Here is a 249,032-nt window from a genome sequence, read left to right on the forward strand (position 1 = left end):
TCTTAGATGTGGTGCCTATACGAGCTGGCTCTAGTTATTGCCACTGCAGTAAAAGCAGTCTTCAGGAAGGCAACGGAAATTTGCCAGCAAGGATGCTTTGAGCTGTGGGGAGTACGCCACCCAACCCAAGATGGCTTCAACAATAAGGAATTTATGATCTCGCTTAACAAGACGTCTGGAGGGAGGGCGGCCCCAGAGCTGGTTCATTCTTGGTTTGCTTCGGGGAGAACCAGATCATACCTTCCTGTGTGCACCAGACCATGGCTGGGCCCCTCGCGATCACCAGATGGCGGCTGGGTCACACAACGTGATGTTCTCCATAGGTTAAAGGCTAAAGAATGAAGATGTCTCTCCATGTGTGGCCTTTGTTACTCAGGATAAAACTTTCTCAGATTCTTCTCTAGGACCCTCCTTCCTACCCAATCACCACGCTGTTTCCATCACATCCATGGACTATGAATGCATCAAACCCTCTTCCTAGACCATACATGCCCAGATTAATGGCTTCACTTTGATTCATTGGTCCAATCAAGCACTACACCTTCCTGGGGCTTCAGAGACAACTTCCACAGCATAGCACATGGCCACAAGGAAAGCTGACTAACATCGGGGTTCTTTTTCGCAAGGCAGAAGAGAAACAGAGAATGGCTGTTGGAAGCAACCCACAGAGTCGGCCAGAACACTGTGGACAGAGGAGTCTACTATGAGTACATGGAAAAAAACAAATGAGGAACTTTATAGAACTTCAGAAGAGGAGATTTTGTGTGGAAAGTCTATTTTGACTATGCCCTAAACATGCCTGAACTTTCTTGTCCAAAGTGGATTTCACAAAAGGTTTCCTCTGACTGTAACCAGAGAATTGGGAGTCATTTGACTTTACCTCCCGTTCCATTGTCTCCTCTGCCTCCAAACCTGCCCTATCTAATTGTCCATCCCTATGCCAGTTTCTCAACAGCAACATTACCATACTTTCAGACTCAATAAAAACTTAGAAGAAAGGGGGGTGGGGTTAGGTAGTGTTTCCTACGCGTTAAAAGATGTTTAGCAACTCCTGAATGCCAGTAGCACCTTCACTCCACCCCAACCATGATAATCAAAAAACTCTCATTAGACATTACTAAATGTACCCTGGAAGACATAATTGCCCATGGTAGAGAACCATTATTCTTGCAAATAGAACTTTGATCCAGTTTCTGATTATGGCTTATTCATGTACTTATCTTCCCACTACCCATGTCTAACCCCTGCCCTTGACCCTAATCAGGGTACTATAATTGTGCTGTGACTCTCTCCATCATGAGTCCTGGAAAAGTTACAGCTCTGTTTATCTCAGACATTGTTTCTAGAACCTACCACCAAGTCTGGTAACAGGTGTCCCTCTCTATATTCACTGATGCATTTTTTTTAATGAGTGAAAAGCAAGAATGAGCAAATGCTTCACCCCTGCCCTAATTTTTAGTTCATCCTCAGTTGACTGAGAAACCAGCCTTCTAGAATGGTCACTGGTCAAACATACACCATCTTGAACCAATGTTCTTCACCATTTATGATGACAGATCTTGTGGTCACTAGACACTCACCTCCTCAAGGATTTATACCCTCAGAAGCCCTCTTATGTGCCCACAGAGAACTCCTGTATCCCAAGGGAAGAATTTGGCTAGAATGACTTTCTGAAACCCACAGCTATGACTAAGGCCAGTCCAGCATCCTGTCCTTTTGCATTTCCTCCTGCCTCTAATACAAGGCTCTAACTCCTCAGCTGCCACACAAGGTCTTCAACAGGTCTCTATCCTTGCCCTTTCTGCCCCCACTTGCTTCCCTGCAAGCCCTAGGGTTCTCTGACAACTTGTGGGCACTCTTTCTCTGCTTCGCCTGTAAGGATACAAATAACAGTTTGCCATACTCTGGGATCTACTGGAGGCCAATGTCACCTGTAAGTCCCAGTTGTGGCCTCCAACATGTTCCACAGCTGCCATCTGGGGCGACCCAATGAACATTTGCTGCCGTGGCCCCCCTTGGCCAGTCCCTATTCCCGAGTATCACCTGTTGGCCTCTGTGGCTCCAGAAAGACAATTCAACCCAACTGGTGGTAGAGCCAGCTCCCAACTAAAGACAGCCAGAAGAGGACAGTGCAGAGAGGGACACGAGCTCTCAGTGACAGAGCAGAGACGATGGATCAGCCCCTGCCTGACGCTAATTCTCCAAATGTTTCATTTCTGCAAAGCTGCTAAGTTCCTTTCACTGCACTGGGGTTTTCTATCACCTGTGACTCAAATGTGACTCCAAAAAATTCCCAAACGAACGAAAGAAAAGGGAAAAAAATTTTAGCCACAGTGTTTCCAAAATGTGTGGGGTCCAGCTATTCTGTACTGACTTCCTCCAGTCAGACTGTACCTGAAAGGAAAGGAGCGAACACCTCCCCTCTGTCACCAGAGAGAGATGTGCTATTCAAGATCTTATGTTCTCTCTTATGCCTCTGAACTTTGCTTCCTCCATGACTTTATCCTCTTTTCCTTCCAATTCTCTGTCTCCCCTATTCCTAGTGCGCTGGGCACCTCACAGTGGCCGCCCCACCCCTTCCTATCTTTCGGGTTGTTGGCTGTTCTCTGTGGGACAAATGCCTCACGCAGGCGCACAGCGGCCGCTGGCAGGGGGATCACTCCAGACTGGCTTTCCCAGAAGAGTTTTGCGTCTCATCCTAGGTAGAGTCTCAGAATGGACCACCAAATTCTCAGGTCCCTGGACCTTTCCCTCATGCACAGCTGGACCCTGAGGGTCACCCCCAGCCTGAAACCTCCCCCAAGAGACAATCACTCAGAACAATCACCTCCAGTCCTGGCCAACCAGGTGGGCAGGAGGGAGGCCTCAGGCCAGTTCTAAAGTGCAGCGAAGAGCCAGGGCCCTGGGATCCTGGCCCAGCACAGCTGACTCAGGGGAAAGGAGCAGCTTTCCTGAGGAGTAGCAGAGAGCCAGGCCCAGAGGGCCAGACCCAGTGGGTCTTATTTGAAAACACCATGTCACCATGTTCTGAGCTTTCTCTGAGTATGCGCCTGCAGCAACCCTGCCAACTTCCTGTGGCCCTAGATGGCTTCAGACACCAAGAATCAGAGGTGTTGTTCGAGATCAGACCTCCAAAGCAAGCCAGGAAGCAGAGGGAGGGAATCCCAAGAAACCCCGTAAGTGGGAAACAAGAACACCCCAGGGATCACAGAGGCAGCCCTGCCCCCAAGCCACCCTCCCTCTTCCCACTCCTCAGCCCTGCCCAGGCTTTTCCTGGAGGTGTCCCTATGCATCAAGAGGAAGCTCATCCCGGACAGGACAGAGCCCACCTGACACAGGCAGCCCACAGAGGCCACAGCCATGCTCTGATGAGGGGCGTGAGGCAGGCTGAGAGTGCTGGGATGTCAGTCTCCCTCAAAGCCCATCGCACCTTCTTCAGTCCTGCCTGGGAACTGTTCTCTGGAAGCAGCCCACCGCCCTCCCTGCAACACGCCACTCAGGTAGTACACACACAACCACTCCACTCTGCAGTTCCAGCTCTTTTATACGGAAATACATATGGGTGACCTCAAAAGGGTCGGGGCTGGGGAAGAGAGAAATGGTGAAGTGGGGTAGGGTAGGGGGATCCCCGGCTTTGTGTGGTGACTTTTGGAGCACCTCCATTCCTCTGGCAGGACACTCGGGTCTGGAGATCTGGAGAAGCTCAGGCAGAAGAGGCAGCTGGTCCGGAGCGGCAAAGCCTCAGCTGAAGGGTTTCACCAGCTTCATGGCTGCATAGTTCTGAAGACAGAGGATGCAGGTGTTGGGGACACTGTCCTACACTCCCACCCCCACCCCTTCTGCCAACTGTCCACAGTCTGTGCTCCTGCCCTCAGGTAAGCAGACCCCCACTGGAGCTACAGCTGCCTAACTTCCTGAACCTTTCCCCCACCAACCCAGTATCCACTCCACCCTCCACCCTGCTGCCAGGACTCTGCCCACCCAGGCTCTGTGACCTCCTCCATCAGACAGGCAGCCTCTTCCATCAGACAGGTGGTCAAAAATCAAGGCCATGACACTCCTGACCCTCTCCCCCATACACATGCACACCCCACCACAGGGGCCCCAAGCTCCTGTACAGAGGGAGAATGGGGTAAAATAGACGAGGAGGACCCTGACAGAGGCCAACATTAGAGATGGGTCACCCCTGATTAAGCGTTGGCTGCTGCAGGACCGGCAGGAATCTTTCCGCCCCTCTCCTCCCCCCCTCAAAAGAAACCATGAAAACACATACAACACAACACAGGACTCCTAATTGGGACAGTATGTTCCCCAGCGCCGTCTGGAAACAAAGCGGCCGCTCCTTCCCCGCCAGATCGCCTCCTGCCTCCCCACGCTGGCCCTGCTCCCGGCTGCCTCTGAGGGGAACCCGGAGGACTCAGAGAGGCGCCCTCTGCCCCCTCCCAGGCGAATTCCCCGGGGAGGTGAGAGATTCTGCCCGCTGGAGGGGAACAGCTGGGCTGTGACCCTGTGCCCCAGGTCCTCTGCCCTCAGGACTCTGTCACTGTCACTGTCACTCCCATTGTTCATTGATTTGCTCTAGCGGGCCCAGTAACATTGTGAGACTTATTGTTACTGTGTTTGGCATATCGAATACATCACAGGGAGCTTGCCAGGCTTTGCCATGTGGGCGGGATACTCTCAGCAGCTTGTCGGGCAGAGGAATCAAACTCAGGTCGGCCAGGTCAGCCGCGTGCAAGGCAAGCGCCCTACCCACTGTGCTATCGCTCCAGCCCATCAGGACCCTACACGGGGTAAAATGGCCATCAGGTCTGGGAACACCCCTACCCACCAGGTAGCCAGGCTGTTTGGCTGGAGGGAGGCAGGGTTTGCCCAGGAGTAGCCCATGCCTGCAAGTAAAAGCAGCCCACAGCTCAGCCAGGTGGTGCCTTCTTTCTCCCTCACCCTTCTCTGAGGCGCACACCCCGCACACTGATACCAGGAGAGTGAAGGCAGGAGTGGTGTCATCAAAGGACCATAAGTCAGCCAATGCCACTGTTGGCGGTCCAAGGGACAGTGGTGGAGCTCTAACTAGAGCCCCAGGTCAAAAGTGTCCACTGCCCCAGGGAAATAAGAGAGCACAGGCGAGAGGTGATAGGAAATCTTCCCCTCCCCTCCCAGCAGACATGGGGTCATTCTCCCCTTGCCTCCCACCAGCTCCTGAAGGTCTTGTCCTCGGCACAAGGAAGATGCACTTCAGAGCTGGCCTTGCCCCACCCCAGCCTGAGGGTAGCAGGTGAGTGTGGGCTCAGACAGGCCTCTGCAGACAGGGGCTGGCCCTGCTTACAAAAGAGCCCCAGGACACAGGCCCCTGGCACGGTCTCCAGCTTCAACACTGTGTCCCGGCTGGCTGTCAGTGGCTTGTGGACTCAAAGATACCCCAGATTCACACAGCAGCCCCACTCCGAATCAGGCCTCTGCATTGCATGCCCTGATCGGAGTTCTGCCTGCCCTACTGGGACCCCAGGCCCTGGCTTCAGCGTGCACCCCGTGTATGACTTCCCAGTCTCATCTTCTCCCCTTCCTTCAGCCCCAGGACACACCCTCCCTTGCCTCCCAGACATGTACGCATCCTGAGAGTCTTCTCCAGAGCAGACTTGTACTAGATGATACTCAAGGGTAGGCCCAATAAGGGAATCGTGCCTTCCTCTGCTTCACCCCTGGGCCGGCCTGCTTGGGCCAACTGAGAGATGAAGTCTGGAGCCTGGTCCCTCCATAGAGCAGCATCACCCCCACTGCTCTACCATGACCTCAGCTCTAATCCTGCATTTTCCTCTTGCTGCGCTTCCTGAAGGCCTCACAAACTGAGCAAGCTGCAGGTTACTGCACCCCTGGCCCCCAAAGACGTTTCCCCATTGGCCATGTGACTTTTCCTGCAGAGCCACAGAATATGGTTCAGAGTGGAGCCTGGGCAGCCCCATCCCACTCCAGGGACCTGTCTCCCCACGCCACCCTCCACCCCACCCCCACTCATGTACAGTCCACAAGGACTGAAGGGGGTACACTTTGTGACTTTAACTGGCTTCCTCAGAGGAGGTACATTCTATGGGACAGACCTTGGCAGTCCTGTGAGAGAAGTTCCCCATCCTGTCTTTCTCTTCTTCTTTTTCCTCCTCCTCCTCCTCCTCCTCCTCCTCCTCCTCCTCCTCCTCCTCCTCTCCCTTCTCTTCTTCCTCCTTCTCTACCCCTCTTCTTCCTTCTTCTCTTCCTCATCTTCCTTCTCCTTCTCTGGGACTCACCAGGCAGAGACCACTGGCCATTGTTACCAGGCTATAGGGACGGAGCCCCTGGCTAGCAACCTGGTACAAACAGGACTGAGGCCCATAGAGGTTGGAACCCCAGGACAAGGCATCTGTTTCTTTGTCATTAAAATCAGAGTGATCCGCTGTGATGGGTGGACATGGAAAATCACATTATACCCCCAAGACAGACATCTTTTGCACTCTTGTAAACCAATGTTAAACTAAAAAAAAAAAAAAAATCAGGGTGATTGGAAACTGCTTAGACCATTTTTGACTTTTCTATCAGTTTGAAATTTTCATATTAAAAAAGTTTTTTAAATGGTAAAGGACATTCAAGATGAGGATTTTGCCTGGGTTTGAAGTTGCAGAGGTATTAGCCTGGAGCCTCTTCGGGGTTCCCCTGAGGACACAGACAGGAAACTGAGGGATACGCATGGAGCAGGGGAGGAGCAAATTTCACTAGTATGGCCCCTGCAGCTCTTTGTTAGGTAGGTCAAAGGAACCCCAAGGTGCACAGTGCTGAGTGAGAGGCTTGCCTGCACCTGCTCCCCACTGCCAGAGGCAGGACCTATTTCCTGTACTCTGACAGTGTCTCATGGGCACCATCCTCCCTCCCTCTCAGCCTTGGATGGTTCCATTCTCCCAAACAGAGGGCCTTCTCCACTTTGCCACTCACATCCTCCCTTCTCTTCCATACCATGTTCCACACCCCTTCTAGAAGTTTCCCCTTTACGTAACCCTGGCCCACATCCATATACACCTTCTAGAAGGTTCTTCTAGAGCCTGTGTCCACACAGCCCTTCTAGAAGGTTCTCCCACCACCCTAGATCATGTCCATATATGCTTTCACAAAGATTCCCCTGCAACCCGGGTCAAGGGGCCTTATCTTCTGCCAGCTCTTAGATAGTCCCGAGGCTGACTGAGGACAGCTGTCCTTCTCTCTCACTTTCCATCCCTGGACTAAGTCCTCCCTAACAAGGAAGCCTGTGTTCCTAGCAGATTGAGGACCCCCCCCAGAGCAAGGTTACTCTCTCCCCCTCATCAGACCTGTGACTCCAGCACTACATCTGTGCCTGCCTCCACCCTCCCTCAGGCTTGCTCACCGGGAAGGCATAGACGAAGATGCACAAGAACAGCAACAGGATGAAGAGGATGATGAAGAGGATGATGGCACACCGGAAGCGCCGCCATAGGATAAACTTCATGGTCTTATACGGTGATGTGAACCAGAGGAAGGAGGTGTCAGGGCGCCTGGAATGAGATACCGGAGATCAGCAAGACCCCTCCTTTGACCCTGGTTGCTTTCTCCAAGCCTGGCCTTCAAATTGCAATGACCCTCCAATGAGCCCCCAGGACCAGCCCTATCTTTAGCTGCCACCCCAGGCCCAATCCGAAACCAGATTCTGTACCCACAACCCCCTCTCCTCCTGTCCTATGCTTCAGTGTTAGCCATTCCCTTCGCCCCCCCCCCCCCCCCCACCGCCATAAGTCTCTCCACAACCAACTCAGCTCTCAGCCTCTTGGCCAGACCATCATCCCTGAGCCCTCCTGGACTTCCCCAATGGCCTGGGGTAGGCTTGCTTATCACCCCCTGTTCCAATCCTGTGAGACAGGCTCTTGGGACTAAATGGAATTTGAGCTGGAAGCCTGGTGGGCAGGGGTGTGGAGAGAGTGTGAACCCTACAAAAGTAACCACCTTCAGTACCCAGGAACCACCTTCTAGATCACTGCTTTTCTATGCATCTCTCAGGGACCTATGTGATAAGGGTGTCAGGGAGAGGCCCCTTCCCTCACAGAACAAGAAAATCAAAGGCTAAGAGGTGGTTTAATACAACTGATGGGGTGCAGCCACTCCCCAACATGGCATGGCCCCCTGGGCCTCCCGAGTGTGGCCTGGGTGGGATCTAAGCAGCACCATGTCACTGGACCCTGCACTAAACTCCCCTGAGTTGGTCAAGTATGGCTAAGAGCAGCCCCCAGACTCACTGAACATGGCTTGGTAGAAGGGTCCCAAAATAAAAATGAAAATGAAGACAGGAGGATAAAATAGAACTGACAGCACAGGCGAGCCAGGGAAAGCAGCTTGGTCAAGGACAGACCCTGGCAGGACACCAGAGCCAGGCAGACCATGCTGTGAGACTTGCAGCATCTTCTATGAAACCAACTCATTTCACCTCCAAGGCTGTCTTGTCTATGAGGCTGGAAGGTTCCTGTAAACCCACATGCCACAGGACAGCATGCCTAGAACACAGTGCCCAGCTCCCTGACCGCGCCTGCTTCTGAAATTGCCCAAGGAGTCACAGCACAGGAACAGGTCTGTCGCCTGCCTCACTTGCCTCATGGCTTTGGAGCCAAGTGAATCTTACGTGGCAAGGCAGTGGGGTGTTCCCGGACTATGGCTAGAAACACTCCCCTCCCCCGACCTTCTGGCTCAGCAGTCAGAAGTAGCACTGACCTGGGGTCTTCAAGTTTGGGGTTCATGTTGGGTTCATCCCGGCCCTGGCCGGCGGGCCGCTCTTCATGCTCACCCTCAGCAACTATCTCCAAGGTCATCTCCAGCTTGCCCTGTGAGGACAGAGAAAGGCTCATTCCTGTGACTGAGAGAGGGGCCAGGCCAGGCCAGGCCAGTCACCGATGATCCTGCCGAAAAAGACACAGGGTTGATCCAAGCCTAAAACAGTACTTGCTCCCTGCAGAATCCTTAGCAGTGTCGGAAATGCATAAAGGAACGAGGCTGGCAGCTGTGCCCACACTGTGGACACAAGTGCTGTGGGTCTGTTTGTGCCTTGGGTTCTCTGCAGGTATGTGGGCCACCACATGGTCCACATGGTGCAGACAGTGTGGTAGCTTGCTGCTTCCACTTTGGAAGATACTTTCTTCTGCTATATAATTACGGATTGTCCAGAGTTTGCTTTTAATAGCTATAGAACATTCGGTGGGGTGGTTGACCATAATGATTTTAGTTAACTGCTTGTTTGGGTTCATTAAGATGGTTTCCAACTCTTTGATATTATAAATAATGCCGTAACCAATAAACACCCAGAGCCAAACATTTTGATTTTGGTTTGTCTTTGGAAGAGAGTTGAGAAGCAGACTGACAGGGTCCATGGATACATATATCTTTACATTTCTTGCTACACCATCCAAAATAGTTTTCTCAACCCCTTTCAGTTCTCCCCACAGAAATAAATAAGGGGGCTGTCTCTCTCTGCTCTCCGCAGCAGCGAACATTTTCATTAGTTTATTTGTTTTGGGTTGGAGGCCACACCCCTGCTGTGCTTAGGAATTACTCCTGGCTCTGTGCTCAAGGATCACTCCTGGTGGGGTTCAGGAGACCATATAGGATTCTGGGTATGCAGGTATGCATGCAGATCAGCTGCGTGTGAGGCAAGAACTTTACCCACTATAATACCCCTCTGACCCCCTTAATTTTTGTTCTAAATCAATAGACTAAGTTATTTTCTCAGTATGTAGCGTGTCATTATCTAATTACTAGGATGAAGAGACCTTATTTCATGTTTATTGGCAATTTTGACTTGATTGGTGTATTACCTATACATGCCTTCTGCTCCTTTTTCTTTTGAGGTATTGCAGTTTCGTATGAATTGTTGCCATTCTTAGACAACGACGGCATTTTATTCCAAGGGCCACTTACAGGGTTGGCTAGCTGCCTACAGTTCCTAAGTAAACTGTCAAGGATTCATCCACTTCCTCCATCAGAAGAGTTCTTTCCAGGTTCAGGCATAGTCCCTGTCCCAGCTAGTCACAACTGTCCCTTGACATGTTTGTTCAGATGGAGGAGGCATGATCCAGGGCCCCATAGAAAACCCACAGAAAATCCAGGAAGAAGGGGAATCCAGGACACAAGTCTCTGCAATGCCAGGGTGTAGAGTACAAATGGGCCCCAGAGATGAGATAAGGCATCTTCCCACTTAATATGCAGATGCCAGTCTCACACTTGGATAAACGATAAACACCAACTGAGGCAGTGGCTGCATCAACATGCTCAATAGGTGTTTCCGGGATCCATGCCCCAGAGAGAGGAAGGCCGGGCAGAAGGGTACTGGAAGGGAAGCAGGAGGTTGGAAAGCAGGGGAAATGTGTGTGCCCCAGGATGTTTAGGAAATGCCGCTAGGCTAGAGCGAGCAGACTCACCGCCAGGATCTTCTTCTCACCCTCCTCGGCCACACAGGGCCACCAGCCCTTCACAGTTTTCTGCTCAAAAAGGGACACAAACCACTCAGGGTGGAAAATGTCATCCAGCTGGTCCAAGGAGCACTTTTCGGCTGTCTTGGCTGGCTTGGGCATGCGGTTGAGATCCAGCTGCAAGGAGCCTGTGGCAGAGAAGGCTTCTTGGTGGAGAGTCTTTCCACTACAGGCAACCGAGGGCTACCCAGGGACAGAGCATGTTCAATAACTGTCACCTCAACTTCTACCCCAAAACTAAGTCATGGGACATACCTGCACACCTCCTCACCCCACCCACTGCCTCCTATTTCATCCACAGAGTGTCCCACACACCTCATGCCTCCCACAGGCCCAGAATCCACCACACCCCTCAGAACAGCTTTCCACTTGCTCACCTATTCCTCTTTCTATGTACAAACCCAACCATTCACCCATTGTCTTCATTCCTCTATGTAAGGTAAAGGTAAAGGCCCTCCCGTTGATCGTCGATTTGCTCGAGCGGGCCCAGTAACGTCTCCATTGGAGACTTTGTTGTTACTGTGTCTGGCATATCGAATACTCTCGGTAGCTTGCCGGGCTCTCCGAGAGGGGCGGAGGAATCGAACTCGGGTCGGCCATGTTGGCCGCATGTAAGGCGAACGCCCTACCCGCTGTGCTATCGCTCCAGCCCATTCCTCTATGTAAGTATATATATATATATGTATTTCTATATATACATATATAGATATATGTGTTATATACATATATATACACATATGTGTATATATATAATGTGGCAAAATATTTAAAACATACATATTCTCTGAATCACTTTCAAGTGTAACTCAGCGATATTCAGTGCATTTACATGATAGTAGACCATCACCAGGACTTACTCCCAAAGTCTTTTCGGGGAGTCCCAAACAGAATTTGCATTCCTCTAGGCAGTAACTCCATCTTCCTCCTCCTCCTCCTCCTCCTCCGCCTCCTCCTCCTCCTCCTCCTCCTTTCTCTCCATGAACCTCTAATTTACTTTTTGCATCTACAGATTTACCTATTCTAGGACTTCATAGAAGCAGAAACAAACAGTATTTGTACTTTTGTATCTGGCTTATATCACTTAGCAAAATGTTCTCAAGGCTTATTTCTATCCTAGTGAAAATCAGTACTTCGTTTATTTCTCAGGCTGAATTATTCTCCGTGGTATGTAAAGCCCACATTTTGTTTATTCATTGATCTGCTGATGAACATGGTTTTTTCACCTTCTGAGTGTTGTGGATAATGCTGCAATGAACACTGTCATGCAATTTCAAGTTTTCAGTCCTTTTGTCTATAGACCAAAGGGGAGAACTGTAAGTCAGAGGGTGATTCTATGTTTAGTTTTCTGAGGAAAAGCCAAACTGCTTCCCACAGTTGCTGCACCATTTCACATTCACCCCAGTAATGCATGAGAGGTTCCAATTTCTCCACATCCTCTCCAAGACTGGTAATGCTCTAATGCCAAGGCTGTTCTTTTTTGTTGTTGGTTGATTGGTTGTTTAATGGTCATCCTAGGAGATGTAAAGTAGTCTCTTCTTATGGCTCATCCCCCCATTTTCTCATTTGCCCAATTAGTTATCCAAAGAGCCATCTTTCAGTACCGTTTCATCTACTCTCATTGTATCCATTACTATTCAGCATAATTCTAACCATTAGGACGAACCATATAAAAATCCTGATAGTCAATGATCTTTGACCTATTAAAACAGCATTTTCATGTGGTTTTACTTAATCCAATCACAACAACACAAGGAGTTGGCTTGAAGCATTAAGGAAAAGGGATTAAGGGAGAGATACGAATCTAAAAGATTTTTTTCTGCCACCAAATTAAAGAAGTTGTTAAATACCATGCAAAGGAGACTGGATTTATTGTTTTCTGTTTAGTGTAGATGACTCCTTTACAAATGTCTACTGATTGGATCTACTTTTCTAGCTTCCTTTCCATTCATCCACTTAGCCTTCCCTCTGCTTTGAGTGAACTATCTATATTCCTCCATAGTACCATTTGCTGAGTGATTAATCAGGTTATAATTTCATCTACATTTGTCCAACATCCTATGTCAGCAATTCATCTTTCTCTGCCCACAAGTCTTTCCATCCTTCAAGTGTAAACTGTTTCTTATTTTAACTATGGTGTCCCAACACAATATCAAGAAAATTGGAGGTGCACACACATACACACACACACTCACACACACACACACACTTGTTTCAACATGATTGATCTGTATTTAAAAAACTATAAGAAAACGGGATTATCTGAATTATAAGATTTTAAATCTTAATTATTATTTGTAAACAAAAGTAGTACATAATAAAAAGAAATAAAACATGTCTTTAAAAAATACACTATGAAGGAGAAAAATTTCATGGAACTAAAAAATAGTATTTTCAGTAATTTATTTTCTTATTGAAAGATATGTCTATTTACTTTTAATAGGTTTTCTAATTTGGTAAAAATATAGTAAAATTTCCTTTGCTTTAAAAAAAATAATTTTATAAATCCTTGCCCCTAGAGAAAATATTTATAGATTGATGAAAAAAATTTTAATTGGTAAGCAAAAAAGAATTCATAAAAATTTAAAAAGCAGCTGAAATAAATGGAAGATATTATTTGAAATGTATCTTTACTACATAAAAGCTCTGAAGATCAATAATGAAAGGTGAATTTTCTGAAAGGATTTAAAAATTCCAATTGCAACTAGGACAAAATGATATTTTCAAGAAGAAGTGCAAATAAAAATAAAGGGAGGCATCATGCAATATTTTTAAAAAGGTAACACAAGTAACAAAAGTAGGAAAATGGTCCTATAAAAAGGCACAGGTGGGAATATAGAAATGTAAGACCTTTCTAGAGAGGAATTGAACAAAATGCTTCTAAAACCACTAAAACATATAAAGGGCCTAAACATCTGCTTCTCAGACTTCAGGAAAGTTACACAAAAGGCTCCCAGGACCTGTCCTGGCTGCCCCTTCCACAGAGCAGAAAGGAACCTACAACTACACTCCTCACTCCCTGGAGCAACCTTCCTGGAAAGATCACTTTCTCAGTGGGATAAAAATCCATGTGAACATAAATCCCCCAAGCACACAAGTCAGTGACTTTTAGTCCATTCACACAGCCGAGAGAGCAGTCCCACCCTCTGATCCCTAAAGAAAACCCATCAGTGCTGCTACTGCTGCTGCTGCTAATGACAGGGTACATTTCTCTGTATGACGGTACGTGACAATGCACAATGATACAGACTATGCTAACGATACACGATGACAAGTGATAAAACATGATGGCACATGATGATGTATGATGATACACAATGGTGCAATATGGTGTGTGGTGCGTGATATGTGATGGTGCATGATGTGTGATGATACCCGATGACACAAGATGGTATATGATAATGCATGATGATACATGATGTGTGATATACACGATGAAGGATGATGGTATATGATAATGCATGGAGATATGTGATGGTGCATGATGTGTGATGATACATGATGAAACAGGATGGTATATGATAATGCATGGTGATACATGATGGTGCATGATGTGTATTGATACATGATGGCACATGATGAAACAAGGTGGTACATGAAGATGCATGATGATAAAGGATGGTACATGATACGATGGCCAATTTTCCTAGTCAGGAGTTCGTGGCCTTCCCTGAGACGTGCCTTCTCAGAGCATCTCATACACATGGAACCATAGGACCCATGTCCTCTTGTATCTGGCTTCTTTGCCTCAGCACCCTCCATGCATCGCAGGTAACAGTGCTTTGCTTTTCCTATGTTTCCCCCCCTCTTTCACAGACTGTGAACCCGTCCTTCAGCTCATCCCTCACCCTGCTTTCTGCCCCAAGAAAGCCTTTCCCCACCCAGTCCTGGACTGCAGCCCTCCCAGCCCCAGCTTCCAACACTCCTCCCGACCCAGAAACTCTTCTGGCTGTTGGGGGTGCAGGCTTGTTTATTCTTCACAGGAGTCACTCAGACACGAAGACAAAGAGTGACTTGGGTCCCTCACTGGCTGGCCTCAATCATATTCTAAGGGGACAGCAGGCATCCTATCTGGAGTGAAGCATATAGCCAGAACCACCAGTGCCACACCCATGCTTGGCTCTACCCAGCTGAGACTCCGCATTCACACAACCATCACTGATAAACGCTCCCCGCAACCACTACGGTGTCTCTATTGCTGGGGTCCCCTTTCTGTTGCCCTGAGGGTGGGAAGGAAGCACACAGTGGGGGTCTTGGGGCCATCTTTCCACCAAGTGCAAAAGCAAAGATCAGAAGAGGGGCTCACCCAGAAAGTCGTCAAAGGAGAACTTGTCGTTGTCCCAGATCTGGAACACCACACGCGCTGGGATTTTGCTCTCTGTTTTGTCCAGCCTCCAGAAAGCATCCTGGCCCCCGGGGAAGAAGCAGGAAAGTGAAATCAGAGAGAGGCAATGTCCCTGACAGGTGGAAGAGGCAGTAGGGTGGTACACCCCTGAGGGCTTTGCCACTCCTCCTGTGTGGGAAGATACTAAGACCCCAGAGGGCAGTGATCAAGGGCCCAGGAGGGGCAGCGGATAGCTGGCTTCACTGAAGATGGCCCCTGTGATGTTCCCAATTCTGGGACCAGGGGGTCTTATTCCCTCTCTACAGATGGCAAAAAGAGACTTGGCAAAATTGAAAATGTTCCTCGGGGCCAGAGATAGAACAGTGGGTAGGGACCATGCCTTGCATGCAGCCAACTTGGGTTCATCCTGTCACTCAGTAAGGCCCTCTGAGCTCCACTAAGAATGATTTCTAAGAAGAGAGGTGGGAGTAAGCTTAGAGCACCTCTGGGTGTGGCCCTAACCCCCTTCCCCACAATATGTTCCTAAGATCTGACAGCGATTAATAATATAGATGCTCAAAAAGAGAGAGAGAACAAAAGGGAATGCCCTGCCACAGAGGCAGGGTGGGACAGGGCGGGATAGGGGGTGGGAGGGATACTGGGATCCGTGGTGGTGGAAAATGGGCACTGGTGGACGGATGGGTACTTGATCATTGTATAATTGAAACCTAAGCACAAAAATTTGTAAGTCTACAACTGTACTTCATGGTGTTTCACTAATAATAATAATAATAATAATAATATGGATGCTGTACTTTTATACCACTATCAAAGTATCCTATACCACTCTGAGCCATACATCCTCCAGATGCAGGCCTAAGGGAGTCTCTTTCTATGCAGAGGAGGAAACCAGAGACAGGACTGTGGGTAGATCACAGAACCCTGGAGGCAGGCTCAGAACCCGGCTCTCTCCTCTAGACCCCTGAACCCTGCACATGGGGAGGCTCGTGGGGATCCTGGGGTCCCTGCCCACCCTGAAGCATCTCACCAGATGGGACAGGCAGCATCGGCTCTAAGCCCCATACACTCTCCCTGCCTCTGAGAGGCTGCCCAGTGCACATCAGGAGCCGCAGGCCCAGGGATGGGCAGCCGGACCTGCTCCCTGGATGTGCCACGCAGGCTCCCAGAGGGATGGTGTAGGGGCAGCCCCAATAACCAAGGGACAGCCACCCGCTTTCCACTCCTGCCTAGTTTCTGTCCTCTCTTGGTGGCCTCTCTTGCATGGGGACTAGAGGGGTGAGGGGGGGAAAGGGCAGGAGAAGGAAACTCCTGTCCTGTCATTGTGTGGGATACCAATGGTGGGGTCAGGCCCATGGGGGAGTCCTGCTTGGTGTGTGCACACGTCTATGTACCAGGGCCACCCCAGGTCACAAAGATGCCGCCTCCCTCACCCCAGCCCGAGTTCCCGAACCAAAGGCCAGAGTGGTCAGTGTCCCATGAGGCATAGTCCACCCGCGACACACCAGCCCAGCCTCCAAGGGGTGGCTGAAGGGGCTGGAGGCCCCGCCCCGTCTGCCACCCCCCTCCAGGCCCCAGCTCTCCTGCAGGTGCCTCCTCGTTGTCGTCGTCGGTGGGGCTTTTATGGCCGGTTCCCCCTGGCCGCCAGGCTGCCAGCCTCCACTGCTCTACCGGCCGCTGGGTTTATGGGCTCAGTAATGAGCCAGAGGTTCAAACGGCCCCTGGTGGGAGCAGCTGGGCCGGGGCTGCAGCCTGGGGAATGGCCCCCCAGGTCCCAGGCCCTCATTACGCTCCTGGTCTGGGCCCTTTTACTAGCTGTTTATTTGCAGGGTGGGTGCCCGACGCGCACGCAGGCCCCGTGGGTGTGCTGGGCTCCAGGTGGGGAGCCGGCCGGCAACCCGCGGTGGTTCAAAGCGGTGGGATGAAAGGAGACCTTGTGCTTTATGACAGTCTCGTCTGGTTAATGGGGTCCCGGTGGGCCCGCCTGCCCGCCTGCCAGAGGCCCTGAGACTCTTGGCTGGGGGCTGGCTCTGTTGAGGCCCAGAGAAGCCCAAAGGCTATGGGGATGCCTCCCCTCCCCCAACCCCCCACTCGGTCCTTTAGCCCAGATAGCACCCTAACCCTGGGCAACACTCCACCTTCTGTACCTTCTCTCAGAGAGCACCCCCTATCCAGCCTGGGTCAGGCCAGTCCCCTCCTCCCCCCAACCCCCGACGCTTAACTGCAGCCCAGTTCGCCTGTGTCCTCACCTCCCCTGCTGAAGCATGTCGGTGCTCTTCCCTTCTGCCCTCTGTCCCAGCAGGTTCACCCACAGTCTCCTTGTTCTGAGATCTATTTCTCCCCACGGTCAATTCAAGTCTCTCCTTGGAGCCACCCTTCAAATTGACCTCAATTTCTCAGCCCGCAACCCCAGCTAGGGCACTCAGCATCTACTGTATTTTAACTCACTTCCTACTTGCAGCCTTTTTCAACTGTTTCTCATCACCTGCTACAGGGCCAGGAAATTCACTCCTCCGACATGGTAGAAAATTCTAGAAACTTTAGCTCCCTACTATTCTTTTCCCTTGTCTCCACCTGTTGCAATGCTGGGGTGCCCTGCCTCCTGTTTGAAGAGGTCAATCCCCACCTCTAACCCTTGTTTTTCCCATTCAGACCTTCTCCTAGTGGGGGAATGGGGCATTGAGTAAACCCCCAAGATGGAATTAGGTTTCTCTGACCCTCACTTCCCCTCCTCGGGCCCACACCCTCCCGGGGCCCACAGCAGAGAGGCAGCATCTATCTGATTTGGAGCGCTTCCCAACAAATGCAGTGTCTCCTTTGCTCTGGAAACATCTTGCAGTGCACAAACCTGCTGAGCAAAAGCCAACAAGATAAGCACCCACAGCGCAGGCTCTCCCTGACTGCTCAGGACTGGGGGCTGCTGCTAAACCCTGTCTCTGGCAGGATCCAGGCTGCATTCCTGGGTGAAGAGATGCACTTCGTCTAGTTTAAGCCATATTTGCCTTTGTCTGATGTTTTCAGGGTGTTCTATGGAACTTTCTGATTTCTCTAAAGGTTAGCCAATCCTAAAGGGACTGGGGAAAGGGTCCTGTAGAAATGCCATGAAGAGAATAAGAAGACTAGGAGATAAAAGACAATGCCCATGTAGGAAAGATGGGGGAATTCTATAAGTTTTACGGTGAACTCCCTAAAAGCGGAACTTAGACCAACACCTCACAATGAAAACTCGTTCTAGGTGGAATGCAGGTCACCAAAAACTCCAAAGAGGTTCCCTCACATCCTATGGGCTACATCACCTTCTCTCTTTATGTTCTGGGGCGGGTTCCTAAGGACAGGGTGGAACCATCATGGAGGAAGATTTGGCTCTGGGTTCTGCCCATCTCAGGAATCAGGAGTTTAGGACCCAGATGAGAACAAAGCCAGCAAGTAGTGAGGTACAGAGGGCCCTCATGTCCCTGACCCATGAATGATGCACCAGGTTCCCAGGGCCTGCAACCCATAGAATGAGGAGCGCTGGAGAGAGAAGAGCCCACTCGCACTCCCAGGCTGAGAAGCACTGAACACAGTGTGAGAAACAGGGTGAGGGGAGAACTGGGGTCAGCAGCACCAACCCACAAAGCCCAAACCGAAGCTCTCCCGATGGGGACCACCCTCCATCCCTCCGATGGTCAGACTGGGTTTCCCTCCCAGTCTCCTCTGGGATGCAGGGGCACAGGGAGTTGGTGAGAGCCACAAGTGGCTTCTGTGTAGCACTGTGAGACTGAGAGATGCTGGTAGGCTGGTGGCGAGGCTGGTAAGGATGGAGTGGAAGGAGCAGCAGAGTAGTGGTACTTGATAGTGGTACTGCCAAGATGGGGCAATGGTGACAGGAGCTCTGACAGAGGTGGGTGTCAATGTGGTGATACTGGCAGTGATGGAGACAATGATGGTGGCAGTACCAAGAGTGACGCTGACAAGGATGGGGACATTGGCATGGTGATGGGGACAACAGAGATAGCCATGGACAGTCGTGGCAGTCATCGTTCTAACAGTGAGAGGGCAGCATGTTAGAATGCTCTGGGGACAGGGAGGGCACTCACCTTCTTGGAGACAGTACACACTTGCTCAGCTGGCAGGTAGTCGAAGGGGAAAATGAACCTCCAGTTAAAGTTGCCTTCCCCGCCCAGAGACCGGTAATGCACATCCGTCTTTTGCTTGTGCTCTTCAAATCCAACCATCCAACTAGGCACACACAGTTTAGAGAACATTTCGAATTATGGTTTCCACCACAATGTGCACCCTCCAGCTAATCAAGTGAGCAATTAAGAAGATATATTAATTTGGTAAATGATACAGCAAAGAGACACCCTCCCCCCCCCAAACTCAGCATGATGTACCAAATGTGCCCTGAACTTGGGACTTACTGACTTTTCTCGAGGGCCCCCTTAGCCTTGTAAGAGCAACGGGAAAATGTGCAGAAGAAACCCGGGGGGGGGGGGGGCGGGGGAACAAACCACCTCTCTACCTCTCTGCAGCAGAGACGGTGTTGCTCACACCGCCCTTCCTTCCCTGTTCCCCACTTCTCTCCCCAGAGGGGCAGGCGGGAGGGCGGGGCCTACCCCTTAACATAGATGTCACTCATCTTCTCCCCCGTGATGCTCAGGTCGTCCAGGATCACGTCCTTGGTGTTCCAGATTATACAGCGCAGGAAAAACCTGTGCAAGAGACAACTTCCTTACCGGAGAAGCCAACTCTCGTCCAAGGAGACTTGGATGCCAGCCTGGCCAACCCACACAGGAGCAAATGCCCTGAGCTCCACCAGATCCAAAACCTGACCCGATGGGAACTTTTGGCCCCACCGCCCGCCCTCACCCCCCACCCCACATGCACTGAGCTTGCAGCTGGGCTAAGTCACCTTTTGGCTCTCCTTGGGGTGATGTTGAAGGGAGGTCCAGGCCGTCCTAGGGCCTTTGGAAACAGGTCAATCCACATTTGCAGCTTCCCCTGGGGAGACAGGACCCCGAGCTCTCAGCAACCGTTCCGAGCAACCCCCAGTGAGCATTTGCTCTGGGCCAGACACTGGGCACGAGGAGCAGCTCTACACAGGGTGCCCGCTGGCCCACAGGACCTGGAGCCCTGCCTGGGAATCAGGGATGCCAGCGGTGATCAGAGCTGAGTCTGGATGAACCAGATGCCAAAGGAGAGAATGGCACAGAGGCCAAGAGAATGGCACAGTCAAGATGGGACGATTAGAGAGCACATGTCCAAAGGGGAACTCTGAGGATTGCCCGCTCCTCGCCACCTCTCAGCTGCCACACTCTGGCCGGCTGGGAGGGATCTGGGTTTCCAGAAGGAACAGGGTTAAATCATCTCTGCAGGGCCTCTGAACTCAGGGTGATGTTCGTCACCTGCTGTGCCTCCTGGGGTCCTGGGAGCCATACCCAGAGGGGAAAGCAGCAGTGTCCTCTGCACATCCACCAAAGCAGCGCCTAACACTCTCCTCCTCCCCCTTCTCCAAACCCAGGACTTTAAGTCTTAAAAATCCCACACACTAACTGGGAATACCATTAGGTATTTCCAGGGGAAAAGAAAAAGCAAAGGAGCCAGACTGCACAGGCCCCTCTGTAGGATGCTGCCCTGTGCTCTGCCGCTCCTGGATTCTCCCTCCTGCCACAGGTGCCCTGGGCCCTGAGGGCCACTCTCTGGGGCTGCTCTGTCCTCCTGTCAGTGGGTGCTGGCCGCCCTCTGCAGCCCAACACAGACAGGCCATCTGGGATGTCACTGACCAGGAAAGGCATCTGGTGGCAAAGCAGAAAAGTGAGGATTCAGGATTCCTTCAGGCACTATCCACCAGGACCAGGGGAAACTGAGGCTCGCTTCCCAGGCTCCAGGGGGTGAGGGCGCAGGGAGCCAGGATGGGGTCAGGCCTGAGAAGCTCCCCATAAGGCATCAGTAGGAGCCACCGTGAAGAAAAGATCAGCCAATGTGCATGCCTCTGGAATGTCTGTGCCGTCCTCGTAGGAGGGGAATCATGGGGTCCTCGCTGGGGCTCGGGGCCTGAGGAAGCTGGGGGTCATGGCCTACCTGTTCGATGTCCGGCTGCAGGGGGCTGTAGAGGGGCCGCGACTCTACGTGCTCAGGAACCAGCCCCTGCTGTTGCAGCACGTGCAGGGCGAGGCGCTCCTCCACGGGGCCCAGGTGGGGGTTGGGGGCCCTGCCAGCCTCTGCCCAGGAACGACAAAACAGTCAGGGCTGAGTGCACAAAACAGCCAAACACTGTCAGGGGCCCCAGAAGACCCCACACCTCAGCCTCAGCTGCATCCCAAACCACGAATAGGGACAGCTTCCTTGTGCCGGGACACTAGGCTTCGAATCCAAGTCCTCCTTGCATCATTTTGACCAAATCTCTTCTGGGAAGCTCTTCCTCTTTCCCACGCATGCTCCCTGCCTGCCCACCTCCTCCAGGAAGTCTTATGTGACCTGCTGCCAGCCCTTGCATCTGTTTACCTCGGACCCATATGAGCTGTCCTAGTAGTGGCCGAAAGAGCAGCAATGACAACTAAGAGTAGGCAGAAATCGTCCCAGGTGTGGCTTTTCAGAGATGTGAGTAGGTTTTGTTTCCACAACCATAAGACCATTTTTCACAGGACACAAGCAGGTTCCAGAGCAGTTATGGACCTTGTGGGACAGCTAAGGTCACATCCCCCTCAGGAAAGACATGTGTCCCTTCCCACCTTGTCCTTCCTAGGTTCAGCTCATTTCCCCCAAAGTGGGTGCAGAGAAGGACTAGAGCTGTGGATAGTGTGAGGCCAAGGACACGGTTCTGTCATGGCACTACAGAAACTGAGCAGGAGACTCCCATGGCAGAGCTCAGTGGGAGGGCCCACATGTGTCTACACATATGGACAAACACAGGGACACACACCAGTGTGGGCCCACATTCACCGACAGATTCTTACACACACACACACACACACACACACACACACACACACACACAGTGCCAGCTTCAACAGGAGGCACAAAGGAGGCAGCCTGACACTACAGAATGCCAGGCTGCTTCAGACAAGCAGGGTAACACCAGGCAGGTCAACCACACTGGCCTCAACAACCCCCAAATAGATAGATGTGGGACTCTCCACCTCTCCTCTTCTATGACCATGAGCTCAAGCCTGTCTTAAAGAAGCTCACGGATGAGCAGAGGGATGAGGGCATCTGGAACAGGGGCTGGAGCATGGAAGGCCCAGAAGAGTGGGGCCAGCTGGCCATGTCGGACTCAGCCGTGGGCTAAAGGAAGGGCAACAGGATTGGGGGTGGTGGGTCAGAGTCATCTTCTCCTCTTCCCATCCCAAAAGCTCAGCACCCACTGACGCCCACAGCTCTGAGATTGCAGGAGGCTGGAGCCATTGGCTGGCCAAGCCCTTCCAGGGGTCTGAGTGGCTCCTGGAGGCCGGGGGAGTGGAGCAGGTTCATGGCATCACACACATGGTTGCAGACACAGGGTAGATGCACAGGCATGAGCAGCAGATGACACGGTTTTCCTGGTGCCCTTTCCATGATTTGGGGGCAGAGCTGGGCCAGGAAGTTGGGGTGGGAGGCACAGGGTTCCAAGTGACCATCACGGTCAAGCTGTATGCTAGTGTAACTTGAGCAGAAAGTTCTTTCTCGGGGCTGGACTGCACCCCAAACTCCAACCATAGTCTAAGAGCCCATGCAGAGGCACACGGACCCCAGCCATGACCGGTCCTGCCTCACACTCAGCATCCTGGTGTCCTCCCCACTCTGGCTGAGTCCCCACCTGCCAGGTCCTCAGACCCGGACCCTGCCCCACTTTGACTTCTACTGTCATAACATCATCACAGGTAAGATCACAGGTCCTCAAAGTGCCGAGCACAAGTCTTACCCCTCCCTGCCACTGCCCTAGGGAGATGCCCCCCCCAGGCCCCTCCCAGGCCCCTCCCCATGCAGGGTCTGTCCAGCCCAGCATGAGAATCTGGTGGAGGAGGTAAGGCCTCAGGCTGCTCACCAATGTCCCCAATCGTGTACTCTTTATCCTGAAACACCACGCAGTCAGGCTTGTACAGGGGGGCCTTGAGGCGCCGCTGTTGGCACAGGAGATGCAGGAGCTGTGATGGCCGCAGCTGGTCTCGCCACTGGTTGGGTCCAGAGCTGAGGCCCAAACATAAGAGCAAGATGGACTTCCTCAGAGCACAGCCAAGGGCAGGGGCACGTGGTACCCTGCAGATTACCCGCACCCCACCCCACCCCCCTACCACCACCACTTTCACCAGGCACATGATCACACATCAGGATAGAGATCACCATATTACAGGAGGACAAGCTGAGGCTGGGGACAACAAGGTGTGGTTAAACAGACACTGAAATGAAACCCAGAAGCTCCCAAATTCCAGAGACAGACTTGGGGCCAAGATATAGACCAGTGGCTGGCATGCACCCTAACAACTGTGATGAGAGAGAGAGAGAGAGAGAGAGAGAGAGGAAAACTGCCTGCCATAGAGGCAGACTGGGGAGGGGGAGGGGAATGGGAGGGAACCTGGGGACATAAACAGCTTTGTCAGGGTTATCTCACAATGATTCAATTTTTTAAAATAAAATAATAATAATAATAATAATAACTAACTGAAATTCAATTCTCAACACCACCTGGTCCCCTGAGCATTCCCGGTTGTAGCCCTGGAGATCGCCCTATAATGCTGGGATTACTCCGTAATCCCTGGCAGCATTGCATTCTCAGACCTCATGCTGAAGCGCTGGCTTCTTGGCTCAGACACCAGTGGAGCCCCCGGGGGCTTTCGGAGCCCCACATGGGAAGCCACTCCCCACCCCCAACCCCAAAAGTCAGACTCCAGCCAGACTGAAAGCTGTCAGGAAAGGGGATGGGAAGGGCCTTCTTCAGGTGAGTTCTGCTGACACAGAATCATGTGAGTCCCCAAGGGTCCAGTTGGTCAAGGGTCCCCCCACACGGTCTCCCAGCTTCACCCCACCTTCCTTCACCTTCCCTCTCAGGCTCTTGGTAAAACCCTAAAGTAAACTAGATAAAAAGAGCCTCAGAACTGCCATTTCGATCCCACCCCTTGCCAGCCATCACCTCTCTGGGTCTCACTTTCCCGATCTGTTGAGTAGGGACAAGCCCTCACACAGGCTGAGAGAACAGCTATGAAGTAAGGCCAGACCAACCCCATGAAGCAAGGGGGGATGGTGAGAGAAGCAGCCGTCCTGTGCACCTACACACAGTAGGTCTGCGGGAGTCCACAGCGAGCCCCAAACTTGGACAGCAGCCTGTTCTCTAGGTCAATGAGCGTCTCCCCAATCTTCTCATCCTTGGAGAGGAGGTCATAGTCGTAGAGGGCGATCTTCAGGTCCTTCTCCAGAGGCAGCGTGCAGGTAAGCTCGAACATCCTGCGGGGCAAGGGGCACCCCTGGTATCAGCACTGCCCACATGGGTCGGGAGCATGCAGGGGCTGGAGGGCTGGAGGGCAGGAGCAGAGGCTTGAAGGACATCTGTCTCCCTGCAAGCCTGCTGTCCACCCTGCTGTGTCTCCTGTAGCACTGAGAGCTGTTCTGTGACCTCTGTGTGTGTGTGTGCGTGCTCAAACATGTGTGTGCATGTGTTCATGTAAGCATGTGTGTCTGTGTGTCTGTGTATATGTGAGAGACAAAGAGACAAAGAAGTTTCCCCAAATCTCTGCTAAGCAGCCACCTGACTTATGGAAACTGAAAACTGCACTTTCCACCAGAACACCGGGGGAAAAGCCACGTCAAACTCCAGAACCAGCGTGTGGCCTGGCACCCGCTTTGGGGATTCCTAGGACATGACACCTACTTCTGAGTGTGATGGGAAGATCTTTGAGCGATTCCTTAGGGACCACTCTGTTCATGCTCTGAGCCCCAACACAGACCCCGCATAAGGTCCTACGTGCAGGTGTTGCCTGTCTCCCTGAAACGATGTCCTGCAGCGGGGTGCCACAAGCCTGGCCCCCAGCTCCTGTTCCTGCACAGGGGGCTCTGACCCTCGTTTTCCTGGTGCTGCAATTTCAGGAAGTAGTTTCCTAGCCCGGGTCCGTGACCTTTTATCCAGCCACACTGCACAAGTGTAGTCCAATGAAAGGGAATGACGCCAATATAATGGGAGGTTCTGAACCAGTAAAAGAACATGACTGGGGAAAATCACCGAACCCTAATAAATGCTCAAGTTTCCTTTAAAAGCAATGCAGCAGTGTCTCTTTCTTTGTTCTGACAAATGTACCATAAGCACACCATGGTGGGGCAACTGAGTAAAGTGATATGAACAGCAAGTCCTCAAATAACGCAACTTTCTTCAAAGGCATTTGTTCTACTGTTTTTTTGTTCAAGTTTTTTTGTTCAAGTGTTCCAAAGTAAGATAAAAGAGAAATGAGCAAATTTCGTTCTGGGTTTCCATTTAAATTTCTGATCTTAAAGACCACTAAGGTGTCAGGACTCAAACTTTTGGTGCATGAGGAGGAGAAAGTTGAAATGACATCTACATAGAAAGCTAAAATTTAGTGTCCCCTCCCCCCGCCCCTCACCCCAATCCCTGTTCCCAGAACTGGAAGCACATCACCCCCACAGGGTTGAGGGTTATCCACACTGGCACCTCAAACTCACCCTATGTGGCCCCCAACTTACTTCCCAAATTCAGGCTCCAGCGTACAGGGGATGTAGTTGTCCTGGTCACTCACTGTCTTCTTCCCAATGGAGATCTTGATGTAAGGGTCACACTGCAGCAGAGGAAAAGAGCACGAAGTGAAATGCTTTCCCGACATACCTGGGCCTCTGCCCCAGTGGCCATCTGGGAGATTCTGTCCTGTGTCCTGCCCAGCATACCACCCTTGGACCTCCCAGCTGGAGAGAAGGGCATCCAGAGCCCTCCAGAACCCTGATTCACTGCCCCCCACCCATCCCCGGGAGAAGGCAGGAGGAAGCCAGACTCATGGCCTCAGAAACTCAAGCTTGCCTCATACATGTGAGGAAGCCACACTGAGCTTCCCTCTGGACCCTCAAATCTAACCAGCAGGGAGAAAGGCAAGGAAACGCAGACTTCACCAGCCCAAGTCAGCCCAGTGGGTCTTTCCAGTGAGGAAAGGGCCAGTGAGGACTGAAACTGACTGTGGGTCACTGCTGAGTCTTAGAGGCCATAGTGGGGTACCTGGGCAGGGCCTGCTCCCTCTGTCCTGTGGCCTCACAGCAGTGGGGGGGGTGGGACAGGCCAGCCATATGCTTCTCACCTGGTATGGGGGCAGATGTAGGGCTCTCCCCATGTCCGGAATCGGCTAAGGCTGCACCCATGCAAGGGGGCTCAAGAGGAGCCAGCTTCAAATCTCTGTGCTCCCAAGGTTCCCCCCCCCCCGCCCATGCCTTTCCTCTCTTCTCCTTCTCCCCCGCCACATACTTCACTCTGCCCCTCCCCCATAACTCCACACCCCTTTTTCCTCCAATACTCATAGCGAGAACTAAAACAAAGGGATGAGTATTTGGAGTCAAACACTTTATTTAAGTGTGTCCCCAAACTCAGGAATCAAGATAATAGATTAATGAGTATTTTTTAAATGAAAGTTAATGTGGACAGTCTACCACGAGGAAAGTACCCAGTGTGACACAAACAAGATATTAATCATGATCTCTCCCTTCAGCTTACTGAGCCTGCTGAACCCCTCTCCTGACCTCCTCCTCATCACCGCAAGCCCCGCAAGTCCAGCGTCCTCACCCTCCTCCCCACTTCTCCTTAGTCTTTCTCCTCTTGTTCCAAATTCTCGAGACTTTGACCCTGCCAGCTCAGCAACACTCCCCACTATCTGTTCACATCCTGTTCCTTCCAAACAAAGTTCCCCATAAGCCAAAGACTTGGTCTGACTTTGACCTTTCTGACCTCCTAGCAGAGGTTTCTGGATAAATTTGGTTACCATCCACCTTTTCTGAGAAACATCTATCACTCATTGCCTGCCCACCCCAGAAATCTAACTTCTTTACTTGAACAGAAAGTTCCCCGACTGCACCTGAGGCTTCTGCTGCCCCACCCCCCCGGATCATCCTAGTGCCCCCTCCTAGGGGACAATATCACTCATTGGGGGGAAGAGCCATAAGCAACAGTTCCTTAGCCTTTTTCTGACCAGTGCCTCTTTCCAGCCTTGCTTCCTCCCGGGTACCCTCTTGTCTGCCAGCTGGCACCTTAGTCTCATGCCATGGCCCCTGCTTGAGACATACTATAGCTCAGAGCCCTGGCTGGAACTCTGTCCAGTCCCATCTCAGTCTGGTTCATAGGTTTTTCCCAGTTCCCTGCATGGGAAGAGCTTGGGTCCTGTCCCTGCAACCTGATTGGATCCCAGTCTGCTCTTCTGGGGGCATTGAGGGCTCTTGGAATGGTACCTTCCCATTGGGGTCCTTGGGCTGCAGGCCAAATGCTCGGATGATGTAGATGCGGACCAGGCACTCCTGGGGCCCCTGGGCGGCCAGCTGGTGGAACTGTCTGGGGGGCATGGGGATGGACGGATCTTCTGGGAGGGGATAAATTTTGAAGTGACCCTGAAAGGAATTAAGGTCAACATTCATAATCATTATCATTACCACCAACACACTATAATTAAAGTTACTCACCTTGGCCCACCACTGTGATGACCAAGCCCAGTCCCATCTCATATCCAGTGTCAGATTGCATCTCAATGTCAACAGTCACCATGTCCATCACCCTCTTGGTCACCAACCCAGGACCATGAGTGCAATGACCACAGCAGCCCTGCCTTTGCCTCCTTCACTTATTGCTGCACCCCAAGTCTAACTTCCCCCATTCTGCCACACATCAAGTCATCTACTAAAGAATGTACCTTAAATTCCCCAATGACAGATGGGTCCTCTGTCTCCTCCTGAGTCTTGCCTCGGTAGAGCTTGAAGGTGTTGCAAAAGTCCGACAAACCCTCAAAGGCCTCCACATTCTCCAGTTGAGTGTCATAGACCTGCCAGATACAGGGATGAGCAAAGGAGACAGGAAAGAAAAAGAACAAGATGGCAACAAAAGAACCACCAAGAAGCAAGAGAAAGAGGGCGCGGTTAGAATGAAAGGAGGAAGAAAAGGATAGAAGAGGGAATGAGACAAAAGGGAATCAGAAGAACAAAGGCAATGAGAAAGTAGGGAAGAGAGGAGGAGCAAAGAGAGGGGCCAGAAGGAAGAGAGATGGAGGTGGCAAGAACAGAGGCAGAGATGGAAAGGATGCACGGTGGGAGTTAAGGGGTCAATGGGAAGACACTGGTCATTAGGAAATAGAGTTTTCTATTAAGCCAAATATTCTAAGCACCAGAGAGTCATCATCTCATGTGATTTTTGTGCATTTTTAAGAGAATAAGATCATGTTCAAATGTCAAATAAATGATAATTGACCCTCAGATCAAGTACAATGTAATATCAACTGCCAAGTTAAGGAGTTCTATTGAACATCATTATAATAAGTGAACTTTAATTTTTCTCTTTTCAAACACTCAATGACTTTTATTTATTATAAAAAGTGGTTGAGTTGCTTAATTCAGTTTAAATGAAGCAGTGGTTTCCTACTATTAATGACTAAATGTATCCAATAAACAGTATTATTAAATTATGCAATGCCATGCTAAATTCTACCTTAGATTGACAGATAAGATACTTCAGGTGGGTCCCTTTGTCATCTTAAGAAATATTATTTTGGGGCTGAAGCAATAGCACAGCAGGTACGACGTTTTCCTTGAACACAGCCAACCTGGGTTTGATTCCTAGCATCCCTTATGGTCCCCTGAGCATCAACAGGAGTAATTCATGAGTGCAGAGCCAGGAATAACCCCTGTACATTGCTGGGTGTGACCCAAAAAAAGCCATATATATATGTATATATATATAATATTTCTCATGTAGATCTAGCTCAACTGTTCTCTCTTCCATGGAACCCAAGTTCTTTCTCTTCCAAGACATATTTATGTAAACGATAGAGATTTTTTATCAAAAAAATAGAAAATATAGTAGCACTGCACTGTAGCACTGTCTTCCCGTTGTTCATCAATTTGCTCGAACAGGCCCAGTAACGTTTCCATTGTGAGACTTGTTGTTACTGTGTTTGGCATATCGAATATGTCATGGGTAGCTTGCCAGGCTTTGCCGTGCGGGCGAGATACTCTCGGTAGCTTGCCAGACTCTCTGAGAGGGACAGCAGAGTCAAACCTGGCTCAGCCAGGCCGGCGGCTTGCAAGGCAAATGCCCTACTACTGTGCTATCGCTCCAGCCCAGAAAATACAGTATATGTAAATAAATTTTTGTTATTGCCTTAAGTTCTGATTCCCCCCAAATTATTACTTGGTTAACACTTGGTATACATCATTTTGAATACATGTATTTGAATATACACTTTCCCTTGTATAAATATGTGTATTTATACAAATGTTGTTCTTTACTCCATTTTATTATTCTATAGGGTAAAACTTTAACTTATTTTTTACCAAAATAGTTAACCAACTACCTACATGTTATATTCGTTTAAACTATTTCTCCCTTTCCCCTTCACATGTATCACGTACTAAATGTTTGCAATCCTTGCATTTCTACGTAATCTATTCTGTTCTTTTTGATTTGTTCTTCTTTTCTTTTTTGGTGGGGGTAGGGGAACATACCCAGTGGCTGCTCAAGGACTGCTCTGGGCTCCGTACTCAGGGATTTCTTGGTTGTGGTTATGGGACTGTGTGGCACCAAGGATCAAACCCAAGCTCCTACATACACAGCATATGCTCCAGTGCATTGAACACCAGTGTTTGTGTTTGTTTTTTTTTTTTCCACGAACTTCAGGTTTCATTTCTCCTGCTTGATAACATGTTTTGTTACCTGGTAGTGAAAATTTCCCTTTTCGAGCACATGGCTCAGTCCCAGTTTTCAAATGAAATCTTGAAACATTCAGTACAACTTTAGACAAATGTGTCTTTGGAATTTTCGTTAGATCCACATTCAACTATAATTTTGGAGAGGGAATTGATATCTTCATAATATTCACTTTTTATCAAAGTATATAATCTAATTATCAACTCATTCAAGTTTCTTTTATTATGAGTTATAGTTATCTTTATTTAGAAGTTGCATCTTGATTGTTGAGTTTATTCCTAGATTGTTCCTAGTTGAATATATTTTGTTAGTCCTAAAAGTATGATTTTTCTGTTTGGGATTCTCTGAATCATAACAGATACAGAGAATCTGTACTAGAGCCTTTGATGATTCTATATTTTTTTTTCACTTAGTTCTCTTGTCCTTCAGAAGGACAAGCAAATCATCTGCACAGTTACATTATTTTTTCTCCTTCAAAAATGAATGATATATTCCTCTGTTGGTCACAAGACAACATGAGATACAATGGCCAAGGGGACTATGGTAAGCTGTTTCCTGTCTTTGGACAGAATTGGCCCCATGTTTCACTCAGCAGTTTAGCACATATTGAGTCACAGAGTACTTCAATAATTTATAATCAATAAATTAAGACTCTTCCCAAACAAGTGCCCTTATGAGATTTTTTTGAGAACTACAATATTCAATTTCAGGGGGTCACGAAGTCCAACACTGACTAGTGAATTTAAGAGATATTCTTTAAGAACATTAAGGAAATTCCTTTCTATTTCCAATATATTACTTGCCTTTAATCAGTTACTGATAATGAATTTTATGAGAATTTTTTTCAGTATCTACTGAAAAATATTTTGCTAATTTTACCTGTAGATATGATAAACATTACTAATAATTTCCTAATGTTAAATTATTTGCATTGCTGGATTAAAGTCAATTTGGCTATTCTGACTTACTATTTTAATATGTGGTTAGATTCCATTTGCTATTATTTATTTAAAATTTAGTACTTATGTATATGTTCCATGAGTAAGGTTGCTATGTATGGGTGGTCTTTATCAGATTTTGGTGGTAAAATAATTCTAGTTCTATAAAAACCAAGGCTTTCTACCTTTTCATTTCTTTCCTCTACCCTGGAATGGATCATAGGAATTAATCATTCTATGAAATTTTAGGAAAATTCCTTTCATAATCCACTGGCTCCAGCTTTCTCTTTGGAGGTATTCTTTGATAATTTCCTTGTTTCTCCCATAGTTGGTTGCTTTTTGAAACAGTCTTGCTATTTTTCTTTTCCCTCAAATGAGTTCAAAAAGATTTTCAAATCTATTAGCATGGAAACATACTCAGAATTATTCCTTAAAAATCTTAACTCTCCATTACTGCATCTCTTGTGTTTTCATAAAAGATTTTGGCTTTATTTTAGTCATCTTTAACTAAAGATTAATCTGTTTAGTTGGTCCGTTTCTATACAGGGAGCAGATCTTTGATGTATCAGTCCTGTTTTTTTCTCTTTTCTATATTTTATTTTCAAGGTTTTCTTTTAAATTCTAACTTTTTCACTTGAAGTTTTATGTACTTTGCAAACTAGTTTTCTCAAGAGGAAAATATTTCTTTCTATGAAATTGCTTTGACTTCCACAATTATTTTCATTGTATAATGCGTTTGTTTTTATTTCCTGGGCAATCCCTAATTACAGTTATATTTTTACTATTTGATCAGAGTCACATGCACAATTTTCTTTCATTATTTTAATTAGTATTAAGTGTTAGTATGCAATAGCACAGCCGGTGGGGTGTTTGCCTTGCATGCAGCCAATATGGCCGACCTGAGTTCTATTCCTCCACCCCTGTCGGAGAGCCTGGCAAGCTACCGAGAGTATCTCACCAGCATGGCAAAGCCTGGCAAGCCACCCATGATATATTCAATATGCCAAACACAGTAACAGTCTCACAATGTTACTGGGCCCGCTCGAGCAAACTGATGAACAACGGGAAGACAGTGACAGTGACAGTGTTTATAGCTATGAATTCTTCTGGATGCTGCTTTAGCATAGCCAGTAAATTCTGGTATGTCGTGTTTTGTCATTGTTTCAGATGCTCTGAAACTTCAGTTTGTTTGTTCTCCTTTTCCAAGAATTGTTCAAAGAAAAGGAACTTTTTTCTGGACATAAGAGGCATTGGGGTGTCTTGATCTTGTTAGTTTCTAAATTTATGACATTATAATCAGAAAAAAATAATAGTACTGTCATATTTTAGAATTTATTGTGCTTTTCTTCATACTTGTTTCAACATTAACTTCTATAACTGAGTCATAGGTAGAGTCTATGTTTGGATGCTATAAGGTTTAGCCTGGCTAATTATACTGCGCCTCTTCTACATTCATTCGTTCATTTTTCTTGACTTGATATGAACTGAGAGACATGAATTAAAATGTCTTACAACATAGCAGTATGCTCCAATTTCTTCTAATATCTCCTGCAACTTCTATTTTGCTACTATTGATATTGCACTATTTAGCCCAGGTTTTTTCAAACACAATCTCTTTTAATTAAACCCGTTAGCTTTATAAAGTGTCATTCTTTTTCTTATTTAATGTGGGAGAACTAAATAGCATCTAATATTAAGGTTGTAGCTTCTGCTTTCTTTCATTTGCTTTTGCTTAGCACACATTTCCCAGTATCTTATGTTCAACCCTTGTGAATATTTTAATATGGAGTTATATTTTGCTTTGCTCAGGATCTGATTTACAGTGTATCATGAGTAAGTTATTTATGTGACTAATATTAATATGACAGATAATTTGGTCTGGTTTTTATTCTTTTTATAGTCAGAATATGTTTATATTATATTTTCTATTCCATAGGTTTACTTCACAGTTAGTTTTCTGTGTGTGGATGCATGTTTGTGTGTGTGTGTTTATGCATGTTTGTAAAGTTCTCCTGAGAGCTAGGATAGCCTGAGTTTATGCTGTAAATATTATCGTAAGTTGATATACACTAATATTATGTTTTTATGATAATATTTGTCCTTAGAATATATGAAACAGAATTCATGAATTCCCTACTATAGCAATTATAAAACAAATTTTACCTCTCTTCCTCTCCATTATCAGCTTTATTTTATATTTTCCTTTTTCACTGTTTAAATTATTTATTTACATACATATTATTTTATTTACCAATTTTAAATAGTATATCATTTTATAGGGTGAGAAATACTGTGGTGACAATCAGTATCCTTGCTCTGTAGCTCCTCTCATTCCTTTTCACCTAATTTTATGTTTTGTCATTTCTACATATTTTTTTTAGTATGTTATGATATTTACATTCCATCCTGCTACCCTATCCTCGTCATTTGTTTTCATTTTAGGTCGAAGGTCCTTTATGGTTTTCCTGGTTATGCAGTTGAGATAGCTTCCAGATGAGCTCATCCCTGAGTTGCCCTCAAACTGGGTAATGGTAGGTTATTACCTACTCGGAGGTAGTTCAGAAACACGCAGACTTGAGTGTCTGTATACTTAGTTCTGGAGTGGCACTCGGCCTCACTCGCTGCCCTTTCATTCCTTGATGATCTTTCACACGGCTCTATCTTTGGATATGAAGGGAAGTTGTGGAAAAATTGAAAGTACCTTGATTTATTTACCATTTTTAATGAGGCTGAACTTTTTGTAGGGGAAAGTGCAACTCCTCACCCCCCAAAAATTCTTGCTTCATCTCTCAAGTCCAATAACATACACTTGGAGATGACTCAGGGCTGACCAATCTGACTCTATTTTTCCTGATGCACAGTGGACTTTGTAATAATAACACAATATCTTTCCTTTTACAGAAAAAAATACTAATCTCACAACTCTTTCTTATACCTTTACAATTCTCTTCCCTACTCCTTCTTCCCTACCTTCTTTTCTTCACACGATCTTAATTACATAGTCAGTATTTACCAGTTTATTCTTATTTTTTTATTTGCTCATAAATTTTACAATCTCATGTTTATTTTAGGAAAGCTTTAATAAGCTATTATATTTTATTTATTTCTATTTCGTTGTCTTGATCTGCTTGCTCAGAAACTCCAATTATGCAAATGTTGTATCTGATATTTTCTCTTAATTCTTTTACAACTCTTTGTTTCCATTTTATTTTACTTGCTTTGATCATTTCTGTCCTTACTATTTCCCAGTGTAGTCATTCTGCCCTGTGCTTCTTCAAGCTTCCCATTTCTTCCTTTTTTTTTTAACCTTTCCTGAAACCTACCAGTTCTTGATAAGTATCTTCTCATCTCACTATCCCTTGAGTTATGCCATTTCTGGCTTACATTCTGACTGTCCCATTTCTAATTATTCACATCAAAATATCTCATCTCATCTGCTCCTCATCAAAATATTTCTGGGGGGAAGAGAGACTCTTGATAAGATTTGAATTGTAGTTTTCCTTCTATTTTTTCATATAGTTTTGAATGAATGCTGAATTATTTTTCTTTATTGCCTCTAAATGTTTTGGTTTTTCCCAAACTGGTTATTTCCCTTGTGGCCACCTGCACTACTTCCTGAAAATACCACTCTAGAGTGATTTTTTTGTTTATGTGTAGCTCCATCTTCTCTTTTTTTGAACCAGGCCTAAGGAGCTTTTGTCACCAGCCTAAATCTATCTCCAAAGTTCTTGAATCCATGATTGTAGTGATTTTTTTTTTACTGGCTTTACTGGCTAATGGCGAACTTTAATTTTAGGAACTATACTTTTAATTTTGTATAATGAAAATGTCAAGCTTATACACATATGAAAGAAGAGAAAACGAATCTCTATGTATATAAAGCCTGCCTTCAATAATTAACAGCATTCTTTCATTAGGGATTATGAGGTTTTCAGAGATCTGCTACCACTAGGACCTTTCATCATTTTCATGCATCTTCTCTTCATTTGCTGTCAAGTGGGATCCCACCCAATCTCGGTTGCCTTTGGACAGCACTTGCATGTATTTTGGAGTCTGCGGGTTTTATTTGTTTCCAACTTTTACTGAAAATGGAGTTTGTGGGTTTGAATGATTTCCAGGCGAAAAGGGGGAAAATGCTGACTTATGTAGCCATGTTCATACTGGAAGTCCCAATAAAATACTTTTTAAATTTTCCAAGTGGTTGGACTTTTTTGTTTAAACGTTTGTTATTAATTTCTCATTTTATTACATTTTAATCTAGCTTGTATGATTTCTGCATTTGGTAACATATTACTAAACTAATACGCAATCAAATTTTGTATTTTCTGAGCATTAGGAAAATATATCCTTTAGGGGTTTTTTTACCTATTTTTAATCTCTGCTTATAAGTTATAGGTTTTCACAGCACTCAAAATGAGAAAGATAACAAAAGGGAATGCCCTGCCACAGAGGCAGGGTGGGATGGGGGGATGGGGGTGGGAGGGATACTGGGACTGGTGGTGGTGGAGAATGGGCACTGGTGGAGGGATGGGTATTCGATCATTGTATAACTGAAACCCAAGCACAAAAATTTGTAAGTCTACAACTGTACCTCATGATGTTTCACTAATAAAAATTAAAATCCCCACTGCAACTTTAATTTTTATCACGTAATTGTCTTATTGTATGTGGTATTAATTTTTATTTTCCTACCCAATTTATATTTAAACATATAAGGTTTACTGTTCTATGTATAAGGGTTCAACAGTTTTTAATTGAAACATATCTTTTATTTATATAAAATATTATTTTTCCTTAAACTCTATGCTTTTCTTCTATTTGCATTTACCATATTTTGTTTGTCAAAATATTAATGTAGCTATTCTAAGTCGCAATAATTTTGGAAATATTTTTCAAAGAAGGTATAGAGAATCTGAACTTATGATACAGTCTAAGAGACCTTGGAATGTGAAAGAGAAATTTAATTTATTTTTATGTGTTAGGAAAACAATTCTTTTTTTATTCTTTTCCCTTCATGTTTTCCTACAATTTTTAAAATTCTTTCTTGTTGTATTTCAGTTTTCTACCTTTTGCCCTATGAGTTGTTTTTCCCTCTAAGCTAGTGATTTCCAAAACCTCTCTCTCTCTTTCTCTCTCTCTCCCCTCCCCTTCCTCTCTCTTTCCTTCTTCCTCTCCCTCTCCCTCTCTCTCTCTCCCTCTCCTCATTTTGCACTCCATAACGCTACAGGATATTTTTTCAAAAACTCTTGGTGGTGGTGGTTGTTTTCTTTAATTTACTTGTCCCTAAAGGACCAGCGTTCCTTCCCGTCTGGTTTCAACCCCCCAGAAACAGGTTGAATGCAATTTTTTTTTGGACAGCCCATTTTCCCTTGGATACTCTGAGAGCTCCTTGGAGAGGTCAAGCTGAAGGAAGGGCTGGGTGCCAGTTCAGCATCCGGTATCTGAGAGAGCGGCAAAAGGGCCAGGGCCATGGGCCACCCTGGCAGTCCTTCTCGTTCATACTTGATTTTTCTCATTTTTGGGTCAAGGCCACAGTACCACTTGCCAGACTTAATGTGTCGGACCTTCTTCATGGTACACAAATAATCCTGTTCCTCTGCCCACACTCACACACCCTGCTATCCAGTCAATAGAGCACTTGCTGCCTGAGGTCACCTCTGCCCGAGGCAACACTGCTGCTTCCAGTGGCCTTAAACCTGCACCTTCAGGTCTCTGGGCATAGCTCATCTGGAAGCTTCCAGTGTCTGAGACTCTGGTCTCACTGCTTGTGAAATCCTCTCAGAGTGTCCATCTTAGGCTTCAGCTAGTGAAATCACTTGGACATCCAGATCACCCACTACTTTACCTGCCACATGCAAGGCAAGCATCTTAACCCCCGTACTATAAGGACATACATACTTTTATATTTCCTATATAATTTTTTTCTAGTTATAGGAGAGGGGACATCAGAGATACACTCTAAAACTAACTTTCATTTTTCATACAAACTTTAATGGAGAGCTCAATCACTTTAAAAGAGACAGGACAGGATAACAAATCCCTCCATATAAGCCATCTCGAAGATTTATGAATTTTCAATATTTTACAATTTCAAGAAATTGAACTATTTTGAAAATCTACCAGAGGACCCTTATCCCTTTGTCCTTTTTCTTTTAAAAAAAATTATAGCATTTAAAAACAAATCTCAGGCATCATTTTTACTTATACTTATTTTAGTATTTTTTAGCATTCTTCAAAAAAAACGATTTTCTGCCCTGCCCACCAGAGCAATTGACTTCTTGCTTTAAACTATGCATAATATTACTCATCTCAATTAGTTCATAACAACATATGGCTCTAAGGCAACAAGAGAGAGATTCTCTATTGTCACCCTCATGTAGTCACCCGTCTCAGGTACTCAGGGACAGTCAGACTGAAGAAAGCACAAGAGGCCTCACCTTTAGAGTGTCATAGTCTTTCTCCAAGTAAGAGCCACACTTTTCCCTCTCGCCTATGGAGGCATAAAATTTACTCCACCAGTCAATGAACTCCTCCTCCTGAATGGGTAAGAAGAATGTTACACTTAAATAATCATGGTACACAAATAATCTTGTATAAATAATAATACTTAAAAACACAACACTTGGCAACAAAGCCCTCCTGCAACAGACACCAAACAAAATCTGGCCTGCCTGGACTTCAAGCTGTTCTGTTGGGTGAGTTCACGGGAGCAGAGAGCCGGGACTTCCTCCTTTGCAGAGGCAAAAATGGCACAGACAGAAAGAAAAACGTGACATCCTCTTGGGATCGAGAAGCAGTGTTCTAACCCTGGCCCCACCCTGATCCTGTGATCCTGTGAAGCAATCTGGGCCTCCCTCTTCCTTTCTTGTGAAGTGGCTGTAATCACCCTCTGCATTCCAAGGACGAGCAGAAGCTAAAATCAGAAGATGTATAGGGTAACTTGGCGGGTAGAGAGGGGGAAATGGGACACCAAGAATGTGTTATTTATGAAGAACATGCAGGAAAATGCAACCCCCAGAGAGCTATCCTAGATCTCCTTTTACAAACTCAGCAATAAATAAGTAAATAAAATTAATAATAATAATGATAAGCTTCAGAATCAGAATTTAGCTTCCTCCAAGACCAATCAAGGCAGGATCACTAAACCTCAGATACTCTGAATATCCATTACTCAAAAAAACTGTACTCAATGGAGGAAATGTATTGTCAGGAGAAAGAAGCCAATGAAAACCCTCTCGAAACCCTTTCCTTTTTTCACTGGCTCACAGTTGTCAAGAAGGTGGACATGGGGCTGGAGCGATAGCACAGCGGGTAGGGTGTTTGCCTTACAGGCGGCCGACCAGGGTTCGATTCCCAGCATCCCATATAGTCCCCCGAGCAATGCCAGGAGTAATTCCTGAGTGCAGAGCCAGGAGTAACCCCTGAGCATCATCGGGTGTGACCAAAAAGAAGCAAAAAAAAAAAAGGTGGACAGCAACACACTGGTCTCCCTAACATTCACTCCCCCTGTACCTTATGTCTACAGAACCCACTGGTTCTAGAACGCTCCTCATCTGGGACATGCCAGCAGAGAGTCAGCAAGTTTACTGCGGGTGGGATGCTTACTCTACCCCGAACCTTTTCAAAACCCTGTGCAGGGCTGGGCACGGTCTGTGCCTGTGGTAGCATTAAGGCTGGCCCAGTTCAGAGGGAAGAGCCAGGGCATGGAGCCAGGAAAGTCCACACGGGATTCACTTTTCCTCCTCTATACAAGGCAGTGAGCCACAGCTCCCAGGCGCCTATTCAAAACCTATGAAATGAACTGAACGTCTATCACGGAGAGTCTGAAAATGCAAGTGGCTCTCTTAGGACCTAAGCCCAGTCTTTGGAGCTCTGGCTTATGAAACTGAGCACAAGCACAACCTCGTCGGATAGTTCTGGATGGGAGATGTGTGCGGAAAGTAGATAAAGGACCAAACATGATAGTCTCTCAGTATCTGTATTGCAAACCATAATGCCCCAAAGTAGAGAGTATGGGGGAAATTGTCTACCACAGAGGCAGGGGGAGGGGTGGTATGCGGGGGGGATACTGGGGATATTGGTGGTGGGAAATGTACACTGGTGGAGGGATGAGTGGTCGATCATCATATGACTGAAACGCAAACATGAAAACTTTGTAACTGTAGTTCATGGTGATTCAATTTAAAAAAAAAAGTACACGAACAGCTGAATGGGAGAACAGAGGGAAGATTCTCAGTCTGCACCACCCTGGAAGTGATGTCAAAACACTTTGGCTGTGGCAAAATGTGTCCTCAATCACTCAGCATGGACATCAGGTGCTGGAAGCAGGCTGAGCCTTGAGAGTCCTCATGTTGACCAACTTACCAGGAGGATCCTCTGGAGCCAGGAGAGAGGAAAAGAGGTTCAGTGGGTTAAGATACTAAGAAGCAGACTTTTCTGTCTTATAACCAGTCTTTGAAAATAAAACAAAATAAAATAAAGCTAGCATAGGACAAGGCAGATTCCAGTCCTGATGCTTTAAGTTCAACTGAAGAATGGTATGGATGAATAGACATACACAGACATACATGTCAGACTCACATGGTCATCAGCCCTTACAGATTCAGTTTAAAGAGACTGTATAGAGAGACAGTCTTCAGAGACTCATCTCCCCCTCACCACACACATACAAACATACGTACAGGGAATATTACTATCAGTCCAGACAGAATAGAATTCAAGATAGCTATTTGAGTTCTCCTAAATTTTGTTTTTTCTTTCCCAGCCCAGATCATTTTAAAATCTGAGTTTATGACTCAGACTCCAGGTACAAACTAGTGTGTTTGTACAATGAAATGACTAAAATGTACCAGCTAAAGTAAGATTGTTACAATTCCTTCCATCTGGGAAAAAAATGTAAAAAAACAAATTCAACATATGGGATAAAGAATCTAGGTCCTGAGAGACAGTTCAGTGGTTTGGGTTGTGTGCTTTACATGAGGAGATCCAGGTTCAATTCCTAGCACAGAGCAGATTATGGATTTTAAAAAGTGGGTGGGATCTAAATTAAACCATTTAACAGTGCCAGTTTAAATAGATAAACATTATGCAATCTAAAAACAGAAACTAATCCCTTCTGTTCCAGTACCAGAGAAAAAATTATAAGCCACAAAGCAAATCTCAATAATGTCCAAGAAATAAAATCTGTATCAGTCACATTCTTCTACCATACTTCAATAAACCTAGAAACTAATGAGAAATCTTAAAATTTAAATTTCCAACACTTTAAAAACCTAAAGGCACACTTAAAAGCCTTCAGGATGGTTTTTAGACCACAGCTAAATCTAAGCTAAAATCTCAGATACTTAAAAAATGCAGACATTGAGAGGGACCATAATCCCAAATTTGTGAATTGTAGCTAAGATTGAATTCAAAGGAGAATTTACTCTTCATGATTTTTGTTTAAGAAAAATTAAAATAAATAAAATGATAGCTGAAGAAAACATCAACAGATCGAGAAAAAAAGGAAGTACAAAATTGTGAAATAATAAGAAGAAATTAAATTCAGAAGAAAGAGAATATTATAATTGATAATTTAACCCTGAAGGCGTTTCAAAAGGCCCATGAAATGAACAGTTATCAAATGTGAATATACCATTAGAGAGAAGGCAGAGCATATAAAAGGCTATTATAGCAAGAAAAAATTAAGATTTACTATGTCCAAATGATTACCAAAGCCTTAAAAAATCTGTATAAGCTAAAATTTTCTTGAAAAATATTAGCTGCCAAAATTTCATCAAAAGTAATAGAAAATATGGAGAGACAAGTAGCTCAGAAAGTGGTATCAATCTCAAAGAAAGACCTCCAGAAAAATACTGGACCAAGAAGTTTTCTTTGGAGAATAGTTCCACCAATCTTTCAATGAGTAAATCATTCTTTGTTTCATAGCATAGCCGAAAGTTTCCCCCTTCTTCTAATAAAGTCTAGCAGAAACACAGATTAATCTCCATACCAATACTATGGAAAGAAAACTCAAATGATCATCTATAACAGAAATCTGAAAACTCTGGACTGCTGGCTAGCTCCCTAATTTTGTGACTTGACTATTGTCTGTGGCTGTTTTATAAAAGAATTGAGTAGTTGCTACAGAGACCTTCCTCACATCCCCCAAACTTAAAATATCACCATGTAATTCTGAAGGGAAAAGTTTGCCAAGCAATATGTAGCATGCATAAAAGGAGAAAGGGGTGATTTAAATTTTCATTCTTTCTAAATCAAACTCTCAATGAATTCAGAACAAAAGGAAGCTTTCCTAAATATTCTTAAAGGATATGTTCAAGCACTAGCTAGCATTGTGTTTAATAATACCAGACTTTCTCCCTTCTGAATTTTTGGAGATATGGTTGTCTCCGCCAATATGTTTTATGTGATATGGTTATAAAGAAGCAGTAAATCAGAGCATTTGAGAGCCAGGACTTGGAAGCCTAACGAGCAGGGTTAAAATCCTACCATTCTAGCGTTACAACCTTGAACAACTACTTTACTTCTTTGAGCCTCAATTATCTTATCTGTAAAATGGAAAAAATAGTAACGCTAATTTAATAAGGTTGTTGTGAGTGGTAAGTCAGTCATCGTATCTAAAGTACTTCAAACAATGCCTAAGACACAAACACATGGAAGTGTTTCCTGCTTTCACTCGTCTCGGTGCTGTTTCTTTTGTGTGGATCAGTTAGCTTCTTGGCCCAAAGGCTGGCTCTCTCACAAGCTGCCAGCAGGAGTGTAGCTGGCTATAATCTTTCCAAAAGGCAATTTGGCTTCCACAGCCTTAAAAATGTCCCATCAATCCTGTTCTAGAAATTTGTCCAAAGAAAGTAATCATAGATATGCATAAAGACTTAACTTCATTTATTATAGTGAAAACTGGAAGCAATTCAAGTTACCCTACAATAAGAAGTTATTTGGGTAAATTATATAGCCATATGATTACAAGTTCTACAACCAAAAAAAAAATAATGATGCCATATATTTTGATGAGACGATGAAATACATTTGTTAACATAGAAAGCTATTTACAACTGATGAAATTTATAAGAGGTTATAAATTTATAAAATATTTATAAAATGGACAAAGTTTAAAACAAATTATAAAGGCCAAAGGGCTGATAAATATTTAAGTGCTGTGATTTCATTTTAATAAAAGCCTTAAACAATGTTTTATTAAACATCAAATGTTCACAGAAATTATATCTGAATGATAAGACTGTAAATGTTTTGTTCATTTATTTTTCTGTTGTGTGTCACTCAAGATATTCTAGTTTTCCCTTGCATGCACATATTCCTTACAGAATTGTTTAAATAGATGAATTTAAAATAAACAAAAAATCAGGATGCTTCATAAAGACATCACCAAGAAAGTAAAAAGATAATTCACAAAGAGGAGAAAATATTTGTAAATGATATATCTGGTAAGGGGTTTGTAATCAAAATATGCATAGAACTTACATAGTTCAATGACAGAAACTCCTAACTGCAGTAATTAAAGAAGAAAAAAATCAAAGATACTCAAATTGAAAAAGTAGAAGTTAAACTCTCACTATTTGCAGATGTCATGATAATATACATAAAATACCCGAAACATACCACTGAAACTAACCCTTAGAGAGGAAGAGAGAAGAAACGTGTTTGCCATAGAGACAGGCTTTGGAGGTGGGGTCAGAAAACTAGGGACACAGACAGCAGGAAAATGTCCACTGGTGAAGAGATGGGTGTTGGAACGTTGTATAACTAGAATTCAATCCAGAAACAACTTTGAAACTGTATATCTCTGTAGCATTGTGGCACTGTCCTCCCGTTGTTCATCAGTTCGCTTGAGCAGGCCCAGTAATATCTCCATTGTGAGACTTGTTCTCATGGTTATTTAATAATAAAAAATTTCAACAATAAAATAAAAACTGAGGCACAATAAGTCAATATATAAAGCATAAAATCAACATACAAAAATTGGCCATGTGTCTATATCTGAACAATAAACTAGAAGAGAAATAATTTTATAAAATTTTTCAAATATTTTCAAGATTTCCCAAAATAGTGCCCAACTCAGCAAAAGCTATGAAAAACATATACAACAAAAACTGTAAGTCACTATTAAAATAAATAGAGAAGGACACAAAGAAATAGAAAAATATTCCGTGTTCATGGATTGGAAAAAATAACATTGTCAAAATAACCATAATACAACAATGCAATTCCTATAAAAATTCTAAAGGCATTTTTCAAAGACTTAGAAAAAATTTTGCTCAAATCTGTATGGAATCATAAAACTCAAATAGCCAAAACGCAATTCTGAGGAAAAAGAGAATGGGAGCCTTGACATACCCTGACTTTTAACCTATACTATAAAACTATAATAGTCAAAATAGTGTGGTACTGTACTAAAATCAAATGTTCAGACCCATTGAAGAGAATTGAGAACATGGAGCAAAACTCTCAGGCATATAAACAATATGAAGATCCTTTAAGAAATTTAAACCCAAACTCCCACATCACTCAGCAGTTCTATTCCTTGGCATTTATTCCAAGAACATGAAAACATTAACTTTAGAAGATGTATGTACACCTATGTTTATTGCAGTATAAAATACAGTCCAAGACCTGGAAATAAATGTCAACTATGAGAAGCTGCAAAGTCACATGAAAAGATGCTGAACATCGTTAGTCATCAAAAAATGCATATCAAGACCACAATGAGTGAGCTCTTCACACCCACCAAGACGCCTATAATCAAAAAGGTCGATAATCACAAGTGCTGGTAAAGATGTTGAGAAATTGGAAACCTGGTACAAAGCTCATAGGAATGTAAAATGATGCAGTCACTTTGGAAAACAGTGTTGCAATTCCTCAAAAGGCTAAACAGAGAATTAGTTATGCGCCAGCAATTCCACTCCTCGTTCTATACCCAAGAGAAATGAAAACAAGTTCACATAAAAAACTTGTAATGACTGTTCATAGCAGCACCATTCATCATAGGAAAGAAGGAGAAACAACCCAAATGTCCCTCAACTGATAATGGGAAAAGAAAATGTGATAGATTCATCCAGTGGCATATTTCTTGAGAATAAAAAGCAAGGAGGTATTGATGCATGCTAACAATAAATGAACCTTGAAAACATTATACAAAGTTAAAGAAGTTAATCACAAAAGACCACATCGTGTATGATTCCATTTATATAAAATGTACAGAATAGGCAAAGTTATTGAGACAAAAAGTGGATTAGTGGTTGCCTTGGGCTGGGAGTGGTGGGAAGGAAGTAGGAGATGACTGTTCTTTGGTTACAGGGCTTGGGTTTGGAGAGATGAAAATATTCTAAAATTGATTATGGTGATGGTTGCACAATTTAATAAAGCAAAAAACTGACTTGTATACTTAAAATAGGAACTTCTACTTATGTAGATGTATCTTTTTATTTTGATTTGGGGGGCCCAACCAGTGGTGCTCAGGAGCTATTCCCACCCAGCTTTGTGTTCAAATGTCACTCCCAGAAAAGCTCAGGAGACCATGTAGGGCTGAGGATGGAACCCAGGCTTCTGGCATGAAAGCACGGACTCAGCCCCTTGAGTTATCTCCCAACTCTTAGATTATCTTAATAAAGTTGCTAAAATAAAAAAATGAAGAAATGTCAATATATAAGCCCTAACAAAGGAACAAAAGTGGCAATCACAAGTATTTAATTTTAAGAAATAAGTCAAGGGGACAGGGAGACAGCTCAGAGGTCTGGAGCACACGGTTTGTATGCAGAAGGCCAGGGTTCAATTTCTGGTTGAACACACACACACACACACACACACACACACACACTATTAACCCCTTGCTCCATTGTTTTCTGACCAAACCAACCCCATTTCTATCAGCTACTTCTCCCCTGATACCAAATCCTGGGACCAGTTCCCACCATTCTACACCTGATTATTGAACTAAGTGTCAATTGTCCTCCTGCATTATCCTTGTCTCAAATTTATTCAAAACACAAGAGCCACATACAACAGAACATGTCACCCCATGGTGCAAAACCCTCAAATGATTCACTCAGAATGAAGCTGAATCCCTAACAACAAAAAGAAGCTGAAGCCTGTCATGGTGTCTCGCCTTTCTGCTTTGCTGCACTGCCACTCTCTTCCTCGCTCATTCTGCTCCAGGCACATGGTTCCCAGGTCCTTGAACTGGTCCTGCTTCCTCATGCTCTTCTCATAGCCAAATCCTAATCCACTAATAGATCCCTGAGCCATTTCATCTCCTGAAAATCTTGATCCAAATGCAATCGGTTGTATCCACATTCTTCACCACACTTGAAATCAAGATACCTGCTTCCAACAATTTGTAGTCCCCTTTCCTTGCTTTTTTTTTTTTTTTGGCTTTTTGGGTCACACCCAGTGACACACAGGGATTACTCCTGGCTCTGCACTCCTGCCAGTGCTCAGCAAACCATATGGGATACTGGGGATCGAACCTGGGTCGACCATGTGCAAGGCAAACACCCTACCTGCTGTGCTATCACTCAGCTCCTTTCCTTGTTTTTTCCTTCTTAGCACTTATCGCCTCTAAATAGTCCATACAAATTATCTAGGAACTTGTTTATTGGGACTTCTACCCCATGAAGGCCAAGATCTATATTCTTCTAACACCATATCTCAGAAATTAAAGCTTGGCTTGGCACACATTGGTACTCCTTAGTAGCTATATGAACACCTAAACAGCCAAGCAGGGGGAAATCTTTGCTTTGACATTTCCAAAAGGAGATAAAGAACCATTGAAACTATCAGCTTGAGAGGAAGTTTTGTCCAGTCAGTTTTCCCACCTATCAGAGGAAACACAAATGGAGAAGAAGGAGAGGAAGCCACAAGTATAGATATGCAATGGTTTTTAAGAAGGTTCTCCCAAAACATTAGCGTCAAAGATTCCCCTCCATGACTGGGATTTAAGGAAGCTGCAGTCACTAAAGAAATTGCCAGAACTACAGCATGGGACTCTGGACAGAGGTGGCTGCATGGTGGCATGGGAGAGAGCAGGAGGGGAGTGCTACAGGATTTCCTGCAGACTACAGAGTGTCCTGGGAGAGCAGCCAGCTTGTACCTGACCCTCGGAAAGGCTAGCTCATCAGCTAAGGGAGACCTCTGAGTAAGAAAGAGAGTTGTTGATGTGTGCCCAGACATTGGACGACCTGAAAATCCTAGACAGACACAGAACCAATGAACAGAGGAGCCTCTTTCTGAAGCTTCTAAGTGTCTCTGAACATTCTAGAAGCCCAATGCATAATTTTATTGCCTCCCATGGGGTAGAAGATGAGGGGGGTGACCCTCAAATTGACCAAGCCTTAAACTAAATTGCTGAAGAATCCCAAAGTTTTCTGCTATCAAGAAAAATTAAATGCTCAAAAGAAAAATTAAGTTGGATTTCAGAAAAAAATTAAGGTATATTTTCCATATACTCACAGATGTGCTCTAAAAATATAATTTCTGCTGTTTTGCTAATCTGACTTTTGAGGGAGTTCTTTTAAGCTCACTTGTTCCTGCTTCCCCCTGGGAAGTCCAAGAATAAATTAGCACAAGCCCCCCACAAATAGGCCAACTACTCCATGTCTTAACAAAGATGTATCAAAGACACCCTCCCCCACCCCACCACCCCATGTTAGTAATATTCCATCTTCCAGAGGTCTAAAGGAACTGGACCTCTGTGTGTTCACTCTGGCTGGGTTCTTGACCTCATTTTGCCAGAGCTAATTATCCAGCTTTGGGCTGAGGCAAGGAGAAGAAACAAATGCAAAAGGCATGATTGTTGAGAAGTGTCATCTTAGGCTTTAGAAAGAGGTCTGGCCACGAAAACTTTATTTCCCAAGGCCCAGAGTTCAAGGCCTTCATTGTCCAGCCAGTCAAGCAAGTAAGTCTGATCAAGGCACGAACTGGCGGCCTCTCCAATTTCAGCTAATAGCCAACATTCAATCCCTGAGCAACCAAAGGCACGGAACAAAGGCATGCTTCTCTAGGCTTGATCCAGTCTAATGGCACCCTAATCCCTCCGAAGACCCAAATCAGCACGGCACATTCCGAACATTTAATCTCCTATTTTCATTCAGTGGGCAAACTGACATCACTAATTTGGAGGCTGCCTTCTGTGGCGTGAGGCAGGAGTAGAGGGTGGGGCAGGACAGCCCTGTGCTATCTTCCCAGCAGGACCACTTCCACTGAAGTCACTTACCATAAAGGCTATCACCTTAAACCATGGGTCACTCATACATCCACTTCTGAAAAATCAAGCTCATTGCTTTTAAATCATTTTAAACATGGTCTGTGTTAGCTCAGAGGTAGCCTTCCTACACTGTGTTATAGATCATTTCTCTCAGTGTATTTATCATTATCACCCAAGATAGTAATAACCTAACAACCCAATCCTGGCCTATTATGAGACTCTGAGTTGACATCTTGGAGGATACTTTGTGACAGATCACATTTGCCAGGATAAATATCCTTATTGATGTTATCAACACCATCAGTTAGATCCCCAATATGGCTGCCCCCTAGCTAGCTCAACATCTACATAAGAATAATAAAAATTCCCCTAATGCTTTACTTAATGTCTTGAGTTTTAAAAGCTGAGACATTTGCTCATACACAGACTAATTAAATACTGGTATTTGGGCTGGAGCGATAGCACAGCGGGTAGGGCGTCTGCCTTGCACGTGGCTGACCCAGGTTCGATTCCTTCTAGGAGAGCCTGGCAAGCTATGTCCTTCTAGGAGAGCCTGGCAAGCTACTGAGAGTATCCCACCTGCATGGCAGAGCCTGGCAAGTTCCCCGTGGCATATTCAACATGCCAAAAACAGTAACAACAGGTCTCACAACGGAGACATTACTGGTGCCCACTCGAGCAAATCGATGAACAACGGGAGGACAGTGCTATTTAATATACAAGCGTTCACTCAGACTAATCAAACCCCCAAATGCAAATACCTTTGCCTGAAATCCATCCAGCCTCATGCATATTAAACCTCTCACACCTTCCCCCAAACCACACAAGCATAAGCTCATACCAGGTAAACTCAGCAAAACTCTACAAACTCATAACAAAAATTGCTTTATTCCTTCCACTGGGGAACACAGGACTTTCCACCCCCTGTGGACCCACCCTATAGTGCTGCATCTGCCACTCTGCTTACACTGTCCTCCAGCAAGATCAGTAAGGTGGGAGGGGAGGAAGACCTTAACTAAATTGCTGAATTGCTTCCCAAAGGCCCAGTATGGAAATGCACCTGAGATCTACCAAAGTCAAGCAGCTGATGAGTAGAGAAGGATATGATCCTTTGACTATGGTTTGTCCCAGATGGGCACTATGGGAACCTTAGGTCACTGGACCATCCCGACTTCGAAACCTAACTTAGATGCATGAGACCTTGACTTGGCCCTCCACGATCTTTCATTTTTTGAATGAAAGAAGAACCCGCAGAGGCTCTGAAGAAAGGACCGAGAATCACTAATTCAATATCTAGGAAAAATCCAACAAGCCTGGTCTTCCCTTCATTCATCTCCAATAAACATTTTGCTTAATCAAAGGTCTGACAATCTACTCAAGAGAAAAATCTATCTTTGAAGGTCTTCTGGGGGTGCAGAAGCATTTATCAAGATATAGACCCTCGAAAGTAGACTATGGACTGAACATGTTTGCCACTCAATGCCTCTTTTGCAGACCACAACACCCAAAAGGAGAGAGAGAACACAGGGGATTGCCCTGCCACAGAGACAGGGGGTTGGGGGGATGGGGGTGGGAGGGATATTATCCATGGTGGTGGAAAATGGGCACTGGTGGAGGGATGGGTATCTGATCATTGTATAATTGAAACCAAAGCACAAAAAATTGTAAATCTACAACTTTAAAAAAAAATAAAATAAAATAAAGGGAAAAAAAAGATATAGACCCTAAACTTAGATAAATTAAGTTCGAAACTTTAAATTCAGTTTGAAAGTAATTGGGGAGTGATGGAGGGGGATGATTCTGATGTGTTAAAGTCCACCTAGCATTCTAGTGCCTGTGAACATTTGCATACACAAAATATCATTACCTTTCAAAGAGTTTGTATTTTGTTTTTTCGTTTTGTTAGGGAGCCACATCCAACTGTGCTCAGGACTCTTCTCCTGGCTCTGCACTCGACCCAACAGTACGACTCACTGCTAACTTAGTCCCAGGTCCCCGGTACATGTAAGGGATTTATTAAGAACATCGGGTTCACGGAGTTCCTGGAGCCTCCTGGAGGAGAGGGCAACTGGGACATGCAACAAGCACCGCACCAAGGTCCCTGCACTGCTCTGATCCAGGCAAGGGCACTGCTCTGATCCAGGAGTTGCCAGGACAGTGGCCAGACACATGGGGATTAAACCAGCCCTTGGAGAGCACTTCCTGTCCTAGGAATTTTCAAAGAGGGCTAAACCCGTCCCTCTGGAACGGACACACCTTTTTCTCTGGAGAGAAAAACAGGTTCCTCATGGACCAGGGAGAGACCTCTTGGGAAGAAGGGGGGGTCGGTGGGCAGAGGGGTGTGGGGGGGGGACGGGGCTGGGGCCTCCTACTCCCTTATGAGGCCCTGGAGTTTGCCAGACAAGTTTCACCCCGGGCTGTCCCCCCTGCAGTGTGCATTGAGGGAGGAGGGGTGCACCCCCCAGGAGACCACAGGAATGCCAAGCAGGGGAAAGGCGCCCGGAGCCAAGGGCTCCGGCAACAAGGATCCAATATCGGCGGGTGACTCCAGCCCCCGTAACAGGAGAGACCGTAAAGTATGTGCTCTGCTTCCCAACCAGCAAACACAGCAAATAACCAATTACTCCAAATAGCTAACAGATTTCGGCTCTGATTTCCCTCCCCTCGCCTCCCCTGTGCCTTCACTTGTCATTTGATGGGCGATTTGTATTTGCTCTGAGAAAATGAGAAAAGGAATGACTCACAAAGGCAGGTCCAGATTACACGCAGTGACAGGCATCAAACCTCCCTAATCAGAACTAATGGGAGTGGGGGGAGGCCAGACTGCCCTGGCAACACATCTGAACCCGAGAGAGTCTTAAAGAAGTACAGTTCCATTACTCTCAAGCACATACAGTAATTCCTGCTAAGTCAGGATCGCTTGTCCTTAGGAAACCCACCGAAGAAGACAAGCGCCCTCCTGATGAGCCTGCTTCCTCCAGACAAATGGCCAGGTGAAAGCATTCGTGTTGTTTCCACGAAGACTCCCTCTCGAACTCTTAAGCTCAGAGGTGCGGCCGTGAAGTTCTGAGGCAGACTGCCTCGAATGCCTTCTGGAAATGCTTCCTCACTGGGTTGCCACACCCTGTAATTGATTCCTTTGCTCAGAAAACCTTTGCTTCAAAGTCTTCGGATAAATTGTTGTCAGTCCTCAGGAGCTACAGAAAGGCCTTCTCTCCTCAAAGCTTGGATTAAAAATGAGATAAAATAAAATAGGACTGTCCCCCTGAGAATCAGACCATGAAATTAATAAATGATTCAGAGCCTGAGAGAAGAATAGTAGCACCTATACTATTTTAAGCTAAGTGGGTGCAGTAGATTATTATAGAGAGAGAAATGAAAGGTCCAAAAAAATTAAAAAAGGGATATGGCCAGTCCTGAAAACTCAAGATTAGAGGATCCAAGGTTGAGGGTAGACAGTTGTCCCTTCAACACTATCAGAGGAGAGGTGCTGTCACTCTATCCCTACCATTTTGTTTGGGGGCCACATCCAACGATACTAAGGGTTTACTCCTGACTCAGTGCTCAGGGGACCCTATGTGGTACCAGGGATCAGACCAGGGTCAGTCTCATGCAAGGCAAGTGCCTATCCTCTATACTAGCCCTCCAGCCATCATCATTTGAAAATAAACACATCCATCCATCCTGGGCAGCTGCCACTACTCATCCCAGAATTCTCCTCATTCTGATTTCTCACTCAGCTCTAGTCACAATGTGGACTCTGGATTGCTGAGCCACAGAGAGACCATGGCTAGAAGACAATCCAAGAGCATATCCTCTACAGAAGTACTTTCTACTATAATTTCGTAAATGGGAACCCTGGTTTAGAGATTTCCCGGGTCTTTGGGGTTTGTTTTGTTTTGTTTTGTTTGGGGGTCACACCCAGTGGTGCTTAGGGCTCTGCACTCAGGAATCACTCTCAGCAGGCTCTGAGGGACCATATGGGAGGTCAAGGATCGAACCCTGTCAGCTATGTGCAAGGTAATCGCACTGGTCACTGAATATCTCCCTGGCCCCTGATTTAGAGATTTAAACAATGTGAATAGGTCCTAAGAAATATGACCTATGGAGTCTGAACACACAGGGTTTACTATCTACCTGGTCAGGATATAGAAACTTCCCTAAGTAACACCCCCACTAGGGAGCCTCTTGGGAGAGAGTTGCCTCTTCTTCAAGTAAGAAATGCCTACCTGGAAGCCTGTATGCTGCAGTCCTGACCTCCCTACCCAGCCTACCTGCCACACACCACACAAAACAAACAGCAGCGCAACAGAAACATCCATCAGCTTCTTTCTTCCCTTCTACTCCTGTCATGCCAGATCCTTAATGGAGATGATGAAATTACAGCAACTTTTTATGGCCCCTCTGCCTTTCACTTGAGTTTGAAATTAAAGGAGTTTGAAATTACAATTAAATCTGCACCAATGCAACATTTCTCTACCAGAGCCATATGGCCCTCATGGCTCCCAGGATATTCCAGAAGAACACAGATGAAAATTCCTTAATATGGGTGCACTAGCACAAGACAAGGGGGCCAAACAGTACCAACAGGGGTGGGGGTTAGGGGTAAAGAGGAGTGGCACAGGGGAAAAAATGATGGGAAAGTTTGGAAATTGTACCAATGGACAGAGCCAGCTGAGCCCCCAATGTTTGACAAGCAAGGACTTTATAAGGACCAATAAAAGGAAGTGATTATAAGGGTCAAAAGAAATTGTGCGAAATAAAAATTATGACAAGAGGCTCCCTATGCTCAAAAGGTGAATAAACTAATTTGTGCTCATAGGAAGTCCATGAGAACACCAACCACGGGAAGTTAGAACAGTCTACAGGAAGTCTACAGAGCATGATGACAACCCTGATAGTCTGATTTACCTGTTACAGTAGTACTGTAATAAAGATGCTGGCTCTTAGCAAAATGACAAACTAGAGAACCAGAGAAGCCCTCCAAGTAAGAACACCTAAATGAATAGATATCTTCAAAATCCATTTTAATGTATGATTGAGCTGATAGGAATGTTAAGAAAATCCTCGGGGGCAAATGAGAAAGCAAAAATCTAGAGAAATAAGAAGCCAAAATGCAAACTAACTGTGGAGCCCAAAAACCCAAGCCAAACATTTAGTTTTAGTGAATCTGGGTTTGTAGTGTCTCCAGGCATCTGGTAAAAGTAAACACATATCCTCTCTGGAAGAATGGGACTTTCATCCAGGCCTCAACAAATTCTCAGATAAAGTTCCAAGGAACATGAGTTCACAATCAAAAATAGCTAAACACATAAGGAACAAGACACCATGAGCAAGAGTCAGCTAGAAGCACCAACTGCAGATCAGACCTGCTAGGATAACAGAAAGCAGAATTGTCAGAAATAGAACTGTCAGGGGGGGGAATGCTGCTCAAGAAAAAAAGAAAGGCATTGAAAATTTAGCAAAGGAACAAGAGACTTTCAAAAATAAGCAAGCAGATTGGGGTAGGGGGAGAAGGGGAAGAACTTGTAGCAAGTAAAAAAAAATGAAAGCAAACGTTGACTAAAAATTTAATAGATGGGACAAGATTTAGTGAAATCTTCAGAAATGAGGATTTAACAAAAAGAAACAAAAATATAAAAGGAAGTTTAGGTTTTCTCCTCAAGTCTATATTCTCCCTTGAATACATATATCCCTTGCTTTTTTCTATGTTTCTTTGCTTGCCTATTTCCACTCTAGAGAAGCCCATACTCTTTCCTTAACATACACTTCTCACTTTCTCTCCTATCACATATTTCTGAATAAGTTTCAATAAAAACTATCCTGTTTCACAAAAAAAAAAAAATTAACTGATGTAGAGAATAGAGACATCTCACCAGAAGTCCAGAGGAACTGATAGAAAAAGAAATTGGTAATATTTGAAGATATAAAGGTTGAGACATACAGAACTAACTAAAAGAAAAAAAAAATCTATCCAGGGGTATGGTGCCGCCACCAGGTCAATCTGTACCTGTGAGGCGAATGCATCAGCAGCCTGATGGCACTGTCAGGCTTTCAGATACGCCAAAATTGCTGCTGTGCCTTTGGCCAGACCCAAAATACTTGGGGCAAAGTTTACCAAGAAAGTAAACGGCCACAAGTTAGGTATGTGAGAGACACACCCACAAACCACCTCCGGCTCAGCTATATAATTGGAGGCATGGCCACTCTGGTTCCTGATCGAACTGCTTAACGGCCATGATCCCAGAGACTCAGAAACAAATCTCAGAACCCAAAGGCTTTTGGTAGAAATGTGTCCTGTTCCTGCAGTGGGTTACTGGCGCTGGGCCACTCCAGCTGGGAATAGGTTCCATGCCTTGGCCTGTTCCCCTTGATGGCCAGGTGATCGCCATCCTCCAGAGGCCACTGGACAGTCAGGTTTGGGACTGGAGTGACGAAACACATGAGGCCTCACCAGATGGGGGTGGAACCGGCCCTTTCCTCCTCATCCCAGCGAGACCCCAAGTCGCTCCCTACAGGCGGCCTCTCTGGTTCCTGATCAAGCTGATTAATGGCCATGAACTCAGAGACTCAGAAACAAACCTCGAAACCCAGTGGCTTTTGGTAGAAATGCATCTGGACCGCATACAAGGTGGCCAACGCCTCAGAGCTTATTGGAAAGCCAGATATGAGCCGGTGGTGATGGGGCAGCTGCAGTGTCATGGGAAGTGGGGTGATACCAGCTCATCCTCATGCCCTACCGAGGTCAAGAGTTGCCCCCCACAAGTGGCTCTCCAGCACGGCCATGGCTCCAGAGGCTAAAGGACTTAATCCAGAGCCCAGCAGCTTGCGGCAGAAGTGAATGGACCATGCATTAAACTACAGCGCCATGCCTCCCCAAGAGGGAAAGGGTGTTGCTCCCTTCCACCTTTTTGCCCCGGCAGCAAGGTGGCCGCTGCCTCAGAGCTTATTGGAAAGCCAGTTAGGAGTCAGCGGTGACGGGGCAACTGCAGTCTCATGGGAAGGGGGGTGGTACCGGCTCGTCCTTCATGTCCTACCGAGGTCACAAGTTGCCCCCCACTAGCGGCTCTCTAGCACAACCATAACACTAGACGCACAGAAACCAATCTCGTAATTATCTGGCTCTTTGCAGAAATTCAAAATTCGCGAGGCCGCAATAGCGGCCATGGACATTATATGATTCTCATAACCAGCTATGGAAGACAAAGTATTTCACAATGCCTTTCCAGCAATTCTGATTGTTGGGGGGGAAATTCTAAACAATAATGGTGCATCTTTTGTAGAAATAATGAATGTAATCAATGTAGAGAAGAGTTAAGTAGAAATCATCTGCCTCACAGGCATTGGGAGAGGCGGGAGGGGGGTATATTGGGGTTCTCGGTGGTGAAAAATGAGTACTGGTGAAGGGAAAGGTGTTTGATCATTGTATGACCGAGACTTAAACCTGAAAGCTTTGTAACTTTTCCCACAGTAATTCAATAAATAAATATAAGAAGAAAAATAAATAAATAAAACTATGAAAAAAAAAGTAAGGTGGAGTTCATGCCCAATTCAATCAGCTAATCAGTGGCTGAATAAATAGCAGTTCTCCTACGTAAAAAAAAAATCTATCCTCCAATTCAGAAATCAACCACATATGGATGCCCCAGGTATAATATACTGACAGAAAATAAGTGCCCATGAAATCAGTATTTTCAAAACAAGTATAAAACTAAAATATTTTCAAATAATAATTTCGAAGTATTATTACAAATAAATGATCCTAAATATAGGAATTTCTATAAGCTTGAGGAAGACAATCCCAATAGGAAGAAAACTGATATACAAGGGGGGAAATCAGTAAAATTGGATGCAGATTTTTAAAAATAATTTTAAAATAATACTGTTTTTAAGTTTAGTTTTGTGTTTTGATTTGTTTACGGGGGCACACCTGGCTATGTTCAGGGATTACTCCTGGCTCTGTGCTCAAAGATCAACCCTCAAGGCCCTCCGGGAACCACATGTGGTGTTGCAGATCATCTGGGTTAACCACATGCAAGGCAACTGTCCTAACTCCTGCACTATCTCTCTGGCCCCAATATGTATTTAAAATATAGTTTTTATTACAGTAGAACTAAAACACTGATTTGGCCATTTTTTTTAATTGGTAGGTTGTTGCAATTAACCTAAATCCCTTGCAATTTTCTAGAGATGGCCATAAATACCGGCTAAGTTTAGGTTTCAATAGTAAAAAATGTGCATTCACATTCCTAAAGTGTCACAATATGTAGTTTTGAAAGTAAAAAGTAAATAATAAAGGTATGAGGTGGGGGTGAAACCTTTCAATACAAAAAAAAAAACGTTAAAGAAAAGACTGGGACTAATAGAGAAACAAAACAGAATAGAAGAAATGAACCCACTTATATAAACAGACACAATTAATATAGTAGACTGCCCATTTCTCTAGTTAAGAGAAAAATGTTGTCAGAACACATTTTTAAAAGAGAGAGAGATTCCATGTTAGTTATTGTCCACCAGAGACTCAACTAAAACATGAAGGCTCAAAAAACTTGAAAATGAAAACACAGAAAGTAATAAAGTAAAAAAATAATTCCTGAGATTGATCCACAGCACTGCAAATGCACTAGGACATTCAAAAGGCAAGAGTGAAGGTTTAGGGCCAGAATGATAATACAGCAGGTAAGGCATTTGCCTTGCACATGGAGAATCCAGGTTCAATCCCTGGCACCCCTTATGGTCCTCCGACTACCACCGGGAGTGATCTCTGAGCTTAGATCGAGGAGTGAGCCCTGAGCACAGCTGGATGGGGACGAAACCACCACAACCCCAAAAGAGTGAAGGTTCACTACAATTTAACTCTCTAAGGAGACATAACAACTGTAAACTTACCTGTGCCAATAACATATAAAGAAAAAGTAGGCAGTCATATAAGGAGAAAAAAATGCCAAAGCTATTACTTTAATATACCTCTCTCAATATAAAAATCAGAAGAAAAAATGAATTTGGAGAATATACAAAACACATTTGGAGAATTCACCTCTTTTCAAGCACTCAAGGGACGGCGAAAATTATTGACCTTGTACTAGGCCATAAAGTAAATGTCAAGAAACCATAATCACAGACCACAGGCTCTTGAATCATTGCACACCTAAACTCAAAAAATAAATAAATAAGAATAAATTAAAATATGTTAGGAACTTCTAAAACATACTTTCAAATAGCTCAGATGTCATGAAGAAATATAAAAGAAAATATTCAGAATTGGAAAAAAAATGAAAGTATCACTTATCAAACTCTGTGGGGTACATGAGGCAGGATGTAAGAGAGAATTTTACAGCCTTATATGTTTACATTAGTAAAAAGGTAAGTTTGAAAATTGGTAAGTTGGGCATATCACTTAAAAGAGTAAGAACATAATAAACCTTTAAAATTCAGGAAAGAAAATAATAATGAAAATAAATTAATAAGCTAGAAAACGAAAAGAGAATAGAAGATCTAGAGAACTAAAACATTGTTCTTTGAAGAGACTAAAAATACACCACCAGGGATAATAAACATAACCTTAGGAATAAAAGATGACTCAAATAGATGGAGAATAAATTTTTAAAAGTATGAGGTTGTTATGAAAAATGTTAGGTCAATCATTTTTAGGAAGAAGTGGATAAATTCCTATAAAATATAAATCACCAAAAGTGACTCCCATAGAAAAAGAAACTCTCGAAGGTCCTATAAACATTTTTATAAATTACATCTGCAGTTTAAAATATCCCCAAGAAGAATACAACGTCTAGACAGTTTTATAAATGAATCTACCAAACACTCAGGGAAGAGATGTCAATCGCCTATCATTCATTCAGAGACTAGAAAAATGTTCCAATTCAATGTTTCAAGTCAATATATAAGGTTAGCTGCACCTAGAAATCAAAACCTGAAGAGCATTCAAAATAGATGCTTCAGGCTACAGATATTCATAAAACCTGAGGTGAAAATTTCCTAAACCAAATAATTTGCAAATTTACTTCAGAAATTCAGGGGAGGATATCACTTAGCATACATACAGGAGAGTTTGTTTCAGAAATGCAACTTGTTTGAACATTTAAAGTACTCCCACACAGGGCCAGAATGATAGGCTAATGAGTAAGGCATTTACCTTGCATGTGGCCAACACAGGTTCAATTCTTGGATGGAACAGAGCCAGGAGTAAGCCCTAAGCACTGCCAGGTATAGTCCAAAACCCCAAAATTAAATAAAATTAAGTACTTCACATTTAACAAGTTAAAGGAGTAGAATTGTATAATTACCTCAACAAATACATAAAGAACATTCAATAAAATTTAGCATAATTTATACTAAGAATTCTTGGTTAACTAGAAATTGCACCTGATCATTTCTATACTCAGCAATGAAACAAACAAAAAAATCACCTTTAAACTAAGAACAGAAGAATCCTATCTTAGAAACCCTTCCTACAATCCTGTAGTTTCCCTGCCTTTTTCTCTCTTTCCCTTCTCTTACATAAAATTTTTTTTTAATTTGGCCAAAACAGATAAAATAAGTTCAAAACAGGTAAAATATATTGTTACATGAAGTATTGAAAGTGCATGTAATAGGAAAATGAAATAATAATGATGAAAAATAAAAGTAAATGGAAGAAGTGAAATTGTCATTAATTACAAATTGTATGGCTGACCACATAGAAAGCTCACAAGAGTTCTCAAATCAGTAAAATTAATGACTTTGCAAAGTTTCTGGACATCTGACCGGTAAATAAAGTTTAATTTCATTTATATGAGCAAAATTCATTAGTGGATATACCTTTTAAAAATGAAGGGATGGAAAGAGAGAGAGAGAGAGAGAGAGAGAGAGAGAGAGAGAGTTCAGCAGATAAGGTGTTTGCCTTGCATGTAGTCAGCCTGGGTTCTCTTCCAGGTCCCATTTATGGTCCCTGAGCTCCACCAGATCTCTGAACATAGAGCCAGGATTAAGCCCTGAGCACTGCCACAAATGGCCCCTAAACCAAAATGAATTAATTTATAATAATAATACAAATATAAGCAAAATCACAATAAAACATAAAATATGATTAAATCTAATAATGAGTCTATTTTAGAGAAAATGTTAATAACTTATTGAAAGATATTAAGAACTAAATAAATAGACATGTATGTTCAGACAACATTATAAAAATGTCTGTTTTCCCAATATTGACCCAGAAATTCACTAGCACTCAATTGCAAGAAGTGGACAATAGGATTCTAAAACAACTGAAAAAAACAAAGGACAAGAATAGCTCCTCCTCCTGAGCAGGAAAGGGTGACATCTTTTCTTTACTAATAAACAAGACAGTGGAGTTATAGTTAGCAAAAGACAAAGACTAAGGGAACAGAAGAGGAGCCACAGATACACACTGAGATGGAAATCAGACACATGCAAAGCTGTCAGATCCACATTTAGAAATCAAAGACATGACAGAGCTGTCATTCTATATCACTGAGAAAGGAGACTCAGCCTATGATTATATACATTTGTTGGTTACCTATATGAGGGGGAGGGGGGAAATCTCCTATCTTCCTCACATCACACACACACAACACACATACACACACACACACACACACACACACACACATATCCCTCTCCATTCTAGAGGGAAGATGGGTTTACATATCAAGAGCAAAACTTAAGATAGTAGAAAACACAAGCAAATATTTCCTTTAAAACTTTTTCTACCAGAGATCAAGTGATAGCCCCTCAATACATACATATATATATACACATGAATTTCAAAAGAAAAGAGCTTAAAAACCTAGAACTAAAAAGTAAAGAAACCTGAAGGAATTTTTAAGGATCTAATTTCTTGAAATGAAAACAACCGTAAAATATATAAATGTTATTAAGCCTAATAAGAAGTGGAAATAATATAATTCTCCAAACTTTGGAATGAAATAAGCAATAATTGCTTATTTTTCTTGTAACATTCAACAGGAAATGCCTCAGCAATCAAAGTCACTGAAGAAGTGAAAGTGATCAAAATATCCCATTCAAAAAATGGTTCTAGGCCTGGTTCTACAAAAGAGGCCAGAGTAGATGCATCCAATAAAATTAATTATACAAGATGCATTCCTAAAAATGCTTTCTCATGCAAAACTCTCACAAAGAATATTATCTTCAAATAAAAAATACTGGTCCCAATTTACCAGTTAAGCCATAAATAGAATTTACTTGGCTATCACCTTTTTAATTATAGGACTGTTAGTCTTATTTTCAATTTATAATGATTCATACTATCACACATTTTGTACATAAATCAAAACTATTAAAATGTTTATCTCATGTCTTTCCAAAGTTGCCTAATTCAAATTCATAGACTGGCTCCAGGGTAGTGACCAATAATGTTAGTTCTTTAAATAATGTTAGTTCTCACACCAAAGAGACTATTAAAGAATTCAGACATTGAGGGGCTGGAGAGATAGCACAGTGGGTAGGACACTTGCCTTGCACCTAAACCTTGAGCACTGCTGAGTGTGATCCAAAAACAAATTTAAGGAAAAGAAAAGAAACCTGTTTATGCTGGAGATACCTGATGTTGTAATTAGACAAAAAGCATTATCTTCTGAAGATCTATAAATTTTGAATTTTAAAAGAAAGCATTTTATCTATGAAAATGGACTTAATGGTGCTGGTACTTTTAAAGATGGGAATTAGTATAAGTGACATAAGGAAGAGGCAGAAGCAAGGGGCATGGATTTAAACTTTAAAAGAACTCCATTCTGGGAGACTAACACCCAAGAATAGTAGAGGTAAGTACCAGGAGTATTACTCCACAGCTTAGAAGCTAGCCTCACATGCTGGGGGGAAAGGCAGTTCAGACAGACAAGGGATCACCAAGTAAAGGGTGCTAGGAGGATCCACTCGGGATGGGAGACACACGCTGAAAGCAAACTATAGACCGAACATGATGGCCACTAAATATCTCTATTGCAAACCACAACACCCAAAAGGAGAGAGAGAGAACGAAAGGGAATGCCCTGCCACAGAGGCGGGGTGCAGTGGGGGGGGATGAGGTAGGGGTGGTGGGAGGGATGCTGGGATCATTGGTAGAAAATAGGCACTGATGGAGGAATAGATACTAGATCATTATATGACTGAAATGCAAGCATGTAAGTTTGTAAGTCTATAACTGTACCTCATGGTGATTCACTAATAAAAAAAAAAAAGAACTCCATTCTGATTTTTCTGTAGTGTCATCTCATCAAACTTTAATGTACCTAAAGCAATAGCTAATTTATTTAGGGTATAGTTTGTATATCGTATCTCAATTCAAAAGAGTCCATAGCACATGTCAAACAATGACCAATGAAGAAAAAGTAATCTGGTTAAAAATAAAATCTTTATGTACATCTGTATGACTTTTAGTGAATCTGTTCAATCAAGTTTTTAATTAGCCAGTCAACTACCTAACCTGATCGCATTAGACAAGTAAATTTTAATTGTAGTAAATTATCATGCCGTGACCAATTCATGAATTTTCTAGGAATGCAGAACAATTATATCTTAACAGGACAATGGGAAACAAGATGATTGCCTTGATAAATGCCAAAAGTCACTGAATAAAATTAAACTTCCAAGCCTGACTTTTTAAGCTAAAATAAACCAATTATAAAAGACAAGAACTTGGTAAAATCAAGAATATCTATCTGAAGCTACCAATCATTATAATAATTTACGAAAAAATTGTAGAGGCATTTTTATACTCAATGACAAAACAAGTTTGCTCACTAGCATCTCAATTATCAAAAAGGAAGTAATAAGAGTTCATCCGCCGGTATTCAAACCCGGGACTTGGCTTTCTCCTTGCAAGCGCTCCAGGCGTCCTCTCGGAGCCTGGGACAAAAGCAGCCCTGAGCCTCTGCCTCTTTCTCTTCGTCCCCAAAGCTGTGCTGGTATTCTTCCCCACCCAGGTCAGTTCGTCCACTGGTATTGGAAACCAGGACTTGGCTTTCTCCTTGCAAGCACCTCAGGCGTCCTCTCGGACCCTGGGACAAAAGCAGCCCTGAGCCTCTGCCTCTTTCTCTTCGTCTCCAAAGCTATGCTTGTCTTCTTCCCCACCCAGCCTTTACCTCCCCCCCACCCCCACACACACCAGCTTTCCCGTGGGGGCGTGGCCGCTTCAGAAGTGGGCGTGGCTTTGTTAGAAGTGGGCGTGGCCTGATTTTAGGCGGGCCGATGCTCACGCGGCCACAGGTACTTTAGTCATACCAAGAAATCTAGTTCCCATACTTACACACAACATGAAGAAACAATGCAAATCCCCACAATGTGGGGAGGACGATGAAAAGAGTCCAGAATCCTCTGTAGGTGCTACTCACCTAAGGGACCTCTCTGACAAAGAATTCAGATATTAAGTCATGAAGATGTTCAATGAGCTCAATGAAACAGTTAGACTGATATCCAGTAAACTGAAGGAAATGAAAGAAACAATGGATCGCACAATCGAGAAAATACAGGAAGAAATGAGAGCAGAAATTGAAAAGCTACACACAGAAATGTCACAAATTAAAGATTCTGTAGATGAAATAAAAAACTCAGGCTGTGCCCTCAACAGTAGAATGACCACAGCTGAAGACAGAATCAGTGAGCTGGAAGATCAGCTGCACCAAGCCAACAGGCAACAACAAACAAGGGACCTCAAAATAGCTCTAGAGCAAATCAGAGTCCTAGGAGATGATTCCAAGAGGAACAACAGTAGAATCATTGGAGTACCTGAAGCTCAGGAAAGCAATCCCAATGAAAAAGCCATGGTTAAACAAATCATTGCGGAAAAATTCCCAAAGCTCGACAATGCAGCCATTCAGGTTCAAGGAACCCGAAGGGTGCCAGCTAAAAGAGACCCTAACAAAAACACCGCAAGACATATCATAGTTAGAATGATCGATGCTGCTGATAGAGACACAATACTGCAAGCAGCAAGGTCAAAGAAGGAAATCACATACAAAGGAGCACCCCTTAGATTCAAAGCAGACCTATCAGAGGAAACCCTCCAAGCATGAAGGCAATGGCAGGATATAGTGAAAAAACTCACTGAAATGAATGCTTCACCAAGAATATCCAGCTAGACTCTCACTCAAAATCGAAGGAACAGTACACTATTTTCTAGATAAACAGCAGCTCAGGAACTTCATAGACTCAAAACAAAACCTAAAAGAAGGGCTAAAGGGGCTACTATAAGACAAGACAAACCCTACAAGCACAACAGACACAACAGACCCTTACAGAAAGATGACACAAAAACCCCATAACAATAATCTCTCTCAACATCAACTGCCTAAATTTACCAAGTAAGAGACACGGAGTGGCAAAATGGATTCAGAGACAGAACCCAATATTCTGCTGCCTACAAGAAACTCATCTCAACAGTCAGAGCAAACACAGACCCAAAGTTAAAGGATGGAAAACAATCCTACAAGTAAACAGCTCCCTCAAAACAGCTGGGGTGGCCATACTAGTATCTGACAACATTAATTTCAGGTTGAAAAAGATTAGAAAGGACAGCAGAGGCTATTTTGTCTTCATCAAGGGATACGTACAACAGGAAGAAATCACACTCTTAAATGTGTACGCACCTAATGAGGGAACAACTAAATATTTAAAACAACTGCTAACAGATTTTAAGGAGGACATTGCTAGCAAAACAATAATAGCTGAAGACTTCAACATCGCCTTATCACCTCTGGATAGATCAACAAGAACAAAACTCAGCAAGGAAACATTGGCTTTAAAAGAAGAAAAAGAAGAGAAAGGGATTATAGACCTATACAGAGCTTTACACCCAAAAAGAAAGAATACACATTCTTCTCTAGTGCGCATGGAACATTTTCCAAAATAGACCATGTGCTAGGCCACAAAACATACCTCAATAGAATCAGGAAGATAAAAATAGTATCAACAATCTTTTCAAACCACGATGCACTGAGAATAAAAGTGAATCACACACAGACACGGAGAACCAAATCAAACTCCTGGAAATTAAACAACTCAATGCTGAACAATGAGTGGGTCAGGAAGGAAGTTAAGGACGAAATCAAAAGATACCTGGAAACAAATGAGAATGAAGACACGAGCTACCAGAACTTATGGGATGCAGCTAAAGCTGTATTAAGGGGAAGATTTATAGTTCTGCAAGCATTTCTCAGGACGGAAAAAAGGATCCACATAAACAACTTGACCTCACAGCTCAAGATCTTAGAAAAGGATCAACAGAAAAAGCCCAAATCAGGCAGAGGGAAAGAGATCATAAACCTTAGCGCAGAAATCAACGAAATGGAAACCAAAGAAACAATTCGAAAGATCAATGAAACCAAGAGCTGGTTCTTCGAAAAAATAAATAAGATAGATAAACCACTAGCAACACTCACAAAGAAACAGAGAGAGAGAACCCTAATAAACCGAATCAGAAATAAAAATGGCGATATCTCAACAGAAACCAAAGATTCAAAAGATCATCAGAGACTACTTTGAAAGTCTGTATGCCATGAGACCAGAGAACCTAGAAGAAATGGATAAATTCCTGGATTCCTATAATCTCCCAAAGCTGAATCAAGAAGATCTAGAGTACCTGGATAGACCTATTAACATAAAGGAAATTGAAACTGTAATCAAAAGTCTTCCCCAAAACAAAAGCCCAGGTCCAGATGGATTCACTAGGGAATTTTTCCAAACATTTAAAGAGGACCTATTGCCAGTTATTCTCAAACTTTTCCAGGAAATTGAAAAAACAAAAACTCTCCCAAACAGTTTCTATGAAGCCTATATCTCTCTAACACCAAAAGGAAATAAAGATACAACAAGAAAAGAAAACTACAGGCCGATATCCCTGATGAACACAGATGCGAAGATAGGGGCTGGAGCAATAGCACAGCGGTAGGGCATTAGCCTTGCATGCAGCCAACATGGCCGCCCGAGTTCGATTCCTCTGCCCCTCTCAAAAAGCCTGGCTAGCTACCAAGAGTATCTCGCCCGTACAACAGAGCCTGGCAAGCTACCTGTGATGTATTCAATATGCCAAACACAGTAACAACAAAAGTCTCTAATGGAGACGTTACTGGGCCCACTCGAGCTCAAGATTCCTTGGATACTACTCACCAACAAAATACTAGCAAATGGAATTCAACAACTCATCAAAAAGATCATACATCATGACCAAGTGGGATGCATCCCAGATGAATGATAGCAAGGATGGTTTAACATTTGGAAATCAATCAACATAATCCATCATATCAACAAAAGAAAAGATAAAAATCATATGATAATATCAATAGATGCAGAGAAACCATTTTACAAGATCCAGCACCCGTTTATGATGAAAACCCTCACGAAAATAGGGATAGAGGGGACTTTCCTAAATATAGTTAAAGCCATCTACCACAAGCCTACAGCAAGCATCATCCTCAATGGGGAAAAACTGAGGATGAGATCAGGGACAAGACAAGGATGCCAACTCTCTCCACTACTGTTCAATATAGTACTGGAAGTACTTGCAGTAGCTATTAGGCAAGAAAAAAGATATTAAGGGCATCCAGGTAGAAAAGGAAGAAATCAAGCTCTCACTATTTGCAGATGATATGATTCTATACTTAGAGAACCCTAAAACCCTTACCAAGAAACTCCTAGAAACAATAGACTTGTAAAGTAAGGTTGCAGGCTATAAAATCAAGACCCAAAAGTCCATAGCTTTCCTATACGTAAATAGTGAGAGAGAAGAAAGTAACATTAAAAAAAAACAATCCAGTTCACAATTGTGCCCCAGAAAATCAACTACCTAGGAATTAGCTTAACTAAGAAAGTAAAGGATCTGTACAAAGAAAACTAGAAAACACTACTTCAGGAAATAAAAGAGGACACGAGGAAATGGAAAAATATCCCCTGTTCATGGATCGGGAAAATTAACATTGTCAAAATGGCAATACTTCCCAAAGCACTGTACAAATTCAATACTATCCCTATTACAATACTCATGACAATCTTCAAATAAATGGAGCAAACACTCCTGAAATTTATATGGAACAATAAGCCCCCAGGAATAGGTAAAGCAATTCTTGGGAAAAAGAAAATGGGAGGAATCAACCTCCCTAACTTCAAACTGTACTACAAGGCAGTAATAATTAAAACAGCATGGTACTGGAACAAAGACAAGAGCTGCAGACCAATGAAACAGGACTGAATATACTGACATCTCCCCCCAGCATATGATCATCTAATCTTTGATAAGAAGGCAAGAAAAGTGAAGTGGAGCAAAGAAAGCCTCTTTAACAAATTGTGCTGGCAAAACTGGATGGCTACATACAAAATAGTGGGCTCAGATCTCTGCCTAACAACACATACAAAAGTAAGATCAAAATGGATTAAAGACCTCAAAATTGGACCAGAATCCATAAGGTACATTGAAGACAAATTTGGCAAAACCCTCCATGACATTGAAGCTAATGGTATCTTCAAAGATGTCATGCCACTGGCCAAGCAAGTGAAAACAGAGATAGACAAATGGGACTATCTTAAACTAAGAAGCTTCTGCACCTCAAAAGAAACAGTGACCAAAATACAAAGACAGTCTACAGAATGGGAAAGGATATTCACTGAATACACATCTGACAAGGGGTTGATATCAAGGATATACAAAATACTGGTTGAACTCTACAAGAAGAAAACAACCAACCCCATCAAAAAGTGGGGAGACAAAATGAACAGAAACTTTCTCAAAGAAGAAATCCAAATGGCTAAAAGGCACATGAGAAAATGCTCTACATCATTAATCATCAGGGAGATGCAGATCAAAACAACAATGAGATATCATTTCACACCACAGAGACTGGTCCATGTCCACAAGAACAAAAGCAACCAGTGTTGGCGTGGATGTGGCGAGAAAGGGACCCTCCTTCACTGCTGGTGGGAATGCCGACTAGTTCAGCCCTTTTGGAAAACAGTATGGCCGATTCTCAAAAAATTAGAAATTGAGCTCCCATTTGACCCAGCAATACCACTCCTGGGAATATATCCCAGAGAGGCAAAAATGTATAGTCGAAGTGATATCTGCACTTGTTTGTTCATTGCAGCACTCTTTACAATAGCCAGAATCTGGAAAAAACCTGAGTGCCCGTGAACAGATGACTGGTTAAAGAAACTTCGGTACATTTACACAATGGAGTACTATGTAGCTGTTAGAAAGGATGAAGTCATGAAATTTACATACAAATGGTAGTACATGGAAAGTATCATGCTAAGCTATGTGAAATGAGTCAGAAAGAAAGGAACAGACACAGAAAGATTGCATTCATCTGGGGAACATAAAGCAACAAAATAGGATACTAATACCCAAGAATAGCCGAGATAAATACCAGGAGGTTTACTCCATGACTCGGAGGCCAACCACACACTCTAGGGGGAAAAGGCAGCTCAGATAGAGAAGGGAGCACCAAATAAAGGGTGTTGGGAAGATCTGCCCAGGATGGGAGATGCATGCTGAAAGTAGACTATAGACCGAACATGATTGCCATTCAATTTCTCTTTTGCAAACCACAGCACCCAAAAGGAGATATAAAACAAAAGGGAATTCCCTGCCACAAAGGCAGGGTGGGATGGGGGGTTGGGGGGTGGGAGGAATACTGTGATTAGTGGTGGTGGAGAATGGGCACTGGTGGAGGGATGGGTACTCGATCATTGTATAACTGAAACCCAAGCACAAAAATTTGTAAGTCTACAACTGTACCTCATGGTGTTTCACTAATAAAATTTTTTTAAAAATTTGATAAAAAAGGAACTAATAAAAAGACATATGTTTATTATTATTTCAAGAAAATAATCTTACCTACCTGGAAAACCCAACAGTACTGATTGACAACTGTGATAACAGTGTTAATAATTGTGTAATAAAGAAATTTAATGAAGAGTTGTATCAAGGTAAAAAATAGACAAAATCGTATTTTCCAATACTCTAACAACAAGCAGTTAGACATATAATTTTTAAAATCCCATTTCCATGGCCAGGGAAAACTGGGGCTAGGAGGACTGGTCAATGGTTGGAACTAACCACAGGTGTGTGGGGGGCTGAGGTTAGGTAAGATATAGAAGAGACCAGTATGACAATAATAGCTGGAAATTATCATATTCGAAAAGATCTGAGGGTTAAAAGTAGGTAAGGGATATTCTTGATAACCTTTCAGTATCAATATTGCAAACCATAATGCCCAAAAGGAGAGAGAGAGAGAGAGAAAGAGAGAGAGAGAGAGAGAGAGAGAAGTGCCTGCCACAGAGGCAGGCAGGGGGTGGGGGTGGGGGTGGTGGGAGGGAATCTGGGGACACTAGGAAATGTACACTGGTTGAGGGATGGGTGTTGGAATACTGCACGACTGAAATCCAATCATGAACAGCTTTGCAATGGTCTATCTTACAATGTTTCAATAAAAAAACTTTTTAAAATACTATCTTAATAGAAAAGAAGGCTACAAAATATTGAGGAACAAGTATAGTAAGAATAGAACAACATAAAGCTAAAACAACCAAAATAACTCCTTTGAGTGACATAAAAGAATACAACAGTGGAAATTCAGAAAATAAGTATCCAGTGCTACTTAAAACTTCATAGATGTCCATTTAATGGAATGACATCTAACCATATTTTTAGAGAATGCAAAACTGTGGGGAAATATTCACAGAAGACTTAGGTGAAAGGGAAGTTTATTTTAGAACACAATATGATTCCAACATTGTAAAATAGAAATATCTGCCCATGTGCACAAGAGAGCTAAAAACCAAGGCATGACAAAATTTTTATTATTTTTTGTTGATTTTTTGTTTTGTTTTATTTTGGGGACCACATCCAGTGGTGCTCAGGACTTACTTCTGGCTCTGTGCTCAGGAATCACTCCTGGAAGGCTTGAGGACCATATGGGATGCCAGGAAGCTAACCTAGGTTGGTCACATATAAGGCAAATACTCTACCCACATTAATATATTTAAAGAGCTTATCACAAGCTAATAAGAAAGCAGGGGCTTTTAACTTTGTGCCTGAATTTTCTGTTCTTTTAATTTTCTCTATTTTTCAATAATGGCTAAATGACAAAATTAAGAATCTGTATTGTCTCCCTTAGAAACCCATAGTGAAATTTTTTCAGGTAAGCAATGAACGGCAATGAAGCAGTACCTCTCCTAGGCCCATGAACAGGTTCCACTTCAGGCAGAATCTCTCTCTCTGGGAAGGAAACGTGCCCCTCCCCCAAGCAAGTCAGAGGCCCCTCTTGGACCCTCAGCATGGGAATTTCTGCAAGATGTAAGACACTAAATACCAAAGTCATCTACACTGTCCTTCACCATCTAAAATGGCATCCAGAGAATCAGCCTGGACAGACAGAAAGGAACACTGTGGAGGATGGTACACACCTCAGAACCCTGGGGGGTCCTCAGGCATAACCCCTCCATGTCTCTGGAAGGGGCAGAGGAAGTCCACCTGCCACTGGACATTCAAGCTTCTTGGGTCCCATGTCCCACAAGCGACTCCCACTGACGGATGCAACCCCAGCTCTACAGTTTTGCCTTTTCTCCCGACCCCCACCACACGCAGGTAACGGGGATTAAAGCAAACAGTAGCATGCACAGAGGTGAAACCTTGATGATTATTTCCCAGACTCCCCCCACTTCTCCATCACTGCATGGTGAGGTTTTCTGCTGGAAAGATTTTTCATCTCCCACATCCTCCCCTTCCTAATGTCCCACACCATAACCCCCAAGGGACCAAGGAACCCACAAATAGGTGAGCAATACATACATGAGGACTGGATGGAGGAGATGCCGTGTTAGTGGGGACTGAGCCCGACAGACCATCTGCAAGCTACAAATTAAACATTCTCGTTAGCAACAAGCACAACTAGTAGCAACTCCACCCTTTAGGGAAAACCAGGCAGACGGACGCAAGGAAGCAGAGACCACCACCACACGCCTTCAGCTCTCTCCCCAGGGAAGCTGCAAGGGGAGATAAGTACTTGGAGTTGAACAAGACCGGTTCCCATTCCTGGCCCCAAGGCCTGAAAGGTGGCCAGCCACTGAGCAGTCTGCATCACCATCCCTGACCAGGTAAAGGGCACAAGTAGGATGAGATGAAAACCCAGAACCCTACAAGTAAGGGCTCAGCCACACTCATCTCACTGTCCTTGGCAGGAAGATGAGCTCTTGCATGTTGTCCTTGCCCTTACACCTGCCCATAGGGGACATCCTCTGTGTTCATCTCCTAACATCTCAGCCAGCCCCACCCTGCTGGCTGCCTGAGCTCCTCGGGTCTGAATTCTCCCTCCGCAGGCGGTCCCTGGCTTTCGCCAACCCCTGGAGAAGAGCGGCCTGAAGAGCCTTCCGATTCAACATCCAGAAAGCTTGCTGCACCCTTCTCTGTTCTCAGATCCATGCCAACAAATCTTCCAGGGCCATGAAGCTGGTGCTTCCCAGAAGCCAGCAAATCCCTGGGCTGCAAGGCAGACAGGGGCACGAGCCAGAGAGCATGACTGTCTAGCAGGGTGGAAGGCCAGAAGCAGGTTCCAGGCACAGGAGCAAGCCAGGTCTAGGCAGAGGATGAGCAGAAAGAGAGAGACCAAGAGCACTGTACCTTCGAGGAAGGACATGGCTCAGGAAAGGATGCTGGGACTGGGAAATAGGGCTGGAGAGTTGAGGCTCTAGGTCTAGAGGGGTCTCGCTACTTCACTGGGGGCCATGTCCCAGGAAATCTCCACCCTTGACAGGAAGACCTGGGGACATACTCCAGGGAGGATACACCACAGAAGGGGGCCCTGAGTCTCCCCAACTTGTCCAAGTCTCAGAGCAGAGACATGGGAAGGAGGACAAGGTGCAATGCTGATGGGTACCCAGCCAGAACACCGCATGGTTGTGGGGGGGGCTACTCACGTGTCCGGCAAAGTGGTGGTCCCTGGAACAGACCTGATGCATACCCTGTGGAACCCCAGGTGTCCCTGAGACCCCCCACCGCTGAGAGTAACTGTTTCCCCTTCCATTCTCAACCTGAGCCTCACAGAAACCTTACTGCTATTTTAAATCCAGACCATTTTTAGAAAGGTGAGAGGGAAACCGGCAGTTCACCAGAGCAAAAAAATAGAGAAAATAAAGTTAAACACAGTGTGCCGGTGCTCTGGGCCAGCTCCCAAAATTACACGTTCCCCTTTGGGATTCAGCATGATTTGCCCCTCCGCTCTTGGAGTACATGCCCACCTTCAGCACATTCCAGAGACTCTCCGAGAAGAGGACTCAGAATTAGCTCTAGAGGAGCAGCCCACTCCAGTAACCACCCAGCCCCCAGAGTACGAACCCAGGTCTGTCTCCTTGCCAGTCACCTGCTTTCCTCCATAACCCCCACCACACACACAATGCCAACACATGCAATCAGTACATCAGCACCATATACATATGACCCATACACACCAGTGTCTATTTTCAACACACACACACACACACACACACGTACCACTCACACACATACACTACCAACACACAATCAATGCATTTTATCAACACACACATCAACATCACACATTCATACTACTGACACACACAATGCACATTTCAACACACATGTCAGTGATGACTCCCCTGCACATATAAATTCTGTCCAGAGTTTCAGAGTAGAAACTTTTCAAATCTTGGTCTGCTCTCTCTCTCTCTCTGTCTCTCTCTCTGTCTCTCTCTCTGTCTCTCTCTCTCTGTGTTGCTCTCTCTCTCCCTCTCTCTCCCTCTCTCTCCCTCTCCCTCTCTCTCCCTCTCCCTCTCTCTCCCTCTCCCTCTTTCTGTCTCTCTCTCTCTGTCTCTGTCTTTATGTCTCTCTCTCTACCTTTCTCTCTCTATTTGATTTTGGACTCACACCTAGAAGTGCTCAGGGCTTACTCCTGGCTCTGCACTCACGGATCACTCTTGTTGGTGCCTGAGGTACCAAATTGGGTGCTAAGAATCAATCCAAGCTGGCCATGTGCAAGACAAGTGCCCTACAGGCTGTACTATCACTCAGGCCCCATGTTCAGCTTCTCTTTACCTCACCTCAATGCACACATATTTCCCACCCTTAGATTCTCTTTCTCTAGAGAAGACCCCTGGTCAGGTGACATCTTAGGATGACAAGCAAGTGTCAGCTTGGTGACTCTAAGTGAATCTCAATGCTTGAAGTGTGGGACACGTGTGGGATGGCAAGGGATGCCACTTCTACTTTAACCTTCAAAAAAACTCTCTGTAGGAGATGGGGATAGCACGCTCCATGTGTTTCTACACACAATCCTCTTCCCATCTTCCCAACCAGAACACCAAGAACTAGCTTAACAAAAATGCTTCCTAATAAACAAAGACTTCAATTTTGTTAAAGTGGATTAGAGATAGAAACATAGGGTGGGTGGAGGAAAGCACAGAGAGGGCTACAATTGGTCAGTTCACACAGACTGTGTTCTTAGAGGCAAGCACCCTTTGTTAATTATTTTCCTACATTTTCCAAACTTTATATCGTGAACATGTACATGTAATCAAAGAAAAATGAACATTAACCTTTTTTTAAAGCAGAGCACGAGAGGTAATAAAACTTCTGTGCCCATTATCTGAGTTCATGCCCAGAATTACTCTCATAAAAAAAGTCAAGGCGAGGAAGGACTCTTGAACATGGGGCAAGTCCAAAAAGGACTGATCACCATCAAGGGCATCACCATCATTACCTTTGCCACCACTGCCTCAACCACTATCTCCAACATCGCTACCATATTCCCACCACCATCCTCACCATCATTTCCCTACCACCACCATTACTACAACCACACCACCATCTCATTACGACCATCACAACTACTGCCACCATCACCCTCACCATCACCCACCTCACCACTATCACCAGCAGCCCCATCACTACCATATCATTACCAGCACCATCATTACCACCATCACTACCACCACTGTCACCAGCATCAACAGAATCAACCCCAGATATTCCCTCAGGAGCACTAACATACCTCTTTCCCAGCCTCTACTACTTTTACACACTCACTTTCACACTACACACACACACACACACACACACACACCCTCACCATCCCATACCTAGGCAATCACTCCAAATCTACAATAAGGACATACTAAGAGTAAACAGTGGCATTACTCTGTGAGAGCCTCTCTTACTGCAACCCTTGTCACCACGGAGAAGAGTTTGAGACCAGTTACTCTCTTCACCCACTGGGGTGCTAAGTTATGTGTCTGAAGCCCAGCGGGCAGATGTCCCTTTTGTATACACTGAAGATCATCTCCAGAACTGGTCACTATTTAAAAAAAACTGAAACATTTCTAGACACCTGGGAAATGCTCTTCCATGAGTATTAATCCAACAACTCAAACCTCAGGAGCATCAAGGTTGGGTTTTTTGGGGGGTTATTTTTGAGTGGTTGTCCTTCATCTAGTGTTCTGCCAATCCTATTTAGGATGACTTGAGTGAATAGCTTGTAGATGACAGACAACAGGCAGATTGGGTGATAGTTGCCAAGGTTGTGGATGTCTCCCTTCTTGTACAGTAGTACAGTCCTGCTGGTTTTCCACTGGGACGGAACCTTGCATTCAGACAGGTAGCGTGTGAAGAGCTGAGCCAGTGTATTGATGAGTACTGACAGCAGATTCTTCGGGTGTTCGGGTCTGACCTTGTCTGGGCCAGGTGCTGTTCATTTCTTTTTCTTTTATTTGTCTTTTTTTTTTTAGATTTTTATTAGTGAAGCACCATAAGGTACAGTTTTAGATTTACAAATTTTTGTGCTTGGATTTCAGTTATACAATGATCGTTTCTTTACCAACAAAATGGCGTGTAGGATTTCAGAAGAGAGAACGTTGAGAATGACATATCCATCCTGCAGAATTTGGTATGTGGGCAGGTGGACGTGGCTATCGGAGAGATCCGAGCAGAAGTCATGGATAATCTTCTCCATTGCTCTTCTGGAGGATGTGATAGATCCATCAGGACGTCGGAGGGCAGTCATCTTGACCTTGTAGTTGGCAAAGGACAGGCAGGCATTGCAAATGATTTCCACAGCTTCTGTCACACCTACCAGCACTGCCGCTCTTCTCTTTGAGGTCTTCCTTTAACGCTTCTCTGCACTGCTTTGTGAGCTTGGACATTCACTTGCGGTTGCCTGAGGCTTGCGCCAAGCCACGTTGGTGAATAAGCTCAAGAGTTTTGAATACAGGTGTTTTTTTTGTGGCTATATCTCTCTTGGCTGGAGCGATAGCACAGCGGTAGGGCGTTCGCCTTACAAGCAACCAACATGGCCGACCCGAGTTCGATTCCTCCGCCCCTCTCGGAGAGCCCGGCAAGCTACCGAGAATATTCCATATGCCAGACACAGTAACAACAAAGTCTCCAATGGAGACGTTACTGGGCCCGCTCGAGCAAATCGACGATCAATGGGAGGGCCTTTACCTTTTATATCTCTCTTGGAGTTCCTTGCACAATGATGGAGGTGCTGAACCAGTTGATCATATTCCTTGTCAATGTTGTCAATGACAGCATCTTTCCATGTTGCTGCAATAGTGCCAAAGAGCTCCCAGTTGGTGGTCATTCTGGGAGTTCTCTTCTTAAACTTTGCAGCCCTTTCTCTCCGCTCTGTGAAGTAGAATTTTGCACGAAGGAGACGGTGGTCCAATCCCATTTGGAATTTTGGGACAACAGCGACATCAGTCAGGCAAAAACCCAGTGAGCAAGCTGGGTTCTGCAAAAGATTCAGCATGATCGACCATATCCACACAATAACCAAGCTCATTGAGGATTCTCGGGAGTTCAAGATGCTGCTCTGTCTAATGTTCATTGATTTAAAGAAGGCCTTTGATTCTGTTGGAGATGAAAGCAGTCATCAAAGCCCTAGCCAATCAGGGCATTCAAACTCAATGCATCAGGATCCTCCATGAGCTGTATTACGGATTCACTACCAGGATCTCACCATTCTACAAAAAAGTGATCATCCATGTCAAGAGACGGGTTTGGCAGGGTAATATCATTTCACCGAAACTCTTCAGTGCCACCCTCGAAAACGTCATGCAACAACTGGAATGGGAAGGAATGGGAGTGAAGATAGACATTCGGCAACACCACCTCCACTTTGCTGATGACACAGTTCTAATAACACCAAACATTAACCAAGTGGCACAAATCCTGGCCGACTTTGACCTTGAGTGTGGAAAGATCAGACTACAGCTGAATTTCACGAAGACAATGTTTGTGAGAAACAGTCTTGTTTCTGACGTTCCATTTGCTCTCAATGGGACGAACATCTCCGAATGCAACAGTTATGTGTACCTAGGTCTAAAAGTCAACATGACGAATGACCTGGCACCTGAGTTGCGCAGGAGGAAGAGAGTGGCTTAGAACGCCTTCAAGAGAGTCGAAGAAATAGCTAAGAGGACAAAGAACCTCCAGCTCTGGGCACATCTCTTTGATTCCACTGTTCTTCCTGCATTAACATATGCCTCAGAGACCTGGGCCCTACGAAAACAGGATGAGAACGCTATTCGGGTCTCCCAAAGAGGAATCGAAAGAGCTATACTTGGAGTATCATGCTTCACCCAAATGAGTGAAAGAATCTGGAGTTCCGACCTCCGTTGATGGTCAAGAATCAGGAATGCTGTCTCATTTGCCAAGGCCTCAAAAGTCAGATGGTCTGGACACATAATGTGATGTGGAGACGACCGCTGGACTACAGCCATTACTGACTGGATTCCACGGGACTTCAAAAGACCGTGTGGCCGCCCACCTACAAGATGGTCAGACTTCTTTATCAAGACCCTGAATGATTGGTTTGAGGCTGTTTGTGTTCCTTGAATGAGCAGACGCCATTGGGCTACACTAGCATGCAACAGGGATGAATGGAGACGTTACTGGCACCCGCTCGAGCAAACTGATGAGTAACAGGATGTCAAGTGATCAAGTTATTTTTGAGTGCAGTAGGTTCATCCCAGGAACTAGGCAGGTATGGTGAATAGGATTATCAGTAGGCAGAAGGTGCAATAGAGGAAGAAAATGGGAAGGTCCAGACAGAAACCAGATCCAACAGGATGAATATGAAGCCAGGTAGTACTCTCCATATCATCCACGGCATGACCAGGTGGATGTAATAGGCTGCCAAGGAATACAGGTTGTTCCAGGAAAACATGAGGCAGTGACCATCCAAATTCTGCCAGACTTCTTTTCCTCAAATCCTAGTGACCCAGGCCCTTTGTTCTGTTTTCACAGGGGAAGAGGGCAGGACAAGGCCCAGAACATCTGAAAAGTCTCTTGAAAGTAGAATCCACTCCATCCTGGAGCAGCCTTGGAGTGTCTTATCCTACCAAGTGGCAAGGATGTGCACGGGCGACAAGGGAATGAATAAGAGGCATTCTGAGCCAGTCACATCAGAAGTCAGAATGTCAGAAGAAAAACAGGATACAGAATCAATGTTTTACCAAACCTCATCCAGCAAGAGGCCAGAGCTCCCTGAAGACCAGGACTCCCAAACACTGTGGTTCCTCCAGATCAGGGCTGTGTCTCTCCGTCAGACAGAGGCCTGGATGAGGGCAGGGCCCAAGTCTCTTCAATCAGAGCAAACTCCTCACTACTTCCATTTCCCTGCCCAACATGGGCCTTCCCCTCCCTCCATGGTCACTTTCAGGAGCCCAGACACCAGCTCCCCACCCTTCACCTGGCCAGCAACTCCAATCAGAGTGGCACTGTGACTCCACAGAGAGCCTCAGGGTGTGGATAAGACCCTGCCCTTCACTGCAAGTCTCAGACAAGCCCACTGAAGGGCAAGAAATGGGGCCAGCACTGGATACCTGCACTGAGGGCTAACCATCTGCAAACACCCACCTATGCCACAATGCACCAACACTGAGTGTAGCTGGATCCTCTGTAGAAGCACCTGAATTGACAGTTGGGTTTTCCCAAGAAAATCAACCACCACTCAGAGAGTGAGTAGGGAATTCTTGAATTCATCCTCACATCCAACCAACCACCCAGCCACCCATCTGCCTATCCATTCATCTACCCACATAGTCATCCGCCAACCAGCCCCACATCCACTTACCCATTAATCCATTTATCTATTTATTCACCCACTCACCTATCACGCCATCTACCTTCCCATTCATCACCCATCCACTTATCCACCCACACATCCACACTTCTACCTACGCATTCATCCACACATCTACTTACTCACCGGCCACCCAACCACCCTACAACTCACCAATCCATGTACCTACCAGTCACCTACCAATCCTTCTACCCATCTACCCCCTCATCATCATCCCAGCATATATCCACCCTCTCATCCAATCACCCATCCATCCAGGCAGACTTTACTGCACCACCTCCTCTAGGCAGGCTCTGCACTGGACATTGGGGACACAAAGAGAATGTGTCCCAGTCACTGGCCTGGACCTTGTGTCAGGAAGATGTTGCCATTTAGAGACCAGCAGGGGTAAGGGCAATGACCAAGCCACAGAGACAATTGGCAGGAGAAAGGAAAGTGCAAAGGAGGAATCCTGAAAGGAGGTAAGCATGCCTCAGCTGAGTGCAACGAATGAAGAGGAGGTATCCCCAAGCAGAAAGAGAGGGGAGCCCTGGAGAGATATAAGAGAGGGAGAAATGAGCACCTGAGACTTCAGAGAACTCTAAGCATCAGTGAGGCATTCGAGCAAGACCTCCTGTCCTGGCAGCATGGAGCAGAAGTGGCAGAAAAGAATGAATGAGAGGAGAGCAGGAGAAAGCAGACCTCCTTCCGATAACTTTGTGTATCCAGAATATAAGCCAGCACCTGTGTTTGTCCTCGCTTCTCAAGGCTAATTTTTGACCAGTGATTTAAAGAACATACAACCCTTTCTGAGAATCACCCCATCCCTGGGGATGCAGATGCGTAGCCCAAGGACACACAATAGTCTTCCGGGCCACCTGGATACTCTAAGGAATCGTAGACGATGGGCAGGGAGTTGGTGGTGGCATGACCAGCTTCATGCACAGCTAAGGAGAGGGTGATAATCTCAAGCAGAGGACAGCAAGGACAGACAGCAGGTCACAACTGCTATCACAAGGGAACTCTTCTCCAGAATTATAGGGGATCGCACGCAGACCTGCAGGACCCAAAGCCCACCCTAGTGCCCCTGGGTGGACAGACTTCTCTCCCACAACCCTAAGAGACGTCTCTTATGGACCTTAATAATAGGTTTCTCTTGCTCCTGTCCCTTCCTTTTCCTGGAGATTGAGGGAATGAGTTAAGAGGCTGTAACAGATGGGGGTTGGGATAGGGATGGGGGATGGGAGTGTGAGGTCCCAGACCTCTCCTTCTAGCTCTAAGAAGTTACAAAGCATAAGCCCAGAGAGGATTCTGCCCCCTGGGAGAGTCCTGATGGTTAGAGTGTCAGCGGGTGGGGTACCCCAAGACTTCCCAGACACTCCCTTCCCCATTTTTCTTTTCTCTCATTTGTCCCCACCCTCAGCACAGTCCTCAGGGTAGAGAGGCATGTTCTCAGGCACTTTGGGGAGAATAATCAGGTCTGATGCAAAAACCTCAGTGAAGGCTCTGGCCCATATTCCTGTCCCCACACAGCATCCAGGCTCCAGGGACAGAGTGCAGTGGCTGAGGCGTGGGGGAGGTGAGGAAGGAAGGGGTGTCAAGGGGGTCTCCCGGGGCCACCCAGGGCCCAGTCTACCTGCAGGGGGATGAGGGGCTCCTTGTCATCAATGTCGATGAGCACATCTTCCCCGGGACTGAGCAAGCTCACATCATCTGTGGGTGACAGCAAGGATGCCGGGCTAAGGGGTGGGGACCCTCCAGGGACCAAAAACTCAGAGAAGGAGACAACCAACCACCCCTGCTACCGTGTGCTGACACTCCTCCACCTGCATCTCTGCCTGTGAGCCCATGTTCTCTCCCATCTTCCTACCAGCCCCTCACTCCCCACCATCCTCTCCTCCCTCACCATCCCTTTGAACCCCTGCATCTCTCTCCCCCACCCTGCCTCCAGCCCCCTCAGCCCTCACCTCTCAATGAGGTGAGCTCAGCCTGAGGTGGAGGGTGAGAGTCCCGGCCCCCCAGATCCAGCTGAGCAGAAACCACTCAGGGTGTTCCTCGATGGGCAAGTCCTACCTGGGCCGCCCTGCGGGGAGGGGCTCTGCTCTGAGTGGGGGTCACACAGGAAACTCTCCAGGCAGCGGATGGTGCACTGGCCCACTACAGGCCGGCGGCCAAACTGGCGGTTGTCAATGACCTTGACCACGATGGGGGGGCAGTACAGCTCCTCCCGGGGCAGCATCTAAGTGGTAGAGGGGGTGCAGGGTGAGGGAAGAGGCCTTAACCCGGCTCTGGGAGGGTCCGCACTCAAGGACAAGCCCCCAGGAGCAGAGAACGACTCTAACCCCCCCTCCAGAACCCCCAACAGCCATCAGTGCCAAACGGCGGTTGGCTGAGACCAGGGAGCAGAAGCCATACAAGTCTTCTGTTTGCTTCTAGAATGTTGAACACCACATTAGCTCCCCAACCCAGGCAGCTCCGTGCAGAGTGAAAGCGCGTCTGCGTTCCCTGAACCCTGGCTGGCTGCAGTGGGGCGCGGGGAGGACTTGGCCCCGGCCCTAACATTTCTTGCAGACAGTCCCCCCCAAGTGGATACTCAAGAGTTGGCTTACAAACCCAGATTCTTCTCCTCCCCGCCCCCCACCCACCCCAAAAGCACTTTGAACACAACTTGAAATAATTTATAAGCTCTCTGTCGGTGGCGGCCGCGCCTCAGCCAAGAGGAGGCCTCTGCTGACAGCCACCGGGCCAGGAATTCCTATAGTGCTTTCATCTCGCAAACCCTTTTCCTCTCCTCACACCGTCCTTCCTCCGGCCACTGGGCCACTGGGTCCTGGCAGCCCACCCAGCGGCAGAGGACCAGGCGCTGGAGGCTTTGCGGGGATCCCAGCTGTCTGCGCCCAGCTGGGGAGGAAGCAGATGAGGGAAGGTTTGGAGGAAGAATGGAAAGGCAGAGCCCAGCTGGACACTGAGGGGAGCTCCCTGAGGGGAGAAATTCGCACCCCGGGACATAGGAACGGGACCGCAGGCAGGTCCACTCACCACTTCCATGAAGAGGGTGCAGATGTCAAAGTTGGGGTTCTTCCGGAGGTTCTTGATGACACAGGACTGTACCGTCTGACCCCCACACTCCACCACGAGGCTTGGGGAGGAGACGCTGGCCAGCTGGTAGCTCTTCATGTTCCGAAGGCCCCATGCCAGGATCTAGGAGTGCAGAGTAAAAAGTGGAAAGGCTCCAGGGAGAATCTGGGATGGGCAGGAGAAGCCTCCCCCGATGCCCCACCCCAAAGCCAGGCTCACCTCAATGGCCATCCGCTGGAGAGCCGGCTTGATGTTCTGGGGTACCATGTAGACGTTGGTGTCCCTCTGGGGTGGTGGGTAGGGCAGGTCTGTGTCCTCCGACTGTTGGGGCGAATAGGCAGAAGAGGCAAAGGTGGGAGCAAGACCGAGGCAGAGAGACAGGAGGACCGAGGGACAGAAAGGACAAGTACGAAGAGACAGAAGCAGAAACTGAGTCAGCATCATCTTCCCCAAGAATCCACACAAACACCTACACGCCAAGCCCAGGTGCCTCAGTCCCTCTCCTCCTCTAATGTAGGATAACATGTCCATGAGCTGCTCGGGTTTCCCCATCTTCCCCCAACACACACACATACTCACACACAACAATTACACACAACTCCCATGCACACACACACACACATCCACACCCACAGACAGAGGCACACACTCATAAACACACAACACATACCATCACACACACCTGTCTATGCACACACCCATAGAGGAACACACTCATAAACACACAACACATAACATCACAGACACCTGCTCAGGCGCGCGTGCGTGTACACACACACACACACACACACACACACACACACACCTATTGACAGGGGCACATACTCATAAACACACACAGCCATGCACCCAGTCACACATTCATGCATACATGCACACACATGCATATGTGCAACACATGCAGTCATACACCAGGCACACCTGCATGCACACACACATACACACACACACACACACACACTGTCCACTCCTTCTGCATCCATGTCAGCCCCTTTCATTAGTCCAGTTCTCCTGGCTCAGACCCTCCAGGGTTTCATCCCCACCGTCCACAATCACACCCAGTCACCCTCTGGCCCCACCTTTCACTCCTGTCCACTTGGAAGACGGATGGCTCCCCGAGGGTGGGGGGCAGAAAGGGTATGGGAGGATAGTGGACAAATGCTCTCATTCACAGGGACCAGGGACGCTGGGAGGGGGCGTGGGGTGTGTTTCTTCACCCCTAAAGACCCAAGATGAGAGGGATTGAAGGAGCTCTGGTCTGCCAAGGGTTTGCCAAAGACAAGGGCAAGAGTTCCCATGGTGGGTGATCACCCTCCCAAAGTGGGTGACAATGTCTTCCAGAGGTGCTGGGATGTTTCCGGGGAGCAATATGAGCCTCCGGTGAATTGCAGGATTCTACTATTTGCTCATTTAAAGAAGGTAGATTTGAGGGGGGCAGGGCTGTCATTCTTTTTTTTTTTTCCTGAAAGGGAAAGTAGGTCAAATAAGTTTCTCCAGATCACGAAGAGCTGCAATGAGAAGGAGGTGTGGAAGGGACACAGGCAGTGCCGTAAATCGGGTGAGACCCCAAAACAAATCCACAAAAGAATGGCGTGTCCGTTCATAGGTGCTGGCACGGACGGGAAGAGCAGCCAGAGCCAAGACCACACCAGGACCCACACTGGCTCATCCACACTGGTCTGGGACCCTCCCACTAAGCTCAGCTGTCACTGGTCGCATGCCTGTGATGCCGCACATCCCAGAAGCTCGTTTCTGGAACGCCAACCCTGGGTCCTCATCCCCACCTGCCTTCTCACTAGGTGAACTTGGGCAAATGACTCGACCCCTGAGAGTCGGTACCCCAGGAAGCTCTGGGATCACAACCCCTCAGAAGCTGAGGAGACCATGACAACAAAGAGTGTCCAGGAGATGTAGAGCACACAGATGTAGAGCAGAGGCCCATGAATGGGGCAGGCTCTCATGCCTTTGCTCTATACCCTGCTGTGTGCAGTCTCCAATCAGGGAACCTCTCAGAGACACTCAGACTTCACAGCCACCCTCTGCCTGTCGCTGGGGCACAATGCAGATGACATGGCATAGCAACTGCCCCATCTTTAGATTTACCCAGAGACAGATGCCATCAGAAGAGCCACAGGAAGAGGGCCCCGGGCATTTCCAGGAAGTATTGTTCCTCATCACTCTCGAGAATGGGGCCTAAGGGTCGAAGCTGGCACCTGCTGTGGGAACCCGGGCATGGTGCCGCCCTTGACACACTCAGGGCACCACCACAATGGCCATGAATCAGACCATCCTCTTTAGAGCAGGGGATGTAGCCCCAGGCCTGGAGGTGTAAGCCCAGGGTCGAAAGCCAAAGGCAGCCAAGAAGAAAATAGATGCAGAGAGGAGACAGGGGAAGGAATGGCCTTGGACTCCTGCGAGAGCTGCAGAAGAGCAAGCCTGCCGACAAGGTTGCCACATTCTCTTGAAGTCACCTAGAGAAAATTCACCAATCTCTTTCCTTCTAGAACATTCTGTAGATGGCCCTTCAACCTGCCTGTTCACTGCCCCCCCTCCCCAACTCAAGGCACTGTTCCTTTGATTCCAGTTCATCCCTGAATTCCTTGTTCCCTCTTTGCTCCCAGGCTCCCCTGAGCACTGCGGGACTGGTGGTGTTCCCCTGAAGAGGACGAGGTTGGGGGGGGGGGGGCAGTACCGTTGGGAGGAGGCCCCGGAGGAAGAAGGCAGGTGCGCACAGCTGCGTAGGCGTGAGGGAAAGAGAAGCAGAAACAGTGGTTAGAGGCTCCATCCACCCCGCTCTGGTCCCCGGGGGTCCGAGCAGTCCTGCTCCCTGCTCCTGCTGCCATCTCCAGAAAGTTGCCCCTACCTGTGCCCCTGATCTGATCTTCTGTACTGTCTTGGGGTTCTGTTCCTCCTCTCTTTATTATTTGTTTTGGTTTGGGGGTCACACCTGGTGGTGCCCAGAGGTTTCTCCGAGCTCTGCGCTCAGGGATCACTCCTGGCAGGTTCAGGGAGATTGTATGAGATGCGGGGGATCGAACCCCAAGTTAGCCATGGGCAAGGCCACGCCCTACCGTGGTACTATCACTCCGGTCCTGAGTTCCTTCCCTCTATAAATTCAGCTTCCCCTCCCGTCCCCTGGAGGGCCCAACAGCCTTCCCCCACCTTCCCAGGCCCCTCTGCTGCTGCCCCGTTCCCTCCTGCCAGAAGCTTCTCTCCAAAGTCAACAAAGACCCGCTGTGGCTCCTCCCTGGGGCCACCCAAAGGGGCGACTCTTTTCCACCCTCTACCCTTCACCTCCTCCCCAAACCATCACCCTTCACTGCCTACCCCTACCCCAGCTCTGCTGGCCGATGTGCCTGGCCCCAGCCGCACTCAACTCTGCACAGCCCCTGTCAGACTCTCTGCACCCAAAACATCTCTTGGAATCCCCAGCCCCTGGGGACTCCCTCCTCCATACACACTCCACCTCTCATACAGGAGATTCTCTCAGGGCTCCTCCTAGCCGGCTCTCTCCCTTCACAGGTCTCACCGCCCTGCACTGCCATACCCCCAAGGACCCCATGACACGGCCCCTTCATCACCATGTCTGAGGGGTCCCCAAGCCCTGATGAGCACGTGCACACTCTTCCCTGTCCACCCCTGGATGGGCAGATGAAGACGCAACGCTTAATGGAGCTGACACCCCGCCCAGCCTTCGGACCATCACCCACACTGCCACGCCTGCACCAGGCAACCTTCGAAGAATGCCATCCTCTGCTTAAGAACCTTCCACATTTCTGACCCACTCGCCATTAAGTTCAAACTCCTTGGCACGGTCTCCCAAGATCCACCCCACCTCCATCCTGAAGAGGTCTCCAGCCTGAACTCCTTCCCTCCAGGCCCCCACACCCGAGGCGTCCCTGTCCCAAACACACCCCTCACTGACCCCCTACAGGCCCCCAGAGGCACCAGGCTCTCCCCTGGTTTTCCTGTGTGACGTGCTCTTCCTCCCACGGCATTGAGCTGCCTCCTCTTTGGCTTCCAGACTCTTTAAGTCCCACAATTGCCCTGAGCCTAACTTAAGAAGCCCCTGCCCCTGCCCCCAGGTGCGCTCAGCAGCTGGACTCACTCTTCTGGCCAACCCTTACCAGTCACTCTGCTCTGGGCTGCATACTGCACACCCACACACAGTGAAGCAGTGGTGTAAAGGGGGGAGGGCTGCAGGGCAGGGAGGAAATGGGGATGGCAGAGGGATGAATGGACGGGTGAACGGGTGGATGAAGAAACCACTCTAGTGGGGCTGATGGGGCCATAGTACAGCAGCTAGGGCACTTGCCAATCTGGGTTCAATGTCTGACACCAGACACAATCCCTCAAGCCACCAAGAGTAATGATGCCGGGGCTGGAGCAATAGTACAGCAGGTAGGGCGTTTGCCTTGCACACATCCAACTGGGTTTGATCCCTGGCATCCCATATGGTCCCCCAAGCACTGCCAGGAGTAATTCCTGAGTGCAGAGCCAGGAGTAACCCCTTTACATCGCTGGGTGTAACCCAAAAAGAAGAAAAAAAAAAGTAATGATGCCTGAGTGTAGAGCCAGGAGTCAGCCCTGGGCACTGCTGAGTGTGGCCCCAAAATCCAAATAACAACAACAACAACAACAACACTAGCATGTTTCGCTCCCTGTTCCCAATGCTCTCACCCACTCGGGCCAGACCTCCGAGTCCTCACCCACCTCTCCCATGTGTGTTTCCTTCACTGTCCCCTGCACCCATCCTTCAGGGACTCATCACGCACAGCATCCTCCAGAAAGCTCTCCAACCTCTCTGGAAACTCCCCGTCACCCCGCTCTCTGGCGCCTTGTTGCTCTAGGTGTCCAGATGGCCCGGTGCCCGGTCCACCAGGTCCCAGCCAGACTCTGACAGCTGGCGCGGGAGAATCCTTCGGCCCTGCCTGGTGTCTGCTGCTCTGCCCAAGTCCCCACATGCCCCTCCAGGACAGCACCTGTCCATGGGCGTGGCAAACACACAATGCCACCATCCTCCAGAGGAGTCACGTGCTACGAGCGAGTCAGACACAGCAGTGTTTGACCGCTGCCTCCTGCCCTGGCCTCCCTGAAAAGTCTAAGTCTGGGGTTCCCAGGTGTGCAGGGGGTGTCCCAAGGCAGCTGAGACCAAGAGGGCCTGGCCCACTGGAGAAGTGGGGCCTGCAACAGCCACCAGGGATTTTCTTTTCCATCCAAAGGGTCCTCGCCCTGACCATGGTTCAAACCAGCATACCAGGTGAGTAAAGGCCTCGTGCCTGTCCCCAGTGACCCACAGGGTAGTCAGGGACCCTCAGGACAGTGCAAGGCCATCTGGGGTAGGTGAGGGGAGCCGCGGGCGGGGCAGTGGCAGGCTGGGAGGGCCCCATCGTCTGCCTGCCCCACCCAGCTTGTTAGGAACCACATGTTGCTCTAATTACACTTCCCAGGAAAAATAGTGTTTTAAATTAAAGCCTTGGGGGAGGGCGAGGGGGATGGGGACCACTGGCTTTATTTGCCTGATTGCAAAACACCAAATTTTTCCTTCGAATGAATTGGGGGGTGCAGAAGAGCCCCCCCCCCCCGCCATGTTCATCTTGGAATAAAAAAAAAGCCTTCTGCCTGGACTTGGAGGGGCAGGTGGACTGGTGCCTGATTGAGCCCCTGTGCCTACTGGGAACGCTGACCAGGGCAGAGAGGAGCACAGCAGAGCCCAGCATCCCAGCCGAGCCCCCCTCCCTCCCTCCTAGAGGGTCCCAGGCGGCTGGGGGAGGGGGAGATGGAGGAAGCCGCCACCCGCTCTCCTGCGCGGTAGGAGCAGTGCGCGTGTGGACGTGGGTGGGGGCTGTTCTCACAGGGTCCACACTCACTCGAGCACGTGCACACTCTCCCGTTCTCAGGAAATCTAAAATTGCTGTTTCTTTGAACTCCTTCCCCTTGGCAACAGGGAGTGCCTTTGTTCTCCAGACAAAAAAGGAAAAGAAACGAGACAGAGGGCTCAGAAGAGGCGGGAGAAGGAGGGAGAGAGCCAGCCGGGGGCCAAGGAGCCAGCAGAGGAAACAGGAAGGGTGCAGGGAGAGCTGGGAAGGCCAGCCAGGCCAGGGGTGCTGCAGGCCATACCCACAGGCAGTGGCTGGGGAGAGACCCCCCCTTCCCCTGCCAACACACACTCACTCTGCTAAAGGCCAGGTCACCAAACTCCAAAAGGCACAACAACATCACAGTCCCCCATCCCCACCCAAGTCTGAGACAGGGTCTCCAAACGGCCTCAAGCCAGAGGGAAAAGTCTTCTTGTGGCCCTCCAAACTGGGCCCTGGAAACCTTCCTCTAGCCCACGACAGTCCCAGCTGGAGCCGTCACCCTTTCTGCCGTCCCAGCTTAGAACACGAGCGTGGTGACCCCTCTCCAGCAAGTCGGGCCTGCCGCAGTCACTCAGCTTGAGCGACAGCTTCTCAGCTATTCGGGGCACTGTCTCCTGCTGGCCAGGACTGGGCTGTCCAGAAGACACTACCCGGAGCAGAGGCCACCCCAAAACCATCATCCAGAGTCACAAAAGCCTCCTTCCTGGTGGCTGTCCCCAGTATCCCCCACAGCCCCACTCCCTGGGACACCGGCACGCCCTCCTGCAGAGTTCTTCACGGGGATCAGACGGGGACCCTTGGAGGGGCTCACTGGAGGACAGCAGGCAATAGCTTGGCCGCGTAGAGACAAGGGAAAGATCCAATCAAGGTGCGCCTCCTTGCAGACCCCTTGCCAGCAGCAGGACTGGCCTTTCTCCCCCAGGGCCCTGGGGATCCCGGAACCAGAGAGACCCAGGCATGAGGGTTTGTTTGCCTTCAAGTGCAGGGAAGAAGCGGCTGAGCTATGAGCCCCAGGGGACAGGGTCCCAAAGCCACCCCCAACTGGCTGACACTCTCCCCTGTCATCACAGAGCTTGAGACCCTATAACTGGGCCCAGTGGCCCCCACAGCCCCAGTCCCAGACTGGCTCTCCTCCCACTGCTGACCCACGCCCTGGGTCCTTGGCCAGCCTGCAGCAGGACACTCAGCCCTCCCGGGGGCCGACCCCAAAGCCACAGCTTTTGATTTGCTTTCTGACAAGGAGACCACAGCCAGTTCCCTGCACTGGCAATCTGAGCCCACACGGTTCTAGACTGCAAATCCGGTGATGAAGGACTTTAACTTTTTTTTTTTTTTTAATAACTCATCCCAGGCTGGGTCTTCTTCAGAGCCGGCTGTGGGTTTTGGCCCCAGTGCGCTCTCAATCAAGACCCAGGGCTCCGTGCTGCTCGCCTGGACGCGGCTCGGCATCCCCTTCCAGATCGGCAGTCTGGAGGCCGCTGCCAGGAGCGGGAGGCTGCCTGTCAGGCGCAATTACAGCCAGCTCATCGGGGCCCCGCCTCGGCCTGCGCTCGGGAGGAAGTGAGGTAAAGGGCACGGGGTCTGCAGGGCCCACCTCCTGGCCCTGCACCTCCCAGGGTGACACAAGAAGGGCTGGAGCGATAGCACAGCGGGTAGGACATTAGTCTTGCACGCAGCTGACTTGGGTTCAATTTCCAGCATCCCATATGGTCCCCCTGAGCACTGCCAGGAGTAATTCCTGAGTGCAGAGCCAGGAGTAACCCCTGTGCATCACCAGGTGTGACCCAAAAAGAAAAAACTAAAAACCCAAATGACACAGAGAATGTCAAACGGGGTCTGCTCCCAGCTGGGGATTTCCTGACCCCCAGAGCAGCTGCCCTCCCACAAACCCCACCTGGCTGGGCTCTTTTGCATCTCCCCACCCAGGTAACCTTACAGTCAGGCGGACCCTCGCCCAAACACACAGAAGGCTGCAATGGGGGCTTGATTCTCTTCCTTTTAGGCCAAGGACAGGGCCTGGCCCTGTCTGGATGCAAACCCCAAACTTCTTCCAGAACCTAGGAATCCTCAACCCAGTTCCTAAATGGTCTTTGAATGGTCCTTGGTCCAAAGGCACAGTTTCCATCTTTTTTTCTGCAACAATGCATGGCTGAGGCTGCCTCCATCCAAAAGTCTCCCTGGACTACTCTGGGCCACGACCTCTGGCTCTTGATCACATGCTACACTGACAATTTGGCCAGTGAGACTCCAGGTCGCTGAGCATGAGGTCTGGGTGCCTCCAGTTCCCAGCAAGCAGCCAAGACAACCAGACAGCTCTGGGGCCACGCAAGGTGGGGAGAGAAGTCACAGTGTGGCATGTGCCCCGGGGGCACCAAACCCAGGTGGCACTGGGGACTTACCCAAAGGCTGGCCTTGGCCATGCTCTCTCTCCACCCACCCACCCCCACTGTGGACCACAATCCTGCAGGTCCCGCTCACCTCTTCCAGGATCCCTGATGCATCCTGCACCTGAGCCATGCCGCGGACATTCCACACGCAGGAGACGGTAGCAGGAGGAGAGAGTGCCAGGAGAGTCGCCGTGAGTGACAGGGAGTACTAGGCTGGGACCCAGCAGAGCCCAGCAGAGTGACCCACATGGTCACTCCCCACCCCCATCCCCAAGCAGGGACAAGCCCCATGGGCACAACACACAGTGCCTGTGAGGGAAGATTCCTGCAGGTTGAGGCCCAGGACCTGCCGGAAAGGCCCAAGCCCAAGTCTAGAGTCCAGATACCTCATAGGTGACTGGAGACAGGAGGGTGGAGGCAGGGACCAGCTCTAGGGTGCATGAGCTGATGAACTCAGGAGACGATAGGAAACCACCTGCATCCCTGGGAAACCACCTGCATCCCCAGGGATGAGGGGTGTAGACCCTCTGGGGTCTCCTGCCTGGGGACTGATGTCCAAACCCAGTGCAGAGGCCACGTCTCAAAGCCACAGCTGACTCTGGCAGAGGGGGTTTCCCAATTCTTTAGAGTTGGGGTGCCAGCAAGAGAGCCACATGTGAGAACTACTTGTTTCACAGTGACTGCCGGAGAAGGCAGGAGGCAGGCAGAAGGTCAGGGAGCCCCCGGATCTAGTAAAGAAACTGGGCAAGAGAGGAGTCAGGGCTGGGGGAATAATGGTGCATACCTGAGCTCTGGGAGCTGCAGCAGGCCTGGGGGGCTCTGGAGGGCTTGCCAGCACCCTGACACTGTGCTACCCTCAGAGTCAGAGGGACCCTGAGCATCAGCATGTCTGGCACCAGCTGGTGATTCTGACACTGCTGGGGGGACTACACAGTGTCTGGGCCGTGTCCACTACCTGCACCCTGGCTGCACCTCACAAGCCCAGGACCACTCCTGAGGCAGATGAGAGGCCTTAGAGCCACATGAGTGATGGACAGAAGCCCACCAGGGTGGGCTCACCCTGACAAGCACTTCACTAGAGTCTACGACTCTCAGATGCCTCAGCTGGGCAGGGACTGGGCCCCTCAAGCACCCACCTGGACCCTCCTCTACATGGAGGGAGGCAGGAGGAGGTAGCGGGTAATGTCTGTTGGTCACAGGTAGGGGGCAATGAGTTTGAAGGGAAAAAAAAGATAAAAGCAAGACATACCTCAAAACCAGGAATATGGTGGATGGCCGGCTAGAGAGAGAAAAAGAAAGCATTGTCAGTACTTGTCATCCAAAGCCCCCAACACCCTCCTTTCTGCCCTGGCCGGGCAAACAGCTTCCACAGTACGTGGAATATGGCAGAGACCAATCCGTGCAGGACGGCCCAACCCTCTTCCTCTTCTAGGGGGTGTCTGGGAGTGCCAGGGGGAAGCCAGGGGAGGGCAGCAGCTGTGGGTCCCTCCTCACATGACACACATGTCCCGCCTCTATCCGGCTTACATACAGGGTTTATGTAACACAATGAGCAGATTTGAAGTTAAACTTGCACTGAGTCCCTTTTTTTCTTTTTTTTGGAGGGGGGGTCACACCTGGCGATGCTCAGGGCTTTACTCCTGGCTCATGCACGCAGGAATTACTCCTGGCGGTGCTCAAGGGATTATATGAGATTCTGGGAATCGAACCCGGGTCGGCCACATGTAAGGCAAATGCCCTACCTGCTGTGCTATTGCTCCAGCCCCAGCCCCGAGCCCCCCTTTTTTTTAACAATGGGGCGTCCCTGGCTCAGAGTCACGTGGAACACTAGATTCAAAATGTGCCACCCTACCATAGCCTCCACAGACACCCCCAAACCCAATACAATCACCCCCCAACCCTGTCTTGACCACAGAGGGCCTCCTGCCAGAAACCACATCCAGGAGGACCCCAGAAAAACACAGCCAGTGGCTGGCCAGAGGTTCCAAAATGGCCAGTGCAGTCAGATTCCAACAACCAGGAACATCCCAGCCAGGAGGGCTCAGCAGAGACAGTGTGGGCAGAAGTGGCCCCTCCATGTCCCCTGCTGACAGTGGCCCCTGGTGGGAGGGAGCATGTTCCGGAAACCTCTCCTCTTCCTGGGGCAGCCTCTGCCCACCACATGTACCCATCCTGTGCGGCCAAGCCTGCCCTCCTGGATCAATAGCCACAGGAGCCAGCCTCACCTTCTTCCTCTGGATGAGCTCAAAGGAGGCCAGCAGCTCCCCAGCAGGCTGGCCACCCCTGGTGAGGGGGAACCAGGCCAGCCGGGGCATCCGATCGAGGCTTGGCTGACAGATGCAGCGTCCCAGAAACTCATCCGCACCCTACAGCGGGAGAAAGAAGGGTGAGCATCCCACACAGGGCTCAGCATGACCCAGAGCCATTTCCGGGTGGACAGTGAAGGTCTGGGTTTCAGGACAGGCCCTTTGGGCAGTGAGGAGCATGGCCCCATGGCAGGATGTGACGATGGGGTCAGGGCTGCGTCCCCAAGTGCAGACAAGCCACTTCATATCCCCCACAGGCAGTCACAGCTCTAACCTGGGGTGGTCATCCTCCTCATGCCCTCAGTTTTCCAGGGGGTGGACATGCCCCACAAGACCTTTGTATCACCTCTTCCTGTCACCTTCAAGTTCCTGCTTTCTTGTGTGTGTGGGCGGGGGGGGGGGGGGGGGAATGAGATCCTGTTCATCGAAGTAAACATGAAGGGGGTGTTTCCCTCTGCTTATTCCTGAGCTCCCCCTGCCTAAACAAAGTCCAAACTCTGTTCCAGGCACTGAAGACCTCCCTACATATCCCCTGCTCCATCCTGTTGGCTTCTGTCCACTGCACCTCACCACAGGGCTCTTTCCAGGGGCCGCTGCCTCTGGATCCTCAGATGTCTCTTAGGTCTGGGTTCCACTGCCGGGGGGAGGGGGACATGGGACAGGACCAGGCAGGATCCCAAGAGGACTCATGGCCCTGCTAGGGTCATTCTGAGGGACCTTCAGCTCCTGCATGGATTTCCACACTATCAAGTGACCATTAGCTTCTTCTACTCAGCCTAGACCCCAGCTCCAGCACAGGGAGGGGTCCAGAGACTCTTCCAGACCATTGTCCTATAGTTGCATCCTCAAGAGGCCATGGGGAGGATGTCCATGGAGACTCTGGGCAGAGCTGAGAGCCCTGGCAATTGGGCAGTGGGTGTGTGCCCACCAGAAGGGAAATCACTGGGCTTTACTCTCGGTGAGCAGTGGCCTCTGTGTGCCCCTGGATCCTGCAGCCTGCCCACTGGGCTTTCTCCTTCGGGGTCCTCCTGGGCCTCAGGTCCCAGAGAAGACACCAAGTCGGAACCATGCCGAGGAGACACTAGGGAGACAGAACTGGGCTTGCACCTGCCCCATCTAAACTTCCTGGCCCTCCTGCCCCAAAGTGCAGGTCCCATGCCTGGCCCTGAGCTGCCTGCTCACTGCTGAGCAGCTTTCCTTCAGGGAACACTCCACAGAGCCACACCGTCCATCACCAGGTACAGCCCAGCAACTGGAGGGCCACCCTAAATCCTGCTCCCTTTCTCTGGCCCCTGGCCACCACACGTCACACAGTGCCTGGCACCCAGTCATGGCAGTTGTCTGGAAACATCGCCAAACAACTGCCCACCCAGTTCATCACCCCACCCCCGCCCACAGGTCAGACCCACTGACACAGACCCTCCTCCAGGAGCACCCCCTCACTCCCCTCTTCCAGCAGCCTCATCCGCCTTTCTCCTTCACCCCATCTGTCTTCCTCACGCCTTGCCTCTGCTACCCTCAATCTCCCCCCGCCTTGTACCCTCCGCTGCTTGTCTCCTTCAAACACCCCAATCCCCCCTTCCCTCCATTATCTGGGTTTTCCCTACCTCCAGCTACACTCACAGTTCAGCCCAAGATCTCTCATCGCCCCCACCCACCCCTGCCCGTAGAACCTTCTAGAACTGCATTATGCAATATCAGAGGCCACTCGCTTCCTGTGCTGCTTAACACGTTGATGCTAGCACATACCACCTGTGCTCACACTTGACTGTGGTTTAACACAAACTGTGACACTGGCATCAACGTACTAAATGTGGGACATGGGTTAAAAGTGAACAACACGCAAAATTCTCCTCTCTGTTGCCTGGGTCACGTGTCAACTGCTCAGGATTCACAGCCAGGAAACGGGTCACACGTTGACAGCACTGAAGAGCGGTCCGTCACGGCAGGAAGCCCAGTCAGAGAGGACCTCCAAGCCACCGGGGTAACAACGGGCTACCTCCCCAGAGTCGCCATGGGTGATGTTCAGCCCCTCACCCTAGGGCAGAGCTTACTAGAAAGGAGCACGTAACAAATGTCTGTGGAGTCCCCCAGCTCACGATGCACCTGGGAACTTTTCTTTTTGTTTCAATTAAAATATTGTTGATTTGCTTTGGGTTTGCCCTGTGAAATGAAGTCCAACTTCCTAACTACATGTGTGAGCCTGACAAACCCACCCCCAGGTTCCAGCGCTGTTCCCAGGATTGGATTGGCCCCGTCTGCCCTGTCTATGGTCTGGGACCCCATATGCAAGGCAGAGGCCGAGAAAACCCAGGCTCCGGATCCACTGCCACATGCCTTTCCCTGGACTGTCCTCTCTCCCTGCCACAGCACTGCATGCTGGGTAACAATCCACATGGGATTACTCTAAAGTCGTTTAAACTGCTCCAGAGCTAACGTGGCCAGAGGACACCCGACACTGTCACAGGAGCGGGACCCACCCCCCAACGCAGGGGACAGGTGGGGAGGGATGAGGCACACAGACTCACATAGGTGTCGTGGTCATACAGCTCTACCACAATATTGGGCGGCTGCTCTGCCACACTGGCGGGCTCCCCAAAGATCTCAATCTCATAGAAGATGAGGGTCTGGTCCCAGGTGGGGTTCAGCGTGTTCTTCACCACTACTGTCTTCTGACTCTGGTGCAGGAAGGAGACGATGGCGTAGGGGTCTGCACAGGGGACAAGCAGCAGGGAAGAAGACAGGACACAGCAGCACGTGAGTCACTGAGTCAGGAGCCACCAGGCCCCAGAGCCACATCAGGGGTGAAGCTGCTGAGGAGACCTTCAGGGAGAAGCCCTGCACCCCAAGGCTCGCCCCCACCTTCCAGGAGGCCAGCTGGCCTGCAACCACAGCAACACGGAGCTGGGGTCCCCGTGATGGTCAGGAAGATCCAGATAGCAACTGTGTGTATATGTGTGGGTGGAGGAGGGTGTTCCTTCTTGGGATGGATACCAGAGGCCAAGTCCAGCTGGATGGATCATTTATTCCTTCATACCTTCATCCAGAAAGCACTTACTGAGTGCTTACCGCATGCCAGCCCAGGGGAAAGGAGCTGAGAATATCTTTGACACAAGACTCCATGCATGTAAGTGTAAAATCACCACTGAAGGCTAGATAGAAGGCACCAGGGAGTTTGTGAGGGCAAGAGAACACAGCACAGACATGAGGCATCAGACAGGTCCATCTGGGTCTGCGAACTCACACTGGCTGCAAAACACACTGGGGCAGGGTGGTACAGTGGTTAGGGCACATGGTAGGTAGGTGTCCGGTCCTGATTGGATCCCCTGCACCACATGGTCTGACAAGCATCACAGGGCATGATGCTGGAGGTCCCCTGAGCAACACAGGACCCAAGTAATGCCATATCTTCAGGCCCAGGCATTGAATTTCAGCCATATTGACCACAAATCACCAGGAGTAGATCCCAAGGCTCCTGAGCACTGCTTGAGTTTCCCCACCTCCCACCCCCCCAAAAAAAAAGGTGGCTGGAGTGGGCAGAAGTCAATACATGGAATCCAACTGTGAGGTTACTCAACAATCCAGGCCAAGATGCTGGTGGCCTACATGGACACAGAGCACCAGAGAGAAGCACATGGACTCGAGCTGAGGGGCAGTGGGTGGTGTGGGAGGAACCCTCTCTGCTGAGGCCCCCCTAACCCTCTCTGCTTCCCCCAAACCACTCTCCAGCCTGCCAGCTCTGCCCCCAGCATCCACAAGTCATTCCATGTACTTCACCTCCAAGGGACACTGGAGTCACTGGAGAAGGTTCTAGAGTAGATTCTCATGTGGAAGCATGCAGGAGTCACCTGGAACACTTACACAGACTCCAGTCCCTCCTCTTCCCCCTTCCCCCACCCCTGCAAAGTGAGATTCAGCAGGTCAGAACTGGCCTGAATGCCTGCATCTCTAGCTAGTTTCCAGGTAACACGGAGACTGCCTCCTGGAGCCAGACTCTGGAAAGTGGCGTGGGAGGAACTGCTCTGAGACTGGGTACTGACACCAGGAGAGAGACAAAGCCGTCTGCTCCCACAGGGAAGCTGCCTGGGGACAGGCTCTGGCTCGCTGCCCTTTCCTAAGCTCCCAAGAAGCCAAGGGCCCTGGGCCGGGAAGCTCTGCTCCATGCTAATGGTTCTAGGAGGGCTGACCCCTTGGTTGTCGGCCACTATGGTGCCTTTACTTCCTCTGCATCTCCCAGGTGTAGCCCTGTGGCTGCCCTCACCTTATCACCTTGAGGAAGCCTTGGCACAAGCAGGCAGGTCCACCTCAACATGGGGCTGGGGGTGGGGGAAGAAACCCCCCCCAAGAGGAAAAAGGAGTCGGACAGCTCCCTGCCTGCTAGGAAAGCCAAGGGGGCCCACCGGCCCCCTGTGCAGGAGGAGGACAAGTTAAGAGGTGTGAGGGGAGCAGTGAACAGAGGGAAGGTCACTCTTGAAGGATGGGGGCCCGAGATTCCAAGTTTTGGGGTGAGGGGATCTATGGGAGGTGGGAGAAGCGTGGGCAACGTTGAGCTTAGCTAACACCCCCCCACCACCACCACCACCCCAGCCCTGTGCATCAGCCTCCCAGTACAAAAGCACATGGGCTGGGTGGACCCTGGATGGCTCCTTCCTGGAAACTGGGCTCAATGCTGATTCTTCGGAGTCAACAGGGGCACTGCGGGACCTTTGTTCAAAGAAGGGGCTGGGGCGATGTGCTCAGCATGTCTGCCCCGCTCTGTGCCTGTTGGAAGCATCCCTGGCATGGGGCTCCCCTTCCATGCACCCGCCCAGGCAGGGCTGGCCCCGATCCCTTCCCCTCCTGCCCCTGGCAGGGCCCAGCGGCGTCTGTGCGTTTAATGAAACCGTCTGGCTGTGATACCATCAGCTCCAAGCGCGGCCGAGAACCTCTTGCTGGTTCCAGTAAGGAAGAGAGGGCGCGTTCCGATAAATAAAACCATATTAGAGAGCCCGCGAAAAAGCCCCTTTTGTTCCCGCCCCCCGTGCTTCCCAAACGCTTTATTTTTATAAGCGCTCGGGCCCCAGGCCGACCGCGTTTACACAAAGATCACAATTGCACATTGTAGCGGCCTTGCACGCCGTATTGGTGTTGGCAGCACCCCCCACACTGGCCCCCCGAGCCGGCTGACTCCTTCCAGCAACCCCATCAGCTCAGGCAATGAGCTCAGCGCTGGGGACAGAGAGGGGGGTGGCGTTCAAACAAAACTCACCCAGACCGCCCCCCCACAACACACACACACACACACACACACACACACACACACACACACACACACGCCCCGCCCGCCCAGGAGAGGAAAACACACAACAAAGGCATTGTAAAGAGCAGGTCTGGACGCCCCGGGCTGCAGACACTGGGCTACTGTGTGCTGGGGCCTGGCCTCTCCCCGCTGAGCCCCTCAAAAAAAAAAAAGAAAAGAAAAGGAAAGGGGGAAGGGTTGGGGTGCTGCAGCAAGGTGGTCGGAAGGAAGAAAGCCAGACACACAGACACACTGACACACCCCTCATCAGGAAAGAGCCAGGGGCAGAGGATTTCCAAGGAGAGGAGGAGGTGAAAAGGCTCACTCTAGCCTGTCCCTGCCCACCTGGGGCTCTCTCAGGATCCCCCCCACAGAGGGGTAGCATCAGCCCCCCCCCAGGTCTCCCCTTCCACACCCTCTGGAACCCCTGAGGCAGACGGGGGCTCGACTGGTACCCCCATTAAGAGCACCAGCTGTGCTTGGTGGGGGAGTGGGGGATTGCACGCAGCTGGGAACACACACACTGTCTGCCACCCCTTCCCCGTCACCCCTCCGCAGCCCCAAGCAGTCGAGTCTTTAGCTGGACCTGGAGATTGCACATGGGCTGTCCAGCTTGAGCTCTGCTGCTCAGGTCCTTCTAGAACTCCAGGGAGGAGTTCTTGGCTTCTTCATTTGTCGTCTCTGAGCCTTCTCCCCTGCCGGTTCAGATAACCAGTGAGGAACATCATCACCAACCCTTTCCTGGCCCTAAGAGTGAAGTCACCGGCCCACACTAACACAAAGCTGGGAAGGCCACCTTCAGACTCCCAGCTCAGTGCTCCCTCTCCCTGCTGTGGCTGGGGAAAGGACCCTGGATGGGAGGCAGGCAAGAGCAAGTCAGCAAAACAAGGCAAATGAAAAGTTTAATGCAGCAATATTTTTCCTATAAAATTAAAAAAAAAATGTTTCGAAGTATAAAACCCAGTGTTGGCAAATATTTGATGAAAGAAGTACTCTCCTTTATTGCTGGAAGCAATTCAGCAAGCTTTCAGGAAAGCAATTGGGCAGGATGCCCCGAAAAACACAGAACTGTTTAAACCCCGTTTCCCATATTGTTGGGCATCGGCCAAATGGACCACAAAGCTTTAGGTGCGCCGATGCTCGTGGCAGCCTCTGTGAGGCATCTTCATTCCATCACAGTGACTGGCGGGCATGGGGGCAGATGAGCACAGGGCCGGGGAGACCAAGTATTTGCATTCTTTGATTCTAGGGATGGAACTGCTGTGCCGCGGAGCCACGTGCAGGAAGATGAATGAGGCACACTCTGCGTTCCGAAGATCACGAGCATGGGTGGTAAGGGAACACAACCAGCTCTAAGCAACGTGGCTCGTGCAACTTAATAAAGGGGTGGGCAAGGCACCAGGGGGGTGGGGGGAGCTCAAATCCAATGAGTGTCTAGGATGAGGCAGGAACCAGGCAGGAAAGGACTTAAGGCACTGTGCAGGGCGCCTTAAAAACCACCAAGAAATCTGGGTCCATGAGGTACAGTCCGTGGTTGGAGGCTGCTTGGGAGAGGACAGGGCCATCGGGGGGAAGGAGGGGTGTGGAGGGAAGACCCCAAAGTTCCCAGATTCTGTGGAGCTATCTCCACTGCAGCTTGTACACCAGCTTCCTCCCATTCTCCCAGGAGCTAACATGGGGGGTCCTTGCCCCAGACCCCCTCCAGGCACTGGAGCCCATGGTGGCTGGATTCCGGCGTTCCCGTCTCTGCCTCAGGAACCCTCTTTAAGTGGAGCGTTTCACAAGCCTCCAGAGCACTTTGGAAAACAGCTCCTTAAGCTCCTGGGGAGAAGTCCCCACCCCCACCCCTGCCCTAAGCCAAGTGAACACAAAGCTGGGCTTCAATCGCGGGGGTGGGGCAGGACCCGAGTCCAGACAGAGGAAGCCCTAACGCAAGAGTTCCCAAACTCCTCCCAGGACCCAGTCTGGATCTGGGGAAACCAAATCACCACACCGCAGCGTGACCTCAGCCAGGGAGGCAGCCAGGGGGCATCAAGCCTCAGCCCTGGCCTCCCAGGAGCCAGGAGGCCAGCAGAAAGGGCAGAGGGCCTGCTTTCTGGACAAACCAGCTCGTCGCCGTAAAGGAATCCGCTTCTTGCTGGCCTCCAAACCATCTCTCTTTGGCTTGGTTAGCCAAAGCAACAGGGAGTTTCCGGAGGCGGGGGGGGGGGGGGGGGGGGGGGGGGGGCTAGAGAACAACCTTGGGTGCAATGGTGGTGGCCCTGGAAGCAGAGCTGTGCCCCCCGTCCCAGCACTGTTGCGGTGGTTCTGGGGTGAAGGGCAAGTTCCCCAGGAGCAGTGAGAGAGAGCCGGTGATGGCGGCCCTGCAGACTGCTCCACCCCGACTGACGCCCTCGGAGAACTCAGACTGCACTCCGCTCAGACCAGCGTTGTTTGGGGCCCCGGGACACCCACGCCCTCTCTCATCTCACCTTTCCATTCAGAGCAAACGCAGGGCATGTTCCTGACCTGACGCCTCCGGGCAGGGACAAACAACCCCACCCACATGAAAGAGAGTCGTTTGAGGGAAGTCCCACTGCACGGTCCTTATGCCAGATCACACGCCCTTCCTGGGGTCCCAAGAATAGACCTAGGTGGTGATATCCCCAACCCTCCCCTTCCCGACCAAGTCTGGTACTATTCAGCGAGTCCCGCGCAATTCCTGAGCATCCCTCCAAATCCTCATCCGTGGAGAATGAAGACACCTGAGAGGAACAGTCCACCTCATGGGCCAGGGCTGGGCGCCTGTCCCAGGCCCACCCACTCCCCTGAGTTGCTTCGCGAGGGGAGCCCTTGAGGTCACAGCCAGGGGCAGGCGGGCCGGGAGCGGATGGAGTCTCTGTTGTGGGCCTGCCCTGGTCCCAGACGGTCCGGATTCACACAGGAGTTTCCTCCCAGAAATGTCTGCCGGTGGTGGCCAGGCACAGCCTCCGGCCGCCAGCCACCCCGAGGTCAGTTCCAGGGGAGAAACTGCTTTGGTTTAGGGTTTGGGAGTGAAAATAAACACTCTGGGTTTGATAGGTTCACCCGTGTTGGCGGCTGTTTTCCTTTCCAGCAGCTGCTCAATCAGCCCTTTCATTCAGAAGCCCGCGGTCTCAGAGGAAGCCCTGGGCAGTGCCCTCAAAGCTCCAGGGATGTTTATTTGGAGGAGGGGGTGGGGCCAGCATGGAAAGTGTGACTCTCCACAGGTCAGACCAGCCCGACCTGCTGCAGTCCCCGAGAGGCAGCGGCCCCGGGTGGGCGTCCTCTGCTGGCAGGGTCCCCGGCTAGCCTTGCCCACAGAAGGCGCAGGTCTTGCACCTGGCCTGCTCCTTACCACCCACCTCACAGAGCTGCCACCTGCACGCTCACCTCTCCACCCTCCCTGCAGGCGGTTCTGGCTGCACTGACTTCTTTTTCCCTCCGGACGCATTCCCATTATCAGAAAACATCCTGGAAACTGCCCAGAAAGCTGTGGCCCCAGTCGAATAATCCCTGTGTACTAGGGTCTGCAGGGATTGGCAGAGGACGCACTCGGGGCCAGGGGCCCCAAGCACAGGAGTGAAACTGCCCCCTTGGGGAGGACTAGGAGGCAAGGAACTCAGGGACAAGAGCCAAGGGGGTCGGAGAGAGATAATGAAAGGAAGGTGCTTGCCTTGCACGCAGCAGAGCCTGGTTCAATCCCCAGCACCCCATAATGGGGTCTCCTGAGCACCACCAGGAGTGATCCCTGAGCACAGAGCCAGGAGTCAGCTCTGAGTATCTCCGGGTGTGGCCCAACCCCTCAAAAATGCCCTCAAAGAGAGAGAGAGAGAGAGAAGAGAGAGAGAGAGAGAGAGAGAGAGAGAGAGAGAGCTGTTGGGGAGGAAGAACAGGGGGCTCCTCCCTCAGGGCGGCACCTGGGAAGAAGCCCCAGGTGCAGTGTTGTCAGCTGCAGTGCATTTAGGGACCAGCAGGTCACAGGTCCCAAAATGACTCAAGTAAAAGGGCCAGGGTTTAGAGCAAGTGTGCCACTTCTCGACTATGGCAACTATGCAAGCAACCTGGCTAACCGGAGTCCCAGTTTTTCCGTATCAGTGAAAGGGGGAGAAAGCTAAATCCCTACTTCATAGGGGGTGGAATAAAAGGGGGCAGGAAATGATGTCGGTTACGTTCCTAGATGCAGAGCGAGCCCCTGATTTTAGCTCTTTCCGGTTGGGTATTCCGGGTACACAGGAAGACAAAGCCTCTTCCCGAAGGAACTCGGTGGGATGGTGGACAGAGGTGGCAGAGGCAGGAGCTGAGTGGTTTGGGACACAGGGGTTCTGACCCAGGAGGGTGGCCACAGGCTGGGACCAAGCAGCTCAGATCCAGCAGTCAGAGGGCGTCTGAGCTGCATTTCCAAGGACAGGTGGGAACTCACTAGGTCAAACATAAGGATGGAAGGACAGGGAAATAGCGCAGCAATTAGAGTTTTGTTTGTGGCTGACTCAGGTTCGAGTCCCGGCACCACTTGAACAGGCACAGCCCTGGAGGCTCCCGGCAGTGAAGGATCCTCAGTGGCCCAGGTATCCCCAGTGTAGCTGAGCCTGAGCAAAGCACATCTTCAAGCCTTGCGCTAAACTGTCGGACTGAAGCGGCCGAGAATCTCACTGATGGGGTCCCTAGACCACCTGAGTACTGCCTAGGAACCCCTAACAAAAAGGAAAAAAGAAAGAGGGAAGTAACATATGTGAGAACCCTGGTGCAAAGACAAGGACCGTAGAAGGGCCCGGAAATGGGGTCATCTAAGTCGGTAGGACCAGAGGGAACAGATTGAAAGGCGTTTGGAGGGAATGAAACCAGGAGGGTCCCCTGGACTGAGCACCAAGCAGCTCCTGCCAGGCTGAGGAAGTGGAATCTGTCAGGGTCCACACCTGAAACTGGGGCTGATGTCACCGGCTCTGTGGGGGTGGAGGGGGGGGAAGAGTGGAAGGCAGTAGGGAGGGCAGGAGAAGAGAGACAAGGCCAGGGTTGGCCCCATGAGCTGAAGAGGAGGAGGAGGGAATGACTCTGAGAGATTCATCAGATTCGGGCAGCCCCCGCCACGGTGAGGTGGGAGATGGGGAGGAGCCCTGAAGTGGGGTCTGGGGATTGGGGCGCAGACACGAGCAATTTGGTCATAGATAATGGACCAAAGAGCCCCTGAGGCATCCAAAGGAAACACCAAATATGTGACTGGACATGAGGGACCCCTAATGAGTTAGCTCTAACTAACTAATCATGACTGTGCATCCTCACTGAAGGTGGGGGTGGGGACCCCAGGGTCCAGAGAGTAATAAGCAGTCAGTCCCAGAGAGAGGAAACCAAGGCCAGAGGGGTCAAGCCAAGGGGGCTTTTAGGAGTGGGGGCATAGTCAAGTCAACTAGGCAGAGAGGTCTAGAAAGACCCCTTGACAACCAGAGACCCCAGAAGCCCATATGTACCTCAAGAGGACCCAGCCCACACAGGCCCCAGGAGCCCATACACAGCCGCACCCCTACAGGACCCAGCAAAAACAGGCCCTGGGAGCCCATACATAGCCGCACCCCTACAGGACCCAGCACAGACAGCCCCTACCCCACCCCTGTCACAGAAGCCCCACCCAGGCCACCTTCCAAGCTCTCCATGCATGTCCCCCACGTCACACAGACACCCATTCCACCTACCAGAGAAAGAGTCCTTGTCCATGGCAGGCAGGTCTCGGGCCTGGTACATGTAGCAGCGGAGATGGTAGCGGTTCCCATCTGTGTGAGGGAGCGAAAGAGCGCGCAGATGAGGTGAGAGAGGAGGGCGGGGCCACCCACAGGATAGCAGAAAGGACACACACCTCGCGGTGCGGGACAGCTGCCATTGGAAGAGGGCAGACCCAGTGCTACGTCCCAGGGTCAGGAAGAGCAAAGAAGGCGAGGATGGTAGGGACAGTTAGAGTGTGCCCAGCCTGAAACTACCCATCACAAGCTTAATCAGATGCACAGACCACACAGAAATGGGCACACAGACATAAATACACATGCGTACACATAAGATGCTTATACATACACACATGGATAGGGTACATTACACACATATGTGAACGTACATACATGGAAGCACATATGTGTATGGTACATGCATACATACAAGACACATGCATTTGAATTTTCATGCACATTAATGCATAAAGACATTTTCATGCAAGACATATGTATGTGCATATGCATGTGTAGACGCACATCCACACATAAACATATATGTGGATGAGACATATGCATTGTGCATATATATCTCCAGGTGGCAAACATAAACACATATGTGTAAGACAGTGTACATACATGCACCTATACATCCGCATTAATACAAGTCTATAAGGCACATACATGTGTGTATACATATGCATTTACACTTTAAAAACACATGTACAAGACACATATCCATTTACACACATGCATGCACTTATACACATACCCACATTCACACCACTGGCTGAGCTCTCCTCTGTCATCCCGCACACACCTGACCATACACCCCACACAGACGTGTCAGGTTCACATGGGCTCACCCAGCCCTCCCAGCCTCACTCACAGTCAAAGATGCAGGAAATCGTAGGTCTATTCACACCGAAGCTCAGGGTGGAGACAGACATGGAATCTTCACTCCTGTCATCCACCATGCCCCCCTGCAGATAAAAAAGCTTGTCAAATCCTGTTCTCAGAGCCTGGGAGGGCAAGGAGAAGGCCCCAAAGCTCAGGCACCCCCCCGACCCCCAGCAGGAGCCCTTTAGACAGTGGTCCTCAGCTGCTGATCTCTGGGCCATCTGCCTTGTGTCTCAGTCAAAGGTGCGCTTCCGCTGGAGAGGTAATACAGTGGGGAGGGCGCTGACCTTGCATGAAACTGATTTGGTTCGATCTCTGACCCCACCTATAGTCCCCCGAGCCCTGACAGAAGTGATGCTTAAGCACAAAGCCAGGCATAAGACCTGTGGCCCCAAAACCAAACCCAAAAGAAAGGATCCCTTTCTCTCCTCCAGCACCCCAGGCCCTAACTACAGTTGAGCCAGAGAAAATCTCCTGTTGAGGGAGACCAGTGTCGCCAGAATGGTAGCTGGAGTGACCCCATCCCTGGGAGGCTGGAGTGTGATAGCAGGAAGGACTCTCCAGGGCTCTCTGGGGGACAGTTCCGTGTGTCAGCCCACCACAGCTGCTGAGGGGGATCCAAAGCCCCAAAGAGCCTGTTGAGCATTTCGGTCAGCCCATGCAAATCCGGAAATGGGGCTGGTGCCAAGGGCACACAGAGCCGGTCATGGGGCCCAGCTCCGGCAGAGACTGCCATGCCCCGGCTCCCACACTCATCCTAGTGACAAGACGAGGGCCCAGCTGTAGCCAGGGGCAACTGCCTCACTGTAGTGGACTTTGGTAGGGGGAGCCAACACACGGCCTACACTCATGAGACCCCACACCCATGAGACCCCACACTCAGTAGGGGTACTTCTCGACCTCTGACCCCTCTTCACCAGGGAGATCAGCAACCCCCCATCCCAACCTGACATCTCCATAGCGCTAGGCCCAGACTGACCCTAGAATGATAGGAAGAGTAAGAGGAGGTGTGGGTTGACTGATGGTAGGGCTTTGGCGGAGTGGAGCAGAATGGAGGAGGGTCCCAGAAGAGCCTCTTAAAAGAGGCTTCCAGGGCTGGAGCAACAGCACAGCAGGTAGGGCTTTTGCCTTACACCAGCCAACCCAGGTTGGATTCCCAGCATCCCATATGGTCCCCTGAGCACCACCAGGGGTAATTCCTGAGTGCAAAGCCAGGAGTAACACCTGTGCATCGCCGGGTGTGACCCAAAAAGAAAAAAAAAGGCTCCCAGGAGGTCTTCCTGGAAGAGAGGGACTAAGACAGCACACTCATGCTCACCCCGGTAGTGGGGGAGGATCATCTTAGCAGGTGTGGGGGGGAAGGGATTGAGGGGGATAGGCTTCCCTCAGAGTCCTGGGCAGAGTCAGGCTGCAGGAAACTGATGCCCCTGTGCTCAGCCACCCACTTTTCACCCTCCCCTCCCCCCACTTCGCCCGCACACTCTGCCCCAGCCCCAGGGCCAGGCCCGGGGCATTGAGTTTCCCACAGACACATTCCTGCCTCCCTAGCTCATGCCAATGCATTCGCCCGGGCCAGGGCTGGCAGGCGCAGTCTACAGCCACGCACTCGTTTGGGGACCAGCCTGTAAGGGATCCCGCTGCTCACCCAGGGACTGGGCCTTCTCCAACCCACGGCTGCCCGGCGGCCAGCCACAGAGGCTTCCCAGAGGGGCCTTGAGCCTGGGACTCAAAGGAACCTTCCTTCTCTGGAAGGAACCTTCTCCTTCCTCCCCTGGGGCTCCCCTGCCCTCCGGAGTTTGGTAGAAGGTTCTGGGAGAACCAGCAGCTGGGAGGAACACTCCTCAATCCATCTCAATTGGACCCAGAAACAGGAGCCAATTTGGGGTTCTTCTGTTCCACCGTTTGCAGAACACACACACACACACACACACACACACACACACACACACACACACACACACCCCTTGAGCCAGGGTCTGGTTCGGGATCTGTGAAACTGAGACAGGACAGAGGCAGCAGGAGAGCAGCGAGCAGAGCCAGGCTGACAGTGGGGGCCAGGGAGAGCACAACAGAGACCCCCAAGGCCTCTCAGGGGTCAGCAGGGTCCCACTTTCTGGGCCAACAAGCAGCCTGGCCAACAAGCAGCAGTGGGGCTCAGCTCCTTCCTCGAGTTACAGGGAGCATGCCAGCCTGTGTATGATGACCCAGGATCCCCCCTCCCCCATCTCTGACATATCAGTCACAGAATCAGGGGAACTCTAGGACCTGCCTGGGTTGCACTGACGTGGCCCCAAGAGCAGGTCATGAAATTCTTTGGTCTTTGTGCAAGCTGGTTGTGAAACAGCCATTTGCAGAAATAAAAATGTCATCAATTCTTTTTTCCTTTTGGGGGCGACCACACTTGGTGATGTTCAGGGGTTCCTCCTAGCTCTGCACTCAGGAATTACTCCTGGCGGTGCTCAGGGGACCAATGAGATGCCGGGGATCGAATCCAGGTCGTCCACATGAGAGGCAAGTGCCCTCCCCACTGTTACTATGGCTCCAGTCCACTGTTATCAATTCTTAACAACAAATTCTGTCAAGAAACCAGGACAATGTGCACTCATGTTCCTAGGGTCCTGGTCACATTGCTGCCTTTGTCCTTCTGGCCCTGTATCCCATATCTCAATGCCACAACGTAGACAGTGCCCACTTCCTGTTTCTTCCCATTCAGGGACGCCAGCGTGAAACTGGCCATGAGGGCAGAATGAGTGCCAGGAAATCAGCAAACACAAACTGTCCTCCGATTGTTCATCCATTTGCTCTAGCGGGCCCAGTAACGTCTCTATTTTGAGACTTGTTGCTACTGTGTTTGGCATATTGAATACGTCACGGGTGAGATACTCTCAAGCTTGCCAGGCTCTCAGAGAGGGGTGGAAGAATCGAACCTGGCTCGGCCGGGCTGGCTGCACGCAAGGCAAACACCCTACCACTGTGCTATCTCTCCAGCCCCATCAGCAGAGGCCACAAAGTAGGCTCTGCAGAGTGGGAGTTCTTCCTGAGCGGGCCAAGTTGAATATCCACCAGCACAGGACCGCTCCCCTGGCCTCGGAGCCTGACTCCCTTCTCTTCTTACTCGGCTTTGCGAGGACATCCAGATAGCACGCGCAGGGCTGAAGGTTGCGGACTCTACGCAGCCCCACTTTTATGCTGCTTTGGGGGTTTCATGGGCTCTCTGTTGCTTTTTTGTTTGTTTGTTTTGATTGTCAGGGATTAAACCCAAGGCTTCACCTAGGCAAGGCAAATGCTTTGATACACTTGATACACACTCTTCCTAGATGCTCATACGAGGAAACTCACAGTCACAGTCACGGTCCTCCCATTGTTCATCAATTTGCTCGAGTGGGCCCAGTAACGTCTCCTTCGTGAGACTTGTTACTGTGTTTGGCATATTGAATACGTCACGGGTAGCTTGCCAGGCTCTGCCGTGCGGGCAAGATACTCTCGGTAGCTTGCCGGGCCCTTCGAGAGGGGCGGAGGAATCGAACTCGGGTCGGCCATGTTGGCTGCGTGCAAGGCAAACGCCCTACTGCTGTGCTATCGCTCCAGCCCACGAGGAAACTTAGCCAGAAGAATATTTACTTTTCTTCTTGGTGCCTCCGTTTACTTATCTACAAAATAGAGAAACTCACAGACCTGGGCGGGTTAAGTGAGAGCTTGTACAGACAGAGAAGACTGCCCGACCGAGTCAAGTGCTCTAAGTTAGACCTGAGGTTGGCAGGCTTGGTCCACACAAGCCGGATGGGATGCATCTGCCTTTACTGGTCCGATCGTCTGTGTGGTGACTACTCAGCTGCCATCCGTTATGGCAAGACAATGAGAGAGGAGCAGGACAGTGACCCCACCACGCCTCCAGCAATGAGCCTGGCTCCTGGCCAGCACAGCCTGAGTCACATAAACAAGCTGTGAGCTGGCCTTGGCCTGGACAGCAGTGATTTACCCTACGGAGGTGGGGTTATTATTTCTGCTGTGCTGTTATCACCCACCTCTGATAAGTGAAAACACAGGGGCCCAGAGAGGTTAATATCTTCCCAGGGGTGGCACAACTAGCTGGCAGAGCCACGGGTCCCTCAGCCTCAACCCAGCCTCCTCTTTCCCATCAGAACTCAAGATTCGAGCAGGGCCCTGGGGCGGGCACAGTCCGGCCTGCCAAGACTCGAGGACCGAGGGGCCTGGAGAGCCCGGGCCGGTGTCTTCCCCGGCCTCAGAAAGCCCACACAAGGCTCTGCTGTGTCTTTTTGGCGCAGCCAACGGAGGAGAGCCCTTGAAACGCGGCAGCTTTGGAGCGCACAGCCCTGCTTGCTAATCAGGGCTGATTGCAGCCTTGAGTGGAATAGCAGGCGCGGGCAGCCTCACTTCATTAGCGCCGGAGCCAGGGCTTGGAAGCAGCTGCTAGACTCCTTGCAAAACGCCTGACGGGCCTGGGGAGCGAAGCAGGCACTCAGGAAACCTGGAGACTCCTCATGCCACAAGGGGGCTGGCGCAGCTGTGTGTGCGTGCATGTGTGTGCGTGCATGCATGTGTGTGCATATGTGTGTGTGTGTGTGTGTGTTGCTGTAGTTCCTATGTGGAGGAGGCAGGGAGGCTGGGGCAACCTTTACCCCAGGCCTGAGTGCCTCTAGAAGGAGGGTAAGTGTGTCCTGGGTTGCACACCTTGGCCCCCTAAGGCGGCATTCAAGTTCGCCCTATAAAGATGAAGGCAGACCCTCTACATGCACAGAGACACACGCATTTCTCAGCGTTCCTGCAGCTATGTGCCAACCCTCCGTCTCAGGTACCCCCATCAACCTCCACACCTTGGTCACCACCACCAGAGCAGTATAGTCTTAGGGTCCACACCTTCAGAGGACCCACCTCAGCAATCTTCCCATGGAGGGTACAGGAGGCAGGGAAGACAGCCCAGAGAGAGGTGTTACAGAACAGGTCAGAACAGGTGTCAGTGGAGAACAGGTGTTCAACCCGTATATTCAAGAAACAGAGTCTAGGGCACAGAGAGCCGCCTCCCAGTGGACGCCATTCAGGGCCAGTGGGGCTGGGTCAGCAAAACAGTCAGGGTCCATCCTGTGCACCCCATGTGCCTCTGTGCCTGCCCTCCTCACACTCCCTCCCAAGCCAGGTCCCACTTCTGACCTCCATGTCAGCCATTCTAAGAGACTCTTCTCTGGCACCAAGTGTTCACAAACCTGGCTCCCAGCTGCCCATCCTTCTCCCATTCCCACACTGGGAATGCCTGTCTCTGCTGGTTCTCTCGCTCTCAGCTCAGGACTCAGCTCTGTCACCCATGGGGGGCTTGCCAGGGGCAGTGCCCTGGGGACAGCAACTCATTAACTGCCCAGCTGCTCCAGAGTGGTCACTGCATGGCTACAAGGCAAGGAGGGTTAAGCCCCTCCAGGGCACCAGCCAACTGCCCAGGACCCTCTCTGGAGGACGTAATGCTCAGATGGGAGAGGGAAAGACACCCTGCTGCACTGGCTTGATCCTGCCACCGACTTGTGCCACGAGCTGGGCAAACCCCTTCTCTGGTCACAGCTTCTCCTGGGGTAACGCTGGGGGCTCCCGCAAGGAGGTGTCACAGCACTGTCCCCAACTGCAGCCACTAGCAGGGAGCACTACACTTAAAACTGGGATGGAACAGCATTTTCTTTTTCCGTTTATTTTCGTGTGTGTGTGTGTGCGCACGCGCGTGTGTACATGCGCGGTGTTTGGGCCTCACACCTCAGGGCTTACTCCAGATGGGGCTCAATGGACCATATAGGGATTGAACCTGGATCAGCCTGTGGAAGGAAAGTGCCCTACCAATTGTACTATCTCTCCAGCCCTGTAACAGAATTGTCTCATTTTGATGACTATAACGGTAAACCTAAATAGTCACCTGGGGCTGGCAGTCCCTGCAGTTGTGAGGCTTCAGACTCCTTATCTGTGAAATAGAAATGATTGTGGAGTCTGTCTCCGGAGTTGCAGTAAAGATAGTATGTAAGGGGCTGGAGAAATAGCACAGCGGGTAGGGCATTGGCCTTGCACACGGCTGACCCAGGTTCAATCTCCAGCATCCCATATGGTCCCCCAAGCACCACCAGGGGTGATTCCTGACTGCAGAGCCAGGAGTAACCCCTGAGCATCGGCTGGGTGTGACCCCCCAAAAAAAAGATAGTATGGAAGGTATAAAGTACAAAATACATATATAAAGTAGGTAGGCTAAGTACATAAAGTGCTCATGGTTTAGACAAATGAAAAGATTCATTTTAGCCATCTGTCTTCTCTGGGGCACCTGGACCCCTGAAGAACTAAAGGAAACCATGGGCTCCATGCCAAGATTTACCTGTCCCAAATCCTCAGGCACAGAACACAGCTTTCACAATACACACACATACACACGTACACGCCACATACACACACATGTACATGCCACACATGCATATACACTCACGTGCACACTCATCCACATGTATACACACGCGCACACATACCACACACGTGCACGCACCCACACATGCATACATGCGTACACCACACACATGCACACACATGCATACGCACATGCATACACATGCACACACAACACACATGCACAATGCATACACATATGCTCACATGTATGCACACAACATACACTCACACATATGTGTGCACACATGTATATGTGTGCACACGTGTACATGCATGCACACTCATGCACACACGTGTACCCACACACATACACACACACACACATGCACACACACACACCACAAACTTTGTCTCCAGCTGTAAGAGGTGCCACAGCCTTGAAGCCAGGTGGAAGGCGCCTCTCAAACACGAACGGTTCAAACTTCCAGCTCTGAAAGTCTGCAAAGCTGCGCGTTCTTCATCTCCTCCTCTCCCCACCAGCTCAGACCTCACGGAACACCCTCCCGACACTGACACTCGGGCCCGGGCACAGAGACAAGGTCCTGGACGTTCTCTCGAGCACGGAGGGCAGACCCAGGGCACGGGCGACAGGGCGGATTCTGTGAGCTCATCCCGGCTGAGCTCTCTGAGGCCGGCGTCGGGAGGGGTGGCGGGTGGGGGCCGCGCGGTGGCGGCAGCGGTGAGGGCTGTGGGGCGCGAGAGGGAGGCTGGATGGAACGCGCTATAATAGCAGCTTTGTCCTCCGCTTCCCAGCTCCCTGGGAACGCCAGGAAGATTATGAAACCCGGTGTCTTTGGGAATGCCAGGATATTAGCTGGAAAAAGAATAATACCAAAATAAAATAATGCTCGGGATGGAGACAGCAGACGATTAGCAGACGGAGCCAGGGCCTCCCGCTCGGCGCAGGGAGCCAGGCCTGGCCCCCGCAGGTTTCAGGGAACGGCTGCGTGCTGATGAGCAGACAGGCTCTGCCTTCCAGGGAGGAGAGCTGGCAAGACAGGCTCGACCTGCCGCGGGCCGCCCGGGCAGCAGAAGGGATGCTGGGAGCCAAGGGAGAGAGGAGGGGTGCTGCAGGCCTGGTGCTGGGGCCCAGACAGCCACAAAGGTCAGCAGTGCAGGAAGGATGCCCGCCCCCACCCACCATGCTGCTGGCCTCCTTCCTTAGACTCTGCCCCCCCACCGCTCCCAGCACGCGGGGTTCTCTGCAACGGGACTCTGCATCAGGTTCACCATCTGCTGCTCAGGCCGAGCTCCTCCATCAGACTCCGGGACCCTTAGGTGTAAGGTCGTAAGACCCCTCTCCCACCCCAGAACTAGGAAAATGTCTCACCTTTCCCTGCTTCCCTCTCCAGGACCCTGACCAGTCCCCTGTCTCCTCAGAAAGGTATTCGAACTGGGGGGCTGGGGGGAGCAGAGAACACATGGGAACCCTTCATGATGCACTTCAGTCCACACCCTCACACTTCAGAGATGCTCTCGGGGCTCATGCTGTCACCCTCACCAGGTACTGGGCAGAAACGGAGTGTCTGGGGCTAGCGCGGATGAGCAGTTGGAGATAAGTACGGAGGTTAGGGCACAAGCCTAGCAAGCACCTGAACGGGGCTCCATTCCCAGCACCAGCTCCGGGGTGGTCCTGGGGACCCCAGCACCACACAGCCCAGTAGTATTGCATCCTCAGGCCCCAGCACTGAACCGCAGACCAATGGGCCAAGAACTGCCAGAGGGCCTCAAGGCCTCCCAAGTACCACTTGGGAGACACCCCAAGAAGTGTGCGTTTTAACGGGCATCCCCGACGAGGCCGAGAGGTACTTCCTGTCATGTGTCAGGTCCTCCATCCTTATAGACCCCAAGAGGTTCCCATGGGGGAGGCCAAAGGAGGAGGCAGCCAGTCTGGTGTTCAGCCCGGCCGGCACCACCCAGAAGCTTCACAGCCTGTCACCCTCACACAGAATGAGTCAGCGAGCAACAGTGACCAGCAGGCAAAGGCCAGCCCCGTGGCAGGGTCAAGGCACGCCCCCCCCCAAAAAAAAGAAGCCCCCAAATGCCTGCCTTGCTGGGGCATAAGCACATCCAGCATCCAGATCAAAGGCGGCTAGGCTTGAGGGCAGAATAAAAGCTGCAGTTGACCCCAGTTTTGGGGTTTTTTTATTGTTTTTGTTTTTTGGTTATTTTTTATTATTTATTTATTTATTTATTTATTTTGCTTTTTGGGTCATACCTGGCGATGCTCAGGGGTTACTCCTGGCTCATGCACTCAGAAATTACTCCTGGCAGTGCTCAGGGGACCAGATGGGATGCTGGGAATCGAACCCGGGTTGGCCGCGTGCAAGGCAAACACCCTCCCCGCTGTGCTATCACTCCAGTCCCAGGCCCCAGCTTTAAAGATGGCCTTGGAAGGAGGCAGAGAGGGAGCGAGTGGGGCCAGTGCTGACTGGACTTCTCTTCATTCAGGTACTGAGTGGTCCACGCAGTTGTGTCAAATGGGCCCGCAGCCCTGTCCAAATGCTGGCCACACAGACAGACTTTCCGCAGCGGTGCAATCTCCAGCCCAGGGCCGTGGGCTCCAGCCACTCCCACCGCTGTCTGCTCTATGTCGGCAAAACCCCCAGGGCCTCCCCTGTGGGTTTCTCCCACAGACCCCAGACACATCCACGTGGCCATCAATCACCTTCCCAGGCCTACCCACCCCACAGGACTCCCAGGGCCCCTCCCTGAAAGAACAAACCGAGAGTTGGTTTCTCTGTTTCTGGGAAATGCCCCCCTTCCGTTCTCCCAGTCACCGAGCCATGAAAGCTTGGCAGTGGGTCCTCCAGCCTTGCTGGTCTTCTTCCCCCAGATCCCGGCCAGCCCCGGAGCCTGTCCACGCTTTCAGCCACGTGTCTCCGGGCACCTCTGGCCGGGTGCCCTCGCTCCTCCCAGCCCCTCACCTCACGGCTGACGTGTGGTCGGCCCGGAGTCTTCCCAGCTCCCTGCCCCGGGCCGCCTGGAAGGCAGCCCGCTGTGTGTGTGTGTGTGTGTGTGTGTGTGTGTGTGTGTGTGTGTGTGAATGTGATTTGCTGGGGCCAACTGTGAACTCATCACAGCCCCAGGCCCACCCCACCCTGTGGCCAGCCCAGGGGAGTGACTCCACCTCTACCCCCCACAGAGCCTCGGAGGTCCCCTGACACCAGCCCCCTCCTCACACTCTGCCACGCTTGCCTCCCCCTGTTCCCCGACTCCCACCCCAGTGGAACCTGGTCCTCTAACCCCAGGTCCCCCCAGGAGCACAGCCTCTGTGGTCAGCCAGGACCAGCACACGCCCCCGCCCACAGCACGCCCTGGCCCCTCCAACTCCCATCTGCCTGGACAGAGACCACGGACGGCATCTGTGGCTTTTCTCCCTGTCCTGTTTGGGTGTTGGATTCTCTCTCTCTCTCTCTCTCTCTCTCTCTCTCTCTCTCTCTCTCTCTCTCTCTCTCTCTCTCTCTTTCTCTCTCCACGTGATTCTGTCATAATCCGGCAATACTACCAACCACAGGAAGGAGGCCTGGCCCAGGGTAGCCAACCGGAACTTTCTCTTCCTCAGTCTCAGCTCGGGGACTGATGTGGGGCTGGACGGGTCAGACAGATCCGAGCCCAGTGCCCGGCTCTGTGAGAGAGCAGCACTCTCTCCTCTGGGGGCTCAGGGTTTCCAGGCAGAGGGCAGAGGATGACGGCGGGCGGGGCCGGCTGTGCTGTTTCCCCAGTGGGATGGAATTGGCCTTCTGTTTCGGCACCGTCTTTGCTCCCAGGCAGTGTGAGAAAGTGGCCCACATGGAGAATCAGGTGGCCTCGGAGGCCTGGGCACTGGGGACCCCGACTCAGTGCCACATCCGGCCTTGCCTCCGGGGCTTCTCAGCCCGCAGCCCTTCAGGCCCTTTCCTGTCTTGAGCCCACTGGAGGTGAGTTCCCATTTGATGAACATAGGTCCTAGCTCTGGGGCCGTCTGCCTGCCCTGCTCAGACCCCCATTCTGCCTCTGGGGCCGGCCCAGGGCTCTACCCCCCACCCCGCAGCAGCAGAGTCGTGAGGAAGACAGTGACTCTGGTCACAGGAGAGCCCTGCCACACATACACACATAATATCTCTCTCTCCTTTTCCCTCTCTCGCTCGCTCTCTCTCTGTGTCTCTGTGTCTCTGTGTGTCTCTCTCTCGCCCTATCTCCCTCCCTCTCCTTCTGTCTATGTCTCTCTGTCTGTCTCTCTGTGTCTCTGTCTCTCCCTTTCTCCCCCTCCCTCCCTCTCCTTCTCTCTTTCTATCTCTCTCTGTCTCTGTCTCTCTGTCTCTGTCTCTGTCTCTCCCTTTCTCCCCCTCCCTCCCTCTCCTTCTCTCTCTCTATCTCTCTCTGTCTCTGTCTCTCTGTCTCTGTCTCTGTTTCTCTCTCTCTCTGTCTCTGTCTCTGTCTCTCTCTCTCTCTGTCTCTCTCTCTCTCTCACACACACACACACACACACACACACACACACACACAGAAGCCACCCGGGCACTAGTCCCCTTCCATCCTGCTCATGCCCAGTTGAGCGCCTGCTCAGAACCCATAAAGCCAAGGCATGGCCATCTCCTCAGCCTCCCCCAAGGACGTGACTGGGGTGGGGCTCCTTCCAGGCCCTGTGAAAAGGCATCTCTGATGGCATCTGGCCCCAGACCGTTTCCTCTCCTCTGGCCCGCCATCCTGACTGAGAGTGACAGAGCCATCCTGCCACTGTCCAGCAGCCCCATCCGTCTCCGTTCCCCTCCCAGCAGAACCCGGAGCTGCGGAGAGCCCTGCAGATGTGTGTCCCACCCCAGCCCAGCACTAAGACCCACTGCTCCTCAAGCTGCCCAGACCCACATGCACACACACAGCTGCCACACAGTCACCAAATCCGATCTGCCAGCCACCAGAACTGGGGGCTTGTGCCCCAATGCCAGCACCAAATCCCCCATGGAGCTGCAGCCTTGGCTGGATTTCTTCTCTTTGGTTTCTGGGTCACAGCTAGCAACACTCAGGGCTTACTCCTGGCTCTGCACTCAGAGATCACTCCTGCTGGTCTTCAGGGGACCACATGGGGTGCCAAGAACTGACTCCAGGTTGGTCACATGCAAGGCAAATGCCCTACCCACTGTCCTATTGCTACACCCCACCTCCCACCCCCAGCTGGATTTCTGAAGGTTGATTTCCTCGTGGGCTAGAGTGACAGCACTGCAGTAGGGCATTTGCCTTGCGCACGGCCAGCCTGGTCAAGCCAGGTTCGATTCCTCCGCCCCTCTCGGAGAGCCTAGCAAGCTACTGAGAGTATCTCGCCCGCACTGTAAAGCCTGGCAAGCTACCCATGACATATTCAATATGCCAAGCACAGTAACAACAAGTCTCAAAATGGAGACATTACTGGGCCCGCTCAAGCAAATCAATGAACAACAGGAAGACAATGACAGTGACAATGACTTCCTCCTGGAAATCTCACCCTCTGTGCCATGGGTCCCCTGATCCACAGCGGCACACAAGCTACATCCTGGCGCTCACTCACTGCTCCCTCTCAGACAGCTTCGTGGGGACACCTACCTCATCTCGTCGGGGGGGTGGGGCATGTCCTCAGAGAGTTGGCTAACTCAGAGATAGGCTGACTACTCAGGGGCCTCTAGGCCCTTCTAGTTACAACCATGGACTAGAGCAGACGTCCTGCCAGACCAGGCCAGCTAGCTCACCAGGTCCCCGTGCCGGGTCGGGGCATCAGGAGGCCCATTCCATCCCCCATCCCCATCTGACCACTTGAAAAAGCAGGGGAACCAAGAAAGGAGCTGCTTCCTATGAGGGGACACCGTGGTGCATCCACTTTCCCCGCAGGAACCCGGAACTGCAACCACAGAGGGAGCTCGGTCCAAAGGGCAGAACTGCACCTCGTCTCTGAACAGCCTCGGAATCAAGTTTGCCCCCCCCCCACCCACCATCCCAAGACGTACCAGCGCCCCCTCAAGCGCAAACACGGCTGCCGGTCCCGTCTTCTCCAGTGGCTCCATGCGGCGGCGCCAGCGGCGGCGGCGGAACGCATCCGTCTTGCGGTACTCCAGGTGGAACTTCCAGCCAAAGAGGGAGGCATACTCCCAGCCCTCGCCTTCTGCTTCTGCCTGCCTGTGCTGCATGTGGACCACAGGGCACATCAGAGGCTGGCGGCCGAATCTGCAGGAAGTTGTGGGCTGCTGTGCCCTTCCTGCCCTCTGCCATTCCCCACCCACATCCTCACCCGAATCCTCCGGCTGGGAAAACCCAGGAGGACTTCTTGGAGGAGGGAGGCTCTGAGCCACTTTAGCAGTGGGTCAGAAAGTCAGGGGTAGAGAAGGGAGCACCAAATAAAGGGTGTTGGGAGGACCATCCCAGGATGGGAGATGCATGCTGAAAGTAGACCATAGACCGAACATGATTGCCACTCAATGCCTCTTTTGCAAACCACAGCTCCCAAGAGGAGAGAGAGGACAAAAGGGAATGCCCTGCCATAGAGGCAGGGGGGGATGGGGGGAGGAGGGGGGGAGAGATACTGGGATTAGTGGTGGTGGAGAATGGGCACTGGTGGAGGGATGGGTACTCGAACACTGTATGACTGAAACCCAAGCACAAAAATTTGTAAGTCTACAACTGTACCTCATGGTGTTTCACTAATAAAAATTTTTTTAAAAAGTCGGGGAAAGAGGCCTTCTGGGGTGTGGGCAAAAGCAAAGAATCAGAAAGAAAAGGTGCAGTAAACTGCTGAGAACACTGGGAGATGGGTGCTTAGTTAGTTTGTTGGATGACATGGCGGTTACTTGAATCCAAGATTTTCTTCTCCACCATCCCAGCTCACAAATAAATGGAAGTGTCTGCCCCTCAGAGGCAAAGCGGAGATCTGAAATGAAGTTTCCCAGCCTATTTCTCCCAGAGACTAGGCCTGGGACTGGGTTGCGGAGGGTTATCATGGCCTGGGCCACGAGCCCAGGGACAGGTCTCAAGGGCCAAGTTCATGTCCCTGAGGAGGGAAGTTGCTGAGGAAGGTGCCTGGCTTCACCTCCCTGCCCTGAGCCAGGAGCCAGGAGCGGGTCCAGCCGGTTCATAGCACCGGGAGAACAGTGGGCCAAGCACCTGTCCTCTCCTGGACCCAGGGACATGTGGCTCTAGACGCCCATGAGACAGGACGACCGGGTGGGGAAGCCTGGTTCTGGGTCCCCCGCTAACACCTGCTGAGAAGGGGAAGACTCGGCTCAGAATTGGCAGGTTCCAGGGCTGTGCCGGACACCGGCAGCTGTGAGGCTACAGGAGCAGCGGGCGGGCAGGGGTGCAACGTGGCAGCTGGGTCTTGCCGCTGGGCAGTGCTGGGGGGCTTCGGGGATCCATGTGAGTTCTGGCATCCGCAGCCCCTCCTTAGGGAACTGCTCAGACGGGGCAGAGCAGGCTCCCGGGAGACTGTGTACCCCAGACCACCACCCTTGTTTCCCCATGGAGAGCTGGAGCACAAACCCCACCATGTACCCACCCATGAGGATGGGTGTGTGGCTCTGCAGAGGGCCTGGGGGCGTGAGGGGTGCATTTCAGCAAGCCCTAGGGCAGGCCCATGCCACGTCGCCCAAGACTGTGTCCCAATGTGTGCAGAAAGTAGATAAAGGACCAAACATGATAACCTCTCAGGGTCTGTATTGCAAACCACAATGCCCAAAAGTAGAGAGAGATTGTGGGGAATCATGTCTGCCATGGAGGCAGGGGGAGGGTGGGAAAGGGGGGTTATACCGGGGATATTGGTGGTGGGGAATGTGCACTGGTGGAGGGATGGGTCTTTGATCATTGTGTGATTGTAACCCAAATGCGAAAGCTAGTAACCGTCTCACAGTGATTCAATTAAAAAATAAAAATAAATAAAAATAAAAGACTGTTACCCAGCCCCTGGCACCCCTGAAAACACTGCATCATTTAACTGGAGGCAGGAAAGTCCCCACCTCAGGCCCTGCCACATGGACACAGCCTGACTGTGTCTTTGTGCCTGGCCACGGGCGAGAAACTGAGTGTGTGGCCTTCCATAGCTGTGGCCGTCTCTGAGGCCTGGGTGTGATCATATATGTGCTGGGTGTGAGGTAGGCGTCGGTGTGTGCTGGGTATCATCTAGGGGTACCTGTGTGTGCCGGGTATAGTCTGTGGGCATCTGTGTACAGGTGTGATCTGTGGGTGTGTGCCATGCTGGTGTGATCTGGGCCTTGTGAGTGTGATCTGTGCGTGCCTGTTGTGATCTGTGAGTGCCTCTGAGAAGTCTGTGGGTAACTGTGTCATTTTTGGGTATATAGTTGAGTGCTGAGGTGACCGTGACATGGTGCATGTGCTATCATCCATGTGTATCTCCACTGAGTCATTCTACCCGGTCATGCCCCAAGCACCCCTGCCTGGCCCTGCACCCCCAGCAGAGCAGCTGTGTCCCAACCCCAACCCCCTGCCACCCCCACCTCTGACTCACCTTCTTGAGCGCCTCCATCTGGCTGAGGTCCCTCCTGCGCAGACGAACCCAGCGCCGACGCCGGTGTGTGTAGTACATCTTCTCAGCAGGGACCCAGTGCCGGGGCTTCCGGTCAGGGGGAACAGCGATGCTGTACTCCCAGCCTGGGCGGGGCATACACACCCTCAACTCTCTCCTGAGCCACCCCAGCACTCCCAGATGCATGAAACTACAGCTCAGGGTGAAGTAACCCCAGGATCCCCACCACCACCACCACCTAAAGTCTCCAGTGAAGGGCCATGCACCCCCCCAAACCCCACCAGGATGCCCAGGATGGGGTCCCCAGCCGGCCCCGCACGCTGCCCACCATGCTCATCGACGGCCCGATTGAGGTCTGTGGACCATTCTTCATCTTCCCACTTCCAGCCCAGGGGACACTCGATGTCGTCCTTGGGGAGCACCTTCTCCCCGTTCTGGGGTCACAGGGAGAGTAGGGAGGATGAGAAGACACGGACATTGCCATGGAGGCTGAGGGGCTATCCCAGCCTGTGTACACCACAGCGACCGCCCCCCTCCCAGCCCATGACCCAGAGGCCAACTGGCTGGCTCAGGACCTGGGGGTGGGGGTGGGGGCGGTGAGGGGGAGGAGCATGGCTCAGGCCCAGCCCAGCCCCCTGCCCAGGCTCTCCACCTACCACGTCTGTGTAGTTATCACTCATGTAGATCCACTGGCCACCCGGGAGCCGGGTCTGGTTCTCAAACACCTCCTCCACGAAGCTCAGGTGGCCGGCGTCTGGGTCATGCAGCAGGCTGTGGGGCGGGAGGTCCAGAGCCTCCGCTGAAGGGACCCTCAACTGCAACCCCCTCCAGCACAGCACTCACCCTGTGCCCAACAGTAATGAGAGGAGGAGGGGAGCGGCCGACAAGAGGGCCAGAGACCCAAGGAGGCAGGAGGGAGGTGTGAAGTTCGTTGGAATCGTGTGCATGAGTTCCCATTACTAATAGTACCACGGAATCTCAATCCTTTTTTTTTTTTTAATTAAGTAAAAAGAAGATATGGCCAGGGTGGAGAGAGACACCCATTGCCTGGAGGTGGCGTGGGGAGGTGAGGTGAGCGCAGGGTCAGGGGACAAAGGTCGTGTGCACTAACAGGCACCCCACCTTCCTATTGGGCTCTGGTCTGTGTTACACTCTGATGTTTTCTGCTTGTCTTGTTTTGGGGAGCTCAGAAGCTCTGCACTCAGGAGTGACCCCTGGCAGTGGTCAGGGGCCCATATGTGGCCCTGGGGAATCCGCACAGGGTTGGCTGCATGCAAGGCAAGTACCCAAGCCCTGAACCGTCTGGGCTTCTAATTCAAGTATATTCAAGGGGAGTGGGGGGAAAAAGTCAACCAAACTGGAAAGAGGAGACCGAGGCAGGTCTGAGAGGCCCTGGGAGTGTCTCAGAGCCCCAGGCCCTGGCCCTGAGGAGGACTAGGAGGCACACATGGGTTTAAAGGAGGTCACTCCAGCTTCCTGACAGAGGACTTCATGGTGGCAGAGCTGAGGCCAGCCCCGTTCAGCCAAGGGCATGCTCCAGTCCCGAGCACAGGTGTGGGGAGGAGGAATACAGGGTGCAGGGGGCTGATGCACTTCAGGGAAAGGAGTTCGAGGGTGCCCTAGCCCTCGTTGCCCGCAACTCACGTCTTCTCTGGACACACGAACCAGTCTCCAGCCCAGGTCCAGCCGGTTGATGGGCGGAAGCTCTCCTTGGGGAGCTTGATCTTGCCCGTGATATCTGAGAACTTGGGGTAGGTGAGGCCCGTGGTGCCCCAGTTCCCGACCAGGGCCAGCTTGGTCTGATTCTCATACTGAGAAGGGAACAAAAGAGATGTAAGGGGTGGGGTGGGGGGATGGGGGGAGCAGTAATGGGACGCGGGCGACAAGGGGGTGAGAGGAGGAGGGGAAGAGAAGGATACTCACGGTTTCCGCAAAGACCGACAACTTGCCCTCAGCAAACTGGTTGAACTCCTTCTCATCCACTGAGAGCCCAAACCAAAGTTTCACCCGGATCTGCACTGGCATCCGTGCACCGGGTGCCCCTTGCATGGGGTACTGCAGTGCAGGAGGCAGAGAAGAGAGGGAGGTGTCAGGGTTAGAGGGGTGCTGCCTGCGCACACTGGGCTGACACTCCATCCTCGGGAACTTGTGCTGTGGCAGGACTATTCAGAATTTCATCAAAGAGAATTAGGGCAGCTGCTCCCATGCCCTTCCCACCGAGAACCCTCCCCTCAAATGGGTACCTCCTGCCTCGGTGCTATCTGCAGACACAAGCCTGGGCTACACTGGGGACCCCCATGCTTCCCCTCTGTCCCACCCCACAAATCCTTTCTGGTTTCCTCTAGAATAGCGTTGTCCACTGGAATGGTCTGTTAACCATGAAAACGGTTTTCATCCGGCGTGGTCAGCATTGCAGCCATAGGCCACGCAACTAGTGAATGTGTTTAGCCATTTTTCACTTTAGTCACTATAAACTTAAGTAGGCATCTGAGCCTGCTCTGCTGAACAGTTTAAGACGTTGCCTCAGAACAAGACAGAAGGATCTAGGTCTAAAGGTGAAGAAGCTAAAGCTTCCCAGCGTTGTTTTTAGCTTGGGGGGGGGGGTTGGTTTGGGGGGGGGCATTTATTTTTGTTTTGTTTCGTTTCTTTGGGGGTGCTGGATGTTAGGAGAGTATCTGATACCCCTACCCTTTATTTGCATGGTAAACATTATTCCCTGCTTTTCATCCTGGAATTTCAGAAGTTCAGCCAAAATGGGATAACCACCACCACAACAAAAACAATCTGATTCTCCACGACCATTTCCCCGGTGACTGAAATCAAGGGTGGACGCCAGGTCCCGGGTAGCTAAAGTTCTTCACTCTTAGGAGAGCACAGAGCGCGGGTGACACACTCCACACCAGGCCTGCGCAGAGCCTAGGGGACACCCTCTAGGCTCAGGGAGCGGAGGAAGGAGCTTCAGAGGGCTCAGAGGAGGAGTGAGATCAGGAACGGGAGCTACAGGTAGAGGCCTGGTCCCCGGGAGGGAGAGGGTGACGAACATATAGCAAGGTGGAGACAGTCTCCCGGACCCCCGCCAGCTGTGCCTGGACAGACCTGGCCCCCCAGAAGCCAACCCAGGACCGGTCACTTCAGCTGTCCCCTCCCCACCCCCGGGGGTGACTGGCCTTTTTCCCTCCAAACCACCAGCCCCAGGGAGATGGCAAGAATGCCTGACCCCCCCTTCCCCTCCCCAGCCCAGTCTCTCGCCCTCCCCCAGACGGGGCCAGCCTGCCGGACCCAAAATAGCAACAGCAAATAAAGAAATGTCTAGTTTGGGGCTCCTCTCCCTCTCTGCTGGAGCTCATTTTTTCCAACTTTGGTTTAAGTTAAGAAACACCAATGTTTTCTTGGTCTCTGCTTGCTGCCAACATTTTTGTAGCGCTTGCTCAGGAGCTGCCGGCAGGCTCATAAACGCAGTGGGGAAGACTTCGAGAAACAATCCTCTATCTTTTTTTTTCCTTTTGCTTGAAATTGGGGACATTTTTCAATTGGTCTTTTCCCCGAGCGGCAGAGCGGAGAGGTCAGAGGCTGCGCTCGGCCCGTTCCCACATGCACCGGATCCCACGCCCGCAACGGCGTCTGCCCGCGTGGGACCCAGCCCCACCTAACCCCCTCTGCCTTCCCCTCCTCCCCGACCAGGCAGTGGCTGGATGTTGTAATGGGGGATGGGCGGGGGACACCCCAGGTGACAGGTGAGCAGGTGGGAGGGACAGACTCCTCCGGCCTGACACCCCTCATTCTCTTTCTTAGCCAAAGCTGGTCTCTCCTCGGAACCACCAGAGCCCCCCACTCTCCCTGTGGCATGTGCTTCTCCCCCCACCCCAGCATTGGATGGTTCTCCAGCCTTTGTGCGGGGAAGACATCCTGGGCAGCAGGGGAGCTTCCCATGCCCCCCCCAAAAAAAGAAAGAATATGGGGAAAAGCCAGTCTTCCTGGGTCGAGTTCCAACAAGGCCCACCTCAGACCCAGAATAGGGTTGTCTGCTGCTCATGGCCCAGGTGAGCAGACGCCCAGAGGCCTGCAAGGTAGGACCCAGGAGACCAGCAACCTACCACTTCCCATGGAACCAAGCACGGGACCCTGTCCTCCCTGGCCACCGGGGAGGGATGAGATCGGCCAGTGGGTAGGTGAAGGGCGGTTGGGCTCATCAGCCCTCTCAGAGGCACAAGCTGAAGGCCATCTGCAGGGACTAACTAGAAAGTGGGGAGAGGGGGCGGGTGCCGGTATGGGCGAGAGGTGACCACCATCTGCAAGACACCTGCAGTGACCACGGAGTCATTGGGGTGAGGCACGTGCCACTGTCGTGGCAGCCCTGAGACGCCAAGTCTCCCTTTGAGCCAGCGGGGGAGCAGCCCCAGCAGGTGGGGTGCCGCCACCTGAGCACTACTGACCGGAGGAAGGGGGTCCCCCAAATGGAAAAGAAAACAAAAACAAAACCGCAACACTGAGCCAACCACAAAACCCAAACCAAGACCCAAACTCCTGGCCTAGACTGGCCCCAGGAAAAGGCTCTTGTCTTTGGGTTCCAGAACCTTCTGTGTAAGTAGGTGCTTTTCATTTGGGGGACCCCCCCCTCCCGGGTCAGTAATGCTCAGGCGGCGGCACCCCACCCACCCTGTCCCCGGCACCAGAGCCCAGCCACGGCAGCCTCGAGCTGAGGAGGATGAGTGTCTTCAGGCGGCTCCCCTGCTCTCCCCGAGAACAATGGATGGACGTGAGGGGTGAAAGGGCAGAGCTGGCCTCCCCACGGGGAGCACAGCCAACCCAAGGTGGGGCATGGAGACAGGGCTGGGTCTGGCCGCTAAGCCTGGGGTGGGAGTTGAGGACGGAGACCCACGACACAGCCAGGCCAGGCTCTCCCCAGACCCCTCATACCCGAGTGCTCGCCTGCTAGATTCCTATGTCAGCTTGTGAGGCCCCGAGGACTTCGCAAGGGTGATGGGAGCAGTGGGGGGTGGGGGGGGGGGGGCGGGAGCCTGGGGCAGAGGGGTGGGGGTGGGGGGCGCAGAGAGGGGCAGCCTCGGGCCCAGGCCGAGAGCAGCACCTTGAGGAAGATGGTCTGCAGCTTCCCACAGTTCTTGCCGCAGCAGCCGCCGCCTCGCCGGGAGAATAGGACCTCGTGTGCGGGCACCCGCTGGTAGGCCACACGCTTGTCCCCCTGCAGCATCCAGATGACGATGTCGGGCAGGCTGTTCTGGGGCTGGGGAGAGCGGGCGGCGTCAGCGCACAGGGATTGCACAGTCTCCCCTGAGCTCTGCACCAAGCCCGAAGTCTCAGAGTGGGGGCCCCCCGCCGGGTGCCCACCTACCCCCGGGGGAGACCACACACAGAGAGGTGACTGAGCTGTGTTCCTGCTTTCTTCGGGGGAAGCTGCTTGGGCATGGTACCCCAGCTGACATGCTCGGGCCTCTCTCCATCCAGGAAACAGACCCCCCGGGGTTCCCAGAGGAGATGTGCCTGGGTTACAGACACGGGGATGCTCCCGTCAGCCCTGACACGGTCCCCCTCCCACAAAGAGCAGGCACCCCTGTGGCCTGATGATGCTTTTCATTCTGACACAGCATGGGCAAAGAAGCACAGAGGGAGTCACAGGCTTGAGTCCCTTAGAGGCTGGGGACAGAGTGGGCGGCCCCCAGAAGGAGCCACATTGTGCAAATGTGGGGGACTGGATCCCTTCTGGGGACTGCACCTGGGGCTGGTGTTACCCAGCCCCTCCAGATCAATCCCTCTGGGTCCCTTCAGCACTCAGCAGGCAAGCCACCTCCGAGCACTGTGCCAGGAGTCGCCTCTCTTGCCTGCTGAGTGCTGAAGGGACCCAGAGGGATTGGGGTGGCAACCAGCCTACAGGGACTGCAGAGCAGATCCCTGAGACGCACAGGGACCCGGGAGCTGGGTGCAAATGCATGTTCCCGGGCTCTGCCCCAGACACACAGTGGCAGGCAGTCGCCAGCACCCACTTACACAGAAGGTTCTGGAACACAAAGGCGAGAGCCTTTTCCTGGGGCCAGACTGGGCCATGAGTTTGGGACTTGATTTGGGCTTTGTGGTTGGCTCAGTGTTGGGTTTTTTTTTGTTTTCTTTTACATTTGGGGAACCCCCCCGGTCAGTAGTGCTCAAGAGCGACTCCTGGCACAGTGCTCGGAGGTGGCTTCTAGTGATGATCCGTCAGGACTCAGGGATGGAACCTAGACCTCCTGCCTGCTAAGCATGTGCTCCGGCTCTCTGAGTCGTCACCCCAGCCCAGGACCAGCTGAGGGGCTGGTCTGTGGCCTCCGAGGGAAATGGGGACACACACGGTGTCCCCGAGGGGAGCCTGCTGAGGACCAGCCCAGAGAGCACTAGGCTGACTCTCCAACCCCGACATTTGGGGTTGCCCTCCCTGCCTAACCACCCCTGCCTCTCCCCTCCAAACACTTATTCTCCAGGCACCTTTCTTAGGCCCTGTCTCTCGACTATAGTGCAAGGAAATCCGTCCTTAGCACCTGCCCCCAGAGCCCACCCCATCCCCTAGGGGCCAGGGCAGCTCCGATCAGAGCTGCTGGCCTCCCAGTGGCCCTGAAGCAGAACCTTCCTCTTGGTCCTGCACAAATCCATGGGCTTCCTGTTGGCCCGGGGCCTGGTCCAGGACATGTGACCCGGCACTGGGAGGTATGGGTGGGGGAGAGAATGAAGCGAGAGTCACCGAAACTGGTAACACTCTCCTCTGGGTCCATCCAGCAAAGCCCACTGACTGCAGGTGCAGCCCCCGCAAGCCTGGGACTCAGGGGTCTCTGGGAAGCCAAAAATCATAGGCGGCCTCAAAGCCAGGGCCAGGCCGCAGGCACAGTGGTCAGGGCCGGGGGCATGCAGGCCCCTGGCTCTGCCTCCTCCTGCCAAGGGGCCCTGGAGGGTGCGGGACATGAAGTCTGTGGTGGAGACGGGGCTGGAGTGGCATCAAACAGGCAGGAGGGGTCGTGTCCCCACCCCGGCCTGGGCCAGCTACCTCGTCCGCCAGGGCACGGAGGCGCAGGAGCCAGTCCTCAGCCTGCTCCAGGAAAGGGCCCAGCTCCCCGTGGCCCAGTTTCAGGGCCAGGGCGGCCTCGGTGATCTGACGCAGGTGCCGGGTGCGCAGGCGGTACAGGTACTGGTCCAGGTGAGTGGCCGCGGGAACCTCCTGGACGTTACGGAGGGGCTGGCTGTCGGAGGCAGACAGGGCCCAGTGAGGAGGAGCAGGCACACAGGGACATATGCGTGCCCCCCCCCCCGCACTGTGGACCCCCATACCCTGAGGCTGACCCTGTGCCCACCCCCCTGTGTGATCTGCATTCCCCCCACACCTCCTCCAGGAAGCCTTCCCAACTACACAGCCCAGCCCGCCGCCTCCTGCTCTGAAGTTCCCAGCCCTGGGGTTCTGGAGATCTCCACCCGCCCCCCCCCCCCCCGTTTGGAGTTTACCCTCCATCTCTAGCCTCAAAGGTCCTTTTGCCCTCTCTCCCCCATCCCCAAATGACCGCACGCCCTCAGAGGGTGCAGCACCTGCCCACCCCCCCACACACACCCATTCCACCCCACCCCACCTCCACCCCGCCCTCGGCCCCTCCCGGAGCACAGGCTCTTGGCTGGAACAAAGCACGCTGTGGTGCTCACACTCTGTTCAAGAGGGAAATTTATGGAGGCCTGAGAAGCCACTGCAGATGCCGCTGGGAGGCCAGCAGCCAGCAGTACAGCTGTGTCGGCCCAGGCGGCCCCACAGCGCCCCTCCCAGAACCCTCTGCCTCGGGGAGCCTTGGGAGAGGGGTGGGGGGCACACGCAGTCCCTGAAACACAGCCCGAGGCTCCAAGCATAGGGCTGCGTTTAAACTCCACTCTATTTGGAGGTAGAGACCCCCGGACACCCTACTAAGACCACCACCACCACCGCCTGTCCCAGTGGGCTCCCTCGCAAACCTCCCCACGGACCCTCCTTGGCTGACAGAGCTCAGGGTTCCGCCAGGATGCCCCAGGGTTATATAGGATGGGGGAGGAGGGGCACGTCTGTGCTTGTGCCAGGACCCCTGCCCAAGGCTCTAGATGCTGTCCCCACCCCCCACCCCCCCACCCTTGACCCCCAACCCCAACACGGGACATCGTTCAAAGCCGCTCCTCCACTTCTGCTCCCACCACTTGCAAAACTCCCCGCCACCTCCCCATCCTCCTCGCCCGCCCCCTCCCCGCCCGCCCGCCCCGCAGGTCTGACTCCCGCTCCCGGCTGATTTATTTTTCTGCCAATTTCCCCGAGCTATGCAGAACCAATTACCGCCGGAGCGCCGCCGCACCGCTGCCGCCAGATACAGCGCGCTGGCCGGCCCTCGGCGCACTGCATTCTTCCTGTTATTTTTTTTAATTGAATTTTTAGGGTGGGGGGGGAGCGGGACGCAAACTCCGTGTCGGGGAACTTAAGCCCCGGGGCCTGTCTCAGGTCACGTACTGCACACCCTGTAGTAATATAATATTTACGGCCCGAGGGTGCCGCGGACGGGCTGCCCCAGGCCAGGAGAGGGGCGGCCAGCACCCCCAACCCGTCTGACTGCCAATGTGGCGGAGAGGCATGCCTCTTGGTAAAGGGGGGCCTGGGCCAGAGGCCTGGGCTGGGGCCTCCCTGGGAAGGAGGCCGGAGTGGACCTCAAGCGAGGGCTGGGAGTCTGGAGGGAGGGGGAGGTTCTGACTGCCGAGCCAACGGGGGGGAGATTTACACTCCTGGCCTGGGTCAGGAGCTGAGAGAGACGGACAGACAGACCACCAAGGGGAACTTTCCGTGGAGGCCACCAGCCCAGACGAGACTCCCCAAGAAACAAGCAGGTTCAGGACCGGCCAGCCTGGGGCAGTGGAAGGCTTGGGGTACAAGAAGAAAGGGAATGGGGCTGGAGCGATAGCACAGCGGGTAGGGTGGTTGCCTTGCACACAGCCGACCTGGGTTCAATCCCCAGCATCTCATATGGTCCCCCCGAGCACTGCCAGGAGTGATTCCTGAGTGCAGAGCCAGGAGTAACCCCTGAGCATTGCCGGGTGTGACCCAAAAAAGCAAAAAATAATAATAATAAAATAAAATAAAAATTAAAAGTATCACAAGAAGAAAGGGAAACTCGGGGGGGGGCGGCGGGGACAGGAAAAGAGAGGCCTACACATGTAAGGCCTCAAGTTCAAGCCTCGGCACCGTATGGCCACTGAGCATTGAAGGGTATAGCCCTGCCCCCCACCCTACACACACACACACACACACACACACACACACAGACACACACACACACACACACACCAGCACAGCCTGACCACAGCAGCAGTAAATGGTCAGGCGCACACTGTCCAGTTGGACATCACTAGGAGTAGTGCTTCCCCCTCCCAGATCGAGAGAGAGAGAGAGAGAGAGAGAGATGAGGCTGGAAAGAGAAGGCCTATGGCACAGACACCCTAGCCCCAAACAAGAGCCAGCCTTCCCCAGCTGCCCCAACCAGCAATCAGCACCTTCTCGGGGCCAGCGTCCAGGCCCTCTGCCCCTTGCATGGCCTTAGGTCAGGCATTTCCTGCTACACCCCACCACTATGTAGAGTCCAAGCCGGTGACAGCGTTCAGAGTCAGCCCCAGTCCTGTCCCCAGACAGAGAGACAAATAAGACTAAGATCCCCTGGGAGCTGCCTCCATGTCAGGAGAACTGCCTGGAGGAAGTGGCCTGAGCTGCACCCGGCACAGCGAAGGAGCTGAGGGTGAAAGGAACAGAATGTACACAGGGTGAAGGTTCAGTCAGAGGCAGGAGGGCTGGAAGGGATCTAGGCGATAGGGTCTGAGTTCAAAGAGGCGTGCCCACCAGGGCGGGAGCCAGGACTCCTGAAGCCCAGGGGGCCAGTGCTCAGCTGAGTGGAGCCTGGCCTGAGTGATGAAGGTGGAAGGGAAAGGACTGGACCTTTGGGTGTGGAAGTTAAGGTGTGGAGCTGGAGCTGGAGGTGGGGGAATGACCTGGGACATGGGGACACAGAGGTCCAGGGAGACGTGATGGGGACAGGTGGGCAGGAGCAGCAGGTGAAATGTGTGGCCAGCTGGCTGTGCCTTGGCATGGCCACACTCTTGTCACTCTCTGGTGGCCTTGGTGCTGCCCAGCAGGTGGCAGGGTGAGGGCCTCCTGTGGGTACCCTGGCACTGCCTAGTCGCTTCAGGGCTAGATCCTCAGGGAGAACCTCTGTGTGGCCGTGTGGATACGATCCTGTCCCGAGCTCCACACTTGGGACCAGTGGCCAGGGAGACATAGCCCATCTGTCCACTGGAGGGGCAAGAGAGGCCAGGTCTGGCAGAAGAGCTGAGAGCCAGGCCCTCCGGAAAGAGCCCCAAGAGGAGGCTCGGCGGCATGTCTCAGGCCCCTCAGCCCCACCACAGGCCATGAGACCTAGGAGCCCGGCACATGGCTGGAGGTAGAACCCAGACCCCACCCCCAGGCTCGGGGGTTGCCCCTTGCTAAGTTGAGTGTCCCTCCAGCCCTTGGAGGGCTGCTGAGAGCTGGCACTCTGCACAGCCAGGCCCACACCCCAACATTCCCCACCATGGCCAGTGCTGTGGTCTCACGCCAGACCTTGCTTGGACCTCCACCATTAAGACAGGTCTCAAGAGCTGCACGGTAAGGGGGTGTGGAACACTCAAGGGTGCAAGGGTGCTCACCAAAGCCCCCATTTCCCTCTGGAGAGCACCATTCTGCTTCCTGTCTCCTGTGCTTCTTAGGATCATCCGGGTGACTGTCTCGGGGCCTGTCTGAAACGGGCTCATGAGGAAACCCGAAGCTCCCCTCTGCCTCCCTGGGCTGCACCCCACTCTGTCCCTGCCTTAGGTGACACTTTTATCCTCCCCACCAACAATAACCCATCCCTCACACTGCAATCCTAGTGAGCCTCTGAACCCCAAGGACCAATGCGTGCCCCCCACAAAAAAAAAACAACTGCCAGAGAGGAGCAGGAGAGGGGTGACCCCACTGGGATCCAGCATCCTGCCTGGGGCAGCAGGCACCTCCATCTTCTGCCCCTGTCAAAGCCCACCATAGGAGTCCCCTCCCCCAGGAAGAGGCCCTGGATATCAGGATTTGAACGCAGTTCACTTGCTCCAAACACCTCTGTTGCCCCTTCAACACTGTGACTTCAGTAACTGTCCTAACCTTTGTGACTCCCTGACTTTTGTGGCTCCCCTTGCTTTAGAGGCTCCCCTGATTTCAACTGGACTTCCCTAACTTCAGAGAATCCCCTGACTAGAGTGACTCCCCTGACTTCAGTGACTCCACTGACTTTCAGAGACACCCTTGATTTCGGTAGCTGCCCTGACTTCAGTTGCTCCCTGACTTCAGTCACTGCCTGACTTCAATAGCTGTCCTCGTTTCAGTGACTCCCCTGACTTCAGTAGCCCCCGCTGACTTCAGTTGCTCACTGAGTTCAGTGGCTCCCTGATTTCCCTGACTTCAGTGACTTCTTGACTTCAGTGGCTCCCCTGACTTCAGGAGATTCTGAGCTGTACCCTGTCCACAAGCCCCAGGTGTCCAAAACCCCAGGAAGGAAAAAAAGACCCCTGGAACTCTATCCCTATGGGAGGGACCGTTTCTTTGGGGGAGGTTTTGAGGGGTTAAACATGACCTTCCCAGGGAGCTGGAGCAATAGTATAGCAGGTAGGGCACTTGCCTTGTATGTGGCCAACCTGGGTTTGATCCCGGGGATTCCATATGTCCCCCAAGCACCATCAGGAGTGACTCCTGAGCGCAGAGCCAGGGGTAACACCTCAGATTCACTGGGTGTGGCCCCAAAACTAAAAAGACTAAAGCCAAAAAAAATTAATTTAAATGCCCTTCCTGGGGGCTGGAGGGATAACACGGCAGGTAGGGCATTTGCCTTGCATGCAGCCAACCTGAGTTCGATTCCCAGCATCCCATATGATCCACTGAGCACCGCCAGGAGTAACTCCTGAGTTCAAATCCAGGAGTAATTCCTGTGCATTGCCAGGTATGATCCAAAAAAGAAAAAAAATAGGAAAAAAATGCTCTTCCTGACCAGGTAAGAGCCAAGGTACGGAGCTGTGGGGGTGGGTCCCTCAGCCATGGTTCCCAGCGTCTCCACATAGAGCAGATGCTCAGACAGAAACTGAGGCTGGGTGACAAGACGGAGAAGGGGCACGCCTGTCTCTGCTCATTCTTCCCACACAGAGACAACACTGTCCACTGTAAAGTCCAGATAAAATCTGAGAAAATGTGGTCCAGAGAAGTGAGGGTGCAGCAAGTCACAAGGCTGGTTAAAGGGACAAGACCCTCGTCCCTGACTTATGGGTGGGGAGTGGGCCGTACCTGGCAGTGTTCAGAGACAATTCCTGGTTCTGTGACCAGGAGTGACCCCTGGTGGTGCTCAGGGGACCATCTGGGGCGCTGGGGATGTGAACTGGGTACCATGTAAGGCGAGGATCTCACCTCCCACTCCTTCTTAACAGAAATTACAGTGCCCACTTATTAAAGGCTTCCCAAAAGCTGGGCACTTTGCTGATGGGACTTTATCAAAACCCTTATTTCTAAGGTCAGGTTGAAGTTGAGGAAATCGAATTTCCGTGCAGGGATTGGGCCCAACCTTATCCTGGCAGGGAAGGAATGGTGGGGGTGGACCTCTGGGCACCCCCGTTCTCCATCACTCCCCCTTGTCCTGACGCTGACAATCAGTAGTGTGGATAGAAGTCTAAACAGAAACCAAGGTTCCACCCCCCCCCCAACACACACACACACACACACACACACACACACACACACACACACACAGAGCATGGCCTTGGGGGAAGGAGCCCCCACCCCCACCCCCGCCCAGTTCCTCCTGGAGATTCCATCAGGGAAATCAGGGGTCGGGGATCAGACACAATGCTCCCCATTCAGGTGGGCCTGGCCTCCCTGGCCCACAGCTGCCGCCGCTGCAGAGATTTATGACCTGCTCTAAATGTCACCTTTTCAACTCCCTGCGCTGGCTCCACCACCTTTGGACTTGGTGCGGGCTGGACTGCTGTCCAAGCGTGGCTGGGGGGACGTGCCTCCGCTCTCCGCCACACACGAACACGGCCCGGGAGAGGGCCTCGGGGAGCCAGGAGCCGGGGGTGGGTGCCAGCACCCCCTACCTGCAGTCTGCGATGAGCTCATCCATCAGCTGCGCCACCAGGGCGTCCAGGTCCTCCAAGGAGCCCTGTGCCTTCAGCGCCAGGTGGACGTGCTCCAGGCTGGCTTCCTGCGGGGACAGGTTGGCCAGGGAAGGTGCCACGGGGGACCCCTCAGAGCCAAAGAGGGAGCCCAGACCCCACCAGCCAGGGTCTGCCCTGGCTCAGGGATCTTCCCTGACTAAATACGTGCCAACATCCAAGCCTGGGACGCCAACCTCCCGCCCAGCAACGGGAACCACCCACGGAGCCCCGTGGCGTCCTGCTCTGGGTGGGCCCCGGCCAGGCCTGCCAGCACACAGAGGGGGGCCTATGGAGCCCCTGTTGCAGTCCCCCCCAGCAATTTGCCCTCCTGTCTGAATCCCACTCGTGCTAACCCAGAGAGCTCCTTCTCCATCCAGAGCCATTGAGACATTTGGGGCTCCCCCCGGGAGCTCTGGCACGTCCTACCAGTGCCCAGGACCACCCAGCTGCCCACAGTCAATGTCCTACGTGAGACTGGCCACTCCAGTCATTTTCGGCCCTAGTGTGGCTGACAGCGGCCTGTGTGCCCCTCCCCAGGGGTCTCATCGCCTCCTCCTGCTCCCCGGGCTATGCCTCACCCCTGCACCCCATCTGAAATGACCCAGAACCCTGCCTCCCCTCAGTCCTCTGCCCACACTAACCAGCCTCTACTCTGTCCAAGCACAGCAGCAGCTGACCACCCTGGCCATGCTCAAGACAGGACCCACCGCCTAACCTCAAACACTGCTCTCCTCGGATGCAGCAGGTCCTCACAGCCCTGCCTCCTCTCTGGCCACTGGATCACTCTGAGTCACTCTGGATCACACTGGATCACTGGGTTCTTTATGATCCGGTCATGGCCTTTTCCTCCCTCTCTCTCTCCCCTTCCCAACACCTCATTTCTCTGTTCTGGACCCCCACAATCGTGTCCCATCTGGATTCTAGCCTCCTATCTACACTCACAGTACACACCCCCATGTTAGTGGCCCCCAACCTTCCCACCCCCCCACCAAGGAACCTCTGGGGTGACGCCTATGACATGGAAGTTTAGGTATCTGTGTCTAGTAGGAGTGAACTCCGCTCCCCTTCACTAGGCTGACTCCCCAAAGACACAGGCAGCCCCTTGCTCATGTCTGCCTTCTAGAAGTTTCTAGACGTCTTCAGGAGAAGTCCTTGCAGGTGGGTAAAAGTCAAAGACAGCGAGTGAGGAAAGGATGAAAGAAAGCAGGTATGTGCTACCCTGCTCTTCCTAAGGACAGCTCTCTTAGTTCTTTCTCTGTGCTGCATCCTTCATCAGGTGGGCGGGGGACAGGGAGGGGTGGGTGGGCTCGCACTGTTCTCACTCCTTCTCCTCTCGTGTGGGGCTGGGGTTTCCACTCACCAGCCGGTCTGCAATGCTGAGCAGCTGGTTCTGAGCCTCGATTCTGTGGCTGATGTCCTCCCAGTAGGAGGATAGCACCACCACGGGCTTCACGTTGCCCCACGGCAAGTAGTAGTAGTGACAGCCTGGAACGGCACCCGGGCCACAGTGAGTAGGGAGAGGAGGAGACTAAGGGATCGAGGTCCCCTGGACAAGCGGGTCCCCTGCCCCCTCCCCCAGACACGGGGTGTTGGTGGGGGGCATGAGGAACTTCCCATGAGAAGCAGGATCACAGGCCTGTCCGTGAGCAGAGGTGGGGGTCCCTCACCATCAAAGACCGCCCTGCTGTACTGCGTGGTGGAGGCCAGCGGCAGGCAGCTGGTGTCGAACTTGTTCCCGTAGTTGCCGATGCTGACCTCAAACTGGACGGCGGCATCCACGTCCTGCAGCATGGTGGCCGAGTAGAAGGCGGCAAAGAGCGAGTACTTGCGCCTCCGAAGGTACTTCTGGGTGTGGAGAAGGCGGTCGTCCAGGGGGTCGTGGGGAAGAAGAGAAGGAAGACGGCGGGTGGGCAGGGGTCATGTGTCTGGCAGGCCCAGGCCGTGACTGGAGCCCAATAAATCCTGGCTGGATGGGCGGGTGGTGACTGGTCTAGCTCAGCACCAGCGCCCAGATTTGGTTACAAACTGAACAAACTCCTTCCAGGCCTGTGTGTTTGGCCACGTTCCTCTAATAAGGTCTACTCCCAAGGTCAGGCCGCGCCTTAATCCAAACCAGCAGCCGCGGTCCTGCCACCTTGGGGCAACTGGGCCTCCTGTGTGCTGCAGGAGAGCCCTCCCGCCTCTGGCCCCCAGAGCGCCCGGGCCCACCCTGCCCGGGTCTCCACACCTCTGCCAGCACCAAGGTCCCCATGTCCAAGTCCCTGGTAACCGAATCCCATGGTCGCCTCTGGGCATTGGGCACCAGGCTGAGGAGTGCCAGGCATCCATCACAGACACCCATGTGGACCAAGATGACCTTCAGATGCCCTTCATGGTAGGCAGAGAGAAAGGTTATACAACCAGACGCGGGGAGAAGGGAAACAGGAAGGAAAGCGCCTCACAGATAGAGAGAGAGGTCACTGCCTCTGGCCATGTCCTTTCCATCTCCAAGCAGGGCCTGAGAGATGGCTCACAGGGACAGGGTACCAGGCTTTGGTGGCTAGAGCCCCAATTCAGATACTGGCACTTGTTGGATCCCTGAGCACTGCCTGGGTTAACACCCAAGACCTGAGCCAGGAGTAGCCCCTGAACACTTCCAGATATGCCCCCATACACACACAAAAAAATTAATCAATAACTGTTTGAGTTTGAATTTGGGGCCGCTATGATCACTTCATCCACTTGATAGGGAGGGAAGTCACAGTAGCCGGCAACGCTGAAACCAGAGGCACATGGCGGGGTACAGGCTGAAGGGGAGCTCCATGGGGCCGCTGCCTGGACCCAAGACCCAGCTCCCTCATGGCCCTTCATGCATGCAGTCTGTGTCCTTGTCCATCAACGGAGACATCGGCAAAGCCTGCACCGGGGGGCCTGGAGGGCTTGATGGCAGCCCAACCCCTGGCTCAGCGCCCAGCTTGAGACCGTGAGGATACTTTCCTTATCCGTCGAGCAGCAGGATGGCTCCCAGGGCACAGAGAAGCAGCAGGGTGAGGCATGCATGGGAGGCCGAGTCCCCTCCCAGTGCCCTTGACGGCCCTCCCGCCCCCGCCCAGAGCCGACCTCTCACCTCCACCCGGAGGATGTCATCAGCCGGGAGATCCTCCACCTTCTGCTCGCTGTGCTCCACGAGCTTGGTCTCCAGGGCGAGGAGGAGCCGGCCTCGGTAAGCCACGCCTTCCCCCTGAGAAGAGTGAACAGGGGCTGTTCGGGCCTGAGGTCACTCACCCCCGGGGCACCCAGGTGAGGAAGCGGTGACACAGAGCTCAGGGCACACAGGCTGGGAACCCAGCTTCGTCCTGGCCAAGGGAGACAAGGTCCGATGCAGGCAGGGTCTGGGCCCTCCCAGGACAGCACAGAAAAATGGAGCCAGGCCTGGCTCTGGAAGAGAGGAAGCAGGAAAGGGCCAGCCGGGACAGCCGGGTGCGGGGAACTCGAGGACTAGGGTCTGTTCCTCCCCCATCTCCCTTGGGTCAGAGCAGACCCAACCCCTGGCCCCACCAGGTGAGAAAACCCCCATGTGCGCAGTCTCCACGAGCAGGAGGAAGGGGGGGCGGGGACTCTAGCCGGCTCACCTTGCCCGTGTTGAGCTCTGCATAGGGGTCCGGGAAGCCGGTGAACTCCCGGGGGCTGCCGTACAGGTTGACATAGCAGGGCCCAAAGGTGGGGAGGAAGCCCAGGTGGTCATCCACTAGGAGACAAGGCCAGGATGAAAGGAAGGGCCCAGTGCAGATTTCCGGACTCAAGCCCACCCCCTTGGGGCTCGAGCCCATCCCTGGCTGTAGGTGCCCAGCATGGCATGTGATCAAGCCCCCCCCCCCACACACACACACATGAACAGAGGTCCTGAGGGTCCCCACTATGTCGCTGCTTCTGTACACAGCACCCCCTGGCCTGCTCCAGACTCCCACGTACCCCGTTCACAGGGGAGGAAGCCCAGGACCCCAAAGGGTCTCAGTCAACATGCAACATGCAGAGTTGGGGTTCAGGCTCCCCTTTGCCCTGCCCCTCTGCGACTACACCCCAGCCTACACCTCCCCACCGCTCCCTGCTCCCCAGCCTGGGCAGAGGCCAGAGAAACCATCTCTCAGGAGGCCAGGATGGGGGACCCGCTAGGTGGCAAGGCTGGGGGGGGGGGGGGAGGAATGGTCTAGCAGGGCTGCCCTGCAGGCCACTACAGGTGGCAGGAGCACTGGTCCCTAAGTCTGAGCCCCTGGAGAGAGGCTTGGGGCAATGAGAGGTTTGAGCAAGAGGGCATTTCTGTACCCTGGAGCAGAATCACCCATATGCCTCTGCACTGTCCACCTTCGGGGCTCTACCAATTGGTGAGGGAACCAGGAGGCCAGGCTGAGGGACAGGGTATATCATTAAAGATCTGTGCACGGTCTGCACAATGATTGGTCTTGTGAGTTTCAGCTCACCCTCCTGTTCCCAATGGCCTCACAACAGCCTCCCTGTGAGAGCACCAGCACCAAGTCGTCCCTGCGGGAGCACTAGCCTCAAGTCTTCCCTGAGGGAATATCAGCCCTGAATCCTTCCTGCGGGAGCACCACCCCTGAATCCTCCCTGTGGGAGCACTATTCCAGAGTCCTCCCGCCAGGAGCACTAACCTGAAATCCTCCCTGTGGGAGCATCATCCCAGAGTTCTCCCTCCAAGAACACTAACTCATGCCCTCCCTGTGGTAACATCAGCCCCAAGTCCTCCCTGAGGAACACTAACCTCATGTCCTCCCTTGGGAGTACCACCCCTAAATCTTCCCTGTGAGAGCACTATCCCAGAGTCCTCCCGCCGGGAGCACTAACCTGAAATCCTCCCTGTGGGAGCATCATCCCAGAGTTCTCCCTTCAAGAACACTAACTCATGCCCTCCCTGTGGGAGCACCAACCCCAAGTCCTCTCTGAGGAACACTAACCCCGTGTCCTTCCTGTGGGAGCACCACCCTTGAACCTCCCCCTATGGGAATACCAGCCTCAAGTCCTCCCTACAGGTGTACCAGCCCTGAATCCTCCCTATGGGAGCACCAACCCTGAGTTCTCCGTGCAGGAGAATACACCTCAAGTCATCCCTGCAGAAACACCAACCCCAAATTTTCACTAGTGGAGCACCAGCCCTGAGTCCTTCCTGCTGGAATGAGTGCATCCACTGAGCCCCAGCTGGACTGGAAGGTGAAGGGGATCCCCTGGAAAGCCTTCCAAGTTATTTGCATATATAAATATGTGTATTTATATATGTAAATAACAGCAGGAGAAATGTAATGCCCAGGGTTGGTCCTGGAGCCCTGCGGGTGCACCTCAATCCCTGGCAACCAGCACCCTCTCCCCTCTAGCAAGCGCCCAAAGCCCATCCCCCCACCCCTGGTGTCCCCAAGGAAAAGCACATACGGTTGGTGGCTGGAAGAGACTTGACCACACCTGCAGGCTCCTCTGAAGCGTAAAGAAATGGGAAAGGAGTTAGGATGAGCCTGGCCAGAGAAGATGGGTTACATGAACAAGCGTGTGTACTGAGAGCGGCAGCAGATGGATAGATGGACAGGCGGTGCCTGCGTGTGCGTGCAGGAGGCAGATGTGCACAGTTGTGAACTTATCACAAACTGGATTGTCCCCTCATCTCTCCCACCGCCCCCCCCCCCTCCCGCCCCTGCAACCTAACCCCTGACAGACACAGCCCCTTCACCCACCCTGGGTGCCTTCCGGGAAGTTCCTGCCCACTCAGGACTGAGGGGAGGGTTGTGTGTTCTGTTTGTCAAGTGGAAACTACACCCCAAACCCATTTGAGAGACTGCACAGGAGGAAAAGGTGCTCTTTCCCCCAGAAAGGCAGGTGGGGGTTCCTGGAACTGGCCGGAGTTTAGGCAGAGAAAGGGCTCCATCATGTAGGCAGGTAGGCCTGGAAGCACGCCGGGAAGCAGGCATTTAAAGGCACAACATCTCCACCTCGTGGAATGTTCCAGTACTGCCTCCAAGAGAACCGGCATTTTCACAGCAGCGGGCATTGGGGTCTGCCCTCTGGCACCTGTTGCTTCCGGGGAAGTGGAGCATCAATAAAGCTCAGCTGGCTCGCTGAAGGTCCAATACACCCGTGTGTGTCCCTGCACGCCGGTGAGGGCGGGGTCTGGAGTTGACAAAACGGACACTGTGTTTCTGGCAGCCTTCGCGCTTCTGCACTCTGTCCCTCATTTCTAGGAAGGTTCAAGAGTCGCAGCCCCAGGGCCGTGTCCCCCTCGGGGCTCCTTCTGCTGATTGTCCTCTCTGATTTCTTCTTCTTCTTCCAGCACCTTCCCTGCCAGCCCTCAGTCTACGAAGTGTGACTGACTCCCAAGGCCTGACCAAATTCAAGGCTCTGTTTTATAACTGTCCCGATTCTTCCCACCCATTACCAACAAACAGGTCACTATCATTACCTGTTGGTCTCAAACAACAACAACAACCGAATAACAAAAAATTCCTATGGTTGTTTCCCCACAACTCCATGAAGGGTGTTAAGAACCAAGAGTTTCACAACAACTGACAGGGAAGAATGAGCAGAGACAAAAAGAAGAGGTGAGAAGAAGAGGAGGTGGGGGGGGATGCTGGAAGTGTGCATGAGAGACTGGGCTGGCAAGGGTGGGCAGGATAGGCCCAACCATGGGGACACAGACCTGGCACCCAGACCCCAGCAAGGTCTCAGCCAGGAACCTGGGGCTGCAGAAACCCTTGCTCATGGGCATTTTCCCATCCAGGGCCTGGCTTTTCATCTGTGGGGGATTCTGGCCCGCGGGAGCTTTCAATAACTGCTCAAGGACCGACGGGGGCCCAGCTGCAGCCCCCACACCAGCGGCAAGGCAAGGACCACAGGAAGGAAACTGATGCCATTTTAAGCTCCTTCCAAATGATTACAAACAGGCCCAGCCAGTTATCTCAGGCTAATGAGGCCAAGGTCACAGTCCAGACCCCCGTGTGCTTCTTGCAGAGGCAAACGCAGCTTCCCACCCACAGACCGGCTCAGAATCCTGGCGGCAAGCCGGTGCCCGGCCCGCCACAGATGGCCGCTAATCCCACCAGCCATCTGACCGGCACATGCTCTGGTGCCGAGGCGGCCGAGGAGTGACTGCTGAGAGGCCTCTCTCCCCCAGCAGCCCTTTCATCCGTCCCCTCACTCAGCCAGCACTGACCAGGCATAGCACTGGGCACCCAGTGAGGCCTGGCACTCTGGTTCCCAGCTGGGGGTAGGGGGCAGGGGCAGAGGCGCCCGAGCACCGAGGATCATCCGGGCTCTCTCCCCTGAGCCTGCAGACAGCTCAGAAAGTCGAGAGCAGATGGACGAGGGAAACCACCCAAGACAAAGCCTCTATTGAGCGCTCGTCGCCCCTCTGCCAAAACACAAGTGTTTGGGTGTGTTTTCCTTAACCCAGGGGACCAGGGCTATGGAAGCCCCAAAACACAGCTGGAGGAGCCAAGCCCACATCCATCACCCAGGAGAAGCCAGAAGGGCCTCGCCGGCCCCCACCCCACCCCAACGAAGCACATCGTGGTGCAGACTGTCCCCGGGAGCCCGCGTGGTGTGCCCCTGGAAAGGCCAAAGCCAGCCCTGCCCGCCTCACCTCCTAGCACAGCCCACAGGCCCCCGGCTCCCCCCAAACATGAGCACCAAGCAGCAAACGAAACAGAGAAACCTCTGGGAAACCGCAGGGAAATCACCCGCCTCCGCGTTCCAAAGGCTAAAAGCAACGCGCTTTGGGTTTCTCCCCTATGGAAAAACACGGTCGGCCACCAGCACTATTTCTGCTGCCAGTCTGTCCCATGTCACGCGCTGACTGGCTCCAGGGGCACGTTGGGGAGGACAGAGGCTTCTGAGAAAGAAAGCAAGACACCTCAGAAAACATTCTGACAAAACACGTCAGTGCAGACTCTGAGGCAGACTCGCGTGAGCCCGGGCATAGCTGCAGAGGAGTTTGTCCAGGGCTGTTCTCAACCAGAAGAAAACCAAAAACACACCAACAAAGCCTCTGGGTGAGGCCCACACCTGGGGGGGTGGAGGTGGGGAGCAAAAGCCGTCCGAACCACTTGGCTGAGTGGCGGCTTGGGGAGGACAGACAGATGAAGAGTCCCCTGTGGCTGGGAGGTATTAGAACCAACACACACACACACACACACACACACACACACACACACACACACACACACATACACACACGCACATACACACAAATACACATATACACACATACACATATACACACACATAAACACACATACACAGCGAGAGAGAGAGAGAGAGAGAGAGAACCATGGAGAAACTGCCAACAACTATAAGGAAAGTGGCAGCACCCAGGGTCAGTGGGAGAAAGAGGTCAGTCCTGGGGCTGGAGCGATAGCACAGTGGGAAGGACATTTGCCTAGCATGCGGCCGACCCGGATTCTATTCCCAGCATGCCATATGGTCCCCTGAGTACTGCCAGGAGTAGTTCCTGAGTGCAGAGCCAGGAGTAACCTCTGTGCATCGCTGGGTGTGACCCAAAGAGAAAAAAAAAAAAAAACAAGAGAGGAGAGAGAGGTCAGCCCTAAGCTAATGGGCAGGAGGGCTCCGGCTGAAGTGGGGCGTGGAATTCTTTTGTAGTCACAGAGGTAAAGAGATGGAAAGGCGCATCTATCTCACCCTGACTAGGGTGTTCTCAAGGAATGTAAGAGACAGTGTGAAAAGCGGCTCTGCCCATCCCAAACCACCCAGGTTGCCCATGACCTGAGCGCCATCTAGTGGCCGGATGAATATCCCACTCATAGTCCATTGACACAAGTCATGAGGACCCCAGAGAAAGAACTAATCCAACATGAACCCTGAAATGAAGCCCCAAAATGGGGGACAGGGACCTAAACTCTTCCTCAGGATTACATCAAACCAAGCAGCTTCTGTATTGCAAATGGGACAAAAAAAAAACATCAAAAATGGGGAGAAGGGGACTGGAGCAATAGCACAGTGGATAGGGCGTTTGCCTTGCACACAGCCGACCTGGGTTCGATTCCCAGCATCCCATATGGTCCCCTGAGCACCGCCAGGGGTGATTCCTGAATTCAGAACCAGGAGTAACCCCTGTGCATCGCCGGGTGTGACCCAAAAAGCAAAAAAATTGGGATGAAGAGGCAAGCATATATTTCTTTAAATAAGGCATTCAGAAGACTGACAGATACATGGGAGAAATGCTCTGCATCACTGATCATCGGGGGAATGAAAAATCAACAATGAGATATCACCTCACCTTTGGAATGGCCAAAGGCCCTGCCTGCCTCACCTCAACCAGTGACTCTAGCACATATTTTTTTTAATGGACAAAAACAAGCACTGCTGAAGTGGATGTGGGGAGAAAGGAACCCTCCTCTTTGGCTGGTGGGAATGTCAATTGGTTCAACGTCTTTGGAAAACAATATTGACACTTCTCAAAAAACTAGGAATGAAGCTCCCATATAACCCAGCAATTGCACTTCTCAGCATCTATCTCAAAGGCCCCAAAATAGTATTTTAAAAAAAGTGACACCCACACTCCTATGATCATTGCAGCACTAATAACAGTAGCCAAAACCTGAAGACAACCCAAATGTCCAAGAACAGATGTCTGGATAAAGAAACTGGTACATATATGCAGTGGAATACCACTAAGATATAAGAAAAATGTAATCACGCAATTTACCCCATTGTGGATGGAATTGGAGGATACCGTGCTGAGTGAAGACAGACAGGAGAGGGAGAGATACAAGGCAATCCCTCTCGTATGTGGGATATAAAGAAATATAGACTGGGAATACTGAATAACAGCAATAGAACCCAAGAACTTATTCACAGAATTGAGCTTACCAAAAGCAGGGGGCAGAGGGGTGTTTGGGAAGAGGCCTGAGGCAGTGTGGAGGGAAGCAGACACTCAGTGAAGGGTGTGGTGCTTGGCACTGCAGGAACACCTGCACTTCTATGTTTACCACAGCTCTATTCACAGTAACCAGAATCAGGAAACAACCCATGTGCCCAAGAACAGACAACTGGTTAAAGAAACTTTGGTGCATCTACACAATGGAACACTATGCAAATACTAGGAAAAATGAAGTCATGAAACTCACTTATAAATGGATTGACATGCAGAATATCATGCTGAGTGAAATGAGTCAGAATGAAGGACAGACATAGAATGACTGCACTCATTTGTGGAATATTAAAAACATTAAAAATATAATATGAAACTAACACCCAAGGACAGTAGAAACAAGGGCAAGGAGGATTACCACAGTTGGAAGCCTGTCTTGAAGTGCTGGGGGAGAAGGGAATTGGTTGGAAGCCTGCCTTAAGTGCTGGGGGAGAAGGGAATTGGGATAGATAAAGGACCATTATGACAAAGATAGTTGTAAAGGATCACTCTGGATAGGAACTTGTGCTGAAAGTAGGTAAAGGAATAAACACGATAACCTCTCAGTATCTGTGTTGCAAACCATAACGCCCAAAAGAAGAGAGAGGAAGAGGGGAAGCGGGAGGGGGGATAAAAGAAAAGTGCCTGCCATAGAGCCATAGAGGCAGACTGGGGGGAGGGGGCTGGAGCAATAGCACAGCGGGTAGGGTGTTTGCCTTGCATGCGGCCGACCCAGATTCCCAGCATCCCATATGGTCCCCTGAGCACTGCCAGGAGTAATTCCTGAGTGCAGAGCCAGGAATAACCCCTTGTGTATTGCTGGGTGTGACCCAAAAAGCAAAATAAATAAATAAATAAGGCAGACTGGGGAAGAGGGGGTGGCAGGAGAGAAACTGGGATCATTGGTGGTGGGAAATGTGCACTGGTGGAGGGATGGGTGTTGGATCATTGTATGACTGGAATCCAATCACGAGCAGCTTTGGAACTGTGTACTTCATGGTGACTCAATTTTTTAAAAATTTTTAATTAGGGGCCAGAGCGATAGCACAGCGGGTAGGGCGTTTGTCTTGCACGTGGCCAACCCAGGTTCGATCCCCGGCATTCCATATGGTTCCCCAAGCACCGCCAGGAGTAATTCCTGAGTGCAAAGCCAGGAGTAACCCCTGAGCATTGCTGGGTGTGACCCAAAAAGAAAAATAAATTAAATTAATCAGCTTCTTTAAAAAATGTAAAAAAATTTTTTTAATTAAAAAAAGTGTGGTGTTCGGCATGAAACCCTACCATAACAGTACTGGAAGTCTCACTGTTTCACATGTTAAGAAGGAAAAATAAGAGACCACCCTGGTGGTGGTTAGTATGCCCAAGGTACGTACAGTAAAAATAGGATAATTTATTTTTTAAAAAACTCTCCTTTGGGGAGCTGGTGGTACAAGTCATGTTGTCAGGAAACAGTGACAGAAACATCAGAGGTTCTCTTTGGTGCCATCCCAAATCCAGAGACAGGATAATGCCAGTCAGGGTGCTGGAGAGGAGGTATTTGCCATGCCAGGAGTTCTGTTATGCCAGCTTGCCGTCTCTCCCACCCACTCCCTCCCCCTGTGCATGGGGGCGGCCATCGGAAATCCCCTTAGCATCGAGAGGGGCTGTGTCCTGGTAGGGCAGTGCCCACAGGAGGCGTGGCAAGTGAGCCCTGGGCGAGGACCCTTCTGTACAAGCTGAGGGCACTGAGCATCCACTGCAAAGTTCTCTACTTCTATGTATGCTGGATTGGATTTCTCTATAGGGAAAAGACTTTGGCATGTTTGCTTGTTTAAATTTAGAGAACCTAGAAGAAAGCATCAGTAAAAGTCTTTACTTCCAGAGAGCAGTCAGCTAGAAGCTGGACGTGCATCCTGTCCTCCAGGTCAAGATCGGGGAAGATGAATGGATAGAGTCAGCTCCTGTCTAGAAATCCCAACACTCAGTGGATCTTGATAGAGAGAAAGTGGGAATAAAGGGGAGGGAAAGGAAGCATCTGTAGGATTCAGGACAATGTTTGCCTGACAGTCTCAGGAAACAATTTGGAGTCTCCTATCGAGAGCAAGAAGACATTGCTTCTGTGGAATGAAGCAAAGGGCAGAAAACAAAGGGCAGAAAACAAAAAAGAGAATTTAAAATGATTGACAGAGGAAAGAAAGAAGGGACATGACAAGAAATTAAAACTGACACCGCCATGGTTAGGAAGCACATGGGAAGCAATAAAATAGAATGGAGACAGAAGGGGGAGATGGATTCGTGATGCAGAAAGTCAATAGCTATGATAATAAAAAGCAAGCATGACATTGGGGTGGACTGTGAAGCCCGGCTCACTAAGAATTTAACGTCTGTAGTTTCACTGGAGTCTCACAATGAACTAATGAGGCTGGAACTGGTGAATAGAGACCAGAGTGACTTGTGTGGCCACAGAGAAGCAGAACCAGAACCCACACTGCCCGCCACGCTTCATTCCCTGTAAGAGGCTACATGATAGAACAAGAGACTATTCCTGCATTTTAGACTCTCAGAAAAAAAGAATTCAATGAAAAGAATGCCTGCACCCAGATAGATCAAAATAATTGTTGTCTTCTGTTGTTGTTGAATTCAATGTTACCTATTTATTATTGTTTTGTAATACTGCATGATTTGGGGGGATACTGCTTCATATCTCTATAAAGACAGAAGCCAACAAACTTCACCACATCCACCACCCTATGATTCAAATGACCCCACTACCCATTCCTCCATTCTCGCTCCTCTTTCCCTCTGCTAGACATCAAGTTCTTCCACCTGAGAGGCTCTGCATTTGCTAGTGTGCCTGCTCTGTCTCTTATTATTATTATTATTATTATTATTATTATTAAATCACCATGAGATAGTTACAAAGATTTCATGTTTAAGTTTCAGTCATACAATGATCGAACACCCATCCCTGCACCACTGCACATTTTCCACCACCAATGTCCCCCAGTAACCCCCCTCCCCCACCCCATCCCTGTTTCCTCTATGGCAGACAATTTCCCTCTTACTCTCTCTCTACTTTTGGACATTATGGTTTGCAATACAGATACGGAAAGGTCATCATGTTTTGTCCTTTGTCTACTTTCAGCACACATCTCCCATCCTGAGTGATCCCTCCAACCATCATTGACTTAGTGATCCCTTCTCTATTCCAGCTGCCTTCTCCCCCAGCTCATGAGGCAGGCTTCCCACTGTGGAGCAATCTTCCTGGCCCTTGTCTCTACTGTCCTTGGGTGTTAGTCTCAGATTATATTATTTTATATTCCACACGCACATCTGCGCTGTTTCTTATAGTCTGCCTACCTGTGAGTGATTTCATCCAGCAACTGCCTCTTCCTGACTTACTCCACACAGTATAATCCTCTCAAGTTCCACCTTTGGTGTCCAAAACCACACCTCATCCTTTTCATCACTGAGCAGTATTCCATTGAATATATACATCAGTTTCTTCACCCAGCAGAGTAGTTTCAGACTTACTTTTCTATTACTGGATTTAAATACCTTACTCCAGTCTCTCATTATAAATTTATGTCTCTCTTGCAGAGTTTCTTGTGTGCATAACATGGATATCTCCTGACTTCTTATCCATACAGCCACTCTGTCTTTTCATTGAAGAGTTCAAACCATTTACAATGGTTTCATTGAAGAGTTCAAATCATTTACAATGGCTAGAACAATAGTGGGGTAATTATTGATATATGGGGCTGAATTATTCCCATCCTGTCTTTTGTTTTCTGGTGATTTGGTGATCTTTGCTTCTTTGTCCGTGAGCTTCTGTCTGCCTTTTCCCTTTGTACCCTTGGATTCTCCTGATTTCCCTTTGTAATTCCCTCAGACTCTCCCATTTTTCATCTAAGTGTCTCTGGATCATGTAAGTGTCATATTTTGTTCTGTGGTCACCCTGAGGTCTAAAGCAGTCTCTGTAGTAAGATGGTCTTTCTTGTGCTGGCAGACTGCTACGATTCTGTCCTCTTCCTCCCCTTTTGTTATTATCTTATTGTATTCCTATTTCTGGTTCTGTATTACTCTCTATCACCATACTTAAGGTTCTATGCTCCTGTAGAATTCCTTTCAACCCCTTTTTTTTAATTAGCCACATCCAGTGGTATTCAGGGACGACCACTTTCTGCTCTGTGCTTGAGGACCACACCTGGCAGTGCTCAGGGAACCATGTTCAGTACCTGGGACTCTAATAGGATTCATGGCCACAGACACATGCAAGAAAAGCCCTTAAACCTCTCTCTGGCCCCCTTTCAACATTTTCTGCAGTTTAGGCCTGGTGGTGACAAACTCTATTGCCTTCTATTTATTGGTGAAAGTCATTTTCTCAGTTATATTTGAAGCTATTCTTGGGCTTGGAAGTTTTATGGGGAACTCTTTTTTCAGGGGGCAGTGAATTTTCTTCAGTGTAGGGTTGTTTGGGGCCATACTGGGGCAGTACTCAGGGGCTATTCTAAGCAGGATTGAGAGTTCTGCACTGATAGGGATTGAACCCAGGGCTCCTACGTGCAAAACATGCTCTCAAGTCTACTGAGCTGTCTCACAAGTTCTAGACTGGAAGTCTTTCTCTTTTAGAACTGTGAATATTTCATTCCACTCTCTATTAGCTCTGCCCGTCTCAGAGAGCCCTGCAAGCTACCGAGAGTATATCGCCCACACGGCAAAGCCTGGCAAGCTACCCATGACGTATTCGATATGCCAAATACAGTAACAGAAGTCTCACAATGGAGACGTTACTGGGCCCGCTCGAGCAAATCGATGAACAATAGGAGAACAGTGTTTGTGTTTGACTCTCTATTAGCCTGTTGAATTTCTGCTGAGTCCCTTATACTAGCCTGAACCAGGTATACTTTTTCCCTAGCAGTCTTTAATACTGTTTCCTTCTTTTTGACTTTTGATAATTTCACAATGGTGTCTCTTGGTGTGTGTGGGTTTTTGGGGGGAGGGGGTAGTTTTTTGTTTTTGTCTTTTTGGATCACACTCAGCGATGCACAGGGGTTACTCCTGGCTTTGCACCCCAGAATTACTCCTGGCAGTGCTCAGGGGACCATATGGGATTCTGGGAATCAAACCTGGGTCAGCCACGGGCAAGGCAAACACCCTACCCACCGTACTATCACTCCAGCACCTCTTGGTATGTTTTTATATGCTTAGAAATATAAGCATTCATCAGCTTTGTGCATCAATTCTTTGTTAGGTCTGGGAAGTTCTCTTTAGTGCTTTTTCCAGAATAGGAGGTGACCACACCTAGCAGTGCTCAAGGCCCACTCCTGGTGGCTGGTATTCCCAGGATCCTTATGCTTTGTCTCCTAATGAAGTCTGGGAGCTCTCAAAGGATTTCTTCTTCACTTATCCTCAATCTTATTTCTCTCTCCTCTTCCCTGACAGATAGTTATCTCCAATATCAGCTATTCTTCTGTCTGTGAGATTGAGTCTGTTATGCTCTCCCTGGGGGGTATTTACTTCATTCCTTGTGCTTTTCCTATCCAGCATCTCTGTTTGGAATTTTTTTTAGTTGAATCACAGTGAGATACATAGTTACAAAGTTGTTCATGATTGTGTTTCAGTCATATGATGTTCCAACACCCATCCCTTCACCAGTGTACATTTCCCACCACCAATGTCCCTAGTTTCCCTCCCTTCTCCCCCACCCCTGCCTGCTTCTATGACAGGCACTTCTCTTCTCAAAGAACTCACTCCCCCTCTTGCATTTCCTTTCTTCTTTCATTTGTTTCATTCCATGTCATTTGATGCATTTGATGCATCTTATTGATTTTCTTCATAAATAGTTGAATTGTGTTAGAGTCCCCATTTCCATGTGAAGAATGGTTTGTGAATTTTTTTTTTCTCATTTGTTCTGTTAGCCGATTTAACCTCTGGCATTTGCTTGGTTGCTGAAGAGGAATCAAGGTAGTTCTTCTATCTTGTTTATTTGCTTGTTTGTTTTTGCAGAGCCCAGGTCTCAGGCAAGGCACACTCTACCGCTTAGCCTCACACCCAGATAACTTACTAGAGGTGAAGTTGTATTAGCTTTTAGGAGGTTGAGTGTGAGAAGAGAGCCATCTGTCAGAGACTTCCTTCAAACACCTGTCAGAGGCTTCCTTCAAGCACCGGCCTGGGTGAGGTCAACCAGTCTGAGCATGAAAAATCCCATGCTCCCTCCCCTGCCCTAAGTAGATTTAGTCTAAGATTAATGACGGTGGTCCCAGACACTCCTCAGGACTGGGCCTCAGGCAGCCGCTGCCATCCCTGGTTTACTAGGAAACTGTCCTACAGGGATTCTCAATGAAGGCGTAAGGGATTCTCATCCATTCACCGGATGCCAATTCTCCCTCTGGTGAACCAAGCTATGAGGCAGGTTTTTCTTGCCCAAGGCTTGGGAGGTGTCCAAAGAATCACTGGGCCTTTTGTCTGATCCCAACTCCCCAGCGTGGGCAGAGACTGTGGCTCCTTCTCTCCTTGTTAGCAGGTTCCCTGGAGACTCGCATGATCTCAAGGTCCAGGCACTTGCCCTACTTGGAAGCTTGTTTAGTAGCTGGAGGCTCAGGCAGCTGTGAAGCTTTAGCACTGATGGGGAGGGTTCTGTCTGGTAAAAATTGCCTGAGTTTCAGAGTCCAATCACTACACACACACCCTTTCCAGCAGTTGAGGGGGAGGCTCACTTAGTTGGGGAGCTCACTGGTACCCTGAAGAATTGAATTCCCCCAGAGTCTGCCCCCTGGCCCTGCTAAGTTTATCATTTGAGCGACAGAACCTTAGAAGCAGTTGGCTTTGCCCAGGCAGTAGCTAGAGCTCAAACTTCCGTTCCCCATGGCTCCAAAGCAATGGGCCGTGGGGCCCTTTCAAATATGTGGGTTGTGGATTGATCATCCTCTGGGGATAAACTGATGAAAATTGTATGAGATGCAGTGCTGGTTTCTGGTTGTGTCCGTCCTCCCTTTCCTTCCCTTTTTGCTATGTTACATGAACAACTGGGGTCACACCTGGCTGTGGTGTTTGCACACTTGGCTGCAGGGCTCAGCAGGTCACACAACTCACAGTGCTCACTTACTTGAGGTGCAGTGCTCACAGAGGATTGCTCACTTGGTTGGAATGTCCACACTACTGCAATGGCACAGCATAGGGGGTGATGTCAGGGACCAGACCTCACACCTGATAGGCAGGAAGTGCACTACTGAGTCACAACTCTGGGCCCTTCCAGTTGTGTTTTAAGGGGTCCTTTTTCCTGATATGGTCTATTCCTCTACCTTGTAGCATGTTATGTTGGCATGGTCCCTAAAATAATATATACAACAACCCGATAACCTGTACCTACTCAGGTAAAAAACATAAACATACAGAATGCCTACAAAGGAATGAAATTGAACTTCTGCCACAAAATACAAGAAAATGAAGTTAAAATTTTGACTAACTATTCTATTGTAAATACATGTACACATAGGTACCTGTGGTGATAGATGTATAGAGAGTTCCATATAACTGTGGGGCTTACTGAGGGCCAAAGCCGGATGTTTGGAACAGAAATCATATTTTCATTATTCAAGTAAGTAATAGCCACCAGAAACTTGAGAGATAAGCTAAGATGTTGTAAAATAAAATGGCAAAAGTTAGTCCACAGAGAGCTAAAGCGTGAAGATACAAAAAAGTTGAAACTTGGAAAAGAAATGGAAATATTAGAAACTGGGGCCAACGCAATAGTGCAACAGATAAAAACACTTGACTCACACACAGCTGACCCAGGTTCAATCCCCAGTACCCCATATGGTCCCCCAAGCCCTGCCAGGAGTGATGTCTGGACACAGAGCTAGGAGTTAGCCCTGAACACCACTGGGTGTGTGCCCACAACCAATAATAATAATAATAATAATAATAATAATAAGTAAATAAAATTGTAAACAAAGCCAAAAGCTGATGCTTATGGCCATACTACAATTTTTTAACTTTAAAGAAATTATTTAAAGATGGCTAATCAAGATAAAAAAAGAAATAAACACAAATGCATGTCATAAAAAAGCGAGAGAGGCCACAGGTGTTGGGGTTGTGATGATGACACTGCACACAACCATCGCAACCAATAAGAAGACCTCAGTGGAACAAATACTCCTCTAGTCAGTGCTCCAAACTAACTTTAGTAAAAATGACAACCAAAATTTAATAAAATTTAATAACAGCCATAGGAGAAAATGAGAAGCTTTTTAAGGGCTTATAGTATACCCACTCAAAAAGGGAACTGAGCCCATATGGCTTTATGGGTGAATTCTTCCAAACCCTCAAAAGACTATATTCTTATGTTATATGAACTGATCCAGATGTTAGCAAAGGCTTTAACGCTTTCCAATTAATTTTATGATGCCAGCCTAACCTAGATACTAAAACTGCTTGAAGAACAATAAACAGATCTACCAAGTAAAGAAAATAGAACATTTAAACACAGGCCCCAAGACACAGTTAGGAATCCAGTAGCAAAAATGGTAGCATTTCAAAATATAGGAAGGTGATTCATCATATGTAGTCTTGGTATCACCAAAGAACAATTTTGATCAAAGTCATGCTGGGTCCTTGTCTTATTCACTTAGGAAAACATGAAAAGATTTGGCTATGTAAAAATGTGTAGTTCCTAACTGTCGAAAGTTATTAAATGGTAAAATAAAACTGACAAAGAAAAAAAGAATTATCCCATCAATGACAGGGAGACCGTCATCATGCATATACATACAGTATTCTTATAAAAATGATAAAAGAACAACATTGTTGTTTTAACAGTGGATGAGAACAAAAGCAGGCTATTTATAGTAGCACTGTAGCACTGTCCTCCCTTTGTTCATGGAATTGCTCTAGCGGGCCCAGTAATATCTTCATTGTGAAAGCTCCCTGAGGTGTATTCAATATGTCAGACACAGTAACAACAAGTCTCACAATGGAGATGTTACTATAGTAGAATAAGTATTAATTAAACATATGATATGTAAATATAAAGCAATTATTAAAATATCACCAAACATATATTGGTCAACATCCTCAATTATGAGTGTAATAAAAATTTAAGTGGGCCAAAGAGATAGTACAGCGGGCACTTGGCCAACTCATAAGGTCCCCTGGGCAGCGCCAGGAGAGATCATGAGTTCAAAGCCAAGAGTTAAGCCTTAGCACCACTGCTGCCACCAATGGTAAATCCTTACCATTGCATGGGTGAAGGTGCCACAAAATGAGTTTATGGGAGTAATTACAGTGTTAACTATGCAGTCTTTCGAAAGGGCTATTTGATATATACCAAATGTCCTACTATTCAAATCCTTTGATGTAGAAATTCCATCTTGAGTGTTCATCCAAAATCGAAAACCATACAAAGTCTTAACTACAAAAATATTCAATATAAAATTAGTGGTTGCAATATAGAAGAACTTAAAATAGCCAAAATATTACATGTTAATTAGTGTGATGAAGGTACAGTCACACAATAGGATGTACATTCTTCTCAAATTATATTGTGGCCTAAGAGAGTTCAATGGGCTGAGCACGTGCATTGGATGTGGGAGCCAAGGCTTAATCCCTGCCCTCCGAGTGAGTATAGTTGGAAATTGCTCCCTCAAGCACTGAGCTAGGGATAGTCCCCAAACAACACTGGGTGTGGCCCAAAAACTAAAATTATAAAACTATATTACAGAAAATATTTAATAATCAGAGTAGACATCTATGAGACTAGATATAACCTATGTAGTAGTGCCATATGGTGAAAGCAGATTTTCAAAACAATATTTTTCATCTATAAACATGGGTGCATACATTAATACATACATATATGTGTGTACACATATTTTTTCATACACCCAGAAATGCCCTAAAATAGTATTTTTTACTATGCAGCTTTCAGGAGAGATGAAGTCATGAACTTTGCTTACAAATGGATAGACATGGAGAGTATCATGCTAAGTGAAATGAGTCAGAAAGAGAGGGACAGACATAGAAGGACTGCACTCATTTGTGGAGTATAAAACAACATAACATGAGGCTAACACCTAAGGATAGTAGATACACAGGACAGGAAGATTGCTCCATAGCTGGGAGCCTGCCTCATGAGCAAAGGGGAGAAGACAGCTGGAATAGAGAAGGGATCACTAAAAAAAGATGGCTGGAGGAATCAGTTGGAATAGGAGATGTGTGCAGAAAGTAGATAAAGGACCAAACATGATAACCTCTCAGGGTCTGTATTGCAAACCATAATGCCCAAAAGTAGAGAGAGATTGTGGGGAATCATATCTACCATGGAGGCAGAGGGAGGGTGGGAAAGGGGGGTTATACGGGGACATCGGTGGTGGGGAATGTGCACTGGTGGAGGGATGGGTGTTTGATCATTGTGTGATTGTAACCCAAACATGAAAGCTTATAACTATCTCATGCTACCGAGAGTATCTCGCCCCCACTGCAAAGCCTGGCAAGCTCCCTGTGACGTATTCCATATGACAAACACAGTAACAATTAAAAAATTTAAATAGTAATAATAATAATAAATAAAATTTAAAAATAGTATTTTTGATTGGAAGGTAGGGTTTTTAGGAAAATTTTATGTTCTTCTTCCAAATTAACACTTTAAGGTTTTACAAAATGATCAGGACTTCCATTTGAACATACTAGTGAAGCCTATTTGGCAGCACATGGTTGGCAGCAAGGAACCAGTGGGTGCATGGCCCCACTGCATGAGCCCCTCGTTGTCCCACGAGGGCACAACTTTAGGCTCCTGCCAGGCTGCAGGCAGTCCTAAGGGTCTGCAAGTCCATCTCCCTCATTGGCTGAGCCCTTCACCTGCACATGGCCAACAGCACCCAGCCCTCCGCCTCTTTTCTACAAACTTTCCTCGCTACAGGGGAAGACACGCCAGGCCTGGAGAGGAGAAGAACCCAGAGGGCAGAAAAGCGGGAACTCACCTTCAATTTCTCCTCCAGGGGCGGAGATTTTCGACATGCTCAGGTAGGTGGTGGCCACGATGTCATTGTGGGTGAGGCGGTCCCTGGAGCAAGGGGGCAGAGAGAGACTGAACACAGGCAAGGCTCACAAGTCCCAGGTCACCCGGAAGGAAATTGTGCATAGTTCAAGGTGGCCTGGGCGTCATTGGCAAGAGACCGGAAGGAAAGTGTTGGCTGGAACCAAGTGTCAGCTTCTGGGTAGCCAGCAGACACTGCTCTGGGGTCACCTGCAGAGCGAGATGCAGTGGCCAGAGGCCAGAGGCTGCTCCCAGAGCCAGATCCTGAGCCAAACCAAGCAAGGCTCTAGGAGCTCAAGGAATATCTATGGAGAGCCGGGGAGAGAGTAGAGGGCCCTCCCCTCGTTCAAGGCCTGGAACTACTGGAAGCCCAGAACCGCTAAGTATAGCCCTAGAGACCTCCAAGTATGGCCAGGCATGACCCTGGTGTCCCCAGCACTGCAGAGCCTCAGCGGTACCACCTGCTTGGATCCAACCACTGAACGGCCAGCCCTGTGCCAGTAGCTGAGAGCTGCTGTGTATGGCCCTGGCCCCACCCTGAGCACTGCCTGGGAACAACTGGCCCCTCAAAAAAATTTCAAAGAAAGGTCCAAGGAGAAGGTCAGTTGCCCAGGGAGAAATCGTGTCTGAGGCCTCCATTTGAATTATCCAGGCCAATGCACTGCTCCTTTTAGTAGCAGGCTCTACGTGCAACAAAGCACTGTTATCTTTAACTTGCAGGACCCTTGTCACAGCCTTCTGGAACGGAGCATTTTATCACCCTCCCTGTGGCCCAGACAAACAGCAGAAAAGGATTTTCCCAGCGTCAGTCTGGATAGGAAGCACAGAGGCAGTGTGAGACCCCGGGGTCCTGACTCAATCTCCCATCATGCCATGGCTCTTGTTCCTGGGACAGAGCCTGCACTCCCAGGGGGAAAGTTGGTCCCCACCCCCCCACACACACCTGCACAGCTCAAGGTTGGAGGGGAAACTGTCCGGGAAGCCACCCCACTGGGGAGTCTATGCACCAGCACGGTCCTGGGCAGAGCTTCCGGTGCCACGGCAGCTGCCTCCTGATAACATCGGGTATCAAGAACTAGCACTTAATGCCCTTCAGACAGCCAACCACTGGGCTAAAACCATCGCGAGGCTCGGCCCATTCAATCCTCATGTCAGCCTAGGAAGCAGGAGCCACAAGAAGCCCCACTGTCAAACGAGGAAACTGAAGTTGACAAATTGCACAATCTGTCAAGAGGACAAAGCTGGTGGGGTGAGAGGCTGGACATGCTGGAGGTAGAGTTGAACATTGAGTATGTGAGTGTCACCGGCTACTTCCTGCCCAGGCTGGACCAGAGCTCAGGCTGGTGGTTTTGACCACTGGAGGACATTATTGTAGACATTTTTGGCATAGTGAGGAGTGTTGGGGTAAAGGGAAACCCTGGTTGGGGCTAAAGCAATAGCACAGCAGGTGGGGCATTTGCCTTGCACACGGCCGACCCAGGTTCGATTCCCAGCATCCCGTATGGTCCCCTGAGCACCACCAGGAGTAATTCCTGAGTGCATGAGCCAGAAGTGACCCCTGTGCATCCCCAGGTGAGACCAAAAAAAAGCAAAAAAAAAAGTATCCCAGAGAATTTTCTCTGGGATATTGAATTTTCTGATCCAAAAGGTCACAAGCTGAGAAGGCCCACTCCGGGTCAGGCAAGACCTGTCTTCTTTCTGACATTTCCCTGGGTGTCTTTCCCTCCTTCTTGGAACCCAGTTCACCCTCTCTCCCTACAGTGCGTACTCTGGCCAGAGGTACAGCGATGTCCCCAGGCCCCAGACATACCTCCACACAGATGTTTTCTTTGTCCGGAAAGTCTAACCCCACAAGACACCCCTTCCCTTCTGCACCTTCCTTCCTCCCTGTGTTTCTCCTGGAAGTGATTCACTTTGATTTCTACAGGTTTTCATCCAGGAAGGGGGTAGGGAGCTTTGATATTAGGGAAAGTAAATTTCCAGCACATAATAAATAAAATTAAAAAATAGCATTTCACTTATCATTTGTTCCTGGAGAACGATGCTAGTGGAGACAGTAAAGGGGATGTTACCTTCAACATTTTATGATGAGGAAATCAGCACCACCTGTCCCAAATTTCACCACACAATCGCCGCAAAATTTTATGGCAAATGTGTTGTGGTTTTGTTTTTGTTTTTTTTTTGTAAAAAAAAAAAGTGGAGTGCAGAAAAAGAAAATAAGTGGGGTGCAGCCATTATGTGAAGCTTTTATTTCCATTGTTTCAGTACTGCTGGGGGGGGGGGGGGGAAAGAGGTACAGTGATAACAAGGTTCAATGCAGTGTCTGGAGTCTGGCTTCCTCCCCGGAGAGAAGGAAGACTCCTGACATCTGGGTTTCTCTGAATCAAGTACGAGGACGGGAGAAGAGGGGGGTTCTTTATCAAGGGTAGTTTTGGAGGTTCTTATTTCAGGGTTCTGGACCCAAGTGGTGGTAGAGGTCAACGTGGGTTTCCTTATGCAAAGCCTGCATTCCAGCCCTCTGAGTTAACTCTCTGGCCAGATTTTTATTTTTTTTTTTATAAAAAAAAGGGGGGGCCTTTTTGGTTTGTTTTGTCTTGAGTTTTTTTGTTTGGGGGCCACACCTGATCATGCTCAGGATTTACTCCTGGCAGCGCTTGGGGAACCAGATGCAGCTCTGGGGATCAAACCAGGGTCGGCCACATACAAGGCGAGCACTTGAACTCCTCTTGTACGATTTTGCCAACCCTGAAAAAAAAAAAAGTATTTTTGTCAAATTGAATGGAAGTCAAAGATACAGGGGAGGAAAAAAGAAAAGCCAATATCATATTTCCAGGAGTCAGGTAATAACAAAAGTTTATCTGAGTTTTCTGGGAAGAAAGCACTTTTCTGGATAGGAACTTGTAACAGCAGAGTGCTTGCTGGCCAAGAACTGGGTTTTGGGGTTTGGGGTTGCTTTTGGAAAATACAGCAAGTCTGAAAATAGACTCACAATAAAAATGCCACTTCAACCCAAAGCAGAACCAAACCACCAGATGCCGTCATGTGTTTGGATTGTACAGTATGCTGCTGTCTCAACACAGCCCCCCTTGAGTCCCGGCAAGTCCTGCAACCCCGGGACCCCACCCTAAGGGGGGCACAGACTCCTGTGCACCCACACACTCGGCCCCCTCCCCCGGCCCCGGTCAGCCCAGGCACGCACACGTGTGCGCAAGCCCCAGGAGCCGAGACAGAGAGCGAGCTCTGTGACCTAAAGCTCAGCTCAGCTGTCTCCAAACCGCTTCCCCCCCACACATACCGCGGTCGGCCCGAGGCCTCTCCCTCCTGGCCCTGCCCGCCTTCCCTTCCTCGCCTCTAATTCTCACAAGCTGTTTTCTTTAGGCTTGGGGAACTGGCACGCACTTTAATGGCTCTGTGGCCTGGGGGTTTTCCCTGGTCTCTCATTATCCTCCTGGCTGGGGGTGCCATGGGCCTGAGACCAAAGGAGGACACGCTGGGAACCACACGGCCAAGACTTTTTGGGGGCAGAGAGAGGGCAAGTCCCTCTGTTTGGAAAGCCTGGCGCAGAGTCGGTCGTGGGGAACACACAGCGGTGCCCCTGAGCTGGCGGTGGGCACCTCGCCGGGGCAGTCAGCAGCACCCAGGGCTGAAGAATGCAGGCTCTTGGCCACTGGGCAGGGTGCACGCAGGGCAGGTCACTCCCCTGACCTTTGCAAACCCACTGCGCTGTCCTCCCAACAGTAGAAGCCTGAGCTGCGGTGCAGGAGGGTTCCAGGGGTGTTAGGTTTGGTTTTAACTTTACGTTCTGTTTTGTTTGGGACCCCACCCAGCAGTGCTCAGGGCTGACTCCTAGCTCTGTGCTCGGAGGACTCTGTGCTCACTTCTGGTGGGGCTCACCCCTATTTAGTGCCCAAAATCGAACTGAGGTTGGTGGCAGGTAAGCCCCCCTAGATCCACTCTACTATTACTATCTCTCTGACCCCATTAATTGATTTTTTTTTCTTTTTCAAAAGCATCTAGATAATTGTCATCCTCCCTTTGTGTGGCAAAGCTGCCCAGGACAGCCTAGCGCTGGTCCCCAGCCTGGGTCCTCCCTCCTCCCCACCCACAAGAACTGCCCTCCCTGCATATGGAGCCCCAGTGTGCGTGCACACACACACACACACACACACACACACACACACACACACACACACACTCCTGCCTTTGTTGATGCTGCTCTTCTCGCTGACTGTCCCTTACCGCAGACTTACCAAACTCACCTCACCCAGAAAGTTACCAGGTTCCCCCAGGAGGCCTGAGTCCTCCTGGGAGAGGGTCCCCCACCCCACTGGAACAGACTCTTGGAGATGCCCCCCCAGGTTGACTGAGACTCACCAGTCGACGACTCGGATCCGCATCTTCTCACACATGGAGGGGAACTGCGGGGGAAAGATGGGCAGTTCGGGGGGAGCAAAGGCCCAGGTGATCCCCGAGGGCTGTGGGGAGTCGGGGAGGTGCCTATGCCCTCCTTGTGGGGAAAGCCCTCGGACAACTCACCATGGCAGGCAGCGTGATGCTCTGGTTCCACTGTGGGTTGGCCGTCTTCTCCAGGATCTTGCTGCAGAGCTGGATAAACAGGGGTTAGGTGAGTGGAGCTGGCGGGGGGGGGGGGGGGGGGGGCGGCTGAGCCCCCTGTGGACAGCCACATGGGCACCAAGGCCCTGAGGGTGTGTGGTGGGCACAGGAGGCACAGGGCAGGAACTAAATCGAAGAGACAGAGTTCAAAGGCTCAGTCAGAGCAGAACTGGGCAGGGGAGGGGCTGCCGTGGGATTCACTCCACACACCTTTGCCCCTCTCCGGTCCTCGCCTGTAGCTGGCTGAACATTCCCCAGTGCCATCATTCACAAGGACCCTAAATGCAAGGCCCTGAGTTCAGACTGGCTTTGCCAGGGTCCCTAGAGCCCAGGCAATGCCCTGGGGAAGATGAGAGGCAGGGGTGGGCAAGGGAGGGCACTGGGCAGCCCAGGTGTGTGTGCGAGTGAGAATCGGCAGTACCCGTCCAGCCGCCGGCCCTATATCTGTGCTTCCACACAGGGAACAAACCCTGCAGATACGCGAAGAGGAACCAGGCTTGTAGCTCAGGGTCTCCGCCCCACTCCTGGGGGTCCCAAGAAGGCCCCATGGCTTTATGTTGGACCCACTCAGGGGCCACAGGACTGGGCTTCAGTCATCCAGAACATGGTAGGTTTGAAGACCTTTTAAAAGCAGAGGTGCGGCAGGGCGATGGTTCAAAGGACACTTTGCATGCTGGAGGCTGGGTTCAAACCCCAGCATCTCAGGGACCCTAAGCAGCACCCAGAGCAACCCCGAGCCATAAGCTGGCGTGGCCCAAACACAGCCACAATATTAATCATCCTCCGGAGCAGAGCGTTTGCTCTGGCTCCCCGCTTCCAAGCATTTCCTCATTTTGTGAACACATCAGGGGTGCTTCTGTTCCTCCATCCAATGAGGGTGCAGTTTCCCAGGGGCCAGGACATGGCCTTCCCCCACCGTCAAGGCACCCAGTGCCAATGTCTGTCCCCACATTCTTCTCCCCTGGGACGAGACCCACGGCAGTGGGTTCTGGGGAGGGTGGTGCCAGCACACAGCCACACTGTGAGCAGAGGATGGTCAGTCATTAATTAATGGCCAACTCACTCTTGGCTGTGCTGAAGTTTGGACAATAAAAAAAAAGAAGAAGAAAGAAAGAAAGAAAGAAAGAAAGAAAGAAAGAAAAAAAGAAAGAAAGAAATTCTAACAGTAGTTCTCTCCACAGTGGTGTGAGAAGTACAGAAACACAGTCACTTATTTTCATGCTCCTTGATTTCCTCCGATTTTCTTTAAATTTTGCCAAATGAAATTTCTATCCCAACAATCAGTGGAACTATTCCACAGTCAGTGTCAGTGTTCCTGCCTTGCAGTACATCTCCTTTCCTCCTCTCCTATCTGGAAAACACACACACACACACACACACACACACACACACACACACACACACATTTGTCAGCCTCTTAGTGGCTTACCTAAATCAAGCAAGCCACACGTCTTAGATTAGAGTGCCACCCAGTGTCCATAAGAGAAAATGCAATGAGGGCAAGGCAGAGAAACGTGGGCAGAGAACAAAATTCTTCAGACCGAAATGTAATGAGATCAAGAAACTCATAGCTTAAGGGGGTAGGGGTAGGGGGGACAAGGGGAGAAAGAAATGGCAGGAAGGGCGGAACAAAGAGAGGAAAGAGACCATAAGGAGATGACCAGGCGAGGAGGGGCATGTGCAGAAGCCTGAGGACCACCAGAGAAAGCTGACAGGCTAAGGCTTTCCAGAGTCAATGTCTCAACTTCCTCCTTCACGATAAGCCACTTGCTGTAGAGGGGAAATGGGGCCTAATTTGCAGGAGCCATGAGCTTTACCCAGTTTGGGTCAAATCCTCACCCTCCACCTCCTCCCCCGGACCTCCCTAGAGAAAACCCAGGTCCAGCCAACAGCATCTCCGAGTAGGCCTGGGAGGAGGCACTAGCAAGGACTCAGGAAGCCAGAGCTCCAAGACTCGGCTCAAAGGCAGCCACTGGACGTGAAGGCAGGTGGGTGCTGCTTCTCCACAGCCCATCGTGGTGGGAATATGGAATAACCACCCTGATAGAAGACTTTCCCCATCTGGAAAATCAGGACAATTTACTCCACTCCTTGGGGGAGAACATCTGCAAGACTGTTCAAGCCATCCTTCCTCCTTCCACATCATGCGTCCAGGATGTGAGTGGTGCAGCCCCCAGAGAGCAATGTCCGGGCCATCATGCACTCTCCCCCGACTGGGGCCCCCTCCATGTGCACATACCTCTGCTGGGGGGTGGGCACTGAGGACAGCATATACCCCACTCTGCCCTCCCTCCCCAGCACCACGCACAGACTCAGCCCCCTCCCACAGGCAACCCCACCCCCACACTCCTTACCATTTTCCCTGCAAAGCCCACTTCCAAGAAGGGGTCCACCAGGTTCTTCTTGTTACTGTCAAAGCCAAAGATCTGCTTCACATTGTCCATCACAGCATCGTCCACTGGGGAAGGACACACTGGTCACTGACTGCTCCCCCATCTGAAAGCCTCAATTTTCCATCACTGTCCAAGCAGTCGGTCTCTAGCATTCCCCCCCCCCCTCCTTCCTCCACAGGCCCTTCAGTGCTGGGCCTCCAGGCCATGCCACCTCCTTCCCCAACTCAAAACAGCCTGTCCACTGTCCCCTCTGTTCTCGAAGACTCCAGAAGAGCTTCACCAACTGACCACTGTCATGGGTGGGTTAGAGATCCACACTGAAGGGTGACAAATAATGCAGGGAAGGAGGAAAGTGGCTCCGAAAATATCTTGTTATTGGCACTTTGTTTATATCTGTAGGTGCAGTGGGTTACCTAGAATTAACCAATAAGTCAATTCTATTTTTTAAAGAAACTATGGGAGCTGGGGGTGTGGCCCAGTGGTCCAGGGCTTCTGAGACTCTAGTTCTATCCCTAGTACTTTGGGGGGGGGGGCAGGAATCAAAGCTATACTAACATATTACTGAGTTATCCATATCACATACATATGTGGGTAATTATGGGTAGATATACATACATTTGCATGTATAAAAAATGTATGCATGCAGATAAAAAAGAGCGCAAGGAGGGGATAGTGGAAAAATTGGGGGTGATATCCCCCAGTATATAACAGGTATACACTGGTTAATGGCTGCATGAATGTTTAAGAGCAACAAAAGCAAATTGCTGGCTTACCCAGATACTTATTTCTATTTAAACAACATTGCAAAAGCTGACCGCAAAACTCCTGCACCAAGAGCAAATGTGGCTCTTGCCTTCCCTTTGGAAGCTCACTGCCTCGCTTCTGCTGCCTTAACCCATACACGCAGAATGCTTTTAAACATGTTTTTAATGCCCAGTTGATAACCAATCTACATTTAGAGGTTTTCCCTGCGATTTTTGTCTGATTAGCTTAAACAACAGGAAGCCATTTCATTTACTGAAGTCATTAGTCAAAGCAGAAATCTTCAATCAACTAATTTTCTGCAAAACTTTCAAGCCCAAGTTATGGCTGGAGACAGAGAGAGAGAGAGAGAGAGAGAGAGAGAGAGAGAGAGAGAGAGAGAGAGAGAGAGAGAGCAACATGTGACCGTTTTTGCAAATTCTGCCACAGACAGCCACTGACCTGATTATACTAGCAAATATTCCCAAAGACAGCCTCAAATGAAACAAAACCAGAAATGCAACCCAAACCCTGAGAGCTTTTAAGAACAACCAGAGGCTGTGGATGTGGCCCAGTTATAGAGCTCTTGCTTTGCATGCATGAGGTACTGGGTTCAATCCCCAGCACTGCAGAAATATCAAGTCCTACCAGGATGATTTAAACATGCAGCCTGACTGACTCCCACGGCCCTAAAATATTCAATATAATTCCCCAGCATCTCCCACCACCGGGAGAGTCCTACATGGGGCCAGCCTTGGGGGCCAGCTTTGGGGGCGGTGGATATAGGGGGTAGATGGAGAGGACTTGGCCACTGCCAGGATTTGCCACCGTCCCAAACACCATCACTCCCCGCGCTCAGTGCCGAGTCGGGGAGGAAGATTAGGACAACAGGGCCCAGAACCTGTGGTGGTCTCCATCAGGGGCAACTGATCCCATGTGGCAGCAAGAACTACCCCAACCCTGGTCTGGGGATTCCCCAGGAAGGACAGAAGATCAGGGCACTCCAGCCCCCGAGTGCAAGTGTTGCTGGGACCCCCAGAGAGAACCTGGGAAGCGATGACCGGGAGGGACTCGCAGGTGCCACTAGGAGAGTCTGGTAGCACCCACACCACCCCTGGCAAGGAAGAGGGCCAGGGGGAGCAAGGGTGCAGGGGACCCCCAAATGCAGGAGCTGTACTCACTTTGGGGCAGGTCCTCGGCGCGGAAGATCTTCAGGCGGAAGTGCGCCCCACGGAGGGCCACGCCCGTGGGCCGCAGCAGGTTGCTCTCGATGTCCTCCTTGTCCTCAGAGGGGTCTTTTCTCTCCACCTACAACCAAGCACGACCCTCCAGCATGTCATGCTCTTGAGCATCCAAATCCCTGCCCGCTGTGGGCCACAGGGGTGCACCGTGGGCAGCTTGTTCCAGAGAGTGGCTGTACTCCTGAGACCCCCAGCCCTCTCTGGCCATCAGGAACAAATAGGGGCCAGAAAGGCAGCCCAAGTGGGGAGCACCTGCCCAGCATAGGAAGTGGCTGGCCCGGGCTCTTCTCCCACTCCCCGTGGCACCCTGGAAACTGTTTCAGGCCCTGAAAAAAATTTATAACTTTGGGGGCCAGAGCAATCGCACAGCGGGGAGGGCTTTTGCCTTGCACACGGCTGACCCGGGTTTGATCCCCAGCATCCCATATGGTCCCTGAGAACCACCAGGAGTAATTCCTGAGTGCATGAGCCATAACCCCTGAGCATCACCGGGTGTAACCCCAAAAAAGCAAACCTATATATTAAATAACATATAAATTATACAATGATGCATAAATTTTACAATAATATATAAAATAACACGTATAGTTATATTACATATAAATATAACTTTTAAGTTTTAAATCGTGCAGAAGGGACGGTCTAAACCAGCCACTGTCTTCCTGAAGGTCCGTTCATGTGACATGTGAGTGGCCACTAGGTGGCAGCGTTATGCTGAAGGGCTAGAAAGCCCACAGAGGTCCTAGCCAGGGGAGCTGCAGTTCAGAAGGAAAAGCCAACATGAAGTCAGTCCTTTCCTCCCCCACTGGCTGGGATGCAGATGTGATAACAGGAACTGAAGCAACCCTCTTGTCCCAAGGGGTGGCCGCAGCTGCCTGATGTGTGAAGGGCAGGCCCCAGGACTCAGACTAGTGGGGAGCGCCATGCAGTCAAACCACACCAGCACTTAGGGGAGGAATCAACTCTCATCTTTCCTCACGCCTATCACTCAGGGCATGTCGTTACAGCAGCAGAGCCCAGACCTTCATTCACACCACGGTCCATGTAAGAGAGTGTAGTGGCACGTGTGAATGCATATGTGCATGTGCATGAGTGTGCATGTGTGCACGTGGTGCATGTAAGAGTGTGTAAGCACAAGTGTGAGTGTGTGTATGTGCATATGCATGTAAGTGTGGTGTCATTGTGCACGTTTGGGAGAGTGTGAGTGTACCTGCATGGATGTGCAACATGAGCATGTGGTGGACATGTAAGAGTATTTGAGTGTATGTGCATGTGTGTGGATATGTGTGTGAGTATATGTGAGTGTGTGCATATTAGTGTGGTCCCAAGTGATTGTGCGCATGTAAATGTGAGTGTGCATATGTCATACATGTGCATGTGGCATATGTCAGATTATGAGTGTGTGTGAATGTGTGTGTAAGAATGTGAGTATATGTAAGTATGTGCATGAGTGTAATGCCACATGATTGTGTGCATGAGAATGTGAGTGCACATACATGTAGTACATGTCAGAGTGTGTGTGTGAATGTGTGTGAGAGTGTGAGTATACATGAGTGTGTGCTTATGAGTGTGGTGCCTTGTGACTGTGTGCATGCAAATGTGAGTGTGCATACCTGTGCATGTGGTACATGTCAGAGTGTGTGTGTGTGAATGTGTGAGTGTGAGCATATGCGAGTGTGTGCATATGAATGTGGTGCCGTGTGATTGTGTGCATGCGAATATGAGCATGCATAATTGTACATGTGGTACATATCAGAGTGTGAGAGTGTGTGTGAGTGTGTGTGAGAGTATAAGTATATGTGAGTGTGTGCGTGTAAGAGTGTGGTGATGCTTGACTGTGTACATGTGAATTAGAGTGGGCCTATGTGTATGTGTTGGGTGCACATGTCGGAGTGGGCATGAATGTGCCTGGGTGAGTGTGTGAACATGTGCGTGCACGTGCGTGTATGCATGTGCGTTCATGACTGTGCGTCAGTTGCGCCCCTCCCCCCACCATGAGGAGGGTCAGGCTGTGTACTCACAGGCGCTTCATCTCCGGGCCCCAACACACACAGGCTGGCTTTCAGGTAGCCTCTGGCACCCGCAGAGAAATCATCAGGGTCGGACAGTAGCAGCCACTTGCGGAGGTAGGCGTGTCCTAAGAGAGACCAGGTACCCTGGTGACCACACGGTCAGCACAGCCGGGATCTCAGCCAAGATCCCGGGGAGTCGTGGACTCATCTATCCCCTGGGAGGTGGAAACAGACTTCAAACACATCCTTGGCAGCAGACACTTGGGCACGCATGGGGGTTAGAGAAACCTCTAGCAGAGGCTGCCAAAGCCAGGCGCAGGGTCATTCCCTCTCTCTCAGGAAGAGCCCAGAGCAGGGCAGGAGCCAGGACCTCCAGCATCCTTGCTCAGTGCCTTCCAGAGTTAGTATCACTGGTCAGGCCAACTGAGACCTGTTGAGGGCCTGATCCGCCTGAGGCCATGACCGAACACCTGTCCTCACTGCATCTCTGAGATCAACCTTCCTCAAAGGTCCCAGGTCCCAGGGAGAAAGAGAGAATTCCCAGATGGGGCCCCAGGAAGCCACCAAAACTGAAGTGCAAGAAGTGGCCGGAGGGAGGAGAAATGACTCACGGGGCTCCCTGTAGATGGTCCCCACGTCCATCTGAAATTAAACAGGAAACAGAGATCAGACTCTTGCCTGTTAACTAGGGCACATTCATAAGTGCAAAAGAAACCATGTTTTGAGAATATCTGGAGACACAAAGAAGCATTTTGATGCATCTGATGATCTTTGAGGCAAAGGAAAGGCAGAGCAAAGGAAGCCCAACAGAAGGGCAACTGCTGTGTTCCCTGGTTGTGGATCTGAATAATTCTCATTGTGCACTGATTCTTGCCACATTGTGTCTTCCCAATTTTTTTTAAAGTTGCAAGTGGACCAGAGAGGTAGGTCAGAGGGCCAGAGTGCACACTTTGCAGGCTGGAGGCTGAAGTTGGTTCCCCAGTACCACACGGTCCCCTGAGCACGCCTGGGAGCGAACCCACAAAGCACAGAACCAGGACAAAGCAAAAAAAGTCACACATCAGCAGGATGTTGAAGGTAGGGGGAGGCAGTGGGTTTGAGGGAATTCTGTACTTTCTGCTTTATTTCATGAATCCCCTAACGCTGCTCTTAAAAAAAAAGGGGGGGGGTTGACCACAGATTACTTTGATAATGATTGGGAGAGAGTAAGTTTTTAATTGAACGTTTGGAGTCTCAGAACAAGGACATGTTTCAACCATGGGATATTCCAAACATAATCAAGACCCATTGGTTCAAAATGTCCTGGGCTCCAGCCCACTTCTTTAAAAAAATTAATAAATAAATAAAAATAAAATGCTTTTCCAAGAAAATGACTTGATTTCTGTCTTGGACCAGCCGTACATTATTTGGAGAGCCAGGGAAAGTCTAATGCAAGCCCATGCCCTGTCGCTCCACCTGATCAGCCCTGAACATTCCAGAAGGAACAAATCTACTGAGAATCACATGAAAACACCCCTCACGGAGCTACAGAGTAGCTACAGAGTGTAACAGACACAGAGCTACAGAGCCTACTGGGATGGACCTGGGCGCTCTCTGTTCAGCCCTCGGCTCTCCAAGGTGAAGCACCCAGTTCTGTCTGTCTGGGACAAATGAGAGGCACAGATCACTTCTCTCCCCATGCCCCCTACCTCATGCACTCCAGACAGGTGGATAGGCTGTCTGGAGTGCATGAGAAAAGCTCCTGAGGAAGGGGAGAAGTTTACCCGGAACTCCCCAATGAGGGCGTCGGTCCTGAGGGAACGGGAGTCCACTACCTGGAGAGAGAAGGAAGTGTCAAGTCCCATAATCCAGTGCATGCTGGCTCAAACAGCGCCCAGCTCAATAACCTCTATCCCCACTGACCTCAGCCAGCGTCTACAGGGCTCCCGCTCCCCTGTGGAGACTGTTCTTCACAGAGCCTGGCCCCCAGAAGAGCCCTCAAGCAGGTGTTATCATTCCCCCACTCTACAGACAGAGGCCCACACACGCAGGCTTGGATCACATCCAATCTCAATGGCGGGATGAGGACCCACTGTTTCCTCCTGAGCACATGCCCTTAGCCACTGAACTAGACTGCCCTTCCAGGGACTTGAGGGGGGAAAATTATTGTTACAGCCCGGCAATGAAGTCTTGGACAGAAGCACAGGGATGTTCAAAATAAGGTGGGTAGTCACGTGGCCACAGCAGGGGTAGGGCGTAGCGGGGCACGGAGCTGAGAAGGCAGGCTTGGGGCATGTGCTCCTTCCCTGTCTGCTCTTGTGTCACCCGAGTCACAGAGCCCATCACTAGCTGCTCCCTTCACTACGCCTGTGACACACATGCTCACCCTGACCCACGCACACACTGACACAGTGCTCACACGTGTGCACTGAGATGCACATATGTGCAAGCTGACAGTCACCCTGCAACGAAGACAGCAGCACACATGTGCACAGACATGCACCCATACACATATGCATACTGGTTTGCAGGCATGTACATATATGCATGTGCACAGTGCTCTATGCACATGTGATCGCTGGTGTGTACATGCATGCTGGAATGCGCAGATGCACGCAGACATGCACGCTGGTATACACACACTGGCACACAGACATGCATGTCGTGCGCACCATATGCGTGCACGCTGCTGTGCACATATTCACGTGGGTACACAGACATGCATGCTCGTGTGCACATATCTTTATGTGTGTGCAGGCATGCACTCTGGGGTGCACTCATACATCTACATGCAGACACAACCTCCAGTGCACACACACACATGCACACGCAGACGTACACACTGGTGCACACAAGCGCTGGCACATACTCCAGTACTGGCGCCTCTGTGAATGGACATGCCAGGGGGAAGGCCAGGTCTGTAGACACGTACCGTGATGAAAATGGGCTCGTCAAACAGCTCCGCTGGGGAGTCAAATACGTTGAAGAAAAGAGTCTGCAGGGTTCAGGGCAAAGGGGAGACAAATGAGTCCATGCTGGCCTCCCTGCCCCTTACACCACCCTCAGCAGGGTCTGGCAGGGCGGGTCATTCAGTCACAGAGCCCTGTGCTGAGCTCCGCTGGAACAGGCTCTGAGTTGGTCCTTACCCGACTGTCTGCTTGGGGACAGGCAGTCACAGAGACATGGGGTTACAGGGAGCGAGGGGGTCATGGGGACACGAGCAATTGGAGCCCAGGGCAGAAATCAGAGCCAGAGTTTCTCCCCATCCCTGAGAGGCCTGCCCGGGCCTGCCACATCTCTCCATGCACAGCCGCAGCTGTCGAAGCCAAGAGGTCCCCAGCAGGGAAGCGCCACCCTGACCAGCGTCCCCCACCTCGCTGAAAAGCGGGCTGTTTCCCTTGTGAATCCGTGTCCTCTTGGTCTGCCCAGCAGCCGTAACCTTGACCACGGGCTTGATGTTCACCCCTGGCAGCTGGCGCCCCTCAATCACCTGGACCCTGATCTGAAAGGCAGGAGGAGAACATGAGCAGCAGGAAGAGGAGACGCCAAGGGCCTCCTGGAACGGCCTCACTAGTCAAAGGGGAGTGAGAAAGAGCCTGTAAGGACCGTCAGAATCGAGAAGATCCCACCAGGCCGCCCAGGTGGCTAACAACTTCAGCATGTCAGCCCCTCTTAACCCTGGCTCTGGTGTCTCTGAGAGGCTTCCACACACTCCCCTGAATTCCATCCACAGTGAAACGGACACCAGGAAGGGAACCCACTTTTTCTTGATAGTTTCAGATGCAACATTTTCTCACACCCTGAGGAATATTGGTTTTCACCATTCTGCTATGACATAAATGAAGATATATCTGTGCTTTGATAAAATACAAAAACTAAGAAATATAAAAATACTAAGACCATTTTCATGGAAAATAAAATATTTATAGTGTGGGTGGGTCTGTAGATCTGTGAATGAGTCTGTGGATCTCTGGGTGGTTTGTGGGTCTGTAGGTCTGTGAGTCTGCAGATGAGTCTGCAGATCTGAGGGTCTCTGGGCGGGTCTGTGGGACTGTGGGTGGGTCTGTGGGTCTGCGAGGGGGTCTGTGGGTCTGTGAAGGGTCTGTGGGTCTGTGGGGGTCTGTGGGTCTGTGGAGGGTCTGTGGGTCTGTGGAGGGTCTGTGGGTCTGTGAAGGTCTATGGGTCTGTGGAGGGTCTGGGGGGTTGTGAGGGGGTCTGTGGGTCTGCAAGGGGATCTATGGGTCTGTGAGGGGGTCTGTGGGTCTGTGGAGGGTCTGTGGGTCTGTGAGGGTCTATGGGTCTGTGGAGGGTCTGGGGGCTTGTGAGGGGGTCTGTGGGCCTGCAAGGGGGTCGGTGGGTCTGTGAGGTGGCTGGTGGGTCTGTGAGGGTCTGTGGGTTTGTGAGGGAGTCTGTGTGTCCTTGAGGGGGTCTGTAGGTCTGTGTAAGGTCTGTGGATCTGTGGAGGGTCTGGGGGTCTGTGAGGGGGTCTGGGGAGGGTCTGTGAATATCCTGGTGGGTCTTTGGGTGGGTTTGTGAGTGTGTGTGTGGGTCTGTGAGTGGGTCTGTGGTATGTGGGTGTGTCTGTGGCTCTGTGAGTGGGTCGCAGGTCACTCTCCCCTCACCTGGAAGTCCTGTGGCTTGTCCGACAGCACCCTTCTGGGTGCGGGTGTGGTCTTCTTCCTTCTGCTCCCGGGGTAGGGAGGAGGATGGGAAGGTGGCTTCCTGGGGGTGGCGGGTGCCCCCGGACCTGGGGCTCCGCTCTGCTCCAGGAAAGGCTCTGTCTCATCTCCCGTGAGCCCTGGGTCCTCGGTGTCCTCCTCTCCTGTGTCTATCAAGGGGGTGCAGTGAGTGAGCCCTGGTGTCCCGCCCAGCCCCTAGAGGCTACCCTGGCCCTGGCTTCCCCACGGTGAGACGAGACAGATGAAGAGGAGGAGGAGGTACTTCCAGCAGCAGAGACGTGGCGTGAGTCCAGTTAGTGGTCAGGAAGGAGAGAGAATGGCCCCCCAACTGCCAGGCCCCCAGGCCCAGCCTGAGAGTGACCAGAGATGAGGGTACGCGAGACAGTTAGGCGGGGTCAGACCCAGCGCCTGGCCGGCGGCTCACCCGTGGGGGCCGGCCACTTCTTTCCAGAGTATCTCGTGTCCACGGTGCTGTCACTGAGCAGAGACCAAGTCTCGGCCCGGCTCTGTCCCCCACCTGGCACATGGGCAGGGCAGAGCCCAGGAGAGCAGGAGGGAGCTAGGTGAGGGGAGCAGGACAGCCCCCAGCCCCACCCAGCCCCCTGCCCCAGCTTGGCAGAGACCCCCCACCACGCCTCACCCAGAGGCCCTTTCTGCTGGGGACTGGCCCTCTCTCTACTTTCACCTCCAGGAACCCTCCTCAAGGGGCCTGACCTCCGTCCTTCAGGCCCATTCCCAGAGCCTCCAGGCCCTCAGCCCTTCCCGCCTCACCCGCTGCTGGTAACTCAGGCGACACCCCAGACCAACTCCCAGTCTCAGCGCAAACACTGCGGACTGAGAAACAGGGCCTACTGTGGCAGGGGATAGAGCAAGGCTGGGCACAGGCTTTGCAGGCCAGAGCCCTGGGTCCAATCCCCAATCCCCACTGGCAGTGACCAGGAGCACTGAGCTGGGAGTAGACCCTGGGTACCACTGGTGTGGCAGGCTTAGGGCACATCCCTACGGGGCTTATCACCAGGTTTGCCTCTTGCTCCCTCCACCAGGAAACTCTGTTGTTGTTGTTGTTGTTGTTGTTTTACTTTTTGGGTCACACTTGGTGATGCACAGGGGTTACTCCTGGCTCTGAACTCAGGAATCACTCCTGAAGGTGCTCAGGGGACCATTTGGGATGTTGGGAATCGAACCTGGGTTGACCGCGTGCAAAGCAAACACCCTACCCGCTGTGCTATCGCTCCAGCCCCTAGGAAACAAACTCTGGAAATGTGGCCCGGGAACAAGCCCCCATCTGGCCCATGTACCGTGCCCCCGCCCCACCTGGCAACCACAGGGGCCTCCCACACCCTCTCAGGGCCAGGCGCCCCATCCTGTGCTGCTGCAGAGAGCCAGACAGAGGCATGAGACAAGAGCTGGGACTGAGCTAGCTCAGTCTGCTCATTTTACAAGTTAATGCAGTCAGCCCAGAGAGGGACTAGAAACAGCCCAAAGTCACACAGCGGCGTGGCACCAAAGGCAAGACTAGAACTCCCATCCCCTGACTTCAGCCCTGGGTTCTCGCATGGAGCCCCTAGCTCTGTTGCTGCAGTGCCCCAGGCCTGCCGGGAGCATCCAGGCCTCCATCCCAGCACACCTGCCCAAGCCCTGGGCAGGGATCGGTCCTCACCTGAATGAAGCCTGGCAGCAGCCCTCAGCCCTCCCTGCCCACAGCCTCTCCGCTCTGGGCTGCTGGCTGTGTCCTCACTGCGGTCCTCCCTGGGTGTGAAAGCACCTCTGGGCTCCCCCCAACCCGTGGCCCCCACCCCCACCTGCTCCTCACCGGCCATCATGTCCAGGTCAGGCAGAGTTGGGGAAGGTTCCAGAGACGCTGATGGGGGGAAAGGGGGCACGGCTCCCGGGAGGGGTGTGTAGGACACCTGCAGGACCAGCGAGGCCTGGAAGAGATGGGGAGTGGGTGGGTGGGCTGGCCTCGTACTCCACCCCGCCAAGTGTGCCCTCTTCTCCCTTCAATGGGACAAGGGCTGTCAGACTCGTGGCCTGGGTAAGGAAACACTCGCACAGCAGGCAGGGGCCCATCTGTGCATCCTGCACCCCTCCCGAGCTCCAACCCTGGCGCCACGTGGTCCCCTGAGCATCACTGGGTCTAGCCCCTCAAGCAGCACCACGTGCATTCTCAGGTCCTGACGTTGGGTAACTGGACATTGGCGGAGCATTGTCAGGAGTGGCCTCCAGGCCTCCTGAGCACCCCACCAAAAAAAAAAATACAGAATCTGGAATAGGTCCCACCCCTCAGCAGCTGCGGGAGCCTGAGCAAAATTGTCCCCTCTCTGTGCTGAGAACAGGTATGGACATAAGACTTCCCAGTCTCAGGGAGGCACGGATGGGCTGACAGGATGGGTCAGCGGTTCCAGTGAGGGTCATGACAGAGGTCACGGCAGAGGCTTACTGATGGCACATGTATGATGGGCCTAGGGGAGAGGGCTGGGAGGGAATTGGGGTGCACTGCTTGCAATGGAGCTCAGGTGCAGGGCCCACTGCCCGGCCTGTGTGACAGCACGTGGGGTGCGAATCCCAGGGCTCTGCTGTGGTGAGACACATGAGCAAGTGACTATGGTACATGTGCCCTAAGGATGGGCCCACGTGGACCTTCAGCTCTCAGCCTGGACGCTCTTCGGGAAAAAGCGCTGTGACCATTGCTCAGTCAAAGACTCATGCGCACACACACAGGCATTCATACACAGGCATACGCCTATACACATATGAGTACCTGTGCGTACATAAACATACACATGTATACACATACATTCGCACACTCACACAGACCTGTTTCTCCAGAGATAGGCCAGTTTTGCTCTTCTGTTCAGGCTCAGATAACTCCAGGGGGTCTCAGGTGCCCTCAGCTTCTGGGGCCCCTCTCCCTCCTGAAGCTCTCCTGACCCCAGCTCCCCGCAGTCATCCCACCTCTGACCACTGAGAGGCGAGTCTGGCCCCACCACTCACACGAATCGGGGGATGCTGCCTTGAGCGCCCCCCACCAGCCCACCCACCAGACCTGCACTGTTCAAGGCCTCAGGCTGAAGCCGGGCTGGACCAGGACAGCCCCCGGTCCCAGCTCCTTTGCAGCCACCAGGATCTGAGTATCCCTGGCAACACAAGCCCGACAGGCCCTTCCGGGGCAGACTTCATATTGCCCAGACTGGTCAAGCCTGCATTTAAGAACATTTGGAAGGCACAAACACTTGTGTGAATGTATCACTGTTTAAATGGCTGCAATTGTCCCACTGTTCACATTTGACACATTTCTAACACTTTTTAATTATGGCATACAGCTCTGCTGTCTATCAGGTATTTTGCTTTTACTTCTTGTGAGACAATAGGTATTTTTCCAGGTTTTTGTTGTATGATTGTTCCTGATGTAATAGCGTCAAAGCTATTCTAGCACAAAGCCCTTGACCCAAAGGTGCAGGTCCTGGGTGAGATCTGAAAGGTTCTGGTTGTTCGCATCTGGGGCTCAAACCCTCCAGCAGAGAAGTGGTGAGAGGCAGCCAGGCCACGGGAAAGCAGGGCCAGTAGGAAGGTGGGACTCTGGACACTGAGAAAGGAGGACAGGAAGGCAAAGAGACAGACCCTTTCAGGTCAGAACAGCGGTGGTGCCTCGCCCATCTTGCAGGTTCCATATGCACCACTAGGTGTCGCCACTTGAAGGACCAGCGCTAGCAAAGTGAGTCGGGGGCGTTGAGGGTTGAGGGAGGCGAGATTTGGCTTTCACTATAGTGTTGCTTCAAGGCTAAACTGGTTTTGAAGACTGTGCTGCAGTTATGTAGTAAAAACTCCATAACCATAAAAAATAAAATACTAAACTTAGGCTGTTTGGACGCTTGGACGACAATTTAATCTGAAATTATGTAGGATAAAATGCTTTCTGTACTTGCTGCTTTTCTCTAACTCTTACATTAATTTTATTATTTTTTATTATTTTTAATTTAATATAAGAATACTGTTTCTGCTGCAACTACTGGAATCTCATGAGACTCCTATGAGAGACAGGAAGTCCCCCACCCCATGCCCCAGTCAGGCCCCACCCTCCGGAAGTGCTATAAAACCACCAGCCAAATAATTCACAGGCCCCGTGCAAAAAATAGAAGTCTCTCATTCAAAAAAAAATTTTTTTTTTATTTTTCAGTTCCAAGGATCAAACCCAGAACTTAACAAATGCAAGCCATGAGCTACATATACCTTGACCCCACTTTTTTTCCAAAATTATTAGGAATTTTGAGATGGTGGCAGCAGAGAATCAGCAAACACAAGCCCAATACAATGAGGCTGGGATCTTTACTGGGCTCAGCCTGAGCTGGGCCTGTATCATAGAGATGGGACGTGGGGGATCCATTGGACACAGGTGGCCTGACCCATCACTTCTTCTCCCCACAAACACAGACCACGCACCCCACAAGACACCTGGTTACTTCCCTAAGTAAAGCAAAGACTCCTACCCAGTGTTGACAACATCTGAGCAGAACACAGAGATGCAGCAGCAAAAACAGACAAACACACAACTTAGAGCATCTGTTATAAAGAGAGGAGAGGGCCAGAGAGATGGCATCGGGTTCATGCACATACGGGACCCCAGCTCTACCCAGGCACCACATATGGTCCTCAGAGCACCCCCAGGGCTCTCCTGAACACTGAGCTAGGCCTGAGCAGAGCAGGCTGCACCCTTCCTCAGACATGGGGGAGCAACAGCCAACCCGGCTTAGAACTCTGCGCCTGTGTCATTGGTGCTGTACACCTGGGTCACAAATGTCCTCTGCAAGAGCACCACGAAATGTTCCAGCTGTGCTGAGAGGCCCTCGTGGCCATGAGGAACACTGAGAAACCAGAGTTGAGACAGGCATGAAGGGAAGAGGATGGGCTCCGAGCAGGGCACCAGAGAGTGGACAGGCATGAGAGGGTGAAAAGGGGCCTGAGCAGCACTGAGAGTGGACGGGCGTGAGGGGGTGAGGACAGGCCCTGATCAGGGCAGTGAGCAGGGTCAGCCTCCAGCGAACCAGAAAAAAGAACAAATAAGTGCTCGGGGAGGGACACTGCCTCAGGAGAACATTCCAGCATCCCTAGGGCAGGAATGAGGAAGACATACAAGTCACGGCCAGCCTGGGAAGATAGGCGCTGGGGTCCTGTGATATTTGTTTCCGCTGAACATGGACTTGCTTGGGACCTGAGTCGTGCCTTGCCCTGGGCTCAGAAAACAGTTGTGCTTTTACTCAGAGCTAGGCCCGGACTGGCCAGCCAATCCAGGCAAGGGCCCCAGTTTCCCTCTGTCTGTCTATCTCTGTCTGTCTCTGTCTGTCTCTCTGTCTCTGTCAGTCTCTCTCTTTCTCTCCCCTCCCCCGTACCACACACACACACACACACACACACACACACACACACACACACACACACTTCTGGGGAGGAAGTATTTCCAAATCGATAATCGCCCAGTGCACCCTGGGAAGTGGGGCAGCTCCAAGGGGAGGTCAGGCACTTGACTGACCAGGAAGAACCCCGCGGGGTATATTTAGCTCTCTAAAAATAACAGGAGGCTAGAGATGAGGGCTGGGAATTGTCGGAGAGGACTGGGAGGCACTGGGCAGGTTGGGGAAGGAGCAGGAAGGACGAAGGAGGAGAGGAAGGGGGGTCTGACAGCCCTGGTGGGCATGGGAGCCGACTGTCTCCCTTTCACCTGTGACCCAGATGACTCAGAATTCCAGGTCTGGAGCAGAGGCTACTGGGAAGATGGGGCCAGTCATAACCAAGACTTCCTGGACACGTGGGAAGATATGGTGAGTCCAAGGAACCGCCCACTCCCAAGGCAACAGAGATGGGTGAAAGGGGCCAGACCCAGGCGCACTTACCCCCGTGGGTTGCTTCTTGGTGTCCAGCAGGGGAGCGTTGAAGCTGGCAGAGAGACTGGGGGTGGCAAGGACCTCCCTGAGAGGGACCTTGGCTTCACCCAGAAACCTGCAAGGAGAGAATGATGGAATGTATGAGCCTGGCCCAGTATGTCCATTCTCCACAGCGACCCCCCAACACACGCCACTTACACACTCTGCGGACAAGGCCAGATGGCCGAGAGTGACATAGTCACCCAGATCTCAAGACTCCCCGGTGCCCTCTGCACCACTGCTGGGACACCAGGCCACTGTCCCTGCAGGAGAGGGCTAAAAGCCACCTTTCCATCCCCCAAGCCAAGCTCGTCCACCCTGTGCCCATTCCACTCCCACACATGGGAGTTTCTGCCCACCAGGATGGCTCTGTGCGTGTTTCCCAGGGTTGGACCAGCAATGATCAGGGTCTTCCCTGCCTTCAAAGGTGAAGAAACAGGGCAGGGAGACGAGCCTGCATAGGCGAGACCCCTCAGCGCACAGCGAGAAGGGGCCCGGGAAAAGAAGGGTCACAGGAAGAACTGGACATTGAGAGAGTCCAGACAAAGGCTGTGGGCCTCAGCCACAACACACTGGGCCAGAGAAAGACACGGATTCAAGCATATGCCTCAGTCACATCTGATCCTGGTTCGATACCCAGCACCTCCTCTGGGTACCTGGGCATCACCAACAGTGACCCTTGAGCACAGAGCTAGAGATAAGCCCTGAGCAATGTGGGGCATTGTCGGGCTCAAACCACACGCACACACACACACATAAACTGCATTTGCTGGGGTCACAGATGATGGTGGTGGCTACAGCTTATGTCCCAGGCTCTGCTTTCAACTCTGCACCCCACGGTGACTGGAGCAGCAAGCAGTGGTGGCTCTTGGCCCTGCTCCTGGGTTCTGTCCCAGTGCATAAGTGGCACACTGTCCCTGGGAGCCCTCTGGTCCTAGGCTCCAGAGCACCAGGCCCAATCAGGGTTCTTATGGCTGTGTGAAATAAAACATATTTGACCTAACAGCTGGTACTAGAAACCAGTGAAGTAAGATACTATAAATTCTTTTCAACTGAAAAAATGGAAAATAACATGTGTTGGTGAGGATGTGGAGAAGCTGGAACCTTACAAACTACTGTAGAAATTGAAAATGGTACGGTTACTATGGACAATGGTGGCTATATGGGACGTGGTGCAGTTCCTGTGGACAATGGTGGCTATATGGGATGTGATGCAGTTCCTATGGACATTGATGGCTATATGGGATGTGGTGCAGTTGCTATGGACAATGGTGGTTATATGGGATATGACCTCCCTGAGCACCACCAGAAATAGCCCCGGTAGATCCCAAACGCTGCCTTGTGTAGCCCTTATCTTATTTATTCAGTTTTGGTATTTCAGTCATACCTTGCTATACAAAGGGGTTACACCTGGCTCTGAACTCAGAAATTACTCTTCCTGGTGGTGCTCACAGGACCATATGGGATGCCAGGATCAAATTCAGGTCAATCATGTACAAGGCAAGGGCCCTACCCACTATTTTATCTCTCTGGCCTCAAGTAAACCTTATTTTAAAATTAAACACACATAGAATGACCTCCTGACCCAAAAATTTGACTTCTGGCAATCTAAATGTTCTACTCTTGGATAAATGTCCCCCTATTACTTTAAGCCAGGGCTCCCACATATCTGTATATCCATATTCAATGCAACATGATTTAAATTCACAAAAGCCACTGGGGGAGCAGCAAGCACCCTGCTTCCGTTAACAGGCCCAGCAACAGACCAATGAACCAAACATGGCATAACAAGGTTAAGGAATATTACTCAGCCCTAAAAAGGAATAAAACTCTGACAAGTGTTTCCATCTGGTAAGCCCTGGAGATGCTGTGCCAGACGTGAGAGCACAAAGAGGACCAGATCCCCTTATAGGATCCATGAGACAGGCAAACCGCAGAGATTGGGAATGAGCAGGCATTCCCCGGGTGGGGAAAGGAGTGAAGGAGGCTGAGAGTGGATGCAGGAGCAGGGCATCCTGGAGACGGTGCAGTGATCGCTACACAGTTTCCCAGACATGGTCAGTGCAGCGCTGATAGTTGCAGTGCCAAGTGTCGGCACATTTTATCATGAGGAATAAACAAACAAACAAACCAGTAGCAGTTCAAGTACACTTCTGGACCCAAACCAAACAATAATGACTCTTTGACCCTCCTCTTGAACCCCACAGATGCGTGTTTGCTTTGTAGGTCCCCTGACAGCAAGGAAACAAGCCTGGGGCACTCACATAACCAAGATTGCTAAATTTCTTTCAAGAAAGGGCAAAGGGGGACTGGAGGGTGTAATTCAAAGAGTTATCTGTGTTACATGCAAAGGGTTGGCTTCTTGGTACCACAAGGTCTCCCAGCACCCCTAGGAGTGATCCCCAAGCACAGAGCCAGCATTATGCCCTGAGCATCACTGGTGTGCCCTACATGTCCCCCAAAAAAAACAAAGATAAAAGAAAGCATTGTAGGGAGACATGTTCTCTAACCCTCATTGCAGGTTCAAAGGGCCTCCCTGAAGCCAGAGATCATGTTGCTAGACTCGAAACTGGTTTGCAGAATCTTCCTTCCCAACACAGGCCAGACCTGTGCCTTGAGTTGATGTAGGCAGGTAAACAGGGAAGGGCACTCATGGCAATGGGATTCCTAGGATGTAAAAACATCAATAGCCTAAGGTTGCAGAAAGCCCACCTTGTGAGCTAAAGGGCCTGATAAGACTTTCACCTGGCACTGGCATCAGACACAGAGCAGGCTGAACATTCCCTGCCACCCCCCACTACGGACACACACACACACACACACACACACACACACACACACGCACACACACACACATACACACACACCCTTGAGAGAAGCTCCAGCAGGAACAAAGGCCAGGGAAAGAATTTCAAAGAGGAAGACCATGGACCATTCCCAACTCTACTGCCTTGGCAACAACCTTAGCAGTGAACTCTTACCTAGCTAGGAAGCCCCCTAAGGGGGCAGGTGGGAGAAACCCTATAAAAGCCAACTGAACAAAGGAAGGAAGTGTATATGCTGCCTTGAGTCCATGTACTGCTTGTGCCCACATGACCAAGCACATGTGTTGTCAGCATCTCTCTTCTTGAGATGTGTACTGGGGCTTTCTCTGTCTCTGGAGAAGCCCACGTTCTCTGTTGAGCGTGTTACACCCTCTCACTTTCTCTTCCTCCTTCCCCTTTCTAAAAGCCCTCCAAATAAAATCTGTTTTACTTCACTGCATGTCTACTCCTGAAATTCTTTTCTGGGAGGCAAGACAAGAACCTGGTAACTCTGGATAAGGCCTGGGACTGACTTTCCTTTCCTGAAAAGAGCAAATCCTCACTCCAACATGAGTACACAGCACCCCTCCTTCCTCTGCCACAAGAAATCAGGTGACAGGGATCAACTCCCATGCTTAGACCAAGTGGACATCAGGTGTGGCTTGACGGTCACCTGGTACGGTTGGCGGGGCTCTGGCCCGTGCTGCGCAGGGGCTCATCACAAACTTTATCAGTCCTGAACTTCCCAAGAGGTCCCAGGGTGACAGAGGAGGATCGGGAGAAAGTGACCATTTCTCTCTTCTCTGCCTCATGTAAGCCACCCATGGGGGTCCACCGACTTCAGGGTCACTAAATGCCCACAACCCAGGGTGGCACTTGGTCAGCCATACCAGAAAGAACAGCTGTGAGGAGGAGAAGACACTGAATCTCACTGGTGACCAGCAACAGCTGCACCAGGAAAGAAACTGAGGCAGGAAGGGCCTGGAGATTCACTCTGGCAGGCTGATGACTCCCAGGATTCCCTGTGGGGACTCCCAGGTGGTCATGTGGGTGGACTCTATCCAGCTGGGGGGCCCTGGGGGCTGGGGACAGGGGCCTGGTAGGGGCCAGAGGTCGCAGAGCAAAGCCCAGCCTGTCAGCTCCCTTTGGGTGGTCAGCCCTCCTGCCTCCACCCAGGAGAATTCCCGGAAGTAGGGCGGGGAACAATGAGAGGAAATGCAGGAGGAAGCCCGGCCCCACCCCTGCCAGCCCGGGCCCTCAGAGCCGGCCTGGAGGGATTGCTTGTTATTTCCTCCCCAAGTCAGGCTCCAGGATTCCCCCCCTCCTGCCCCTGCAGTGGGCCCTGGGCCAGCCCCTTTCAAGAGCTAAGTGGCTCTTCCAGTCTCTTCCCCCCTGGGAGAAAGGGCTGGAGGCTGCCAGCAGCTGCCCCCAGAGAAGCAGGAAGAGGACAGAGTCTCCTGACGGGACAGCCTGAGGCACATGGCAGGAGACTCCACGGCCACTCGGGGTCTTGGAGCATGGGGGAGCCTTGGCTTTATTTAGGGGACCCAAACATTGGAGGGGAAATACCCTCTCCAGAGATCAAGACTGACTCATAGGCCTGGGCAAGTGCTCAGGGGTCAGGCGCATGCACAAGGCCCGACTTTGATTCCTGGCACCCTCTGCTCCCATAAGAACCCCAGGATATGACCCTAAAGGGCCCTGTGGTCCCCTAGCACCTGGATGCGGGAAGCGCCGTCTCCTGTGGCCCTGGAATACTGGCCTATTCCGCCCAGCTGTCCCTGGGAAAAGGCTCTGGGCACCCCAGCACTGCTTAGGATGCCCCAGGAAAGAATGACTCCTGCACCGGGCACGCCAGGGATGCTGAGGGATGCTACGGGCTCATGGCCACCAAGCAGAGGCCCTAAGGACTCAGTCAGGTCAGATAAGGTCAGGAGGGACCTGGGGGAGGAGGAGGGGCCGGCACAGAGCTAGAAATCCCAGAGGACCTTGACCCATTTCCCATCACCATCCTCTCCAGCCCACTCATGCAACAATGCAGCAAAAACACAGCCGCTCTGCTGTTCTCCGGTGCTATTGGAATGTGGAGGCAGAGTGTGGGCGCTGAGAGAACCACTGGCATCCCCGACACGGAAGGAGCCATCAGGAGAGAGAGAGCAGAGCAGGCACAGCCAGTAACTCACTGCCTAGGAGTGTCCCCTGGGAGAAGCCCTGTCCCCAAACTCCCCGCCCACAGAAAGCAGCTCCCCGACCTGCAGTAAGGGCAGCTCCAATCTGAAGCATGGGGGAGGGTCCGAGTCAACCGAGTATATTTTAATGAAGCACAAAGAAATCTAGGCATTTTGATGTGATAACATCAGGTTGTTCATTTCACATCGCTGTTTGAAGGAGCCAAACAGAAGGGCCAGCCAGAGTCACCTGGGGAGACAGTGCCACCAAGTGCACCCGTGCATATAGTCAGACAGCAGAATGCTTCAGGGGATGACACAGGTGTGGGGGACTCCTCCTCAGACACAGGTAAGTAAAAAAAAAAGTGCAAAAATGTGTGTAATATGCCTCTTGCTGGGAAAAAGAGAGACGTCTGGCTCTTATATGGTGATAATAGGTAAGGGAACTCCAGTAGAGGTACGAAGAGATGGAAATCAGGACCAGGAGGTGGCTCAGAGGGCTGAGCTTGAGCTTTGATGCAGGAAGACCAGGCGTGACCTCTAGCACCTCCTGGTCCCTCAAGCACAGTCAGGAGTGAGTCCAGTATCAAGTCAGGGATAGCCCTGAGGCAGCACCACCAGGGTGTGGCCCAAAAGCCAAGGAAAAGAACTTAGAAGTGGGGGAATCTCTCGGGAAGCACTGGCCAGATAAAGGACTCAAACGACCAGGAACCACCTCTCTGGCTATTGGTTTCTCTAGTTTTAAGATGCCCTTAAATTTTTATCAGCTCACGGTCACCGGTCACCGTTGTTCATCGATTTGCTCGAGTGGGCCCAGTAACGTCTCCATTTTGAGACTTCTTGTTACTGTGTTTGGCATTTTGAATACGTCACAGGTAGCTTGCCAGGCTCTGCCGTACGGGCGAGATACTCTCAGTAGCTTGCCGGGCTCTCCGAGAGAGGCGGACGAATCAAACCCAGCTCGGGCGGCCCAGCTGTGTGCAAGGCAAACACCCTACCACTGTGCTATCACTCCAGCCCTTTATCAGCTCAAGCACTAAAAATAATAATGGAGAGCCAAAGTGATAGCACAGCAGGGAGGGCGCTTGCCTTGCACATGGCAAGCTCAGGTTTGATCCCTGGCATTCCATGTGGTCCCCTGAGCACCTCCAGGAGATTCCTGAGTGCAGAGTCAGGAATACTCCCTGAGCTTCTCCAGTGTGACAAAAATAATAATAATAATAATAATAATAATAATAATAATAATAACAATAATAATGGAACATGAAAGTTAGATACCTCCTGCAAATGTCCTCAACCCATAGAGCCATTTCCCTGGCCCTGGTCTGAGTATCTTTTGCACCATACCTAGAAATCTCTTATGTATAATTATTATATAAGATCCATATTGTTCTTTTTTTTCCACAAACAAAAATGTTCCATTAAAACATGGCAAGAAAGTCCTTTACAGTCATGTTGAAGCAGTCAAGAGAGAGGTAAGACGGGGTGGAGGGGTGGCTGGAAATGAGTTTTTGGGACATAATAAAACCCAGATGGGATTTGAGGAAGTTATTCTGTCACTAGCCCTGAGGCAGATAAAAGCATTATTGCTGGACCCACTTTGTGGACATAAGAACTGAGGCTTGATAAGACACTAACTGGCGCCTGTTGGCTTAAGAGGAGCCTGGATCCCTGCAGCAGAGAAGAACCTCTAGCAGAGACTAACAACTGTGATGAGGACCTGAAGGAGAACCAAAAATTCAAAGCTCTTCCTTCATGACAGCACCCTGGTAAACTCATGTCCACAGAAAACTCCAGGCAAGTAACCTGAAGAACATCCACATATAACCCAGCTCTAACAGCTCTCTCTGCCTCTAGAGAAGCCCACATTCTCATTCTCTCTCTCTCTCTCTTCCTCTCTCTCTCTCTTGCCCTCTCCTTCTCTCTTCGCTTCTCCTCTACTCTCTCTCTCTCTCGTTCCTCATTATCTTTAAGTAAAACTGTTTTCCTTCCCTACTCATCTCCTGAAATTCATTTCTGTGAGAGAAGGTGACAGACCCAGAGATCCTGGGTAAGATTTCAGACTGACTTTCCTTTCCTGCAAATAGCAATTCCTCACCACAGCCTGAGTCCACAGTTCCCTGAGTAATCAGGCGATGGGGATCACCTCCCACGCCTGCAAAACAACTGGACTCTGGATGCTGCTCGATGTTGTCTCATGGGGCTGCTGAGACATGGGGTCTGAACCGTGCAGGGGCTCATCACAAACTCATCAGTCCTAGACTTTCCAGGCACTTCCCAGGTGACCGAGGCGGGGAGAGAGGGAGGTGGCAGACTCCTTTCTCTAGCCTGCCACCTCTCCCTTCTCCCCACTGACAGAAGCCACCAGCAACCTTATCATTTGGGGCCAAGAATGTGACTCAGTGGTAGAGCATGATGAGGGCATGAATTTAATTCCTGGTACCACAGCAAATGTGTCCTGTGGAAGCTCTCCTGCAGGTCTGACAAAACTCCTATCCTCAGGGGACTCATGCCTAATAACAGCTGCTCCTGACGGGGAGTGAACTAGACACAGTGTCACCTGCTTCAGACACACTTTATTTGGTGGTGGTTTAATTGGGGGAATGGGGTGTTAGACCACACCCTGCAGTGCTCAGAGGTTATTCCTGGCTCTGAGTTTAGGAGTAACCCTGGGCAATGGGACCACGAGAGCCACATTTTATTTGTTTGATTGTTTTCCATTTTTAACCACACCTGGTTGTACTCAGGACTTCCTCTGGCTCTGTGCTCAGGAATCACTCCTGGCGGGCTCAGGGCACGCCAGGGATTGAACCTGGGCTGACCGTGTGCAAGGCAAGCACCCTGCCCGCTGTACTGTATCTCCAGTCTCTTTCCTCTACTTTCTTAAACAAAAGGTTGGCTTTGCTGTTAATCCTACATGTTTTTCAAACAACCTGCTCTGTTAAAAAAAAAAAAAAAAAGGAATCAGGAACAGAGAAACTGCCCATGCTCCCCAAACGCCCAAAGCTTTGTCAGGTGGTGCCAAACCCAGGGGGGGAAAGAAAAAGAAAACAAAAAACAGCATAAATTAAAGTTGTTACTTCTCTGTCCTCTACACAAGACCATTTTCTATCAACCACAACTCCACAGGGTCAGCAACAGATCCCGGCCAGAGCCCAGAGAAACATGATGACTACAGGCCCTTGGTTGGTCCCTACAGCAGGCAGCGGGCACGGGCACAGCCACTGAAGACAGCACCTGCTTCATTTACATAATCAGAAAGGGAGGAGCAATGAGACAAAAGTATGGCAACCTCATTCCTTCTACCAAAGCTAACAACTATATTGTGATCGAGTAAGGTAAAGGTAAGGTAAAGGCCCTCCCGTTGATCGTCAATTTGCTCGAGCGGGCCCAGTAACGTCTCCATTGGAGACTTTGTTGTTACTGTGTCTGGCATATCGAATACTCTCGGTAGCTTGCCAGGCTCTCCAAGAGGGGCGGAGGAATCGAACTCGGGTCGGCCATGTTGACCGCGTGTAAGGCGAACGCCCTACCCGCTGTTTGAAATCTCCCTACCGGGGTTGTAGAGATAGCACAGGGATTGAGGCACTTGCCTTGCAAGCATTCAAGCCCAGTTTGATCCCTGGCATCACAAAAGACCCCTCAATGGGGCTGGAGTGATAGCACAGCGGGTAGGGCATTTGCCTTGCACCTGGCTGACCCGGGTTTGATTCCCAGCATCCCATATGGTCCCTTGAGCACTGCCAGGGGTAATTCCTGAGTGCAGAGCCAGGAGTAACCCCTGTGCATCGCCAGGTGTGACCCAAAAAGCAAAAAAATAAATAAATAAAATAAACAACCCACGTTTAAAAAATTCTAAAAAGGCCCCTCAAACCCCTGCCCCCCAGCCATGATCCCTGAGTCCAGAGCCAGGAGTAAGATGTGAGCACTGCTAGTTATGCTCCCCAAACATCATCATCATCATCATCATCATCATAGCACTGTAGCACTGCACTGTCTTCCCATTGTCCACCGATTTGCTTGGGCGGGCACCAGTAATGTCTCCATTGTGAGACTTGTTGTTACTGTATTTGGCATATCAAATACGTCACAGGTAGCTTGCCAAGCTTTGCTGTATGGGCAGGATACTCTCGGTAGCTTGCCAACCTCTCCAAGAGGGGTGGAGGAATCGAACCTGCATCGGCCGCGTGCAAGGCAAACGTCCTACCCACTGTGCTATCGCTCTAGCCCAATAATAATAATAATAACATTTTAAAATAAATAGGAGGCTCCTATTTAAATAAAAGGTAAAGGTAAAGGCCCTCCCGTTGATCGTCGATTTGCTCGAGCGGGCCCAGTAACGTCTCCATTGGAGACTTTGTTGTTACTGTGTTTGGCATATCGAATACCTCTCGGTAGCTTGCCGGGCTCTCCGAGAGGGGTGGAGGAATTGAACTTGGGTCGGCCATGTTGGCTGCTTGTAAGGCGAATGCCCTACCCGCTGTGCTATCGCTCCAGCCCTATTTAAATAAATTAAATTAAATAAATAGAAGGGCTTCTCGTTCCTTGTCTTTTTTTTTTAATTCATACCCAGTGATATTCCAGGTATTGTGTGGTACCAGAGTTCCAATCCACGGCTCCCACATGCAGAACACGCACGTGCACGCGTACACACACACACACACACACACACACACACACACACACACACCCATCCCTCTGAACATCTCTCTGGTCCTCATTCGTATCTGCTTAAACTAAATGAAGAACCTGCTGGGGCCCAGGATAGTTCAGTGGTAGGGCACCTGCCATGCCCTACTGTGAGCCCCACCCTGGCACCCCCCCCCACATGCCGAGTACATCCCCAGTGTTGTCTGGGATCCCCAGCACCACCACCAAAATACAAACCTCCACTACACCACAAGTATGTGACCTACCAGTTCCTCAACCAAGAAAGCTTTGAGCACTCTAACCAGACAGATCACGGCAACAGCAAAGGGAAGCAGGGGGGAGGGGAAACGGGGGGGGGGGGGTGGTTGGAGGGTTGTTTTATTTGGGGCCACATGGGATGATAAGGCTTTCTCCTGGCTCTACACTCAAGGACCATTCCTGGCAGGATCGGGAGCCATACGAAGTGCCAGGGACCAAACCCAGATTGAGCACATGCAAACACCCTACTCACTCTCGTTCTTGTCCTGGGAATGTTTAGGTTTAAAGAAATAAGTGGCATGATTCTAGAGTTGCCATTGTTACTGTTGTTGTTGCTGCTAATGAAATGACATGCCAGGCCAGAGAGACAGTACAGGGGCAAGGCATTTATCTGGCCAATCCCACTTCACTCCCTATCACCACCTATTGTTCCCTGAATACCACCAGGAGTGATCCCTGAGCACAGAGACAGAGAAGTAAACACCAGGGCACTGCCAGTGTGACACAAAAAGAAAAGAGAAAAAAAAGAAAAGGAAATGCCAACTGAAAATACATGTATCACACCTCACACCCTTTTGTCTCTGGTTCTAAGAGCACCTTTTTCTCAATAGATACCAGGATCCAGGCATGATCCGGAAGCAAAGAGCCCCACCCTGGCAGGACAAGCCCCTTGCTCAGGGCAGGGTTAAGAACCCCAGAGAAGAGACACTAGCAGCTGAGCCCCCTCCAGCCTCAGCCCTGCGTGCCTGGTGGCAAGAGCAGGAAATGAGGGTCAGGGGAACATTCCACACTCCCAGAGCCCGCCTGGTCTCTAACAGCCTTCCTTTCAAGATCTGATCCTTCAGGGACTGCCCCAGGGGAACCTTAGTTTTCCACTTCAGAGACAGACAAAAGAAAAACTATTCTGAAACCAGCCATATGCTGGATAGAATCCAGGGCAAAAGACGGTCACAAAAATCCTTGGCAGATCAGGATATGTCAAAAGTTCTGAATGTGTTGAGAACAATAGTGGGGTGACTGTAGATATTCCCTGCCTCCGAGCAGCCGCTCAAGGACTCCAGAATGGAGAGGCCTGCAGCTGGCCAGCTGAAGCTGTCGCTGCACTTGGACGCTGAGCAATAGCAACACCCCCCCCACACACACACACACCATCATCACCACCACCTAACTCCGTACCACTGTTTCTTGTGTGTGTGTGTGTGTGTGTGTATGTGTGTGTGTGTTTATTTTTATTAGTGAAACACCATGAGGTAAGTTGTAAGTTTACAAATTTTTGTGCTTGGGTTTCAGTTACATAATGATCCAGTACCCATCCCTCCACCAGTGCCCATTCTCCATCATTTACTTTTTTTTTTAATTTTTGTTAGTGAAACACCATGAGGTACAGTTGTAGATTTACAAATTTTTGTGCTTGGGTTTCAATTGTACAATGATCAAACACCCATCCCTCCACCAGTGCCCATTCTCCACCACCACTGATCCCAGTAACCCTCCCACCCCCCTCCCCCACCTCTCTCTGTGGCAAGGCATTCCCTTTTGTTCTCTCTCTCCTTTTGGGTATTGTGGTTTGCAAAAGAGGCATTGAGTGGCAATCATGTCCGGTCTATAGTCTACTTTCAGCATGCATCTCCCATCCTGGGAGGATCCTCCCAACACCCTTTATTTGGTGCTCCTTTCTCTATCTGAGCTCCCTTTTTCCCTCACATGTGTGGCTGGCCTCCTTAGCACCAGAAGTTTCACACCACTGTTTCTTAAAGCGGTGTGCACAGTGGGGCTAGCAACAGTCTACATGGGAATGACACTGCAACAAAGCAACTGTAGGAGGAAATGCCCAGCCCAAAGAAACAGACTGAGGGAAGAGTCCTGGTCAATCCTAAATGTACAAACTACCATGAGTGAGTAAGAAAAAGACAGCAAATTCAAAATACAAGGAGAGATACCGGGAGATGACGTAAAGGACAGAGCAAACACTCTGCAAGTGGCAGCTTCAGGCTTGACTCCTTGGCACCACACTGTCCCCTGAGCACTGCAAGGAGTGAGCCCTGGGCACAAACACACCCGGGGTGCTCCCTCCCAAGCAACTGACAAAAGAAGAACTAGAAGTAGGCCGTTAACACATTAAAAGATGTCCAACTTAAGATGACTGGTCATTAGTTGGAATCTACCACAAGTGTGTTTGGGGTGGAGGGCAGGTAAGATAGAGAAGGGACCACAGGTATGACAATAATAGTTGGAAATGATCACGCTGGACAAAAATTGAGGGTTAAAAGTAGGTAAAGGGATATATACAACAAGCTTTAAGTATCTGAATTAAAAGGTAAAGGTAAAGGCCCTCCCGTTGATCGTCGATTTGCTCGAGCGGGCCCAGTAACGTCTCCATTGGAGACTTTGTTGTTACTGTGTCTGGCATATCGAATACTCTCGGTAGCTTGCCGGGCTCTCCGAGAGGGGCGGAGGAATCGAACTCGGGTCGGCCATGTTGGCCGCGTGTAAGGCGAACGCCCTACCCGCTGTGCTATCGCTCCAGCCCTAAGTATCTGAATTGCAAACTACAATGCCCAAAAGGAGAGGAGAGGAGAGAGGGGGAGAGAGAGAGAGAGAGAGAGAGAGAGAGAGAGAGAGAGAGAGAGAGAGAGAGAGAGAGAAATTATCTGGCATAGAGGCAGGCTGGGAGTGAGGTGGGGAGTTATTGGGAGGGAAACTGGGGACACTGGTGCTGGGAAATGTGCACTGGTGGAGGGATGGGTGTTGGAATAATCTAGACTGAAACCTAATGATAAACAGCTTTATAAGGGTCTATCTCACAATGATTCAATAAAAACACCTTGGAAAAAATTTATAATAAAAGATGCCCAATTTTGGGCTTGAGCAATAGCACAGCAGGTAGGGCGTTTGCCTTGCATGCAGCCAACATGGCTAACCCGAGTTCCTCTGCCCCTCTCAGAGAGCCCGGCAAGCTACCGAGAGTATCTCGCCCGCACGGCAGAACCTGGCAAGCTCCCCATGACGTATTCGATATGCCAGACACAGTAACAACAAGTCTCATGATGGAGATGTTACTGGACCTGCTCGAGCAAGTCAATGAACAACAGGAGGACAGTCACAGTGACAGTGACAGCCCAATTTTAGGAGGGATCAAGCATACACAAACATTACAAGGGATCTTTTCCTCTCAAGACACAAGCAAGAATCAAAATTAGCCAGGCACATTATTTGGAAGAATCTAAAAAAATGTTATATGTTCATGCACTTCTTTGATCCTAGTGATCCCACGGAGCGATATTACAGAGGGTAGGGCATTAGTCTTGCATATGGCTGATCGGGGTTCAATCCCCAGCTCTCCATACGGTTCCTCAAGTCTGCCAGAAGTGATCTCTGGTGCCTGAGCCAGGAGTAAGCTCTAAGAACAGCCAGGTGTGGCCCAACACACACACACACACACACACACACATACACACACACACACATGCATATAGTGGCCCAGCGATGAGATTCAGTGAAGCTACACATTCAGTCTGAGCATGATCCACATGCAATACTAGCCACTTTGCAGCTGGAGAACGCTGGAGCCACATCAAAGTGTGTGTGTGAACCCTGGTCATGGTAAAAACAGCAATTAAAGGGAAAGCAAAGGGGGGAAATACCAATGTTTTACATGCTTAGGAGGACTGCTTCTGTTTCTTTAAACATCAAGGGGTGTGCATCCATGAGTGCACTGTGTGTACAAACCAAGTGTTCGCACAGAAGGTAGGCATGGATTCTTGTTCCCTTCTCTCTGTGAAGACTAAACTATCAATGTGGTTGTTGGGTTTAACATCCAATTTATTACTCTTAGTCATTCTTCCAGAACAAATAACTAACTAGAGGGGGCTGAGCTACAGTCACTCTGGAGTAAGGCTGCCAGAGAAAATACTAGATTCTTTGTTAATATTTAAAATAAGGAATGAGGGGCTGGAGCAATAGCACAGTGGGTAGGGCATTTGCCTTGCACGCGGCCGACCAGGATCTGATTCCCAGCATCCCATATGGTCCCCTGAGTACTGCCAGGGGTAATTTCTGAGTGCAGAACCAGGAGGAACCCCTGTGCATCGCTGGGTGTGACCCAAAAAGCAAAAATAAATAAATAAATAAAATAAGGAATGATTTCTTGATAGAAGGACATGCAATACTGAGCCATTCAAACTTAATGGAGTGTTCTGAGTATCTATGGGGTTTAGTCACCCCTTAGACCTGGCTGAGAGTGTGGGTTACTGCAATCAAGGGAGCATCATTTGGATCCTGGAGAATGTTCTGACTCCATGGAGTCTTTTGTTTCTGTGTTCAGATTTACTGAATATTTAAATCAAAAGTGTACCTCCCTGGGGGCCTGAGAGATGGCCCACAGGGAAGAGCACAGAAGAGGTAAGAATGAGTTTGATCCCTCACACTGCTGAGTACGACCCCTCCACCAAAAAAAAAATACTGATGTATATTGACTTTCCATAAAAAGACATTTTTCAGAACAAATGAAATTAAATCCATTTAACTTGTATAGATTTTCTGTACAGTGCAATCAAGCACATTGCTTTTTCTTAATCTTCACTTTGATTTTACTGAAACTATTGTTATTGTGATTCCTAACAATTGTTTTCTGTTTAAATTTCCCAACACCAACCTGGCTCACAGATATCACTTTTATGTTGGGGTTTACATCAGGCTTTAGCAAATAAAGCCCCTCTCTATTAGTTTTCTTTTGTGGGGTTGTGCACATTGAGTCCAGAAGTCCCCAACAGGATTCTTCTGTCACTGTATCATTGCCATAGCACCCTTAGCATGATGAGCAGTTTTAGCCATGATTATTGAGTGGGGACCATGTCCACCGTAATTACAGGAGCGGTGTGGTATCTGTTTCAAAGCTAATCCATGGGGACACTGGGAGCGAAGCTCCTCCAGCCTAGCCCTAACCTGGCAGAGTCCCCATCCAGATCCACACTGGCCTCCCTCCTCTGGACAGATTCAAGAAGTGCTGATGGACCAGGACACAGCTCAAGTAGAAGAGAGAGCACATGCCTAGCATGTTTGGGACCCTGAGTGTGATATCCTCTCTTCCCTCTCTTCCTCTGGGTGTGGGCCCAATTCCCCAGCACTACAATATTTTTTAAAGAGGAGAAGAAGAAGCAGAAGGAGGAGGAGGAGGAAGGAGGAGGAGGAGAAAGAGGAGGAGGAGGAGGAGGAGGAGGAGAAGAAAGGAGGAGGAGGAGAAAGAGGAGGAGGAGGAGGAGGAGGAAGGAGAAGGAGGAGGAGGAGGAGGAAGGAGGAGGAGGAGAAAGAGGAGGAGGAGAAAGAGGAGGAGGAGGAAGAGGGAGGAGGAGGAGGAGGAGAAAGAGGAGGAGGAGGAGGAGAAGGAGGAGGAAGAGGAGGAGGAGGAAGAGGGAAGAGGAGGAGGAGGAGGAGGAGTAGAAAGAGGAGGAGGAGGAGGAGGAAGAGGAAGGAGGAGGAGGAGGAGGAGGAGGAGGGGAAGAGGAGGAGGAGGAGGAGGAGGGGAAGAGGAGGAGGAGGAGGAGGAGGAGGGGGAGGGGGAGGGGAGGGGGGAGGGGAGAAGAACTGTTGGGGCCAGAGAGAGGGCTTGATGTGCTGAGCACATGCTTTGTACATAGAGGGCACAGAATTGATCCCTGTCACTGCACGATTTCCCCAGCACAGAGTCAGAAGCATCCCCCAAACACTGCCGGGTGTGGCTAAAAGAAGAAAGAAAGAAAGAAAGAAAGAAAGAAAGAAAGAAAGAAAGAAAGAAAGAAAGAAAGAAAGAAAGAAAGAAAGAAAGGCTAATTCCTGCAGCCCATGCCAGTTTCCCATTCCGTCCACATGCCGTGGCTCAGACACTGATCTCTGTCAAAGCCCAGGTTACCCGAAGAAGCAGCAGGGTTGGACCCCGGCCCTCACCCTGGGGCTGTGCTGTCTGGCACGGGAGCCCCTGTATGCATTCACCATTGATATTTAAGTGCACAAGATATCATAATCAGAGGCTTTAGCTCTTCACTCACACAAGTCCATACACAAGGTGGGGGGGCGGGGGGGGGGAGGAGGGTGGATATTTCCCATCAACTCAAAAAGTTCCATCTTCCCTGGCTAAAGTCGGGCCGGTGGCTGTCAGCCCAGACTGCACGATCCACATGCCTGACAGCTGCGAGCTTGTCATGATGCCCAGCCCCACCCCAGCCCAAGAGACCCGAACCTCTGGGGGCATCCAGCACCTGGGTCTGGAAAAGCTGCTGCTGACCACTACGTGACCTGGCTAGGGACCTCTGGGCCAAGCATCCCAGGGGGCCAAACACCTGATGAGGTATGAGGGGCTCCATATCCCTGGGGTCAAAGCTGTTCTGACACGAGGGCCCCTTCCTGCCAGCAGCTCTGAGAAGCCCAAAATCAACAGGAAACTGTCAAGTGCGCCGGCACCGGAGTCCAGTGGCCAGCTGGACTCGCCCGCGCTTCCTTTCATGCGCGCCTCAAACCTGACTCGCAGACAGAGCTGGTCCAGCCCGCAGTGGCTGGGGAGTCCCCAGGCTCAGGGAGGACGAGGTGCAGAGCAGCCCAGAGGCACCTCCCAGCCTGAGGAGCCTCCTTGGAGGGATGAGGTCGGGGGCTTCCTAAGCTTCCACTCCAGCTGGCAGACCAGTCTGGGATGTCACCCCAAACGTGGATGTGGACCCTTCACAGCAGACGCAAAAACATCAAGGACACCAGAAGTCAAGGGGAAGAGGTGCATGAAGGGGTGGGGGGAAGCAGGAGGAAAAAAAAAGAATAAGTGGAAGACAGCTCCAAGCAGTAGAGCATTGACCCGGCATGGGTGAGATCCTGCATTCAATCCCTGATAACACACACACACACACACACACACACACACACACACACACACACGGTCACTGCACATAAGCAGAGGAGTGACGAAGGAGAGAGGCAAAGCAAGGACCAAACTGTTCACAGCGTGGTGGCTAAGCCTGTGGCTGTGGGTTTGACCCCCCTGTCCCACAGGTACCAAGGGAGCCCCCAAAAGGCTGGCTGTTTGTTTTGTTTGCTTGTTTGGGGGAGGGGGGTGGGGAATCACACCAGGTGGTATCAGGCGCTACTCAGGTTCTGTGCTCAGAGCTTACCCCTGGCAGGGCTCAGGTTCTAGGGGGTGCTGGGGCTTGAGCTCAGGCCGTGCAAGTTGAGTGTCTGACCTCCTGCATAATCACTCTGGCCCCACCTGTGGTTTGAATCTCACTCACAGCTCTGTGCCCTGAGATCCCCCATATGGCAGCCAGCTGTGATCAGGGACCATGAGAAAAGGTGTGACCCCTGGGAGCACAGGTGTGAGCACCACAACTGAAGGTATGTGGCCCACAGAGAGTACTTTCCAAAGAGTAAGCAACCACAGTTAAGAGGTGTCACCCAGCCAGCACTGCCCTCAGTCTGAGGTACCATCCCCACCAGCACTGGCAACACTCTGCTTTTTTTGGGGGGCGAGTGGGGATCACACCCGGCAATGCACAGGGGTTACTCCTGGCAGTGCTTGGGGGACCATATGGGATGCTTGGAATCGAACCCGGGTCGACCGCATGCAAGGCAAACGCCCTACCTGCCGTGCTATTGCTCCATCCCACTGCCCACACTCTGATGTACCACCCCTGCCAGCGCTGCCCAAAGTCTGATGTACCACCCCCAGCCCATCACTGCTCACAGTCTAATGTACAACCCCCGCCAGCATCACATCTAAGTGCATGAGTGCCATGATCACTGCTACTGCGTTAACAGCGGGAAGGAAGGGAAGGGAAAAGGGAGGGGAAGGAGCTAGCTCTGTGGGGTGGCACCTACCCTGGTGGCCTGGCCCCGTGAGCTCAATCCTCAGCACTGCCCACATACCAGGTGTGAATACAGGGATCCAGGTGTGTGCACCCCAACACACAGCAGCCACAAGAAAGAGTGCAAACAGCAGCAATGATGTCCTCCAGTCCTGTCCATGATGATGAGGGTATCACACGACATGAGTCAGGCAGAGGAAAGGCACAGAACAGAACGAGCTGAGCTCCGTATACAGCGCATAAAGGTACACAATGAGGTAGCAACAGAGATCCAGAAACAACCTAATGAGGGAACTGATGGGCATGGCTGAGCTGGGGTCCGGTTTTAAGAGAGGAGCCTGGGTTCCTTGAGAGAGGGAGATGGGTACAGGGTGATGGGTGTGATGTTGGAATTATGTCCGTAAGAAATCATTATTGATAGTTTTATAAACCAAAAAAATACAACAAAAAGAAAAAAGCAACTGCAGTGAAGGGACAGGAGGGGTGACCCCACAGTCTGGCCCCCCCGCTCCAGCTCCTGAGAATGCCGTGTCTGGCTCCTGGTCTCTGAGCCGCTTCTGATGTTTATGAATATAAATTCGCATTTAGCTGAATTAGACCTTCATTGTAATGGACAGAAATGCAAAATTGAGATGGATGTTGGGAAAACTCACAAGTGACATGCAAGTCATCATAAGAAGAAAAGTTCCTGGTAGACTGGGAAGCGTGAGTCAGCTCTGTGGCAACTTGACATTTGAGGAACTGATGCCCAGCACACGGGCTCTGCCATGAACTGGTCATGTGAAGGAGAACCGCCCTGTATGGATTTCCAAAGGAGAGAGGGGATACACCCTGGAAGCCCAGGAGGCAACACGGCCTGTCTTCTTGTGTGAGCTCTGACCCCAGACCAGGACAGCCCGTGGACACCACTGTCCGAGTCACCCTGAGGACCAGCCCAGCCCTAGATGCAAAATATGTGCTGAGCACTCAGACCATGCTGTTGTCAGGGGCTCGATACCTCCCCCAGGGTCTGTAAGAATGCTGAGAGCAGAATCCCCGTTCCTCGGCAGAGGCCTCTGCTCAACTACTGTTTCCACATTAGGAAAGGGAACTGCAGAAGGACCCAGGACCTACCCTCGAGCTTCCCTTGCACAGGGGCCCAGTGATGCAGAGTGTCCTGCAGGCCTGTCCTCCCATCACATCTTGGCCACTGCTAGCCTTGGAGGAGCTTACCTACCTCTCAGAGCCTCAGTTTCCCTGTGAGTAATGAGGACGTGGGACACTCAACTATGCTCCAGTCTGCAAGGGATCACATATATGATCGGAGCATGGTACCCACATATACGCCATGGAGCCAAGCAGTGGGACAGGCTCTGTGTGGGTCTGTGAGTGTCACACACACACACACACACACACACACACACACACCACTTTGGGAAAGCTCCAGGCAGACGTCAGCTGCATGGTTTCACTATTATCATCCTCTTCCTGGTCTGGGAGCCCCTCCCCAACTGTACCCCTCACCCGCTTCTCACTGGAGCACACAGGACTCGCCTCTGAGTTCTAGCCCTTCGGCATCAGCCCAGTTTCCCTCCACACCCAAACACCAGAATAACTTCCATAAAGCCTGCCCCTGTCTCCCAGTCAGCCTGAGTGGTCCTCCTCTAGGAAGCTTTCCAGGACCATGAAGTTTAACCCAGCATCCTTCGCACTGATCTGCTGATCACCCACCAGCAATTACCTTCTAGCACCTCTTCGGTTTTGCACAAAATATTAGGGTAGCTCAGTGTGAACTGATTCCAGCCCCATCCCCGTGCACAGGTATACACTGCTGAGGCCCAAATTGTGTGAAACAGAGTCAAGACACCTGGGTCCCCACAACCTGCAGTTCGTGTGCAAAAGAAGACACACACACACACATATATGCACACATACACACACACAAGGACACACACATTCACACATATACACATGCACACAGGCACATACACATGCACACACATGTATAAGCACACACAAGCACACACGTGCACATACATACAGGCACACACATATGCACACAGATACACACATGCTCACATAAGAACACAGATGCATGCACACACATGCTCCACACACATGCATGCACACATATGCACCACACACACACGTACACACACACATACAAACACATACAGTGTCCTGTACCTGTGACCAACAGAATCACCAAAAGACTGGGCCACGCATTTCCCTGGCAAACTTTCTAAGATTTCGAGCTTTCCAGGCTTCCAGTAGCCTGAGCCCCTCCTCGGTCTGCTGGGCCTCGAGTCCTCCCTCCTCGCTTCTGTCCTCCTCAGCCCAGACTCCACCACCAGGCTCTGTCGCAGCTGACCCAGTTCCCAGACAAAGGCTCCCTGTGAGCAGCTCACCAGACAGCAAGGCTGGGTTGCTCCCGGGACCCAGACCCCAGGAGTCAGCACAAGAGCTGGAGGAACCCTCTGGCCGTGGACACCACACACAGCTGCCCCGCATCAGCCCACAGTCACTTCTGAGTGCCCAAGTCCATATGCTCCCATAGGCTGCCCAACCCCGCGGCCATGGGCAGGCATCAGACCACAGCCCAGCGGGTGCTGTCTGCCCCCTCCGGGGGCCCAGGAGACACAGGGCCCTTGTCCCCACCCAGGGACGCTTCTCCATCACCACGACTTTGTCTGCTCTGCCCTTGCCCAGAATTCCCTCCCTGCTGCACGCGCGCCATCACAGCAGATAAGGCACCACCAGAGCGGCCGCTGCAGTCCTGACTCCTAAACCACGCCTGCTCCTCCAGTCTCACCTCTGCACAGAGCCTCTGTGCGCAGCGTTGGGCCTGTGCAGACTCTGCCTGCTGTGTCCTGCGTCCTTCATGTGCGGCTGCCCTCAGCAGCCTGGGCTGGGCAGGAGAGAGGGCCGGGCCAGGACTCAAGGAGCCTTTTCTCCCGCTCCCTGGGACACAAGCCAACAGGAGCACACCTGATTCCAGCCCTTCACTTTCCCTGCAGCCCAGGTGGCTCTTGGGTCTGCCCAAGAGACAGAGCTCCCTTCCCAAAGCTGCAGCAGGCCTCTCCCCAACCTCGACCCCTGGGCCAGTCCCACAAGAGGTAGGTCTCTGATAGATGTGAGTTCAAACACCAGCACTCTGGGGCCCGTGTTCTGGAATCTATCCACCACTGTCCTGCTGGCACCTACAGGTTATGGACCATGTCCCTCATCGTGTCTCACCTGTTCCTCCCCATCGTCTCATGGTCCTTGACCACCACATGAAGCTCTGAGCTGTGGTCCAGGGGGATGCCCTTGAGGTCCCACTCAAAGCCCTGCAAGGAAAGAAAAGACATCTTAGCCTGAGCCCTGTGTCAGGGTCACCACAGACCTCACAAGCCACTGAGCGCTAGTAGATGAGCGGATGAATGAGTAGATAAATGAATACATGGGGTCTCGAGATAGGAAGCTTGTCTTGCACACAGGCAACCGAGGTTCAATTCCCAGAACCACATATCATTCCGTGAACCCCACTCAGAGTAGTTCCTGAGCACAGAGTCAGGAATAGCCCCTGAGCACTACCGGGTGTGGCCCAAAGGCCCCAACACACCAAATATATATATATATATATATATATATTATGAAAGAAACAGTGTGTGAATGAATTAAATGAGTACATGAGTGAATGTGTCAATGAATGAACATGTAAATGAATACATGAATGAACAAATGCATGAAGAGCAAGACTTTAGAGCCTTAAAAATGACAACAGCAGAGAGAGAGAGATACAGAGACACAGCAGAAGAGAAAAGGAGCCCCTGTTTACCCAACCAGGAAACTGTGCCAGGGACTGCAGATCCATGGGCTTGTGCAGAGGCATGAGCTCTAGTGGGCCCACAGGAGTGCCCACGCTGGCTATACCCATGCAGAGGCCTCAGGGCCCTCCTCAGAGCAAAGGGGCCCTGTGCCTCCTGACCGCAGCTCCTCCAGGCATCCGTGACTTCCAAGTGAGGTCAGGGAGCCACAAAGCTTTTGATCGAGGGGCCAGTGGCCAGCAGGAGCCAGAAGAGGGCAGATGCCAAATCAAGAGTACAGTACACAGGGCTCTTTCCTTGCACACAGTCAACCTGGGCCCCCCAAGCAGTGCCAGGAGTAATCCCAGAGCACAGCGGATGTGGCCGAAAACAAAAGGAAAAAGAAGAGCCGAGCCGGAGGAGAACCTAGGTGACCAGAAAGGGCTGTGGGGAGGACAGCTGTGTGAGTGAACCAGGTAGGCCAGAGAGCCCCTGGACAGCTCTACCTGGGAGAGGATAAAGCATCTCTCTACTTCCACACGCTGCGTACCATTAGGGAGACATCTCTCCTACCCCAGCAAGCCAGGCCACGAGCCCCTTCCTCCGCTAGCACCAGGAGAGTCCAGCTGGTGTCCCCTGAGACTGGGAACCCATCACCTTCATGACGCAGAGAGAACAGAGGGAGGACAGGGACATCTGCTTACCTCATTCCACACAGGGTTCACGCTGTTCTTGATGACTTTGGTTCTCTTCTTCACCCCTACAAATGACAGAAAGAAAAAGTGGGCACCAGTTCTGACATTCCCTGCCGCTCGTCCACCAAGAAAATGCAAATGCATATGGATTCTCTGAGACACCCCCCCCCCCCGACACACACACACACACACACACACACACACACACACACACACAGCCTGTAAAGAAGGCCAGACACCAACCCTGCAACCTTGCTTGGCTCAGGCAGCCCCATCAGGACAGGCTGACTCTTACCCAGACTGACTCTTCTGGATGAGTCTGTTCTTGTATCCCTCACTGTCTACATGAAGCTCCCTACTGTTTCTTTTTTTTCTTTTTTCTGTTTGTTGTTTATTTGTTTTTGTTTTGGGGGGACACACCCAGAGATGCTGCTAAGACTTATTCCTGGCAACACTCAGGGAATCCTAAGGATAGAACCTAGGTCAGCTGTATGCAAGGCAAATACCTTACCCCTGTGCTATTGCTCCAGCCCCCACATAAAGTTTTTAAATTGTAAATTCCCTTATTATTTCTAAAAATTAATCACTTTCACCAATAAGCAATGTTATTTCCTTTTATCTGGGTGTGGTGCCCCCCAGCAGTGCTCAGGAACCTCCAGGGCTATGATCAATGCTCAAAGCTTTAGGAGGACAATGTGGTGTCAGGGGTGGAACCAGGGTCACTGCACGCAACTCCTTAACCCCTGAACTCTCTCTCCAGCCCCTCCATTTCCTTTTTACAAACACCTACTTCCTCATATTATAGAATTCCGTTGTTCTGAAATGTCCAGAATGAGCATATCCAGAGACAGAAAATAGAGTTGTGATTTTAGGGGTTGGGGGAGATGGAATCAGGGGGAATGTTTAGCAGAGGCGTCTTTGCAGGAGCTGGTGTAATACTCTAGCATCAGATAGTGACAGTGACTGCAAAAGAGTGTGAAAATTAATCACAACATCCAAAATGAGAGAGAGAGAGAGAGAAAGAGAGAGAGAGAGTGAGAGAGAGCAAGAGGGTATGCCCTACCACAGAAATGGGGTGGGGTGGAGGGGATGAGGTGGGGGTGGGGGGAGGCACACTGGGATCACTGGTGGTGGAGAATGGGCACTGGTGGAGGGATGGGTACTGAGCATTGTATGACTGAAACATAACCACGAAAGTTTGTTAAGTTTGTAACTGCATCTCACAGGGATCCATTACAAAAAATAAATTTTAAAAGAAATATAAAAATAAAAAAGAAATCATTGATGTTAAACAAAGCCATGCGTATAATAAATTTAAAACTTAACAAGTAAAAAAAAAGTGTGATAAGTGTCAAAACCATCTAAATACACTTTTAAATGGCTGAAATAGTCAACTTTAGGGTATGTGAATTTCCCATTTTTCGGGGGTCACACCCAGCGATGCACAGGGGTTACTCCTGGTTCATGCACTCAAGAATTACTCCTGGCTGTGCTCGGGGGACCATATGGGATGCTGGGAATCGAACCCAGGTCGGGCCATGTGCAAGGCAAACGCCCGCTGTGCTATCATTTCAGCCTCGAATTTCCCCTCATTTTTAAATAAATTTCCTAAATCCCCTCACCATGACCGTGGTGGGTATGTCTGAGCACACGGTGTCTTGGGGAGTCCTACATGAGCATGAAAGCACGGTCTCAGAAGTGCAAACTTGCACTCTGGGACCAGTTCCTCATGCATTGGTGGCTGGTACTGGACCTACAATGTCCCACAGGACTGCCGCCTGAGCGTTACTTTTATCCTGGCAAGAAGGGTGGGTGATAACAGAGGGACCTGACATTCCCAGCAGCTTCACAAAAGCCCCATGCTCAGTGGAAAATTAAACATTCCACCCGAATGGAAGCTGGAGCATGAGTATAGCAATAAGGTGCTGGCCTTGTACATGACTATATAGGGTGCCGGTTCAATCCCTAGCACCCTATATAATCCCCCAAGTACCGCCAGGAGTAATTCCTGAGTGGAGAGCCAGGAGAAACCTCTAAGCATTGCTAGGTGTGGCGCAAAAAAAATAATAATAATAAAAAAATAAAACAAAAAATTCCACCAGGCACAAAACATATTCGGGATGAACCTTCGAGGTGTCTGAGTTCAACACCACCAATGCACAGCTTCTTCGAGAGGCCTCTGGTCTCAGTTTGAGTGTCCCACCTGGACTTGAAAGCCCCCCAAGCTTCTGGAAACATCTCCCTAGATGATGAGTGCTCCTCCCAAGCTGAACGTTGTAGCACTTGTCCATGTTCCCCTATGCCACAACTCCTGGGTGAATGGGACAGGGGCCATTTTAAGCTTGAAGAAGAGAAAGACCAAGAGTCATCAGTGCCAGCAGCCAGGACACAGACAAGGCTGTCAGTGGGAGGACTGGCAGAAAGAAAGAAAGGGCAAAGGAGAGCGATGAAGGATCATCTGAGGAGAGAATGCAGGCCTGCTGTAGCCCAAGGCAGTTGCTCACAAAGGCTGCCTGGCCGAGGTGAGCCCCCTCAGAAATGGGGGTTATCCTCTCAAGTGGGGAAACTGGTGCCACCAACCACTCCTAAGGCCTGCTGAAAGCACCGCAATAGGAAGGAACACAGGCTCTGGCATGAAACAGACCACCAGAAAACTGAGTTTCTGGGGGACTTTAAGGTAGCAGGTCTCAACTTTTCTGAGACCCCAAAACGAGCCCCTAAATAAGAAGACCCCAGATGAAACTTCCACCTCTTGGCTTTCACTGCATTTGGAATAAAGACTGTGCGAGCTGGGCGGGTCTCAAAGGCTAAAGGCCCTTGGCTGGAGAGAGAGCACCAAGAGCACCTTGACGTGCTGGCCAATTTGGTTCAGTTCCCAGCACCACATATGGTTTCCCAAGCACTGGCAGAAATGATACCTGAGCACAAAGCCAGAAGTAATCTCTGAGCATCGCCAGGTAGCACTGCACTATAGCACTGTCCTCCCATTGTTCATAGACTTGCTCGAGCGGACACCATTAACGTCTCCATTGTGAGACTTGTTGTTACTGCTTTTGGCATATTGAATATATCACAAGTAGCTTGCCAGGCCCTGCCATGTAGGCGGGATACTCTCGGTAGCTTGCTGGGCTCTCCGAGAGGGATGGAGGAATCAAACCAGGGTCGGCCACATGCAATGCAGATGCCCTACTTGCTGTGCTATCGTTCCAGCATCTCCAGGTATGGTGCAAAAACAAACAAAATAAGTACCTGCCTTGCAAATGTGAGGCTGGGAATTGGAGCCCCTCACATGCCTGGCATCATCCCTGCAAGTCTGCCGTGAGAGACCCCTGAGGCTGCATGCGACAGTCACGACCCCTGTCAAACATCACTGCGACAAGCATGTTCAAGTGAGAGGCCAGGAAGTGAGAAGCCTGATGTGAGCACGGTAACACAGACTGTGTAGGAGCACCACAACTCAAGAGTGTGACCCTGACTCCCATCCCACGAGCGTGTGTGTGAGCATGTAACTGCCCCCCCCCCCAGCCAACACAACGACCATGTGAGCATGTGAGCCCCAATCATCACAGTATCAAAGACAAGGGAAGGGGGGCAAAGAAACCAAGACTGGGACACTTAAAAATATTTATTAAGATTTGGTAACTTCAAATTGACAATAATAAACCCAGTACATGTTTACATATTTTTAAAACATATCAAAAGAACAAGAAGAGTGACAAGAAATTTTGTGAATTTCTTGCGAATATCTGGCTGGATTGTCACATCTACATCTACAGTCCATCAATTGAAGGGATTTATTAAATAATGCCTCTGTTAGTTGACATCTATGAAAAAAGTCCAATTAGGTACATGGCTGGTCAAGGAAGCATGTTTAAATATACCAATAGATAACTGAGGATACTTAGACTGCTTTTTTTTTCTCTAAGTGTTTCAGTCATGCCTGGGCATACTCCTGGCTCTGCACTCAGGGATCACTTCTGGTGGTCTCGGAGGGCCATATGGGTTTCCAGGGATAGAACCCAGGTCAGTCTTATGCACGATAAACATCTGACCTCCTGTACTATCACTCCAGCTCTGTATTTCTTAGACTTCTAAAACTTAGCTGCAGTCTAAATTCTGAGTCAAATTAATGACTGTTTTTTAACCCTGTTACATTAAAGCCCATAGTCTATCTTTCATTTTGAATAAATACTTAATCCAAGTATGATTTCATAAAGCCTTTCATTGATGATTTAGATCATTTTCAGTCACTGAGTTATATAAGTCTTCCAAATTACTTGTGTTATTATACAGTACCAAATTCACATCCATTAATATTATTAATGTCAGAAAACATAACTCAATTTTGATCCTTCTCCATGCACTTATTATGAAGTCATCTCATGACAAAACCATCATGATTGAACAACAGGATGACAGTGATACAGTGATACAGTGAGGTGGACTTACTGAATGGCAAAAAAAGACTTTTTTAAAGTCAGTTTTGGGCTGGAGCGATAGCACAGTGGTAGAGTGTTTGCCTTTAAAAAAAAAAAACCACCATCATGATTTGGAAATATCCTAAATCAAAATGCAGTAATACACTTAGCCTACCAAACAACACAGCCTAGCTGAGCCTGCCTTTCATGTGCTCAGAATACTTAGGTTTGACTGCAGTGAGCCAAAATCACCTAATACAAAGTTTTTTTTTTCATGTGGGTGCGTGGGGGCTGTTTGGGGGTCATACCCAGCAGGGTTTAGGGCTTACTCCTGGCTCTGGCTGAGATCTGAGACCTATATGTGATGCAAAGATTCAAACCAGTGTCAGCTACATGCAAGTCAAGTACCTTTATCTCCTGTACCATCTTTCTGGTCCCTGGTAATTTTTGTTAGGGATTACTCATGGCTCTGTGTTCATGGATCACTCTAGGCAGTTTTCAGGGGACTTCATATGGTGCTGAGGATTGAACCTGGGTTGGCCACGTGCAATGCTAGTTCCTTATCCCCTGTACTATCTCTACAGAAAAAGGCTATTGTAAAAGGAAGTGCAGTTGATCTCCTACTGTTACCAGATACTGCACTGAAGGTGATGGCACAGTGGCTGTTGACCCTGTTAGCCCAACATCTGTTCATCAGTGACTCAATAAACTCAGTGACCAGTGCCGAAGCCCACTCTCCCTGCCCAGCATCATCAGAAGGTGGGAAAAAGATCAACATTTGACACCTAAAGTCCAATTCCTATGGAAACTTATGTCTTCTACACTACTGTAAAGTTAGAACTTGTAAGGTAAAGGTAAAGGTAAAGGCCCTCCCGTTGATCGTCGATTTGCTCGAGCGGGCCCAGTAACGTCTCCATTGGAGACTTTGTTGTTACTGTGTCTGGCATATCGAATACTCTCGGTAGCTTGCCGGGCTCTCCGAGAGGGGCGGAGGAATCGAACTCGGGTCGGCCGCTTGTAAGGCAAACGCCCTACCCGCTGTGCTATGGCTCCAGCCCCTACCCGCTGTGCTATGGCTCCAGCCCTAGAACTTGTAAGTAGAACAATACAAGTCAGGAAGCATCTGTACTGGGAAACTGGAAAGCATACTTTTCCTAAAATTACAATTTTCCCCACCTGAAACCTCCAATCGTAAGATTGACCATGAGTGATGAATGTCAGCTCTTTTCCTCAAAGTGACAGGCCCACCCACGGGTATGTTATCAAGAGAACGTCTACCAAATGCCCGGCTCTGAACCATCCTGGTTTGTCCTCCACCCCACCAACCAACAGCAGCACTTGGGGAAAGTCCAAGGTGGCTAGTTGGGCTGGCAACTCAGACACACAAATGCTTTCCTGGTAACAGTCGCCATTTCCCAGTGAGCACAAGAATGCTGTCCCTTCCCACACATACTATAGGGGCAGGGGATGTGGTTCAGTGGCAGAGCACAAGCCTCACCTGTACAGGATCCTTAATCCAATTCCTGCATGCCCCCTCCCCCTGAAAAAGAAAGCACTACAAATACATGTCTTCATGGCTTGAGACCAATAACATTCATAATTAGATTCGTTCACCAGAAACCTTCTTTAATAAGATGGACTTGATTCTGTCTGTGGATTTGTGAGGGTGAAGAATGCTGTGACTCAGTCAAGTTGGTGTGAACGCCCTGGCGGGTATGGAGGCGACTTAGAGCACGTCTCCCCACCCTCCATGCAGATGCCTGCACAGGGGAAAGGGCAAGCTCTTTTGTGTGGCTGTGGAAAGAGTTCTTACCTTGCTGACCTGCCACACTTGGAGAACTTCTCAGGTAAATCATCGAAACTCTCAGGCACTATTTTCTCATCTCATAGGGAAATCAAGCAGGACAGGATGAGTGAGGTGCCTGGTGCGCAGCACAGAGTAAATGTGAGCTGCTCTGGGTGTCACGCTGGTACTTCTAATGAACTCCTACTGATACTTCAAAACCCCACTCAGAGCTTCTCCTCTGATTACCCCAAAGCAAGCTTCGGTCACACGGATCAGACAGAGGCTAATAGTGAGTGCCTATATCTGTATGCCCAGCTGGACTATGGATTTCAGAGAGCAGATGTCATGTCTTTATCACGAAAAAGGGACCCTAGCACATGGGAAGGCATCTGGAATCAGGTGCAGAATGGATTCTGCTCATCCCCTAACTGGCTGCAAGTTCACTTACTTACCCTACAAGCCAGAATCTCCTTTTGCCGGGAACACCAGAAGAATGGATCAACAGCATGGCGGCTTCTTCACAGAGAGAGGGACAACGGGAGGCCCAGTGTGTGGGGAAGCACTCTGGAGGGGCCCCAGTTATATTCTCAAAGACCGTTCAGGCCTGCCCAGACCAAAGCCCTTCTGGTGGCCCACACAGGCATGGTTCCAGCAGAGGTCAGACACATGGATTTGGAGCCAGTCAAGGAATATCCAGGGCTGGTGGGTGGAGCCATTATACAGGAGATAGGGCATTTGCCTTACACACAACCAACCTGGGTTCAATTCCCAGCATCCCATATGGTTCCTCAAGCACCACCAGGAGTAATTTCTGAGGGAGTAACCCCTGAGCACCTCAGGGTGTGACCCAAACACATAAAAAAAAATCCACTGTGACCACGGCAAGGGCTGCAAAGGTCTCTCGGGAGAGCTCCCTCTGCAGTGGCTACGTAGAGGGCACGTGAGCTGCCAGCCAAGTGCTCTCTCACTTCCCCTCCCTAACGACTCCCCAAGATATCCCATAATAACCTGGAAAATTCCATCGGCAGCTCTGGATTGTCCCTTTGGAAACTCATTTCCTGGGGCTCCAAACAGTACAAACTTTAAAATCATAAGTAGATTGGGGGGATGGGGGGAGGGAATGAGCCTTGTCTACAGGCCAAGCTTCAGGCAGAGTGTCTTTGAAACATTTTCCATTTCCGGCCTTCCCTGGAGATGAGGAATGGCCAGGTTCTCCGTGAGGCTTCCCTGAGCACCTCAGGGTGTGATAGATAGCACAGCGCCAGGGCCTCGTGGGTGAGGGCAGGGCAGGGCCAGCTGTGGGTGCTGTGGCACGAACACGAGCAGGAAAGGCACGTAGCCGTGACAAGGCACCACCACGGGCTCTGCAGACGCCAAGGAAAGGGAGGGCACGCCGCTAATTAGGAAACAGTTAAGAAAATAGCTCCTTCCTCCTCGTGGATGAGGATTTGCCCTGCCCTTGATGATTAGTCTTGGCCTTACGAGAAGTGGCTTCATGTGTGATTGAATGGACTCGAGGAAGAGAACCAGATCGCTCCCGTAGCAGGCCATGGGATGGCTCTCCTCAGACGGCTCTGCAGAACTGGGGCCCAGGGAACTCCCCCTGAGAATCCTGCTCTGTGGTAACCTGCAGACTGGATTGACTCTGAGGAGAAAAATGAACCTGCCCCTGCCAGGAAGGAATTGTCAGAGATCTCAGATTTTTCTCACTGGGCCATACTGAAAGGCATTTGCCTTGCACATGGCAGACCTGGGTTCAATCTCTGGCACCCCATTTGGGCCCTCTAGCACAGAAGCACAGAGCCAGGAGTGCTCCCTAAGTTCAGCAAGTTGTGGAGGGATGGGGGGAGGGGAGGAATGTAGGAAGCAAGAGAGAGTAAGAGAAAGAGAGAGAGAGAGAGAGAGAGAGAGAGAGATATGCTGGAGTGATAGCACAGTGAGTAGGGTTTTTGCCTTGCACAGGGCCAAACAGGGTTTGATTCCCAGGACCCCATATGGGTCTCTAAGCACTGCTGGGGTGATTCCTGAGTTCAGAACCAGGAGTAACCTCTGAGCATCACCAGGTGTGGCCCAGAAAGAAAGAAAGAAAGAAAGAAAGAAAGAAAGAAAGAAAGAAAGAAAGAAAGAAAGAAAGGAAGGAAGGAAGGAAGGAAGGAAGGAAGGAAGAAAGAAAGAAAGAAAGAAAGAAAGAAAGAAAGAAAGAAAGAAAGAAAGAAAGAGAAGGAGGGAGAAACAGAAAAGAGAGTCAAACTCTTGGGCTCTACCATATACTTGGGGCCACCTGGCTAAGCAGGCTCCACTAGCAAAAGCCCCGCACTTGACCACAGCTACCAAGATGGTGTGGCCTCACCCAAGAAGCCAGGGTGCTGCCCTTGGCATCTAGTACAATGGAGCTGCAGCATCCAAGGGATTGACCTTGTACTCCAACTGCAGGCTTCACCCACAGCTTCCAGCCCAGCATGTAGGGATGGGCCCTTTCATGGTGCTTGCTAGCCTCCCAGAACCTGAACACCCCAGGAATCATTTGTAGAAAGAAGTACCCTGAGCTCAGGCAGAGCCAGCTGGTAATGACCTTTTGGCCAGCCAGCCAGACACCCACCCACCCTGACCCCTGCACAAAGGTAAGGCACATCACAGAAAGCTCCTTTCTATGATGCTCACAGAGGCTTTGGGCCACTGGGATATGGAGAAGATGGCGCAAACACAGGGGCTTTCATGGGCAGTGAGTGATAGGCTTTTAGGCTCAAAATGTTCACGGAAAGGCTGAAAAAAATGCTACTGCAAAATACCAAATCATCTCACTCATCTGTGGTAGATCACAACAAAATAAGGAAATAGACATATTGAAAGTGAGAAGCCTTTGGCCTTGGATTATAAAACTGAGATTATCTAGAAATGGGAGAAAAAGAACAGAGTGACAGTACAGCAGGCAGGGAGCTTCCCTTGTACACAGCCAACTTGATTTGATCCCTGACATCCCATATGGTGCCCAAGTCTACCAGGAGTAATCCCGGAGAGCAGAGTCAGGAGTAAATTGAGCACTGCCAGGTGTGGCACAAAAAGCAAAACCAAAGAAGTGGGGAGTAGAGAGAGAGAGAAATGAACAGGCAAACTAGAGACAGAAGCAGAGGGTCCCAGGGAATTTTGGTAATAGTGGAGGTGTAGTAACTTTCTACATCAGAACTAGAAATGTTAACTATTATAAACTTGTTGCTTTAACTATAATTAAAAAAAAATAAAACAGTAGAAGAAAAAAAAAACAGTCCATTTCCCACTACAGTTCAAAATGGTATCAAAAGCCTCAATATCATTTCCCAGAAGAACCAAGAAAGTGGGAGATCCATGCTATGGACCAGCACTTGGCCTCCAAGAGGAAGGATTTCTAATACCCACCACCACACAGATAAAGATAAAGATAAAGGCCCTCACAGATAATCCTTGAAAACATAACACTGAAATAAGCCAACACAGCAGGGCAAATATTCTATGGCTCCTCTGGAGGCACCTGGAATAGTCAAATCCTAGGAACCAAAGGTAGAATGGAGGGGTTAAGGACTGAGAGCGGAGTTAGAGAGTTTATTGGCTTTTTTTCCCCTCATTTTAAGCATTGTGATTTTCAATACCACTAATCATTCCCTACTCCCCTCTACTTTATTGTTTAATGTGTTAGAGTCTCAACCTGGCATGAAAAAAGTTTTGGAGATAGTGGGGGGTGAAGGCTGCCCCACCATGAGCATTGAATGGTTGATGACACTGAATCACACACTGAAAAATGGCTAACGTGGCAGCTTTTTGTATTATATATATGTTACCACAATGAAACAAAAAAAAGTTTTTTTAAAGTGCTTAGAGCAACAAGTCTTGAAAAGACTCAATACTTAGAAGGAACTGCTACCCCTAGCTTGTAGGGACCACTGGCCCCCACGCAGGGGAAGGACGGGAATAAAGGTGTGGAGAGGGTTATGCTTCCCTCACATGTGTCCAGCTCTGTGCTGGGCAGGATTTGTCACAAAGGGGTTGTGGACACCACAGACACCACAGCCTGCGTCCAAGTGGAGAAGAAGTGGTCCCCACCTCCAGAGCTGAAATGCAGGGAGGTGACCCAGTCGGGTGGCCTCCGAAGATGGCCCAGTGAACCCTGCTGGAGGATGGAGAGTAAAGACAGCAAGAAGTACAAGCTCTCAGAACTGTCTAGCACAGTCTCCAAGAGACAGGGAGGCACACGCCCCCCACCCCCCGGGAGCATTATCGCAGGAGCTGGAGTGTGGAATGTTCACGTGTGCGCTAATTCATCAGTGCACCAGCAGAATGTGGGGTTTCCAGAAAGGAAATTCTCCTCAGCTTTGAAAGGGGGAGATTCTGGGGATGGAGAGCTAGTACAGAGGTTAGGGCGCTTGCCTTGCATACAACCAAAGTCAGTTCAATCCCCAGTACCACATAAGGTTCCCCACACATGACCAGGAGTGCAGACCTGAGTGCAGAGCCAGAGTAAGGCCTGAGCACAGCTGGGAGTGCCCTTCCTAGGACCCTTCCCTCCCCCCAAAAAATGTATTTTTAATGTATTTTTTTCTAAACAAAAGGAGGAGTTTCTGGAAGGTGCTGTGAAATGGCTGGACTTTGAAGGCACGGCTATAACAGGGATAAGAGATTCGGGGAGGGTATGAGGCGCTATTGTTATTGTTTAATGGGTACAGGGCTTCAGTTGGGGAAATCAAAGCATTCTGGAGAGACACATGAATGATGACCACCATATCCTATGAATGTACTGAATTCCAATCGCTAAGCTCCACATTTGAAAATGGGGCAGGTGGTAAATGGCACATCCTGTGTACTTTACCACCATTTTTTTTCCTTTTCAATTCTTTTTTTTTTTTTCAATTTTTATTAGTGAAACACCATGAGGTACAGTTGTAGACTTACAAATTTTTGTGCTTGGGTTTCGATTATACAATGATCAAATACCCATCCCTCCACCAGTGCCCATTTTCCATCACCATGGATCCCAGTATCCCTCCAACCCCCATCCCCCCCACCCCACCCCCCGCCTCTGTGGCAGGGCATTCCCTTTTGTTCTCTCTCTTCTTTTGGGTGTACCACCATTTTTAAGGTCCAGCTGCCAGATGGTGAAGACACAGGTGGTGGGGCCAGGGTCTCATGGCTATTGTCTGGGAGAAGCAGCAGCAGCAGCAAGAGGTGCAAGATAGAGCTTGAGTTCTTGAGGGGCACCTGGGGTGATTTGGGATAGGGAGCGATCACCTAGTGAGGGTGGGAGTGTTCAGGACCAGAGCAGGTATTACAGGCTGTTTTCTGCCCATGAAGTAGGTGACAGATGCACTGTAAGAAGGGGTGGGACACCTTCAGATTCTGCACACAGTCTCTTGCTAATCATGGTGGCCAAGAATTACAAGCTCCATGTTTCCAGACATCACGTTAAAATGCCCTTCAGACAGAGAAGTGCTAGAAATCTGAAGCATCAGGAAAGCCCATCGAAAGGCAGCAGCAAGTGAATGAAGCAAAAATACTGTTGGTGGGGAAAACAAGGGCTAGGAGGTCTGGTCAGTGGTTAGATCTACCACCGGGATGTGGTGGGTGGAGGAGCAGGGAGGGGGTAGGTAAGATAGAGAAGGGACCCATATGACAATAATAGGTGGAACTTGTTACACTGGACAAGAACCGAGTGTTAAATGCAGGTAAAGGGATATACGTGATAAGCTTTCAGTATCTGTATTGCAAACTACAGTGCACAAAAGGGGTGGGGGGAGAGAGAGATAGAGAGAGAGAGAGAGAGGTGTCTGCCATAGAGGCAGGCTGGGGGGGGGTGGATGCTAGGAGAGAACCTGGGGACACTGGTGCTGGGAAACTGGGAAATGTATGCTAGTGGAGGGATGGGTGTTGGAACATTGTATGACTGAAGCCTAATCATGAACAGCTTTGTAAGGGTCTATCTCACAGTGATTGCATTTTAAAAACTTTAATTTAATTTAAAAAAAGAAAAGGAAAAAATAACCCTGGTAGGGATGGAGCGATAGTAGAATAGATGGGTCCTTCCTTGCACCCAGCCAACTTGGGTTCGGTCCCCAGCACTTCATACAGTTCCCTGAGCACTGCCAAGAGTGATCCTTGGGTGCAAAGCTAGGAATAATCCTGAGTACTTCTGGGTGTGGCTCAAAGAAACAACAACAACATCAAAAATACCCCTGGCTTTTGTGGAAGGAAGGCCACTTTCCTTCCTTGCATAGGGACCCCTAACAGAAAAGGAAGGTAGACTCTGATGATTGCCCTGACTCATGCCCATACACCTCAAGAGCCCTGCAGCTGTCACTTCCTTCCCTCTTCTTGTTACCCTTATCTCCATCTTTCTAAATCCTGAAACTTCACTTTCTGGGAAACAGAAGCCAGGAAGAGGCAGTGGGAGGTGGGTACACTGGCTGTGATGGGCTGTACGCCGTAGGGGTCGCCTTTAAACTCAACAGGACCATTAGTACTTGGGAAGGTACTCTCAGTGACAGAGTGCTAATATCCTTCATTTATAAAGAGCACAAACACTTTTACCACCCATCCCCCAAATAACAGGAAAACAGAAAGCAGTTCAGGGTCAGACAGAGATGTCTAAGGCCAGGACCGTATTCCTGACATTCAGAAGCCCTGGGTTGAATCCCTGGTTATGACCCCCAGCACAACATCATCCTCTGACCACTGCTGGGGGCAACTCTCAAGTATCACCGGGTGTGACCCCAAAAGCAAAAAAAAAAGCAATTAAAAGCAATTCAGGGGGCTGGCAAGAGAGCATAAAAGACGGCTTGACTTGCATTCCGCTGACCAGGGTTTGATCACTGCCACCCTACATTGTGGTCCCCTCAGCATCAACAGGAGTGATTCTAGCTCTTAGAACAAGAAGTAAGCCTGAGCACTGTTGGGGGTGGCCCAAATACAAACAAAATTCTGTTAAATACTTGCGTAATGATACTTTTAAAAAAATATTACCAGGATTATATGAAAATAAACCTCAAACTTTTCTGGCAGGATGGAGAAACTGGGACAGATTTTGCATGCAGCCAACCAGGATTCAATCCCTGGCACCACATATTCCCCCTAAGCCTACCAGGAATAATCACTGAGATCAGAGCCAAGAGTAATCCCTGAGCAACATGGGGTGTGGCCCAAAACAACAACAAAATTGCCAGGTTCAGAGGGTGCTGGAGAGATAGTACAGCAGATGGGGCACTTGCTTTGCATGCAACTGCCTTGGGTTCAATCTCCAGCATCACTTAAGCCCCAAAGCGTCTGGCTAGAGTCAGAGAAGTGCCTAGAAGATAGAAGAGAGGGAAGGAAACCCCTGGGGAGAAGGGGAGGACCTGGCAGGAAGGGAGAGAGGGAAAGACAATAGCAGCTCTTGAGTTTTCAGCTGATAGAGCCCAGGGAAGCAGGTTGAAATCCAAGTGGAGACCTAGGAGATGCAACTGACAAGAAAATAGCACATTTGAGATTAAAGACCAGGGACTTGGTCTTGTTTTTAGAGAAAGGCATCCATTCCCAGCACCTCAAACAACATGCAGCGTGTAGTAAGTGTTCAATAAATATGTGTTTAATGAGTTAAATCTGCAAAGGGAAGGACATGAATAATCACACTAGAGTCTGAAAAATGAACAGGACAGAAAGTTAACGCAGATGACCAAATTCTGTCGTAAGCAAAGCTCCTTCTTCACAGGTGGCCTATCCAAAATATCTCCCATGGCCCACGTATGGCAGTTTTACTAACAGACACAAGAACAAGGGAATGATGATTCATTAACAGCCTCTACCCTGAAGCCCTAAGACAGGGAAGCCAAACAGTGCCCCCAGAGTGCAGCCCACAGAGCTCCTGGTCTATTTTGAGAAGCAAGTCCTGAAATTACATCCCAGGCTGGAATGCCCAGGAACAACTGCAAGGAGGGTGAGGCCAGCCAGGCGCATGCACTGGGGCTGCTCAAGGGAGCCCCACACACGGCAACGGGCCTCTCGCCTCTCGCCTCTCGGTAGCAGGACAAACACTTCTTCCCTAGAGGAGGTTGATTGATCTCACGTTCTCTGCCTGCCATTCCTTTGGGGATTCTTTTTTTTTTTCTCCAGAAGTACCTAAACCTGGGCTCCTCCTCTACAGAGCCTGTTTCAATAGTGAGCAACCTGGGAGGGGCTGGAGAAATAATACAAGGATTAGCGTGCTTGCCTTGCAAGGAGTTCAATCCCTGGCATCCCACAGAGCCTCCTGGGCACTGCCAGAAATGATCCCTGAGCACAGAGCCAGAAGTAAGCCCTGAGCACTGACAAGTAAGCTCTGAGCACTGCCCGTGCACACACATGTGCATGCACACACACACACACACACACACACACACACACACACACACACATAAATTCTTTTTAACATAATTCTGATATGCAGCCAGCATTGAGGATCCCAGCTAGATGAGCCGTTCGCCTAGGTCTAAAAGTAACAGCTCCATCCCTAAGCATCAATCCAGCTGAAATGGCAGCACAGAGACCTGCTGGGGGAGGCAAGTTAATTTCACCTTTCACCCCAGATCACTTGCATCTCTCTAAGAGGTGGTGCTAAAGGCCGAGTCTCAGGTCACTTAGCACCAGCTGCATCACCCCTTCTCTGGAGGGGACCCAGAAATCTGTCTTCCAGGCAATATTTTGCAGGAGATTCATGGGCCCAGAAAAGCCTAGGAAACAGGGATTCAGAGTGGGTGTGGTGCTCCAGGTACATCGGAACTGCAAACACAGGCAGAGCCAGAATGGACACAAAACCACCAAGCACCTCTGTGCACCTGGTGAGGACAAGCTGTAGCTGCTCTCAGCATCATGGCTTCCTGAGCAAGGAGCAAGTGCAGGCTGCTGGGGGAGTGCACCAGTCACTCCAGAAGGTGCCATGCCTCTGGGAACCAGAGACTAATGATCAGAGAATCCTGGGTGCCTTCCCAGAGAAGGTGTGGGCACAGCCAGGCCGAAGAGGTGGTGATCTTTCATTCTATTTCGGTTTGGGAAGGAGATTGTCAATGGAAAGATATAGTGCACCATGGCAAAAGATGGGGCGCTCAGAGGCTGAGAGTCAGAGTAGGTGCGGCCACTGCACCCACGTGCCAGTGTGTCTGCACTACACTGTGTCACCTGCCTGGCACAAGGGCACTGTTCACTAGAGCACTTGGCAGTTCCTGACCCACCCACTAACCTGGCTGCCGCATCCACTCCCCCAGGTTTCATTTTCTGGTCCACAGGGTAGGAACAGTTAGTAGCTCTCCTAGTATGTTCCAGAACCAGGGAAGAGCTATGATTCCTTAGAAGAGTCCCAGATCATCCGAGGAACCTGGGCTGGGGTAGGTCCCCAGATTCAGAATCCTTAGGGAACTTCCTTCCCGGCTGCAGGTGACCCTGCAATGTCTAGACAGGAATGGCTGCAGCAGAATTTAAAGATTGGAAATTGAGGCTTTGTCCTGAACTTGTTTTTTAGGAATGTCATGATTAATGCAAATAGCCAAGCATTTCCAAAAATTTCAAGACACTTTTCAAACAATAGACTGCAAACTGTCCCATGATCAAAAAAAGTCACATTCTCACTTTGCCAAATTATTATGTCTTTCATCTAAGCTTGTAATTATTATGTATTTGGGTGGGAGGCTTGGGGAACAGAGGGAGATCATGGGTCAGAGCTAAGGGTCCTCTTGTGATCTCTGCAGTTTTCTTTTTTTGGGGGGTCACACCCGGCGATGCACAGGGGTTATTCCTGGCTCATGCACTCAGGAACCACTCCTGGTGGTGCTTGGGGGACCATATGGGATGCTGGGAATCGAACCCGGGTCGGCTGCATGCAAGGCAAACACCCCATCCTCTGTGCTATCGCTCCAGTCCTATCTCTGCAGTTTTCATACCTCAGGGAAACACCAGCTGCTTATCAATCTATACTGAAGTATCTTTAATGACACGGAATTGAATTGGGGGAGGCCATACCCAGTGCTTCTCAGGACTTACTCCTGGCTCTGTGCTCAAGGATCACTCCTGGTGGGCTCAGGGGACCATATGGTGTAGAAAGGATCAACCCAGGGTGGGCTGTGCACAAAGCAAGCACCTTACCCCCTGTACTATCACTCTTGCTCCATATAGATATTTTTAAACTGCACAAGACCATAGCACATGCCTCGTGGTAAGAAGAAAGCCTCTCTCTTCTTATTTATCTTTCTTTGCAGAACTGGGGTCCTGACTCACAGCCATTGTTTCTTCTCTGAAATTCGACAGATTCTTCCTCTTCCCTTTCCCCCTCCCGAGACACCTCCTCCCGTGGGAATGTCTGCCTTGAAGCGGGTTAGGGTGATTGCTGATAAGGGAGGAGGGTGTCCTTTGTTATCCCACAGAACCTCCTCACTAAGCAGCATAGGGAGGCTTTAGGGGCTTCTTTACATTTGGAATAGCACCCTTAGAAACCCTCAAAATTCCTCCTGTCAGGACCTTGTCCGTCCTAGTCTACCTGTTCCTTTTCCTCCCAAGTGAGAAGTAGATTCCATAAGGCTGGTGTTGCCGAAAGATGGCAAATGAATGAATGAATGAATGAATGAATGAAATAGACGCAACTTTCAAAGGAACCTGGAGAGGCCCCGCATTTAGGTTCTGCGTTTAAGCGATCCCATTCCTAGCCCCAATCAACACCCACTCTTATCCCTATTGCCCCGAGGTATTTTGGTTTGGGTTTTTTGTTTTGGGGTCTTTTTGGGGTTTTTGTTTTCAGTTCATCTGGAATGGGTCTTAGAATCTACGGACCTTGTCGCTCTCCAGACTTTTAGAGCACAAGGCCACGGCGAGCAGTTCCCGCTCCCCGCCCCTCTGCAGAAGCCTGCGCTGAGGTTTCTGTCGGATACCGGGACAGGCAGGGCACCCCGACAGACAGACGAGAGGCGCGGGCAGGCGCCGGGCGCAGCGGCCACACGGGCTCTCACCTCGGAACGTCAGGCTGGCCACCGGGTCGCTGCGCCGGTCCTTCTTCACGCTGGGGAGATCGCTGGCCCTCACCAGCAGGCAGCACAGCATGGTTGAGCCGCCCCGGGCAGCACACGGGCCCCGGCACCACCGAGCAAGGACCTGCCTCGGCCACGCCAAACGGGAGCGTCGCCCTCGCTGCTGCCCCAGGAAGAAGTCGCCAGGGCAAGGGAGAGGCCCTCTCTCGGAAGACACCGGACACCCTCGGGGCGGACCCTCCTCTCCCGCCCCTGCCCGCCGGGACCCGCCCTGCCCGTGGTGTCGGGGCGGGACAGGGGTCAGATGGGCGCCAGCGGGGGCGCTGGGCAGCGCTCGCCGCTTGCAAAGGACGCGCCAGACCCCACCGCGGGGCGCGCGGCTCAGTCGTCGGGTCCTGCTGCGGGTGGGCGCTCAGCGCGCGCTCGGGGAATAGGGATCAGAGAATAGGCAATAGGGAATAGGCAACAGAGCCGACCCTAGCGCCTACTCGGGACGTCAGGCGGACAGAGGGACGGAGACGCGAAGGAGGGCGGGCAGAGGGCTGGGGGACCGTGGCCGGGGACTGCGAGCGCAGGCGGTCGCAGACGGGGCGCGCCGAGCCTGGAGCCCGGTTCTGCCTTCTCGTGCGGCACTGTGGACCGGCCGGTTGCCCAGCACCGCCAGGCTCCGAGCCCTCGCGAACCCGCCTTGGCTTTCTCCAGAACAGCAGGGGGCCGGAGGTGGAGTCTCGGTCCAAATTGTTCCCCAGAGAGCTGTCCAAGAGAGCCCCTGCAACGTCCTCACTCTCAACGTGGAGGAAAGGCTAAGCGCTCCAGCCTTGAGAGGTAACAGCCCTTAGCACCACCTTGTGTCACATCTGGTTTCCTTCCAGCGGATGAACTGTTTAAGCTGCAGCCCAGGGCTCCTGCTTTCTCCATCCATAGGTCCCCCGTTACTCAGCACTGACCCCAGCGCTGGCTTCCTGCCACCTCCAAAATCCTCACTCAACTCTGTGCACTGGTGACAATGCAACCATTACTTAGTCATCATTCCTCTGTAAAAAAAAACTCACCTCCACCGCTTGTTCTTCAAGCCCGTGTTCTCGCTTGAACACATGTACACGTGTATCTCACTTGCTTCTCTCTGCTTCTGTGTTTGCTTATTACCATTCTGGAGAAGCCTATGTTCTCTCTAGAATACATACCTCTCTCTCTCTCTCTCTCTCTCTCTCTCTCTCTCTCTCTCTCTCTCTCTCTCTCTCTGTCTCCTCACATCTTTAAAATTTTTCAACAAAAAGTACCTGCTTCAACATAAATGGGGCTACATCAAACTAAGAAGCTTCTGCACTTCAAAAGAAAAGTAAAGTAAAGGCCCTCCCGTTGATCATCGATTTGCTCGAGCGGGCCCAGTAACGTCTCCATTGGAGACTTTGTTGTTACTGTGTCTGGCATATCGAATACTCTCGGTAGCTTGCCAGGCTATCCGAGAGGGGCGGAGGAATCGAACTCGGGTCGGCCATGTTGGCTTCGTGCAAGGCAGACGCCCTACCCGCTGTGCTAGAGCCTACAGAATGGGAAAGAATATTTACCCAATACCCATCTGATAAGGGGTTAATATCCAGGATATACAAGACACTAGTAGAATTGTACACGGGAAAAAGCCTCCAACCCCATTAAAAAATGGGGAGAAGAAATGAACAGAATTTTCCTCAAAAAAAGAAATACAAATGGCCAAAAGGCACATGAAAAAAATGCTCCACATCGCTAGCCATCAGGAAGATGCAAATCAAAACAACAATGATATATCATCTCACACCACAGAGACTGGCATACATTCAAAAGAACAAAAGCAACCAGTGCTGGTGTGGATGTGGCGGAAAAGGGACACTCTTTCACTGTTGGTGGGAATGCCCACTAGTCCATCCTTTCTGGAAAACAATATGGACAGTCCTTCAAAAACTAGAAATTGAGCTTCCATATGACCCCACAATAACACTTCTGGGAATATATCCCGAGGATGCAAAAAAAGCACAGTAGAAATGACATCTGTACCTATATGTTCATTGCAGCACTGTTCACAATAGCCCAAATCTGGAAAAAACCCAAGTGCCCTAGAACAGATGACTGGTTAAAGAAACTTTGGTACATCTATACAATGGAATACTATGCAGCTGTCAGGAGAGATGAAATCATGAACTTTGATTACAAATGGATAGACATGGAGAGTATCATGCTAGGTGAAATGAGTCAGAAAGAGAGGGACAGACATAGAAGGAGTACACTCATTTGTGGAGTATAAAACAACATAACATGAGGCTGACTCCTAAGGATAGTAGATACATGGGACAGACAGATAGATTGCTTCATAGCTGGAAGCCTGTCTCATGAGCAAAGGGGAGAAGACAGCTGGAATAGAGAAGGGATAACTAAGGAAAAGATGGCTGGAGGAATCGGTCAGGATGGGAGATGTGTGCAGAAAGTAGATAAAGGACCAAACATGATAACCTCTCAGGGTCTGTATTGCAAACCATAATGCTCCAAAGTAGAGAGAGCTTATGGGGAATCATATCTGCCATGGAGGCAGAGGGAGGGTGGGAAAGGAGGGTTATACCGGGGATATTGGTGGTGGGGAATGTGCACTGATGGAGGGATGGGTGTTTGATCATTGTGTGATTGTAACCCAAACATGAAAGCTTATAACTATCTCACGGTGACTCAATAAAATTAATTTTAAAAAATACCTGCTTCACAAAAAGGAAGAAGGAAGGGAAGAAGGAAGGAAAAGGGAAGGAGAGAGAGAAAGAGGAAAGAAAGAAAGAAAGAAAGAAAGAAAGAAAGAAAGAAAGAAAGAAAGAAATCTCAATTCCCTGATTGGAGATTTTTACTTGGAAGATTCACATTTTTTTTTTCTAATGTGAGGGACATACTCTACCACTGAGCCACATCTGTCCCTTACAAAAATTTCCCCCTTCTGTTCTTTCTGTGTCAGGATTCACTGGTGCCACATGAATGCTCCTAGTTGCAGAGCTTTTAGTTGCAGTATTTGCTGAATTTCACACTCATGGTGTTCACACACAGTGGGCTGTGATGCATTGGAGTTCACACACTTTTTAAAAAAGTATTACTATTATTTGGTTTGCGGGCAGCTCCCAACAATGTTTAGGAATTACTCCTGGCTCAATGCTCAAGGATCACTCCTACTCATATTCAGGGAACCCTGTGCCATATGAGGGGGCGAACTTGGGTCAGCCACATGCAAAACAAGTGCCTTATCCCCTCCAGCCTTTACTTGGTCATTTTTTCTGGGGACTCTGGGGACTACGTCCACCTCTACTCAGTAGGCAGTGCTTACCCAGTAGGCAGCTGCTCAGGCTCAGCAGATCTGAGGGTCCATGCAGTGCTGAACGCACCAAAACCTGAGGGTCTCACCTCAGTGCTGGGTGTCGAATCTGGGGCGTCACTACAATGAGCCACCTCCCCACCAAGGGTGCCACACTTTGCTGTGGCCAGGGGATCCCACTCAGCAGGGCTGCTGTGATGGCACTCAGGCAAGAGTGCTAGTGCCAGGAGAGCAAACCTGCAGCTTCGCCAGTCTCCTGCTTACAAGGAACTCGCTCTACTTACTGCAGCGGCAGCCCAGGACCCAGATCAGCACGTTTATGTGTCTAAACCACAACCCTGGTGAAATTCAACTCTGCCAACCCCATCCCTGGGCTCTCCCCCACTGAACCTGTGGGAGAATAGACAGCTGTGGCCTGAGACCAGGCTCCCCACCCAACTCAGCGTGCCCCTGATGTTACTGGGCAACCACTCTGGGCTCCTGCGGCCACTTCAGTCTCCCTCTCTCCTTTTCATGCTTTTCTCCTCCCAGCCCCACAGCACCCCATGGCCGTCCTCACCCTCCATTTACTCCCGACGTCCTGAGTAGAGAACTTCCTCTGGCCCCAGCCCCCTGAACCCCAGTTGCTTCTGGGCTCAGGTCCTTTTTCCTCTCTCAGTATGACTCACAGGCCCTGAGTTGTTTCCCTGAAGAGACAATGCTCCAGACCGGGACAAGCCCTTCTTCATGGGAATGAAAGAGAAAGCCTCAGTTTCCCTTTGCCAGCTGCTGGGAGTAGTCCCATTTTTGACTGTCCCTATCCTACATTTTTAATGTTCCTGTGAATCCCTCAGCTCTTTCTAATAAAGAGGAATTTAACAATTCCCCAAGACCATAAAATTCCCCCCTTGAACTTGGGCTCACTGGGAGACTAAGATGGTGAGCAACACCTAAAGCAGATGGCCAGACATAAGAAATATAAAGAGCCCAATTTTCGTTGAAAGGGGCTAGGCAAAACATTCCTATCTTTAACTTCCCACATGATCTGTAACACAAAGACCCAGTTTTCCTATAAACACCCCACCCCCACCCCCCACCAAAAAAAAAATGAGCCATAGTTCACTAAGTCCTATGCTAAGTTCCTCCCCACTTAGGGAGTTCCTTTTCCTTTCTCTTCTACTTTCCCATAAACTTTTCTACTTTGTAACTCTGAGTCTGAGCACTTTTATCACTCAATATTTTCATTCCTGAAAACAGTGAAGAATCTGGGAAGCATGGACCAGCACAGGAACCAGCTGTCACCACTCCTGCTTCGAGAGCACAGAGGCATGCAGACCCAGTGAGCACCTGCTCTAGGATCTAGCAGACACTGAGAGAAATGGAGCAGGGAGAGGTGCTGGCTGATTGGGGCTGGACACTGTATCTGCCCGGAGCCCAGACTCCCTCAGGATCCGGTCTCAGAATGATGCCTAGGCCTTAGATTCAATAGGTCTTTCTCCCAGGAAGACTTGTTTGAGAGATGAAACTCACACTTTCAGACTTCCTTGTTTGAATTGGAAAGACGGCAGAGAAGCTAAAGCACTTCCCTTGCACCCAGCTGACTCAGGCTAACCATATGAGATTCCCTGAAACCCTCCAGGAGTGACCCCTGAGCACAGAACCAGAAGTATGCTCTGAGCACCGCCAGATATTGAAATGCCCTTCCCTGCAAGACTGTAGCACTGTAGCACTGTCTTTCCGTTGTTCATCAATTTGCTCAAGTGGGCACCAGTAACGTCTCCCATTGTGAGACTTGTTCTTACTGTTTTGGCATATCGAATACTCCATGGGGAGCTTGTCAGGCTCTGCCGTGCAGGTGGGATACTCTTGGTAACTTGCCAGGCTCTCTGAGAGGGGCGGAGGAATCAAACCCAGGTCGGCAGCATGCAAGGCAAACACCCTACCCACTGTGCTAGCTGTGCTATTGCTCCAGCCCTGCAAGACTACATTGTTAAAATCTCTTTGAGCCAGGATTTCACTTATTTGTCACCTGCAACATCTTTGCTACTGCCCATGACTTTGGTTACCATCAATGTGCGCCATCACCCTTCTCTATATGAGCTTCTTGGAGACCTGTCACCTCTCCACCATCTGGTCATTTCTGGTCCACTATCTACTTTGGTGCCAGAGAAGTAGCTCCAGTGGTAGAGCACATGTCTAGCATATGTAAGCCCCGGGTTCAATTCCTGGCACTCCATGCCTCTCTTGATACACACATACATACATACATGTGTATGTATATGTGTGCATGTATATACATATATACATATATATACATATATATATGGGCTGAAGCGATAGCACAGTCGGTAGGGTATTTGCCTTGCCAACATGGCCGACCTGAGTTCAATTCCTCCGCCCCTCTCAGAGAGCCCAGCAAGCTACCGAGTGTATCTCACCCGCACGGCAAAGCCTGGCAAGCTACCTGTGACATATTCAATATACCAAACACAGTAATGATTGTCACAATGGAGACATTACTGGGCCCGCTCGGGCAACAATGGGAGGACAGTGACAGTGACAGTGATATTGATATATATATACATATATATACATATATATATATTAGGGTATCTTCACCAATAAAAACCCTGGAAATGTCCCTATGCTCTTTGGGGTATAAAGCCCAGATACTTTCTCAGGGAGATACTGGGCTCAGCCCCTCACTCCCTGAGTTCCAGCTCTAGCAGCTTCTCAGTTTCTAGAACACCCTGATTTCTTCTCAGCTCTGAGCTCTGCAGTTCCCTGTGCCTGGAATGGTCTTTCCCTCCCTCTTCCCTATTACTTGGTAGACCCCAGGGAAGCCCTCTCTGGTCTCCTGGTCTAGGCTAACTCCCTCTGGCAAACACCACACACTGTCATTTTCCTGCGTAGGATTGGTCCCCAGCGTCAGGAGCAACTATTCATGCACTTGTTTGTTTACTAGCTGGATCAGGCAGAATCAAGGAGAGACCCAGTCTGCCTCACCCAGCCAGGTACTTAGAGGCAGCCAATGCTGGTCTGCCACGAGCATGCCAGAGTTCTTCTCAATTTACCAGAAGGTGAAATCTGTGTTTTTCAAAGAGGACAGGACTGCCCCCTAGAGGGCATCTTGGATACTTTTGTTTTGTTTTGTTTTGTTTTGCCTTGTTTTGCGGCCATAACTGGTGATACTCTGGGATTACTCCTGGCTCTGTGCTCAGGAATCACTCCCGTTGGTGCTCAGGGGACCATATAGGAGCTCAGGGTCAAACCTGGGTTGACCACAAGCAAGGCAAATGCCCTAACCACTATACTATAGCTCCAGTCCCCTTTTTTGGATACTTAAAAAAAAGAAAAATGATTTAGGCTTCACTCCTCTCAGGACCACTCCTCACCCTGCTTCCTGCTCTAATGGATTAGAAGCAGCACAGGATGTCGGGGAGGAACATAGACCATATGTCCAGAGGAATAATCCTTTTACAAACACTTGGCTACTGTCCAAGGACCAGGGGTTCTACATGCCTACTGTGAAATCCAGAAGAGCTGGTGGCCAGAGCCCTGGACATTTCCTGGGGTCCTATTCCACCCCTCTCCCTGACTTCCCTAGATTGACAGCCCATTCTCAGCCCAGAATTTGTCTCCAATGCAGACCATATCCTGGGCCCGTGCACAAAGGACATGTGTCAGAAAAAAGCAGCTCTCGTGGGCAGTGTCCCCCTCAGAGATGATCTTTCTTTTTGTTTCATAAGAATTTCTCAAAGGAACTTTACCTGGACACACTCCCCATAGCCCCAGCAGGTGAGCTGACTGGCCTATCTCAGTGGTCAGCAAGGGAAGGAGACACCTGTTTCGAAGCAGAATTTGCCAGCCAGCTTGTTTGACTTTAGTTGTCATGTTAGCCGCACTGAGGGAGGGGGAGAGGGTCAGAGTAGATAGAGGTGAGGAGCCCTCCTGACCTGCCCTCCCTTTCACCCCTCCACTGTAGTCCTGGCCAGCGCTGACTGATCTCTCCAGCAAGAGGACAGCTGGGACCAAGGTTGACGCCAAACGCCTTGTTTCCAATGCTGCCACTGGCGCTGCCAGGGCACAGGCTTGTCACTTGTGCCAACACCACACAGTTACTCAGTTTTGTTGCTTGCTGTGTCTAAGTAACAAAAATTTGGAACTTCCCTAGCCATATTGGGAGAGTTCCATTACAACTCTGGAATTACAGTTGCTCTTGGAAGATCAGTGAAGCTGAAAAACACGGCCTCAGTTCTTTACCTAACACCCATCAGCTGGTACCTGTGAACAGGGGACCCCACTGGCCACCATCCATCCCATGTGCCTGTGGAATCCAGAGAATGATGCTTCACAGAGGCAGAGGAGGATCGAACCACACCTCAGAGCTTCCGGAACAGCTCCTGGCACCCAGCGGGTATGGGGCAAACGTGAGAGCTCTCCCAGGCAGGGTTTCATGCTAATGAACCACTCTGAAAAGAGACCCTTGTGCAGGGATCAGAGAAAGAGTGAGTCTGGGGGCCGGAGAGATAGTACAAGGGGTAGGGAGTTTGCCTTGCATGCGGCCAACCCGGGTTCGATTCCTGGCATCCCATATGGTCCCCCGAGCACAGCCAGGAGTAATTCCTGAGTGCAGAGCCAGGAGATACCCCTGAGCTTCGCCAGGTGTGAGCTCCCCCCCCCAAAACAAAGAGTGCATATGACCTGGAGAGATTGGGCGGTATCTCAGGAGTCAGCGGAGTGATTTTTGTTCTAAAGAAGGTCTAGTACTGTCATGAGAGCCTTCTGCTTATAAACGGCTTCTCAGGAAGACAAACCAGAGGACAGACGACAGCATGCCTTGACAGAGAGGGACTGGCAGTTCCCCTCAGCTCACTGTGCCCGTTCGGCTGGGACAGTGGCTGAACCAACAGAGCTGATGGGCAAACATGCCACAGTCTTCTGGATGTGTGGGGTGACTCTATGGTATGTGCCTAATACAAGTTAACTCTCAAAAATTATGATGATAAATATGTGGAGTTATATATAATGACTATATCAGAACCAGCATGTATTTACTGCCAGGTACTATTTCAGGTGTGTTATGTGGTTTAACACAAAAACTGGTGGAGTGGGCAGGCAGGGGTAGCAGGAGGAAAACTGGGGACACCGGCGGTAGGAAATACACACTGGTGAAGGGGATGGATATTGTATGACTGAAACTCTATCATGGAAAACTATATATCTCACAGTAATTCAATTTTTTAAAAATTTCAAATACATAAACTCTTCAGAACATCCCTTCCAAAGCAGGCACTATGGTTATCATAAACACTTTCGAGATCAGAAAACTAAAACAGCATATTTAAGAACTTGCCCAAAGACATAGTTAGGAAGAGCAAAGCTGGCATTCCTAACGCAAGCACTCAGCTAGAGCAGGTCCAGAGTTGCACTCTCTCCCCATCCTATTCCCCGCTACTTGTTGCTTTTATCCCCCTGGACATGGCTATCGAAGAGATTTGAGTAGAAGTCATGGATAATCTTCTCCATTGCCATTCTGGAGGATGTGATGGATCCATCAGGACGTCGGAGAGCAGTCATCTTGGTCTTATAGTTGGCGAAGGACAGGCGGGCGTTACGAATACTTTTCCCGGCTTCTGCCGCATCTACCAGTACTTCTGCTCTTCTCTCTTTGAGGTCTTCCTTGATCCATCTCTGCACTGCTTTGCGAGCTCGGACATTAGCTTGCGGTTGCCTGAGGCATGCGCCAAACCACGCTGGCGAATTAGCTCAAGAGTTTTCTAAAATAGGCGATTTTTTGTGGCTATCTCTCTCTTGGCGTTCCTCGCACATTCATGGAGGTGCTGAACCAGTCGATCGTATTCCTCGTCAATGTTGTCAACAATGGCATCTTCCCATGTTGCCGCAATAGTACCAGAGTTCCCAGTTGGTGGTCATTCTGGGAGTTCTCTTTTTGAACTTTGCAGCCCTTTCTCCCCGCTCTGTGAAGTAGAATTTTGCACGAAGGAGACGGTGGTCCGATCCCGTTCGAAATTTTGGGACAACAGCGACATCAGTCAGGCAAAACCATCGATTGAATATGATGTGGTCTATTTCGTTGTGTAATCGTCCACCGGGAGACTCCCATGTCCATCGTTTAGATTCTGCCTTCTGGAACTGTGAGTTACCATGAATGGTCTTGGTCGACATGATGAACTCAGACAGTCTCTCACCCTGTTCGTTCCATTCTAGGCCATGGGTCCCGATGTGAAGTTCTTCAGCTGATCTTCTCGGTCCTATCTTGGCACTAAAATCACCCACAATGATCTTGTAGAAGGTGTGGTCTTTATAGAACTTCTCTAGCTCCATGTAGAACTTCTCGATTTCTCTTTCATCATAATGAGATGTTGGTGCATAGACAACGAAGATAGAAACTGCAGGCAGTGAGTCACATCTATTCAAATGTAAACGTCCGATTCTGGTTGTTAGTCATTCGAATGAATCAATGCTCTTGGCCAAGTTTGTGTTGACAAGGACACCGACGCCTCCAACACCTCTTTTATCGCATGTTCCGAGGAACAATTCTTCTCCAGTGTCGAAAACGGCATGGTGAGATTTGTGCCTTCTTGTCTCGGTCAGACCAATGATGTAGTACTTGATCATTCGCGCTTGTACCATCAGGTCCTCGATGGATGCATCTGATGCTAGTGTACGTGCATTGAAAGTACAGACGATCATTTTTGTCTTCCTTCGTTGTGGCAGCCTAGGTCGGCCTTGAGATTTTGTCGGCCTCTCCTTTCTCATCCTTCTCAGTGCTGCCATGTCGGTGAAGCCTTCAGGGTCAGGTGAATGAGACCAGTTGTAGTTACTGGTTTTGGCATATCGAATACACAGCGGATAGCTTGCCAGGCTCTTCCGTGCGGGCGGAATACTCTCGGTAGCTTGCCAATCTTTCCAAGAGGGATAGAGGCTTTTGGGGCGACCTCCAATCACCCTTGTAGGTGTTACCATATTTGAAGCCTATCAAATATGGTACGACAATTCCGGAAGATGGATATTTAGTGTTTTATGATGTGTCGCGCGGCCGCAAGCGGCTGCGCGGATCCAGAAAGTGTCCTGGAGTGTGGTGACAGCTGGGTAGTGGAAGTAGTGTCTTGACTTGCCGACATACCAAATTCCACAGGCTGGATATGTCGTTCCCAACGTTCTCCCTTCCGAAATTCGACACGCCATTTCGTCGGTAAAGAAACAAACAGCACCCGGCCCAGACAAGGTCAGACCTGAACACCTGAAGAACCTGCCGTCAGTACTCATCAATACACTGGCTCAGCTCTTCACTCGCTACCTGTCTGAATGCAAGGTTCCGTCCCAGTGGAAAACCAGCAGGACCGTACTACTGTTCAAGAAGGGAGACATCCATGACATTGGCAACTATCGCCCAATCTGCCTATTGTCTGTCATCTACAAGTTGTTCACTTGAGTCATCCTAAATAGGATTGGCAGAACACTAGATGAAGGACAACCATGCGAGCAAGCAGGGTTCCGCAAAGGATTCAGCACCATCGACCATATCCACACGATAACCAAGCTCATTGAGGTTTCTCGGGAGTTCAAGATGCCGCTCTGTTTAACGTTCATTGATTTAAAGAAGGCCTTTGATTCTGTTGAGACGGAAGCAGTCATTGAAGCCCTAGCCAATCAGGGCATTCAAGCCCAATACATCAGGATCCTCCGTGAGCTGTATTGCGGATTCACTACCAGGATCTCACCATTCTACAAAGAAGTGATCGTTGATGTCAAGAGAGGGGTGCGGCAGGGTGATACCATTTCACCAAAACTCTTCAGTGCCACCCTCGAGAACATCATGCGATGACTGGAATGGGAAGGAATGGGAGTGAAGATAGATGGTTGGCAACTACACCACCTCCGCTTTGCTGATGACATTGTTTTAATAACACCAAACATCAGCCAAGCGGCACAAATGCTGGCCGACTTTGACCGTGAGTGTGGAAAGGTAGGACTATAGCTGAATCTTACGAAGACAATGTTTATGAGAAACAGCCTTGTTCCTGACGCCCCATTCGCTCTCAATGGAACGACCATCTCCGAATGCAACAGCTATGTGTACCTAGGTTGAGAGGTCAACATGACAAATGACCTGGCACCCGAGCTGCGCAGGAGGAAGAGAGCGGCTTCTTCGCCTTCAAGAACGTCGAAGAAATAGCTAAGAGGATGAAGAACCTCCGGCTCCGGGCACATCTCTTTGATTCCACTGGTCTTCCTGCATTAACATATGCCTCAGAGACCTGGGCCCTACGCAAACAAGATGAGAACGCTATTCAGGTCTCCCAAAGAAGAATAGAAAGAGCTATGCTTGGAATATCACGTTTCACTCAAATGAGAGAAAGAATTCTCTCATTTGAGTTCTGACATCAAGAATCAGGGACGCTGTCTCATTTGCCAAGGTGTCGAAAACCAGATGGGCTGGTCACGTAATGAGATTTAAAGACGACCGCTGGACTAGAGCTGTTACGACTGGATTCCACGGGATGTCAAAAGACTGCGTGGCCGCCCACCTTCCAGGTGGTCAGACTTCTTCGTCAAGATCATGAACGATCGGTTTGAGGCCCTTCATGTTCCCGGAGCGAACAGATGCCATTGGGCTACACTAGCACGCAACAGGGACAAATGGAGACGTTACTGGCGCCCGCTCGAGCAAATCGACGACTAACGGGAAGTTAAGTGATTAAGTGATTATCCCCCTGGAATGTGGCCAGGGCACCAGCTATCTGCACTCCAGAATATCTCCACCCTACTTCCCCCAGGCCTCGCTAACGTGGGGCCCACAGCTACAGTGCCTCCTTGATACTGATTTCTCAGCCCCTGAGGAGTCACCACAGTCCTGCTGGGCATCTCATATATAGCCTGGCATGAAAAACTGTTCAGAGGTGACTGACTAGTCCCCTGAGGCCCAGAGAGGGTGATGCCAAAGGTCAGAGACTCCCTGAGACAAGAAAGGCCCCATCAGAGCAGAGAAAGAGTGTGAGGAGTCTGGGCCTGCATGGGAAAGGGGATGATGGCAGAAGGGATGACATGAGCCCCCACGGCAGGGAATAAAGGGGAAACGTGCAGGCAGACTGGGCTCTGGGCTTCAAACTGCCCCTGCTTCTTTTTCTGCTCACAACTGGAGAAGCAGAGGACCAGTCAGAGGGAGAAAGAGAGAGAGAGCAGCTACAGGCTGGCTCTGGAGTCAACTCCACCACTGACCCGGCCCCATGCTGCCCTTCCTCATGTGGGGAACGGGCTGCTCACCACTCCCCAGATGGGCGCTACAGAAGAGGGCTCAGCGGCTGCTACTCATTTCACCTGGAACCTGCTCGCTCCTACTAGTTGGGTGTACTTTACAGCCATGCCCACCCCTTAGTGCGGCATGGTATCAGTTAAATCTCTTTCATAGGACTTTAAAGAAACAGCATCTGCCAGAGAGATAGCAGAGGGGCTAAGGATCTTGCCACGCACACAGCCAGCCACCCTGGCACCAACAGTATCTCTGAGTTGTGCCAGGAAGCAGAACAGAGTCAGGAACAGCCCTCTAAGAACTGCTAGATATGGCCCAAGAACCACCACTGCCCCCCACCCCAATTTGGAATTAAAAGTGAGGGCCAGAGAGATATAGCACAAGGGTCAAGGCACTGGCCTTGCACGCAGCTAACTCTAGTTTAATCCCTGGCACTGTGTAGGGTCCCTTGAGCCCTGCCAGGAGTGATTCCTGAGTGCAGAGCCAGGAATAAAGACCAGAGCATAACAGAGTGTGGCCCCCAAAACAAAAATAAACATAAAGAAATAGCATATGTGAAAATGGTAGGAAAGCTCATTTTCTATTTTTGTGATACTCATTATCAGCTAAAATTTTATTAGGGGTGGGAGGGATACTGGGATCCGTGGTGGTAGGAAATGGGCACTGGTGGAGGGATGGGTATTTGATCATTGTATAATTGAAACCCAAGCACAAAAATTTGTAAGTCTGCAACTGTACCTCATAATGTCTCACTAATAAAAAAAATTATTAGGGGTTGGGGTTGTCCCTCAAGCAGTGTTCAGTGGCCTGGGACCACTCCTGGTGATACTTGGCTCAGTGCTGCTCAGGCCCAGCAGTACTGGGGGTAGGTATCACCAGGCTCCACAGGCTAAAAATGTGCTCCGCTCCCCCCCCTTTTTGCTTTTTGGGTGACACCCGGCAATGCACTGAGGTTACCCCTGGCTCTGCACTCAGGAATTACTCCTGGCGGCGCTTAGGGGACCATATGGGATGCTGGGAATCGAACCCAGGTTGGCCACGTGCAAGGCAAATGCCCTACCCGCTGTGCTATTTCTCCAGCCCCAAGTGTGCTCCGGCCCTTTAAGCCATCCCCAACCCCCAGCCTAAATGCACATTCTCTGGGCATGAGAGCCCTCCTTCTTTGGGTCACTGGTCTAAATCTGAGCTGTTTCCAGGCTGCCATCCCCCATTCTGACCCAGCCCTCTGTTGGGTCCCGGGAGCACGGCCCTATGGTATCCTGGCTCAGGCCCAGTGTGCCTGGCTGTGGGCAGGACACAGAATGCTTCCCAAAGCACTTTCTCACTTGTGAGCTATGAGTGCTGAGAACAACTGAGGGCACTGATGGGGGAAGGGCATACTTTGGCCACTGTGTCACCTGGGGAGGACCCTTCCCTTCTCTGGGCCTGCTTGCTCATCTGGAGAGGGAATTCTAGACCACCCTCTGGCCTCACCCTCCGGTGCTGTGGGAGCAGGGAATGGAATTTCTGCACTGGAGCTGTAAGGGGTGTGTCTGGATATTGCTCTCAGATAGCCAGAGGTGGGGCTGGTCAACTCAGGTTCGATTCCCAGCATCCCATATGGTTCCCCCCCACCCCCCAGCATCACCAGGAGTAATTCCTGAGAGCATGAGCCAGGAGTAACCCCTGTGCATTGCTGGGTGTAACCCAAAATAATAATAATAATAATAATAATAAAATTAAAAAAGATAGCCAGAGGCAAACTTTCGTGAGCCCCCAACCTAAAGGGCATGGGAAGGCCAGGTCCCAACCAGCTGGCCAGGGAACACCTCCGGAAGAGGCTGTGCTCTGCGTAGCGAGTCCCTGAGAGCCGAGTCTATGTAATCATTCACCAGCCTGGGCCTGGCCAGGACAGTGAGGCTGAGCAGGCCTGCCGGCACACAGAGGCCAAATTTGGACATGGGCTAAGTCAGAGGCGGCTGATGCATGAGGTGGACTGTGGCCAGGCCAGGCAGGAGGGACTGCATTCCCCAGGGCTGGCTGGCTCGAGCAGGGGGTCCCAAGCCTGCCCTCTCTGCAGCCTGGGAAGCACCATGGTCAGCAGACAGCCTGCTTCCCTTCTCCTCAGGACAGGGGAGTCCCCACACCCCAGGAGCCAGGTCAGAAAGGGCAGGACTGACCACAGGCAGAAGGTGGGACTGGCTCAGGGACAGGGCTGTAGGATGGTGGGGGAGCCACCCCGCCTCTCCCAGATAGTCCCTGGGACAGAAATAGCAGCTACAGGAGAGGAGCCCCCTGGGCTGCACTTCCTGTGGGTAAAGCAATCTGGATGGGAGCCAGCACCTCCATTCTCTGGGCTTCTTTCCTGCCTCCTGCAGGCATTGGGGGCTGGCGGGGCGGGGAACCAGGAAGTCTGGGATAGGAAAGAGCACAGTGAGGGAGGGGGCTGAGGTCAGGGAAGGGAGAGGGAAATATGGCCAAAGGCTAAGGAGACCAGTCCCTGGGCACAAAGGCAGTATCTGCATGGTGGCCCCTGTCCGAAGGAACTGAGAGGCAGCGTCCCTGGGGGTGCTGTGTGGACACTGGGCATGCACCACCAGCTCCTTAAAGACAGCTGGGGACCACGTGTGTTTCTGGGTGTGTGCCTGTAGGCCCAGAAAGGGGCAGGAGCCTGTGACGAGGAAAGGGACCGGCTGGCGCCTGGCAGGGCCCAGGGAGGCTGGGATGTAGGTAGATTCAAAATCACGTTGCTGTCCGCTGAGCTGGGAGGCTGGGGGCAAGGGCCAGGGAAGCTGGGGGCACTGGTTCCCACTCTTGGTCCCTGGTCCTTCTCCCTAGAATGGCTCCAAATCCAATAAAGCCCAGCTGGGACTTGGCCCTGAGTGTCCCGGGAGTATAAGGGATCCTGTCATGACCGAGCCTACCCGCCCAGCTCCAGCAGCGAGCAGAAGCCAGCGGTGCGGCCAGGCCCAGGCGCGGCGACTGGAGCCGAGCTATTATAAATAAGGCAGGTGGGGGACCTGACCTCGTGCGCCGGCAGCCAAGCCCGCTGCCCCCAAAGAACCTTCCTTGAAAGACCCAAAGAAGACAAGTGAGACGAGATTGCCGCCCGGCCTTCCGGGGCCGGGGGAATCTCCGTTCAGCCACGCATCTAGCCTCAGTTTCCCTCTGAGTGCCCCCCTCTAGCCACCACCACCACCCCGCCCCCTGAGCGCAAGTTCTGCCAAGTTCCCAGTCCGGCGCGCGTCGCGATGAGGCACAGCGCGGGGTCCCCACCGCGGGGTCCCCGCTGCCCGCCCGACGGGGTCCGGGCGCCTCCTACCTGCGAACACGGCGGAGCAGTAGGCATCGCTGATGTCGGCGTCCGACGTGTGCACATTCTCGGCGTAGAGGATGAAGACCCGGAGCATGACTCGGCCGGGCAGGGCGCGGGGCGCGCGGGGGAAGGTCGGGCCGGGCGGCGGCGGGCGCGGGCGGGTTCCAGGCGAGCCTGACGGCGGGGACTGAGCCAACCCGCGGCGCGCGCTCGGGAGCCGGGGGCTTCTGCTCCCCTTCCGCCCTCCCCGGGCTCGGCTGGGCTGTGAAATTCAATGCTCCGGCCGCGGACTCTCCCAATGACACGGCGTTTTGCACCTGGCGGGGGTGGGGGTGGGGGACCGGACTGGGCGGCGGCCGCCGGAGCCCCGGGGCTGCCCCAGCGCCGCTACGCCCGCATCCCGCGCCGCCCGCATCGCGCTGGCCCCTCCCCAATTGTCCACTCTCTCCCGGAGCCGCCCCAACGCCCGGGTAAGTGGGGAGATCTCGGGAACAGGCTGTGGGGGTCCAGGCTGGGGCACAGGCGCAGGGCCGGCGCTTTTTCAAGAAGAGGCGAGCTGAGGAACGTCGCTGAACTGCGGTTTTCAAAACTTTGCTGCCACTCCCCAAGCCCCCGAGTTCTCCCCCAACTCTCCACCTTTTGTAAAAGCAGTGACACGGGCTGCTTTCAACGCCAAAAAAAAGCACGAAAGGAGGCCGAGTGTGTAAGTGCTTGCAGTTGTGAGGCCTTGGGTGCTACTTGACATCTGGAAAAGAAGACAAGAGCGTGGAAAAGCAGCAGCGCCCAAGAGCCGCTCAACAGGCGGCAGCCCTGGATGTGCTGCAGGAGACCCGCTTTCTCCAGCCCTGAGCACCGCTAGGTGTGGAAGAAAGAAAAGAGAACGGGAAAGATAGTACAGCAGGTAAGGCGCTTGTCCTGCACACAGGCAACCTAGGAGAGATCCCACCATATGGTCCCCTGAGCAATGCCAGGAGTAAGTATCCCCGAGCACAGTCGGGTCCAGCCCCAAACGCCTCAAATTCAAAATAATTTAAATTTTTTTTCAAAAGAAAGAAAAGTTTGTCTAAAATAAACGGCCGACCCAAGTTCGGTTCCTCTGCCCCTCTCAGAGAGCCCGGCAAGCTACCAAGAGTTATCTCCGCACACATGCAAAGCCTGGCAAGCTATCTGTGATGTATTCAATATGCCAAACACAGTAACAAGTCTCACAATGGAGATGTTACTGTTGCCGGCTGGAGCAAATTGAGGAACAGTGGGAGGACAGGGATAGTGACAGTGACAGTATCATTTGTATACTTTCCCAATTCAGGTGTTTTATTCCGGAATGTTTTATCTGAGATCAGGTTGCTGTCATGCTTTTTTCATATGGCATTTTCTTGAATCATTACATTTTTTTCCATAGGGAACAGAGCTTGGCTTGCATGCAGTGGCCCCCCATTCAATTTCCCATTCAATGCTGAGCCCTATAAGGACCCTCCAGCACTGCTGGGTGTAGTGCCAGGGTGACAGGTATCTTCCCCAACACACCCTCTGCCTGCCTCACCCTGAATGTCTGGTTGCCAGGTTGACCAGGGGTCACCGGGAAGGGTCTCCTGGGCATCATTTGAGAGATCTTCCCCCCTCCCCCACCAAATTTCTTACTAAAGAAAGTGTTATATAGCTACATCATTTTCTATCACATGTAGCTCTTCCCTCTCACTATTACACTAATGAGAACCAGTTTTTATTTAAAAAAAAAAAATAAAACTGCAGCCTAAGCATATCTTGAACTCCCCTTTGCTAGTGGAGTCCTGGCCCCGGGACTTAGTAGGTCACAGGACGTGGCATTTTTAAAGGCCCAGAACCTATTTCTAAACTGCTTTCCGGGAGCCACGTAGATTCACTCCCGGCAGTGACTGAGTCACCTTCTAAAGAGGGCCTTTGGCTAGCTACACAGCAGTCCACCAAGCCTCCCCCACGCCCTGCCACACCCAGGACAAGAAGGGGGAGCTGCTGTCAGACCAGCTCTGCCCCTGTGGCCGTCCTAGGAGGGAGCAAGACTTCCCTGAGGGTCCGGCATTTGAAGAGCAAGAGATCAGAAGGCCCTGCGGTCACCCAGGGTCCTGCTGCGCAATCCTGCATTCCCAGCTGCAACCTGCAACAGCTTCCTTCCCTGTTTTTTTTTTTTTTTGCCTCAAATACAGAGGTCACTGGGGGGTGGGGGAAGGGGACAAGCACTCATTCAGCAGGTGACTGTCAAATCCCACACACAGCCTGCAAGTCCCCTGGTAAATGGGGATACACGATAAGACAGAGAAGTGATAAGGTGCTAGCTAGGAGCCCTTCCAGTCCCCATATTCACACACTGAAACACAAAGGCCTCATTAGAACCGTAAGTATAGGTGGAGGTAAGTCCTTTTGAGGCGTAGTTCAGGTGGATTCGGGTCCACCCAGATGGATGTGTTCCTCTAAGAAGGGAAAATTGGAAACACAGACAGCCAGAATGCATGTCCACTGTGGGAAGACTGGAAGAGGACATAGTGAAAAGGCCACAGAGAGAGGCCCCAGAAGAAACCCAATCTGCTTAACTACAACCTGACCTTGGATTTCTACCCCCTCAAAGAGCGAGAAAATGACTTTCTATTAAGTCACCCAGTCAGTGATATGGTGTGACAGCAGCCAAAAAAAATTAAAAAAATAAAAATGAACAGGCCCCTGACTTCAAGGGGTTTCCACCTGCATGGAGGAAATACTTGTCAAAGAATCAAGGCAATCATGAGCCATTGCCAATGAGAACAGACAGGAGAAGATGAAATGTGGGTAAGGTGAGGGCAGAGAGACCTTCATCTAGTTGCAGGGACCATGGCAGCTATTGGAGAACAGACTCTGAAGGCTAATGAGGATTCACTAAGCAAAACTGAGGAAAAGCATATTCTAGGAAGAGGGTATGAGTACTTGGGCTCATACCCTCATTATCTCATTATCAAGAGATAATACAGTGGATAGGATGCTTGCCTTGCACTTGGTTGATCTGGGTTTGATCACTGGCATCACATATGGTTTTCCAAGCCTTGCCAGGAGTGCTCCCTGAGCCAGGAGTAAGCCCTGAGCATCACTGGGGATGGTCAACCCTCCCCCAATAACAATAAAAGGAAGTGAGTGCTCTTATATGAAGGCCTTGGGAAGAATGTGGATGGGGAAGACCCATATGACTAGATTATAAATTGGGGGTGCTAGGGGGCTCAGAAAAGGAGGGGCTGGAGAGAAAAACAGGCTTATAGGATGATAGGATTCCACTGACTTTTCCAAATCTCTGGCTTAAGAGAATGAGTTTTGCGTGAGGTCAGAGTAAGAAAGAGAGATCAGTTAGGAGCACCAGCAGTGGTTCTAGGTAAGAGATGATGGTGACAGCCCCAGTAGGAAGAATGGAGGTAAGAATCTGGAACAATTGTACAGTGAGGTCAACCGGGTTTAATCCCTGACATTCCATATGGTCCCCAAGGTCATCAGAAATGATCCCTGAGCACACAGCCAGGAGTAAACCTTGAGCAACTGGGGTGTGTCCCAAACCCAGCCTTCCACACCCCCCACCCGCCAAGAAAGAATCAAACTGGGGCTGGAGCCATAGTACAGCAGGTAGGGCATTTGCCCTGCATGCAGCCGACCCAGGTTCGATTCCCAGCATCCCATATGGTCCCCCAAGCACCTTCAGGAGTAATTCCTAAGTGCAGAGCCAGGAGTAACTTCTGAGCATCTCTGGGTGTGACCAAAAAAGCCAAAAAAAAAAAAAGTATGGAACTAAGAGGAATAAATGAAACTGGAAGTAGGAGGCTTCTTCTGTAGAGCAGGTGGACTAGATCAAGTTTCTTGCTGCTAAACTTAGTCATTCTGTGTAACTGTAGGGAAAAAAAACCTTGGCTTGGGTGAAGTAATTGACTCATTCATTCACCCATCCATTCATTTAACCAACCAAACGTTCATCTTGTCTGCAACAGTAGTTTGGCAAAATCCGGTTTTAGAGAAGGGCATCAAGTAAACTATAACCTCTTTAAGGATAGAAAAGACACCTTATTGATCTTAGGGAAAGCCCAAATTATGGTCTCTTTAAAAGAAGTACAATTTGACTCAATTGGATGCATAAAGTAACAAAAACCTGTGGGAAACAGTGCTAAATTTAGATCCAAGGAGCCCCTTGCTGCTCGCTGCTCGCAAATGTGTTATGGCTGAGGTGACTAGGGAAGAACCAGCTCTCTTTACTGGGTAAATAAACATCCACCTGACAACTTCTCAGCATTGTTTATTCCTGAAGCAGTCTTCTCAAGAACTGCAGAAATGGATTGTACATAGCCTCGTCTGGACATAAATGAGTTCCAAGTGAGTAGGCACCCCAAAATTATCCATGTGTAGGACATGATGGGGTGTCTTTCCTATTAGATCAAGATCACGACCATCCTGTTGTTTGTTGATTGCCTTGAGCAGGCCCCAGTAACGTCTCCTTCATCCTAGCCCTGAGATTTTTTTAAAAAGTGCCATATTCAAGGCTCTTTCAGGGTTAGGAGAATGATACCCATCATTGTTACTGGTATTTGGCATATTGGGTACGCCACGGGGAGTTTGCCAGACTCTGCCATGTGAGCAGGTTACATTCGGTAGCCTGCCAGTTTGTCCAAAGTAAAAATGAGATAATAAGATGTCTTATTATCTTCCGGGAGCTGGGTTTTATAGTCTCTGGGTCTTGGCCGTTGATGGGATTACGTGGCGCCAGGGGGCCAGTTGGTGGGTGTGACCCCTGCCTACTGGAATATGGAGGATCTGGGTGGAGGATGCTCAGCAGGCTTGGAGATCTCAGCCCCGGGACCCACATGCCTTTGTTCCTCTGCCGGTACCTTCATGCGTGTGGAGAGTGGTCTCAGCATGGTTGTGGCTGGTTCTGGAGGTCTTTGGCTGCCGGAACCCTCGTCGGGGCAGGGAAGGAAACTCAACCTGCTCCCCTCCAAGGGGCCCCTGCCTACTGGAAAGTGTGACCCCTGTCTACTGGAATATGAAGGATCTGGGTGGAGGATGCTCAGCCCCGATCCAAGCAGGTTTGGAGATCTCAGCCCCGGGACCTGCATGCCTTTGCTCCTATTTGAAGGAACCATATTTTCTGAAATTCATCCCTGAAATAAATAACAACACACACATAGGTGCTGAGCAGAATCAATCTGATGAGCTCTACCAAGAACTGGGAACTGGGAGTGCTGGTCTCCGAGGCTGTCTGGCATTCAGGTGACAACAAAAGGAGGGTCTAAGCAAGCCATGTGCAAGGAAAAGTGGAGAAAATTAAGCAGAGAAATCGGGGCTCAGGTGAAGGGAATGAGAGAAAGGAATCCTCCTGCTTATTCCCAGATTCCATTACCCCATTCTTCAGGAATCCACCTGGGAGTGCAGAGAGCTGGACTGAGAGCTCCATTGTCTCCGAAACTCTCTTACTACCATTCAGGTGTGGCCTGAAGACCAGACGTTCTCTCTCCCCTACCCTCGCCCTGTCCCTCTCCCTGTCACAGTACAGCCTCACTGTGGCTCAGTTAAATGGATGCTGTCAGCCTTTAAAGAACTTGGCTTCAAGAAGTTTGAGAAGCTACAGTGACACCAAATAACCACCTTTGCCTGCTGTAGGACGGGGGATTATAGCTGCAGTTTCTGTGGCTCTGAGTCCTGCCTGTTTCCCAAGCCACAGCTCCCAGTTCTGTCATCTTTCCTTGCCTCATATGTTATCTTGGGTGCTATTGTTAGCAACCAAGAATGCAAGTGAGGGAACATCATCTCCCTCCAGTGAATCTCAACACATTTTACCTAGGGTAAGTGAATATATGATTCTGTTTTTTTGTTACCAAAGACCCACCTCTGACAGCAAAGGTGGAGAGAGTAGCACTAATGGCTTTTTTTCCCCACTTTTTAAAAAAATTTTCTGTCAGTCAATCACCGTGAGGTACAGTTATAGACTTACAAACTTTCGTGCTTGCAATTCAGTCATACAATGGTCAAGTACCCATCCCTCCACCAGTGCTCATTCTCCACCACCAGTGGTCCTAGCATCCCTCCCACCACCCCCACCCTGTCCCCTCCACCCCGCCCCGGCTCTGTGGCAGGACATTCCCTTTTGCTCTCTCTCTCTCTTCTTTGGGCTGTTGTGGTTTGTAATAAAGCTGTTGCGTGGCCATCTTGTTCGGTCTTTAGTCTACTTTCAGCCTGCATCTCCCGTCCCGAGCAAGCCCTTGTAGCACCCTTTACTTGGTGGTCCCTTCTCTATCTGAGCTGTCTTTTTCCCCAGCATGTGAGGCCAGCTTCTAAATTGTGGAGTAATCCTCCTGGTACTTATCTCTACGATTCTTGGGTGTTAGTCTCCCATTCTGTTACTTTATATTCCACAAATGAGTGCAATCTTTCTATGTCTGTTCCTCTCTTTCTGACTCATTTCACTTAACACGATGCTTTCCATGTTGATCCACCTATATGCAAATTTCATGACTTTATCTTTTCTAACAGCTGCACTAATGACTTTTATTGCTGCTTTGGGATTAGACCAGAAAAGAAGAGCAACAGTGGAGAAAAGAGATTAGAATTCAGAGGAAGTTCAGGAAATTCCTTGAAGTGTCAGGTGTGTGTGTGTGTGTGTGTGTGTGTGTGTGTGTGTGTGTGTGTCTGTGTGTGTACGTGTGTGTGTACGTGTGTGTGTGTGTGTATTGAAATATCTCTTATTGAAGTTTCAGAAGATAACTTCCAGGGCTGCCAATATGACTGTATGTCTAGTGTGCTGATGAGATATGTATGGGGATCTTTCTAGACTGCAGCCGCATAGAAGTCAGGGTGTTGAACTGCAGTTTGGCATATCCCTCAAGAGAAATTCTACTCTCCTCCCACAGTAAGTTGGCTGCTATGCAGGTCTACATCTTTATGTAGTTACCATGCATTAGTCCATGGGGCTGGAGGTAGGATGCTCACCTTGCATGCAGCTGATCTGGGTTCCATCCCTGGCACCACATATGGTCCCCCGAGCACTGCTAGGAGTAATCCCTGAGCATCACAAGTTGTGGCCTAAATAAAGCCCATTAAAGTGCTCTAGCTTGGGGGCAGGCAGCCTCCCTCTACTCCATCCCAGGAACTTCCAGAAGCCCCGACAGCCACACCCACACCCCACAACTGCTGCTGTATACATTCATCCAGCTGCCCGGCTTACAGATTCATGACTACATCTCCAAGGATATGTAGGTCAAATCACTAAAATTCACGGGTACACCAGTCTCCTGGCTTTGAATTCTGGGGCACCCTTGGGAGGGTGAGGGTGGGTCAAGTCCACACCCTGACAAAGCCCCAGGAGTCGTTCCATGCCATTAACCGAACTCCACTGCTTCATGACTAATTTCTGCAAGGATACCAAGCCTATGATAATTCTGGGTATATCCGTTTTCAGGCTGAGAAGGCTGGGGCTTGTCAGAGTGGGGGTAGGTAACTTCCTCCATCAACCTGTACTTCTGGAAACCCTGGAAGCCACATCTGCACCCCACAATTGCCAACATGTAAACTCATTGGCCCAGTTCTACAAATCCTGAAACTTCTAGAGCATGTGGCCACATATATGGCCAAGGAACAGCTCCAAATACTGACACCCCAATAGGAGCACAGTAAATCAGAAGGGAAAGTAGAATAGAAGACAACTAAGCTCAATGAACAGAAACAATGACATGGAAGTCCCCACTGGCAACAAAAACAGCTTAGTAAAACCTCAGATATGGACTTACTGATCCCATGGTAAGTTATAATAATTTTCACAGATTTTCTTTCACTGAGATCTTTATTGATAATTCCATTAGCCATTTAGTTGTAACAAGCTTTAGAAAATAAATTATTATGTGTCTGATAAAGGGGGTGTTGAGGGTGGTTGGTAAAATGGGGATGATGGTGGAGGGACTGGGACATTGAATGCTCATAATGAGTATTTTATGAACAACTTTGTAAACCATAGTGTTTAAATAAAGTATGGTAAATAAAAATAATTAAATAAGTATTTAGAATTTTTTTAAATGCTTTAAATCTTTCCTTTGTTGCTTCAGCAGTTATTGGCTTGATACGTGATTTTGCCCTCACCCCAGGCTATGTAAAGATTGACATATATTTATTTTCTGAGTGTGTTTAGTTCTTAAAAACTCTCTCTAGAATTACTTTGGTTTCTCCACTGCTAAAAGAAAGAAGTAGAGCCCTCCCAACTTAAGAAATTGTGAATGAAGTGTCTGAATCTTTTCAGAGTAAATTCACTTCTGCTTCTATGAGCTGAGTTCTTTGAGGACCACATGTCTGTGTTCAGGTGGAAGAATCCAGTGGGTATGATATGCTGAGGGCAGGAAGTTAGGATGACAATTGTTGGATCCCAGTTTCTGTGTAACTATTAATTTAACTTTCCAGAGCCTTAAGTTTATTCATCTGTAAATTTAAGAATTGAATAACAATATAAGAATAAATAAAAAATGAGAATAAAATGAATATAAACCCCCTCTCTTGAGGGAGATCGAAAAGGGAGGTGCATGTCTTGTTGTGTTAATTCAGGCTCATTGAGGAGCATTAGGTCATCCCAGAATTATTGGGTATAGTCCTGAAGACCCTCAAGCATAGCAAGAGTTGACCCTGGGGGTCCTCCACTCTGCGGGCCTGAGTGGCACTATATCCTTGGGTCATAGTATTCAACTGTCCATATGGTTGAAGAAGTGGGCCCTGCACCCTCTGGGGCACTGTTTGGGAATCCCAAATTAATTTAACTAAAAATAATAATTGACTTGGGGGATAGTATAGCAGGTAAGGCATTTGCTTCGCATGCAGCTAACCTGGGTTCAATCCCCAGCACTATATATGGTCCCTTTAGTATAGCCAGGGGTAATCCTGAGCACAGGACCAGGAGTAACCCCTGAGCCTGGTGTGACCACCAAACATAAACAACAAAAGGAAATGTATGCAAGCACTACTTTAGAGATATTTCAAATTATAGGAGTCTCTCTTATCTAGACTAGATCTAAAATTAAAATTATAGCAGATCAAATTATCACATCAAGACAGAATCTAATTACACATTTTATTAATTATTTCATGTAAAATGCAGAGATTCCCACTTTATTCCTGATCTTTGCTAAAAGGTGAGATTCTCGGGGGTATGGTGTCGCCAGCAGGTCAATCTGTACCTGTGAGGCGAGTGCATCAGCAGCCTGATGACATCTTCAGGCTTCCAGATACCCCAAAATTACTGCTGTGCCTTTGGCCAGACCCCAAAATCTTGGGGCAAAGTTTACCAAGAAAGTAAACAGTCAAAAGTTAAGTAAGTGGGAGACACACCCACAAACCACCTCTGGCTCAGCTATATAATTGGAGGCAAGGCCTCTCTGGTTCCTGATCGAACTGCTTAACGGCCATGATCCCAAAGACTCAGAAACGAATCTCGGAACCCAAAGGCTTCTGGCAGAAATGCGTCCTATTCCTACAGTAGGTTACTGGCGCTGGGCCACTCCAGGTGGGAATAGGTTTTGTACCTTGGCCTGTTCCCCCTGGCGGCCTGATGACCACCACCCTCCAGAGGCCACTGGACAGTCAGGTTTGGGCCTGCAGTGATGAGACATGTGGGGCCTCACCAGATGGAGGTGGAACCGGCCCTTTCTTCCCCATCCCAACGAGACCCCGAGTGGTCACCTACAAACAGTCTCTCTGGCTCCCGATCAAGCTGATTAATGGCCATGATCCCAGAGAGTCAGAAACAAATCTCGAAACCCAGTGGCTTTTGGCAGAAATGCATCTGGACTGCATACAAGGTGGCCGCCGCCAGAATTTATTGGAAAGCCAGGTATGAGCCGGCAGTGACGGGGCAGCTGCAGTTTCATGGGAAGGGGGTCAGTATTGGCTCGTTCTTCACGCCCTACCGAGGTCACGAGTTGCCCCCCACGAGCGGCTCTCTGGCACAGCCATGGCTCCAGAGGCAAAAGGACTTAATCCAGAGCCTAGCAGTTTGCGGCAGAAAAGTGAATGGACCATGCATTAACCTATGGTGCCATGCCTCCCCGGGAGGGAAAGGGTGTTGCTCCCTTCCGCCTTCCCGCCCCCCCTCCCCCAGCAGCAAGGTGGCCGCTGCCTCAGAGCTTATTGTAAAGCCAGGTATGAGCCAGCAGTGACGGGGCAACTGCAGTCTCATGGGAAGGGGGACAGTACTGGCTCGTCCTTCACGCCCTACTGAGGTCACGAGTTGCCCCCCACAAGCGGCTCTCTGGCACAGCTGTAACACCAGACACACAAAAACCAATCTTGTAATTATCTGGCTCTTTGCAGAAATCCAAAATTGTGTGGCCACTCTCGTGGCCACACGACATTATATGATTCTCGTAACCAGCTATAGAAAACAAAGTATTTCACAATGCCTTTTCAGCAATTCTGATTGTTGGGGGGGAAATTTTAAACAATAATGAGGCATCTTTTGTCGAAATAATGAATGTAGTCAATGTAGAGAAGAGTTAAGTAGAAATCATCTACCTCACAGGCATTGGGAGGAGTGGGAGGGGGGGTATATTGGGGTTCTTGGTGGTGAAAAATGAGTACCAGTGAAGGGAAAGGGTTTGATCATTGTATGACCGAGACTTAAACCTGAAAGCTTTGTAACTTTTCCCACAGTGATTCAGTAAATATAAGAAGAAAATAAATAAATAAATAAAAGGTGAGATTCTACAATTATCTGGAGTGTTCAGCATCATGGAGTGATTGGCTCAGTTTGGGGGGTGAAACAGAACATCCCTACTCTCATGGCCAAGCATAGTAGGCAGAAAAAAAAATCCTCCACAAGAATATGCTCTTTTCCTAAGCTTTGGAATGTTTAAATTGTGTAAAAGTTTATATGGGGACCAGAACTATAGTACAACGGGTAATGTGCTTATCTTGCACGTAGTCTATCTAGATTTGATTCCCAGCATTCCATATGGTCCCGAGCCCACCAGAAATGATTTATTCAGAGCCAGGAGCAAGCCCTGTGCATCACTGGGGACAGCCCTAACACCATAAAGAAAAATCGTTTATAATCTTAGTAATGCTTTACTTTGTAAAAAATCATTTATGTGATAAAGATCTTGCAAAGGGTTTATCCTGGATTATCCCAGGGCCCCCCAAATGCAATCACATGTAAAGAAAGATGCAGCCAGTGAGATAGTATAGCAGGTAGGGTGCTTGTCTGGTTCATAGTTCACTCATATGGTCCCTGAGCCTGCCAGGAGCAACCCCATTGAATGCAGAGCCAGGAATAATAAGTCCTGAGCACTGTAAGATGTCACCCCAAAACAAAACAAAACAACAATAAATAAATGAAAGAAGCAGAGGGAGGTTAGACAGGCACACAGAGTAATGTGAATACAGAGGCAGAGGTTAGATGATGGGGTTACAAGTCAAGAAATATTAGACAATTCTGGTGCCATATAAGCTCATTAACTGGCCATAATCCCAGACTCACAAATAAATCTGGGAAGAGATCAACAAGCTGCAGAAATGCCAGGTTGAACTTTATATCCGGGACACTCGAAGGGGGGCAGGTGAGTCCCACCACCTGCCCTTACAGAGCCCCGGCAGCAAAAATCTCCAGAACCCGTCACCATGATGCCCACAGCTTATTTCTACAGGCTCGGAAGAACCTCATCCATGAATGTATCTGTTGAAAAACTCAGGTATGCAGGTTTTGTCACCAAAATCTTCAGGCTCTTGCGGAGTTGGGAATGGGCAACCTTCCCCCCAGCCCCCACCCCATTCTTCCGGGAGAGTCTGGTGGTCACACGCACAAACTACCTTTGGTGTCATATTAGCTCATTAACTGGCCATAATCCAGAGACTCACAAATAAATCTTGGAAGAGATCAATAAACTGCAGAGATGCCTCAGACCCCAAAGTCACCATTCAGTTAAAAATTTAACTCCAGCTCTGCCACCTTATTTAAATTTTAGAATTCCTGGAGTGTGCAACCATGAACTCTATACCACTGATGTACCAGGAGCAGTACACATTGGATAGGATGTAAGGTAGAAGGCAATCAATCTTAATTAAAAATTTTAGTACACAAAGCTTAACTTGTAACAACATATTAGTAATCTCTTATACAAGGGCTCAGTGGCTCCAGGGTGATGTACAATATTTATACATTTTCTTCTAAGGAAACCCTTTTTGATCATTTTTAAATAATTATTCCTAACAAGCAATACAAAATAATTTAGGGCCTACTATTGGGGCAGGCTTGGGTGGTGGTTGGGAAAATTCAAAATAACGGTGATGGGTAAGGTATAATGGTGGTGGGATTGGTGTTGGAATGTTGAATGTAATAAATTGTGAGCAACCTTATAAAAACAAAATTAAATTTAAAAATATTAGGCAACCCCAAGTTAGATTTTTTTATTTTTGAGTTGCTTTATTCCTCTTATGAAAATACTATAGTGTTAAGATGCTAATATCATTATACCACTTTTCACTTTTCACAGACATCAGTCACCAGAACTACTGAAAAGTAGGAACAAAATTATGTATGCATCCTTAAATAACATAATTTGCTTTAATTCTTTTTTAAAAAATTTTTGTATTAGTGAAACACCATGAGGTACAGTTATAGACTTATAAATTTTTGTGCTTGGGTTTCAGTTATACAATGATCAAGTACCCATCCCTCCACCAGTGCCCATCCTCCATGACCATGGGTCCCAGCATCCCCCCCACCTCCCGTCCCCCCCCGTCCCCCCCTGCCTCTGTGGCAGGGTATTCCCCCTTGTTCTCTCTCTCTTCTTTTGGGTACTGTGTTTTGCAAGAGAGGCATTGAGTGGCAATCATGTTTGGTCTATAGACTACTTTTAACATGCTTCTCCCACCCTGGAAGGGTCCTCACAACACCCTTTATTTGGTGCTCTCTTCTCTATCTGAGCTTCCTTTTCACCTAGCACGTGTGGCTGGCCTTCAAGTCATGGAACAAAATTCCTGGTACTAATCTCAGCCATTCCTAACCCCAAGTTAGATTAAAAAAAAAAAACACTAGGTAACCCCAGGAGCAAGAAGAGGCAAGGAATCTCTTCTTCCAAAGGTCTCAGAGTAAGGAACATGGCTCTGCTAACAACTCAATCCTGAACTTGTGGCCCAAAGAAATATTCTGTTTTAAGCCACCACCGGCAGAGGAACAAAGGCAAGCAAGTCCTGGGGCTGTGATCTCCAAGCCTACTCGGATCGGGGCTGAGCATCCTCCACCCAGATCCTCCGAATCCCAGTAGGTGGGGGTCACACCCACCAACTGGCCTCCTGGCGCCGTGTAATCCCATCAATGGCCAAGACTCCGAGACTCCGAGACCATAAAACCCAGCTCCCGGACATCTTATTATGACATCTTAATTATCTCATTCCTACTTTGGACAAACTGGCAGGCTACCGAATGTAACCTGCCCACACGGCAGAGTCTGGCAAACTCCCCGTGGCATACCCAATATGCCAAATACCAGTAACAATGATGGGTCCCATTCTCCTAAAGAGCCTTGAATATAGCACTTTCTTAAAAATCTCAGGGCTAGGATGAAGGAGACGTTACTGGGGCCTGCTCGAGGCAATCGACGAATAACAGGATGGTCGTGATTCGTGATTCGTGAAGCCACCACAGTTACCGTATGGTTAGGTTAGCAATAGAAAATGAATCCCCCAGCCTCTGGGAATGCAATCAGAAAAAAAGACACTTTTTAGACAGTTTAGACATTTTATTGCTTATTACTTCAGGGAAAATAGGAGATCAGGGCTAGAGAAAGAGTACAGGGGTAAGGTGCTTGCGTTATATGTGGCCACCGCCCCACCCCCTACCCCATTTAATCTCCAGCACTGTATAAAGTCCCTTAAGCACCTCCAGGAGTGATCCTGGAGTAGTGCCAAGGGTAAGCTCTAAACACTACCAGGTGTGGTGCAGGCATACAGACAGACAGACAGACAGACAGACAGACAGACAGACAGACACACACACACACACACACACACACACACAGGGTCAGCTTTTCAACCTTATTGAGAAACTCAGACAGAAAGCTTTTGTCGGTGAAAAAATAGAGTGGTGGCGGGAAGCAGTCAATGATTTTGAACCAATTTGGAAACTATCACACTTTTTCTGTTCTCTGCCAAACAGATCTTGGTGAAGCTTGCTCAAAACCACTGATCCTGATCACACTCCGGGCATCGGGACTACTTTCCTTGAGAAAAAAAAAGCACATAGAACATGGAGTGGACTGCTGTGTGAGCAATGAAGAAAAGAGGGTGGGGCAAAGAGTAAGAGAAGAGGCTTTTGAGGAGTAAGAGGGACGTGTAGAGTAAGTGGCTAGTGCACGGCAGCTTTCTCCTGTGCTTACTTCCTCTGGACGAGGACTCAGCTAAGACACTGGTCTTAGCAAATGTGAAGCCAAGTGCAGGCAGGTTTCTGCAGGAGGACTCAGGGCTGGATGGCTTCTTGCTAAGGTGCTGAGTGAGGACATAGGCAAAGTTGTTCCAGATGAGTGGGGCGGGAGGAAGGGGTCTCCTCTGCTGTCTCATCTAAGCATCAAGCTTGTTCCTATTGTTTTGTGGGGGAGATGCCACCAGAAAAAGCCAAAGGAACATTTTAAGAGATAAAAGGGCATCAGATTAGTGGCACTGTTGTTGATTTCTCCTTGACTAAAGGCTAGGTCTTTGGAAAGGAAAGGTGACCAAACAAGTTAGTTTTTGTTTTGCTCTGTGCTCAGGGATCACTCCTGGCAAGCTCAGGGGACCATATGATATGCCCAAGATTAAACACAGGTCATCTGTGTGTAAGGAAAATGCCCTACCCACTGTACTACCTCTCTGGCTCCCAAATAAGTATTTATCAGGGATTCTGTGTTGTCAGCCTTAAGGTCTGAATAGCAGAATCTCACATGAAAAATGGAGACATTCTGATATACATCTGTCACTATCACTGTCATCCTATTGATCATCGGTTTCCTCAAGCAGGTCCCAGTATCGTCTCCTTCGTCCTAGCCCTGAGATTTTAGAAAGTGCCACATTCGAGGCTCTTTCAGCGTCAGGAGAATGAGACCCATCATTGTTACTGGTTTTTGGCATACTGAATACGCCACGGGGAGTTTGCCAGACTCTGCCGTGTGGGCACCATACCTGAATATCCATACTGAATCAAAATCTCTGCAACTCTTAAAAGTCTTCACAGACATTAAAAAATTTATTATTTTTTTTTTCTACACCAGTGGTGCTCAGGGCTCTGTGTCATGCCAGGGATCAAATCTGGATGCAAAGCTTGTCTTCCAGCTTTGGATCACCCGTCTGGCTCATGTGTATTTACAAAAAGGGAGTCGTGGGGTTGTTTTTGGTTCGGAGGCTACACCCAGCAGTAGTGAGGAGCTACTACTGGGTCTGCACTCCGGAGTCACTACTGGTGGTGCTTAGGCAACCATATGGGATTGCTGGGGATCAAACCTGGGTTGGCTGTTTGCAAGGCAAGAGTCATATCTAATGTGTTGTCTCTCTGGGCCCCATCCTTCTGCATTTTTTTTTGTTTTGTTTTGGGGCTGCACCCTCCAATGCCCAGGATAATTCCTGACTACACTCAGGAGTCACTCCTGGTGGGCTCAGGGGACCATTTGTATTGCTGGGAATGGAACCCAGGTCAGCTGCATGCATATCCTACCTATACCCTAGCTGCTGTACTGCTCAGGTTCCTGTCCTGTTATCTATGCAGACTAAGGACTAGGAACCACTGACCTAGATCGTAGCAAAGAGTAGGCTCTGGCCATTTGGATAATCATCTAAAATGCCAGGTGAATACTTGAGTCCAGGAGACTTTCTTAAGAGCTGAGAAGGGGGATTAACTTTAACTCTAGAAATAAAGTATCAGGAGGTAGAGAGAAATTTAGCTACAAAATGCAAACCAGGAGGACAAGGAAGAAAGTTTTACGTCAACAATGTAAAAGGATAACCAATCATATTACATGGATTCAGCCCTAGCCCCCTTACCTACTTGCTCTGTAGTTGTAGGAAGAATCTGCTTTCCTATCACACAGAAACTAGGAATATGTCTCACAGGGCAGCTTTACATGTCAATTTGACTGTATAAAGGAATGTTCACATAAGCTGATAAAATTTTATTTCTGGCTGCTCTGAGTGATGAACATTTGATTCAGGAAACAGTAAACGTGGGTGTTCATCATCCGATCTGAGGAGAGTTGCAACAGACTTATAGATCAAACAGGCCAAGGGTGAATTTGCTTTCTGCATAAGCTGACATTCATCTTCTGCATTCAGATACCTACTCTTCTGGTTTTCGGAGTCAGTCTGGGACTATTGGTTTTTTGAGTTCTCAGGTCTTGGGGTTAGAAATGAACCAACCATATGGAGATATGGAGCTTTTCCGGAACACAGAGGGAGACCATGGGATATCCCAACCTCCATAATTTAGTCAATTCTGCTTCACAAGTCTCTTTGGGGACTGGAGAGAGTACAATGGATAAGGTCTTGCCTTGCACACAGCTGACACAGGTTCAATCTCCAGCATCCCCCAAAATTCAATATGTCATATCAAGATTATCTCTGAGCATCGCCCCCCTCCCCAAAAAAACAAACTCTTTATATTTTGCTTTGGGGGAGGCCATGCTAGGTAGTGCTGAGGGCTTACTCCTGATTCTGCACTCAATGATGGGACCCAGGGCCATACGGGGTGTTGGCAACCAAACTCGGATGGGGCGCATGCAAGGCAATCTCTCCAGTCCACCCATGTCATTTTATGTATCCTATAGATTGGTTGTGAATTCTATTACTGTGTTACTCACAGATGCCTGATAGCTAATGAGCATATATTTGCTATTATTTTTAATGAAATATGTATTTTCAATAGCTTTATAAACAAAGCCACAGTATCTATGGCCTTGTACATCTATTAACATATTACAAACATGGGAGAGAGAGAGAGAGAGAAAGAGAGAGAGAGAGAGAGAGAGAGAGAGGGAGAGAGAGAGAGAGAGAGAGAGAAACAGCAGATTAGATGGTTAGATGCTTGCTATGCACTTGGCTGATTTGGACTAGATCCTGGCATTGCGTAATGTTCCCCATCAGGCATGATCCCCGAGCACCACCGGGTGCAGCCTGCTGTAATGAAAATACAGTAGACTGGGTGGCTTATAAATGGCAGGAATTTATTTCCCATAGTTCTGGAAGCTGGAATCACACCAGAGTGCCCTTATGGTTGAGAGAGAGCTCTCTTCTAGACTTCTAACACATCCTTACATGGTGGAGGGGTCAAGAGTCTCAATAGGGTCTTTTCTACTTACTGATTTACTTTGATTTTTGAGTCACACATTTTTGGGCACTGCTCTATGCATGGCCTGGTGTTCAAAAAAGCATGCAATTTAGGGAATCTACCCTGGGCCTCAATTGAGCCTTCTCTCCGGCCCTCTGGCATCTCATTTATAGGACACTAGTTCCACTTTTCTGATTTTAAGCACCTCCCAGAGCACCAACTACCAATAGCTTGAGGAGTTAGGATTTCAACTATAAACTTGTGGGAGAAGAGTAGCTACATTCAGACCGTACTGGAAATATTTACATAAACCCAACAGATTGGCGAAAGATATTCCTTGTTCAAAGAAACATAACCAGGAAAAGGAGGAAAAGGTTCTAGGAATCAAGACGTACTCTTGCAACAGAAATCCTCACCAAGACTCATATAAGAAAGGCTCCAGGAAAGGATTAAGAGAGGGAAAAGAGGGAATATGATTAGTAGCAATGATTATAGTGCAATGGCAAGCTGACGTGGAGATTTGAGAAGATACACTAGCTCGAAGATATTTTACCTAATAATGTCTTTTCTCAGAGACAATTCCATCTCTTAAAAATGAACTCAGAATAAAGAGAACTGCTACACAGATCCTAATCCTGAGCAACAAAATAAATACTGATGGTGAGGGAGACTTATAATCCTGGGAGGATTATTTTTGGGATAAATGCTTGGCAGGGCAATGGCCAGTTTGCAAGGCTTAAACCCTGTGTTTCCTGTAGGACTATTTTTCCTCATCAAACCCAGGTAACCTACCTTATTTCCTTTCCCTGCCAAGCCCCCACCCTTCCAAGCTTTTATTTTCTCCAACAGTCATCTAGGAAGTGCTCCTTGCCTTGAGGGAAAACAAGACTGAATCAAAGTTCCTTTTGAGGTAACAGGACAAAGCATGTACTAGTGTTATTCAGAGTGACAAAGACAGTGACAGAGATTCCATGGCTACTCATTATTACCCGCTGTCTGATCCAAAAATCAGATCCTACTAATGCCCCCAACACTGGAGAACACATTCCCATCCAAGATTATCTTCCCTTCAAGTCTAAGCTTGGAGGTTCATCTTGACTGATATCCAAGTCTCTTAGTGGTGTTAGAATGGGTTACTTGTCGGAGCATCGTGAATTAATGAGGCTGGGGTAGAAAAAAAAGACATTTTTTAAATCATAACTAGTCTTCACTTTAAATCTAGTAATAAGACCTGTGTTGATAATCATGCTTAATTTTTCCATTACTCATTCCTTCTTTCTCTAGCCCCACTAGAATCAAGATCAGGCAGAAGTGAGTCCTGACTGGTCTTGTCATTATTAAATTGCTGCAGTCTCCAGCCACCAGGACAAGTAGACCAGAGAGTCCCAAGGGTCATTCCCATGAATCTCGTGGGTTCCAAACATGGTTCTTCTTGCCTCTTCTGGGTGGAAGCAACTGATTTCCCCCTGGTTAGGACTAATGATTCCATCTGGTACACCAGGTACACCCCATCAGATCCCTTTTCCTTCCATTCCATCATGGCTTGAGGAACCCCAAAGGGTGAGAGAACTGTCTCTGCTTTCACTTAGGAGAATTGTGCCCTTATTTCTTGGTGTCTGTTTTCTTCTCTTGGGTACTTGTACTTCCAAAAAGACTGAGGTCAAGATCAGAGATGGGAAGTGAAAAATCCTTAAAAAAAAAAAAAGAAAGAAAGAAATTCTTCACGTGGGTTAGTAGATGTAATAGTGAGAGGGGGAAAGCCATATCTACTTCTTGGTTCCCAAACTTTGGCCATGGGAAAGATGGTACCACAGACTGTCATCTAAGGCATAGTGACGAGCATTGTGAGGACAATACCCAAATTTGCCAAGATGTCTCCAACTTGTACATAACTAGTCGTTAGCAGGTCATTCTACCTATTAAGTCAGTTGTTTCTTGGTGACAGACCATATGGCAAAAACTTGAGTTTGTGGGCATAAGCCTGTGGTCTACATGCTGATCTACAACAAAGATTTATCTTTGTTAAATTTATATTGGATGGTATTTCATGGTGTTGAATAATAAGCTCATTCACAAGTTCACAAGCAGAGTTATCAGAAGCCCCGAGTATTAGAGGAGGAAAATTTGTGAACAAAATGTCTAAGAAACAAACACCAATACTTCTCACGAGTCTTCCAAGAGGGACAGAACAGAGTTGACCAGCAAGAGGCTGGCAGTGTCCTGAGACGAATGTGTCTCGTCAGGGGTTTCACTCTTATCTGCCCTGGGACATCTATGATAGCCTTCAAAACTGTCAGAGAGGCCTTGTTTTCTGTACCTGTTTCAACTGTATGATAGTTTTCTTTTTCCCCAAAAATGCTCATTTGAAAATAAGAGATAATTTCATCTCAAAAGCCTTCAAGCTTTCTGTTGACGATGGGATAAAGGTACATTCCCCAGCTCAATACCCAAAGTTATACAACAAAACTGACTAAAACTTAAGCAAATGTAAGGGCGCTTAGGACTGCATGGTGGCTCAGAAGTGCAGCATAAGGATGTCATCCTAGGTCCAGCTATGTACTGCTTCTGTTTTACCTGTTATAACAGGTTCTTCCAATGTCTGGTGACACCTGTTGGAGGATGGCAATCAGAAACACTCAGGAAAATTTCCATTTAAATTATGGGCTACTGTGGGTTTCTGCAAAGAAGGCCCCTACTCTTAGGACAGCTGGGCAAACTTTCTTTGGAGCTGAACTGGTTCAAGCTGAATATCAATCTGGCTAGCTCAGGAAAAAAGTACTGACTGGTTCAAGCTAATCAAGATCCATGAAGAACTTATACCTGGGACCAATAATTCCCAAGCACAAAGCTACTTCAAAGGATCAGTAGAAAAACTTGGTGATCATCAGTACTCATAAGAAAGATGTCCAATGGCACCATTCCCATCTTTAAACTTTACTTTTCTATAGCACTCTTAGATTCTGGACTACATATTATGTCCATTTAAATGATGTGCTTGGCGAAAGAGTAAGATTCAAGCACTTAATGCTAAGCCATTTCACTCGAGCAGGTAGAGTAGACCCTAGCTGAATAGCATGAAGACTTGATTTTGTCTTCTATCAAGGTGGCTGCAGGTTAAAGGTACCTTTCAGTAGAAGCAGTGCTATACTGCACGTGACTGCAAACTTGAAAGACATAATGTACTTCTTAAGAAAGGTAGGAAATACAAGTTAATTTCTTAATCTATGGCTCACAAAAGGGAAATTATACTGATAACCAATGGTGTTTTCTATTTTGGTCTCCTTATGTTCATGTGTTCATTGGGGCTTTGAATGTTGAATTAGAACAAACCAGCTGACACTCAACAAGAACCAACAGCTCACAACAAAGGATGGTACGAACTCCTTAAATGCAGAACCATTTGAATACAAAAATAACCATGCTGAAGACTTCTGATCACACCATTCTCACCTCATTCTTCTGGGGCAGCTCAACACCGAAGGGGTGCCTTGGTTAAGCTATAGCCACAGTATGGGTAAGCTAGGACTACAGACTGTTGGAACTGGACTGAAAATTAGGAAATTCTAGGCTTCGGAGTCACTTCAGAGCCCTAAAATACCTACTCTGGTACTCGGGAAGTACCTAAGTACACTTCCGATAGTTCTGTGGGTAGCTGTGTGAAATTGGGCATCATTTCTCTGGTCTTTAATGTATGACTAGGCGCAACCTAAAGGCCTACATAAACGGGGGTCCTGGAATCATTCTGGTAGCAACCATACCTGGGAAGAACTGGTACTTTAGTTATACTTTCACGTAAACCTCTAAACCAATCTTTACAAAAGACATCAGCAATTTCTTGATGTGCTCACAACCCCCAAACACCCAGAAATCATTTAGACTCCGAGAAGTGCTCATATGACTACTCCTAGCTCAGTGCCACAGTTTGGGTTCGGAGTAACTATGTGGTGCTGGGAATTGAATCCAGGGTTCCTGCATGTACTCTAATCCTTTGAGCTATCTCTGCAGTTCTATGTACTTTATTTCTAGCAATTCTATTTTATGTCTGTATATAGAGCATGTGTTTGAGGGAAAAAAGGGGTTTTTGTTTTTGCTTGCTTTGGGGTCACATCTGGCGGTGCTCAGAGCTTAGTCTTGGCCTTGTCTTCAGAGATCAATCCTGATGGGGATTAGAGGACTCCCATTTGGTGTTGGGGATTGAACCAGGTTAGTATAAGACAAGTGCCCTTATCTACATACTATCTCTCTGACCCTTTAGTTTCCTTAACAGCTTTACAGCAACAATACTTGGTTCTATGTAATATGAATCTTTGCTGTTTGGTAGGCTGCTAGTAGTTTGCATGAACTATTTTACCTTTCCTCACCTTTTTTTGCATAATTCATGGTTTTGGGTTGGAGTGACAGCATAGCAGGTAGGAAATTTGCCTTGCACAAGGCCAACCCGGGTTCGATTCCTCCGCCCCT

At 49.9% G+C, this 249,032-nt stretch overlaps 1 protein-coding gene across 16 annotated transcripts; it reads right to left on the minus strand.

The window, feature by feature from the left end:
- Positions 1-3,542: 3,542 nt before the first annotated feature.
- Positions 3,543-227,372, minus strand: DYSF (dysferlin). 16 transcript variants are annotated; one of them, XM_056123809.1, is made up of 58 exons: positions 227,285-227,372; positions 194,229-194,284; positions 192,974-193,065; positions 172,028-172,133; positions 167,953-168,067; positions 166,564-166,656; positions 166,083-166,288; positions 164,834-164,962; positions 164,393-164,455; positions 163,245-163,295; positions 162,093-162,123; positions 161,491-161,606; positions 159,410-159,536; positions 157,449-157,552; positions 155,017-155,085; positions 154,855-154,898; positions 150,425-150,507; positions 134,984-135,025; positions 133,177-133,292; positions 132,672-132,785; positions 131,233-131,410; positions 130,926-131,050; positions 129,506-129,612; positions 123,363-123,555; positions 121,425-121,580; positions 118,262-118,393; positions 117,983-118,149; positions 116,995-117,109; positions 116,667-116,772; positions 116,321-116,463; positions 113,814-113,987; positions 101,420-101,513; positions 100,525-100,602; positions 92,091-92,272; positions 89,482-89,622; positions 88,506-88,535; positions 87,348-87,377; positions 81,701-81,742; positions 79,228-79,329; positions 78,970-79,131; positions 78,004-78,169; positions 77,567-77,643; positions 68,646-68,708; positions 37,047-37,145; positions 27,666-27,794; positions 27,211-27,366; positions 25,474-25,565; positions 24,055-24,225; positions 22,832-22,974; positions 20,890-21,029; positions 19,721-19,809; positions 19,425-19,520; positions 18,906-19,047; positions 14,791-14,890; positions 10,437-10,615; positions 8,737-8,846; positions 7,385-7,532; positions 3,543-3,780 (listed from the first exon to the last, which is right to left on the minus strand). In XM_056123809.1, the coding sequence occupies exons 1-58, from the start codon at positions 227,370-227,372 to the stop codon at positions 3,742-3,744; spliced, it is 6,441 nt and encodes a 2,146-aa protein (XP_055979784.1). In that variant the 3' UTR covers positions 3,543-3,741. The 16 variants fall into 16 exon arrangements, with proteins under 16 accessions (XP_055979784.1, XP_055979790.1, XP_055979832.1 ...); XM_056123815.1 differs by lacking the exon at positions 134,984-135,025; XM_056123857.1 differs by lacking the exons at positions 81,701-81,742; positions 166,564-166,656.
- Positions 227,373-249,032: the final 21,660 nt, after the last annotated feature.

This window comes from Sorex fumeus, unplaced genomic scaffold (assembly GCF_029834395.1).
Source record: "Sorex fumeus unplaced genomic scaffold, SorFum_2.1 ptg000006l, whole genome shotgun sequence".
In the NCBI taxonomy this organism is placed as follows: Eukaryota; Metazoa; Chordata; class Mammalia; order Eulipotyphla; family Soricidae; genus Sorex; species Sorex fumeus.

What these genes read in the sequence shown, in the direction of transcription:
- DYSF (XM_056123809.1), bottom strand. Translation starts at nt 227,372, where the DNA reads ATGCTCCGGGTCTTCATCCTCTACGCCGAGAATGTGCACACGTCGGAC. An exon ending in CAGAGCTCAACACGGGCAAG is followed by an intron (nt 132,786 to 133,176) that starts GTGAGCCGGCTA and finishes CACTCTTCTCAG; the next exon opens with GGGGAAGGCGTGGCTTACCG. An exon ending in AGCTCATCCAGAGGAAGAAG is followed by an intron (nt 88,536 to 89,481) that starts GTGAGGCTGGCT and finishes TTCTCTCTCTAG; the next exon opens with CCGGCCATCCACCATATTCC.